The sequence below is a fragment of the Manis javanica genome, chromosome 7 (assembly GCF_040802235.1).
Source record: "Manis javanica isolate MJ-LG chromosome 7, MJ_LKY, whole genome shotgun sequence".
Taxonomy (NCBI): Eukaryota; Metazoa; Chordata; class Mammalia; order Pholidota; family Manidae; genus Manis; species Manis javanica.
This window is the reverse complement of record NC_133162.1, coordinates 33,249,962-33,501,467: the sequence shown is the minus strand read 5'-3', so window position 1 is coordinate 33,501,467 and position 251,506 is coordinate 33,249,962. Positions and strand designations below refer to the sequence as shown.

Below are 251,506 nucleotides of genomic sequence, written 5' to 3'. Positions count from 1 at the left end.
ATCAAAGTACCATCACCTTGTGAGGCCTTGTGCAAACTACCAGTGCCTCAGACTCTGATTTTCAGGCTTAACAATGTGCTAAAAAACAAAACTGATCCAAGTAAGTTTGAAGACCTAATTGGTTTTATTAAGTTTTAAGTTTATTGGTTTTATTAAGATTGATGAATTGGGCAAGTAGAGAAATGTTCCCAGGAATTGTACAGAATAGAAGGTTTTTATAGACAGGCGAGTGGTGGGTGGGGCAAGAAGTTAGGAGCAAAAGGAGAGATTAGGGATTGTTTCAGGTAAGGTCACCCTCCCTTAAGAGGAGCAGGGGGGTCTTATGTAGATGACCTCACTAGTGATCAGGAAATTCTAGGCTGATTGGCTTGATATTCCACTCCTGGAAGAGGTGCAAACTGCTATTAGGTAAGGCATCAAGCTCCAGTTTAGTGGCTTGGTCCAGCAGAAGTGCCCCCATGTTGACCCTGTGTTTTTCTTTTTAACAATTCCTCCCTTTTGATTAGACTCTCAGCTTAACTGAAAGATGTGCTCAAAATGTAAGGTATTAATTAGCACCACTCTCAGCTATTGCTCTGAAGTACTCAGTTTTTGTTGTTCCTTTCCGTGGTGTCTATGGGTCATGGTGCTCTTGCTTTACCCCTGTGATACTCACAGGTCACGGAAGTCGATCATTCTCTTGTTCCTTCTTGACACTGCGGTCTTTGATCATTTGCTTGGTGGCCAGCAGCTGTGGGCAAGCATTTAAAGCCTTTGAGAGACTATAATGCACCAGGGAGATTATTAGGATAACTATAAGCAGGAATGTTTGGAATACACTTTGGAGCCATGGTCCCCAAGACCCAAATCAATCACAGAAAGACCCCATTGAAGGAGTCATCCTATAAGCCAAGTGGCTTGCTTATTGCTCCTATGTAATTGAGTTTCTGCTTCCCCAGAAGCGTATCTGTGCTATGTTAAACTCCCGTAGAATAAAATAGTTTATCTACATTATACTCAATGCTGATAACTCTAAAGACATGCTTGTTTTAATTAATTCAACAAACTTCAACTACCTTTAATTCACCAAAGATTATGTGAACTTGAAAAATATTTGGGTTAATTTGTGACCACTTTAGAACTTCCAGCCCTTACAAGGGCTTGTCTTAAAACCAACCAAAGAGCTCTCTTATAAACTAATTTTAGCTATACCACCCAGAGGTAGAAAAATATGATACATTTAGACATATATACTGACATACTTGAACATACAGACAGAGAACCCAAACAGAGATATTATAGTTTTGATGTTTGTGGAGAAGACACCTAAGATTTGTATTTGCCCTTGACAGGCAACCTTATGGAAACTGTGCACTAGATTTTGGGACAAGGTGCTTCTATAGCCATTTGTATTTTTAAAAGGCCTCTTCCCCTCCCTTTTTTTTCTTCAGTTGTAAGCTAGGGATGACTTAAATAAGACTTCATACAGAGGTGACAAGCCTTTTGAAATAAATAGGGGAGGTTTTGGGATTGGAAGACTTTGAATTATTATTGGAGCTACACCTCTGAAGTAGCTAGATTTAGCTACTTTAAAAGACTAGATTTGCAAAAAACAAGGACAACTGTTCTTAATTCCTTAAAAGAATTGGGTTGCCATCTCAGTGATGTCAAAGGACTAACAAACCCATTCCCCAATGTCAGAATGTTTTTTTTCTTGCCCTTTGGGTACGTTAAGATTAGGGAGAAAGTCCTTAAAAAATCCTATTAGGCTGTCGGTATCAGCTTTCAATTTGGAGGTTATTAAATCCTTTGAAACATCTTGTTTCAGCCAGAACAAACAGTCATTATTTCTGATAGTATCAGACAACTTCATGGACCCAAAATGCATCCTCAAAAACAGTGAAAATGATATTATCTTTACAAGATTTAAAGTCACTCCCAACCTGCATATCTCAGACAGACAGAAAGTCAAGCCAAGTCCTTAGGATATAAAGTGAGCATGTAAGAAGGCAATGGCTATTGAACAAGGATCAACAACAAACTGGTCTGGACTTGCAAAGGAAGGGGCAGCATGAAATTTTATTTCTCTCTCTCTCAACTTTTCTCAGGAGGTAATCTATTTCCAAAAACTTTTGAGGATCCTCCCTGGGTTTAAAACAAAATTTTAACTATGGCCCTTAGTTCAGCTTTTGACCAAGAAGTGCACAGGTATCTGAAAAGGATCACCTATACCTCAGGTGGTCTTTATCTTATAAGGTAACTGTTCAACAGTCTCTATAAACAACAAGGCAGACGGGACAAAACTAGAATGAGTACTCAAATGGAGAGAGAGAAGCTGAAGTTACATCACTCCTATATGTCAGTCTTAGTGTTTCATTTTAGGTACATTTTACCTCTTTGATTCTTCCCTAGCCTTTGCAATGAATCTTTCAGTGAAACTATAACGGAATTTTGAAATCTTTTGGAGGCTTCTGCATGCCAATTAAAATATGTTATCCCATTATGTGTGTTTAATTTGGGAACCTTTGCTTTCAAGTGTACTTTTTAAATGAACTTACATAATTGGAACATTCCCCATAATGGCCATTGTAATTCTAAGCTATATTTAGTAGATTTTGCCATCATGCTAGATATCTGCAATTCCTGGAACTATAGTTCTGATACATAAAATAAACAGGTGTGCCAAAAGATAGCATGTTCAACTATTTCTATGTAAAGGACTCCATTTATTTTAGCTAGGGAGGCCTTTTGGTTAACTCAGAGACAAACCAGTCATCTCACAAAACTTTTGGGCTTCTGAGATACCACTCAGCAGTAACTTTTACTGCATATGCACATTAACAGAAACCAGCAGTAATTGAGTTATTGGAACTGCGAACACCAGCAGTAACCAACAAACTAGGGACAGGACTGAACCAGCACCAGTCCCAAAAGAATGCAGATTGTGGACTGATTCCAGACAAATGGAGAACTGTTGCTGCCACCAACAGTTAATTATATAGAATCTGGGGAAGGATTCCAAAGAAATGGGATTCCAAAGACCAGACTGTCAGCAGTTCCAACATGGAATCCAAGGGAAAAATCAAGGGTTGGGGTTTAAGCTTTACTGCGGGATGGCTGAGAGAAGGCCTGTGTACACCACTACCAATTCCCAAAATGGGCTAAACCAGCCGACTCCTTCCTAGAGGCTGCAGACTGGGTATAGGGAAGGGGTTAAAACAGTGAGGGATAAATAGGGACTGTGTACTGGACCTGGCAAAGGGAACTCAACATGGAATTGTGGACTGAACCAAGGGCTAAGAACTGGTGCTCTAAAATTCTTTAAAAATTTCTACATGGTTTTCACCCATTCTATTTAGTAACATAGGCATTTGTTGCTTTTTTGTGAAATAACGCCTAACATCAATTGTCTACTAAATGCTTAGCACTTAACATGCATTCTCTCATTTAATCCTCATAGCCACCCTATGAGGTATTATTATCTGCATCATTTTACAGACCAAGAAACTGAGGCTCAGAGAGGTTAAATAACTTACTCAAGATCACACAAGTAAGAGGCAGTCAGGAACTACACTCAGTCCTAATCTAGAGTTTAAAGCCATGCAGCACCAGTTTCCCAGGAAAATGTTTTGCGACTATATCCCTTTACCTACTGTTTTAAGTCTCTGATGATCATGCCTGTTCTAAGACAGAAAAGGTAAGTCCTAGCAAACACTTTCTGTGCATCTTTGTTTTAGTAATGAAGTCTTCAAGGTGGCTAACCATGACCCAGACTTAACCAATAGGTATCACGCCGGAGGGAAGCAATCTGGAGCAAAAGTCTACGTAGCCTCTAGGATGAAGAATCTCAGTGTTCGCTCTGGACGTGCCCACTTCTGCCGCCTGATACGTCCAATTGCTCCACCTCTGATTTTTGGGCAGGATAGAAGCTCAGCCCACCGGGAAGACAAGGAGGTTGTCTTCCCTTAAGGAATTCGGCTCTCTCGTTTTATACGGATAAAACTGGTACTTAGATTGGTGAATTATGCTCAAGGACCTAGAACCAGCTAGCCCTAGTTCAGTCACCAGGTTTATCTCACTGAGCTTTGCTTCATCCTCAAAGGGGATAAACATAAATTAGCTCATACAAAGAAACACCGAGATCAAAGTCTGGGACCTCAGAAAAACCCAGAGGCAGCCCCAGAACAGGGTGGCGGACCCAGGTGAAGTCGTTCAGCTCCCCGGCCCCAATCTCAACCCACCAACTCAGTCCCTGCCTGGCTCCGCCTCGCCTCCCTGCCGGGCTTAGTCTGCATCCCGGACTCTGGGCTCCGCCCCTCAGGGGCTTCAGCCAATCGGAGAGCCACGCCCTTGCCGGCAGTGACGTGCCCCGCCCCACAGCCGCGGGATTCAAACTCCCGGAAGCGGCGTCTGCGCCGAGGGTGTGACCGGGTGGAAGCGAGCGCCGCGCTTCGCCTCAGCCGCTGGGTGGCTGCGGGCGGCCGGCCTCGGAGGGTGGCCAGGGCCCGCAGCCCAGGGATCGAGCGGAACAGCGACGGAGGCAGGGTCGGCGGGGAGGGAGAGGTCGCGTCCGCGCGGGCTCAGTCTGCCCCCTTTCCCAGGCGCCCGCGTCGTGCCGCGGACCCGGCTGAGCGCATCACGAAGTCGTTTCGATCCTTCCTTTCAGCTTCGCGGTGGGTATTATCATCCCCTTTCAGACAGGCGCAGAGGCCAAGGGTCTGGGCCGAGGTCTAACGTTCGTACTGCATTTTGCCGATCAGCAAGCACTTTGATGTCTAGTCTACAAACGTCTTCATTTTAGAGGTGAGAAAAAAATGTCCCCTTTCGCAGTTTTTCTTTGCCTGTCTCCGCATGTGAGGTCTTATGTGACGGATTTTGTAAGATTTGCCTCCACTTGTAGACAGCGTGTCCTGTAACAGGTGCCTTGCGCGGTTGGCTGGGTAGCATCGTTTCCTTGGTCATCTGCCCAGCATGGCGTAGTTCAGCCAACCAATAAGTATTTTTTCAGCAACTGCTGTTGGACTCTGGGTGACAAAAATAATTCAAGCCCCTGAAACAACTGATGAATAAATAAAAAGAGCCGGTGGGGTGGGGAGGTAACAGTTGAGTACCATATCATGTCCTGTGGACTCCATCACTTACTAGAGTTCACAGAGGGGAGGCTTCTTGAAGAAGGTGCAACTGGGCCAGGCAACGTTGGAACAGTGGGAACCCTTGAATATGGGCCTGAGTGGAATAGAAAAAAGTACAGGGGAAGGAGGTTGGCAGGACTAAATGGTTGAGAGCTGGGAAATCCTAGCAGTCTAGGCCAGAAGCTAGAAACAATAGTCACTCACTGCAGGAGTTCTGTGCAAAGGTTGGGTCTTGGCTCCAGTTATACTGATCTGTGTAGTTCCACCATTCTGTGTTTCAGCAACATGGATGAAAGGTAGTTTTCTGTTCTGTCAACCCATTATAACAGGTCAACAGTGTTATATTAACAGAAGCACACAGGAAAGAACTCGCTGTGGTAGCAGGTTCTTGAGACACTGTAACCTTGTATTCGCCTCAATTGATTTACTAGTTATCTTAGTCTTTCACCTTAAAGTGGGCAAAAATCCAGGGCCTAATCTTACTACGCTGATGGACAGTGACTGTAATGAGGTTTGTGGGAGGGACTTGGTGAAGGGGGGAGTCTAGTAAACATAATGTTCCTCATGTAATTGTAGATTAATGATACCAAAATGAAAAAAAAATCCAGGGCTAACTTTTTGGTAGTCTCTTCAACTCGGTGTACCCAGTTCTAGTATATTCAAGCTCTGATTCCAATATGAATCACTCTAAAAGTCACTTCCACAAAGAGGCCTTCCCGTACTACCTTATCTAAATAGGTTCTCCTGTTTTTACTGGTATCTTACCACGGTGCTTTTCATTTCCCACATAGCGTTTATTTTACATGAGAATCTTTATTTGTTTCCTTGTTACTTCCTGCCTCCTTTACTGGATGAAAAGTTCCATTATGTAAAGGAACGTGCCTTGTTTTGTTTCTTTCTGCCAATTTATTCCTAGCACCTATCATGCTGCCTGGTAAATTAGGCTCACCGATATTTTTTGAATACATGAACGGTCTCATATTCCTTTGGATTCCTTAGTCATACCACTGTTATTTTATCTGGGGATCTAAGAGATGGGAAAATGCTTTTTAACCTTCCTAATTACTTAGGGCTACTTTTATATATGCACAGTATGTTTCACTATATATTTTGCTCCTAGAGTTTATATTATATACTTCTAAACTATCATTTAACACTGTTAGCTGATACTAAGCTTCTCCCTACTCAATTTGACCCTTTTCTTAATCCCTGTCATTCCTGAATTCCTTGACTATTTTCCTTCTTTTTCCTATAAACTCATCTTGGATGATCTTCACATCTGTCTGCTGCACTTTCTCAGCTATTAAGATCTGAACTAAGCCTGTCTTATAAATCAAGACATATCATTATGTCAGAGAGCAACAATTCAGTGTCTATATACTCAGAATTGTATTATTTACCACTGGTTTTTGAAATTTATTCTTGGGTAAAATATGTCTTTGATTGTCATCTACTTCTTTCAGCCTTTATTTAATAGTTTAATCATTGGGTACCCCTCCATTTTTTTAAAATGAAATTTTCCTATTGAGGGATGACTCACATACAGAATCCTGTAGAAAAATAAGTGTACAAGTTGACATTTTTAAAAGGTGAATATTTTCCATGGAACTACCACTGAGATTAAAATACATATATTGTTATCAGCAAGCCAGAAGCCTTGCACAGTCCCTCTCCCATCGCTATATCATTTCTACTTAGATAGAAAATTCTTCTACTTAAGAAATAGGTTATTAGATCTTTGTAAAACTGAGATTTGGCCTTTTAAACTCAGGCTTCTAATTGTATTTTTATTTTTATAGACAATTACAGAGATGTCTTGCAAAAATCCTAAAGAGTTAATTAAAAATAAATGGGGACTAAAGCCTAGTAACTCCAAATCAGAAATTGCACTAGAAAAATTTAGGGGAGAAAGTACAGCCTTAAAAACATCGGTGGATGAAATCACAAGCAGAAAAGGAAATCTGACTGATAAAGACAGACACAGACTTCTGGAGGTAAATGGCTTTATAAATCCTTCAAATTGTAATAAGCTTTACTGTAGGAAATGAGAAAGTATTTTCCTAATAGTTATATAATCTAGTTTTTCTGTTGGTTCACTAAAGGTAAAAATCAAATCTAATCATTTCAAAGTGTTAAGTGGAATTCAGATTTTAATATGAATGTTAAAAACACTCATTTTTATCATATATATTGACTGCTTTCCAAGTAATCTTTGTTTTCAGAGTTTATGAGGTAAAATCATTACATATATTGGCATTTTGCATTCTTCAACTATCACATTTCCTAATTTGCAATCTATTATGGTATGGTTGGCAAAGCAGTTAGTAATTTGTTAGAACTGGAAGAAATAAAAAATTTACTCATTAGTTTGATTTTAATTTATCTTGCAAAAGTACTTTTATGATTCATACCTACAAAATGAATGACCTATATTAAATAGTATCATTAGGTTCCTTTAAATTCTGTTTTATAGGTAATCATAAAACTGAATGATTTATTATTTTTTTAACAACACAAATTGAGGTAAATACTTACTAAGTACTGAGAAATGGTCTATCACCAATTCTTAGACATAAAGATTATTTCAAAATCTGGTAAAGGAACCTAATAGCTTACCATGAGAGATCTCGTTCCAGTTCATTACACTTCTGGAGAGCAATGGTTATTACAACTCTGTTCCTTTAAGATCAGTTGAAATAAATTTATGGTAACTTGTACTCATTTGTTCTAATTTTGCCCATTAAAGCTACACAGAACAAATCTCTTTTATCCAATTGACAGCTTCTCAGATTTGAGAAAATTGTGCTTCCTCTTACTTTACTGTAAACCAAACCCCATTTTCGTCAGCTATTCTGGCTTCTTATCCCTGGTCACTTTCCTGAACACTTTGTGGTATATCCCTATCTCTCCAGAATAATGCACCCATTATTCTACACAGTGGCAAACAGGTTGAAATGCTAGTGTGATTTTCACTGATTGCTGTGCCCTGTGGAGGCCTAAAATTGTATGGGCTTTTTTTTTTGTAACCATATCATACTGCTGCCTTATCTTCAGCCTGTAGCCCACTAAAATCCCCTCATCATTTTCACACAAACATCCAACTCAATTTCCCTTTTTTATATTTGAGCAACTGGTTCTCCCTCCCCCGGCAACAAAATACAAGTTTTTAGTTTTATGTTGTTTTTTACCTTAGCATGGAAAGTCATCCTGTTAACTTTTTCCATCATCTCTCTATCGGTGCTTTCTCCCTTATGCCAGCAGCAGTTTAATAAGCGTGCCTTCTCTATCTTTCAAATCCTTGAGAATGTTGAATACTCCTTTGAAGATCACCTAAATTTGATACCAAACCATTTATTAACAAAAATAACTGTGTTTTTACCCAGCTGTAACATTCTGTAATTTGTAAGTTCTACTGCTTCAAGTTCATCAGTGAGCATATCTGTCTTGTGACTTCCTTTTAGCCTATAAGATTATTAGGACTGGTATGATGGAGGAGGGATGATTATTAGATACTCATGTGATGGTCGGTTTTCTCTAGCTTTCTCTCACCACTCTTGACAGAATTGGTTTCTCCCTTCTGTGTCCATCTCCCATTCATTTTATATGTCTTAACCACAGCACTTACTGTATTGCATTAATGTGTTGGTTTACTTCTCTGTGAGCTCTCGAAGCACAAGACCATGGCTTCATCTTCTCTCTTTGTGCCCTGGTATCTAGTATAAGGCTGACTTGGTATACAATAAACACTTCATAAATGCTTATTGTAGTATATTGTTTACTTTCATGTTTGACCTGGCTTTGTTCTAAGATTCTTCTTAGTTTATATCTAGAAAATTCAAGTGTTTGAAGCTGAAAGGGAGAAGTATGTTCATCACCTCACAGAGAAGGACAAAGAAATTCAGCTACTCAGAGACCAGCTGAGAGCCAAACATTGTACTACTGAGTTGTTTGAACAGCTGGAAGAGAAGACAAAGGAAGGTGAAAGGAGGGAACAGCTGTTGAAATCCCTGTCGGAAGAGACAGATGTGTTGAAAAAGCAGTTGTCTGCTACAACTGCAAAACTTGCTGAACTTGAAAGCAAAGAGAGTACGCTTCATTTATCACAGGTACTAAGAATTTCTTTAAATGCAGACTTTTTTTTCTTTCTGATACAATTTGTAATTCTTATGAAGAATGAGTTTATTAAAATCTGCTTGTCAAATGATTAAGCAGTATAGTATACAGTTGACACTTAAACAACACAGGTTTGAACTGCATGGGTCCACTTATGTGCAGATATTTTTCAATAAATGCATTGGAAAATTTTGGAAATTTGTTACAATTTGAGAAGATATTTTCTCTAGCTTACTTCATTGTAAGAATACAGTGTAATATGTATAATGTACAAAATATGTGGTAATTTATGTTATCAGTAAGGCTTCCTGTCAGCAGTAGCCCATTTGTAGTTAGGTTTTTGGGGAGTCAAAAGTTAAATGTAGATTTTCAGCTTGCAAGGAGTTGGCACCCCTAACCCTCCATGTTTTTCAAGGGTCAGTTGTACTAATAGGTTACTTTTTTTTTTTATAGCCCAGTATGCTCTTCATAAGCAAAATAGTTAATATTGCTCCCTTCACTTCCTGTGCCATTGTTTTGATAAAGGAATATTCAGAATATAGAATCCACTGTGTATCTACAACAGCCAAAAAGATTTGTTGGGTTCTTTTTCCTGTAGTTTGTATCATGATGACAACGGGCTTCATTTTTTGGCTATTTTTCATATGGAAGAAACATAATTATAATACCAAGTATGCTTTCCCTGACTACATGTGCTTTTTTCTCCCCTTTTGTTTTAGAAAAGAAAGAACAGGGATTTGTAGGTAGGCAGATCTGAATTCAGATCTTAGTTCTTCCACTTGCCAACTGCCAAACTCTGAACAGATTCTTTAATCTATCTAACCTTAGACACAATGCTAGAATTCACATCTCCTAAGCCTCAGTTTCTACATTGGTAAAATCAGGATAAGAATACTGGAGATTAAATATGATAGTATATGTGAAGTGCCTGGCATATATAGTAAGATATAATCTCTGAGAGAGATAATGTTGCTAAAGGTCTTTGTACTTTATCTCCCTTTAGGGTAGTCAGGATGATCAGAACTGCATTTATGTGTACTCTCATAGATGGGCAGTTTAGTATTTCTACAGATGAGTTCAAAGAGTTTGTTTTTCTAGAGAATTTCCAGGATCATGAAGCATTACAATCAGATTCAAAGTGATTGACTAAAACTTTTCCTTAAAGCTTCAGAATTAGTTTCACTACTTTTGAAGATGGAAATGCCAATCTTGGTGAAAATGATAATTTTTAAAGAATGTATTCATATAGTAATTGTGTGGCTATCCACTATTATTGTCTGTATTAATCAGCAGTTCTAATTGCTACAACAACCAACCTCCAAAGCTGAGTCTCATACAACAAATACTTCTTTTTCCTTTCTGTCATCATCTAGTGCAGGTTGGCATGGAGGAGGCTTTGCTCTCCAGAGTCAGATACCCAGGTTCCTTCCCCCATCCCTTAGGGTAGGCCCTCCTCCAGATCCTCTCTAGACAGCTAGAGAGCATCTGGGGGGATTGGGAGGAGGGGAAGCAGGTTTGGGACCAGGCCTGGTATCAGCATATTTCATTTCTGCCCACATCCCACTGGACAGAATTCAGTCCCGCAGCCTCACTAAGGACAGGGAGGCTGAGAAATGTAGTCCACAGTGTGGCCAGGGGGAAAAGGAAAAGGGTTTGGGGAACTCTCTCTGTCCTAGTTTCCATCTAGAAGACTAAATTGAGAGGGAGAAAGGGCTACACTAGGGTAAGTATCTAGAGCACCTTTTGAGAAAAAAAGTACTTTGAGTGTCCTTGGCAGTGTTCACACAAATCTCTTTTCTTATAACTGTTAAAAGACTGAAATAATAGCTTTTCATGAGTTGAGTTTTTTTGGCTAGCCTAGGTACCTGACCACCTACTTTCTATTTTTTCTTCTATGAGAAAGATGAAGAAAAAAAGAGAAATTATGTTTTGGATACCATATAAGCTGTATGAACTAATGCTAATAAATATTATCACTAATACAAGTATAATTCTAGAAAACAACCTTCATCTTTTATTTGAGAATTCAATATTTTCCTGATTTCATTTAAGTAGTCCATTTAATATTTCATTTACTTTGGTTCTGTCTCCTTTTGTGAAAACCACTGGGTTTTTCATATATACTGCGGTATTCTGGTGATCCTGGGGTCCACAACACCTCAGAAGTCAAATTAGATGTGAAATCTCAGGAAGCTTCCAGGAGATTTTAATTCTCCTCTGGTCCCCATCACCTGACATGATAGTTCACCAGCATGTATTAGATCTGGATTCTGGGATGCCCATGTGAAGTGTACTGTATTATGGAACTAAATATAATGAGGAAACTTCTATTCTTCTTAACTAATATTAGTTTATTTACAGAATGTGGCTACAAGCTGCTTTAACTTATCAATGAATAATATTCAGGAAGTGGAAATACAGCTGAAAGATGTAAGTTCATTTCCCTTTTATTAAGTATGGCTAAAGAGGACTAATTCATTTATTCTTAAATTTCATGGAAACTGACAGCACTGATGCTGTAAGTTAAAAAAAAAATCTGTTGGGGAGATGGAGAATTGAATGGTTTGGGATCATCTCTCTAGGTTACTACCTTTAAGTCTCTTTCTAGACATTTAAAAGGGCCAGTTCCTTTAAGCATGGTCTCGGTTTTTCAGAGAGAGCCATAGAAATTTCTAGAAAGCCAGAGAAATCTCACATCCCACTAATACCTCAGTATTTCTTCTCCACCTAAATCTAATTTGCCCAACTACTTTATTATTATAATGTAATTTAATTTATTATATCTTCTCTTTGTCTATCCATGTAAAAGAGATACTCTTCACTTTAAAATTTTTCCCTTGGAACCAAGATTTGCTTTTATAGTTTGAAAAGGAAACACATTCTTTTTATACTCAGTATTTTCTTTCCTCTAGAATTTCATGGCAAAAGCTATATTATTTCAAACTTATGTCTTAAGTGGATTGATGGATTTCATTGGGAACTGAATAAATTGAGGACATAGGACTATTATTCACAGTGTGTTTTTCAAGTTTTAATATCAGATATACAAAGTATAAAATTTTTGATTTAATTATTAAGATAATAGGTAGGTATTTTGATTCCAGAAATATTGCTGGCATGTCTACCATGATCTAAGCATACTCTTAAGATTCATTTTTTATTTCATCTAGCAAGTGTACCTTGAGGTCTAACTGATCTTCCACAGAAGAATTTAAATCTGTTGAGTGTCTGTCTGTTGGGGTACTATAGTATCCTTATCAAAGTAATTTATCCAGAGTTACCAAAATTAAAAAGAAACGTAATTTTTAAAGAGCTGTTAAAAGAAGTTGTGTCGTATGTTACACTGACCCTTATCATTCTGCATTTGTCAGCACCTACCCATTAGCTGCACGTACCTATGAATGACTTAGCTACACACCTCCTCTTCCCCCTCACTTATTCCAGCCATGCTGGCTTTCTAGCTACTCCTTGCATACACCACCTTTTCTCTTTCTGTTGCCTCTGCCTGGAACACTGTTCCCCTGGCAACTTCATGACTCACTCCCTCACCTCATTCAGGTCTTTACTCAGTTACACTTCCTTGGTGGGGAGGGTGGACCCAGAGGTTTACCTGGCCAGCTCGTCTAAAATTAAAAATCCCAGACAATTCCTAGTCCCCTTCCCTCCTTTTTCATTTTCCTTTCATCACATCACATATTACCATTAAACTTACAATCTATTTTATTTACTTAACCTTGTTTATGACTCTTCCATTAGAATACATAGATTTTATGAGGGAAGGATTTTTGTGTGTTTTCTTCACTGCTTTGGTAGAGCACATGGGTGTTGTTCAATGTACCATTTTCATTTGGAACATTTGGAAGAATGACCAAATAGAATCTTGTGACGTTTCTTGAATTTTACTTGTGTCTGTTCTGGCAAAGTACCTGAAACTATATTCTGTTGTCTTAAACTTCTATGTAATTTTTAGGCTTCTCAGTGCTAACTGCTTCAAATACCAGCTGAAGTTATTTTTAGATAATGATAGTTCTTTTTTTGAATTAACTTTGAAATGTTTTATATTCATACCCAGTCTTTTTATTCTGTTTTATTTTCCCAGCTTATTTAAGGATTGCACTGTGCTTCTCCACTCTGGTAAACTTACCTTTAAATGGTCTACACTGAGCAATGCCTCTCATACTTTATGTACACGAGTCTAAGGGATCTCTGGGGTAGGGCCCACAATTCTGCATTTCCAACAAGCTCCAGCCTCTGCTGCTGGTCTGAGGAACCGTTAACTTGGCTTTGAGGAAAAATAATGATCTAGCTGTGGTTGTCCCGTGCAGTCTCAGTGGATCTTTTAGACCAGGTGGAGAAGTAGGGAGCCAGAGAGCAACCTCACTCTCCCAGACCACACACTGCCATATTATTCGGCTTCTGAGAACTCAGTATTTCCATCCATACTCCTCCTCCAAGCTCACACCAGACTCAGTGTGGAAGTTTGTGCACCTATTTTAAGAATCAGTATTTGTTATGCTAAAATTAACCCAAAAAAACCTGTTTACCTTTCTTAAGGCCTACCTGTATCATTCCTCAGCTACCATTTAGGTCTGGCTGACATTTTAAAATCACAGGGAGTTAATACTATAAACATTGTTCAGTGAGTGACTTTCAAACCAAGAGCTTAAAAGGCAATTTAAAAGGCATTGTTTTGCTCTAATTTTAAAAAACTGATTTTTAAACATAAAATTTAGGGAATATGAATAATAATTATTAAAAAAATTTTTTCTTTGGAAAAATGATTCCAGTTTACAGAAAAGTTACCAGAATGAAAATGGTACATAGAACAACACCCATGTGCTCTACCAAAGTTTAACCATTGTTAACATTTTGCCCCATTTTACAACCCCCCACCTTTTAATCCGCACCCACCCATACACATACGACATACTTTTTTCTGAACCATTTAAGTACTGCATGTATCCACCATCCTTTAAATATGTGTATACACACACACTCCAATACATATATAAGCACATATCTATACTTTGTGTGTGTGTATATATATATATATATATATTCCAATGTATATTCCTAAGAATGAGGAGATTCTCTTACATAACTACTGTAGATAGCAACTTTAATTAATTTAACATGGACACTATACTTCTCTGTAATCCTTATTTCAGTTTTGTCAATTGACCCATGTTTTTTATTCCTCTAGTATAGGCTAATGCTTAAATCTACACTGGAATTTTTGCCTAAGGAATATTTAATGGACCCCTGTCAGGTTAGAAGGGAAGGAAGAGCTTTAGGAGCACTCCACAGGGCTTCACTTTTGCCCACTGTTTCATACTTTTTATTGATAATTTGGATGGAACTGTTAAATGCATGTCTAACAAATGTGTAGAGGACACAAAGCTGGAAGAGATAATGAATGCTATGATGATTCTAAAGATGCAAAACGGTATCAACATTTACTGATAACTATTATTCAGGAGAAAGAAATTTTCTCTACCTTTCAAGGTTCTTGTAGCTAGTCGAAGGATCACATTGACATAAGACAGATTAATAGAAGGAAAAAAAACCTAAGTTTAATTATGTATATATGGGGAGGCCGTAGACACTGATCCCAAAGACAAGGAGAATGAGGTATATGTATGTCATCCTGAACCAAGGAGAAGTGGGTAAGGGTCTGAGACTGCAAAGGAAGAGGAAAGCAATTCACAGGAATATATGAAAACAGTAAATGTTTGGTAAACAAAATACTCGATAGGCCATACAGAAACAGTGGAGCACAGAGAAATTTTAACAGTCTTTAACAGAAAGAAAATTTAACAGCCACATCCCTCCCAGTCTACTACCCCTAGTTTACTTTATACTATTGCTAGTATGGTGATAGCTCTCCTGAAGTAGTTCCTCTATCTAAATTCTTTTTATACAGTTGTAAGGGGTGGGAGGTCAAGGTATCTTCCTGAATCTCTTGGGTTTTGATGGTTTTTAGCCCAAAATAATGCATGTCACAATGGCACATCTTGGGGCTGCCTGCCCTTGGTCACTACACCATCAAACCCATTTATTAGTGGTACTATTAAGAGAAGAAAGTAGATGGCGTAGAGTCGGTAAGTCTGGAATATAGAAATGTTTACTGCTTTACTGGAGTAACATCACCATCATGTGGCCTGTTAGAATATTGCCTCTGAAATCTTAAACCTATGCAGCTGTGCTCATACTTAACATAATGTGTGGATGGGTTCGTTTAAAAGAAGGTGATTTGCATAAGCATCCACAATTGACTTAAGTTATTTATATTAAAATGTTTCTTAAATATGGGCCAATTAAAATTTGGTTTAAAATTAGGTATCTTTAGCATCTAACAGGTATGATTTATAAGTATTTGAATATGTGCATACTTTTGAGTCATGCAACACTACCTCTCTTGGCAGCTAAATTTGAGCATATAATACAGAGTGGATATACAGTATCTCCATTTGATAAATGAATACTTAACCTGAGTTTATAAGCCCTTATACAAACTAGGTGAGTGATCCCAGTTGGGGATTTTTAATTGAGTTCTAAAACATGTAAAAGATGAAAATTGGAGGTAAAGAGAGGGGCATTTTAAGGTTGATTCTCTGGGAAGCAGACACTGAAATGAAGGTAAGAATGCAAGCAGTCGATGGGGAGCAACATCTGTGAAAGCAAAAGTAATAGGATTGGGCAGGGTCACTGGCAGACCAGGATGCAGACCTTGCAGAGCCTCTGCCCACCCCAGGGGAGCTTGTGAGCAGAGCCCTATTTAGGTTCAGCTTTTTCTTAAGGGTATCTGAGCAACGCATCTCTGCTTCTGCCACAGAGACATTCTAGTTTACAGAGAATGATAGAGACACAGACACAAAGCAAGTTTTGTATAAAAGGCAGCGGACAGATGAACTTACCCCATGTAAATGTGACTTCACCATGTTGTCAGGTATTTTGAAGGTATGTGATATTAGATTGTATTTCTGTGTCACAAGCCATACAGTGGTGGTCGAGAATTATGCTATTATATGAACCGTAAGAGGTTATGTACTGGAAAAAAACAGTATCACTTGGGCTCCCTTGTACCTTTTAGGATTTTGTTTATTTTATTATTCATTTGCTTTCCTTTTTACTCTGAGGCTCTGGAGAAAAATCAGCAGTGGCTTGTGTATGACCAGCAGCGAGAGGTCTACGTAAAAGGACTTCTAGCAAAGATCTTTGAGTTGGAACAGAAATCAGAAACAGCTGCTCATTCACCCCCACAGCAGACAAAAAAGACTGAGTCAGAAGGTGCTGGTATAAAAATGTTCTATTGAGATAGGGCTGCCTGACATTTTCCAAAAGGGGAGATGCATCAAATTTAGTTTCTTAAAAATGTGTGTAAGAAGTAAAATAAGCAAGTCTTCTAAGCTCTGAAATAAGAAATACCATCTTAGCAAGTCTGTTTGATGTCCCATTGTTTTCTAATAAAACGAGCTTAAGACACAGGGTACAGGGATCTCTGGCAGCTCTGAAGGCACATTAACTTGTCCGCCCATCGTGTCCTCCCCCACCTTCAAAGTTCTGCCCCAAGAGCCGGCCTTGTCTTTTCACTTGGATTCCCTGTCACTTGCTTATTTCAGTCCCAGGAGAAAAACTACATGTTCTGATGATTCTGCAGCGACTGAATCTCACCTTAGAGTTGAGATGAAGTTTCTTGTGAATGACACAGTCTTTCTGCCAAATGCTTTGCATCTTCCCTAACTTTGAGTTTTGAAAGAACCCTAAGAGATGGGGCAGGCAGGGTCATTAGTCTTACTTTACAGAGGGGATGTATGTTCAGCAGGTGCAGGTAGCGAACTAGGAGAAGACAGGAAGACCCCACATGCAAAGCATTTGTCAAAAGACCAACAGCCCTAACCAGACTGAAGCCTGGAGTTGTGTAAAGAGGCTAAAGAAAGACAATCAAGGCTTCAAAGTTTGGAGCTTCACATTTGAATGTTTAAAATGAATCTAATGCTTACATATTAAAGGAAATTCTCTAGAGATAATTCAAAGCTGCTTATCCAAAGGGGACAAATTTACTATTGTAGGCTTTTATAAGTTTATTACACATTAAAGTAGGATTTTAGTTATGTGCTAAGTCTCATTTTTTCCTTTGGCAATACACTTTTCTCTGTGTATGTGTGTTAATAGCACAGAAAGGCCCTGCCCTACCTTTCCCATCCTATTCTAATCTCTATTTCCTCCTCCCTTCAGTGCTGCTACTTTTAACATTTCTATTTTTGGTTTTGGTAATTATTTCTGTATCTATAAATGGTGAACTCTATTTGTTGGTTTGTCTTCTTCGGACATAGTGAGTCCCCTCTCCATAGACTAGTTATATTACTGTTTTCAGTTCTTCTATTTATTAGTTTTTTTAACTTCAAATAATATACCCTAACTTCTGTTTTTTCTTCTGTCAAATACCTACTCAATCTCTTGACTCCTCATTATGTAAGATGAGGGAATAATATGATCTTGTTTAAAATAGAAACATATTTATATTTAATTTCTCAGGAATATTATCTGTTTCATAAAATGAGTTGTGCCTGATGTTTGTCATAGGTTATCTTCAAGAAGAAAAGCAAAAATATTACAACTGTCTGTTGGCAGATGCAAAAAAAGATCTTGAGGTTGAACGACAAACCATAACTCAATTGAATTTTGAACTTAGTGAATTTCGAAGAAAGTATGAAGAAACCCAAAAAGAAGTTGAAGATTTAAATCAACTGTTGTGTTCACAAAGAAAGGCAGGCGTACAACATCTGGAAGATGATAGGCTTAAAGCAGAGAAAATACAAAGGCTCAAGGTAGAGAACGATCTTACTAGGGAAAAACTTGAAAAAGAGAAGAAGAGATCTGAAGAGCTCTTATCTCAGGTGAGCCCAACCAAGGTGTGCCGTGATTCAGACTCAGCATTTTCATCGTGGTGACTAAGTGTTAGGGACTATTTTAACCACCAGGGAGGCAGCAGGGAACAAAACAAGTTCCTGCCCTCTTGTGGGAAATCATATTTAGAAGGGAAACCGGTCATGAATAAGTACAAACTAAAGAAAGTAAAGCAGAGTAGGAGGACAAAGAGAAGTTGGGGGGCGGTGGAGGCCTCACTGAGAAGGTATTTATTTGGACAAAAACCTGGTGCCAGGGTGGGAATACTCTGCTGGGGGCGGTGCTCACATGCGCAGACGCTCTGAGGGAGGGGGCAGCTGAGCGGGTGAAGCCCGAAGAGGTGAGGGCAAGAGGGGAATCGTGGGAGGGATGCCCTCCATATTCTCTTTGTAGTCACTGCTTTATGCTAGAATGTTAGTCTCATTAATGCTGCAGTTGCTAAGCTAGGATTATTAGAATTCAATACTACTTCAGAAGAAACTAATTTCAGTTTTGCTTGACAGCATGGAATAATGGAGGAAACATTACTTGAGGTCAATACTTGGTCTCTAGTTCAGGACGTGTATGACCTTAGGAAACTCAGCTAAACTTCTCTGACTTGCAGGTCATTTGTGTGTCACATTAATAATAATAATATCTTCTTGCCTCATAGGACTTCTGTGAAGGTCAGCTGAGAGGATGTAAAAGTGCTTTGTAACTGAAAGGGCTAGGTAAATGTTAGTTGTTGCTACTGTTAGAATAGTAATTTTATATCTTCCAAAGGTTGAGAGAGGGGAAAAATGGTCTGTAATATTTGCCCTCTTAGTCTTTACCACCCTCACTTCTGCCTGCTGGTGTGTGCAGTGATACTTACAAAAGATTAAGCAAAAATGATTAAGAATTTTGCTCCAACTCTGTACCAAGGAGGCAAGGCCCTGCCACCTGTATTGTCCTACTGGGAAACATTAGATGTCAGGACTTCCAGAAAAGTGGGCATGTTCACTGCAGAGGTCAGTGCTGTTTATGAGCTCTCAGCCTGTGCCTCGGGAAATGCCCAGCCCAGGTGGCATTGCTCAGCTGCTTACATAGGCAGCCATCAAACAAACCAGCTAGAATGACTCAACGATTAGCAGGTGGTGTTCCAGGTGGAGATGTGAGACTTGAGAGCCTCGTGCATTCCAGGTGAAGTGATAAGAGATGTGACCTGGTGGCTCTGTTTACCTCGTACAGGTCCAGTTTCTTTACACGTCTCTGCTAAAGCAGCAAGAAGAACAAACAAAGGTAGCCCTGTTGGAACAGCAGGTACTCACTGGGGTTGCTCCTAAATTCAGTTTAACCCATTAGAAAATGGAATTTTCCACATGTTCACACTTTTCTATGAAAAACAATTAACTAAGTTGCAAAAAATGTTCCTAAAAAGCTTTAACAAAAAATATTTAAAGTGACTATTTGTGCTAACCATATATTCCTGTTACTGTCTGTAGCTTAATATTGGATCCTCTGAGGTGAGATGGCAGTTTTCTTGACAGGTAGATAGATGTTTGCTTTGACAAATTTTATTCTTCCCCAAATGGTTTCTTAGTTCCTACGGTGGCCTAACGGCTACCTTATAACCTCAAGTAGAACTCAAAGAGACACCATTTGTTTTCAGAATATAGACCAGAGCCTTTTAGTGTATTCCAAACACTAAAAAACAGTCATCTCTTTCTCTTCTCCTACTTCCCCATATAAAGGGGAATGCAGAGGACAGATTCCAACTAGCAACTTCTTAAGCTGCTCCTCACTCACCTATAGCTTTGCTCTTTGGATAAACAGTATCATCAACCATAAGCTTCATTTATCAACATCTCACTTGCTCAGATGAATTCTTGTTCTGATGATACAACAAATGTTTGCCTCTCGTGCTAATAAAAAATGCAGACATTCAGTCAAGAGACTCAGACCTGTAATTATCTTGTCCTGGGCATTTTTTTGCAGATGCAGGCATGTACTTTAGACTTTGAAAATGAAAAACTTGACCGTCAAAATATGCAGCAACAATTACATGTAATTCTTAAGGAGCTCCGAAAAGCAAGGAGTCAGATAACACAGTTGGAATCCTTGGTGAGTCTAGAATGGTTAGCCTAAAACTTATTTTCTTCTTTCTCCTGCTATCTTTCCATTTATATGTCAAACCAGTTCCCACGCTAGAAGAATGCAGCTTAAAGAACTGCTGGTTCTCGAATCAATAGGCAGTGTCTCATTTGAAGCAATTGCCCTTTGATCATCACTTCATAGCACTAGAATGGGGACATGTGTCTCCTGGTAGTGATTGTATCACCAGTGCATGGGCTCACCCCTCCCCAACTCACCCCCAGCCCACCCACAGTGGGTGCTGTCCTAGAGGCACTCATCAGTGTCCAGCCCTGGGGGAGGAGAGTGTAAGCGAGGGCAGTTGTAAATCCTGAACTGAAATTATGTTTTTTGATTTAGAAAGGAAGAAAGAAGTGCTGTTGTTAGGGATAATGGACTATTACCACTAATACACTTGTAGGCATATTGAGCTAAGCACATTTTGTGGTTTAACAGGAACACATAATCTTTTAAACATAAACCTTTTAAATAATACTGTTTCTATAAGAAAATGGTTTTTGACTTACCTATTTTCGTGTTACTAATAAACTTTTGGACCAAACCTGTTAGGGTCTGTGCTGTGTGTGCACATTCCATTGGCACATATTTTATGTATTGTGCTAGTACTGCAGAATATTTGCCAGTGGTGCAATGTTACAAATGGAATTCCTCAGTTTTCAAAAGAAAAAAGCAATTGTTAAAAAAAATCATTTGTAAATTCTTTATGAATAAAAAACAAAATACATTTTTGACTCTGTTCTTAAGTATGCTTTTGATTTTTGATCATTTATAAAATTTGCACTTTACATAATGCATTTTTGTTAGTGACTGTTTTTCAAAGTATAGGAAATCAGAGGTTATATGAAAGAATCCATAATTTTCCTGTACTTCTTTTGTGTTCCTGTTGCCCATCATCATCATAGGATGCTATAAAATACTCATTCTTAAGCTTTACTAACTCAAGTTCCTCGGAAAAAAAAACAAGAAAAATTAAAGTCACAAAGGTATACAGTATCTTAGTCATTTCTGTGTATAATCTATTTGAACTGCTAAAATTCTTTGCTGCTATTAATTCCATGTAGTTTTTTATTGCTGAAGTTGCCCATCTTGCAGAACTAGCAGATTTTGTTAGCCTTGCACATAGTCAGTCCTACCTTTACATTTTAATACATTTTTTCCATATGAACACCCAACCCTAGTACTTCTGAGTACTTTATAACCACCTCATATTTACCAGCATAATACCAATAAGCAGAGATTCGAAAGAAAAGCCATCTGCAGGGCCGAAGCAGCTGGAGTATCTGTGGAGCAGTTACAACTGTTGAACAGTAGGCTTTATATACAAACCTTGTTCATTTGACATTTATTTTTCAGAAGCAGTTTCGTGAGCTTGCCTTCACAGAGCCACTTGTGGCTGTCCAAGGAGAGGCTGAAAGCAAAGGGAAAGTCGCCTTACCGAAAAGCCCCGTTGTGGTACTGAATGAAAGCCTGGTGGAATGTCCCAAGTGCAATATACAGTATCCAGCCACTGAACACCGAAACCTACTCCTCCATGTCGAATACTGTTCAAAGTAGCAATGTAGTTATTCTTTGTTTCTGTGCCAAAAAATTCAATACTGTATCTTATGTTAGCTTATGGACATTTTGAATTACTTATTTTACCTCTTACGTAAGAAACTGCCTATCTACCTTTGAGACTCTGGCATTGGAGTCAGTCATAGGCTGCTCTACAATAAGGCTTCCCTGAGATGCTTCATCTTCAGGCTTAAGTGACAGAATGTGGAGAGCAGCATCTGTGAGATGACTGACATTTTGCACTGTGAAAGTACATGATGGAGAAAACATAGTTCAGCTTATTGCTTGTGGGTTAAATCTGTTGCACCAGCAAGCAGATATCTTCTGTTTCATGGGTTTTTAAAAATCAAAGGTAATTACCCAAGGGTCTGTATTAGCATTTTATATCCAAATAGTAAGCCTACAATTGTGATTTTAGTGTCCATTGTTAAAAAAGGATGGTGATATTGTCTATGTGTTTTTCCTTGCTGTTGTAGAGCGGTTCCTAGGAAATTTGAGAATTTTCTTACTCTTTATTGCTGCTTACTGTTGAAAGTGTAAACCTAGCTATGTTCAAAGCACAAAGCAGATTCTGCTTAAGGAATACTTCTAAGTAGCCCCAAAGGATGTTTTCTCTTTTATTAACTGACTATAACTTTAACTTGAATTTCATTAGCACATGTTGTTCTGCTCAAACTGTTAAAATGAATTTTAACAAAACCATCTAGCCTTTTCATTATATCTGCAGGCATTTTATTTACTTATTTTTGGCACTCTTACTTAAAGTTGAGCAATGTAATGAGCAGGTGTTTGCTTTATCTGAGTGTATATTTTACATGTGTGTAAACCCAAAAAATTTCTTGTTCATGTTTTTTAAAAATACTTAATACTGTGCTACTGTTAGTAATATGAAGGAGAAAATAATAAAATTATTTAATGTGTTTAGTTTATATAGCTAGTTATTCTAAGATTCTAGCCTGAGAGCAGTGCCTAAGAGTTGCAGTTTAAACTACAGTGTACAGTACTAAGGTAGTTAAGGATATATATTGGTGCCAAAAACTATGTGAAAGGTGTAGAAAACCCCCACAACCACTTAGAAAGAAAAAAGATATTCTTGAGTCTCAAACTCTGAGTCAACTCCAAAACCCATCTCTCTACCATGCCAGAACACCTTTTTGAATTCTCTAAACTTAGTAGACATAAGTTATCTCATAAACAGAATAATGAGATGTTCTTAAGTTAAAGAGAAAATGACAGAACACACCATCTGGCTTCTTCTATCTCTCTGGCCTGAGAATTTCTACCTTGGCGAACCCTCTACCTGTTCCACAAATCCCTGCTATGCCAGTTCTCCAATATCTTTCATTTAATTCTCCAGACATTTATTAAATGCCAACTATGTGCAAGGCTCTGGGCCAGGTATTAGTGACACAGTGATAATAAAATGCAGCCCCATCTTCATCATCTAGTAAAAGAAACCAACATTTACGCAGAATAGTAAATACATGGTAAGAAGTGCTATAACCAAGGTATATATAGGATAGAGTTTATTTAAACCCTGCCTTATTCTATAAAGATTGAAGGTCTGACTCATCAAAGATAGAAATCTTATCCTAGGATAAATTGAAAAAGCAATAATAAAAAAACAAGACTAAAAAGCAAACTGTAGCCACTCATAAGGGTAGACCGCCTGGTAGGCCATGGTGTGCTGAGAGGAGTCCTGATCCCAGTACCAAGCCCAGAGAAACTGTACACCATTCACACGACTTAAACATACAGCTCATTTTCAAGAGAAAGACCATGACAGCAACCCTGGGACTGAGACTAGAAAGATTTCTCCAGGGGTACCTTCACAGGAAAGAAGCCGTGTAGGTAGAGGTCCACAGCCTCAACAACCTGGCTTTAAACAGCAGTGAGTTCCACTCTTCCAATTTCTTAAGTGTTCCGGGTAGGGGGAAAAAAACGTCACGTGTGGATGCTCTTTCACAAGTAGCCTCTGGCTTACCCCACAACAAATTTTAAAATTGGGAGTCAACTCAAAAGCCCCCTCTGACAGGACTTGGAGGTCTTGTGAATGAGGCACACAGCAGCTGGAGATGGTGGAGGCTGGAAAATGGTGCCTTCACCCAAAGGGGGTGCAGCTGCTCAGCTCCAGCCACTGTCTTAGGTGTATGAGACCAGCTGATCTTCCAGACTTTCCAAGAGAAATCAAGTATTTAAATGTGAAATCTTCCAATTTTTAAATTGGGGACGAATTTTTAAAATTTAGCCCTGAGTGGGCCAAACAACATTTGCAGTTTGTAACCTTTGTTTAGAGCATCAGAATGGGACAAAAGGCGCAGGAGTTAGCTCAGTCTGAAATGGTCAGGAAGCTAAGACAGGCTGGCTGTCCTGCCTCCTTAGGACTGAGGTCTCCCAAGTCCAGTTCAACCAAACAAGCACTGCCCAAGGGACACTGAATATGCCCCTCCCTGACCATTCCCTTCCATCTGCCATCTTCGTGGCTACACTTTCTGAACAGAACTAGCTGGCTGGCAGTCTTTGCTTGCTACCCTCTGCATCCCAAACCCAGCAAATGAGGGAATGTCAGGCTGGAAGGGAATTCTGTGATCATCTGCTCCAACCTTTTTGGTCCAGGAAATCACTCGACCCTTGGAGTGTGTTGAAAATGTTGATTCCCTGGGCTCCTTCCCAAATCTCAATCAGAATGTCCGGGGGCGGGGAGTGGTGAGTGTTACTGACAAACTCCAGCCTATTCTAGAGTTTTACTGAAGATTGAGAACCACTCCTTCAGTCCAACCTTGACTTTCTGATGAAAAAGAGTCCCAGAAAGGGGAGTGACTTACACAAGGTCACACAGTGGGTTTGCAGAAGAGCTAGGGAGGCCCAGGCTCCCAAAGGCAGTGTTGTGAGGGCCCCTACCATTTTGGCTTAGGTGTCATGATTCCAGCAAATTACTCTTTCCAAGGTCCCCAGTGCTCTGTCTTCCTAAGGCAAATCCAGTGCTTCGCTGGCCTGAGTCTCTATTTTTCCTTATCCTCTGTGCTGTGCTGTCTAGTTCAATCTATTTTGGCTTTGGATGGTTGAGTGGGAAATACGAGCAGACATCCAGGCAATCTAGTGGAGGCACCAAAAAAAAAGGCGGGGTCAGGACCAGACTAGGGGTTTACACAGAATCTGGAGAGATGATGAGGAAAGGGAAAAAGAAGACTGAGCCCTGGGAGCATCCTGTGGTCCAGAAGTGGACAGCACTCAGAAGAATCAAATTACTGCAGTGTCACCCAAACTAAGCAACCAGAGACAGAAGGAATGGCATGTACTGAAGAGAATGAGTTGGTATCTGATAATAACCACTTTCTTGCCTGCCGGACTCACTATATTAATTGAACCCCAGACCCAGCACATCTTGCACTAGTTTTAACAGGTATGAAATCTCACCCATTTCAGGGGTTGTCCGAGGCACTGATTTCATGAAACAGGCAAGGTGCTGTGCAAGGCACTAGAAGTGGAGGCTAGGGTGCAGCAGAACCCACCTCTGACAGAGCCAAAGCAAGGAGGACATCGGCGTAGATCAGTGGCAGTACGGTGAGGGAAATGCCCCGTCTGAAGTCACTCCACGGTTGAGAGAGGAGAGGCTTTCTGAAGGAGGCAATGACCAAGCTAGGTTTAAGAAAACAAAGAATCAGGCTTTAATAGTGTCTTTTCCTGGACTTACGTTGAAAGTGAATCAATTAGCAGAGCTTAAAGAAAACAGCCTATGTTTTATCAGGCACTTTCAGATGACAAAGGATGAGGGTGTAGAGGAAAGGCAGTAGCATGCATCCAGATTCTGATACAGCGAAAGGTGTTCCTCCACAGCCTAGTGACTTGATGTGGAGAGACATGTGGCTGCAAAGATACAGAAAGCAGACTGTTTTGAATGCTAAAACATCAGAGGAGATAATAAGCTAAAGGTTTTCATGAAGGAGAAGAAAAAGACTTAGGAAAAAGTCAGCTTTGCAGTTTGACTCACAGATATTGCAGAACTATACACCTAAGCTACCTTGCATAGATTATGAAGGTGTGCATTTTCAACTGATTTTTGTAAGGCAGAGGAGGTAAATGGCAGAAGCTTATACTAGAGAATTAAGAAAAAATTTAGCAATCTCTCACATTTGCACATATGCTATAGTAGTAATTTCCTTCTTAAAGAGAGAAGTTTATGGAAATGATTCTGTTTATTTGAGATAAAAAATAAAACATTTCAAAATTATATTTTTTCTTTGGCAATTTCAGGGCAGTGTGTTACTCTGAAAAGAGCTCTGAAATGGGAACCGCCAGACCTGGGATGAAAATCTGGTTCTGACTTTGAGCAAGTCACTTAAACTCCCTAAGCCTCCACTCCACAACAGTTAATGCCTGCTCCAGCTCTCTTCCTAGAATGTCATCCAAATCCGAATCCAACTTGTTTTAGGGAATCCTGTGTATTAAGTGTTTTTGGTGTCCCAAGCAATATGCCAAGATGTCATACGTGTCTTGTCATTTTATCCTCACAGTAACACTACATAGGAGTTTCTATGATTGTTCCATTACACAGGTAAGGAGGCTTTGGTTTAGAGAGCTCAAGTCATCTGTGCAAGGTCAAACAGCAAAGAAAGTGGCAGAGCCAGTATTTGAACCTGAATCTACCTGTCTCTAAGACTGAGATCTTCCCTCTTACATTGTGCTGCCATTCTTCTATCACCGTAATGCCAGAAAATGTAGCACATAGAAGCACATTGCAGCACATTACAGAATTTTTCAGTAACAATCATAGTGTGGGTGGGGATGAAGACAAGAGATGTAAGTGACCTTGCCTATTCCCAAGAACCTATACTCATCTTTCTCATCCATTAGAACCACATGCCTAATCCTCATTTGCTACTAGTATCAGTATAGATGCACACACATATTTCCCCAGCTATCCAAAGTACAGCATTCCCATGAAAACTTTTGTAAGCTGAAACGGCATAATGTGAAGATGCAATTACCATTAATGTACATGGGAAAGGTTTTGATTCTTCCCAGACCCCCAAAATAACCTCTATTCACCTTTTCTGATACCACAGGACAGGACACATCTTGCTAATGGATGCACACAATAAATCAAGATAAAGCACAACTGCTCACAGACACAGCTCAAAGCTGTGGCAGCTTGATGCTGAGTCACTGAGAGTAGTGCCCAGGGAAGGAGCTCTTGTTGCTCAGGGTGCACCATGCCTCTATAATGGTGCCATGCAAAACAAACCCTGAATGCTCTTTCTGCTTTTTGCCTTTTCTTGTAAAAGCAGAAATCCTCTTTGGATTTCTTTCAGTTAGTGAAAACAGGTGTTAATGTAGTCTTTCATAAAAGCGAGGTGGCATAACTCAAACTCTTGAAAAGTGGAAGATACCAGTAACAGAAAAGGCTGACACCATCAGGACATTTTATTGTTTGTTAAAAAGGAAATCTGGAATTAACCCCAGTTTAGATCAGCAGTTTCATGAATATTAAGGCTCTGGGCTGTCATCTCTATAATTCTCTTAGTCCCATACTCATTCTCACAGAATGGCTGCTGCAGTTCCAAACATCACAACCTAATGAGACTTTTTTTTCAAAACCAAGAAGCAGGCAGCTAGTCAGGGTAATGAATGAGCACTCCTATTGCCTATTTCCTTTTATCAATGAAAGGAAATTGATTGGAAATGGAAATACCCATCTGGAACTCCACAATATATTTCCCTTACAACTCATTGACTAGAACTGGGTTACACAGTGTAGTAGAGTGGACCAGGCTAGACTTTAGTAACAAGTAAGCCCCAAAATCTCAGTAGCTTAACACAATACAGGTTTATTTTTTTCTCACCTCACAATTTTTGTGGTCTGTGGCCCTCCTTGTAGTTCCACCAATGAAATCATGAGGCCCCCAATCTTCTTTGCACTGGGGGATGAGGGCAGAGGCACCAGCTCCTAACTGTGCCGACTGAAGTGACGCACTGTTCCCATTCCTGTTGAGCAGAACTTGGTCGTGCTTCTGCAAGGTGGCTGGAAGGACAATCGCCCAACAAAGGAAACAGAGTGAGGAGCACATCCCACCGTGTGATGCTGATGGCCACCCCTAGCTGTCGGAGAAGAAGGGGATTGGGAATGGCTGCTGGGTGGGAGTCTCCTGCTCCATCTCATGCCCATTTGCTCCTTCACCAGGCCAGGAAGCCTGGTTAAAGAAAAGGCAGGGAATGTTCTTCTGTGAGCTTCCATGATCCTTAGGCCTCCCTCTTCAAAGCCCTTGTCTCTCAGCATTATAGAAAATTTACACTTGCTGGTTGCTCTCTCCACTTATCCACTCCGCGCCCAAGAGGCTATAAGCTTTAAGTCAGAGGTTGGGTCCTCTTCCCTTCCTGTCCCTCATGCCTAGAATAGGGTCTGGCTCAGAGTAGGTAGTATATAGTTGTTTTTCAAACAAGTGAATGAGAGTCTTTTAGCACCAATGATTTCAACTATTTGTCTTTAAGAAATACCTGGCTCTTATCTTTACAATTTCCCATAGATTCACTGAGGAACAGGAAGTATGATTCGACCTTTAAGCAAACACAGTTGCAAAAGAGACTGCACAGCAGACTTCAGGAATCTACGCATAAATCAAGTAAATATTTGGTCAATGACATCAACGTATGTAAAATATTTCTTTAAGGAAACTGGTTTTTGGAAACCCACTTAGGATACCTTCAGTCTGGCCTTGGGACTTTAAATCGAAACTACATCTCCAAGGCTGGAAGTATTCAGAGTCCTTTGAATGCCCCGGGAAGATGTCAAGTGATGGTGACCAAGGGAATGGGGAGAGTAAAAATATAGGGTAGTTTGATGTGTACTCTTTGGGAAATTTAATTAAGGAAGCCAAATAAGTGAGGCACTTTATCACCAAGGATTATCACCACCACTGTAGTTGAAATATATCAAGCACTGTGTGCCAGATGTGCTGAGGGCTTTATGTGCACTCATCTGATCCTCTCGGCAGTGCCACAAGGCAGGTACTATCATCATGACCAGTTCACTGATGTGTTTAATAAGGCTCAGAGAGTCTTATTAAAATAAGTGTTATATATAAAATAAATATAAAATAATTTACCCAACACTATATAGCTGCTGAGACAGTGGTAGCAAAAACTGAGGACCAGGTTGTCTGGTTCCAGAGACAACTTCTAACTGTTAAGCTTTAGACTTGCTCCCAGATTCGAGGCACTAAAAAACAATCTGGCAGGTGTTTGGCTTCTCCATTACTGTGCAACTACAAAGTCCCAAGCCTACGGTTTCAGTCAGACCGTCTTGTGGCATAGCTTCAGAAATCACAAGGTGTCATTTCCACTGCCTTCTACTACTTAAAAATAGGACACAGGACAAGCCTAGATTCAAGGGGAGAGGATTACATTCAAGGAAACGGAGACCAGGAAGCATCCTTCATTGGGGTCGCAGGGGAGCTTGCTTCTGAGAAAGGACTTTCACAGCCACTTCTCATTCACTTTCATAGCCTGTGAGGCAGGCCAGACAGGGCAGGACTAGTTTCTGTTTTACAGCCATGGACACCATGTCTGCAAACCAAATGTCTAATCAGAGAGGTTTTGATGAACAATGGAAGACCATTATTGATGTTAATGAAAAATGTTTAATACCACATAAAATGTTTGCAACATGATTTATGGGAAAAAGCAGATTTTTAAAAAAGTTTTATAATATCCCATTTTTATTTTTAAAAAACCAAAAAACCATAACCATTCTCATTCATGCAGAAAAAGAGACAAGAAAGATAAAATGAAAATGTTAATAGTAGTTATTTAAGAGTGGTGGGATTATAGGTAATTTTCCCCTTATTTTTTTTCTTTTAAATTGCTTATAGTACATATTACTTTTTTTTTTTTTTTAGGAGAGCAAGGTACAATCTTCTATTTAGAGATAAAGTGAAAGGACAGAGCTCCTGGCTCACGCTAGGAGGGGACAGGAGAGTCCCAGTACATATTGCTTTTTAAATGAATTTTTAAAAGGAAAATAAGAAAAGGAATGAGGAAAATACAGAGAATTTTAAGCTAATTTCAGCAAACCAATGGAAGGTATACATAGGAATAATATAATACCTTCTGTTTAACTCTTCAAATTGTTTCTTAATTCAAAGTCTATTTTGACTTCTACAACAATTCAATAAGGAAGATTGTATAGAAATTATTATTTCTGTTTGGCAAATGGGAAAAATGAGCTCTAGGTGGTTAAATCTGTAAGGTCCCAGCTAGTTAGTGACAAAACCAGAGCTAGAGCCCAGATCTCCTGGGCCATTGGACTTCAGATGAAATCATAGCAGGTACCAAAGTCACATCTGGCTTTGAATTGGCATGTCCACTTTCTGTGTCACTTAATGCCCTGCTGTGCCCCGCCCTGTTGTTTTAGCCTACCCAGAATCCCTTCCCCCGTCTTTGGCCTCAGCACTCTGACACTTTTCTCGTGGAACCTCCGCTCCCTCAGTCTCAGTCCAGGCCAGAGGTGGACATGTGACCACAACCCAGCTAATGAGAGCCATCCTTGGGCATTCTGCCTGAAGTGTTAGAAAAGATTTTGCCAAGTTGGCAGGAAGTAGGCAAAAGCGGCTGCAGCCTCTCTGTTCCCATCAGGGGACTGGCGGGGAAACAAAGCCAATCAGGAAAAGGAGTCAGGAGGCAAACTCAGATGCCCGGACAAGGTGTTTGGGGGCTTGGGTCCTGGTGAGCCTACAGCCAGATCACCTACTGGACTTTCCCTGAGCCATACGCACATCCCTCCCTCCCTCCTTCCTTGCTTCCTTCCTTCATCATCTTCTTTTCCTTCTCTTTCTTTTTTTTTTTGGTACATATTTGAGTTGAGTTCCTATTCCATGTAGTCAAAGACTCTAACAACTGTATTCTCCAGTCCTAATTTTCTCACCTGTGAAATGAAGATGCTGTAGTACTGCTCATCTCCTACGCAGGACGGTTGTGAGATTTACATGAGTCAATGCACATGGTGCTTGTCACATTCTGAGGGTCAGTAAATGCTACCTACTATTTTTAAGGAGTTAGAAAAAGCTAAATTCAGAATATCTCACCCTCCCACCCCAAGAAGAAAGAAAGAACAACATTGTTCCATGCATAAATACATATGGATCCCTACAATGCAAGCTGTGAGAAAAGAGAAGGTGGTGTCCATAACTTCCACTGGGAGTTGCTATTTCTTAATTTCTGGTCAGGCTGAGGCTCAGCTCAGCTAGCAGCAGGCCGGCCCCCATGTCCTCAGTACGGTAGTCCCCACGCCCACCTTTCACATACACTCACACCCGCTCACTCAGGGCCCCTCTTCAGTGCCCGGTGATGCTGGCCTGGGAAAACGTTTTGTTGGCAGTTGTGAGGACCTGCAGGAATTGCCAGAGAGGACAGGGAGGAGAAGGGGGTGGAGTGGTTGGCAGAAGTGGCTGGTTTTGCAACGCAGTTTGGGGAGAGGGAAAGGAAACTAGGAGAAGGTTAGCCAGGCCGGATAGCCTGGTTCCTGCATTGGCTCTGGAAGGAATGATCATAGCACCTGCCCTCAGAAAATGCTCAGTGAAAGCTGCTTCTTTTCCAGGAGGTTGGGACTCTGATAAGGCCTCGCTGGTGGGCTCTGAAGCTGAGCAAAATGTTCACACAGGAGGAGCGACATTCACGCACAAACACACTCTACTGGGTTAAACAGAAGTGGGCATTGTGTGCCTCATGGGACCTCAGAGGGAGGGCCAGAGAACTGGTCTTGGAGACTCCCCAGTCAGGAGCATGGGGGTGGGGGTGCTCCTGAGGGGTGCCCACTGTCACTGCCTTAGCGCACAGATGCCTAGCATGGCTTGCACCGTTGGTGCTGGCCACTGGATGCCAGATACTCCACAGCTGTGCCCTCAACCCTTGCCCCCAAACAGGCCTGTGCCTTCCCATGCTCATGTCCTCCTCTGGGAGCCAAGTCTGCCATGGGTATCCGATTGGCTAAGCCTAGGTTACAGACCTTGTTGCGAGGAAGCTGGGAAAGCCAGTGTCAGTCTGTGACCTTGGGGAGGCAGGACTCATAATGTGGGAAATTTCCCAGTCACAGAATGGGGTTCAAAAAGACAGCCATCAAGTATGTATATATCCCCCAGCAGCATGTCTATAGTGTGTGTGGTGTGTGTGTGTGTGTGTGTGTGTGTGTGTGTGTGTGTGTGTGTGTGTGTATGCGCACACAGGAATGAAATAGGCATATGATCCATGTCTTGAGGTCCCCTTTCCAGGGCACTTTCATCCTTAAAACACCAAGACCTGCCATTCCGAGTCCCCACCAGCAGCAGGAGCCTGGCCTCCTATGTGAGTGTCCCTTAACGCCTCTGAGTTCAGACGGAAGCTCCCAGAACCACCTGGTCTCCCCTTCTCCTTGTGACTCTGCCCCTTCAGGTCATTGTTGCTCCCCAGATGTGGACCCAGGATTCTTTCTCCCCCTAACTCTGATATGAAGAGCTAACACGCTCCTCTGAGATGTACCAGGCCAAGGCGGAGACACTTTCCCCTAAAACAACAGAGCGGTTGGCTCTGATTTGTCACATCCTCTCCTCTGAGTTCTTAACTCTGGTTTTCCCTCTGAAGAAACAGACGCCTGTTAAAGTGCCTCAAAGATGAATTCAGCCACGAAACCTGGGATGAAAGGACACAAGCAATTTTCTTCAAGCATTGGGTTTTGGTCTTGATCCCGATGAAACCCTACCTTAGAGGAGAGAGTTGAGGAACTGCTCTAATGGGGTTCTCCTTTAGAAAAGTACAGGAGGCAGATTAAGGGCAATGTCTCAGAGAGGCCCTTTCCCCACACCCCCAGCTGAATGTGCCTGTCAGGAGTCCCAAGGGTCTGGACAAGGGAGGCAGAACTACGGGTGGAGAACGTGTCCCTTCTTCCTCGGCTCTCCCATGACTTCTCCTTCCTTCCCAGCCATGTTCGTTCACTGCCTGTGTTTGTGCTTGCCCTGCCCCCACCCCTATTCATTTCTGCATGTCACTCAGTGCTTGTCTGTTGAATGACCAACCAGCATCTCCGTGCATTCTGCTTGAGTCCTGCAGGAGAGCCAGCTACTGTCCTCACCTCTCTGCCACAATAGTGGTCCAATATCTCTGGACTATTTACTCAGTAGTTTCCATATCTATATCTTATGAGGTTTCCTTTAGGACAGGGACATTTAATTTGCTATGGAATCCCCAACAACTGGCAGAGTGCCTATCAGTGTTTTTGAATGAAAAGAGGAAAATGGCTGACTGGCTGGCTGGCTGGCTGGCTGGAGGATAGATGGATGGGGTGGGATGGGATGGTCAGACTGACTCTTAAGCTTTGAGGAACAATGGTCACTGTAGCCAAATGCCACAAGGGGGCAGTGCGGAGCAGCTTTCGAAGGACTCCTCGGACTTCCACTAGACCCTTGCGGCAAGATTTCTAGAGCTTCTTTTGTTAAACATTATCATCAGTGAAAGAGTTGAGGCCTAAGAGGGTGATGGTTGTGCCCAGGGACACACAGCTCCTGAGCTGGACTCCTGAGTGGGTCCAGCGCTCTTTCCATTAGGGTATGCCCATGCACCCAGCCACCCAGCTCCCTAGGCTCTGCAGACCCTGATGCTGCCAAGCCTCCGGCAGCTTTCAGTTCCCCTGAAGCCCTCAGCACAGAGGGAACACACCACTGAGCACACCATCCATGGCTCTCTGCGTCTTCCCCGCCCCTCAGCAGGGTCTTCCAGGTTTGGTGACCCAGGACCTCATGGGACTCCAACTCTCCCTGATGGGCCTCTTCTCTCCTTTTGTACCTACATCACCTGGGCGTACATTTCCCAGTAAAGAAAAGACCCATGCTTTTCCCCTTAAAATTTACTTCCCTTGTGTACCGTTTCCTCTAGCCCCACTTTTTAATTTCCTCTCTTTGTGTGTGTCGGTGCACATGCACGTGTGTGTGTGTGTGTGTGTGTGTGTTGGGGAGAATACTAGTCTGGTGATGGCTCACTGCCTCTCCTGCTTACTTACACATTTTCACTGCAAAGGACCATGCCTTAGTAATGGGAGATATCTGGAGGGCACACAAAACCTCAGAATTTCCTTTTCATTTGTTCATTCATCTATTTAATCACTCATTTATTAGAAATATTTTTAAGCATGAATTATATGTCTGGTGCTGAAAATATAGCATAATCATATTATGAAGCCCTTACTATGTACTAGGCACTGTGCTAAAGGCCTGATTGTCATCTTAACCAAGCCCGTAACAGAGGTATTATTATTATTCCCATTTTACAGATGAGGAAACAGAGGTCTAGAGAAATGGTGTCCCTTGCCTAAAGGAGCACAGCCAGTGAGCTACAGAACCATGAAGCAAACCTGGGAGGCTGCCCCCCAAATGAGCAGGCTTGTCCTCTGAATACGCACTGGTGCACCTGCGACTGCTCGTGCCCAGGACTCTCCCCAGAGTCTGCACCTCTGTAAGGCAGTGTGGAGTGGTTAGGCACACAGCCCCAAGGTATGGACAGGAGGGGCAGAAACCCACGGGCCTCGGTTTCTGGCCACTTAAGTGTGTTGTCGTTTTGTGGCTCCTAGAGTAGACTTCCAGAATGTTCCATCAAGTTGGGTCCTGCAACTATATTCTGTGTAGGACCTATGTCACCTCAGAGCTGTGTTTCATAGAAGAGCCCCTCCGCCGTCACTGGGATGGGAGTCAGGAGCTGAGTCTGCTTGACTGGAGCCTAACAAGCCATGTGGACTGGACCCTCCCCCATTGCCACACTGAGCCCTTCTTCTGCTTCATCTGTAAAACAGGAGACTCTACTACCTGCCCTGGAGAGCTGGTTTCAAGATGAGATAAGAGCAAGAATGTGAACGTTTTTTTAAATTCGGAGGTCTTTTTGTCCTTATCGCCATGAGCTGGGCTGGTGTGCCTTGACTGAGTTGTTCTGGAGTCCGAGGGCAGTAGTTCTGACCATCAGGACTGCATAGGTGTGGGTCATTTTTCTATCATTAATTTTAATAAGTCACATAAAGCTGTCAACTTTTTTGCATAGGGTTGTTTCTTTTGTTAAATGCCACAAATGCTGTTCTAAAAGAAAAAGTTTAACAAAGAAGTCAGCAGGGCATAATCTCATGCTTCAAAATGGTTGTCTTTAGCCTCATCAAAAACTACCTGGTCTCTCTTTTTCTCATGTCATTTTAAATCAGTGGAAACTGAAGCAAGGTCTGGTCTCTGGGAGATACTCCTGGAGACTGTGTGTGGCTGGCTTATAGGTGCGTGCTTCCACTCTGCAGCCAGGCCCTGGGCAATGAGAGACGCTAAACACAGCATGGGGCTGTCACATGCACTGAGGGAAAGGGAGGCCAATAGAAAATAATGTGCCAGGGAAATTTTTTCATGCATATTACAAAATAGTGGGTGCTGACTAATATTTGTAAAGTACCTGCATGCCTACAGACAGCCTTAAATGCACAGAGAAAACACCAGAAGGCTATACAGCAAAATCCCATGGGATAACCTCTGGGTGGAAGAATGATGGTTATGTCTAGTTTCTCTGAGTTATCTCTTGCATTTTCTAAATCTTTCTGTTTCATAATCAGAAACTAAATGAATAAAGTAGCCCCCCCCCAAAAAAAAACTGGTGCAAGAGGGATCATGCAACACCCTGTGTAAGAGCTTGGCCAGTAGCCTCCTTGGGACATGCAGAATGTCAGTGAAGCCACATCTTGAACTGCAGGAGGCTCCTTGAGGCTTGTGCTGGTGTCACTTACCTCCTGTCTTTACATTTCTTTGGCTGGGCCTGGTGCCTGGCTTGCAGTAAGTGCTCCATCGATGTGTGCTGGATGGACCCCACTTTCCTCACCAGGCTGGCCAGTGGTGCTCCTGGCCAAAAAGGGGCCACAGAGGAAAACTGCCACTCAAGTAGAGATGGACCATCCTGAGTGTTACGTCTGGTACAGATCTCTGTTTTCCTATGATTCTGAGTCTTGGCAGGTTCAGCGTGGGTGTTAAGAGTATGGGCACTAGAACCAGACTCATTTCAGACCACATTTACCAGGACCTTACCGTGAATTCTCTATGCTTCTGTTTCCACATCTGCAAAATGGAGATAAAGCACAAACATGCATTCATTATCTTTTGCTGTGAAACAAACTACCCCCAAATTAGTGGCTTATCACAACAATATGTATTTGTTATCTCGGTTTCTACAGGTCAGGTATTAGGGAGGAGCTTAGCTGGGTGACTCGGTCATGAGGTTTCTCATGAGGTTCAATCAGATGTGGGCTAGGGCTGCAGTCACCCCAAGGCCCAGCTGGGGCTGGAAGACCTGTTTCTAAAGTGGCTCCCTCACAGGGCTGCCGAGGTGATGCTTGCTGCCGGTAGGAGGCCTCAGTTTCCCCTGACATGGGCTGTCTGAGTGTCCGCCCAGCATGGTGGTTGCCTCCTCCAGAGCAAGTGATACCAGAGAGAGAGCCAGACAGAGGCTCCATCCTCTGCGTGACCTGGTCTGTGATGTCAAACCACGTCACTGCTGCCAGAGTCACTCATTAGAACAAAGTAAATCCAGCCCACATGAGAGGGGAGGAATGCCATCTTTTGAAGGGAAATGTATTAAAAAATTTTCAGTCACATTTTATAAGCACCACACTACCTCAGATTAAACTAATTAATACTAGTAAGTGCTTAAAGCTGGCCTAGAATATGGTAATTACCACTTACGTGTTTGCTTACCGTAAATATTATTACCACTGTTATTACTCTCCTCTGCCCACCCTGATAGTCCACCTGCTCCTCTTCCTGTTCCTTCTCCTTCAAAGTTGCCTTAGAAGTGAGGCTGATCCCTCTTTGACTTGTTGGTTCCTAAGATCCCTTCAGGGAAATGGGCTGCTTTAGGACACTCCCACTCTCTCTATCTGCCTTGGGAAGCAAAGTTTAGTCACAGCGGGACTCCACGATGGTGGTCAAGCCTGGCAGAGACATCAGCCCCTTTTTGTACATCTCCGTCCTCACAGTAGCTGCAAGATCAACACTTACTTTCCACACTTCGTTTCTTCAGGTGAGAGTCCTATACAAGGGAGCTTGAGGAAATTCCCCAGGCAAATGATTGGCTCTGTGGGACACACACAGTGGCTCTTGCCCAGCTGATGCAATGAATGTGATAGGATGCGGGGGTGGACTTTGAGGGCTTGACCAGAAACCAGCACCAAGTGGGCAGGACGGGCCAGGAGAAGGACCCCTAACAATGAGGCAGCACCTGACTGAACTAACGTGTGGGCTGCTCCCTGCAGAGGACGCCCGCCTGAAGGGTGTGCATGGGGGCTGAAACCCAGCCAGGCCCTGCTTGCCAAGCCCAGAGCCTTGGCTCCATCAGCCCTGAGGAAAGACTGCCTCTTCCTGTCTAATTTTTGTGAAGCACTGCAGTGTTATAGCTGTGGCTGGGCCGCTGGCTCTTATTTAGAGATCCTGCCCTGGGCCCTAGTAGGTGAATACTTCCTGGCCAGGTGGCTGCTCACTTGTCCCTCTTGGGTTTAGCATTTTGTTTTCCAGTTTCTAACTGGACTTCTTTCTTTAGGCTGACAGGTATGATATAGATAGTAGAGACCATTACAGGCCCGAGGCACACAAAGGCCTGGCCCTTTCCCAGGTGTGGCATCTTCCCTCAGGCCTTCCGGCCTCTCCAGGGCTGCCTCTCCGGGGCTGGAATGCCGCTTGTCCACCCGGGACCTCTTGGCTCTCCCTGAAGCGGGATCATGAGGAGGCTTTCTCTGAGCACAAGGTGGCCTTCCCTTCAGCCCCCTGCCTGGCTGAGATGGCTACTCAGCTGTGAAGGCTCAGGGCAATTGGGCCTGGGGTCTGGTGGGAACCTGCCTTGACAAGATAGGAGAAGCAGAGGGGCAGAGGCAGGATGAAGACTTAAAATCTTTACACAGGGTTAAGTGTCCTTTGCTTTCTGCTCTAGAATAGATCCTGATTTTGCAAAGAGATACTCTGGTCTCTGTGAGGACTTATGTCTTAAATCAGATAGATAGATATAGGTAGGTACATAGATGGTGAGAAATGGTAGACGACTACTTACAGAAAGATCTAGAGAGGAAACAATGGGGTAGTAAGCATTTCCATACAAACTTTATAAAATTTTTCCAGGAGAAAATTAAGAAAACCACACACAGAAAAAGTCCCCCCATTTGGTTAAAAGTGTAAAATAAAGTGCAGAAGTCCTCCCTCAATGTGGCCTTCACGTGAGATGAGAAACTAGACTGTCCACATTTATACTTGGGTCCTCATGTCCATTTCTACCATGTTATCTAGAGTCAGAGAGACAAACAAGCATGATAATATTAGTCATTTTTTTAGCCTACTACTTATTTTACTTTATGTTTTTATTAAAATATAATTAACATATAACATATTAGTTTCAGATGTACAACATAATGATTTGATATTTGTATGTAGTGTGAAATGGTCACCACAGTAAGTCTCATTACTATCCATCACCATACACAGTTACAAATTTTTTTTCTTATGAGGAGTTTCAAGATCTTCTTCCGTGGCAACTTTCAAATATGAAAAACAATATCATTGATTATAGTTACCATGCTGTACATTATATCTCTATGACCTATTTATTTTATAACAGGAAGTTCATATATCTTGAGCCCCTTCACTCATTTTGCCCACATTCCCTACCTGTCTTGCCAATGGGTTTCAGCCCCAGACAAGTTCGCTATGGATTCAGTGTGACCAAAGAAATCAACAGCAAAACGTTCTTGCGGTGAAAGGGTTATATCCGACTTTATTTCCAGGTGGCAGGTCAGTCACTAAAATCCCGTTCACTCAGAGCGAGTCTGCATGCAGCAAGCCGGTCTCTGCCTCTGGGCCCCTCTGTCTGCACAGTCGTCTTGCACAGCTGTCCTCTGGGCCTCTGTCCACGGCACTGCCACCACTCCAGCCTCTGCTCTGCTCTCCTGCAGCCTTGCAGCCCTGCCACTGTGTCCTGCGACCAGAGCATTGGGCGGAGCTCTTTTTATAGAGTCAACAGCCAGGTATTGCCCACAGGTGTGCAGTGAGCTAGTCAACCAGGGCCAGGTGAGAATCCTGGCCACAGGAACTCTCATTTTATCCACACTACCCTGTCCCCCTTTCTGGCTATTGCCAATCTGTTTTCTGTATCTATGAATTTTGTTTTGTTTTATTTTGTTTGTTCATTTTTCTTGTTTTTTAGATTCCACATATAGTGAAATCATACGGTATTTGTCTTTCTGTGATTTATTTCACTTAGTATGATACCCTCAAGGTTCATCCACATTATTGCAAATTGCAAGATTTTGTTTTTTTAATATAATAGAATAATAATCCTTTATATATGTATGTATGTATATGTTGGTACTTGGGTCCATATATATATATATATATATATATATATATATATATATATATATATCAATGGAAATTAGATTTTTCTATACCTTGGCTATTGCAAATAATGCTGTTATGAACATAGGGGTATTGTTTTCATTTTCTTCAGATAAATACCCAGAAGTGGAATTGCTGGTTCATATGGTAGCCAGGCTGACTGAGAAAAAGAGAAGACTCCAATAAATGATATCAGAAATGAAAGAGGAAAAATTACAGCTGATACCAAAGAAATACAAAGGATTATAAGAAACTACTATGAACAATCATATTTCAAAAAATTGGACAATCTAGTACAAATGGATAAATTCCTAGAAGCACATAATCTTCCAAGATTGAATTATGAAGAAATAGAAAATTTGAATAGACCAGTTTTTAGTAAGAAGGTTTAGTAAGAAGCTTTTAGTAAGAAAAATTAAAAACCTCCCAACAAACAAAAGCCCAAAACCAGACAAGTTCACTGTGAATTCTACCAAACATTCCAAGATTTAATACCTATCCTTCTCAAACTCTTCCAAAAAATTGAAGAGTAGAGGACACTTCCAAATTCATTTTATGAAGCCAGCATTTCACTGAAAACCAAAACCATACAAGGACATCACAGGAAAAGAAAATTACAGGTCAATGTCTCTGATGAAAAAAGACTAAAAAATCCTCAACAAAATATTAGCAAACTGAATTCAACAATACATTAAAAGGATAATACATCACGAACAAGTGGGATTTATTCCAGAGATGAAGGGATGTTTCAACATCTACAAATCAATCTACATTATACACCACTTTAAGGAAATGAAGGATAAAAATCATATAATCATCTTAGTAAATATACAGAAAAAGCATTTGACAAAATTCAGCATCTATTTATGATAAATACTCTCAACAAAGTGCATACGGAGGGAAGACATCTCAACATAATAAAGGCCCTGTGTGACACACCCACAGCTAACATCATACTCAACAGTGAGAAGCTGGAAGCTTTTGCTATAAGATCAGAAATAAGACAAGGATTCCTACTCTTGCCACTTTTATTCAACATAGTATTGGAAGTCCTAGCCAGAACAATTAGGCAAGGAAAGAGGAATAAAAAGCACCCAAATTGGAAAGGAAGAAGTAAAACTGTCACTATTTGCAGGTGACATGATTTTATATGTAGAAAATTCTGAAGACTCCACCAAAAAAAAAATTGGAATAAAAAAATTCAGTAAGTTGCAAGCTGCAAAATCAATGTACAAAAATCTGTTGTTTTTATATACTAACAATGAATTATTTGAAAAAGAAATTAAGAAAACAATCCCACTTACAATTTTATCAAAAAGAATAAAATACCGAGAAATAAATTTAACCAAGGAGGTGTAAGACCTGTACTCTGAAGACTATAAGACGTTGGTGAAAGATGACACAAACAAATGGAAAGACACTTCATGCTCATGGATTGGAAGAATTAATATTGTTAAAGTGTCCACATTACCCAAAGCAATCTACAGATTCAATGCAATCCCTACCAAAATTCCAATGGCATTTTTCACATAAATAGAACAAAATTTGTACGTAACTACAAAAGATCTCAAATAGCTAAAATCAACTTGAAAAGGAAGAACAAAGCTGGCAGTATCATTTTTCCTGATTTCAAACTGTATTATAAAGCTACAGTAATAATAATAATAATTAATGACCATTAGCAATAAACATAACACTTAGAAGGAGGGTTCAACCCATGGTTTCCGGCTGTCTAGTCTCCAAGGAACACATGAGTTCTGTCCACTCCAGTAACTCCACATCTTGCCACATGGACCAGGAGGATTTGCAGTTGTGGATACCTGGGGCCAGAGCACAAAGCTGAGCCTCCCACGTGGGTCGGTTAAAGAGGTTACCGAGTTTGCAGTGAAACCCCCACCAGGAAAATAATTACATTTCTGGCTTTTGCCACTAGGTGGGACTTTACAACCAAAATCAACAGGAAGAGGTAAAGTCCTGTGAGGCACCATGAGGGCAAAGCCTCTGGTACAGGGTTTCTCAGCCTCAGCATTATTGACATTTTGGGCTGGGCAATCCTTCGCTATGGGGCTATCCTGTAGGTTATAGGACGTTCAGCAGCAGCCTTAGCCTCTCCCCTGCTCACTGGATGCCAGTAGCAACCCCCCAAGTGACAACCCAAAATGTCTCCAGGCCTCACCAGATGTCTGCGGTAGTGTGTGTGTGTCACGTCTCCCCCAGGTGAGAAGCACTGCCACAGTGGTTAAGAGCAGGGTCCCTGGAGTCAGATGACTTCTATTCAAATCCCAGTGACTGTGACTTGCAGGGTCACTGAATGAGTTAATAAACATGTTAGGCTAACCACATAATTTGTCCTCCAAACCATGGCAATTTGAGAGTGGAAGAGGGTTCTAATAATACTTTCACAACTGGAGACTGTCTCAGCAAACAGGGTTGTGTGGTCAGTCCTTAAGTTCATATAAAATGCTGAGCACAGAGCCTGACCCCAGTGTCCACTGGATGACAGGTGTGCTGAGTGCCTTACAGGCAGGAACTTCACTGAAAGCCCCCAAGTCCTGTGAGATCAGAACTATTATTACATCCTTTTTATATAAGGCAAGAGTGAAACTAGAAGCTAAAGTAACTTGCCTAAGGTCACCCAGTGAGTTGTACAGTCAGAATTTTATCCTGGCAGGCAAGTTTCCAAGCCCATATTAACCATTGTTCCCATGTGTGTTTGATGCTCAGGAAATAGTGCTGCTCAACATCTATCGGACTCTCCACAAACTACCTGCTCTAAGTCATTCACAGTTTTGCCACTAAACCCATTTATAAAGCTGGGTTTTCAGGGGTTACTGTGATAAGAGGCAGATACATGAAAATCAGTTTGGAGCAGGAAATGAGATTGGCAGGGTCTAATCGATTCCCAGTTTTGTAGAGCTCAACAGGCATACCCATCCCTTTAGGAACTCATTATGGTTATTTAAGACTGAAACAAAAATTCATTTTTTTAATTAATGTTTATTATATTTACAGATGGCTACTAAGTTGTTAGACATAATGTCTTACTAAGTCATGTGGAGCTAGCTGCTTAATAAATGGAACTGTTAGGTATTTCTTATGGCCTAAGGGTGCCATGAAGATGATATGAAAGGAGAAATAATGGGAACCTCTGCACTCAGTATTTTGCCATTGGGAGGACTCTAGTGGGTACACAGTTCTCCTTTCCTTCCACAAAAACTAGCATACCCTGACCCCAATCTAACAATTGCCAAATCCCATCTGAGTTCTCTCTGTTTCAATCTCTTGCCCATTTCAACTGTGTTGGGAAGCAAACTGCCTCTGTTTTATAAGTTGAATTTAGTCAAGGATCAAGCTGAACATCTCCCACTGACATGCAATCTGCCCCTCGGGTTAGAGGTCACATTGTCAACTCGGACCCACAAGACACAATGGTAGAGCGGGACCCTCAGGACCTCAGGCTGGTGCACCAAATCGTCCAACATGATTGGAACAAGAGGCAAGTACAAGACAGAATGGGTGACTGGGAGAGGCCTGGTGGTATGGCAAAGGGAAGAGGGAGTGAGAGTGTGGGTGGTGGGAGGGTGGCTGGCTAGGGAAGTGGTCACTGGGTCTAGGGCCACAAGCACGCTTTTCATTCCCTAACTGCTTAATTTACTGTAACAGAAAACTAGACAGCAGGGGTGTGGTGGAAACTTGTGGGGCAGGGGCAGGGGACCAGGGGCCACTTTGGACAAAGCACTTCTTGCTGTGCCCTAGTTTCTTCATCTGTAAGGGGATTGGATTGCCCAGTGATTCCCAAACTGTGGTGCCTGAGGCACATTCACACCTGTGTGTAGGCCTGCAACCCTTGGAGTGTCTGTCTTCCTGGGGTGTTAAGTTCATTCAAGATTCTTTGGGGGACCCACTCTTTTTACATGAAATAATTTTTGTTGCTCAGAATGCAAAATTTACATGCCTTTTAATTACAGTAATAATTGTTGACATTTCATGAGCAGTCACTGTGTGTCATCTGTTTACCTCTTTATATGATCCTCAGTCACCCAATGAATTACTATTATTCCCATTTTATAGGTGAAAAAAACTAAGGCACAGCGAGATGAAATAATCCACCCCAAATCATATGTTTTTAAGCAATGAAAAATGTTTCCTGTCCCCTTGTCTCCCCCAAAAATATCTGGGCCCACTGAATGACTGCATGGTGCCTTGAGATCGACCCGCAGACCAATGGGGCTTCTTTCATGACGCTTGAAAGGCACAGGCCTAAATGATCTCTGAAGTCCAGCTCTAACACTCCTAAATCAACTTTAGCTAAATCACTGGATTGAGGGCTTCACACCACAGGTATACCCTGAAGGAATAAAGAAGCTGGAGAGGCCCCGCAGGGGTTCTAGGGATTCACTAGGTGGGGTTTCCCCGGCCCCTCTGGCAATCCTGCAGCCATCAGAGGCTGTGAGGCCTTTGCGTAGGCCACCGCCCCCAGCCCGGCAGGGGTGTTTCCAGGCCGCGTTGTCCGACACTTCCTCGTTCCCGCGCCTCCCGGGCTCAGCGCGCAACGCCCAGCGCCGGAGCGCCTCAGGCGGGAGGGGGCCCTCTGAGGGGCGATGTCGCAACCGTCTCCCTCCCTTTCCCCGCCTTGGCTCTCAGTCACCTCCCAGATGTGCACGCTAGCAGGCAGCTGCGGGCCGTCGGGCGCCGGGCATGTCCCTTGAGTGCGCGCAGGCGGCGGGCACTGGGCCCCCGCGCAGCCTGGAGAGGGCCAACCGCACCCGCTTCCCTTTCTTCTCCGACGTCAAGGGCGACCACCGGCTGGTACTGAGCGTGGTGGAGACCGTCGTACTGGCTCTCATCTTTGCGGTGTCGCTGCTGGGCAACGTGTGCGCCTTGGTGCTGTTGGCGCGCCGACGGCGCCGCGGCACCACCGCCTGCCTCGTGCTCAACCTCTTCTGCGCGGACCTGCTCTTCACAAGCGCCATTCCGCCCGTGCTGGCGGTGCGATGGACCGAGGCCTGGCAGCTGGGCCCGGTCGCCTGCCACTTACTCTTCTACGTGATGAGCCTGAGCGGTAGCGTCACCATTCTCACGCTGGCGGCGGTCAGCCTGGAGCGCTTGGTGCGCATCGTGCGTCTGCAGCGCGGAGGTCGGGGCCCGGGGCGGCGGGCGCGCGCCGCGCTGCTCGCGCTTATCTGGGGCTACTCGGCGCTGGCCGCGCTGCCGCTCTGCGTCTTCTTCCAGGTCGTCCCGCAGCGGCTCCCCGGCGCCGAGCAGGTGAGCCCCGGGCTGTGCGCGCAGGCAGGTGTCTGGGGCGGCCTGGCGGGTTGGCGGGCGGAGATCCGACGGAAACCGAGACCTGGGATGATGATTAACAGAAGCAACAAAACTGTAATAGGCCGTTTGTTACACTTAATCGTTGTGTCGCTGTGCCCGGCCCTGTGAAGTTCTATTTCTTAAATCCCACTCCAGCCCTGCGATGTAGGTCCCGTAAACGCCCTCCAAAACGTTATAAATGGAGTCCCACAAATGCCTGGAAAGTGCGCTCTTTATTGCCAGGTTAATTAAATAACGGGAGGGCTACGGGCCAGCCAGCTGGAACTTCGGAGATCTAGAATGGCTAATCACATCATATTGAATTTTGCTTTTTTGCCGTGTGCTACAGTACTTACTCTCCACCTACTTTACAGAGGAGGAAACCGAGGCACACAAAGGAATAACTTGCTCAGGGTATCTCACCCTTCGTTCGAGGAGGAGCTGAAATCTTGCTCAGCAGATTCAGTGCGGGTTGGGTAAAGGTCCCCCTTTGAGAACCTGCGGTCAGGGCTGTGGAGAGAGGGCAGTGGAGACCAGGGACCCCAGGCCCAGTGCTGCCTCTGGGAGTGTCGTGACTTGCCAATCCGGAAACAGAGTTTTGCCAGCTGCAAGACCGAAGGATTAGACTAGACCACGGCATCTTACCTTGGGAGCCTTGGATGGTGGGTGACTTAAGAGTTCCTGGGCGTCGGAAATATTTCACAGATTTCAGGGCTTGGGCTGATGAGCTTCACTCTGCGCAGCGCCCCTAGAGTTGTTAGGAGCATAGTGGAGGTCCACGATATAAAAAAGGTTCTGCAGACAGTTCATTACGTTGCTTCGGGTGCACAACAGCCCCGCGGTCCAGAATCGCGGGCTGAAGTCTGTTCGCGTTGCTGCTCTGCTGCGCATCTGTGGGGGTTTGCCAGCCGAGAGTCACCGGGCACATCGGACCCGGGTGAAGGACAGTGGTCGGCGGTTCTGGCTGTGGCCAGGGTACGCGAGGGTTTTTGCGCCCTGCGTGAAGGGGCGGGGATAGGACGTGGGTTTGTGCGCCCTCCGGGAAGGTGCGAGCCCTTACTCGTGGCTCAGACTCACCGAGGGTCTGCGGGAGGCTGGATTCCCGGCGCTCTTTCTCTAATGAGGTCACTGGTTTTCCTGCCGCAGGACAAGAAAGCTCAATCCTGACCCCACGACGGAGAGTGGGGCACCCTGAGCAAACCAGGCACAAAGCACAGTACCAAAGAAAGGCCTGCAGAGTGACCAGAAGGGTGGGGAGGGTGGGGAAGCAGTGGAGAATAAGATGCCACCTGGGGAAAGGCTTCAAGCCATGGAGGTAAACGCAGTCTGACCAGGGCTGCCCCCTGGGTGTGTCCTGCAGAGCATGGACACAGAGGTGGGCTTCTCTGGGAGTGTTCCCGACCAGTTTTTCACACAGGCCTTTTATGGGGGATGGGGAGAAGTCTGCATCCTGTGTAAGCAGTACCTATTTTTTCTTTTTAATGCAAATCAAACCTGAAAGTCTCTTTCCTAATAGTTTATGTGTTGTATGGAATACATTGTGGGATTTTTATTTGTTTGTTTTGTTTTGTTTTGTTTTAAGGCCTTGAATGACAGGCAGGAGCCATGGCAGGCCTGTGGCGCTTAGCTAAGTGCCGCCTCATGGAAGCCTGTGGCCATGTCCCCTCAAAAGGGGGCCAGGAAAGCCCGGATTAGCCGAGCTGGTGGGTGCCATGCAGACCAAGGACCAAGGCAGCCCGAGGCCCCTAGCTTAGTGGGCAGCCCTGCCTTCAGCCCAGATTCACCTGAGAGTTAAGGTGGGTCACGTAGATGGAAGACCAGGCATCACATCACACCAACTGAATCACCTGGGAGCTGGGGTTCTGCTGTCAGTCTTTTGATTTTTTAAGTTAGACTGTCACTGAGTTACAGTGTTCCTGTATAATTAAGGGAACTTGAGGGATTTCTCCCCATTTTGTTTCTTACAGAAAAAATGGCACTCAGGGAATTAAGCATCAAATAGAATATATCTTAAGAGTATCTTATGTCTCCAGTCATACATCTTGTGCCTCTCCCTTTTAGAACTGTTTTAGGTATACTTCTTAACTGGCAAATAACACTTAAAAAGAGGCTCTTGTCACCTCCTGGCCAAAAATCTAAAACTGCTTGCTGATTCGGACACAGGTTGTTGTTTGAGTTAGAAGGCCCTCACACAGACTGGGGACCTTCTGCGTCCTGCCGTGGTAGGGCATCTGTGTGTGAGCATGGAGCCCTCTACAGCCCTTCTGGAATGGCTGGAGTTGTATTGCAAGGAGCTTCTGAGGAGATCTGATGTGGTGTCTTCCCTCAGTTCCCCTTGGGCAAAGGGATTTGGGCAAAGCCACTGGGAGAGAATGGGCCCACGGGGCACCTCAGAAGATTGGGGACCAGGTGAATTGGCTGCAGGGACCCTATTCCCTAAAATTAGCAGAGATGGGGTGAGGAGCTTCTGGTGAAAAACCGGGCCAGCCTTTTGCAGGTCTGTACCCTCTCTCTTTCCCCCACCTGCCCTTCCCTGCCCTTCTCCATACACTTGCCAGCAAGCCAGCAAACAGGGAAACTCCCCAGTTCCTCAAGGTCTGTGACCTGAGTATGTAGTAAACATCTTATTTTATAGGTGAGCAAACTGAGGCACAGTGGTTGAAAAAAGAAGTTGAAAAAAATGAGAAATGGAAGGAAAAAGGGAATGCAGCCATTTAAAAAAAGAGACTGAGAAGGATCTGGTCTAGACTAAACTGAGTCTCACATTTAAAATTAGTAAAGGCTTGTTTTCTCAGTGCTCTCCTCCCAGCTTCCTGGCTGTAAATTCTGCCTGCCTCCTCCCGCTTGGACCTAAATGTGGAGGTTTTGGATGGGGGACATTTTCCTGCCCAAACCACCGGCTGGAAGAAGTCATTTACTCCAAGGACACACCGGCTCCCTCCCATCAAGGAGTGCTGGTCAGGGGAACAGTCCCTCTCAGGACTTTCCACTTATCTGAAGCACCCCCCCCAACCCCCAGTAACACGGGAACACGGTTCCCTTTGTACATTTGGGCAGTGGGTGCCCAGCAGACCAGGTGACCAGACTTCTGAAACTTCCCTGAAGAGAGAATGAAATGACAGACATGCTAGAAAGTGCTGGATAATTTGATTTTAGGAGCATGGGATTTGGAGTCAAATGTTCTGAGTTTGAATCCCACTCTGCCATTTAGGAGCTGTGTGACAGAGGCAGGTGGTCTCCTCTCTACACCTCACATTCCTCATTTGCAAAATGGGCATGATAACAGGAGTAACCTTCCTGGATTGTCATGGGGACTAATGTTCAGTAAATGGGCCAACACCTGGCACAGACACAGTTAAGTGCTTGAGAGTTGCCAGCTATTATTAGTTTCTTTGTCTTTGGTTATAAATATTTTAAACATTCTTCAAACACTGTAATTTTTCTCATTGCTGTAAAATAATAGACTGCCATTTTAAGAGGACTGACACATCCTAGCAACTTAGACATGTCAGCCAGGTCAGCTCAGCTTGTTCCAAAGGGATTCCTGCTTGTGTGTGCCGTGGCCCCAGAAGGGTGGCCCCACCCTCACTGGCAGGTGGGGACGACTGTCCACCCTGGCCAGAATGTGCTGCCCTTTTATTCTATAAACATTTACTGAGCACCCCTCCCCACAACCCCTACCGTGAGCCCATGACCAAGACACTCTCCTCTTCACAGAGATGCATGTATTGAGTGCACAGATGGTCCCAGACTCTGGCACAACCAGTCCTCATAGTAACCCCTCAAGTAGGTGTCCTTATGTTTATTTTCTAAAGAAGGAAATGCCTAAAGTGACAGAGAAGCAAGAGGTGGAATGGGAACGTAGCCTGAGTCTCCCGGGGCTTCACACTCCCTCGGAGCGCTTGTCCCTCTGCTTTGCCTGGCCCCCACTAAATCCCGGGCCAGGAAGGCCACTGCATTTCTGTTGAGTATGGACTGGCTGAGGGGACACTTTTCACTCACCTTTGCTAATATTAGAGGATACTTTTAAGATATGAGACAGTAAGTCCATCTTTTGCATTGATTTTTTCTTTTTTTTTTTATTGAAGTATTGGTGACATTTTCTTTTTCATTGTTGTTGGGAAGCTGATAGGTGAGGAGATATACAACTAGGTTTCCCAGTTCCTTAAAATGACCTAGAAATCTTCCATTTTGTTTGAAGAGTGGGAGCAGGGAAAACAATTTACAAAGGGGTCCCCAGGGGCACTCCAGGAAGAATGGCTAGAAGCTGACAGGAAACAGCTGGACTCCCGTGTGGGGAGGAATCAGCACTGAGCAGCACCTGTAGGTAGATGGCCCCCTCCACACGGGAGCCTTAGAGAGAATGAGTGGTATCTCGGCTGAGTGTGACTGTTGAGAGGCAGTTAACCAGACCCGGACATGGGAGTTGGAGGGACATTAAAGGCAGAGGAAATAGCCCATATTTTGGGGCAACAGATGGTGCTGGAAGGCTGGTGGGAGGCCAGCTGCAGAAGGACCATGTACTCTCCTTTAGGGAGTTTGGACTTAGGAGATGAGAGACGGCCTGGTCTGTGAGTGGGCAGGCCAGTAAGAGTGAGATATGTGGGTGGGTTGGGTAGCTAGTAAGGCAGAAGTAGAGGTTCCCTCTGAGTGGGGAGGGAGGAAGGAGAAGGCAGGTCAGTACTCAAGTTCTGACAGCTTGGGGAATGGCAGCTTCAGGCCTTGAGTCAGTGACTGCAGGAGGGGGAACCTTCGAGGTGGGACATTGGAGGCTTGGGCCGCCTGGGAGGCATGCTGCGGAGGCGTCCTCAGGGCAGTGGGGTGAGCGTGGGGCTCAGGAGAAGACTGAGCTGGAGCGAGTGAACTGCAACAGCATCCGCACAAAGGAGCCATGGGAAGGGTGAGATCACTGGGGTGCGGACACAAGTCACACTGGGCCACACTTAATACCCTTGTACGGGGCCTCCTGCCTTCACACCTGCTGGTCCAGACCCTGAGCTTCCCTGGCTGAAGGCCTCTCCTTCCAGGCACATCCCACACAGCCCCTCCCGGGTTCCCTGGTGCCTCGCTCTCCCCTCACCTGCAGCTCTCCGGGCACTTCCTGCTCGCTGCCCTGCTCTGAAGTTGCCGAAGCTTTTCTCCCTCCCTGAGAGGAGCACAGTACTCCCCCCTCCTGAGGCCCCACTGTGGCTCAGCCACCGTGGCTTGAGTCGGTGAGTGACCACCGTGCAAATGAATTAAAGAGCACTGTCGTTGACTTGGCCAGCTCTACCTCTGTAGCTCAGTAGCATGGCAGGCCTAGGATTTTTGGCTTTCAAATTTCCTTTTCAAAATCAGGAATCCGTCCAAATGTGCAGAAAAAGTACAGAGAATGATATAATGCTCACTCCCCCACCTTGTAGATTTGACTCATTGCCAAGCTCCTTCCTAAGTTACAGCCTAGGAGAGAAAACCTAGAATCAAAACAATTCAAGACAAATGGATCTTCCCACAGAAACAAAATTCTAACACCAAGTCAGATCTCTGATGGTGGACCTGTTGCCTGTTTGTTTATTTTTTAATGAGAATAAACACTGCATTTAACCAATTATACCATATAAAGCTTTCTAAAGAGCATTTAGTCCACACAAGGTAGCCCCCCGTCCCTTAGTTCACGTGTGGGACTGCTGTGCAGAGATCTATCTTACATCTTTATCACACTATGTGCCTGGAGTAAATGCCACAGATCGAAAGCTGAGAGCCTTCCTCAGTCCTGGATTTGGGAGGCTTCCTGGCTGGGTTCATTGTTTTTGTTGAGAGAATAGCTGGCTGGTTTTCAAAGCTACTATGGTAATCTATGTTTCATGTTTGATCATCATTTCTCTTAAAAATTAACATTTATTGTGATTTTTTTGCTCTTATCAAAATAATATAAGAACATCATGGAAATTTTAGAAAGTTCAGATAAGCCAAAAGAATAAAAATAACTGAGTCCCATCAAGAAACAGACACAGTTAATTTTCTGGAGTGTATCATTCTAGTCTTTTTTCTGTGCCTACTATGTGTGTGTGGGTGTGTGAGGGGTGGCAGGTGTAGGTGCATGCATAGTATGTATTTGTTCACTCACACCTATACATTTTTTCCAATAATACTGGATGAAAACAGGCATGCCCCTAAGGGATCTACATTTTTGCCTCTAATATAGAGAAAACGCCTTGCTCTTACACCTTCCTCTTCACATTGTTGTTAAACCTGTGGAGATTTGGGCTGACATTATGGAAAGGATTTTTGGAAAGAGTTGAGTTCTATTGAGGGTTTTAAGAAATGGTTTTGGGGTCATCTGTTTTTCTGCCTGCCTTGTACATTTTCCCATCTCAAGTATAGGAATTAGAGGCCAAGTCACATTCAGGACTGGCATCGGGTTCTTCCATTGCTGCCCAGCACACCGGGCAGTCTGTGTAACCCACCAGTTACTGGAATAAGGGCCCATGGGCCAGAGGCCCAAGTACAAGCCACGGCTGCGTGCATTAGCTAAAGAGCTGTGGTCACCACCCTGCCAATAGTCAGAAGATCCTTGAGAGACACAAGTTTCTTTCCAATCACCAAAATGTGAAAAGATCTAATAAACTTGCTCCCATCAGGTGTGGACAGTGGGGATGGGGATGGAGGAACAAGCTTTTGGAATGCCTAGTACATTTGTTAGCCATCTAATCAAAATAGGAAAAGGAAGCAACATTCTCACCTTCCTTACAAGGTACAAATATAATTAAAGCATTTTTCCCTGCTTGACTTGCCTTAGTGTGTTCTTGGAGATGCCTGGATAACTTCTATAACCACTTAGCTCTTTGGGGGAAATATTGTATGATTAAAAAGAACTGAACCTTTATTATTTCAGAAGGATGTTTCTAAGCCTTAGTTTCCTCCTCTGCATAATGGAGCAAACAGTTCTATGGATTCCAATAAAGAGGTTGTGAACATTCAATGAGATAATATATATAAAGTGTTTCCCGGCTCAGAATAAATGTCCAGTGAATATTATATGTTACTATTTCCCATTACTACTGGATAGGAAAAGAAGTGACTATTTGACTGGATTTTGAGCTTGACCACCCAGTTATGATACATGTTGGGAAATGATAACAATTCTTTGACTTTGCTTAGTGTAGCATTCAGTAAATATTGGTGAATGAAGTAATGGCACCATGGGTAATAATGCCACTTCTGGACATTGGTTAAGATGCCTTGTCCACCAAAAATCAATAACGTAGTCTTTTAACACATAGTGTGCTCTTTAATGTCTGTTCTACATGTCTGCAAGGGTTTAGGGTATCTTGTATTCAAATAGTTTTGTTCCTATAGTCAAGCGGGGACAGGAAGTTTGTGTCTGGCAGGAGAGAGAGATCTCTTTTCCTTGAACTATTTACTCATTGGAAGAAATTTCTGCAGCAGCTCTTAGTAACTATCCAGTAAGGTCCCCAGATGCTTTGGGGTTTGTAAGTAGTGTCAAACATTTGAATTCAACACAACATAGTGATAGCAGCAAGGTCACCCTCTTTGGCCACGTTCCAGTGGTCTCACGTCTTGAAATGATGGAGTTGTGGTGGTGTGTTTGCTTTGCGGCCCCAGTGTGCTCCACTGGCAGAGAGGCATGTGAGGACAGTTGTCGAGTCTGGGCACCAGTATTGTCTTGGAGTAAGCCATGGCCTTCTTTGATGCAGCTTGGCATATTTTAGACATATGAACATCCCCCAAATGAACACTTAATGCCTTAACATAGACCCTTTTGCCTTCAGTGTATGTAGTGTGACTACACTAAAACCTTGTTCCTGCTTTTATATGCTTGTGTGTAGCACGTCACTTCTATTCTATAGGACCTTTCAGGGGTCAGTTTTTTCACCTGTGAAATGCAGGACTTGGAAGAGAATGCCAAGAGGCTCTTTGCACCCAGTGCTGGGAAGTGGAAAGGGTACTGGCCCTGGAGTCACAGATGGGAGTGGACCAGTCTGTGACCCTGGGACCCAACTGCCTCCCTGGAGAATGGAAATAATAAATATGGTTATTCTGAGAGTCAGAGACAAATGACTTGTAAATGGGTTTGTGTGGGCAAGGTGAGGGGTTCTGTTAGGTAACCCCCAACTGGGACTGAACTACAGACCACGAAAGAGACCACCATGTCAATGATGTTCTCTTCTTTCTTAACTAGGAAATCCCAGTTTGCACACTGGTGTGGCCCAATGTTGCCGGAGAAATCTCCTGGGATGTGTCATTTGTTACTTTGAACTTCTTGGTTCCAGGACTGCTTATTGTGGTCAGTTACTCCAAAATTTTACAGGTATGTTTGCTGACTGTCACTCAGGGTCAGGATATTTCAGGTGGAATCTTAACATTTTCCAGATGGAAGTTGGCTTAGAGTGCACTCCAGATCTACCTCGTCTGCAACCCTGAGGAATGAGAGTTTGGTATTCTCTTTTAAAAGTTCTATCTTTGTGATTGTGGTTATTATTATTAGTAGTAGCAGTGCTGATCACTAAAGTAATATAAGCTCATTGTAACAATTAAATTAAGACATATAGAAATGTGTAACACAGAAACTAAAATTTACTCCCATTGTTAGCAATTATTTTTCTTATAAACTTACATATATACATACTTTTATGCTATGTGTGTATGTGTATATGTGTGTGCATATACATATATGTATATATATGCACACACACACACATATATATACGTCATATATATATATATATATGAGGAACCATATAAGATGGTTAAATATCAACTATTCACCCTGGTTCAACTCAGTGTTTTATTTTTTGTTTTCAGATTTGAGGTAATACATCTGCTTATAACTTTCATTTTTCATTTAACTCTATACTGTAACCTATTGCCATATTAGTTCCTGTATCTCTATCTCATTATTTTAATGGCTTCATTGTCTTCTGTCATAAAGATGTGATGTAATTTATTTTATGGGCTTTTGGGCTGTGTCCATTGTTTCCCATCACAAACAACGTGAGTGATAGAGAATGTACACTTTTGAAACCTTTTTATTGAAGTATAATGTACATACAGAAAAGCCCACCAGCAGACACGCACAGCTTACATACTGACCACACTCTGAGAAACAGAATATTACCCAAAGCCCCTCCTGTTACCTTCCAATCACTACCCTCACTGCCAGGGAATGTACTTTTCATAAGTGTGCTGAAACAAGAAATGATCTTACTCTTTGAAGTAAATATGTACAGGGACCTAAAAAAGCCCTAGCAGTATGTTTCCTATTTCTTGAGATAAGTCCATTTACATGTATGTTGCTGGCCCAAGCAAACATCATGTACCTGCAGGCATGCTCATTTTAGGAAGTTTAATGCAAAACTCTTGAGTACTCTCAGAGGTTTACGATTGTTGAATCTTGGTTTTATTGCATATTATGTGTCATCTGGCAAACAAACTTATTGAAGTGGGGCCTTGTAGGTCCTGCTTGCTGTCTGGCCACTTTTACAGCTCTGTGTTTGTAGCTGAGGATCTGTAACCTTCTTAGATGCTCAGAACCCAAAGCCAGGCCAACCTCCATCGAGTCCGCTTATCCCTAGGTTCTGTAGGAGATGGCCACCCAGGTTATTCCCTAGACTGTTCCCAACAGTTGACCTGTGATCCCCTTGAGTGATATCCTGCCTGGGGCTTGTTCAAGGATATGATGCAGATTCAGGCCTGGAGTTAAGGTCTATAAAGTGGTTGAAACGGAGGCCTGGCATGTGAAAATGTTATATAAGTGCAGGCCCTTACCATTATGTTAAAAGAAAGGAAGTGAGGAAAAAGGGAGAAAAATGTAGAATGATATTTTAATTAAATTATTTAACAAATATTTATGTAGTGCTTACAGTGTGTCAGGAACTAATGTATTCAATCCTAATAAGAATTACAGTTGAGGAAACCAAGGAACAGAGGGGTTAAGTAATTTGCCCAAAGTCACACAGCTCATAAGCAGCAGTATCAGGATTTAAGCCCAAGTCACCTGGCCCCAGAGTTCCAACACTTTAATTCCTCAGACATTTGTTAGGGATCTGCTCTGAGCAAAGTACTAGTGGGGAGTGGAGATTGGTCAGGAGTGAGCAAGTCACAGTCTCTCTCCGGAAGGAGCTTCAACACAAAAGGGAAGGAGGAGACAAACAACAGCCCTGCTAGCCAATGACTCAAACCCTGAAACAAGATGGAGCAATGCTGAGACTCGGTGTGAAAACACTTGGCAAATTGTTAAATGCTACTCAAATGTAAGGAATGAATGGGGGGATAACAGAGGAGCAAAAGGTGAGAGACAGACATGGAGACATGAAAGGGTTATGTTGGTAATCTGGCTTTGAGTCCCGGATCTGCCACCAACTTGCTGGGTGACCTTCAGCAAGTTACTTACCTTCTCTGAACTTCAGTTCCCTCACCTGAGAAGTGGTGATCCTAACTCCAACAGTGTGAGACTGCTGTGAGACAGGTAGGAGTCATGACTGGTGGTACTCCAGGGTCATGCCTGCCTATAGCAGGGGATGAATAGATTGTGTCTGTTGTTACTTGTTACCCAAGGCTGTTCCTCTAATCCTTTTCTCAGAGAATGCTGGGAAAGGTACCACTGAGAGTTTTGAAAGAATAAACAGCAGGGCCCAGACTTGGAACATGGCAGGAGCAAGGAACCATCCCTAGAACAGGGCTGGCTGGTGAGCTTGGGGCGGGCCAGATGCTGGCAGCAGGGTCTGAGTGACCTCTCCTTGGGCAGTACCACCCTGAGTCCTTCAGAGGCCAAGAAAGCTCTGGTCTGCCCCTTTCCACTCAAGCCTCTTACTTTTCAGCTGCCTTCTGAGGGAGGATTGGCTTATTCTCTGGAAAGGTCTCCCAGCCCCCTCCATCTTCTGCTTAGGCCAGGGCCCACCTGGAGATATTTGAAGAGACCCCGGGAGCCCTGCTGAGTTGAGGAGGGTGTCCTCTTATCCATCTGCCTTGAAACTACAGTTCATCACTTTCCAGACGCATTGCATATAAACCCATGGCCAGCCTTCACTTCTTCCCATCACAGACCCCAGGACAGCTCCTGGACGAAACAGAGTATCTGTGATGACTCACAGTTATGAAAGGGTACTCTGACTCATGAGTCAAAGATATAATTCGGATCCCATCCCTTCCCCGACACATAGAGCAAAACCTGAAGCCTCATCTTACAGCCTTATGTGATTGATCTGGCCTCCACCTGCGCCTCTCCCTCACCATCTTCTTCTCCTTCATGTGTATGTTCACCTGGGAATGTTCCTTGCACTTGCCAACATACTGTTGCCTCAGGGCCTTTGCACCTGCCGTTTCCTCTCTTGGCTCTCTCTTCCCCAGATTTCTATGTGGGTCACTCCACCATTTCATTGCTCACTCTTGACCAATTTCCATTCCCCACTAGCTCAAAAGGCTCCTCCCCAGAGGGACTCTCCATCATTCTCTAGCCCATTACACTGATTTCTCTTCCAAGCACTTACAACCCCATCATATTCCATTTGTGTGTATTTATTTGTATATCATCTGTCTCACCCACTAAAATGTGAGGACAAGACTTTGTTTATTGCTGTAGACCCATGCTTAGAACAGAGCCTGGCATATTCAAGGTAGGTGCTCAATAAACACTCATTCAAATTGAATGAGTAAAACACAAACCTTGGATCATATTGAAAGAGCCAATAACATCTTCTCCTTTGGGGGTAGGAAAAATCACTGGACAAAGAGGCATACGACCTGAATGCTAATCCAACTTTATTACTGTGTGACCTTTGGCAAGTCCCTTAACTAAAGTGGGCCTTGGTTTTCTCAGGAGCCAAGTGGGCCTTCTGGATTGTTTAACACAACAAAATGAGAGTGTGATATGTTAATATTTTGAACAGACTGTTAGACTTTAATATGAAAGAAATCTAATGTGATTTTGAAAATCACAGCACTAATTCAAATTTAAGACCTAAAAAATTTCTCTGCACCCCACTAGCAGAAAACTGACTATGGCCCATTTCCGAGGAGTACCATGACATCTGTCCTCACTTTGTGCCTAGGGGTGTGCCAGGCTGGTGACGTGGAAGCTGGTAAGCTCCCTGCTGGATGGAGTATCTGGGCAGGCCCTCAGAGCTGGCATATCTGTCCCTCTGAGGACATCTGTAACTGAGAGACACTGAATCAGCTTTACTGCTGAGCTTTTTCTGTCCAGAGCATAACCCCAGGAAATCAATTGAGTATCAGTGTTAATCAGCTATATTCCTAAAGACACAAATAGCAAATCATTTAAAGCCATAGGACACAGAATTAGGCTACCCACCCCTTTTCCACCAGCCCCACCTCTCACCTATCACTGTTCCTCTGACTCAGGTTCCATCTGTAGGCCTGAGAAGTGCCTCTTTCAAATCTCCTGACCTTTTATTTCTCTAAAGCAAAGTGTCCCCTAAAGCACACTCTAGAACTCCATGGAATGTTCCATGATCAAATGAGTTTGGGAAATGCTGGGTTAATCAAAGTTAAATGGGTTTCTTTGCTGCAGGACTTCTCAGAGCCTTTACTGTGCTAATGTTCATTGAGACTCTCCAACACAGGAATAGAGTAGGCAGCATTCCTAAATCTTACTACAGACCTCCTTTTACCCACAGAGCATCTCTCTGGACTGGTGCCCCATGGAATCTCTTTGGGAACTGCTGCTCTAAAGTCCACACCCTGGTTACTGGTTCTGTCCTGGGCAAGGATTGAGAGCAGGCTTCACCTGGGCGCTTCCCTGCCAGAGCCACTTGATATGCTCAGGACATTGGCCTTCAGCACGCTTCTGCCCTCCCTGCTTCCTCCTTCCTTATGACTCAGGCATGCTATACATCTTTAGTGGCTTTTCCCATTCAACAGTTTCCCAGGGTAATAGTCTTCTTGCCACTCCCACGTGCCTTTGATTAGGCTGGCAATACTAGCTGTTAGGGCTTCGTTTACATTGTCACCCAGCAACCATTGCCATGGCAAGATGAGACGCTTCTACCCTTTCTGACAGTTTGTATGTTTCTTGTTCTGCCTCCCATTGCCCATATACTCACTGGAGTGGAAATGCATGGTGGCAGGGCTCCCTTGTTGCTTGCTGAATATCCAGCACCTGTAAGAGTGCTTGGCACGTAGTAGGGGCTTGATAAATATTTGTTGAATGAGAGAGTGAGTGGTTTGAACTTGGAAAACCCTCACCTGTCTCAGCACTTAACTGCGAAATGGATATCTGTTTCAGCTCAGCGTGAAGGTGTTACCCAGTGAACATGCAGCCCTTACTCCAGGCCTGGCCCTCTTCCCCAGCTCTGGGACCTGCTTGCTGGTGACGGAAAGGGAGGTGGGCCCTCTGGAGAGATGGAGTCTGTTGTCTGACGATTCTAATCAGGAGGGTGCTGGGTGACCAAGCAGCCCCCACAGGAGACCCAACCCCCAGGGGCCCAGTTGTGCTGGTGGAGAGTGACTTCTCCCAGCACATCCTTGTCAGCAGCATGGCTGGCATATGGTGTGGCAAAGAGGTGTGAGGCAGGGAGAGGCTCCCTCATGGCCTGCAGACACTCGTGCAGGTGTGAAGGCAGCGAGTCTCAAAAAGACAGTTTAAAAATGGACTCTTCCTCAGTGAAATAAGCTAGGCAGAGAAAGACCAATGTCGTATGATTTCACTTATTTGTGGAGTATAAAAACAAAGCAAAACAGCAGGAACAAAACAACATTAGACTCACAGCCACTGAGAAGTGACTAGTGGTTAGTAAGGGGAAGGGGGCTGTTGAACCACTGTGATGTACATTTGATAAAATAAAAATAATAAATGGACTCTCTTCAAAGGATTGGGGAGAAACTCCAGATCAGTGGTTCCCATACCTGAGTGAGTGAGAATCACCTGGGGAACTGCTGAGAAGGGGAGACCTCCGGTACACCCAGCCCCGCCCCACTCAGACCCACAGAATCAGAGCATCGGAAATGGGGCCCAGGGCGTCTGTGTCGGATCAGGTGCTGGGTGACTGATGCAGGTGGCCGCGGGCCGCCCTCGGGGAGTGCCGTCCTCCCCGTGGCTGTGTGCCCCAGCTGTGAAGGGCTTGGTTGTCTCCTGCTGAGGTAATCACCCCGGCCCCCAACTTGACCATGAGGCCTTGAGCAAGTGCCTTCATGTCTCAGAGCCTATCTCTTGTCCCCAAAATGGGGTAAAGACAGAACCTACCCCATAGGCTTGTTTTAGGTATTAAAGTTAATCCCCAAATGATAATTGAGCATTTAATTTAATTTTACAGCACACAAAGCACTCTGCACAATTCCAGAGACATTTTAAATCCTGGATGAAAGTTGATTAGTCTTGTCATTTAATGTAGTGAGGGGAACAGGGAAGGAGCCACATTTGATTATATGGGCCCATTTTCCTTCTCACTCTCTGAAAGTTGTGGGAACTGTGGACAGAAGAAATGGTAGTGGCAGTCAGTACTAAAAACAGACCTAACCACTTACTCACTTGGCCCATGAGCCAGCCCAGTCAGCCTCTTTGCTGCCAGTCATTGTCAGGTGCTTATAAGAGCCTGGGGGCCACAGAAGCCACAGGGCTGCCCAGCCGGCAGGGAGCCTGCAGCCTGGTGGGGGCTAGGGGTAAGAAGAATGCTTCAAGGTCTGTCACACAGTATATGTGGCAAGTGCCATGTGAACACCTGGAATAAAGCCCTACAGGATGCCGGGGTGGGGTGGGAGGATGAACCAGGAAGCCTTCCCAGAGTTCCTGGTGTTAGTCCTTCGAGTCCTAGGCTTGGCAGAAGGAGTTCCAGTGATGGAGATAGCAGAAGGTGGGTAGGAACTAGTTTAAGATTAAGAGCATGGGCTGTAGTTAGACTGTCACGGTTTGAAGCCCAGCTCTGCTACTACTTAGCTGGATGCTTTTGGGCAAGTTCCTCAACCTCTCTGAGCCTGTTTCCTCATTTGTAAAATGGCAGTCATCCAAGTGTGTACATCACAGAATCATTGGGAGAATTTAAAGAGATAAGCTAAGTGATATGTACAGGGCCTGGCACATAGTAAGTGTCCAATAAATATGAATGCCTATCAACATAATCCATTCCACACATTATGTATAGGACACAATACCAGGGACTCCATCCTTCTTGGCAGAGAAATGTGGATAGCGCAAGTGATGAGGCTGCTGTGAATCATCCCTCCTGTGCCTACCAGGCTGCATTTAGGCCTAGTGGGACACCCCTACCAGGAGGGAGTACCATTTCCCCTGCAGCCTGCCCACTTGCCCAGCTGTTACTCTTCCAGGTCTATGGGCCCAGGTAGTCTTGACCAGCTTTCACCCACATACTCTTTAACTTTGATACTGTGCAGCCACTTCCAGACTTGGATGTATGAAGGTGACCTCCAGCATATGGGTCTGAGATGGTGGGCCATGTCTCCTGAGCTACCCCACCCTGTAGAGCAGGCAGTAGAGGGGAGGCTGAAGAGGATATCAACCCAGTTGGAGCCTTTTATGATGTGGCCAACCTTCAGCTCAGCTGAGCTAAATTTTCACAGATGGGGCTTTGGCCATTTATCATCATGGAGTGACCTTCAATAAATTACTCAAATGTCCCGAGATTCAATTTCCTCATCTCTGAAGTGAGGATAATAATAGCAAAAGTCCAAAGAGCGGTTATAAGATTAGATGTGACAATTTCTAAAACAAAATATAGCATCATGCCTGTCACACAGGGAGCCCTGTATAATGCTTAGTGACCCTGATTCCTGTTGTTCTTGTCCCTGGGGAGTGGGTGGGGAGGAAAGGGGGTCTTTTTACTCAGCATCTGTTGCCCTGGTCTCCATCACCAAGAGGTGCCCCTAAACTACACAGAAGCAATTACATTTTTCATAAGCCAATTAAACAGCTGTCTTGTAATTAGATAGTTAGAAGTATTCTAAAGAAAATATTGTAAGCCATTCTGATCTGGGAGTTAAACTTGCCTAAATTGTGAACAAGGCTAACTACTTTATAATCACTTCTGCTCTTGAGATTCAAGAATCATGTGGGAATGGTCCCAGAAGGCCAGCACGGAGCTAATGATGAGATTTGTGGTCATTAAAGTCTCCAGACATGTAAGCATCCACTGTGTGGCCAGCGGGCTGCTCCTGCAGGAAAAGCAGAAGGCCACAGGGCCAGACTAAATATATGGGCATTAGCAAGGACCACAAACATGGCCACGATGGACTGAATTGGATCTCTTCCCTGGGTTGGAGGTCACAGGCTGGAACAAAGCATAGCAGGCTAATGGATACAGTGCCCTACCACATCCCAGGCTAGCTGTGCACCAGCCTGACTACCTCCCTCCCTACCCCATCTCCAGCCCCTGCCCACCCCCCACCTCCCCCACCTCTTCATACCATTGAAGCTGAGCAGAGACAGCCTGCCTTCTGCCTTCTGTTTGTGCTTAGAGGACAATTAGAATTAGGCACAAGAGCAGGATGCGCTGTGTATCCCCAAGGGGCCAGAGCTCAAGCACTGGGCTCTTTAGAGTCTTTAGGGAGGTCAGATTCACCCAGCTGGCCTACCACCCTGGGCCCAGAAGACACACTGGAATCGCAGCCCCGTCTTCTCTCTCACAGACTCAGCTTCCATAGCGCTTTTGTTTTCTGAAGTGGACACTTCCGAGTTTCCTGTTTTCAAAGAAGTTTGGCTAACCCCTCTCTCAGGATGCCTATTTCCTCACCTATAAAAGTGTGAGGAAAGTGTGGGGTGGGTCCTGGTTACTCAAAGGGTAGTCCTCGGACCAGCAGCTGCACACAAGGGCTTGTCAGAAATGCTGAACCTCAGCCCCACCCTGGACCTGCCGAGTTAGAATCTACATTTAAACAAGGTCATGCTGTATGTCTCACAGGCACAGTAAAGTCTGAGAAGTGCTGAGAAATGATGCGGGGCCCCACTCAGCTTCAATGCTAGGGTTCTGAGGTGTTACACATGTTTGTATGTTCCAAACGTTTTCACGTGGGGCCGTGGGATGAGAGACATGCAGGGCTTTATTTTAATATGGTCATCCTGCCTCAGTTGATAGGCCATTCCACCTACAAATAACAACCAGCCTCTTTGATTGATGCAGAAAGCAAGACCCTCAGACAGGGCAGGGGAGCCAGGGAGCAGTGCCTGTAAGATCTCCTAAGTGAAGAGTACAGAACTGCCTTTGAACCCACGTAACCAGGGTTGTCTTCCTTGCCTGCAACCCCTCCACTATAATGCTGGCCCTGCTCATTTGTGCAAAATACTAGAGGTTCCAAACTGCTAGTTCCATTCTGGGGGATTTTTTTCTACTGATACATGAACCTAGGTGCACAGAGATACGCATGAGGATGTTTACCCCCAATCGTCACCTCTCAACTGAGGCCACAAATATGAAACAGCTTTGATTTTTCAACAAATGTCACTAGCAGCGCTCTGATCAATTCCTGGTTGAGTGGGGCGGAGCTCTAATGTCACCTAGGTCCCACTCCAGAACTTTCCAGTCACTTTTGTTATGCCTGCTTATTTTAAACCGTCAATGTCACGGTCAGTTGAATGCTTCCCTCTCCCCACAGCACAGGATGGGAGTTAGGCAGGGAGGAGAAGGGTGGGCTGCTCTTTTGGTGCCCCTGATCTCTTGCATGGTGGCCCATGTGAGATGATTGTCCCCTTCTGTTGGTCGATCTCCAAGTAGCTGGTGGTAGAACAGGAAACGGTTCACTTTGGCCATTTCTGGGCCATGGAAATGGAGGGCACAGAAGGTGAAATAACTCTTTGGGCCGCCATAACAAAATACCACAGTCTGGCTGGCTCATACATTCTCACAGCTCTGGGGCCGGGAGGTCTGAGGTGAGCAAGGCAGCATTGCTGGCTGCTGGGGATGGCCCTCCTCTAGGCTGCAGACTGCTGCCTCACTTCACGTGGTGCAAGGGCCACAGGGGCTCTCTTGGGCTTCTTTCATGGGGCATTAACCCCATTCATGAAGGCTTTGTCCTCATTACCCAGTTACCTTCCAAAGACCCCACCCCCTAACATCATAACCTTGGGGATTATGTCTCAGCATATGAATTTGGTGGGGACACATTCAGACTATAGCAATGTGCTTTGTTCTCATTCTCTCTTTTCTAGACCATCCAATTGAGGCTTTTCACTTCCCCTCATTCACCCCATTTACAATGTGGATGTTTTCTGCCTTATTTCTCAGGAGACCAGCCAGGCACCCCATTTCTCCATCACATTCTAAGTGTGGGCAGTGTGCCAGGCCTCTGAGAAGGGCACTCTCTCCACACAAGGTTCCCAGCCAAATGGTCCCAGTGCAGGAGGGATGGCAGATTCCAGCTCCCGCACCTCCTGCCTCTCTAAAATCAAAGCCCCTGATGTCCCGCAGTAAACTGTAGCTCCAGCTCTGTTTTGTGTCCCTGCAGATCACAAAGGCGTCAAGGAAAAGGCTCACAGTGAGCCTGGCGTACTCGGAGAGCCACCAGATTCGCGTGTCCCAGCAAGACTTGCGGCTCTTCCGCACCCTCTTCCTGCTCATGGCCTCGTTCTTCACCATGTGGAGCCCCATCATCATCATCATCCTCCTCATCTTGATCCAGAACTTCAAGCAGGACCTGGTCATCTGGCCGACCCTCTTCTTCTGGGTGGTGGCTTTCACTTTCGCCAATTCGGCCCTAAACCCCATTCTCTACAACATGTCACTGTTTAGGAATGAATGGAGGAAAATCTTTCACTGTTTCTTCTTCCTGGAAAAGGGAGCCATGTTTACAGACACATCTGTCAGAAAAAATGACCTGTCTATTATTTCTAACTAATTAACTTTTCTCTATAGTCAGAGTTTGTCACTCTCTGGCAAGCCATGGTACATTTTCACAGGGAGTTAATTCCTGGACCATCACACCAGTGTACCTGCTTTAAGAAAATATAACCTATGCAATTACGCATTTATGGCACCAGTAAATTAAGGGGTGATCAGTCAGTGTAACAGCTTTATCCTTTACCCAAGGATTTGTTATGGGTTCCTTTAAATATGAACTTTTTCAGTGTGTTTGTAATATGGTTGAATTTAATAAAATTTTATTTATAACCGTTCAGCAATGACATCTCCTACATGTAAAGCCACACCTTGCTGGTTTCTGAAGAGGAACAGATCCAGGATCAAGATTTCTCCTCTGAAGGGTCATGGCCACTCTAGGTTCCCAACCTGGATTTGCAAGGCCTCAGGATCGTTCATTAATGTCAAGAGTGTTTGAGGAATTCCTAAGGAACCATTAAAGGTGGTTTTATCTTTTCATTTATAGGAAATGCCACGGACCCCTTTAGGAGATGCTGTGTCATGGTATCAGAGAGCAGATAGGATGACTCCAAAATGTTTGCAAATGAGAGCATGAGTGATTCCCTTCACTGATCCACTGTCAGATGCCTCTTAAGTACATGCTGTGGCTAGTGTTCTTGGTGCTGGGAATACAGCAGGGAGCCAGACAGCCATGGCCCCTGCCCTCATGGAGCTTACTTCTAATTGGGGGAGAAAAGCTAAGCATAAATCAATAAATAATACAGCACTATAGAGTGAATTAGCATCATGAAGAAAATAGGACAGTGATGCCAATTTAGATGGGTAGGGAGTAGTCTAGGAAGACCTTTCCAAGGGGTGATAATTGGGCCAAAAGGTAAACCACCAGGAAGAGCCAATGATGTGAATCCAGAGGAATGGGGCTGGTGCAGAGCCTAGTGTACCTGTGGGCAGAAAGAAGACTAGAAAAGCAAAGCAAGCTGTTAACTGGGTCGCTAGGAACTGCTCTTAATGCTGGGACAGAGGAGCGCCCTTCAGGAGGCCACCAGAGAATTGAATGGAATTCAAACTTGAGAAGCGACAGGGTGGGATTATGGAGGGTCTGGGAAGCCATTGTAGGGAGTTTATTCTGTGCTCAATGGGTAGCCGCTGAAGGTTTGCAATTGGAGACAGGTAAGACCTGATAGGTGTTTTTTAAGTATTACTCTGGCTGCTCTGCAGGGAATGGACTTTAAGGAGCAAGAACAAAAATGAAGACCAGTTAGGTAGCTACTGAAGTCCAAAAGAAAGATGGGAGGTGGAGGGCATCAAAGGGGAACTCTAAGAAATGATCTTGAACATCCTTTGGGGAGGCAGAGCACACATGATCTATCAAAGGAAAGGATGTAGAAGGTGAGGGAAGGAGAGGATTCAAGGGTGATTCCTGACAGTGGTTGGTTGGTAGGGGAAGCAACAGAAATGGGGAGGGCCAGGAGAAGACTGGGAGGTGGGACAGCTGAGAGCTTCATTTGGAGCATATGAGTTTGAAACCCCAGTGGGATCCAGATGGAGAGTAGGCAGCTGGGCGCAGGGATGTGGAGCTTGGGCCTGAAGATACAATGCTGGGAGTGATCAGGTAATGTTTACAGATCTATGGTTTTATTTAATATTCCTGGGAGAGGAGAGAGGAAAGAGAGAAAAATATGGAACCAACCCAGGAACACACCAATGGCCAGTGGCTGGAATGTGCAGTAGTTCAGGGCCTGGCACACAATAGGTGCTCAACAAATCTTTGTGGCCAAATAAACCAGCACCTGTGGTCACCATTGCTTGTGGGGTTTCTTGAGTATCTTGCTTCTGAAGTAAGATCTGTGGTGATCACAAGCTTGAGAAAAGAGGTCAGGGATCTTTTGTTCATCTCTAGTTAATAGATTTGGTCAATTAAACTGTTTTCTGAAGTGATGTGTGGCTATCTAATGGGTCTCCCAGCTTGTCAAACAAAAGCTAAAGAGCCAGCTCTGATAGCCCGCCGCTGTTCCATGACAGGCAGAGACCTCCCACCCGGTCATCTGTCTCCACCCTCTGGTGGAAGAAGGAAGTGCACTGAGGTGGCACCCAGGAGCCTCCGTGGCCCCGTGATAAGCAGGCACCCAGGAGAGCTCTCTGCATGCAGGGAGAGGCGCACTTCCCTCCGTCCTGACACAGTCCGTGGGTGTCAGCCAGGCATCACCAGTGCCCTGGTGAGGCCCATCAGGCAGATACTGTTTCCCCATGTCTCCCAAGAGAAGACTGAGGCTTAGAGAAACCATAAAACGCACCCCAAATCACACAGCTAATATGTGCCAAGCTGGATTTTGATAAATCAAGACTCCCTGGTGCCAAAGCCTTGATTTCAAGGTGAGAAACTGCGGCTCCTGGGACTCCTGGTAAACCAAGGCAAAGGCTTTATATGTGGCTATCAGCGCGCCCAGGCACTGCTCAGGGTGTGGGCTGCTGGTGTTCTGTTCCTTCCCCCAGCCTTTCCTTGCTCTCCAGGGAGGGGGCACCTTGGCCCTCCCACAGACAGGCTTCCATCTCCCAATTCCCCCTGGGAAGCCCATGGCCTCCTCTTCCTTAGCACTTTGGCCATACTTGAAATAAGAAATGAATTAAGTGCTAGAGTCAACGAAGGGCTGGGGATGTTGCCTAGAGGTCACCCCAACCCACACCTCCCAGTCAGAGGGAGCCCACCATTGTCCCCGTCCTGGGCCGACAGCCCACTGAGGCCTTGGCTCGCTGGCCTGGCCTGCACTCGCCTCCCGTTTTGGCCTCCGTGCCTTGGCCAGGCTGGTAGTTGAAGCCTTCCTGGATTAATGGGGAATCTCTTTTCTCAGGAAGTTGGAAAAAGCCACCGTCATTAATGGAGATTAGGCAGAACAGACCAAAGGGCACATGGAGCAGGGAGGAAAGAATCTCTCCTGGTATACAGAGTTCGCCCTACCCGACCATTTGTGGGACTTGTCACTTTCACAGCTGCAAACACAAATACAAACCAAAATCATAGGAAACAGGTGAGTATATTTTAATAAATCAAAGTCTGAAATCCTAAGCCTCAAATGATTCCTTAGAAAACTAGTAAAGACATCCACTTGAGCGCAGATTCACTTATCCCCACACATATTTTTATGCATATGGAAGGTTTTACATATATTGAAGGGAGGTGAGGTGAGGGGGGCAAACTACACTCCTAAGATACATTTGAAGGCTGACTGAGTTAATGGGAAGTTTTCAAATGAAACTTGACATCCTCCTGTTCCTACAAAATGTTTCATGCTAATCTGCCATCACAGTAACCTGAAATATAGAAAACAAAGCCATTAATGACAGAAAGATGGATTCAGTGTTAAATGTAGATAGTGATAATGCTGATGGCCTTAGGGCTCGGCTTTTTCCAGATGCTTCTTGTAAGGTTAAGGCTAGACACGCAGTTGTAATTCATAAACATCCTGAAGGCTGTTTCTAAAAACCTTTGAGTTTCTCTGGGGGAAATCGGGGACCAAGAGCTTAGGATCTGCTTTATGAAATAGTGTTCTTGCCCTACATTTGCCTCAATGCATTTCAAAGGGTTGGGGGCACATCCTCCTATTTCAGAAAATGGCCAAGTCAGCCTGACTTCAGCCACTCTGTTAGTGGTTTTGTACAATGTTCACTGTGTCCTGTGTCATGTGTCACAAGGGGCTTTGGGGTCGCAAAGTAACCTTGCTTTGCATACAACTCAGCTAACTATTGGAGATCGTGGGAACCTTCCTAAAGGTGGATAATGAGAAAATCTACTTCATAAGGTGTCTCTGAGCAATAAGAGAGTTGATGCAAGTAGAAGGCTTGGCATGGAGCCTGACTGTGCTGAAATCCTTTACCAGCCCTGCATTTAGGCTGCCTCAGACTGAAGCATCCAAATATTATTTTTTGGTTTTGGTCTGGGTTCCTCTCTGTTTGGTGGAGTGTGGATCAACTGGCTAGGTGGCCAATAGCAAAATTCAGTTTTGTTCTCTTTTTTCTACATCTCAGAATTGCCCTATTTGGATTTTGAAACCTAGTTTTCCATGGGAGTGAGTGTCATTTCAAAATAGACTGGGCACTTGCCTCCAGAACATTAATGATTTTTAAATCAAGATCAGACAAGGATAGTATCCATAAAAAGATTCAATGGCTGTTCTAGGAGATCTCAAAAATGTAAATGAGGAAAACCAGCTCTTCAACGTAATGCTTACTTAGTTCCATATTAGAAAAAAGAGCATTTGCTGAAATCATTCCCGTTTGAACTTGCTATGGTGATGTCTCTCTTTAACTTTTACACCAATGGTCACATTTGTCACCCAGCTCTTCACTGGGGCCACTCAATCCCCCAAATAATATTAATTCAATCAAAATGGATTTTTGGGGAATGTAGCCCCAGGAGCAAGATCATGTGAGCACAAATGGCCTCACATAGCAGATAAAAAGGAAGAGAGTGTCCCCTACAGTTTTACATAATTAAAAGTGCTAGCGTTTTGGAAAAAGGCTTTTGCCAACTCCTTCTGCATCAGCCCCATGATAAGGCCAGTGAAAGGTCTAGTCAAGAAGGGCCAAGACTTGGACTCAGAGGGGGCTCCTAAGACTCCCCTTTTTCCCTTGCATGCAGATGAAGCACATCTCACTGGTATGCGGGCCCAAGCTCACTGCCCACTACCCTCAGAGAGAGCCAGCCAGTGCCCTGGGCCTGCCCAGCCACTCACCATTGTGCATGATGAGCCTGTACTGCCTGGCCAGGCACAGCTCCTCCTGCCTCTGCCTCACGATTTTCTGCACTTCCGGCGGAAGGCCGTTGGGATTGCGGGCAAACACGAAGGAGTAGCTGTCGGCACAGGTGCCATCGAGGTTGAGGAGGCGGCAGGAGTACTGCACGGCATAGGTGTCATAGTCCGTGTCGATGATCCAGTGGTCATCATCTGCAAGCCAGAGAGCCACGGGGCCAATGTCCCTCCCTTGGTGGGCTCAGGTGTCAAGGAAACACACTACCAGGCCCAAGAAATCAGACTTCCTGAAACTGGCTTATTTCATTAGGAAGCAAGACACTGTAGAGAATTCTGACAGCTTTTATGAAATTGGGAAAAGGAGAAAGGATCTCCTTCAAGGAAAAACTCCTGGAGTGGAGGGGGTCCTCATTCACTTCAATGATGATCTCTCACCCTGACAATCAATGTGACTGCTTCTTTCCAAATAACTGAGAAGGCAGGGCCATCAAAACCACAGAACAGGCCATTGTACCACTGTCTTCCCCAGCCACCCTCCAGCAATATCCCTGCCTGCGCAGCTGGTGGCTGACAGCCCTTTGTAGTTAGCCTCACCAGCAGGCTGTGTCCCCTGCCCTGACCTTTGGCAGTTCCCACTCTGCCCACTAACCCTTCCTCCTGCTCTCAGTCCCTGAGGACGCCTCTCTGATGATCTGGTTCACGGCTTTTCTATTTCTGGTTGTTGTATTTCAGGTTAGTCTAACCTGACTCACTTCTCCATGCAGAAACAAAAAGAGACTAGTTTTTGCCTTAGGGGCACAAGATGCCCACACCCGGCATCTTGTAACTCTTCAGAGCTCCCCTGATACAGACGGAGCTGAGCCCTTGAAGAATTTCGATTATATTTACTCTGAAGTCTGGAATGTAAGCCATGAAGAGCACGTATAAACAAAGGTGGCAAAAATGTCAGCAAAGGCAGAATGGGAAATAACATTAATGAGAATGTATGTGAGAGAAACAACAATGCTCAGGTTTCCCAAATACTGTATTTTTGGTAAAAAGTGCTACATCTCCACTTAATTTAGCATTCTCGTTGCCACATAACCATGACTAAGACTCTCTGAGCACTTCACTGTGCGCCACCGGTCCCTGTGTAGACACCTCCAGTGTTTTCCCAGTTATTCCTCAGGTCAGCCCCAAAGTGTACACTATCACCCCTATTTCACAGGTGAAGAACTGAGACCCAGAGAAACTAAATAGTTCACCTGGGATCACAGAGGGCAGGACTAAACTGGGATTCAATCTGACTCTAGATCCCACACACCTAACCTCTACACCACACTGCCTCCAGGCAGTAAGCAAATTGGGATAAGAGAGGAAAGAAATGAGAAAAAGCCTTTGTGTCTCCATTTCACACCCTGGTCATGAAGCAAGTGATGGTTGCTGCTCTGTGTCGGGTTCCATGAGGAATGTGGAGGAGCCTGGACCCCCAGCATTAGAGCATTCAGGGAGGTCTCTCATGCTCACCCCAAGTCAGTCCTGGGTGTGCCTCGTGGCTCTGAGAACCCCAGTGTGCCGGCCTCGGCTTGCAGTAGAGCTGCACGGAGTGACTGGTGGAGTCCTCTTCAGCTCCCTCCAGGCCCACCAGGAGGAAGAATGAGTCACCCCTGCACCTCCCAGGGTTTCCCACGAGGACAGTGTCAGAGGCCAGGGTGGGAGCGCCCAGACATATGACTGCTCAAGCAGCCGCCATGCAGTTATTCGGCAGGCAGGCCAGAAACAGAAACCACGGGCTGCCTGCTGGGTTGCAACCTAACCGCCAGCTCCCCTTACATGTCCAGAGCATCTGGGCAGAGTCCTCTTCCTGGCCAATGAAGTCCTTTCCTCCCTGGTATGGGTCTCATGGCATCAGTCACAGGTGCCCCAGCAGCCCACCCCTCAGACACAAGAGCGTTCTCCTTTGAAATGTTACCCCTATTCATGATCAAGGCAGCTATTAGCTCAGCAAATCTGCAGCTTAACACTTATTTCCAGAATTGTTGCCAGAATGTGAATTCTGACATAGGAGCTAAGTAATTCTCAATGCTTGGATTAGGAAAACTGACTACTGTTCTTGACTTTACAAGAAGGACTAGGTTGGTTTGATTTATCTCCAGGCTCTTTCTGGCTAAATTGTTCAAAGACGGAGACTATAAATCTTTACCAGACTCTCCTCCCAAGGCAAGAGATGAACTTTCTGAGCACTGCTCAAAAAACTGAGCTCGGTCTTCCACGCTCCTCACTCCCAGCAGCTGGGTGGGTCTCCCTGGATGGCCAAATACCCCCAAACATTTCTGTACACAGAAGGATCAAGGCTGTATGACTGGGAGCCCCTACTCCCCTCTACCAGCCCAGGAAGCGGGGTTATGTTGCAGCTGCGTCTACCCTGTATCCACACAGACCAGTTCAGAGGTTTTGACTGCAAGTCAAATAAGCAAAGAAAACACTCGGTGGAGGGAGCTCTCTCTGGTGACCTGGTTCCCTTAAAAAGCTGACACTCACTGCAGTGTGCCTGGCACATGTCCCTTCAGTGTGCTACACCTGTGTCCCACAAGCCTCTGAAGTGACAAACCCAGGTGACATGCTCACTGCAGTTCTCAGGTCTAAGAGTCCAGCCAAGCCACACAGTGGGTATGATGTGGCTTCTGACTATTTGCCCAAAACACCTCCATAGGCCCTGACAAAGTGAGTGGAGTCTGAGGCCTTGAGACCCAAGGAAGCTGAGATAGCCCTTTGGATTGAGTTATCTAGGGCTGTGGCTCTCAAGTTTCATGGTGCAGCAATCATACTAAAAATGTAGGCTCTGAGGCCCCACTCCAAGCATTTCTGATTCAGGAAGTCTGGGTTAGGCCCACAAATCCACATTTTTAACAAGCGCCCTGGCTAATCTAGATATAAGTGGTCCAGGGACGTAGACAAATCAGGCCTGCATTCTTAGTTCAGCCTGACAACGGCCCTTTTCCCAGCAGAATGAGACTTTATCTGGAAGATGGACAAAGGAGAGTCTTTGTCCGGGTCTTTCTGGGAGGGCCCAGAGCAATGATGATCATGGCTAATGTATGTTGAGCCCTTATTATGCATTTCTCATGCATTTTCTTAATCGTCCTCGCAATATTATGAAATGGAGACTGTTCTTTATCCCCATTTCACAGCAAAGGAAATCAAAGTTCAGAGAGGCTAGTCAATGGTGAAGCCTGTATTCCACCAAGGCTGATGGTGGTGTCCTGAATGAACACCTGAGACTTCCCGCTCACTGCTGCTGGAGCTGGGGCAGAGGGAGGATGGTGCAGAGCACGCCCAGGGCTGGGGCAGAAGCCATGCCAGAGTCTGACACTGAAACCTGATACTCAACTGTAGAGATTTCTTACATTTAATTTTAAAATAATTTGACAGCAAATGTAAGGAGCATTTGTTCCTGAGTTATTTTGTCTGCATATTTGTGCCTCATTTTAAACATATTTGGTGAAATGCAGACCAAGATTGATGGCTATTCTCTGAGGCCTTCAAATCCTCCTGACCAAGTCAGCATTTAATGCCAGACCACCGTCAAGGAAGAAAGAAATCAACATGAGGAATGTAAGCAGTTTGTAACCCCTCACCCCCCCACCCAAGAAAGCATGTAAAACACAGGCAGGTACCAATCATACAGTTTATGGGAGACCTGGAAAACGGAGGGATGGTTCACACCCTTTTATATCCCCTGAGCAAAGAGGTGTCACTAAGTGCTACTAATCAGCTTGTATCCCTGAGCAAGTCACTGCTCTCAGTTGGACCTCATTTTCTTTACTTGTAAAATGAGGGACTTGAGGCTGATAGCCTCTGTGGGTCCTCCCATCCTGAACCCAGAAGCTAAAGGTATTATTTTATGACTGGGGAGATAACTAAGCAGTAATAACATCACCCACTCACAGAGAATGTATGTTGCTGGCACTATTCCAAATGCTTTTGCGTGCTAACTCAACTGCATCCTCTTAAGATGACTGACTCCATGAGTTTGGTGCTATGATTGCCTCGTTTTGCAGATCAGGAAACCAGGGCAGGAGGATAAGGAACATATCCAAGGTCCCACAGGTAGTAGGTTGCATTAGCATTTGAACTCAGGCAATTTAACTCTAACCCTGCATGCTCAACCACGAGATGCACTGCTTCTTTTCTGAAAGGTAATGTAACACAGAATTTATCCTTAAGCTTTCCATGTTGTAGTTATTTTACTCAACATCTGTAGCAATCTCTTTCAATACTTTAATGTTGTTTTCTCTCCAAGTGAAATACTAAAGAGAATCTCAATGTACAAGAGGTAAAAGCAGAAATAATCTGGTTTGGTAGGGGGAGGAGGAGGCAAAATCCTACCTCCTCATTGGATGCTCTCCCACCCTCCCCAAACCAATTACCAAGAGAATCCTAGTCCTTTATGAAGTGCCTCTCAGAATTCACCAGAGCATGATGTGTTTACACTTTCTAAATATTAGTAATCTTGTGCCCCCTGGTATTGATTTTTCTGGAACCTATATTTTTACAGTAAATGAATCACTTTAGAAGGTTCACTGCATTACTTGAAATAATTTGCATTACTTCTAAGGATAAAGCTTTTCTCCCCTTGTTAAACAGTATCTCCATCTGTACCATATAAATCAATACTGAAGATGCAATTTGGTTTAAAAAATGCAATTTCATCTAACACACAACTTTAGAGGGAGTCAAGGTGCATGTTCCACGTGCAGATGGGCTACATAAGGACATATCTGACCTGGATCACCAAGCTAAGAGAGTCCTCCCCCTACCCACCTCCACTCCCTGAACGACCCCCTGCAGCCTATCTCACTGGAGAGCTCAAACAATTTACTTTGTAAAAGTTGGTCTGTATTAGGAGTCCCTGCTGTTCAGGGCCACCTAATCCTGGCCTGGGAGTTGGAACCCTTGGCTTCTGACACTGGCTCTTAAACTTGTTGCATGACCATGCACAAAGCACTACTTTCTCTTGGCCTCAGCTTATTCATCTGTATACTGAATCCCCTTTGCAGGGCTAACTCTCCATCTCTACAATCCCATGATATGTGTCCCCCCTGGTTTGCATTACTCTCCAGATGCCAAGTAGACTCCAGAATTGAAACTTGGGAGAAATGAGGGATAAAGTAGAAAGAACGTGCTCTCACAATCAGGTCAGATTTTAGGATACTCTTCTGAGAGTCCTCAACAACCTGACCCTCATTTGAGTTTTGGTGCTTGGGAGAAAGGGAAGAGGTCATTGCCACTCCGAACACTGTGATTCTGTGCCTGACTCGGAATCTCAGCCTCTGCAGGCAGGGCACCTGGGAGTGAGCCCGCTGTATGCACCAGCAGGCTCCCTATGTCCTTGGATCAGGCCTCTGCTGGGGCCCCAAGTAGTCAAGCTGTCTCAGGAATTTAGCCCAAAAAAACAAAGGAAATGCAAAACCAGGTTGAGGGGTGATGTGGGTTGGGTCTTGGAGAGGTGGGAGCTCTAAGCACAGAGAAGGCTACACACTCTGTCTGGCACAGAGGCTCAACAGGAAAATAGCAGGAGGAGTCCACTTGACAAGCTCAAAGGTCCTTTTAATGTTGGGCCAAGTTTTTGAGCTGAGGGAAGGGGTGGAAGCACAGAGGGGCCCAAGCTAGTCCCAATCTCACCCCCTTAACCTCAGGCCCTGCTGAGGGGTCCTGCTTCTTTCCAAGGGTGCCACTAGAGAAGAAACCGAGCGCTTTAGCCAGGTATGCCCTCCAGCCCCTGAGACAGTCCCACCGAGCTGACTACTCACTTCCTTTCTGGAGAAAGGATGCTACGCCCCAGTACTTCATCTTGAACTTGGCAGGGTCCTCAGTGTCTGTGAAGGTGCCCACCATGTCTGCGCACACGTCCCAGTTACTGCAAAAGCCAAGGGGATCCTGAGCCAGGCCTGGCCACGCGCTACCTCCCTCCACCGCACCCGCTGCTCCCTTCCCTCCCCGGTGAGAGTTTGGCGCTCAGCCAGGGGGACCCTGCAGTGCAAAGGGCTCTGCCGCCCGAAGGCTACTGACTTCAGAAGACGGACTCGGCCCTTGGCCGTGGCACTCATCTGGCCACTCTCGTCCACGGAGAACTCGGCGATGATGTTGTCCTGCAGAAAGAGGCCCTCGGGGTCTTTCTTGGCCATGGCGTACCAGGTCCCGGAGAACTGCGGCGAAGATGGGGACAGGTTGGGTGTCCGCGCTGCCGGCCGCCGGGAGTGGAGAAGGCGGGGGCCCGGCGACCCCCGGGGCCCCCGCGCCGATACCTACGCGAGCCTTGTCGAAGTTCTCCTTGACTCGGAAGCTGCTCACCCGGCAGTCGCGCTCCGCCCGGGCGCTGCCCAGCGCCGCCAGCAGCACGAGCGCCCACACCCACTCCATCTCGCCCGAGTCCGCCCTGCGGGAACCGCGCGCGGTGAGCGCCGGACAGCCCGGCCCGCCCGCCCCCTGCCGCCGCCGCCCCCGCCCGGCCGCCGCCCGCCGCTCACCACCCGAGATGCGCGCAGGCCGGCCGCGGCGTCCGGGCGCGCGGGAGCCAGGGAGGCGAGCGCGCCGCGGGGGCCGCGCGGCCGCTTTATAGCCCCGGGGGGGAGGGGGTCGCGCTTTCGTAACCGCGCGGGGGTGAAAGACCGCGGTTGGGGGGGCGGGGGCGCCGGGGGCCGGCGGGCCGGCACTTGCATAACGCGCCCTGACTCACCGCCGCCGGGGCGCTGGGAGGGTCCTTTTGGGCGACAGCCTCACCTCCAGAGCCGCCCGGGGCTCGGTGGGGCTGCCGTGCGGGGTGGCCTCGATCCGCGGGAACAGGCCCTGGCCTGGCTCCCCGGCACTTGTGCCAGCGGCTGCCAGCTGCGGCCTGGGGGGGCCCTCGGGGCCCGCTCGCTCTGGCTCGGTGCTCCCGTCGGCCTGGCGGACGGCCGTGGCCTCCCAGGGCGACAGAGCAACTGCGATGCCGCCTGCTGCCCCTCCGCCCTCTGAGGCCCTGTTGTGCAGGGGGTTGGGGAACATTTCAGCCAAATAGTTTTTCATTTTATAAAGGATGTATTTTACTCTTTTTCAGGAGAGTTGTGGTGCCCTCTGGGTCAATATTTGTTCTTTAGTTTCAACATCTTGAAAAGCATTAAAATTCTCCCTGTTAAATATTCTCCAGAAACGCAACCCTGGTCAGGACAGGAAATACTTCACAACTTCGGTGGTCGTCTACTTACTCTGTGGCACTTGCTCAGATCACTTTTAGGTGAAACACACCTACCAATTGTTTATAATGCAATTTTATTTCAAAGCCATGGCGGAGTTTTGTTTTGTTTTCACAACGGCTAAGGTGAGTTGGCTGAGGAGTGGACAAGAAGGGGGAGGTGAACAAAATTCTTTAACGTCAATGGTCAATTAAGTCAAAATGCTATGACTAGTCAGATGATTTTTGCCTACGTGATGGCATAATTTACAGACCATTACTTTTCTCAGCATTCAGAGTTGAAGAGTTCCTCTAATCTGATGTAAGCGGTCAGAAGGTGCAGCTGTTGAGTGAATCGTAATTAATGACATGGCAAAGAACTATCTTTTCGTAAGATGCCTTCCATACGGTGTCACCTGGGTGTCGATGGCTCAAATTGGAAAGAACCAAGATGAATTCGGACTATTCTGCTGCAGCCAGACCTGGAATAAGAGAGGGTGGGGGCAGAGAAGGGAGGCCGCCAAACAGAGAAAGGAGTGTATGGTCCGCAGACCAGCCCTTTACAGGCATTGGGGTTACTTCTGAGCCTCCTGAGAAGACACCTGTGGCTTCTGTCACCTTTCAACTCTGGACATCTATCTTCTTGGTTCTCTGCTTCCACTTTCCACCTTCCCTTCCACTCCTGCTCCCCATTAAAGTGGGGGAAGGGTGTCCCTGGAGTGCCAGTAATGATGCGCTAACTCCTTACTCCCTCAGAGCCAGGAAAGCCCCGTTTCTGGCCAACCAGCTAACCAGGAGATCTTCTGATTACACCAGTTTTATCACAGATGTGTAATCCCAAACAGCTCAAATAAGATCTGTTCCAGAGCTGCTTTGCAGGGAGCATGTGGGTAGCCATGTATGAGGTATATCTATGCAGTGTAGGTGGGAAAAGACTGGAGCATCCATCTGCTGTCCAATCTCTTTAGATCTCCTCTTCAGCATTTCAGAGTATGAATCTCCCAGCTTCTCCAGCACTTCCAGTGTAGGGGAGCTCCTGACTGAGCTTAATTGCCTTTGGACAGTTATTACTGCCAGAAGTTCTCCTAATACCCCCAGCCCTTTGCACCATTTCTCCTAAAATGTGTTCTGGTAGTCCTTGCACACACCATATGTCGAATAAATGTAGGGGATTTCAATGCATTTTTATGGTGATTATTTTTGCAGCAGGATGCTTTCACTTGTTAGATGCTTAAAAGTTGGTGTAGCTGTTGTACCTTCCGTCTCTCTCAGTGATAAATCATGACCCCTGGTGTTCCAGCTACCAGTGCAGAAAAACAGTTTATTTTGGCATTCTCACTTGAATTTCTTCATGATTACAAATATGTGAATATAGGTCAACTGATGTGTTTAATTTCAATGCTTTGACATTTATCCTCACAATATTTAAATATAGATATGTATAATATCAACAGGAAAAATATTCAATGATTGCTTCTGTGTGATAGGATTAGGGACATTTAAAGGATTTTTTGGATTTGTACAGTGTATTTTCCAAATTTTCCTACAGTGAAAATGTTTAATCAGACAAGAAAACAAATATTCTTTTTGCAAACATTTTCCTTTTTTTCTAGAAGAAGTATGTTTTAAATCACATTTATGGATTGTATGTAATGTACACAAAAGTTCATTGTCTTGCCATGCTTCCTGGAGAGACAAACCATGTTTCATTCATCTTGATAGCTACCCACCCATCCCCAACTTTTCCATGGGATTTATCAAGAGATGTACACATAGTAGGTGCTCAATCAATAGACACTGATTTAATTTGTTTTACTGAAATTTGTCACTTTAGGTAAGCTTCACAAAGTATTTATATAAAAAGACCCGGTCGGAGGTTACTCTTTCTAAAATACAATTTCTCAAGACTTCGCCCTTATAGCAGAGGTGGCTAGCTATCCTTCACCAAAAAATACATGCTCCCTTTCTATGGTATGCAGTTGTTGGAAAGAGGCTGGCCTGCCAAAGGGCACCTCCTCACTTCCCACAGCTCTAGGAAGGCCTTAAGTTCTGGTCAATGAAATGGGACAAAGCGCTGTGTGTCACTCCCAGACAGGGCTTCTAAAAGCTGCCTGTCCCGTTGTCCTTGCTCTCTGTTGGCTGGTAGAGCCTCCATCAGTCTGGGACCCTGCCAGTGATCAACTTCATGTGATTGAGAAATAAACTTCCATTGGATTAAGTTGCTGAGATTTGGGAGAATTATCTATAACAGAGGTTAGTGTTACCTTAACTCATACAGCAGCCAAAAAGTCACTACCTCCTATGAAATATTGAAAAATTTTTTACCATAATTGAAAGGAGCTAATGCAAGAAATATATGTCCTTACCCTCATAAAAAGTAAACATTTTCAGCCAGCTCCATTTTGTACAAACTGACATTTACATCCACATCCTCACAGAGAGGCCAAGAAAAATGAAAAACAAGGAAATTGGGTAGCATTTATCTTCTGACTACCTTTAAAGGATGCCAAAATAATTGGTGGAAAAATGAATGAAAAGATTAGTTATTCAGCCGACGATTTCAGGTCCAAGGAGTCACATTAATTTTTTCAATGAAGTTTTTTCAGGGGTTACAAAGCCATCAATCAGTTTCATCAATTTAGGTTATTTATTTCATCAAGTAACATGGGTCTCACTAACCGAATTATCTCTGAGATAGTTGATCATCCACATCAAGGAGAGCAACTATGCAAGGATAAAGGGCCCTTTGCAGATGGCTGCCAGGATGTGCCTAAAATCCCTACGGTGAGGGGATGCCTTTCCGTGATGAGTAACAGTGGGAACAGAGAACTGGGCTAAGGTGGAGCCAAAGAGTGGGTGCAATATGCTGGTCCAAAAATGCCCTCAGTTAATCCAGGATGCCATTGGTATGCGTTGGTGCTTCAACCTCATGTGCATACTCTTTGGCTGTTGTATAAGCATTACTTTCTGTTGAAATAGTTAGCTGCCAGGGAAAATTTTAACAATGATGAGCTTAAACATTATGTGTGTTCATTAATACAGTATAATGTAAACTTGTTAAGCAGAAAGTTGAATAAAGTTAAACCATTCTTTGGTACATCTGTAGGCTTTTAAAAAGAGCTCCTGGAATGTTTGTTTAATTCTCATGTTTAACAATTTATGATGTATGTCTAGATTTTTAATTTCTCAAAGGAAAAGTCTTTGTACATTCCCCTGCAGCAGCTGTATGATATCTTACACACCTCATGGGTGTACTTTTTAATTTAATCTTATTTAAACTGGTAGTTTTGAGGTAGGTCACTATCACTTACTAGCTGTGTGACCTTGAGCAAGTTACTTAATTTCTCTGTGCTTTCATTTCTCACCTGTAAAATACAGATAATAATAGTATCTACCTCAGATGGTTATTGTAAGAATTAAATGAGATAATACGTGTAAAGGCCTTAGCAGAGTGCCTGGCACAGATTGTATATTATAACGTTAGTGATTTTATGATCACTTTTTTCTGTGGCATGTACTTGCAAAAATATTTTGTGTAAATGGAATGGAGTTTTCACATTGACTTAGTTATTGTTTCAGAGATATTATGTCTAAATAAAAGATTTTATCAATGTCTAACCTCTAATTAATTAACATTTTCCCTCATCCTCCCTACCAGGTAGTGGTCTATTTAAAAAAAAGATCTATGCTTTAAATGAGCTGACAATGCTGACATAAAAATTAAACAGTGACATTTAACAAAGCTACCAATTACTTTGTGGGGCTAACAATTAGGTGGTCTGTTCGCTAATTTTTTTAAATACTGCATTTTCTTCAGTTTTGTTTGTTCAGTGCCCAGGAGTGAGCAGCCAATAAGAGACACAAAGGTCTTGTCAGCACAAGCCAGGGACTCCGCAAGGACCATCCGGAGGACAAAGAGCAGTAGAGATGGTCAGACTCAGTCAAGGACAGAAGAGATGAAGGATATTTGTGCATGTGCTAGGAGGTAAGCTTGTGCTATTTTCCTTTAAAAAGAAAAATCTTTGTCTTTATAAAATGTCATCCACTATTCAAAGCAGTCGCCCGTGATCCCTCTTCCTTGCTTGCCTTTTCTCACTAATCAATGGCCTAGTTCTGGTAATTGTTGCCTGGAATTGTTTCTCACATTTGTCCCTCCTTTTTATTCCCAAGCACATTTACTCATAGCCTATGAAAACAGCCTTAAAAACTTCTTGAATGAATACATTTTTCAATTTCACAAATTACACATGTTCATTGTAGATACTTCAGAAAAATCAGGTAGGCAAAAAAAGAATCCCACCGCTTAGAAACAATCAGTTAATATTTTGCTATATACACCCCCTTATGTGGGTGTGTATGTATGTGTGTGTGTTTAGAATCATTATGCAATACAGTCTGGTAAGTTACTGCATATCATAAATATTTGGTTATATCAATAAATAGACCTTTACAAAGAATTATTAATAAATGTAAATTCTATTCTATGGCTATGTCATTTATTTCCTCAATCAACCCCCTATTATTCAATATCTAGGCTACTTCTTTCACTTTTATAAGCATGCCTTTGAGGAACCACCCCTATAACTACATTAATCATATACATTCTTAATTATTTCTGTAAGATAAATTCATAAAACAGAATTGCAGGATCAAAGCATATGCACATTTTTAGGGTATTTGATAATGAACCAAATGCAATATAGCTTCTTATTCTGCATCCAAATGTCTAGTATTTCTTTTCTCCAATTCCTCTTTCTAAGCACTACCAGATTAAGTTTGTAGAGAAGAACCCTAGTAATGTCTTTTCCAGCCCCCCAAACCTTCCAGGGTTTAAAATCCTCAGTCTAGTCTTTGAGGCCCCTATCATCTGGGCCCCACCTGCCTTTCAGATTCATCCCTCACTATTCCCCCTGTTACTCTACACTCCATGTTATTGCTTCTGCTGTTATTACCATCTGGAACACACTCGAGTCCTACTCCATCTCCACCCGTTCTAGATAAGATTCTTTTTGTTAACTCTCCTGGCCTTATGTATGTACCTCAGTTCTGCCATTTATCATATTCTATTCTATGCTTCAGGGATCTTTGGGTACCAGTTTTATCTCCCTTACTACACTACAAGGGCTTGTAAAACAGGAACCATGACTTATTAATCCCCTGCATCCCCTCTGCACTAGAAGTGTGACAGTTAGGACTGGGTTATACTGCGGTAACAGACAATCCTCATATCTCAGAAGTTAAAAACAAGCAAGGTGGATTTCACACTCATGCTACATGTCCATCTCAGGGCAGCAGGGGGCTCTGTCTGTGACACCCTCACTCTGGGATTCAGGGGACCCCTGCATCTGGAACTGATATGGCAGCAGGGAGAATGGACAGTTGGAGGGTCCCATGCTGGCAATTAACTGTTCCTACCAGAAAGAGACATTTAACCCAGAGGCCAAAGTTAGTCACATGGCCTTACCAGTGGAGGAGGGCAGAGAAGAATCTTCTCATATAACTAACTAGGAGAGGAGAATCAGAAAGGGAGGAACATGAAATTTCTACCATAGGAGCTAGTATGCTGTCTTACTTATAATGGGCAATGAGTATTTGTTGAAAGAATGAGCAAATGAATGAATCTAAAGTAGTTCTAAAAGCAAAAGAATTCTAACTATTAATAGACCATGTTGCATTTTCAAATCAATTTCCATTTTTATAAGTAGAGGCAATTTAACATAAATGAGTATTTTGTTTTTTCCTATTAAGTATAAATCTGTACATGGAATATGGATATGGGTTTTTCTATCTCTGCTCAAAGACAAGCATGGAGTCAGGGAAGTGTGAGCACACCACATCCTTTGGGGAGAAGTAGGAGTTGCACCATAGTCACACAAAATAGAAAGAGTTATCAAAACTGTGTTAGAAGATGGTGCTTCCGTAGGAGGGTGGCTCAGCTGACAGCACTCCTTTCTCTTAGGAGGTAAAGCTCTGCTTTATTCTAATTACAATGAGATGCTAATGGCTGTTATGCAGTAAATAGCAATTTGAGGAGGGCTCTCCTGAGACTAGACTTGGGTGTGACACAGGTGTGTGCATGACAAGGCCCTTTGAGGCTGCGAGGGAACTTGACCTTGATAAGTGTGTGACACAGCTTAACAAATGCCAGTGTGGGTTCTGGTCACCTGGGGAAACAATGTTCTGAGCAAGAATCTCTCATGACCTGGAACCTGTAAACTCAGTGGACCTTTTCTTTTCTGTAAGACGACTATTATCACTCTTGTAAGGTGAACTTTTAAGTAGAGAGAAATAAATGAAAGCATAGGGTTGCTATTTTTGAAGTGGACTTAAATATGGGTGTACCAATAACTTTCAGTCACTGTAACATGTGCATTTTCATTCAAGAGAATTTGTCATATAAATTTTGTAGCTTTATTGAAATGTTTGGAAGACTTTGACTACATTTGAAACCAGCATTTAGATATTTGAGGAAATTGGTTCATAAAATGTGTAGTTTGACTTATTAGTTGTACAATAGTGTTTAAATATTTGAGAAATTGTGCTTAATCAATGTAAAAGCTTTAAAAAATGAATATTAAACAAAACAAAATAGTGGTAAGTGTCCTTTCCACTCCAGAAGCCCCTGAGATGTTGAAGATCCTAGCAACAGACAAGACAGGCTTTATCTGGTAGATTCAACAGATTGTACCTTGGAGTAAACACGTATGAGGTCTGGCTGTTGGTATTGAAAACAAAATCTAAACTAATATGCTTAGCAGGAAAACCCTGTTAGCAGCTGCATGGGCTGTCTTTTATGATTTCTGTCTTTTGAAAAGAATTTTTAAGTTGTGGTTTGATTAGGCTTGGATCATGGGCGAATGTTTTGCCATGTTCGCCTCTCTGGAATAAGCCCAGGGTTTGTTCCTTCAGAACACTTAAAAGATCAAGATTTTAGGTGAGGGGAATTAAGCAGTGAGGGTTGTAGAGAAATGAATAGGCCAAGCAACCTGAATGATCGTAGGACTTTTAAGGATAGATTAATAGTCCTATTATGTTGCATTGATGCTAAACCATTCCACGTCCTCCCAGTGTTCATTAAAGTTGCCATATAAACAAATTAGGTCTAATTTTGCTCTAAACACTTTCCAGGTCTAAATAATTTCACTTCATATAACTGTCAGGATAAAAACAAGTCAAATTGTCAGTGGATGCTAATGTAGTATAATTAATGGATATGAGGATGGTTCCTCTGGCTGCAGAGAGCAGCCAATCAGTATTTTTCTGGGGTAGTCACTTTGACTTGCCATTTGCCTGGCTCATGTAAAATGCTCCGAGGATTCTCTTCGGACTCATGAGCTAATAATGCTTAGGGATTTCGTGCCCTGAAGAATTCTTTAATCCTATGCTTCCTGAATCCCACTTTAAGCCAGAACCTTCTGTCACACCTCAAGATTTACAGGCAGTTTGAAAGCTCTGCTAAGCAACCATTCCTGTGGCCTTCTGGGGGTCCCACACAGTGCCACTCAGGGCTTCCTCTGTTACTTTGACCAGGATGCGTTTCCTCCTTGACCCTCTGACCCAGCTAGTTCTCTGAGGGTCTTCCTTTCCGAACAGCTGCAGCAGAGCGAGCCGCACCATGGATGAGATCAGCCAAGAGGCCGTGGAGAGATACCTCGAGGACAACCCTCGGTTTGCCAAGGAGTACTTTGACAGGAAGCTGCGGGTGGCGGCGCTGGGGGAAACCTCGGAGCACAGAGGCGCGGGGGACCCGGCCGGAGAGGCCTTCTCGTGGGCCCTGTGCGCCGAGCTGCTGCGGGAGGAGGCGGCGGGCAGCGGGGAGCAGGCGGCGCACGGAGCCCTGAAGAGGCTGGCGAAGCTGCTGCGGGCCGACCGCTGCAGCATGTTCGTGTGCCGGGCGCGCAATGGCACGCCCGAGGTGGCCTCCAGGCTGTTCAACGTCACCCCGACCTCGAAGTTTGAGGACAACCTGGTGGTCCCTGAAAGAGAAGTTGTGTTTCCACTGGAAATCGGGATAGTGGGTTGGGTTGCTCATACAAAAAAGACCCTTAACGTCCCAGATGTGCAAAAGGTAGGTGGATTTATAATGGGGAGAAATGAGGCCTTGGCGGGGTCCCGGTGAACCAATGGGAAGGAGAGCTGGGGTTCAGGGCGCCCCAGGGCGCCCCTCCTTGTGGCACTGGTTTAGCTATAACCTAGGGGCGGGGGCAGCAGGGAAGAGGGGCAACAATATCTGAGGGTTACCAGATTTAACAAGTATGAGTAAAAGATGCCCAGTTCAAGTTGAATTTCAGATAAACAATGAATAACATTTTAGCATGTGTCCCATGTAATATATGGCATTTTCTTAGGCAACCTCACTTGGGTCTGGTACATTCCACACCTGCTCCCTTACCCCTCCTTCAGGCTCTGGGAACTTCCCTTCTGAAGGACACAGTAGAGCAGGCCACCCACCCAAGATCAGCCCCCAAGCCAGAGGCCAAGACTGGGGAACCACTCCCCATGCCTCTCTCACAACCCTTCAAGGACACTCACTTATCTGGGTGACTTGTAAATGGATTCTTTCACCTATAGACCAAATGTGCAAAAAGAAAAAAAAAACGATACCGTTTGAAAGTTCAGATGTTCATATTTGGATCATTAAAAATGTCAATTTTGGTGATGATTAAGTGCAATTGACCATCCCAACCACCCCCAGAACTCAGAGCTTTCAAGAAATCAATTTCAATCATGTAAATGGGCTATTTGGACCCTCCTAAACACCAACAGCTTTCTGCACACATTATTATGCTCTCTTAAAACAGAAAGAGCATATTATTATGCTCTCTTAAAAACAGAAAAGATCTCTTATAACCACAATGCTTGTTCACTTGGAAAAGTTGTAAAACACAAATAAACAAAAGGGAGGGAATGTAAATTACCCATAATCCCTCTGCTCAGCGTATAATCATAGATTCCAGCCTGGAGCTTCCCCTTCTAGCCCCTTTTCTATACACATGATTATGATTTGCTATTAACGAAAGGGGGAAAATGGATTATGATTGAACGAAGCTGCTGGCAGCAGTCTCTGAAGTGTTTTCTGTGCAGGAGTTTATTTCCAGCCGTGAATGGGGGCAGCTAGAGGTGGGAGGGTAATCCCCAACAGGCCTCCTGACGTTGATGATGGATCCAGAAGGCACAGAAGTTGTCAAACATTAGCGACGCTCAGTAAATATCCACAAGGGCAAGGGTTACCTTTGGGCACTATAGGGCCCTCAGTCCTTTTGGAGCCCTTCCTTAGGTGAGTTTGAGCTAGTTAAAATTGGCTTTTGAGGAGGACCACAGCCCTATCAGGTGGCAAAACTGATGTGTACCCTTCAGGCAAAATTCTCTTCAGACCAGTTAGAATGCCCACACATTCTAAGGTTTTTTCATGGGAATATGCTTCTTGCCAGTCTCCAACTGAGGCCATCTCCAAAATTACTGACATCAAACTAAAGTGACATGCAAGGTTTTTTCTTTTTTTTCCTGACAAATTTTTTTTTGAAGAAGAGATGGGTAAAATAATTTCTGCTGTAATACTATTAATGAGCTCAATTCTCCATTGGGTCCTTCTAAGTACTGCATGGGGACCTTAAAGAATCAGGTGGCCTTGGTCTGTTGCTGCCCGTGTGACTGTCGCAGTCACGGGAAAGGCAGGAAGTGGGGATCCCCGTCTTTCTTTTCCTAAGGACTCCCGGCTGTTATGGGCAGGACAGAGAAGTATGTATTGAAGACAGACACCCTCCTCAACTCAGAGGAGATACAAAGGCCTCATTTGCTCTCCATTTCTACTGCTGCTAGGCATTTTTTTCTTCCAAGAGTGGTGCTTTTCAACTCTGAATGCACATTAAAATCAAATCGTTGCTATTTAAAAATACCGATGTCTGAAACTCTCAACAGACCAGTTACAGCAGACTCTCAGAGGCTGGAAAACAGTCAGCAGTATTTGTAAAAAGTTCCCCAGGTGATTCTAATACTCTGCCCATGTTGAAAACCACTGGTCTACTGGGTGAGCAGATGGAGGAGGAAGTGGACTTCAAACTAACTGTGGAATACTGGGTGAAAGGGGCTCCGGGAGTCGCTAGTCTGACCCTTTCCTTGGCAGACGGGAAGCTGTATCTCTCCCAGAGTCCATGGTGTGGTCAGTGAATGAAAAGGGCTGGAGTAGCTGAGGCCTGCTCACTCTGCCTTCAATTCTCTCTCCACTCCCACCCTACTCCACGTCTCTGTGACTTCACTGGACTTCATTCACTTGCAGGAAAATCTGCAAAAATAAAGAAGCTAGAAACCACGACTTAAATGAAATTTCTATTAACTCTTCACCTCTTCACCTTCTCATTGCATTTGACAATGGATAAAGCATTGTCTCATTCTTAATCTCATTTAATTCTGGCAAACCCCCTTGCAGAAGACAGGGACCATATTTTTAGTTCCATCCTGTATATGTAGGAATTTTCTCAAGGTCAGTTAGGTGGGATGCGATGGGTCTGGGGCCGTAAACCAGGTCTCCTGAGGCCTCGCTCTTTGACCACGCCGCTGACCGCACATGATTTCTCTCTGGCGGCAGGGTGGGTACAGGCAAGAGAAGGGTTTTCACACCTAGACAGAGAGGCAGAGTGGAAAGTCCTCATCTCTGAGGTTCGTGAAGGTGGTAGTGGGGAAGTCACATGGTGTAGCATGAATGCTTTGGCATCAGACAGACCTTAGCACAGATCCAGGTCTGTGACTAGGCCACTGTGATGGATTGTATTTCTGCACCTAAGAAATGGAGTGACCAAATGTATGGATTAAATGTACATAAAATCCCCAATTCCTAGTAAGTGCTAATAAATGACAGCTATGAAAACATTATGCATATTATTGTTAATACATATTAATATATATTACAATGTTATAACATTACTTCTTTTATCTGAAGAATGTATATATTTATATAAATATATGGTGGGGGTTGGGAGCTGGGTGTGGATGGCCAAAAAAGGGTCAATGATTAATGCCTGTTTTTAAAACAGGTTAAAGACAGGGAAACTTTTAATAACAGGAAACTGAGAGATATCCTCCTCAAGTTAATCATTTCCTTCTCTATTGGGAAAGCTGTTGATTAACTCTATGGGTGGTTTTCATTCTGACTCTGCTTTGAAAGAAAGCCCTGAGAGAACTCCTGAGTTTTCAATAATTAACAGGGTGCTTATATCTTCCTTCCCTCCCTCCTTTCTCTTCCTTCTCTCCTCTGTTTCTGACTCCTGATCTCAAGGGATAACTGTATTTAGTCAGAATTTAACAGTGCTAAGATTGGATGAGGGAGTCCAGGTGGCCTGCTGCTTTAAACAATGTTCTCCAGGTGCCTTGAGTGGCTTCTTTGAAGAGGACCGTTAGGGAAGTCTAAGAATCCCAGATATATAGGGTTTACTCAAAGGAACCACTAAAGATTGTTTGAGCTAGTGAAAATAAAAAACCAGAAAATCTTACCTCGTATATCCTGTAATCAGATGGATGGTTTAATTTACAGCTTACAGATTCTGTAGTAGGCAAGAATTCCATTCTGAAACATATACTTTGTTAAAACAGCCTGTTGAACTTAAGAACATTTCCTTGTGTTTAGAATCTAAAATAAAATGAACATGAAGTTTTGAAGTTACACAGTGAAGCGTGTTTGCAAAGAAATGCTGCCTGACTCCATCCCAATGTGTGTGTTTCTGATATTTTGATTATTCCTTTAGTGTCCAAGATCGCTGTGTAAACGAAAGCGATCATGATCTGTAATGGGTGGGTGACAGGTTAGGAGAGAAATGGGATGTGAGCTGCTCTGGGCAAGCAGTCATTAAGGGAAAGAACCTAACAAAGTCTGGGGACATCTTAGCCTGAAAGTGAGGATGCTACCAGAAGCAGAGGAAAATAACGGATCAAGCAGTTAGGAAAGAAAGAAGGCTTTTGATGGCCTGGGGCAGAGTGCTGTCCCTCAGGAGAAAGTGTGCTACCAGGAAGAGTAGGCCTACACCACCAAAGAGCATCTAATTTCTTCTGTGATTAGAATTGGTTATAAAGGCTAGAAATGGAAGCAGAATGGCAATTGCAAAAGAGAACTACTTCTCAGACAGGAAGGCTCAAAAAAGCCCCAGGTTTCTCTTTCCAGCATTTTTGAGCACCCTCGGTACTCAAAACACTTTTGTCAGACACTTTTCTAAGTGGTCTACCCATACTGTGTTATTTTATCTTCATATAACTCTAGATAGTAGATAACATCAGGATCCCCATTTCAGATCAGAATGAGGACCCAGAGACTCAGTAGCATGCCCAGGGTCACACAGCCAGGTAACTGCTGGTTTCATCCAGGAAATCTGACTCCATCATCTTCTTCAATGTTATGCAATGCTGCTTCCTAAAGATACTTGTTTTGTGTGGCTCTGTGCTGGGAAAGGTATAGAAGAGGTCTGGAGGGAGGGGCACCTCACATTTTCTTTGTGAATGGTCCCATTTCTAGGGATCCCCCGCAGGAGTGAGTCACCTGCAAAACACACAGATTCCTGGGGAAGGCAGAATCCACTTTAGAAGATCGGAACTGGGTGGGTCTGCTGTGAGATCTGTGGATCTGCATTTACCAGCAGATGACTGAGGCACAGCCCAGGCTGCTGCTCTGAGCTGAGCTGTGAGTTCTGTTGGCCAAGCAGCCCCTGTTCCTGGGTGGAAATTCTGGCCTGAAAGTCACACACCAGTGGACTCTCCCATTTTTAATTTGGGAAACTGAACAGAGTCCACCCTCCAAGGTTTGTGCTGCTCTTAGAAGCACCGTCAACACAGGGAAATGAAAATACTACAACTTGTGAAAGGAACATTAATTTTGGCCAATGAGTTTCAGAGTCAGGCTGAAAGTTCAGTTCTAACTGAAGAAATCTCAGGTTCAAAGGAGAGGTGACCACAGAAAGGGGACCACAGAAGACAGTCTACACCCATCTTGAGTGGGTATTCCTCTAAACTGCAGCTAATAAATCAACTGCCATCCTAAACATTCTCAAGCCCTTCCATTTGCGCACCTCTCCAAACCCATCCCTCTGCCCTTTCCATGATTAGTATGTAGAATCAGCTCTTGCATCCACTACATGAGGCTTGTATCTAGGTAGATCCATTTCCTCTTTCCCAAAGGGAAAAATAAAGCATATGAATAAAAGACATGAGTTTGGTAGGACACTGAAAATGGAAAAATGTCTGGTATCGGCAAAAGGGTGGTCCTCTTACACATGACCAGTCAGAGTAAGCATTCCAACCTTTCGTAAAACTGTTCTGTGTAAATAAAAACCGCACATACCTGTTGATCCAGCAAGTGGGATTTCTACTTTGGGGGAATCTATCTTATAAAAATAAAAGCAAGAATGACTAGTGCAGCATTGTTTTCAGTAAGGTAAATAAGTTATAAACAGATTAAGTCAGTAGACGATGGCTGAGTGGGTTATGTTCCCACACCGTGGAGTATGTGCAAGGATCTTGAAAGTGACTTCACACCCATATCCACTGGCCTGGAGAGAAGTCCGTAACATATTTCTACTTGGTGAAAGCATTGGATAAAATCAGAAAATTTTATAAAAAATAAAGAAGAGAAAACCTAGAAAACCTTTGTCTAAGCGTAGAGAAAGGCATAGAAGGAGACAAGCCAAGCTATCAACACTGATTTCCTCAAGTGAGCGAGATGAGGAGTTTGGGGGATTATCAATTTTTTATGTTCTGATATACCAGTTGTCTGGTTTCAAGTGCACATTTCACTTTTGTAATTGAAATGCTCTTTGAAATACACCTGTACTCCTGCGCTCTCCTTCCCAGCGTGCACTTTCTGTCCATCACAGTCCTGCGTCTTCTCCTCCCTTCCTCTCAGCGCCTCCTTTCCACCTGGCTGTGTCATCACCTCTTTGCTCTTGGCCCAACCTCATGGTGACCTACATAGGGTATATGGTCCAGGCAGGAAATATAAACCTGGACTAGAGAGAATGATCTATTGCCATTCCTTGATCTCCACTCATGGTTCTGTGCTGCTTTGGCAAACACAAAGCAAAACATTTGAATATATTTTTCAGAACAGCCATTTTTCTGACTTCATGGACAAACAAACCGGGTATGTCACAAGGAATCTGCTGGCATTTCCAGTCATGATGGGCAAGGAGGTTCTTGCTGTGGTTATGGCAGTTAACAAAGTAAATGCATCTGAATTTTCCAAACAGGATGAAGAGGTAATGCTAACCCTGAGTATCCAGTAGGAGGCTCAGGATATTTATTTGTTGTACACTGAAAGAAAGATAACATACCTAATTTGTTTTTCCTTGGCCTTCTGTAGATCTTTTCCAAATACTTCAGCTTTGTTTCTATCATCCTAAAGCTTCATCATACCAACTACCTGTACAGTGTGGAATCCCGAAGAAGCCAGGTAAAGGGAACTTGACATTAATCACTCTATGCTGACCTGTTCTTACAAAGGGACCCAGAGATAGCAAGCCCAGACCCCTCCTATCCCTCACGAGAATCCGAACCATCTGGAATAGATCCCCGAACTTCAGTTCCAGGTGTCTCATAGTCTGCCCCCACCTCCCTGCCCCTCAATCTATATATACAACTGTCTTGCTCTTCCTAAATCTTCATCCTAGGAGCCACAGTTTCTTCATCTGTGAGGTGGTGATGATAATTTTAGTACCTACTGCACAGAGTTGTTGTGACTATTAAATAGTCATTAGATGAATTAGTTCTCATAAAGTTCTTAGCAGTTCCCAGTAATTAGTAAAGCTAGTAATTTGAGAAGCAAATCACTCCTCTGAAATCTGTTGCCTCCTTGAACCAGAGGGTTAAAGAACAGCCTTGGTAGCCAAGATACCTGACTGGGACCACTCTCTGGACCTTAGGTTACTTATCAGTACGATGGTGTGAAGGGATCTGAGAAGGACGGCTTCCAAGGTCCCTTCCCATTCTTACTATCCAAGTATGGTTACCCCCTGATTATCTCAGGATGCAAGGAAGGAGGCAGGTGGCTTCCTCCCCATGAGGACCTGCAGGAGCCAGCGGGCCACCAACAGTGGACCCTCTTCCCAGGCATCTCCGTCCAATTTTAGGTCACTCACACTTCGAAGCCAAAACATTTGGACATGGGAACCAGTCATGGCTTATCCCCCTTCATAAACCAAGACTTGCAAAGGTCTAGTATCATCCCACTCAAAGAATCTGAGTAGTTCATTGGATATGTACCTGTTCAAAAATGGAATTGCATTGCTTAGTGATAGGTATTTGCTTTATTTGATGCAGCACCTGTTTTCTTTTGGCTAAGGCTCTATTTCTTCACACTGCATTTTGTTTTGTTTTCTTTTTAATACCTACTTTCAGATCCTTGTGTGGTCAGCCAATAAAGTATTTGAAGAGCTCACAGATGTTGAGCGACAGTTTCACAAAGTGCTCTACACAGTTAGAAAGTATCTGAACTGTGAACGATACTCCATTGGACTGCTGGACATGACCAAGGAGAAGGTCCTCAATTGTTCCACATGTTTTGTCTCACCTAAAGTCACCTATAAAATGCACATCCCATGAAATGTGATCCATTAAAAAATGCATGTTATGTAAGTAATCAGTTGTGATAGATAACAAGAACCAGTGCCACAAAAGTACAATACAAAGGTAAGAGTGTGCATTTGGGAGCAAAAAAGATCTAGGTTTGAATATTGGCTTTTCTACTTCCTAGCTGCATGAGTCTTCAGCAAATCTTTTTCTTTTTTAAAAAATTAATTCGTAGACTTTATTTTCTTAGGGAAGGTACAGTTTTACAGAAAAAATGAACAGAAGTTCATAGTTCCCATATGTCCTCATCTCTTTGTCCCAACTCCAGTTTCCCCTATATTAACATCCTGCATTGGTGTAGTACATCTGTTGCATTTGATGAATCAATATCAGTATATTATTAACTAAAGTCCATAGTTTACATTAGGATTCACTTTTGGTGTAGCACAGTTCTATGGCTATAGCTATGTAGGTATTGACATTACAAATGCATAATGTCATAGAATTACCATTATAGTATCAAATGGAATAGTTTCCCTACCCTATAAATGCCCTGTACTCCACCTATTCATCTCTCTCTACCATCTCTGAACCCCTGGCAACTTTGGGTTATTTTACTGCCTGAATAGTTTTGACTTTTCCAGAAATTCATACAATTGCAATCACATAGTTAGTAGCCTTTTCAGATTACATTCTCTCCTTTAGAAATATGCATTTAGGTTTTCTCCATGTCTTTTCATCGCTTGATAGTTCATTTTCTTTTTTTTTTTCTGAATAATATTCCATTGTCTGTGTTGCCACAGTTTACCCATTCACCTACTGAAGGAGATCTTGGTTGCTTTCAAATTTTGGCAATTTTGAATAAAGCTACTATAAACATTGTATGTAGGTTTTTGTGTGGACATGTTTTTAGTTCATTTGGGTAAGAATCAAGGAGGCTATTGCTGGAGGGGTTATGTGGTTAACACTCTGTTTCATTTTGTAAGAAACTGCCAGAATGTGTTCTGAAGTGGTTGTAGCGTTTTGCATTCCCACTAGCAATGAATGAGAGTTCTTATGGCTCCACGTCTTCACCAGCAGTTGTGATGTCAGTATTTTGGGTTTTAGCCATTCTAATAGGTGTGTAGTGGTTTCTCACTGTTTTAATTTGCAGTTCCCTGAGGACATATGATGTAGTACATCTTTTCATATGCTTATTTGTCATCTGTATATCTTCTTTGTTGAGATGTCTGTTCAGATCTTTTGCCCACTTTTTAATTAGATTTTTTATTATTGGTGGGTGTGGTTAAGTACTTTAGTACTCAAAAGAGTACTTTGTGTATATTGGATACAAGACCTTTACTGGATATGTGTTTGGTAAATATTCTCTGTCAATTTATGGCTTACTTTTTCATTCTCTTCACAGTGTCTTTTGTAGAACAGAAACTTAATTTTAGTGAAATCAATTTTTCAATTTTTCTTACATGGAGCATGCTTTGGTGATGTATCTAAAAGGTCCCACCAAACCCAAATGTACCTAGATTTTCTCCTGTGTCATCTTCTAGAAATTTGATAGTTCTGTGTTTTACGTTTAGGTTTATGATTCACTTTGAGTTATCGTTTGTGAAAGGTATAAGATCTGAGTCTATATTCATTTTTTTTTGCCGGTGGATGTCCAGTTGCTCAAGCACAATTGTTGAAAAGACTGTCATTTCTCCACTGAATGGCCTTGGCGCCTTTGCCAAGACTCAGTTGACTGTATTTCTGTGGGTCTATTTCTGGGCTCTGTTCTGTTCCATTGATTTATTTGTCTTTTCTTTCACCAAGACCACACTTGTCTTGATGGTTATTTATAATAAGGTTTGAAGTTGTATAGTGTCAGTTCTCTGTCTGTGTTCTTCTTTTCAGCTAGTCTTTTAACCTCCCTGATTCTTGAATTACTTATCTGTAAAATAAGGACATTTCTCTTATCAGTTGTGAGGATTAGTGAATTTATATATATAGTGTATATAATAATAATATATAAAAAGTGTTTAGTGCATAATAGGGGCATAATAAATTATATTATCACTAACACTTTGAGGTTTTATATTCTGACAAGTTAAAATTATTTTAAAGGAGACATAATGAAATATTTACTATTACCCACACACAATATAATGTTCATTTCTATCTTGTTTCATTAATTCTGTTGGAGCTGGCCTCCTTCAACATAACTAAGAAATACCATATCATGTGTATTTCTTACTTTGCATGTGATTGGAAGTTATTTTTTCAGAGTAACTGCTCTAAGTGGGTACACACAGGACCAAGTGTCAAGAGAGCTGGGTTCTGATCCTGGCCTTGGGACTTTGTAGCTGAGAGTGTTGGTCAGGATGCTTTTGGCTGCGAGTAACACTGGACCCAGCTCAAAGCACCCTTAACAATAGGTAGTTATTATCTCATTCAACAAGAAATCCCAAGGTAGCCCAGTTCTCAGGCAGGTTAATTCAATACAGACATCAAAGACCCAGGTGCTTCCCATTTTTTCCCTGGCAAGGCCTCTGCTACCTTCAGCCTATTGGTGAGATTTCTTCTTACAGTAGCAATATGGCTGTTGCAGCTCAAGCCGTGGCACATAGACAAGACAAAACTGGGAGACATTCTGGCAAGTATCACTTTCGTCACCTTTCATGTAAGGAACACTTTTCCCCAGAAGCCCCTTGGCAGGCTTCTCCTCCTTCCTTGTCTACAACATGCCTGTCCTCAGACTAATCCCAGGAACCTCCGACAGACCACCTGTGGGTGGTGCAGGGCCTGTCTTCCCTGAAACAATTACTGCTTGATACCCAGATAAAATCAGGCTCTCTGAACAAACATCAGGCTGTCTTGGCAAGAAAAAGGAGAGAATGGGTGCTGAGTAAGGAGCCAACACTCCTGGCCATTCTGCATGACCTTGGCCAAGCCTCTTAACCTACCTAGATTTTGTTTAATTATCTGTAAAAGAGCTGCTATCTAATGAATACTTTTAACTATATGTCAGGTAGGTGCTCTGTATGTATTATGTATTATTCATTTAATCCTCACAATGAATATATAATATATGTAATACATATATAAGTATAAATTCTGTTATTATCCCCATTTTACAGATGAAAAAAGTTAAGTGACTTTTTTCACAATCATTAGTTCATAAGCAGTATTGCTGGGAATTATAGGTCTTTTCCAGCTGTAAAATCCCAGAATTGCAAATTTACATAAAATATGCAAGCATATGAAATTCCTGTAAGATAGGGTAGGTCATGGAGCTGTTTGTTTAATAATGTTTAAATATAATTGCCTACAGGAATTCTATGATACATGGCCAATCAAGCTTGGAGAAGTAGAGCCTTATAAAGGTCCAAAGACACCAGATGGCAGAGTAAGTGCAAACATCTTCCTTGATGATATTTGTGCACAGCAAAAGGTGCTCAAACCAGAGTCAGCCATGCAGAGAGGAAAAAGCACTGGTCTGAGAAGGCCTGGGTTCTAGTCTATAACTTCCTGGGGGAACTTGTAGTAGTAGAAAGAACACTTGACAAGTAATTTGAGGTTCAAGTTCCAGCTCTGCCCCAAGCCAGCTGGGGGCCCTTGCCTTAACTCGTTGTTCAACCTCTTACTCTCCTTTTCTGTAAAGCCAGGCTGAGTGGGTCCGTGGTTCTTAAGAGGGAGGGATGCATCAGAGCAACCTGACCAGCTCTTTAAACACACTGTGCCCAGGGCCCTTCTTCTGACATGCTGGATTGGAATCTGCAAGGAAGGATTGGGTTAGATTTACTTCTCCCTGGACTGGAAGTTTCACAGGGCAGGAACACCATTTCACCACTGTATCCCAAGCACACAGGAAAGGGATGGTACTGGGATAAAATTTTATTGGGAGGTGGCGGGGAGGATGAGGGTGCAGGGGGGATATGCTCGTTATACAGCAGAGAAGGGGAAACACTGATTGAGGTGGAGAAATGATGTGATTTGTCCTATCATCAGTCAGGTATTTCTGCACAAGAGAAAGAGATCAGTTAAAAATAAACAAAGATTCCCCGAAAAGCTGTTTGGGTGACTTCAACATTTAAAATTTAGTTCAGTAGGCTTGATCATGTAGATTAGTGGCCAATAATATTTCTAGTTGAATTAAAAGCTTGTAATTAGGACAGGAGTAGTTTGGTAACTTACGGTATACAAAGAAGTGTGGTTGGGAAATAAAGTACTATTTAAATGAGTTTTAAAGTATAAGTTCATCAGTGAAAAGTATTTTCTTTAGGAAAGATTATTTTCATAATTTCTTCCTTCTTAGGAAATCATCTTTTATAAAGTCATTGATTACATTTTACACGGAAAAGAAGAGATCAAAGTGATTCCGTGAGTACTGTCATGAAGTGGATGCAGGTGTTGCCATTTTATTTTTGTACACGGTACAAAATGTATAGCAATGATTTTCTTTCTCTGATCTTCCTCAAGGACACCTCCTGCAGACCACTGGATGCTTGTTAGTGGGTTGCCAACATATGTTGCTGAAAATGGATTTGTAAGTTATTGAACAAATTTAAATCTTAAATAATACTGGATGAAACTTATAGTAGTTAAGAGATGGAAACAATTGTGAAAATGAGAATATACCAGGTAAGAGCAAGGTGGTCACTTGTTTGGCACACGACATGGGAGAGCGGAGTCTTGGCAGTTGGGTGTAGGGTAACTAGAGGCTTCTGTGTGAAAAGTTTTAGTTCGCATGAGGAAGATACATCCATCTCTCAACTTATTCTGCAGTCATACACATTTCAGGCATCCTTTGGAAATCCGTTAAGAACTATGATTCATGCTTGGTTTAATTTTATCTCAAGTACAGTTACATTGTTCAGGACTTTGGAAGCACAGAAAATTACTGACAAAAGAGAAAAATACGTAAAGAGAGAACTTTGCCCATGATTGCAATGCAAAATATGAATTGACAAAGGAAATGAAAATTTTGCTCTGATCTGTCAGGTGGCATTGGGTGGGGTGGAAGTAGGCCAGTTCTGGCTGAGAGAGGTCAGGTGTGTCAGACAACAAACAGGAGGTCTCTGGTAGAGCCCAAAGGACCAGGATCACCACCGTCTGTGTCATTTTTTTGGTATCAAGAGTCCTCCAGGCAAGAATGTTCAATGCTGTCAACATTCTTAATGTTGGCATTTTTCTTTCTTCCTTCAAATCCAAGTTTCTGAAATACATGTATACCACTTATTTGCACATTTGTTTTTTCTTTGTGTTCTTCTTGTATTTTTGATAGTGTTCATCTTCATTATTTAGTAAATGCACATGTGAATTACAGTGACTAATAGAGTCATCCAAGGGTCACAGGGAAAGTGAAACAAAATCTAAGCTATCTAGTGTGTTCTTCTACTGTTACAAATTTGCTTCTGCTTAGTGTGAAAATTGCTGGGTTCAGAATGGTGACACAGAGTAAGAAAAATTCTATATGTGATCACAGGATAATTTTTATATGTAGGGATGCTTTACTTTGTGGTTTCAGGGGGGCCGAAGTCCTGCTCTCAGTGGTTACAGGACCAGGTGGCCTTGACCAGGTGACACAATCCCTTTCCCTCGTGTGGAGACATGTCAAAGGAGAAGAAAAGAAAAAGAAAAGTAAAACAATTTTATTTTGTTTAGGAATAAACAGCAATGTGTATATACTAAAAAATATGGTTTCAAAATTGCTCCGGAATAATTGAAATATTTTTTCTAAAGTCATTCCTCAGTTAGTGGTAATGATCAAAACATTTCAATTCATTCCTTGCTGAACCCACAGATTTTATGATTTTTTCAGCCTCACTACATAGCCAAATAGCTTGACCACTGGCCCTCGCCTTAGTTTCCTTGCAGGCCATCTACCAGGTCCCAGTTAGAGTTTTTATCAAGTTTGATGGAGTCAAAGCTGCTGCAGCCAGTATAAAGGAATTTATGCCCCAATTTTCAGACACCTTTTGTCTCCTTGGTTATTTGCTAGGTTAACAGGTTGTCTCCCAAAAATTAATTTGGAGAAAGCTGATGCATCAAAAGGCAATTCATTGAATGGCTCATTTGCCAAGTCATCAATTTTCCATGTAACCAACTTGCCAAGAGACTGACTCCTAAAGCCTTGGAGGATTATTTCCCGTTTTTGGTTCTATCACAGGTTCTCTGCCTCTGCTTTCCTGCTGCTCTGGGCCCCAGGCCTCCACCGCTGACAGCCCAAGACTGGTAGCAAACAGCTCTAAATCTAGTTTAAGTTATTAGCAACCCAAAGTGATTTTTCAGAGAAGTGACCTTGAGCCATTTGCTGGGATTCCATAATGAGGGTGAACACACATCCCAGTTTGCCTGGGACAGCCTCCATTTACACCTGTTGGACTTGTGAGTCATTTATAGTCTTTTTACTCACAAAGGTGTCACCCTGTACTCTGCACTTACAGTAAGCAGGACCTATTAAAAACATGTGTATTTTGCATATGGGACAGTCTCACACTTGATACCATGGACATTTGGGGCCAGATAATTCTTTGCAGTGGGGGGATGTCCTGGTACATCCCTCACCTCTACCCACTAGATGCCAGTAGCACCACCAACTAGTGACAACCCAGAATGTCTCAGGTGTTGCTGAATGTCCCCCGGGAGGCAAAATGACCCCTGGCTAAGACCCAGTTGTCCAGAGGACATCACTCATTTCTGCAGACCCAGGCAGAGCAATGCCTTCCCTGGAGGGCTGGCTCTGTAACACCGAGGCGGGTTATGGTAAAGAGAGCAAGAGGCCATGACTCAGGAACCTTGGGCCCTGAGCCAGTCCTACCTTAGGTAAATCCCTTGGCAAATCCTTGACCTTGGGCAAATCCCTTGACCTCCCTGAGTTTTAATTCTCATCTGTAGAATGAGGCTCTTGACCTAATTATCTAAGAGATAAGGCCTTTGAGAATTCTTTATGCTACTTTCTGGATAATAAAAATGATCTGTAAATTTCATTGTAGTTAATTTGTGTATATATGATGTTCCTCTAAACTGTTTGAAACTTTTCCTTTTAGCTTTTTAAAACTTTTCCCTTGATAATTTTCTCACAAACCCTTTTTAAGAGAGAGAGCAAAGGCAAATTTTAGGCCAAGCTGTCCCAGAAGTCATACAGCTGGACCTCTATGGCCTTAAGGGACAATGTGCACATGGAGTTTTCCTTAAACAGTAAATCCCAGCTCTGAATGGGAAATGACAGAGAACGGTTTAGTGATTTTTTAGAATTGAAAACATTAGACATTAAAAACAAAACTTAGGTACATTTGTAGAATTAGAAGCATTAGATACAAGATCAAACCAAGCTGGAATCAAGATGACATGTAAAGTCAGAGAGAGAGAGAGAGAGAGAGAGGGAGACAGAGGGGCTGGGAGGATTCCCGAATACTGAGTTAAAAGCCTGGCCTCTAGGACTTTGACCCATCTGTAGATATTCTCCAGAAGCCTGTAAAGTATGGGTTAAAACAGATACCGTTGTTGGAAAGGTCAGGAAAGAGGACCAACTGCTTTTTTGCCTCCTGAAGGATGCTCAGCCAATCCATGCTGTTTAGTCAAATCATATCATAAATTAATGGATGGCACAAATAACTCCTTAAATTATTAGGTCATATATACTAACAAAAACTTGGAAAGATTTTTCACATTTGCTTTGTAATAATAGTATGAAAACAGTTGGTGTGGCTCAACCACTCTCAGGAAGCCCTTGCTGTGTGTGGGCCGAGGGGCTGGCAGAGTCAGTACAGGAGGCGGCAGAAGCTCACTCCTACCTACTTACTGGATCTTTAGACTTTCGGGAATTTTGTGAGCAAGTTGTTAAACTGTTGGCAGCTTGAAATCTCCTGTGGTGGGAGTACTTACATCATGTAAATTGGCAAATCATACCAATTGGGGTTTTCCCCAACCCCTCCCCAGGACAGCTGATTCCACCCGCACCCTCGTGGCGGATCCCATGAATTTGAACAAAGTCACTTAACCTCTTTGGGCTTCTATTTCCTCACCTTTAAAAGGAAAAGCTCGAAATTAATTATTAAGCTTCCTTCCAACTTTAAAATGCTATGATTTTAAGTATCTAATATGATTTTGGTAGGAAGCAAGATACAGTCTTTCATTAAGACCCATTTGTGGATATGACCCAATGTACAGATAATTAAAAATTACCCAAAATGGAATGATTTCTTGTCATATGAATGTGAGTAATAGTTTCTGAATTTAGTATTTAAAGTGATGTCTCATAATGACTATTTACTCTGCTGTACCTAAAAGGCTCTCTGGCTTTTTCCGCCTGCTCCTTAGCCACGTTCTTCCAATCCAGATCCCACATTAGAAAAAAAGAAGAAAGAAAGAACATAGAAATTTCCCATCATTGCTACCGCACCTGCCCCAGCACAGCAGCCATTCCGCCCAGCTTTCTCCTCTCCTTGGTCTGAGTAGCTAGTTACTTTGAATTTGGAAGAATAATCCTTCAAGGCTGGAGAGTAGGAAGGAGCAGAGATGGCACTAAATGTCATTCAATGACTTACTTAGCAGAAGAGACACTCACTTCAATGTGTTATTTACAAATTTGGCCTAGCTGAGGTCCAGTGTGAATAATTTGCCTGCAAGCCGTCAAGAGCTGAGGAAGAAACCCTCACTCTCCCGCATTATTTCTTACTCTGCTTATGGGTTAACAGTTCCACTGCACACTGTTCAGGACTTCCGTCTCCTCTTGCTTTATAGATATGTAACATGCTGAATGCCCCTGCAGATGAATACTTCACGTTTCAGGTAATTTCACTCTCTACCAGGCCTCACCTGCCAGTGCGGGGGGCTGGGGTGGACAGTACTGAGCGGCTCCATCCCGAGTCTGCCTTATGCTCAGAGGTGCACACAGGGCTTCTGTCTCCATCACCTCAGCTGGGCCAGTGGCCACCAAATAGCAGATTCTTCCGTGAAAGGAGGGCGGGGCATGGGGGGGCCATGAGAGAAGGAGACAGGGTGTTTGTCACCCTGGCATTCAGAGGGTCCATGACCCTTCTCCATTCTCTCCCACTCCTGGTCCTTTAGTGCCTAAAACAGTGCCTGGCATCATAGGTGCCCAATAAATATTCTTTGCAGAAATAATTAGCTGGATACATCCTACTACCTGGATTCAGCCCTTTGGCAGTCTTCTCCATCCCTTCCCTTCAGTTTATTGCAGTCGTTATCAGGAAAAGAAAATCTCCTTGCTGGATCCCTGGGGGCCTCTCCTGCTGTCAGGCCCTTGGCTTTATCTTTCTTGCCACAACATCCAGTGAGTCCCTTCCCTTCCTGTCCTCTCTGCCACCCCCTCCCTGCCTGACCACTGGGGATAAACTGTCTCTGCAGCCTCCTTTTCCTCTGTTGGCCCTTGTTCTGTGTCCTATTTTAACAAATGTCCAGTGAGAGCCCTGGTCCCACTGAGGAAGAGACAGCCCTCCCAGGGGGACCACTAGTCTCACAGACACACACAGATCCCCATCTACGCCTGGAGAGAGAGGCTGGCCTCCTCCAGGGAGGGGCCACATCCTGAGCAGCAGGCTCAAACCAGGCCTGAGGAAACCTGTGCATGCTTGCTTGGTTACATGGAAGTTTCCCCCGGACCTCCCTGCTTACCCCTCTGCTCACTGACATGGAAAACATGCATACACCTTATGGTGTGTTTGCTTTAACTCTTTCCTCCTTGCAGCTGAAGCCTAATCATGACCACACTGTGCCCAGCATTGACCTCTATATATTCTATATATGTGGCAACTGGGTGTCAGGAAAGAATGCGCAGGCAGGAAAAAGGCGACAAGGACTTTCTAAGCTGGCTGGCCCTTATGCAGTCACTGTCTAAACACAGAGAGAAGAAGGCTGGCTCCGCAGAGCCAGGGCTGTGGTCTGAGGTTTGAGGGCCTGAGCTTTCTCTCAGGCTGCTCTATGGCTACTGAAGGAACAGCCACGCAAGGGCTCTGGGGCCCTAGCAGCAAGGAGGCTGGAGCCCTCCCTGGGGTAAACCTCTGGCCCACAGAAATTTTCCAGCTCTCCCGGACACACCAGTGTGCTGCCCATGAAAACGACCTCTCGGGCCTCTGACGGTGGGAAGGATGACCGTACAGAGGCTCCTGGGCTCAGAAATCCAGTGATTGTAGCACGGAGGCCACACATCCCACAGGCTGCTCCCAGCCATTGGCTGAGTATGATGGGGACATAGCAGAGACCCATCTGCACACCCCAGACTCCTCGGACAGGCAGCAGTGGCCCTAGGAATCCCCAACAGTCCTGCAAACTCTACAGATGCACTGGGATTTGAGACACTCCTTCCCCACCCATCCAGCCGGGGGTCAGGGCTGCATCTCGCCGGTGCTCCTGGCCACCTCAGGCGCCCTCCCCATTCTCCTTTATGGGCATTGCCCCTGTGGGTGATTCCGAAGACCAGACCCAGGACAGGGTGGCTGCCCTCCCCAAGCCTCCACCTCTCCCCCCACCTTCCCGTTCTCTCTCCTCCTGCTTATGCCCCCTCCAATCCTCGCTTTCCCATTTTGTACCTGAGAAGTTTAATGGAAAAATCAACAGTTAAAAGTGAATTGCAGTCAGAGCAAACCTGCACGGGCAATAGTTCTCAAACAGTGCTCCTTGGGGTTATGGTGTATTAGTGTCCATTGCTCCTGTAACAAATTACCACCTAGTGGTTTGAAGCAACACAACTGTAGTATCTTACAGTTCTGGAGTCAGAAGACCAAAATGGGTCACACTGGACTAAAGTCAAGGTGTTGGCAGGACTGTGTTCCTTTCTAGAGAGGATCCAAAAGGCAGATTCTCCTGTCTTTTCCAGCTTCCAGAGGCTGACTGCATTCTTTGGTTCACGGCTCCCTTCCATCTTCAAAGCCAGCAATCAAATCCCCCTGACCTTGCTTCTATTATATACCTTTTTCTGATTCTGACTCTGTCTCTCTTTTCCATTTGTAAGGATTCTTGTAGTTGCATTGGGTCCCCTGGAAAATCCAGGCTACTTCTCCTATCTTAAGGTCAGCTGGTTAGCATCCTTAATTTCATCTCCTGGTTTAATGCCTCTTTTCCACGTAAAGTAATATATTCACAAGTTCCTAGGATTAGGTTGTAGACCTCTCCAGGGTGTCTGTTGAACTAGACTAAAGGGTTCTTCCTTTAACATTAAAGTGATCCAATTCACAGAAAAAGATGCACATACAATTTTCTTAGTTTTAAGCTTCTGTCCTATTATTTTTTCTTGAATCTTAAGTTCCTTCTATCACTTTCTGTTAATAAGCTCTAACTTAATAATAGCAAAACATGAACAGATAATGAATATTTACTGAAAAACTAAGAAGCAGTCAGTGAAGCTAGTTTTGGAAGCTTTCAAAAATATATGTGGATGATAATGGTTCTGAAGTTATTTAACACACAGGTAATATATTTCCTGTTACTTATTTTGTCCCTAGTCCATATGAGGGTTTAAGTATATAAATATTTCACAGTATTTTCCAAGTATGAAGACTTTGAGAACCACTGTGCACTGCCTTTTTTTTTTCCCAATGCTTTGACCATTAGGACACATGGTTCTTAGACTTCAGAAAACACCAGAATTATTTAAGATGCCTGCCCAGAGTCTATGAAGCAAGCTTAAAAAAAAAAAAAAAGAATCCGTTGTATGTGGTCCTTTTGCCACACTTTGAGAAATACTCCTAAACTTCTGTGTCTGCACCCCCCATTAGATTGTTATCATCTTGAGTTTAGGGCCTATCATTTATTCATCTCTGTACCCCCAGCAGCTAGCCCAAGTCCTGGCACATCATAGGGGCTGCACCACAGACCAAAAGACTATCTTGATCGATCAGTCAGAAAAACAGAAAACACACTAGGTATTTCAACAGAGAGAACTTAATGTAAGGAATTAGCTAAACATAGTGTTGTAGTACAGAAGAAAAGAACAGGGAACACTGAGATAACATAGAGGTAAGTGCTTCCCGTCCCTAGGGCTGGGGAGACAAAGAGAAGAGGTTAGGGTTGTACAATACAGACACTTGGTTCTAGTATACTTAATTGAATTATTAGCACACTTTTATGGCTATATAGTCCTAGCCACGTCCTGACACAATGCAGGAGTTGTGCATCTAACACCCCAAAATTATACTTTCTTTAAAATTAAAAGTAACCTAAGCATGTGTGGGGCAGAAGCGGCAGTCAGCTGTAAAGGGGGTAGTGCCAGGAAGCCTTGTGATGATGGATTAATTCTGTAACTCGACTCCAGTGAAAGTTGCACATATCTACACATGGGAGGAATTTGCATAGAAACACCTACACCCACACATGATGCACAAATAAATACATATAAATCTGGTGAAATTTGCATAACTTCCCCAGAGTGTACCAATGTTTCTTTCCTGGGTTTGATAGTGTGTAGTAGTTATACAAGATGTTACCATTGAGGAAACGTGAGTGAAGAGAACACAGGGCCTCACTGTACATTTCTTTTGCAACATCCTGTGAATCTGTAATTATTAAAAACATTTTTTTTAAGTAACCTAAGTGTCCTTATTGTTTGCAGAAAGGACCTGTGGATGAAACTGGTTGGGTCATTAAAAATGTCTTGTCCCTGCCTATTGTCAACAAGAAAGAAGAGATTGTGGGAGTGGCTACATTTTACAACAGGAAGGATGGAAAACCTTTCGATGAGTATGATGAACACATTACTGAGGTAAGTGTAATTATAAAATAATGGAGGTAAATGAAATTCATGATATAATAGAGGATGCATAATCATTTGTTATTCTGTAGTAATATTTTTGAAAGGCAATTAAGACATGAGTCACACATGATTGCAATCAGTATGTTGTTATTGTGTCATTTCTGTTTCCTGACTTCTATAAACGGCAACATTTTCTACCACAGTATGAATTTCGGGCTTAATCAAAATTCTTTACCAGACTCGGAAACCAGGGAAAAACATTCCTCTCTCCTTCCCCATCCCTTCTAGTCCCTTTCATTCTTGCTGTCACTCCTAATCCTCTCTCTGATTTTCAAGTTGTACTTTATTCTACTGGATATTTGTAATTTCTCTCCTCTAATAAAGTATTCATGGTGCACTTTGAAAAACAAGGTCTTAGCCAGATTTATTGTGTGGGACTGGTTATTTGTATATTTCTTCTTAGATCAAAACAAGGAACTGGGTTGTTGATGGTGGAAGAGAGATTAATAGAAAAGCATGCAGATTGTTGCTTCAAAATCAATTTTCCTTTAATTTTAGAAAATTTAATCATATTTTATCCATTTCAGACTCTTACGCAATTTCTTGGATGGTCTCTTTTAAATACTGACACCTATGAGAAAATGAATAAGCTTGCAAACAGAAAGGACATAGCTCAAGAAATGCTCATGAGCCAGACCAAAGCGACTGCTGATGAAATCCAGTCTATTTTGGTAAGTGGGGAATTCAGTCCTGTGCACATTAGGTGGTATCTAACCACAGCTTCTGGAATTTTTACTTAGTTACCCAGACATCTGAAAACTGAGAATGAGTTTAGTTCTGGGCTAAGGAAGGGGAGACAAAGAAGGAGGGGTTGTGGGAGGACCTGGGTGGCTCAATGTGCACAGAGCCTTCTGGAACTCCAGTCTGCTTGGATGGTTGAAAAGAGGTCCTGGGTCTGCGGGAGCCGGAGTATGACATCTAGAGTGTTAGCAAGGAAAAAAATATTTCCAGGAAGGAAAATCTATCATCAGTTATTATCATCCAATGATGCATTACAACCCCCACGCCTCAGTAGTATACAACAATAAGCATCTATTTCTCACTCATGCGTTTGTGGGTTGACCAAGGTTTGATTGATCTGGGTTGAGCCTGGATCCCAGCTATCCGTTTGCATTACAGTATGCGTATCTCATCCTTCTTGGCCAGCAGCTGCCTGATGGATGTTCTTCTCTCCGTGATGGGAGAAGTGCGAGAGCAAGTCCAGCTGCGCTAGCTCATTTCAAATCTTTGCTCACATCACATTTGTTAAAATTCTCATTGGTTAAATGTGACCAAGAGCAACTTCATGGATGATGGAGAAGCCAGTAGATCTTACTAGCAGTGTTCTAATCACCACCAAGTGAAGGGAAAATGTGTCACACATCCGCTGGCTCTATTCCCTGTGTTTCCCTAGGTGTCTGAGTGTGTGTGTAGGGGTAGTTTTCTTGGGGTAGCTTTTTTTGGTTTTGTTTTTTCTGGGGGATTTGTGTGTCAAGAGAAATTTTATTTGACAGTCCAAGATGTTGAAGATGAGAAAGACTGGAGAAAATAAAGGCAAATTTCTCTAAACTAATAGAAAAACAGTATAAGCCACTCATTTGCCTCTTTCTTGCCTATGTACCAACAAACCACCTCTTCCCCGCCACTCCTCCTTTTCCTTTAAGACAGCCACTGTTATATTTTGGGTGCATAAATTATATTAGGTTATTTTTTAGAGAAAATTCTTCATCATCAAGTGCTATAGGTCTTCTTTGCATCCAGAATGCCATTTTGTCATGTAACTCATTGCAGCATATTTCAAGTATAATTTAAGTACTGATTTTAAGAGTAGGGGAATCTGATAGAAATCTACTTTATAGGAATCTCACACCTTAGTTGTTTTTACGTTTTAGAAATTTCAAGAGAAGTTAAATATAGACGTAATTGAAGACTGTGAAGAGAAACAACTTGTCACAATTTTGGTAAGTGTTTTGCTTCTATCTTTTAAATAAAATATATTAGAACCTTCATTCTCATTTTTCAAGTAATGTTGAGTTTCTTCTTCTCTGGCACCTTTCAAGACTAAAAAGAAAAGGCATTTTTTTCTGGCTGTCTGCTTTTCTTCCTTTTTTCTCCCTCAGTTCAATCCACACGATAATTTGGTATCATAGCTAAACTAGACTGCTGCAGAAGGGACTCCAAGCACAGACTCTAGCGCTGTGACGGCTTGGTTTATTTGGATAGTTTGGATTTCACCATGGCCATCCCGGAAGACATGGCAGAATTACAGGGGAACATAGACCTCTCTAGGCACCATTATCACCTGCCATCTCTAGCTCTGGAGCCCAGAGGCATGCCATTCTCTCCTCCTGTTGCTACTGGGTGTGTGACGTGAGCAGAGGAGAGGAACAGCCTGTAGGGCCTGGTGGGGAGGTGGAACGAGACCATGACAGCCCGGCACCGGTGAAGTGCCCAGATCAGATACTCAGGGGATCCTTCTGGGGGTAGATGGAGCAAGCCAGCCCAGGCGCAGGGGGCTGGTGGGACCATGCAGTAGCCCAGTGGGCTGGCAGCAGCTCCCAGCTCCACTCACAACTCCTCAGTGGTGTGATTCCTGCAAAGCAGCCATGGCTTGGGTGCCAGAGTTGCTACTCTTCAGTCAAAAGCCGGGAATTTTTTCTTTGAGTATACATCCTTATTGTTACAGAAATTACATAAACAACTTTAGGGGCTATTTAAATAGTGGTCATATGTGTAGTAAATGTGGTGAGTGGCTCCAGTCTTGGCAGGACAAGACAAGGATTAGCCATCATCAAATGAACTGTCCTCATTGCAATAAACTGCTTTCAGTTCAAGTAATTTCAATTATTTCAAGTTTAGCAACTCTTTTAATAACAGGTAACAAAATATTGTCAGTAGTAGAAAGAGTGGCTTTTTCTAAATATGAGGTCTATGCTCATACAAAAGTAAAGACACACGTTCACCAGCAAACCAGGGTGCCCCGCCCTGAAGGCTGAGCACACATGAGGTTTTCCATTCTGCCTCAGGGACTTAGGGCTTGAAGTTTTCTTAGGTATTGCCTTTGGAAGCTTACAGTGTTTTATTTTTAATTAATACCTTCTTGCAGCCTACATTTTAAAAGAATGTGAGGAAGTCTGCTCTAAAACAATCCTGTTTCTGGACAGGGTATAAATACTCTTATACTGATGATTTCAAAAGCTTTGAATTTTGTCAACCTCTCTGTATCACAGATTTAAAACTGCTGCTCCTCAAAACCTATGATTTCTGTATTAAAGTTTTATTTAATTTTTATTTATTGGTTTGCCTGAAACTACAAATTGGGCCTGGGAGTCATAATTCTGAGAACTTCTTACTTTGTTTCCTGCTAAAATGCACATTTACACTTTAGTGTGGCTGACCCTGTAGTACGTTAAAAAGCATTTTCACATTTTATCTTTACATACACTCTGAGAACTGAAGGGCAGAGTACACCTCCAGCAGGGAGGCTTTGTAGCATGCCCCCACCCCCTGCACCGCGTAACTTTTCTCTTGCTCTGATTTTTAAAAATTGTCTGTGTCTGTCTCTCCCCATGAGAATGTATGGTTCCGAGGCAGGGACCGTATCTGCTTTATTCATTACCTTACCCCTGGTGCCTACAGGGCAGATACCAATAAAAGTTTGTTGAATGAATAAGTAAATGAGTGAAAAAGAAGAGCCTATGTAGGCCAGGAACCTGGGAGAGTTTGGAGAGAGAAAGAAAGTGATGAGAAGGGGTAACAAAGGTGTAGGAGGGGCCTGTGGGACATGGAGAAAGCAGTTTTCTGAAGTGTTACTAAGGACCGTGAATCGAATCACCTCTAATTTTCTTTGACATATGTGAATAAAATTAGCATTGCTTTTTAATTAAAACAACAAAGATGAAAATGTTACTATTATTATTCCCATTTCACAGATGAGAACACTGAGGCTTGTTCAGCCCAGGAGATATGGCTAATCTGAACCCAGAAATGAGCAAGAATACTGCTCTCCTGGCTCTAGGCCATTGCTTTGCAGGAAAAAATCTGTGCTTGAAGCCATAGTCTGAGAATGGCATTGGTGAGAAAGGAGAACAGGAAGACACTGGGAGCCTCAGGGAGTGGAGAAAAGGGCAGGGGTGGGAAGGGCCAGCCCAAACTCAGGGGTTAGGAGACCTGAAACCATAATTTTACCTAAAGAGCCATCATTTGATGTTGAAATCTGTATAAACAGAGCATGAACTTTCCCCCGGGAAACCTTAAACTTACCGAGGGATGTGACACTAGCACAGTAGTACGGTGTCACTGTGGACTCAGTAAGTACCTATTGAACTGAATTGCTCCTGCAAGTCCATCTGCAGGATCTGCAAAGCCCAGTGCTAACGTCCGCCTCCTGGGGCTTCCCCTCCTCCCACGTGATGACCTCCTCCCTGCCTCCTACCTGACAGCTGCATACACACCCCTCCAGAAGCTCTCCTTTAACTGGCCCCAGGCTGCCTTCAGTTTCTCCCATAGGCCCAGGCACCAGACTATGCTTTGTGAGTAGTCTAAGCTCTCATCTTTCACTGTTCTATATTTGTAACCGTTTCAATAAGTTACGAGATCTTGAGCACAGGATCTCTCTTGCATTTCCCAAGTCATGTCAGCACTCATGTGCCTAGTTCACTGCTTTCTCCCAGAGTCCTGAATCCCGAGCAGGGTGTGTCGAATGAGTGTCTGCAAGGATACCAGCACACCGGTGGGGGGGTGGGGGCACGATCCCGGCCTCGTGCAGCTCACAGTCTGGTGGGAAAGGATCATGAGCATGTAAAGGAAATACAGTATAACTGAATGAGGCAATCACTATTTGCTGAGTATCTCTTGAATAGGAAAAAAGAGAAGTTGAGGATGAAAAATGGGTAAGGTTGCTGCAAGTAAATATTTTATTTCGCATAAGAGAAAGAAAATAGCCACCTCAGCTGGCTTTGGAATTGAATTCCATCACTTAGAGGTTTCTCAATACAGTTACGTCTCAGTTTCACAAACTGGAAACTGGGGATGATTGTGTAGCCTTGTTGTGAGGATAATGTCTGTAAATTGCATCCCAAGTGCCGGGCACACAGAGGCTCAGTGAATTGCACGTGGCACCTGTGAGACTAAAGGGAAAAAGGTGAATGTAATTTGAAACAGTTCATCCTTATTCAACAGAAAGAGGCCTTGCCAGACCCAAAGGCAGTAGACCTGTATGAATTCCGCTTCACTGACTTCCCCATTACAGAGCACGGATTGGTTCAGTGTGGACTACGACTGTTTTTTGAAATAAATGCGGTGGAGAAATTCAAAGTGCCTGTAGAGGTCAGATGGTATTTGAAATATTGTGTGATTCTGTTGCGGTGCTTCACTAATGTTTCCTGTGCTTCGAAAGATTAACTGCAGTTTGGATTTTAAATTATTATTAACTTTGTAAATATACCAGCTTAAACTGTGTAAACAAGATGAACCTATCTTTTTAGATAAGATTGCCACAGACTTCTAACCTTTAGAATTCTATTCCAAAGTCTGAATGGTGTTGTCTGTTTTTTGGTGACAGGTTCTCACCAGATGGATGTACACGGTGAGGAAAGGGTACCGCTCTGTCACTTACCACAACTGGAGGCATGGGTTTAATGTGGGGCAGACCATGTTTACTTTGCTGACGGTAGGTACAGAGCACTGTAAATAATTGTAAACCTGCACATTTTCCTCCTGAGCATGGTGAGAAATGGATGCGGTCCATCATTTTAGATCAGCAATTTTGGAATTCGCAGACAGAATCCCAGAAACCCCAAACTGCCCTGTGGATGATGCCAGGGAATGTGAGTAGCCCTGAGCATGTGGGTGGATTAATACTGTGATATTCACGTACTTCCCTCCTTACAGGAAAACTTAGTTGCCTGTTGGGTTTTGTCATTGACCAGAATGAGCTGCAATACTCAAGATATAACCAGCTTGCTCTGAAAGCAGGGCAGGTTCCCTTCTCCACTGCAGGCAGGTTTCACTGGACTTGTTTAGAGGTGTATTAATCCAGATAAATATATATGTATATTTAGACAGGAAGACTAAAGAAATACTATACGGATCTCGAAGCCTTCGCCATGCTGGCTGCTGCTTTCTGCCATGACATTGACCACAGAGGCACCAATAATTTGTATCAGATGAAGTAAGTGAACATAAGCAGTAATGTTGACATGTATGGGTGATGTCTGAAGGTGCCTAGGGGTGAAGACAACTTTTCCCTTAGTCCAGTCAGCTCCTCATCTGCATCCTTAGGAATCTCAGGGCCACATCCCAGTCCTTTGGAGCTTCAGCTCTCCAACAAATGTCTGCTCTTTCTCCCCCTTTCCTTTCTGTTCCCATTTCCAAATGTGTCCCGGCCTTATTCATAAATGCCTTCGTTCCTTCATTTTCCAACTTCATTTAACTGAATTCATATGTTAAAGTGCACTGATCTTAGGCATACACTTGTACACACCTGTGTAACATTCTCCAGCTCAAGGTAGAGAACATTTCTTCCTGGGCTCCCTACCTTCACTTCCCTGGTCCTTTTGTTTCTCAAACTCTCCTTCCATTGGCCTTACATCGTAACATCATTGCCATCTCCCTCTCTTGTCCTAAGAAAGTGCAATAATGAGGGTGCAGGTTCTCAGCTCAGATGGATTTGGGTTCACTGGGCTCACAAGTTATTTAAACTTTCTAAGCCTTGATTTCCTCATCTGGAAAATAAGAATGATATTAACAGTACCTAATACCTAAGGTCATTATAAAGATTAAATGAGCTCATGGTAGGCTCTTGGCAGTGAATAAATATTAGGCATTATTATTATTACTATTATTATTATGTCATTGGCATGCTTCACAATTCATCAGCAATGCGCATGGCCAGCCTAGCTCCTTGATAATGACTTTTAAGATGCTCTGTCTGCCTTTGCCACACCATGTCCTCGTCTCTGACACACAGCCAGCCCCTGTTCAGAGGCAGTGAGGTGTTTTAAAGAGAACACATTTCGGCGTCTGGGTGTGTGGGGTCCAACTACTTTCTGGTTGAGGGATCTTGGGAAAGTCAGTTTACTTCAGATTTAGTTGCTTAGCTATGAAATAGGTACAATATATACCTCTTGAAGACTGTTGTGAGAATCAAATGAAATTATACTCATATATATATATGAATATATATAATCACATATATAAAAATCACATATATATAAAAAATATATATATATATAAAAAAAAAGCACCTACCTATATAGTAGGTGCTCAAGAAAATTTTTTTCAGTGAATGAAACACCCATTGCAAGCAGTGTCTTCTCACCTTCAGCAGCTCTACCCCTCAAGCTTGCCGGTTCTGGCTTCCAGCCAGGGAGTCCTCATCAGAGAGTTCCAGCCCATGCTGGCTGTTCTGCATTCCCATATGCAAGTCTCTGACAGTCACTGAGCCCTTGTTCTTCTTCCTGACCAGAAGTGTGCCAGCCAGTTCAGTTCCAAAGGAACTAACATGCACCGAGCACTAATGGGAGCCACAGACCAGGCGAAGCTCTTGATCCCGCTGCCTCCTTTAATCTGCACCGTACTCACATGGGAGGTACTATTATCCCCTTCTGTAATGATGAAGAAACAAGTGCAAAAAATGAAGTCTAACCTGCCCTAGATTAAAGGAAGCAGCGAACTGGCTGTGGCAGCCCGCCTCCAGGTCTGCAGGCACATCCCAGACTTTGGCTTTGGCCTGGCCTCTGGGTCCCTCTGCTCATCCTCAACTGGGCATGCTGGCTCCTCCCAGCATGTCTCCCTGTAAACTGGGCAGCAGGACTATGTGATGATGGAAGGACTGGAACCTATGTACAGGGTTCTGACAGGAGACCCCTTGGCACTGGTGCACATGGTCCTGGCAGTTCTGCTAAGCTGCTATGACCGAATGCAATCTTTTGCCCAATGCCCTTCAATAACAATGCCTGACAAGTCTCTTCGTGTCAAGTCTCTTATTGGGCGGGAAGAATTGCTCAGGAGTGCACAAAGATATTGAGACATTTCATGGGCAAGAGCAATTCACAAAAAAGGTTGAATCAGATTGAATTATTATTCTCACACTGATGGTACAAATCAAGTCACCGTAGAATGTGAACTGAAGCAGTTGGGACACAGATGACTGCCTCCTGGCTGGTCGTTATGGTCTTAGTCTGATTGCTTACCTCCACAATGTCTGAACCCTTGGTTCTGGTTTCCATCCTCACCTCCCAGCCTTAGACTATGCCCTTTGACGACTCCCCCAAAACCTTGCCATTTTCATATTTTTGTTATTCCCTCAATTTCTTCTGTTCTCTGTTCACTTCACTTGTCCAGTCAGTTTGTTTTCTGCTTCATTCTCCTATGAGTTTAAAAGTTTCTTTGTTCCTTCTTCCTCTTGCTTAGTTTTCAGCTCTCTTGCTTTCCGTCTTCTTCACTCTCCTTCATCTTGTCCCTGAAAAAATGCAGTTGTCACAATATAATCTACAGAATTTTAGAATTTATCTCAGCCCCCCATCCAGCGCAGGCCTCACCTTTCCTGTATTCCTTCCTATGCCCTGTAGTCTGTATGCAATTATTTTCCTTAAGAACTCACAAGGCAGGCCAGTCTATTTTTAGATGCTAATGGATGAATATTCTTCACGATATTAAACTGAAATTGGTCTCCCTATAACTTTTGTTTGTCCTAGTTGAGGTCTCTGGAGCTGCTAGAATATGTATAATTTCTCACCCAGGGGTTATTCCTTTACATATTACAGGGAATCATAATTTCCCCCTCCTCTTTTCCTGGTGCAACACCCAAGTTGTGTAACCATTTGTCATAAACAGTTTACATACATATAATTGTATTTGTTATTCTGTGAGCCTGCTGCTGTTTTCTGTCATTCCTTAAATGCAGGTCTTAAGGTTTGGCACAATAATTCAGACATGATCTGAACTACTTTATATTTAATCCTAATTAAATTTTACCTTCTTAATTGGGTTCTTTTTCCACTCTTAACTGAAGTAACCATTTAAGTCACACTGTTAGCCAATGGATTCTTTTTTCTAATATTTTGTCACCTGAAAATTAATCATGATTTCCATGAATATTCATTTAAGTCATGATAACTTTGTGCACCAGGACAAAACCAAGGGCAGAGTTTTAGGACTCAGGATGAGATATGTACCCCCAGACTGAAGACAATTAAACAATATTTGCTCTCTGTTGTCCAGCTATTTGAGTGACTATTGAGTGTATACACTCAGTAATCCAACCTGGACTTCCACTCTCACAAACTTTATTGCAAAAAGGTTCATAACATCAACTCAGCTTCATTTTCTCTTTCTATACCTTCTCTGGAATTTCCTAGTGATTATTTTGTAAATGCTCACACTTACAGAATACTCTATAATACATGTAATCATATAAGATTAATATCAATCTCCCTGTTCTGTTATCTACAGATTGTACCATTTTCTCTACTTCTTAAATTTTAGGATAAAATTTACTTGTATCTAGTCTTCAGTCATCTACCCCATTACCTCACACTTCCCCAGGCAATACTGATAACCATGCCCACCATCCCCCCATCTTCAAATTGCTCAGAAAGTTGGGATATGACTCTCTGGGTTAAAAGAAGCTTTAGTGCTTTCTTACCATTGCTGCCCTCTATTGCCTATATAAACACAATATGATGATCACCTTCAGGGAATTTCGCATTGGTACAATACTATTATCTCGTACAGAATGTTTGGTTTTTTTCACTTTTCCCAGTAATGTCTCTTATAGCTGCTTTTTTCCCTCTGATTCGGGATCTAATCAAGGATCACACAATATGTTTAGTTGTCAAGTATCTTTAATGTCCTTTAATCTGGAATTAGTTCCTCGACCTCTTTTGTGTCTTCTGAATGTTGACATTTTTGAAGAGTCTAGACCAGTTGTTTTGCAGATTATCCCTCAATTTGGGTTTGTCCAGTTGTTTCCTGATTACTAGATTCAGGGTAAACATTTTTGGTAGGAATTCTACATAGATAACGCTGTGTCCTTCTCAGTGCCTTGCAGTAGGAGGCCTATCACATCAGTTTGTCCCACTGTTTATGAGGCTGAACTGTTTATGGATCATGTCCAGCAGATCTCTTTATGTACAGGTCTACTTTCTCCTTTATATTAGTAAGTAATCTGCGAGGTGTCATTTTGAGACTGAGTATCGAGCTCCCCAGTGACCTTTCCTGACTAATGTTTATAAACCTAAAAGAATTAAAGATAGCACTCTTTTCTGACTGGAATTGAGCTTTATTCATTTTTATAAATCTTCAGTGCTGAAACAGAGTAGATATTTGAATATATGTTAAAATTATGATCAATTTGATATTGGTCAAACTTAGTCTGATTGTTACCTAACTGGAGTATTTAGTTTACCAGACTTGTTGATGACCTGCTAATGACTCCTTCCCTCCCTAAAGTTCTGTACTTTCTGAAATAAAGTGAAACTCCTCTACTAAGGCTACTACTTGTATTTCTGATTTCTTGCTTCCTTAAAATTATTTATTCTATATTTCATAACAAAGTCTTCACATTTTCTGTGTAGATCTTTGACCTTGATCTCTCTCCACCTTTTCTTCTTTCCACCTTTTTGTTTTTGGTATTGTTTCTCCTTCCTTGAACAGGAAGAATTGAAGGAAGACAGGATACCAAGACTGAGGTCCCCACTTATGTAAAGCGGGTACCCAACCATTAATAAATGGAAAATCTAAGTTTAAATTTATGTCACTGTCTTAGAGCAAGAAAGAATGATTGCTTTAGATTCACTTTCAGTTTGGTTCCTGGAAATTCCTAATAAACACTTTCTATGCAAATGTCTAACTTCAGCAGTTCTGCTACTGTTTCTGTAAGTCACAGTCTACCACCCTCAGCTCCAGGGAGCACAAGACTTTAGAGGCAGGCTTGAACAAACTTCATCATTTAAACAATGCATTCAACAAATTAGGTTTTTTAAAGGACTTTCTCCCCCAAGAAAAGTATATTCTCATCTTCTGAATCTAAAACATATTTTCCAGTGTGTTCTTTTTGCCAGTTTCATAGGCTTAGGGCAGAGGGACAGGGAAGAAGGGAAAAAAACACAGAGAGTAAAGATTCTATATTGTATGGACTTATGTGTAATCTTTAAACAGCTAAAAGTGTGGCATATCCTTCTCTGCCTAGATCCACATCTCCACTGGCAAAGCTTCATGGATCCTCCATCCTGGAGAGGCACCACCTGGAGTACAGCAAGACTCTGCTGCAGGATGAGGTACCTGAGCCTCGCTCTAGCACGGTCACAAGCTCTGGATCAAAGCACCAACCCACAGAAAGTGCTCAGAAAGAGGATGGCCTTGAGTTATGGCTTTTGACAGTGTATATAGCCTTACTGAAGTCAGTTGAGAAAAACTGCTATATTGCAACAGTTTTTGAACAACCAAGCTGGAAGTAGCTGAGATAGAGGACAAAAAGAGCCTTGGAAAGTCACAAAATCTCTTTGGGTCTGTAGAGAAAGTAGAAAAAGCTTATGGTGAGTGTGAGTGGGTTCTGGATATGAAGTATGTGTAAGTGTAAAGGAGAAAAGAAGGCAACATAGCCAGTGATCTTATTCCTGGGATAGGCACTGTAAGGCATTCTCTGTATCTTTGGGAAAGTCAAGCTTGTTGTGATAGGAAATAAAGATATAAGACAGAATGGGAAACTGCCATCACCGCGGCACTGAGTGATGCTCCAAGAATTCTAGAGGGAGGTCCACCTTCAGGAGGAGGCAGAGCATAGGGAGAAGGGCAGGATCAGGGACAGCTCGATGCAGGAAGTGGTTTGGGCTTGGTCTTAAATTCACTTTGATTTGCACAGATCATGTACTACTAACCTTGCATGGGAGGTAGTGGTTCTTTTACCAGTATTCTTTAAGGGGTATATGAACGTGTGGAAAAGTTGTGGATATTATAATCTAGTTATACTTAAAAAAAAAATCTCTTGAGAATGTTCCAAACCAAAACTAATAAGAATGAGCCCTCATTAGATGGAGGCAACACCGTTTTGTCATAGCAGAGACCTCATTTAGAGTCACACGTGCTCATTAGGATAAATAAGCCCTCTGGAGAGTGGAGCTCTCCTCAGTATCTATACTAATCTTCAATTAAAGGCTCATGGGAGGGAGGGCACAGAAATAATATCCAGATTTACAGTTAATGGCTACATTTGTCTAGGTAATGAGAAGCCAAGAGGGAGAATTTGTAAAGGTAGAAAAGTGGAAAAAAAATACTTGAGTGTTTTAATAGCCTGTGATTGATGCAGTGCCCGGACCAACTGTGTCAGAATCACAAGAGACGGGGGTGTTGGGGAACGGGGTGGCAGGCTGTTAAAATATGATCCTGTAATATGGATGAAATTTGAACCACTGTGTTGTGTATTTGAAACCATCATAAGAATGTATATCAATAATACTTTAATTTAAAAAAAAAACCTGATCCTGGACTCCATTTCCAGTTTACTGACTTGGCTTTCTAGGGTTCAAGTCCAGGAAACTGAATTTTAGTAAGAACTTTAATAATTCTGATGTACAGCCAAAACCTCTCCATATAGTAGGATTCAGACCATAAAATGGTAGTATCTGTTCTCTGAAAATTAAAAAGAGTAGAATTGAAAGTAATTCAGGAAGTTAAGAGTGAGTTGTTATCACTCATTTTGTTATGAGTCTTTGTGTTACTGGTTGCGACAGTCTTGTATTTTTGAGTAAGCATTTTCTACACATCCTTCTGGTGATGGGGTATCACGAGCAAGCAGTGCCAAATAGAATTCACTATTTAATTTTGCATTTATGTACTAAAGCAAAATACATTTAAAAAACTATAGCCAAACGTTTAAATGCTGAACATTGCAAGGCTCCCTAAATACCTCATGTGCTCCTTTCTGGGGTTTGAGAATTTATAATAGAGTTGTGGTTTTCCATCTTAATTTTCTTTATGTTATTTGCTCTGCAGTCTGAACTGGTTTTGATGGCTATATAAAGGCTGATTATTCTTCCTAAAAAGGAATATTGCATCTCAGTAATCCATACCACCTTGGCAAGGACCTGTCCACAGTGCTATTTAACTTGCTAATTGCAGACTTTTCAGGACTGTAAATAGAGTCGCTAGGCAATGAGATTGCAGAGCTTTTTACAAGCAGGCAAATTGAATGCTGAAAAAAAATGAAATTTTTAGCCATCAGATGTTCTTTTTACATGTTGGGAGACAATGTAGTTCTTTTATTACTTGCTTTCCATAGAAAGAAAATGCCTACATTAAACACTTTTAAAGGGGAATCCTTGGGATTTATCCAGCAATTTTGGCATTATGTGGGCACTACAGTTATAAGGCTTTGAACAAAAATGTCCTTATATCCCAGTGGAATTGTACTCACCACTTCGAGGATTAGAGCCACCTGTATTCTAATCCAGACAGAAATCACCCCTTCACCTGAGTGAACAGGTGGAAATCTTGTTAGTCAAATTTGAATGCGTGTAAATTCAATAATAAAATGCATTGTAGAAATGACAAAGGAAATTGCTCAGCATAAATAACAATGCTGTTATTATTCAAAACACTTCCTTACAAAGTTTATGAAAATTCTGTGTATGTTTTTTCATACCAACCAATCTCATACAAAGGAGTAAAGAAACTAAACATCCTGTGTATGGTCACCAGCGAGCCGTGAACGTGTTGGCACTCGTCTCTTATGGCTGCTGGAGGTGCCACGTTGAAGGCTAGAACCTCCCGTACTTCTCTGGCCTCCCCTCACCTGAAAGCCCTAATAGGAAACAATTAGAGCCATTTCTACTGATGTGGTGTACAATCCAGAATTTATATGTTTATTGCCATTTTAATAGTAGGGGGAAACAAAAATATTTAGACTGAGCAAGTGAGGGCGAGGCTGGAACAGGACTAGGAAATAGGCCCCCCTCTCGTTCTGGGGCACCTGTCTCTAGATCATGTTTTCAGCACAATCCCCAGGAAAACAAATGAAACATTACATACTTATATGTTTTGAAAATTAGTGACTTAATAGTAGTTGTAAAAAGTATACATACCCACTACAAAAATTCACACAACAGGGAAAATTTCAAAGACAAATACACACAAAAAAATTGCTTTAAATCCTCTCATTCAGAAATAGCTATTAACACTTGATGAACTTCATTGCAACTATTCTGTAACTATATACAAACAGGATGGAGAACAACTTTAGAAAAATGGGATCTTACTTTTTTTTCAGTCAGAGTTGTTTCTTAAATCAACTTTACTGAAGTACAAATGCATACAATAAGCTTCATCCCTTAAATGTGTACAGCTTTGAGTTTTTCAGTGTTACCCTCTGGGAAACCACCAGCACAATCAAGACACAGAACATTTCTATCGCCTGAAACAATTCCTCATTCCCCTTTGCAGTTCATGCTTCTACACTCCCAGCCCTAAGTAACACTGAAATGCTTTTATTCACTCTAGATTAGCTTGAGTTTTCTAGATTTTATGTGCATGTGTGCTGGCTTCTTTCACACAGAGTAGTAATTTTGAGATTTGTCCATGTTGCATGTATCAGTGATTCACTCCTTTTCATTGCTGAGTAGTATTTCATTTATCTTAATGTAATTTTATTTGAATTTAACATAAGAAACATTTTTGAATTGGGAGGAATTGCAGAACTTCAGATAACTGTATCATGAGAGGTTAAAGAGCCCTCTAACGAGCTCATGACAAATGACTATTAGAAATCACGAAAAACTATAGCTAAGCATTTAGATGTTTGATATTTGTAAATAGTGTGTGTTAACTTTAACCCTATTAACTCCCTGCTATGAAGCATGAAGCAATTATAATACTTTTACTTCTTCCCACATCTCCCACCTGTTTTGTAAGGTACTTGCAAAAAAAGTATTTTTTACCTTTGTCAGTATTTATAAATTCACATTTTGATTCATAATTTCCACAATTGTTTATTCTTAATTCTGCTTCTAAAAGGGCTCAATATTTACCATCAATCCTTTTACTATGGTGTCTCCATTTCTGTTTATTTCATTTGACTTGATCAGTTAGATTTTTGTCTTGTTTTTTCCAAGAAAGGCTATATGTTCATTACATTTGTTTTTGAAGTTCAGTTTGGCAAGCTGTAAAGGTCTTGGGGCACACTTTCCCTTCCCTCACAGTTGGAAGATTTTGATACATTATCTTTTGGGATTCAAATGTTGCCCTAAAGAAGTATACATGGCCAATCTGATTTCATCCCTTGCATGTGACTTGATTTTACTGCATAGATGCTCATATGATTATTAATATTTGAGTAGCTTCATCTGAATGTTTTGTTGATCATTCTGTGCCAATTTTTTTTCTGGTTATGGATTACACTTATGGCCCATAGATTTTTTTATTTCTATGTCAGGGAAGTTCTCTTACATTGTATCTTTGAACATTTTTCTAATACACTGGGAATGCCAGTTATGTATTGTTCAGTCTCCTTTGCCATTCATATCTATTATATTCTTTATAGCCATTTTTATGTATTTATTCTTTTCCATTTTGTTTTGTTCAATTTCTTCAATCCTATGGACTATGTCTCTTGCTACATTTGTTTGTTCTATTTGAGTGGCATTTAATGTGGACCTCATCAACTATGATGCTTTTTAGTTTTTTTTCATTCTACTACTGAGCTGTTAGTTAATTTTGTTTTACTATTGTTATACAGTATCTTCTTTGAATTCTTGTGTTTTTGAGACTATGGATAATTATTGGTGTGATTTTTCAAGTTCTTGGTTATTTCCTTTAATGTATTTTTCATTTGCCTCTTTTGTGTTCCTTTCTTCCTTTTTTTCTTAAATTTGTGTGTGTATGAATGCACTACATTTATTTGGTCAACTATGATTTCCTTTTTAAGGCTATTATAAATAGTGCTGCTATGACTATCTGTGTTTTCGTGAACACATGCATGCATTTGTTTGGTATATAACTGGAAGTAGAATTGCATATGTTCTATACTCTATAGAGAGAGTATGCATGTATTCAACTCTAGTGGATAGTTTTCCAAAATGGTATAATGTACATTTCTGTCAACAGTGGATGATAGTTCCTGTTGCTCTACATCCTCTCCAACACTGGGTACTTCGATCTTTCTCATTTCAGTCGTTTTCTGATGGGAATGCAGTGATAGTATATTGAATATAATTTGTATAAAACTAAATAGCAGTAGTTATTCTGTAACATCTGAGCTACAGCTTCATATGTTTATTGGCCTTTTGATATTTTTGGGGGGTTGCCTGATTTTGCTTTCAATTTGATTTGTAGGAATTCTTTATATATTCTTATGTCTTGTTGGTTATGTGTATTGCAAACATTTTTTCCCTGTGAGTTTCCTTTTTATTCTCTTAATGGTGGAATTTGATAAGAAGTTCTTAATTTTAACAGTCCATTTGATCAAACATTTTTTTCAGATTAGCTCTTTTCCCTCCTAAAAAATATTTGCCTATTTAAGACCATGGAGATATTTTTTTCTCTAAAAGTGTTACTGTTTTACCTTTTTCATTTTGAGCCACAATTCTTTTACAATTTACCTTTATATATGGCAGGAGGTAGAGATCAGGATATTTTTCCTTCCATGTGGAAATCCAGTTGGCCTCGCACCATTTATTTAAAAGGCATCTTTTCTCCACTAAACTTCCACGAGACCTTTGTCATAAACCAGCTATAGGTGTGACTCTGTTGCTGCACTCTATTTTGAGCCACTGATAAGTTTGTTTCCCCTTTGTCACTACCACATTATCTTAATTACTATAGCCTTATAATAAGTCTTAACTGCTCATAGTATAAATTCTCCAGCTTTGTTCTCCTTCAAGATTGCTTTGGCTTTTACAATCTCTCTGTACTTCCATATGAATATTAGAATCAGTTTTTCAACTTACAAACACACATGCACACACACATATATACAAACCTGTTAGTATTTTGGTTGGAGTTGCATTGACTATAGATTATTTTGTGTTCTTGTGGTCTTTATGTAGAGGTTTTATGCTTGCTCCCTTTTGAAATTACTCACCCCTTAATGGAACCAACTATCTGCAGAAGAATAGTGTGGATGAAGGGTAGGAATAAACTGGGCAAATCCTCAGTTTCCAAGTTATTCTCAAACACCCTCTCACCACTTCTGTTTCTTTCTGGGGAACACACGTCTTTGCTTTTGGCTTTCCAGAAGTTGGCAGGGCCCATACAGAGCAAAGCTCATGAAGCTGCAGGCTCTCCATGTTAGGATGGGCCACTGCTGTCTATGTTGCTCACTTCACTTCTGGTTATGTATGGAATTCCTTTTGTTGTAGCAGACTAAGGAACAGGAGTCAGGACAAACGTGTCAGCATAGTTTTTCCATCAGCTGTGGCTCTGTGGTGTCAAACTCGGACTTCAAGGGAGATCCTCACTTCTGCTGTGTGCTGTCTACAACCTGAGATCAATTGCTCTAATTAATGGGTCACTGGCTCTGCCTTTGGTAACTTAAAAAAAAAATCAGCATGTGTGCATATATGTTTAGTTCTCAATTTGTTATAAAAAAGTTTTATTAGAGCTTCCAAAAATACATAGAACATTACAGAAAAAGAAAACAAGGACTAATGGGACAATAAAATCAGGTGAAGCATGAAGATGAAGGCCCAAAATGGGCAGTGAGAGAGTACATCCACATTTATTAGGCATGGGCCACAAATCTGGTCAAGAGCTTTCTAGCAACAAATACAAAACAGAAGCATTATCTTTTATATGAAATCGATATCCATAGCTTAAAAAGAAACCACTAGGAAGCTCTTTTAAGAAACTTAGTTGTGAAAGGAAGAAAAAAGAGAACAAAAGAATATAGAATTAAGAAGGATTTTAAGTGAAAATGAAAATAAATGAAAAAAAGATGAGTGAAATTCAGGTATTTTGTGCTATTTACAAAGAAAGCAGCACTGAAAAGTTGAGTGCATACCTTTTTTCTTAATTATATCAATTTTTGCTTATCTGGAAATTGTTTAATCCCTTCAAATTTAAATGATAATCTTGCCAGATAAAGTAATCTTGGTTCCAGGCCCTTCTGCTTCATGGCATTAAATACATCATGTCACTCCCTTCTGGCCTGTAAGGTTTCTGCTGAGAGGTCTGTTGTTAGTCTGATGGGCTTTCCTTTGTATGTGATCTTATTTCTGCCTCTGGCTGCTTTTAACAGTCTGTCCTTATCCTTGATCTTTCCCATTTTAATTACTATGTCTTGGTGTTGTCTTCCTTGGGTTCCTTGTGTAGGGAGATCTGTGGATCTCCATGGCCTGAGAGACTATCTCCTTCCCCAAATTGGGGAAGTTTTCAGCAACTACCTTCTCAAAGACACTTTCTATCCCTTTCTCTCTCTCTCTCTTCTTCTTCTGGTATGCCAATAATGCAAATATTGTTCTGCTTGGATTGGTCACACAGTTCTCTCAATATTCTTTCATTTTTAGAGATCCTTTTTTCACTCTGTGCCTCAGCTTCTTTGCATTCCTCTTCTCTAGTTTCTATTTCATTTATTGTCTCCTCCACCGTATCCAACCTGCTTTTAATACCCTCCATCGTGTTCTTTAATGATTGGATCTCTGACCTGAATTCATTCCTGAGTTCTTGGATGTCTTTCTGTACCTCCATTAGGATGTTGATTATTTTTATTTTGAACTCCCTTTCAGGAAGAGTCATGAGGTCCATACCATTTAAATCTTTCTTGGGAGTTGTATTAACAATTTTACTCTGGACAAGGTTCCTTTGGTGTTTCATGTTTGTATATGGCACCCTCTGGTGTCCAGAAGCTCTATTCTGGAGCTGCTGAGCCCCTGAAGCAATGTCAGTGGTCACAGGGGAGTGGTACTGGGAGTAGGAAAGAGCTGTTCCCCGCCTCCTGGCTGCTGTGCCTGTCTCCACTGCCTGAGCCAGTGGGCCGGGCACACAGGTATAAGTTTTTGTCCCAGAGCAGCCAGATATGGATCCCTGCTTTCCACAAGCAGCTGGAATCCCAGTCTCCCCAGGAACTCTGCCTGTATTAACTTTCCAACCCAGTAGTCATGCGAGTCTCATGAAAGCACCATGAAATATAGGTTTGTGCTCCCAGCGCAGATCTCCGGAGCTAGGTATTCAGCAGTCCCAAGCCTTCCACTCCCTCCCTGCTCCGTTTCTCTTCCTCCCACCAGTGAGCTGGGGTGGGGGTGGGGCTTGGGTTCCACGGAGCCACAGCTCTGGTACATTACCCCGTTCACTGAGGTCTGCTCTTTTCTCCAGGTGTGTGCAGTCTGATGCTGTCCTCTTCCCTGTTGCTCTCAGGATTAGTTGCGCCAATTAAATTTTCTAATTGTATCCAGTTTTAGGAGGAAGCCTCTGTCTCTCCTCTCCCACCACCATCTTTAATCCCCAAATTTGATGTGTCAATTATATCAATTTTAAAAGTATGTCATTACACATCTTTTTTTAAACCCAGTATTGGTTTACTTTGTAAAGTGAAAGACCTTTTCATAATCTGTCAGCTGTTTTTTAATACAGCTATTTATTATTTTGGATTGGAAAAAGTTATGAGTTAAAGAGAATACAACAGTATGTCATATTTTTATATGTCTTTACATATAGCTTTTTCTCTCACACACATATATTTAGCAAATAGCAACAGGTATCCAGGCTTACAAATATAAGCAACATGCATTAAAATAATTGGTGCATAAAAAATATTGATTTTACTTGGTTATTGGTTGATTACACACTCCACAATCTGACCCTTGGTAGAGACAAGAAGATCTATCCTAAGAGATTATTTATTTAAATTTGGTCTACTGTTTTGCTACCTATGACACCCTCTCTACCCAGTTCTATAATGTTTTAATTTGGCTTTTTTCCAACTTCCTATTTGCTTATTTTTTTAAATTACATATATTTAAGGTGTATAACATTGTTTCAATATATATAGAGAAATGATTACTATAGTCAAACTAACATATTCATCTCATTTTCCCCTTTTTGTGCAGGTGTGGTAAGTACACCTGAGACCTACTCCCTTAGCAAATTTGCAGTAATACAATAAGCATTAAAATGACTTCATGTGCTATTAAAATTGTCAAAAAGTTTATGGCACTTTCACACATGACACCAACTTCTTCCCCTAGTTCAACAACTAAGGATAACTTTAAGTGTTACTGGATCTACGAAATATGTGTCAGAATCACACAATACACATTACTTTGGGAACGTAACAACATACATCAGTGAACAAATACAGTGACTCACTGATGTAAACATACCACTAGGTCACCACCAGTCCAAGGGAAGTCGACCATTGTACCAAAGTCAGGGGCAGGTTAAGTGGGATTAAAATGCCACAAATGCCCTATTTACTCTTCTTACCTCCTGGCCAATCCAGACCAGGTTGAAAATAATCTGTATCCAGAAGATCTGGCTCAGAGTTTATGCCCAAGGGGCTGCTGTGAACTGTCTCAGGAAATTGACTTTGATCCAGACAGGCTTTCTTTTGTTTATTGCAATTTGGAGTGTTCAAAGCCATTTCTTCATACTATTTATTTAAGACTAACTATAGTTGCTATTAGGAATTATTTAATTTAACAAAAAATATCACAGCTTCCCTTTCTATTACTTGCATCTTCTGTGTATTTTTCTTGTCCTGGGATTTGTTATAAAAAGATGACTTAAGTAAAGATTTGTATAATACAGAACATAGTAGCTAAAACTTGAGTTCATGTCCATTTCTTGCTTTTTAATATTTCAGTCTCCTGGAATGAGAGAGAGCCATATCTGGTCTTGGGTTTGCAATTCTAATTAACCTGGAGCTAGCCTCAAACTTTACATAATAATAATAATGATATAGCAATAATTAAATTTCATAGCAATTTACAACATTGAAATGTATTCCCAGTTATTGTCTCCTTTTAGTTAACATCCCACAAATACATATTTATCATAGACTAAGCATTAGGCAGTTAGCAGGACAGCTAATATTATCCTTGTTTGAGAAAACAAATACTCAGAGATGTTGAGTGATATGTCCAGGGTTACACAACTACCAAGTGGTGAAGCTGGGAATCTTTTTTGGGCCTGGGACGCTTGTTGAGAGGCAGTGTAGTGCCATGCTGCATTGATTTAGATATCAGCTCTACTGTGTGCTAGCTGTTTAACCTTGAGCAAGTTATTTAACCTTTCTGTGCTGTGGTTTGTTGTGAGAGTATGAGTCTTCGTAAAGCTCTAGCACAGTGCCTGGCATTACGTGTTCGCTGCTATTATTCAGCCCTTAGTCCAGTACACTCTGCTGCATTATGCTGCCTCCATCTCTACATAGGTTAATAGACTATTTCCTCTTCTTTCCAGTGGAATTTTTCTGTATTTCATAACTATCAACTTCATTTGCCAAAATCATTACACATCTGTCCTTTAGTCTGTATGCCTAAAATGATCTCTCTGGAATATCAGACCTTTCAAAAACCACTCCCAGATTTACACTCTCATTTTCTAGAACACAAAGAAATGAAGGTGATCCATAAGTAAAGAGATTATTGGAGGGAAAGGCCTAGTTAAATCTTTTCAAAATATAATTACAAGAAAACATTTTTAGAATTAGGGAAGATTTCATTATTTTTTTCCTATGTCTACATGAGTACTAGTGTAATTTGCAGTACTTGTAAAATTTGCAGGAAGTTTTCCAGTAGTTTCTATTATCACTCTGAAATCTGGTGGATAATTCAACATGTCTAACAATTGCACATCTGCCAGATATTCCTTATTAAACTCCTGAATTAATAAAAATTTTCAATCTATTATTTTTTTAATGGTCCTGGAATAAACTGCTCTTATTTACTCCAAAAATCTATACATTGGTAAATGGGTATTTGTTAATAGTACCTATTTTATAGTTCAAATTACCTCATTCAAAGTACAGCAGAGGAATAACTTAATCTAAGAAAGCAAGCTGAAAGCAAAGGAGTGAGTGAAAGACCTAGTTTTTTTTTCCTATATAATAATCTTTGTTAAGCATCATTTGGTTTGTTTGTTGAGTCAAAAGCAAATTAATGATTATGCTTTATGACTCTGTGAATTTTCATTTTACAGAGTTTAAACATCTTCCAGAACCTAAATAAACGCCAGTTTGAAACAGTTATTCATTTATTTGAAGTTACAATAATAGCAACTGACCTGGCTTTGTATTTCAAGTAAGTACAGAACTCTGTATACTCTGTGATCCACTACAATCAAGTTAAAAGGCATTTAGTCACACATATATTTATTCATCTTCCTTTTGGGTTACCAATAGAATACCCTCCAGATGCCTGATAGTGTCTTTATAGCCATTTGGAAACCTTATAAAAAGCTAAGCCCCTAATATTAATTCATACATTATCTGAAGAGGTTTGAATTGAAGAATACGCAGCAAGGTCGGCGCGCTGCCAGAAGGTGGCCTTGCAAGGTGGCCTTCTGTGCTGGTGCATTCATCATGGTCTGGGGTCTGGTGTTTTAGAGTTCAGACATTTGATCCTGCCAGAGGCTGGGAGCTGGAAAAATTTTGAAACTGATGCTACTGATGCACATTAACCAAACTCATACAATTCTAAGTTATATACTGCAGAATGCTAGTCTATAATAATTACCAACTGCAGAATGCTAGTCTATAATAATTACCAAGGAGATCAGATCCTCTAAGATTCTGAACATTTTCTTGTCCATGAACTATAAAGTTGCTTGATGAAAATGGATTACAAAAAGGTGAACTGGTTATAGGATCCAAATATTTAATGACTTGGATGGGGAGTATCAAGTTATACTTCTTGATCCTTCCTAATTAAAAACTTAATTATTAAATAGTACAAAGATGAAGAGTTACTTAAAAATAATTGATATCCAAAAATTCCAGATTCAACAGATGCTAAGGTTATATCACACTGTCTTAGAACTTTTTTTAAGGATAAAAAAAATGCAATTGAAGCATCCCACTCCCACTCCACCCTGAAGCCCCCGCCTCCTCCTTCACAGGTATCACCATCCTGATGCTAATGTGTATTTGTCCTTTCCATCCGTGTTTTTATATGGTATTGTTATGTGTCTTTAAAAATTTTCCATGAATGGTATACTATATGTACTTTTCTGCACCTTGCTTTTTCCATGCAACATTATATTTTAAAGATTTACTTTGGTGGTAAGTGGAGATCCATTTCACTGTATATTCAACTGTATGAATATACCATAATTTAGCCATGCTTCTTTCTATTCATGAATTTAGATTTTCATTATCATTGCTTACAATATTATATTGTATATCCTTGTGTGTGTCTATACATATATACATATGTTTCTTTAAAGTACATACTTAGATATGAGATTGCTGTAGGGCCTGTATACCTTCGATTACAAACCACATTGCAAAACTGCACTTGAGTAGTTGTGCAAATTTAAACTCCCAATAGCTGTGTACAAGAGTTCCTATTATCCTATATCTGAACTACTCTTGATCTGGGCACCCTTAATTATTTATTTACTGTATTAACCTATGTGTGAGAGGTATCTTATTATTGTTCAGATTTTAATTTTCCTGTTTTCCAGTGAGACTGAGCATCTTTTCATATACTCTGAGTTCTCATTTTTGGTTGGTTTTATGCATTACAGTATCTCATCACAGCCTGTGGTCTGTATGTTTATGTCATGATTCTTCTGTCATATAAAATTTTTCATTTTAACATATTCAAACATTAATTGTATGGCTTGTTTTTTTTTTTTTTTTTTTTGTCTTAAACCCTTTCAATGCCATGTTTACATGGCCATTACCTATTCTGCTATGTGGGTATCTTATGTAAAGTAAGAACATGAGATCTGCAAAGCACATATTCAAGGTTCCTTTTTAATCCCTGGTCTTATATGCTAAAATTGTTGCACAGCTGTATCTTTTTTAGGAAGAGAACCATGTTTCAAAAAATTGTTGATGCCTGTGAAAAAATGGAAACTGAAGAAGCAGCCATCAAATATATAACCATTGATCCAACCAAAAAAGAGATTATCATGTGAGTAGTCAGAATTTTATTCCTCTTTTGGCAAAGTAACTTTTTTATTTCTGTGGGCACAATTTTTGTTTCCTTCCAAAGGGCAATGATGATGACTGCATGTGACTTGTCAGCTATAACGAAGCCCTGGGAAGTACAAAGTCAGGTGAGTACAATTATGTTTCCTTCACTGTCATTCTCTCAGGCACTGTCTAGGTCCCATGCAGAAGTGAACAGGAACTGGAGGAGTTAGGACAAAAGTTAGGACAGAAGCCTGTTGGGCTTCTGTGAATGAATGGCAAATGGCTTCCAAGAGATCACAGATGTCAGTAAGACAGCAGGTCATTTGGTCAGGGCCCAAAACAAGTAGAATGTCTTGGAAAGAAAATGCTTTCTGCAAAGAATTCCTTATCATTAAACAGACTGTAAAGAGTTGATATAAAATTATTCAGGGAATGTTTGAGTTTTTAATAGATCAATCAGCAGAGAAAAGGATGAATTTTTAGGGCTTTCCCCTATCAAGGGTGGTTTTCCTTGTACAATCTCTTCTTCAGTGTGGTGTCAATTTTTATAAGGCACTGTGTAAAGAAAAGAGAAATGTCCCATCATATTCCTCTTGGCAAGCCTGGCTTATGCCAATGTAAGGTGGCTAGCAGGTGTTCAACAAACTTGATAGTTACCAGGTTTTTAAAAACTATATACACTAACCCTCAGATATCCTCTGTAATGAGGTAAAGCTGTGTTCTAATCTTTGTGTAGATAAATGCTAAATGCTAACATGCTAACATATAAGCAGCACAAGAGAGGGATTTGGGGAGCTTTGGAGCTTGAAGCATAAAATAATGGAATTCAACATCCTCCCATCTCCCTTTTTATTGCTGAGAGGTGGTGGAATGGCAAACAAAACAGGAACCCCCAGAATGGGTCTAGAACACTGAAGTAAGAAGAGAAATTCCCCTTTCCCATTTCAGTAACAACGTGTAAATAACATCTTTTTAAAACCAAAGAGTATATGGTATGACACCTCAAGTATTAATTACAAACTCTATCCTTAAATGTCATCCATTCTAATAACATGAAAATTCTCTATCAGTAAGTCACTCATGAACGAAGTCTTCCTTATTTGCAGGTGGCACTTCTGGTTGCGAACGAGTTTTGGGAACAAGGAGACCTGGAGAGAATAGTGCTACAGCAGCAACCTATTGTAAAGACTCTGACATAAAAATGCATATTTGTTGAAAATTATCAATACGAATCAGTCTATTTTGTTCACTGAATCTTAGAGAACTATCTTAAAGGGATTTATTTCTGTTTCTAGCCTATGATGGACAGAAACAAGAGGGATGAACTACCTAAACTTCAAGTTGGATTTATTGATTTTGTCTGTACTTTTGTATATAAGGTAAGTAAACAAATTGAGTGAATACATAGTCATCTAGATGAGCAATTTTCTTTCAAACTGTAACAAAAATCAAAAGCCACCAACATGGAAAGCAAGTAAGGATGTTCTTGTTTCTCCAAAGTAGTTTGAGGAACTACCCTAATCTCTCATCCAAAGGTGGAATAAAAAGTGAGGGAACTCATATATGAGCAAACTGAACACTTACTTAGAAAACAGCACCCGGCTTTCCTGTTACCAAGGCACTGAGTTAAGACCTTAGCAGCTCTGAGCACTGTGACAATTCCTTACAGCCCCTTCTCTGCATATGAAGAGTACTGAAAATCAACTATGTGACTTAAATAGCTTCTGACCTACAATTCTCTCTAGGAGTTCTCACGGTTTCACAAAGAAATCACACCTATGCTGAATGGTCTTCAGAATAACAGAAGAGAATGGAAATCCCTAGCTGATGAGTATGACGAAAAGATGAAGGTAATAGAAGAGGAAATGAAAAAGCAAGAAGGAAACATAAATAACAAAGGTTAGATGAGATGTTCTTCCTTCTAGTAAAGTAGTTAGAGGTCAGGCTGAGTTTAATCTCACATGACAGAAGCCTAAAAAATAAAAGCCAACAGGAAACTTGCTTACACAGGAAACTATTGTACACAAACTGGTGATTATTAAGTTGATTAGTGGTTTGGGGTTTTTTTCCTCCAAAGATCTTACATATAATACCAGATGGCATTGACTGATCCAGAAGTAGAAGTTGGGGCTAGGTTTCTTTAACCACTGTAGAAGGCTCCTGAGGTACCTCTGCAGAATACTGAGTTTTTAGAAATAATTTGAAAACCAAAGAACCAGCTGAGAAAACAGCTTTAGTCCCAACTTGATGGAGATTCCAAGCCTTTGCCTATGCTTCAGATGTTCCCACACAATGCTGTTTTTCCCCATGAAATTTCTACTACTCAAGTCACTGTTAGGTTTAACAATTATCTTCAGAAAGTCTCTTTTGACATTCTAAGATCAACTGTTAGTTCATCAGATGACTCAAATGTCATCATGGAAGTAGAATGCTGTCATGTTTTCATATTTTGTCTTAAGAGTTCAGTGCTCAAAAGGTTTCCTAAGAAATTTTTAATGTTTAAAGAAGAAATAATTTCTATCTAGAAATTTCTATCTTGTAAAAAAAACATACATTCTTTGTAGTTGGTTCTATAGTGTTTAGTAGTATTTTCAAAAAATTCAGAGGGACAAAATATTTTGCTTAAAAGGTTAAGGATATCTTCAACAGAATAAAAGTAGTTGTTTCTGACTCCTTGATATCCATTCTGTATTTATGGGTGTCTGTTCTGTACAAGGCTGTGTCAGGCAGGCCCTGGGTAAAGGTGGGGTCCTTATCTCACAAGGCTTACCATCTGGTGGGGAAGCTAGACACTAAACAAATAAATGAACAATTGATTATATAACTAACTATCAAGGAAGCATGAGGTGTGCACCTGGGGCATCAGGGAAGGCTTTTTTGAAGAAGGCTGCTTAGGCTAACTCTGAAAGCAGTAGGCATTGGCTAAGCAAAGAAGAATAAAATATGTACAAAGACCTTGAAGTGGAAATAAGCTTGGTGCAACTGAGCAACTTAAAAACTGGTGGAGCTGGAATCTGGAGAGCAAGAAGGGCAAGGTACTGGCAAAGCTGGAAAGGCAGGCAGCTCTGGTAGTGTGCTGCCTGGGGAGCCTTGCTAAGCATTTGTCCTCCCAAGGGCAATGGGAAATCAGTGAAGGGATTTAAGCAGGAAAACAAGTTCTGATTTGCAAATCTGAAAGGTAACTAAAGAGCAATTTTTACTGAGAAAGTGAAAAGCAAAAGTGTATTTCTTAGTATAATTAAATTTAATCTTTATCTCAATTTTATGGTGAACAGGTCCTTTAACTGGCTCTTGACTTTTTCTTTTAATATTCGGTATACTGCATACGGATTTTTTATACTTTCTTTGCATAAAAAGCTACTTCTAATTTTTTTCCTGATGAGTCTCTATGAACTGAGAACATTATTTTCTATCTTCTGGTGCAAAGCAACAAGTCAGATTCCAAGATTGTGTGCATCAGTGCTTCTCTTGAGAAACAGATGTTAACTGGCTTATCATTCATTAAGGCCTGTTCTTTAAATTGGCCAATTCTGAACATGAATTCAAGTTTTTAAATGGTCAGATTCTTGATACTTGCTCTAAGTTAAAATTATTTACTTTGATGTAAGGTGATACTAATATCATGAGAATGCTAGAAGAAAAATACTGTATATCCGGACTTCTAATAATACTGCTTTTCTCCTTTTTACTAGCAGCAGAAGATTCAGTAAGTGGGGGTGTTGACAAAAAGTCCAAAACATGTCTAATATTGTAATATAATTCAACTGGCCTAAATTTCAAAAATTTCTACTTTGGAAAACAGAAAACATTCAAAAAAATATCAGCAAATGTCATTCAGCAAACCATCAAGTAACAGTAAGAAGCTCCTCAGAGAAGAAGCTATCCTGTACTGCCAAGAGAAAATATATTGCTAGCTTGAAAACAGAGGATAAAATAAAGTTCAATGAAAGTGCAAAATAAGATGAAAGTAAGCGTATTTGGGCATCAATTTGTTTTAAATTAAAAATATGTAATCCTGAAACTAGCCACCATTTTTTTTTTTTAATGTTCTTACTAATTGTATTCATTTGCTAGGCCTACCAGCGCAAAACACCACAGACTGGGTAGCTTAAACCAATGGAAATTTTTTCTCTCAATTCTGGAGGCTACAAGTCCAAGACCGAGGTGTTGACAGGGCTGGTTTCGCGTGAGGCCTCTCTGGCTTGCAGAAGGCATCTTGTCCACGTCTTCACGTGGTCTCCACTCTTGTGTGCCAGTCTTCTAATCTCCTCTTTTTATAAAGTCACATTGGATTAGGGCCTGTTCGTATGACCTCATTTTACCTTAATTACTTCCTCAAATGCCCTATTACGAAATACAGTCACATTCTGAGGTTCCAGGGGTTTGAGTTTCAACATATGAATTTGAGAGGGCTCACAAACATAACAATAATTCTGACTCATATCTCAAATATCTTCCTAAACTAAAAATATCTCAACATGTCTTAATGTAAGAGAAAATACAGTATGGAATATATAATATACGTAAATACTAATAGAACAATGAAAAAGCATGTCAGATGTTTCTCCAGTGGAAATGCTTACCATCTTTCCCAGGGTGAAGATCATACCACTTTGGGCAACTTATTTATGATGTCTTTGTCCTATGCCCATCCCTTCCCTCAAGCCTGAAGTCAATTATTTTATGTGTAAGAATATTTTGAAAGAATTATCAATTTATAAGATATTACCTGGATAATCCTAATGCAAGTTAAATCAGCTAATAGATATTATATATTAGGAAGCATGTAATTTAATGATGTAAGAACTTTACTATCAAAAGCAGTTTGGAAGGATTTCAACAGAGAAATTATTTTACAAAAATGATTACTAGCTAAAACTATCTCTTAGGCACTCTAAATATTCACTTGTCCAGAGAAATTAAGGACACACAACCACTTCTACTACATGGACATCAGAGAAATGTAAGATTTCTCCTTTACTTATCTATAATCATAGACCAAATTACAAAACAGACTACAATTACACCATAGATTTTGTTGTAAGAAGACACTTAAATTATAATAAATTGAATTGTCAGTCTATGAACTAACCTCAAATGTTTTGTTATTCAGGAGATATTGTTCAATTGTCAGCAGCCAAGAAATAAATCACCATTTGTTATATTTTTCCAAGTAGAAATTGTAAGATTTAAAATGATAAGATTTCTATTCTCACATTAGAATGTGAGGTCAATGAGGGGAAAGATTTTTGTCTATTTTTTTCATTGCTCTATCTTGGCACCTAGAGTAGTGCCTGGTACAAGGTAGATGCTCAGGAAATATGAATGAATGCTTTGAATAAATGTCATTAACAAACAGGCAAAATGAGGAATGCCTAAAAGTTAATAAAATATTCTTAGGGAGAAAACATATACACCCAAATGAGCATTGTCTATTTAAGTTGTCACCTCAGGTAAGTGATACATGTACACCTTATCTCCATTACTTAATTTTGAAGTTGCACTTCTACAATTATTTTAGAAACTGCGTAAGAAACTCTCTTCCTTTAGCCTTATGTAATTTTAGAGTCCATATTATCAGTCAGCTCAAACAACTTGCCCTCATCATTCACTAAATTGAGGTGTAAAGACATACTACCAGTGAAGGTCTGCAAAAAACAGGAACTCTGCTTAAAAGTATAAAAAATATAATTTCATATCCTGAAGCAATGGTCCAATGAACACCACTGATTGCACTATAGCAAAGTCTGGAGAAGGTCTGCTGGACAATTAAGCTTTAACTCATCATCTTGAGACCTTTTCAAAGATTTCTTAAGAATATAACTCCCATTACCTGTCACTGTATACGGATTAAGTGTTGTGATTATATATGATCTAAATTTGTAAATGTACTTGATGGCCATAAACCATACTTGCAATACCAAATATATGGATCTATTTTAAAGGGGCTTTTAGATATTCTTCCTAGTCATTATTTACTTTTGCAGGAATTTTATTTTCTGATGGTCACTAAACTATATTATTTTTTTCATAAAAAATATTTTACTACTTATATTCTATTACTAATATCAGTTTTGCTGCTGGACATTTCAACACTTTTTTCCTCAGAAATTAAGATTTTTTTCCCTCAGAAATCAAGATACCTTTTTATTCACTGTAAGTAATAAGATAAACAAATTTCTTTAAGAAACAAGGGCACTTTCAAGCAATGTTCAAGAGTAATAAACTACCACTGGTTCACTGGTTTCTGATAGTTTGGAAATGACTCCATCATTACTTCCCAGATAGTTACTTTGTAGCAATGTCCAACACAGTGCCTCAGACAGAACAGAAGCTTGGTAAATAGTTGCTGAGTTTATGAATAACAACTATTTAATAAAAAGTAAATGTCTAATACCATTTAAAAAACAAGACACTGAATTCTCTATTTTCTAGTTTAAAGCTAATTATTCTATGTTTAAATGTCATTTAAAATGGCATACCTTCAACAAAATAGCAGCAGACTCCGAGACTCCAAGAAGGAACTAGTGGTTACCAAAGGGGAGGGTTTAGGAGCGCTGGTGGGAGGGAAGGAGAAGGGGACTGAGGGGTATTATGTTTAGTACACATCGTGTGGGGGGATCACAGGGAGAACAGTGAAGCACAGAGAAGGCAAAGAGTGAATCTGTGGCATCTTACTACACTGATGGACTGTGCCTGCATTGGGGTATGGGTGGGGACTTGATAATACAGGTAAATGTAGTAACCACATTGTTTTTTCATGTGAAACCTTCATAAGACTGTATATCAATAATACCTTAATAAAAAATAAAAAAATATAAATAAGTAAATAAATAAAATAGCATACCTTCAACAAAATAATCGGAATTCTATGATTACTTCCTATGGGTTCTAGCTCCTATTAACCACATCATGCATCTTCTCTAAAAATGGGTCTTACCAAGTAGTGACTCTGTGGCATCTTACTACACTGATGAACAGTGACTTCAACAGGGTATAGGGGGGAACTTGATAATATGGATGAATGTAGTAACCACATGTTTTTTATGTGAAACCTTCTTCATAAGAGTGAATATCAATGATACCTTAATAAAAAAAATGGCTCTTACCTTCTAAAAAAAGTCAGTAAATCTTTTTGAAAATCTGATGAAAACTATGGACACTTTCCTCTAAAAATACACATAATCACAAACGTTTACACATAGATGGGCTTAGATGTCCTTAAGCCAATCCACTGACTCCTGGGGGTATGGACCCACAAATTAAGAAGCTACCTTCTGTAACATATCCCTGCATATAAGACTACCCACATGTGCATCTGAAACAAGCTCTGTATACACAGTCATATTAAATTAAATTATCTTATTGCATAATCTGTACCAGAGAGTCAACTTTTGTGAACACATCCACTATTTTAGATTACTGGGATCTCATTTGGCCCCCTGTGATATTAATTTACTTTGTAATAAATTCCCCACACACTGGGAAGTCAAATTTGATTATAACAAACTCCATTAAGTGGTAGAGGTGAGAAGCAAGAAAAAGGCAAGCAAAAAAAAAAAAGGCAATTAGAAACAGGTGGTAACAGAAACACAGGTGCTTAAAAGAGGGGTGGCCAGTCTATCAAAGGAAATAAAAGAAGTTGAAGACATACCTAATCTACATTATGAGTTTTGTGAGACTCCAATAATCCTAATAATTTAAGCTAACTGAGGCAAGGGAAGATAAATATGATCTAGTGGGGGAAAAAGACCCTACAAAATATAAGAACAATGGAATCTCTGCAGTGTACTAGCTCCAGCCTCTAGGAGCTACACACAGAACAGAGTTGTTGATAAGCAAGTGAAAAGATACATACAGGATGGAGAAACATGTCTTCAATATAACTAAAAATCTTCCAAAGCATATGACATCCAGAGAGTAGCTAGGTGATTATTTCCAAAGACAAACCACTCAAGCTGCAACTTACAGATAAAACTTTTATCAAGAATTTCCAAGTGTACTTCCACATTAAAGAATGTAGGCTCCTGTCTTCCATCTACAGAAATAAATCTTGAAAATAATCATCAAATTCTTCTTCCCTATTAAAAAAAGCACACATATTGATTAAAATCAACATTTAGTGAAAAAAGTTACTAGGTGACACATTATATGAGATTAATAAAAATATTTCATTTCAACGCATTTGCTGATTCTTATAGATCAATATATTTTATGATTCAGCCATTGAATAATTCTTAGGTTCTAGAAAAATCATAACTATAACTACATTGTTTAATTTAAAATGTTTCATATGTTGGTACCGCTCCCTAAATGTATTCATTACCTAATATACTTTCTGAAACATCATTGATTCTCTTTACTTTTTTGGTTGCCTTTATAACTTCTCTGTTCATTCTCATTTCAAGTTATAGTTTGATCAAGAAATGAATGAAAAACAAGTCTTACTCATAGGAATGAGAGAAATATGCTTAGGCTGAAGGTTTTCATCGCTCTAAGAATACTCAATATGTATTTGTAGCGGTAGAAATCATGTCTAAAACAACAGAACTGTGAAAGGAGGTATGAAATTATAATGTGTTAAAATATTATGAAACTTTGAGTACTAAATAAGTATTCATTCTGGGGATCCCAGTGGTATAGTAGAAGTAGCACAGATTTTCAGGTCAGTGTTTAAGTCCCAGCTCTGTCACTTGTAAGTTTGGTAGATCAGTTACTTAACTTCTTTGGGCTCAGGTCCTTATCTGTAAAATGGAAAGCATTATATCTTCTCAAAGAGTTGCTGTGAGGATTAAATGTATGCACAGTTACTTTCTTCCTTTTGGGAAAAGGGAGTCAAATTAAGTCTACCAGTCTCTTTAGAAAATGTTCTTTTAGATTAAGAGATTCACAATGGGACTCCATCATTTGGTTTTAAAAAAATTGTGAATGCATAAATCCATCACAACCATGTTCAAATAAAAAAATAATTCATTACAAAATCAGGAAAAGCCATCACAACCATGTTCAAATTAAAAAGTAATTCATTATAGAATCACAAAGTTGATTTAAAAATTATCTGCAATTTGGTAATACCCATGCTGCTATATCTTTTCCTGCTATATCTTTTCCCCGGCATGACAGCACAATGCAGAATTTCTTTTAATTGTAGAAATAAATTAAATATAAGAAATTAGCTGAATTTCTGTGTTGCTTTAAATGATCACTACTTGATCAATGTCAAATTTCTATAAGACACAGTGTTTTGGATTATGCAAGCCTTCTTAGGATTTACTCATGTATCTCCAAAGTCTAAAAAGGAGGTGACTTAGTCAACTTAGTCTAAGTCAACTCTAAGACTTAGCCTGTTATTTTTAGCTATAAAGCTCTTGAAAGGAAAGTTATATGGTTGAAATTTCAGTTAATAGTTATAACTAGGATAACAGTGTTTTATTTATAGCAATAACTTTTTTATAATCTGAGCTATACTGATTATATGGGTCACTTTATAATCTGTTTATTTGGCTAAGAAAAATGGTTAAAGTCACATTTTATAATGTTTATTTGGCTAAGAAAAATGGTTAAAGTCACAGGAAAAAAAATCTTATTTAAAAAAAAAAAAAAAAACTCTTTCCAATACACCTGAATTCTATTACACTGAGAATACACCATATAATTAGCAAGATGTTTTATAATCAGCTTAAATAAGTAAATTATGATTGATTCAATATGTCTTTTTCTATTATGAACTAATATGACTAGCAACTAACAAAATGAGACTATAGCTCTTCCTGTATTGGCAGGTATTATACCAGATGCTTTACATTCTTTATTTCATTATATCTTCACAGTAAGTTTTATGTACTAGGTATTATTTTATTCTCTTTTAACAGATCAAGCAAGTGGTAAACATTCCCAATATATGACAAGAGCTGGTGATATTCCAGCCCACATCTAGATAGTCCACAGCAGGAAACAATGCACACACTGACTTATCTGTCTTTGGGGCTAAGGTGAGTCTAGGCAAGTAAACTTTTACACCTGTATATACCTTCAAAGAACTTCCCTGTATAGGTTTATGATAATCAGAATATCATGGACAGGCTGCTCTGGAAGCTAGTAAACAGCCCTTCTTTGAAAGAATCTAAACAAAGACCAGAGGGCTGTCTATTAAGGTAAGCTGAGAAAGGATTTACTTACCAAGAGGAAGCTGGACAAGTTGGAAGTTTATGATCACAAACAATGGCTGAGAATAAACTCTGATCTTACCAAGCTGGGTGGCACTTAGCATTAAACAGATATTCATGATGCTAAGTTTTTTCATTAACTGTTATCAAGAATGGCTTCCTAAATTGATGTAAAAGGTACACATTACCTATTAATATCAGGACTTACTGTGATTTTTCATCTGTTTCTGGTAGTGGGCCCTTCCAAAGTTCAGATTCCAAAGTACCTTCTTCCTCATCAGAGCTTCCTGTTCATTAAAAGTATTTTTTTAAATGTATTATATTTAAAACACATTTTGAACTAGCTACCAATGAAATTAACTCAACTTCAGATTTAACTGAAATTTAGCTTCAATTTTTATGGCTCTGGAAATTTAATTAACTCTTCCGGACCAATAAATTCTTTTTATAAATAAATAAGCTGAGGTATACCAAAGAGTCTCAGCAAAAAGACCAAGGATTTAAATGTCTACAGGAAACTTCTCTAAGTTACCCTGAGAAAGTTGTAATTCCTATATTAACTCATAATGGAATTATCTCTTAAAATATATCTGTCTTTGATTTAGCTACTTCTTTTTATTGTTCATACATAAGAGATGAAAGTTAAGATTTCTGTAGAGAGTAATTTATATTAGGATCAAGACATCAAGAGAACTGAACTAGCATTAGGACCAGCTAAATTATGAAAATATATTTGTCAGAATTTTAAAAAAATTAATGCTGATTACATTCATAAGAAGCCTGTTTCAGTGAAGAAACAGCCATTCTCATACAATGTTAAGATAAAAAATTCTGTAAACCTTTTTCTTGAGGAAAATCTGGTAACACATGTCAGTTTAAAATGTAATATACCTTTTGACCAGCAATGCTGCTTTTAGGAGTTCAACTATTTACTTAGAATAAACACCTCAGATATATGTACAAAATATTCATTGTATAACAACAACAAAAGGAAACAACCAAAATCCCCACAAGTTAGGGATGAAGGATTTGTTAAATGAATACTACACAGCTATATAAACCTTAGTATGTCTATATATATTACCATGGAAAAACATCTGCACTATATCAAATTACAGTAAGTTAGAGAAAGCATGAGTAATATAATCCAATTTATGGTTAAAACATTATATAGATCTACATAATATTATATACAGTGCTATATATGTTATGTATATAAATAAGTTTGTAAGGACCAACCAAACTTAACAGTGATTATATTACCCCATGGGCCTGGGATAATTTCACTTTCTGCTTTAAGCATTTCCAAATTTAAAAAATTTTAAACAATGACCATGTATTTATTGCCTTTAAAAATCAGTAAAAACAATAAAGATACTTCTATTTTAAAAACACAAAACAGACATATTTCAAATGAATCACCCTATATTGGTCAAAATGATCAAATATAGAAAACTGTATTATGATGCAATAAAATTGTATACCACAAATTATTTACATTGGCAAGTAATTTGTCTCCAATAACGACCATTAGTCTAAAAAAGAAATGAGACACATTCAGCCTGTCAATGCAGAATGTCCCTTAAACACAACACAAAAATAAAACAGCATTAATTTGCCACAGTGGTTCTAGCCTTTTACCTGTTGGACTTTGGTCCTTGAATCAGCATGTGTGTCTGAACTTTGGTCCTAACTGAATCTATTCTGGCACAAATTCTAACAAAAATGGGGGAAGAAAGGGGGTGGTGGTGGTGGTGGTTATATTTCTGATTATCCACATACAAAGATGATAAAGTTATAAAAGCCTTGGGAACAAGATTCCTGCTTAGTGACAGCCAGCAATGGAACTGCAGTGACCCAAAGTAATATGAGAGAAGAAAGAATATAAGTCTTCTACTCTTTATTTTTATGACAATTCACTGACATGAGATAAACAAAGCACAGAAAAACTAATCAGGCGTAATAAAGTTATCACTATCGTGCTACCCTGTTACTGATGTCAGAGAACAAAACCTACAAGGCCTTTGAAAGTGGGCAGCTAATTTCAAAAGGCCTTACAACCACCTGTTCTCTTGTTCCCTCTCAAAAATACTTCCCACATGCCAGCTTTCTTACACCAGTTTTCTGATACCAGACATCCAGTTTTCCTAAAATAAAATCAGTTTAGAATAATTAATAAAATAACTCTGAAAAAGTACATGCTGAAAAAGTGTCAAATATCCTTAGAGAATCAAATCTCCAAAATTGGATTACATGACCTTTAAGGTCCCTTACAACCCTATGGTTCTATAATATTCTAGTTCTCTGATGGTGACAATAACTACAAACCATTCCTATAATTGTTATAACCTACTAGAGGTGGGAGGTATTACTAAGGAAATAACATGAGAAGAATGGGCAATCCAAAATGGTATTTTCACATCAATGTCAAATCTAAGCAGGAATTACAGGGGGTCAGGATTTAGGTCACTGACTCTGTCTGCGAAGGGAATATTGGAGGTCTTTAATCCAACCCTTATCTAACGAATGGACCCCTTATTCAAACACTCCAATAACAAGAATGTCCAATCTCTGCTTGAAAACCTCACTACTTCTGGAAGCAACCCAGTCCTCCCTTCCTTGCTTCAGATAGTTCTAATTGACAAGTTTTTCCTTAAATTCTGGCAAAAATCTGCTTTTGGCTAATTTTTATCCATAGACTATCCAGTTCAGTATCACTTCTGAAAATATCTAGTTTCCATGCCCACCTCCTTACACCTTCCCTCCCATCCACTTTCTACCCCAGCTCAAATCTACAGTTCCTTCAACCTTCTCCTTATGACACAATTTCAAGCTCTGTCGACATCTTGGTTACTCTGCTCTTGACCTGTTTTAAGTTTTCATGTTCCTTTTAGAATGTGAAGCAAACCGCCTAAAATTTTCTCTGTATGCCTTGAAGAATGAGAGCATCTTGGTTTTTCTCAACATCATAAGGTACCTAAATAACCTGGTCCACTGACAAAGTGGCAAGTCTCCAATTACGATTAAAAAAATGCACAGGTCAGATTTTGACAGACTTAACTTTTGATTGGACCAATTCTAGAAAACACAGAACCCTTTCAATTTTTAATTTCTGGTATTTTTCTTTTCTCTGACAGCAATAATAACTGAAGATTATCAAGGATTTAGTTTGTATCAGATGTGTTTTACATGTATATTATCTCATTTGACTCTGATAATAACCCAATGAAGTTAAGCCTCTTTATAACCATTTTACAAAGAGAATTGGGACATAGACCAAACAATTTAATGTGGATTTGTATAAAGATCTGCCACAGTTGGGGTCTAAAGAGAGGACTTAGATTTGATTCACTGCTGAACAGTTACTGATGACAGGTATAAGGGCATAGACTTTGGAGTTTTAAACCTATGTTTAATCCCAGCTCTGACATTAACAAACTATTTAACCTTAGGAAATTTATATAAATTCTCTGGGTCTTGATTCTCTTATCTGCAAAATGGGGTATTATATGCTCATTATAAAGATTACCACTAACCTACTTTCATTTTGTCCACAGAGTAAACAATCAACAAATCCAAGTTAAAATTTTCCCCCTATGGATTTGGTTTTAAAAATCCATATGTTAAATGGGGATAAAGGGTAACTAAATATTATCCAAATGCAAATGAAAGATACAAATAACAAAATTTGAATTCTAAAAGCACCAAGACCATCCAAGACAGATCACTGACCATGAGAGAGGATATCTGGGTTTGGCATGCCTTAACAAGGTGTCTTATCTCCTACTCACTAAAGTAAATGGCTTTCTGGTTGCCAAACATGACAGGTCACCTTGAGGAGGATAATTTGCTTCTTCAAGAACCAAACTAAGGTAGAGGTTCTTCAGACTGGGTTCAGTATTCTTCCCTCCCTACTACTATAAGTTTCACCTAGCTGAGAAGAAACAGGGCTATTTCTGGGAGATGAGGGAGGATCAAGAGGGCTGTGGGTAGGGGAGTGGGAGGGAGAAGGAAGGAAGAGGAACTGAAAAAATGAGTATGTGAGTAAATCAAGACACTTCCCAAAGGATGTTTTATTAATGAAAAACTGGAATTGTAAAAGAGCAGTATTTTTTTCTATATTGTATAGGCTTTCACACCTCTCATTGCAATGTGTATTATTAAGTGTATAAAAACTAAAATTAAATTACCCATTTTAACCTGTGTATCCTTTTTAAAGAAGTACATTTTTACTACTTTATCCCCAAATAGTGTAAATCTATCAGTATCATGTCTGGCTATGTTCTAGAAATTGTCACTAAACCTCACCTAATTTAGGAGAAGGAACTATTGATAAAATGTGGAGAAAGGACATGTCAGTGCTTTCAAATATGTTGAAAACAAAACTGGTATGAGTGAAATAATTTATGAGGACTATGTTGTATTCCTAAACTATAGGAATGCCTCTGATATCTCGCTCTCCATTAAATTTTCAAGCAGTAATATAGATGGAAGTGTTCCTAAGGCTAAATAGCTGTCACCAGATAAAATAAAACAACAGTAAAGAAAGTAGATCAATTAATTACTAAGTAAATGCAAAATTAAATCAACTACCCCCAAAGTCAAAATATAGACAAAGAGTACAGAATATGATGCCTAATATATAAAGAATAGAGGAGGAAGAAAAAGGAAGAAAAAAATAAAAAAGAACCTTTAGGTTGTGTTTGTAATGGCATACTAAGTGAGTTTAGTTAGACTGTTAGATAGTAAAGAAGCTACCCTTGAACCTTTGGTAACCACGAATCTGAAGTCTGCAATGGCAATAAGTACATATATATCGTTAACCACCCTAAATGTAAATGGTCTGAATGCAACAATCAAAAGACACAGAGTCACTGAATGGATAAAAAACAAGACCCAACTGTATGCTGCCTACAAGAGACTCACTTCAAACCCAAAGACATACACAGACTAAAAGTGAAGGGATGGAAAAAGATATTTCATGCAACTAATAGGGAGAAAAAAGCAGGTATTGCAGTACTTGTATCAGATGGAATAGACTTCAAAATAAAGTAACAAGAGACAAAGAAGGACATTTCATAATGATAAAGGGGTCAGTCCAACAAGAGAACATAACCATTATAAATATCTATGCACCCAACATAGGAGTGAAACAAATATTAACATAATTAAAGGGGGAAATAGAATGTAATACATTCATTTTAGGAGACTTCAACACACCACTCACTCCAAAGGACAGATCAACCAGACAGAATATAAGTAAGGAGACAGAGGCACTGAACAACACAATAGAACAGAGGGACCTAACAGACATCTACAGAAAACTCCACTCAAAAGCAGCAGGATACACATTCTTCTTAAGTACACATAGAACATTTTCAAGGACAGATCATACACTAAGCCACAAAAAGAGCCTCAGTAAATTCAGAAGGATCAAAATTGTACTAACCAGCTTCTCAGGCCACAAAGGAATGAAACTAGAAATAATTATGCAAAGAAAACAGACAAGCCCACAAACACATGGAGGCTTAACAACATGCTCCTAAATAATCAATGGATCAATGACCAAATAAAAACAGAGATCAAGTAATATCAATATATGGAGACAAATGACAACAATAACACTACAAAATCTGTGAGATACAGCAAAGGATGTGCTAAGAGGGAAAAATATTGCAATACAGGCTTACCTCAGGAAAAAAGAACAATCCTATATGAATAGTCTATATTCACAATTAATGAAACTAGAAAAAGAAGAAAAAATGAGGCCCAAAGTTAGTAGAAGGGACATAATAAAGATAAGAGCAGAAATAAATAAAATTGAGAAGAATAAAACAATAGAAAGAATCAATGAAAGCAGGAGCTGGTTCTTCAAGAAAATTAACAAAATACATAAACCCCTACCAGACTTATCAAGAAAAAAAGAGAGTCTACACACACATAAAAAGAATCAGAAATGAGAAAGGAAAAATTACTACAGATACTACAGAAATACAAAGAATTATCAGAGAATACTGTGAAAAATTATATGCTAACAAATTGAATGACCTAGAAGAAACGGACAACTTTCTAGAAAAATACAACCTTCCAAGACTGACCCAGGAAGAAACAGAAAACCTGAACAGACCAATTACCAGCAATGAAATTGAATTGGTAATAAAAAAACTACCTAAGAACAAAACCCTTAGGCCAGATGGCTTCACTGCTGAAATTTATCAAACATTTAGTGAAGACCTAATACCCATCCTCCTTAAAGTTTTCCAAAAAGTAGAAGAGGAGGGAATACTTACAAACTCATTCTGTGAGGCCAGCATCACTCTAATACCAAAACAAGACAAAGACACCACAATAAAGAAAGTTACAGACCAATATCCTTGATGCACATAGATGCAAAAATACTCAAAAAAATATTAGCAAACCAATTCAAAAATACATCAAAACAATCATCCATCATGATCAAGTAGGATTTATTCCAGGGATGCAAGGATGGTACAATATTTGAAAATCCATCAATATCACACACCACTTCAACAAAAAGAAGGACAAAAACCACATGATCATCTCCATAGATGCTGAAAAAGCATTTGATAAAATTCAACATTCATTCATGATAAAAACTCTCAACAAAATGTGTATAGAGGGCAAGTACCTCAACATAATAAAGGCCATGTATGACAAACCCACAGCCAGCATCATACTTAACAGCAAAAAGCTGAACGCTTTTCCTTTAAGATTGGGAACAAGACAGAATGCCCACTGTGTCCCCAGTTTTATTCAAAATAGTACTGGAGGTCCTAGCCGCGGCAATCAGACAACACAAAGAAATAAAAGGCATCCAGATTGGTAAGGAAGTTAAACTGTGATTGTTTGCAGATGACATGATTTTGTACATAAAAAATCCACCCAAAAACTACTAGAACAAATAGCTGAATTCAGCAAGGTTGCAGGATACAAAATTAATACACAGAAATCTGTTGCATTCGTATACACTAATGATGAACTAGGAGAAAGAGAAATTAGGAAAACAATTCCATTCAAAATTGCATCAAAAAGAATAAAATACCTAGGAGTAAACCTAAGCAAGGAGGTGAAAGACGTATACCCTAAAAACTATAAAATACTCTTGAGAGAAATTAAAGAAGATACCAATAAAAGGAAATACATCCCATGCTCATGGATAGGAAGAATTAATACTGTCAAAATGGCCACATCTTGCCTAAAGCAATATACAGATTCAATGCAATCCCTATCCAAATACCAATGGCATTCTTCAATGAACTAGAGTAAATAGTTCTAAAATTCATATGGAACCACAAAAGACCCCGAATAGCCAAAGCAATCCTGAGAAAGAAGAATAAAGTTGGAGGATTACACTCCCCGACTTCAAGCTCTAATACAAAGCCACAGTAATCAAGACAATTTGGTACTGGCACAAGAACGCAGGTCAATGGAACAGAATAGAGAGCCCAGATACAAACCAAACATATATGGTCAATTAATATACGATAAAGGAGCCATGGATATACAATGGGGAAATAACAGCCTCTTCACCAACTGGTGTTGGCAAAACCTGACAGCTAAATGCAAGAGAATGAAACTGGATTATTGTCTAACTCCATACACATAAGTGTATGGATCAAAGACCTGAATGTAAGTCATGAAACCATAAAACTCTTAGAAGAAAACATAGGCAAAATTCTCTTGAATATAAACATAAGAAACTTTTTCATGAACACATCTGCTTGAGCAAGGGAAACAAAAGCAAAAATGAACAAGTGGGACTACATCAAACTAAGAAGCTTCTGTACAGCAAAGGACACTATCAGCAGAACAAAAAGGCATCCTACAGTATGGAAGAATATATTCGTAAACAACAAAATCCAACAAGGGATTAACATCCAAAATATATAAAGAACTCACATACCTCAACACCCAAAAAGCAAATCACCCAATAAAAAAATGGGCGGAGGATATGAACGGACAATTTTCCAAAGAAGAAATTCAGATGGCTAACAGGCACATGAAAAGATGCTCCTCATCACTAATTATCAGGGAAATGTAAATTAAAACCACAATGAGATATCACCTCACACCAGTTAGTATGGCCACCATCTAAAAGACAAGCACCAACAAATGCTGGCAAGGATGCAGAGAAAGGGGAACCCTTCTATACTACACTGCTGGCAGGAATGTAAATTAGTTCAACCATTGTGGGAAGCAATATGGAAGTTCCTCAAAACACTAAAAAGAGAAGTACCACTTGACCCAGGAATTCCACTCCTAGGTATTTATCCAAAGGAAACAAGATCTCAGATTCAAAAACATATGCACCCCTATGTTTATTACAGCACTATTTACAATAGCCAAGATATGGAAGCAACCTAAGTGTCCATCAGTGGATGAATGGATAAAGAAGATGTGGTACATATACACAATGGAATATTATTCAGCCATAAGAAGAAAACAAATCCTACCATTTGCAACAAGCTGAATGGAGCTAGAGGGTATTATGCTCAGAGAAAGACAAGTACCAATGATTTCATTCATTTGTGGAGTATAACAACAAAGCAAAACTGAAGGAACAAAACAGCAGCAGCCTCACAGACTCCAAGGGGGGACTAGCTGTTACCAAAGGGGAGGGGTGGGAAGGGAGGGAGAAGGGGATTGAGGGGTATTGATTGGTACACATGGTGTGTGTTGGGGGGTCATGGGGAAGACAGTGTAGCATAGAGAAAACAAGTTGTGACCCTGCGGCATCTTACTAAGCTGATGGACAATGACTTCAAATGGGGTATGGGGGGGACTTGATAATATAGGTGAATGTAGTAACCACAGTGTTTTTCATGTGAAACCTTCATAAGAGTATATATCAGTGATATCTTAGTAAAAACAAATTATCAAGCAGTAAATACCTTAAAATTTCCATTTTTCTGGATGTAAAATTTCTAAATATTGAACACTTAAAAATCCTCAAGAATTACTGTAAAATATTAATAATGTTTATATTTGAATGGTGGAATTTGGAGTTATCACTACTTTTTTTCCTGAATTTGTCACAGTAAATATATACTACTTTAAAATCAGAAAAGTATCTTAATTATTAGATGTATAAATTTCCAAGTAAGCCTAGAAGTCTCTGTTTCTGAATTTCTATAAAATAAGTCTATAAATTTCTATAAAAAATCTATGAATTAGATACGCTATTCAACTATGTTTGGTTAGGCCCTCAGCCTACAGCAAGACTTTAAAAGAAATTTAATGTTGTATTACTGTTGAGATATGAGGCTACTGCTTGTTCTATCAGAAATGGGTGCCCCATTTTATGAGCCCACAGGAGAATCTGCTGTCAAAATTGTGGCTGGAAAAAACTGAACTCACTGCTTATTATTCTATGGGTATGATTAAGCATTCTATTAGTGGTTTCCTTCTTTGGTTTGGCTGTTTGGAAGAAGAGTGACAAATCTGTGATCTACCTTTGTAATTTATGCAGGACTTTTTAGTAAACATTTGTCCATATTAATTTTATCTCCAGCTTTACTTTGCTATTCTATTTTTTCATTATTCTAATTTTACCTTTAAAAGTCTTATTTTATTGTGCATATTTTTGTGAGTTATTGTAAATATTTTTGTACTACTATGGGGGAAAATCATAAAATTTACATAAAATATTCAATGAAATCCAATCTAATTTGATCCAATCTGGTGAAAATCATAGTTATTAAAAAACAAACCAGTAGCAACAGGCTGCCAACATTATGTATACACAAGGCACATGCTTAATTTGATCAACCACAATCACCAAATGACAGAGAAAATTCAGTCTCATGTAATATAAGCAATATTTCTTAATCCACTTACCCAATTCTTTTTCCATCCTGACCTTAGCCATATGTTTCTTTATTCATTTTCCATAATGTGAAATTGAAATGTGTATCTATTGTATTTACTGAAAAAATATTTTTATGCCCTTTTATACTTAAAATAAGAAACTCTTAAATGTTCTAAATTGGGGATGAAATCATACACTTTTGGTCTTTTTTCTGTGATTTTCTCACATAGTACAAAACCAAAAAAGAATTGACATCAGAGCAAGTTACAATTCATGGGAAATTCTAGTTGCAAATAATATGAATCTATATGCTTTTATTAAAGATATACTCACTATTTATAGAGTTTTCTGATTTCTTTGAGGATGAAAACAATGTTGTTAAGAATGATTTTGCATTGGTGCAACAACTGCAGCTCTAACTAAAATTCTTTCCAATTGTCTAGTTTGTAGTCTTAGAAAAAAGCACTTCCCTGTCTTCTAATCTTTCACATTCCTTAGACTTACCTCCCTAATTAAAATGTTAGCTTCTTTTAGACAGGGGTAGTGTATGCCCTTGTGTAGCTTAGAATACCTAGCACAAAGCTTAAAAAATAATGAATACTTGCAGCACTATTTACAATAACCAAGATATGGAAGCACCCTAAGTGTCCATCAGTAGATGAATGGATAAAGAAGATGTGGTACATATACACAATGGAATATTATTCAGCCATAAAAAGAAAACAAATCCTACCATTTGTAACAACATGGATGGAGCTAGAGGGTATTATGCTCAGTGAAATAAGACAGGCAGAGAAAGACAAGCACCAAGTGATTTCACTCATTTGTGGAGTGTAACAACAAAGCAAAACTGAAGGAACAAAACAGCAGCAGACTCACAGACTCCAAGAAGGGACTAGTGGTTACCAAAGAGAAAGGAAGTGGGAGGGCAGGCAGAGGGGAGGGAGAAGGGGATTAAGGGGCATTATGGTTAGTACACATAGTGTAGCAGGGGCATGGGGAAGGCAGTATAGCACAGAGAGGACAAGTAATGACTCTATAGCATCTTACTACACTGATGGACAGGGACTGTAATGGGGTATGTAGAGGGGGACTTGATAATATGGGTGAATGTAATAACCACAATGTTGCTCATGTAAGACCTGCATAAGATTGTATATCAATAATACTGTAATAATAAAAAAAATGAATACTTGTTAAAAAAAAGTATTATGTTGCTTAGAAAAAAAAAGCACAGTGCTTTCTCTACATCATAGGCATTAATTAGGTGCAATATAACTAGTATTTTATCTGTGGAGATATTCAACATCTGAAAGCAATTGACAAATTAATCCTCATTTTTCAAAATACTTTTTCAAAGGTCAAATACAGGTAAGAATGAATTCTCAGAAAGTGAAAAATCACATAAATTAAGACATAAAAAAAACATTTTTTTAGTTCTACAATGGCTATCCAGTGAGGGAAACAAAAAGAAACATACTTAAGATCTATTAACTTGGTTTTTAAAAAACATCATTATACGGAGTTTCCTGCAATAAGATTTCAGGGGAAATATTTCTGAAGGTTTCTAAATCAAAAAAGGACAGATAACAAAGGGTAACAGTTCCTCCAACTTCCCTGGAGAGGCAGTCTCATAAGCCATAGCTCTCTCACGAATGGCCTCTTTCAGGCCAGATGCCGAGCATGGGAGAACTGCAGGGTAAAGACTCCCAAGAAAGCCAAGGCCTGGACTGCCAGCAGCTGTTTCATGGTACTGTCTCTTCACTCCTCATTTCCTAGCCACAGAGAGTGAATAAATACATAGCTAAGCTTCTGGTAGCAAAAAAAACATATTCCTCTCCATCGTCATCTCTGTTATATGATGAACATACCTGCTTCCAAATGACTACAGGTTAGGAAGTTAGGCTTACTCTGGGGGCCTAAGGACATAATCAGAAAAAAGAGAAGAAGTTGTAGGTTTGGGTTAATGTTAAAAGAACCTGGTAGCAAAACCAACAACCATCTGAAATGTAAAGGAGTATTTTGGAGAGCAGTGGGTTCCTTTTCCCTGAAGAAGGAGAACAAATACATGACACACAGCAGCACATCTCAAACATTACTGTGCATATGAAATCCTCCTAGGAACTTAAAATGAAACTGTAATTCAGGGGCTCTGGGAGGTTTGGAGGTTGTGCATTTCTACCAAGTTCCAAGTGATGACAAAGCCAGAGAACCACACTTTGAAAGAAGAAAAACACAGAATTTCTTTTTGATCATGATTCCAGGGCAGACCTCTGATGTTTCTTTAAACACTGAGAGATGAGAGACTGCTTTGACTTCACTAAATCACCCACTTACCTAACATTTACTGAATGCCTATGATGTGGAGAAAGCACTGTGCTTAGGAATTGAAAATAAAGAATTAAGAATTAAACAAATCACACAGTCCCTTCTTTAATAGAAAATAAATAAATTATTCCACAGGTGATGGTATTTCTAAAGGGTAAGTGCATGGTGCTACTGGATTGTGTTAACAGGGAACTAACCTTGTATGGAGGAGTGGCTGAAGGGTATCAGGAAAGGCCTTCCAAAGAACTGAGCTTATGGATGAAGTGGTGGTGGAAGAGGTAAGACCTTGAACATTCTGCCAACACAGTCCACCTAAGTACCTTGTTCTGCTCATACCTTCTGAAGCAGACTGGTCCCCAAAGTCAAGCTATTGATCTTTTTTCTTACATTCTCTATCCATTCATCTACTTATTTAACATTTGTAGGATAGTAAACTGAAGCTCTTGGAATAATGGGATCACACAAGGAGAAGATAGAGAAAGAAAAGAAGTTTTTAAGATTCCTGAGCAACTCCAACACCTAAGGGTTAAGACTGAGCAGGAAGTCTTTTTTTTTTTCTTTCTGTTTATTTTATTTTATTTTGGTATCATTAATCTACAATTACATGAAGAACATTATGTTTACCAGGCTCCCCCCTTCACCAAGTCCCCCCCACATACCCCTTTACAGTCACTGTCCATCTGAGCAGGAAGTCTTTTGACTGATAGTCTTTAAAAGAGGCTGAGGAGAGGCCAGAAATATACGAAGGAAATCCAGAACGTAGATTGTTTTAAGGAGGAGTAACCATAGTCTAAGAGCAGCTAAGATATTAAGCATTACTAATTACCATTCAAGTGTGCGCCCAATTAAGGTGGTCTGGCAAGAAACTATCACATCAAGATCATACTAGTTCCAGATATCCCAGATAAGAAGATATTAAAGAGTTGTACACAGTTTTCCCAAAAGTTTACTAAAATGTTGTCATTTTCTGCTTTCTACCATACAGGTAGGAAAAAGAACTATATCCTGTACTCTTTGCTATAAAGGTGCTCTGAATAAAAATAAATTAAGAAAGAGATGTCTCAATTCCACTCTGCTTTGGTTTTCTATCCCTGAAGTTGCCCTGAAACAATCTTCAAAGTCTTTCATTTTCTCATTCTTTATTATTTATGCCTAATATGTGCTAGTAGGGCAGTGGGGATACAGGAACAAACACAGCATACAGAATTTCTGCCCTCCTTAGGCTTTTATGTAATTATCGTGTGTGTGATGAAGGCAAAGTTCCAGGGCTGTGATAGCATTATAAATGGGAGTCTTAATTTAGATTCATGGTCAGGGATGGAGTCAGAAACGATCCCTGAGGAAGTGGTATTTAAACTTAGACCTGAAAGGTAAGTTAGGATGGGACTGGTGGGGTTAGGAAGCGAAGAAGCATCATCTATGTAGTCCCTAAATGGAAAAGTGTTTGGCATTTTCTGGAAACTGGAAGGCCACATGGGTGGAGTGTAAAGCTGAGGTAGAGGGTGGTGAAAGACAAGCCTTGTCTGCCAGGTCATATAGCTTTTAGGTTCTGCCCAGATTCTGGCTGTATTCTAAGAGCAACTGGAAATCACTGTTTTATGGAGAATGGATTAAAGGGAGGATGGGTTGAGATGACAAAACAGTAGCAGAACTAGTAAGGGAAACACAGCAATACCTAGATAAGAAAACACGGTAGTCTGATCTAGGGTGGAGAGAACTTTATACACTGGGGGTTTAATGATAAATTTTTAAAAAGTAAGAGAAAAGAAGAGGCGTCAAGGCTAATTCCCAGATTTCTGATATTAGTTTTTAGGTTGACAGAGGTGTCATCTACTGAAATATGGAACTAAGGAAGTCACATACATATACCTGTATAATCTGAGGGGTCCAGTGCCACCGCTTATCCCAAGTAACCAGCGACCTAATTATCTGTTTTGAGGGTACTGATAAGCTTTTACAAGGAGGGATTAGTTCTTTAATTTGGAATATACAGCAATTAGCACAGTATCATTACTATGATATGAATGTAGCAATGGTATATAATACAACAATGAATGCAACAAAATTCTCAAATATGATATATTAAATATTTTACTAGCACTAGTATAAATAAAAATTGTTTTAAAACTCAAATGAGATTTTCACATTTAATTAAAATTTATTTTGGAATTAACAAATGATTAATATACAGACAAAATGGCATTCTGCTTCAAATGCCATTTCTCAACGAACAATAGAATAAATAGAATAATAGCATTTTCCTCTCACTATCTACCAATTTTGCCAAGTCTAAAACTTGGTGATACTATATGCTTGAATATTTCATGATACACAAGAAAAAAAGGCACATAAGTATGTAACATATCTAATGATCTTCATAGCTGGAGCAAGGGAGCCCTCTCCTGTCCAAGAATTATGTTAACACTGACCTGAATCTAACTCAAGGTACCATTACCTACCCAATTTAAGTCTGGTTCACTCTACCTAAATTAGAGCCAATTTGTCTATTTATTTACTATTTCACAGTGTTCAAAGTGCCTTTTACATCCTTATTTTATTCTCTACAATAAGTTTAAGCAGTACAGAGACCAGGAATTCACATCACCCCTACCTACATGAGGCAAGTAAAACTCAAGACGTTCAGTGACTTCTCAAAGTAACAAGCCTTTGATAAAGCAAGGAATTAGAATGCTGTTTGCAATATTGTACTATCTGCCAAAAATGAATCAAAACGATTTCATTCTCTAACACCCTGTAAGTTACTGTGAATTCATTCTAAATTCTCCAACCAGTATCAACTACTATAAGACAGAATTCTAAGTGCATTCACCAATTAAATTCTAGATTTGAGACACATAGCAGATTACACTTCATGTTCAGAAATGTGAGTAGCTGTCATATCTTAATTCCTTTTACCTTTATCTTTTTTCTTAGAGCTCTCTTCTGCAGAAGATAATCTGGGCTTTTTATGTGATGACTCTTCACAGTCTTTTTTGGTTTTATCCTTTCTTTTTTTTGACTTGACTTCTTTTCTCCTTGATGTTGAACAATATAAAATTTAAGTTAGTTTTTTTCAACTGACCTTTACAAAAAATAAAAACCAATGAGCAAAAACATTGAATCAGTTAAATTACTTATTCTAAAAATACAATTTAGATAAGGAACAAGTCTAAATACTTTAGGTTAGTGTATTAAGATAATTCTATAAAGATAATGAAATGAAGCCTGAACACTCTGAGACAAAGAATTATTTTTTATAATTTCTGTATATAAACATTACTAAATATAAATAAATCAGTTTTAATCATTTCCTCCTTTTCGTATTCTACCATTTAAAAGAAAATTACAAAAACAAACCCCTTTTCCCGCTACACTTTGAAAAAGACACGAGAAACCAATTTACAGTTTCAAACTACAAGGTCAGTAGAACGTTCTTCTCTCAGGAATAAAGGAATAAAGCAAAGGTGTAACAGGAGGAGGATGGAAGGGCTTATTGTTAACTCATGTCTTCTTTAGACCACTTATCCTTTTACTGTTCCAGCTTTATCTCTTCTAGGTCAGGCTTACAAGGTTTGTTAATCCCAAATTTGGCAAGCAATTGATTTTAAACTGGTTAAAAAAAGAAATAGTAAATAGGAAAAAGTGATAATGCTGAAACCTGGGACTAAGAAAGAATGAAAAGTCAACAGAGGATTAGCTTCAAGAAATCTGCTTATCAGATTTTCCAAATTAAGGTGCTTATATCAAATACTGTAATATTATTTAAGATAGTAACACTTTTTGCCTCATAAGAATCATTTCAATTTTGAAATGAAGCTTGGAAGGTAAGGTCAAAAACATCTCTGGCATCTTTCAGTATCACTGATGGAGAAAGGAAATGAAGGTTCAGGCTATTCAAGTTATCAATAATATTCTGCTAATTTGAGAACTTAAAAATTATTAATTACTTAGTATTTATTTTAATAGCTAAAATACTAGATAAGGTATTTATAACAGCTGGTTTTAAAATGACTATTCTAATATACACATTTTATAAAGTTACAGAATCTTACTGTTAGACATTCAACTGTTATCAGGATGTGAAACAAGACCACCACAAAAATGGCAGGTCACACAGATTTTGTCTAAATATCCTCAGTGCCAGAGACTCCACTAAGTCTTAACACATGCCAGGCACTGTGTCAAACACTATTCATGTGCTTTTACTTAATCCCCACAATAACTTGAGCATCCTCATTTTTAGAGATGATGAAATTGAACCTTAAAAGAGGTGAAGTAGCTTGCCCAAGAAGACAACTAGTAAGTGAACTAGCTAAAAGAAACGCCCATTTTTTATTTCTCTGATTTCAAAGCTCATGATCTTATACATACTGCACGTTGCAGAACACTAATACTCCTACACCACCCATTATGGAAGATGAATTCTAGCTCATTCAATAGAAGCCTGATTTTAACACCAGAAATGAGTATACAGGCATATAATCCTTTGTTAAGAAAGACAAACTCCAATTAAAACACTATTTAAATGAGACATAAAAATCACTCTATGAAGATCTGCTTTTCCAATATAGTTCCTAAGAATATACTGGCATCTGAATGACTCCAAAATAAAAATTCTAGCATCTACCTACCACCCGGCACAGGCCTTCACATTTCAAAGTGCTTGGCTAGAGCAAGTAGGTGAACTTCCAGTTCCCTGGCTTATGTGGTCATACAGTTATGCTGGATATGCTATATATAGTCAACCACTCAAGTGGTTAGTTAAACCAACAATTCCTTTAGCCATCTGGTGCAGGTAAGTGACTAGGTCAAAGACTGCTAAACAGTAATAGCATTTTAAAAGATAATATTACCTGTGATGAAAATTTAATTTTAAAGAACATTCTTGGCATAATCCTAAAAAAAAAAAAAGTGACACTGCTGAATCACTGAATTTGAATAAATGAACTGCTAGTCTAACTTTTAATATCATAAATTCTCATTTTTCCTTTTATTCCTTTACTCTAAGAGGGGAAACAAATAATCTGAAGAAAAACAATCTGATTCTCTCCACCTAAAAAATGCATATCTAAAATAAAAATAGTATTAGAATGCTTGAGGAACTGAAAATATCCTAACATTATTTTACAAAAATGTGCTATCAATTTATTCTAAAAGCAAACTCTGTTCCATAGGCAGTATTAATGTGTATCTCACATCAAAGATATTTAATAAATAGTGTGGGTAGAGTCATTTCCTCTGGAGCGTTCTAAGAGTTTTCAAATGAAAAAGAGCTTTTCAGAAAGTTCCAAAATTGTGGCCTCTTCTTTTGCCTTAATTTCAGTTCATACTAGTTGACTTTTCCTCATGAGCACTTCCAGAAAGAACTCAGAAACCAGTCTGGATCAGAGTATGTTAAGTGGCATATATATATATATATATATATATATGGTAATTCTTGACTTCTATCTGGGGTACACAGAAAATTCTGAGGGCACATTTTGTTAGGACCCAGGGAAGGCTGTTAATTTGGAGAGAAGGTGACTTGTAAGACTAGCTCAGGGGGGAAAAAAAAAGGACAACAGCTTCTAAAACATGCACAGTAAGAGAAACTGCTGTATTCCAGGGCATAGCCCTAAGCTTTTAATACTCATTATCAAGAAAAATTATGCTCCTAAAATTTTTCTTTATCAATGCAGTAAGAGTATATGTTTTATTATCCATGCTATTAACAATATGACAATCACCTGCTGTGAGATTTTATGTTATCTTTTCTGATACCTTTGCATTTCACTCTGCATTGGTGACGTTCTCAAGTCAATAGGAGGAGGTCTTATATGTTACCAGTTTATATTTGGCAAATATTAAAACCGTTTCACCTAAATAACACCATAATGCCAAGAATATAAAAATTTTAGGCTCAAAAGTTCTTTGTGACTTTGACTTTGGGAAGCTCTGAGAAAATAAGAGCACTTTAATAAAGATACACTGAAATTCTTCAATTGCATCTTAAATTAGCCTATATATTTTTTAATCTAATTAGAAAAATTTTGATGAAGTCAATCATACCCTACCTAAAGTCAACTTACTTAATTTAACAAGTGCATTTCTCTTTTCACCATGCTCGATATAACCAAAGTTAACTTCCCAACTCTTTAAGCCTTCTTTTTTATCACAACATTTATTTCCACAGAAAAACTGGCCTGCAAAAAAGGGGAATATTAGCAATGATAGTTGGTGACAATATTTATCTACACAACTTCATATTATCTCTGAAATTTACTCTTACCATACATAAATTCTTACTTTTATTTTGTCAGCATTAAAGAAACAACTGACCACAATGATTATAATATGCTCACCCAATGTGTGTACGAGTATCATATCCAAGAGCTGAACGAACTATTCAAAAAAGAAAATCAGCACAGAATTCTTACTTGATAGACAGATCTACTGTTTATATTTAGATACAGAGTATTAGGGACTCCCTGTTAGGGAATCTTACACTTTGGGAAATGGGAGTACTAAAAAGAATATACTCATTAATAACCTAAAAAAAAATACCTATTTCCCAAAGTACATGCACTTATACTTGAATGAAGATTTTTCAATATTTAATAATATTAAAATTGAAATTTTTAAGTATAACATAATGGTATCTACTTCAAGTACCAGCATAAAATGGCATTTAAAGCACATTTTAAAATGCTAGCACTAGCACTCCGAGATGAAGTAGACTAAGTACTCAAACCTGATGCTCTAAATCTTAAAGTCACTGACATTAAAAATCAACAAATTACCTATGTTAATCATATATTAAAACCTTCTGCGAAAAAGGTCTAATGGGGAACCCTCCTACACTGCTGGTGGGAATATAAATTAGTTCAACCATTGTGGAAAGCAGTATGGAGGTTCCTCAAAAAGCTCAAAATAGAAATACCATTTGACCCAGGAATTCCACTTCTAGGAATTCACCCTAAGAATGCAGCAGCCCAGTTTGAAAAAGACAGATGCACCCCTATGTTTATCGGAGCACTATTTACAATAGCCAAGAAATGGAAGCAACCTAAGTGTCCATCAGTGGATGAATGGATAAAGAAGATGTGGTACATATACACAATGGAATATTATTCAGCCATAAGGAGAAAACAAATCCTACCATTTGCAACAACATGGATGGAGCTAGAGGGTATTATGCTCAGTGAAATAAGCCAGGTGGAGAAAGACAAGTACCAAATGATTTCACTTATCTGTGGAGCATAAAAACAAAGCAAAAACTGAAGTAACAAAACAGCAGCAGAACCACAGAACCTGAGAATGGACTAACAGTTACCAAAGGAAAAGGGACTGGGGAGGATGGGTGGGAAGGGAGGGGTAAGGAGGGGGGGAAAAGAAAGGGGGATTGCAATTAGCATGTATAATGTGGGGGTGGGGGCACCGGGAGGGCTGTGCAACACAGAGAAGACAAGTAGTGATTCTGCAGCATCTTACTATGCTGATGGACAGTGACTGTAATGAGGTATGGAGGGGACTTGGTGAAGGGGGGAGTCTAGTAAACATAATGTTCCTCATGTAATTGTAGATTAATGATACCAAAAGAAAAGAATTTTAAAAAAAGGGCTAATACTAATGATCCAAGAGGAAAAAAAAAACTACTCAACAAGTATTAACTTTGACAGAAAAAGACAAGATTTATTTATACAAACCAACAAAAAGAATTTATATTTCAGTAATCTCCACCAAGAACCTGAACTTTTTATAAAACAGAACATATCAAAATGGATTTCGAAAATTATCAGTCAAAAGCCTGATAACTCTTCTAAATTGTCTTTTTTAATCATTCCAAATGAATACTTCATTAAATCTGTACATGTTTAGTAATGGTGTTATTGTTAAAACAGCAACAAAATTATACAGTATAAAGTATAGTAATGGCTTTCTCTCTCCCTTCCCAACTAATCTTTTTTAGTTATATGAGTTTAAAGAATGTCCATCAGTTTTTTTAATGGAGCATTACTTATCATCACCTGAAGTTTCCATTCAATAAAAGTACAAAATTTTTAAACTGTGATAGACATTTCAAAATTTATCGCTGTTTTAGGTAAAAACACAAAAAAACTAAAATGTGATCCTAAAAAAGCTTAAAATAGCTTTAAATTTTATTCTTTTTCCTTCTCCTCTACAGCACTTTCAGGACTGATTCTGTATTATCCAAAGAAAAAAAATTCCTATTGTTTAATTTTGTTTTACTGCATATCTAATTTCACACTGACAGAGACATCCAATTTATGGAAGATGTGTATGAGCCACACTAATGGCATAAACATTTAATCATTAGAAAGTGTACCCTTTGTTTCAGTTTAAAATATTTTTTAGGTTACTAGTTTAAAATTATCTCCTAAATACCCCTAAGTTTTCAGAAGCATTAAAACTTAAAAATACAATTATCAATAATGAGCTAACATTACAACATGAAACAGTATAGAGTTATTAAATTTTCAGAAAAATTTTATGATTACATTACAAGAAAGTATGGAAAAGGCATTTACTGACTAATTGCCTACCAAATATTTGGTCTTTTCCTCTAATACTAAATATTTGGGCTCAATCTCAGTGACTCCCCCAAATTGGAACTAGCCCATTTAAAATTTCTATTAGGTTCAAACTAATACTTAATATTTACTTTCAAAATGTGAATTTGACTGGAATACAGTAATACCAACATATTATCCCAAAAAATTGATAAAGAGAAAAACTCAAGTATTCATCCATAGTTTCCTTGTTAAGAAATCTTTAACTCTTTAAGCATTTTTACTTATTCTCAACTGAATGTTTTAAAAGCAAAAATTCTAAAGGTAAAAATCACTAAGGCATCATATTTGACTTTGCTAGTAATAATGTATCATGAATACACCCTCTCCAATTTTACTTTTGTAGATGATCATTTGTTGTATACATTAGCAATAATCTTACCCAATGACTTCAATTCAATATAAGAAAATAAACTTATCCTATTAAAAAGTAAATTTTTTAAAAATTACCTTTTCCTGAAATTACTTCTTTTTCTATTCGCCACCTAAATCCAAACTGACAAGAAACATATTACATTTATGCTAGAGTAAATTTAAACATTATTTAAATTGTATATAAATCTAAACATGGAGCCAATTGACATAATGACATTTACCGACCTAAAATGTAAACCTAATTCCCATCATAGCTTTTTCTCTCTTTATAGGATTACAGGTATTTAAAAATACATTTGAACAATTAACAACTTATCTGTTAAGGAACTATCTTCTTTATTTTTAAACTACCTAATAAAACTTACAGATGCCAGGTCACAAGATACCTAAAATAATAAAAAATATATCCTGTTCTATGACACTGACATACACAAAGAGGTTATGGTACAGTAAGAGGCATTATACTATAGTGTAAAAGAGTGGAGCCTTTGGAGTCAGATTGTTTATGTTTTAGCTCTACCACTTAATACTTGTATAACATTGGACAATTTATCTAATCTATTTATGCCTGAGTTTCTCATCTGTAAATAATAAATAATTCAAGTACCTACTTCTTTGGGTTAAGAGGTTTAAATGGGATAATATATATAGTACATAGGACACCAGGGGTTAGGAAATTTTCACCCACAGTCCTGTTGTCTATTTTTATAAATAAAATTTTACTGGAACACAACCATACATAATTCAAGTGCATAGGTGTTCAATGCCTAGCTAACTTCACTTATTTTTAAAAATCACCTATTACTTGAAGTAGTTATTTTTTAATTTTAAATGCAAATGAAGGCTCAAAATATTTCAAAATAGTCTGATTAAAACCCAACAGAAATGTAATCCCCCCACTCCAGGGAAAAAGATACACAAACATTCAGTGTAACTGTTTAATTCTATTCTCAAGGCCATAAACAAGAAGACTACTTGCCATCAAACATATGTTGGGATATCTATGAAAGCACAGTCAAACTTGTACAGCAAGTTTCCAAACTTTTTCTTTCTTTCATTAATCTATTCAACAATTATTGAACAACTACTTATTGGGCTTGGTACTCTGTTAAGGATTTAAAGTGATTATTAAAATAGTCTGTCACCAAGAAGGTTATAATCTTTTAGGGCAATAAGAAACATAACAAACAAATATAATCTGTCCTACTAAACACTTCACAGAGGTTTTGTTTGTTTCAATGTTTTTGTATTCCTTCCCAACAAATTTTCCTGCTGACAGGTTGCATTAAACACTGGAGTTACTCAGGATTTGGTGCTTAATCTTCTCGTCACTCTATGCTCTATCACAATGAGGTCACACACTGTAAGACACAAGGATCTTAACTTTCTAACAACACAAAGTTCCATCTACTTGGACTTTCATGTAAAAGAAAAATAAGCTTCTAGTGCATTTATGCCAGTGTTATTTGGGGGTGCTTGCTGTTCCATGCTGCTAAATTTAATCCTAACTGATGCACTGCCCCTATCAAATTCTCAATGATGAAAGAAAAGAAGCAACAAAGAAGATGGGGATATGGGACAAAGGTTGGAATTTACTAAAAATGCCCCAAATATCTACTATAAACATTAGGCACTGAGCTGGGAGCTGGTTAACTAAAAATGCATGAAATGCTGGCTTTGTGTAAATAAAACTATGATAAAATATACCCTTGCAAGGAAATCAAAGGCGCTAGTGTAACTTTCCTTCAACACCTCAAACATGGTATGCCAAGAAAGTCATTATCTTACCCCCAAAAAAGATCCCCTTCATACATGTGGGGCAGGAAGTATATGGGAAGTATGTACCTTTCCCTCAATTTTGCTGTGAATTTACAACTGCCCTAAAAAAAATTTAAGTCTTATTAATAAAAAAAAAATCCCCTCTTCATATTTCCTATTTCTCTAGCATCCACACTCAAAACCTATGAGCTATATCTGATTTCTTACACCTACCCTCCTATCTATCTACTCATCATGTTCTAACAGGAAAATACATGTTTCAAGATTATCCTCTTTAAAGTGCGACTTTCAGTAATATGCCATTTTTCCAAATGGAGAATACAAATGCTTACTTATTTATGTATAATTTCTCCCCTCAATTATGGTTTTTTTCAAAAGGGCAGACACCAATCATGTTTTAATTCACAGCACCCAGCCCAGTCCTCAACAAAAACTGAAAAACAACCAACAAATGAGCCAAGACTGAAAAAGCTACTTTGTGTGTTCCTAGGAAGACCTGAATTTCATACCTGACTTGCAGTAAAGTGACTTCAACCCCAACTACTGTGGTGCTTTTTGGATTCAAGATGGCCAATCACTAGTACAAAGATGAGAGCTAGCTCCCAAGACACGGAGGGAGTCTTTAGGATATATCAAATGCATAGGTTTGTAAACAGGGTTATAAAAATAGACATTACCATTATCTTTAAGAATATTGTGAAGCAACCCACATATTAAAGGCACTCACTACTGAAAAAAAATTAAGCCAATTATGGTTTAACTATTTAAACAAAAAAGAAATCCTGATGATAAATCTAAGATAGCTTTTTAAATAGGTTATCTTTCTTAATATAATACTATATATACGATACATTCTATATATACTATAGACATAGTACTTTTTTAATATAACACTATCACAAACATAAATTTATGGAACATTTCCTCCCCTCTTGTTTCAAACTGAGATCATCTGTTTCTGGGTCACCATCTCTAGCTACAAATGTGAAATCTGAGATAAGACCAAAAATTACTTTAATATTTTAACTAATGTAAAATGTAAAGTGGAACAGAAATCTGCCACAACTAATTAGCACTGATGAGAAATAATTTTGCTAGAATAGATATTAATATAACAAGATATGCATCTGTCATATTATAAATGGTAATCAATTTGAAAAGAAAAAAGCCTATCAATTTCAAACATCATTTGTGAAACAAGACATCATTCTGCAGTGTCAAATTATTAATTATAACCACTAGAGTCTCTAGGCCAGAGCCAGGATTAAATAGGATCCAACAGTCACTGGTGTTTAATTTTAGACTTTTCATGCCTTGGCTAAAGTAAAAGTATCCTTAACAAAGCGGTCTTTTGTAAATTCCATAGCTGCAGAGGTTAAACGATCCAAATGATACTTCATGCATGCAGGAGATCTTAGACTCAAATTTGCATCTTAAAAAGAATAACGGGCTTGGCAGTATCATAAAAAGTATCCTGTGCTTGAATAAAAACCTTCTGTAAATATTTGGAAGGCATACCTTATTTTCTTTGTATCTACTGAGATCTGCTATGCAGTATTCCTTGAATAATTTATCATAGTACTTCTTTGCAAGTCTCCTCTCCCTAGATCCATTAAAAAAATACAAACTTGAACATTTAAAAATTCAGCCATAGTTTGCTACGTGGAAGCAGTGTCAAATAATAACATATGATATAAATATTAATGTTTTAAAAGAGGCCTATTACTTACACATGCATAAACATCTGAATATTAACTATTCATGGTTCTCTAGGGCGGGAAAATTAAAGACTGAGAGTGATGAGAAGGAGCCTAACTCTTCACTTTTTACCTTTTGTAATGTTTGGATTTTTAAACCATTTTCAGGTACTACTTTTTCCAAAAATATTTTTAAAATGTAAAAAGAAGCACATTACAAGACAACAAACAATAATAAAAATGTTACAAATTATTTTCTAAAGACAAAGTCAAGCAATTTGCTAAAAATTACCAAAAGAACCAAATCTGATTCAATGATTCACAGTATGGTTTTATATACTCAGTTCAGGACTGTTCTATGTAGGGGTTGAATGTGTTAGATAGGTGACAAAGTAAGAAAACACTCAGAGAACAGGAGAAAAAGAAATAAAGTATTTGATGAATTAGGCCTTAGATAGCTAAAATTACCAATTCATGTCCATTTCATCCTCCTCATTCCACAGGAATCTATGATTTTCTCGTATAACATCCATGTCTGTTTTGTCATTTTCCCTGGAAAATAAAACTATTTCAATTTAATAAAACACAAAATTAGTCAAAGTTAGGAGGTTAAACAGTTCTGTGAGATTTTTGAACATCTGAGTAAAAATACAATTCATGAAGATAAAGATAGTTTTATGTACATGTAAACATATTTATAAAAAACTTTCAGTATTTTCAGAAGACATTTAAAAAGAATGCTGCTACATAAGGAAGTTAAATGGATAAGGAATCTGTCCATCTCTATCACTGCTTTCTATTATATAAATGGTGCTAAACTACCTTAACCAAGACGAGAAATAAACACTAAATAGAAAAGTAAAAATGAATGAAAATAAGTTTCAGGATCTAAAAAAAAGTCAGCAACGCCATCCTATTGAGATCAAAATGTATGAAGAATTTTCTATACCTCATTTTACTACAGCTTCCTAGAAAGACTGAGTTAGGCAGGAAGGGAAATGAAGGGGATGATTTTTCAAGATGTTTTAACAGTCTGGGAGAAGAACAAGGGATTATTGGGGAATACAGGCTAAACTGAGAGGGGAAATAAGTTTGGGGTAGATGAGATGGCATAGTTTTTTAGGTCTCTACCAACTCAGAAAATTATTAAGTCTGAGGAAAAAAAAACCACACACACAAAAATAAGAGACTCTAATAGAAGAGCCTCAACTATAAGAAAGAATTTCAGTGTGGGAAATTAGAGTGAGATTTCTTACTCACCCTACCTTTAAAAAGGCAATCAAAAACAAGGAGGTCTAAAAAGTTCAATATTTCAAAGATTCTTACCAAAAAAAAACACTACTGCATAATCAGAAGCATGAGTATTTCTCACATATCCTGTACTTGCTGGGGACAGATCTGACTCAGGAGGCTACCTGAGGCCTGTTGCCAGGGAAACAGGTTCAGGACAAACTGCTTAGCTAGAAGCTGTGGAGGGCCTCTGCAATTTATGACACGAGAAGGAAACAGGAATGGAAAGCAGGGGAGAATGACAGAAGACACAGTAGCTATAGGTTTTTAGAGACATCTATACCGCCTCCAATCCTATGTAAACTCCATGATACTTACCCCAATCGCCTGAAGTCCTCCTTTTTGCCACCATAGTATAAAATATAGTCATTGATAAACTTTGTATGCCTTTGATACTGAAATGCAAAAATTAAGGATTTTATACTGGCCCTATTTGCAGATGACATAATATTGCACATAAAAAACCCTAAAGACTCCACTCCAAAACTACCTAAAACTAGTATCGGAATACAGCAAAGTTGCAGGATACAAAATTAATACACAGAAATCTGTGGCTTTCCTATACACTAACAATGAACTAATGGAAAGAGAAATCAGGAAAACAATTCCATTCACAATTGCATCAAAAAGAATAAAATACTTAGGAATAAACCTAACCAAGGAGGTGAAAAACCTATACCCTGAAAACTACAAGACACTCTTAAGAGAAGTTAAAGAGGACACTAACAAATGGAAACTCATCCCATGCTCTTGGCTAGGAAGAATTAATATTATCAAAATGGCCATCCTGCCCAAAGCAATCTACAGATTCAATGCAATCCCCATCAAATTACCAAAAGCATTCTTCAACGAACTGGAACAACTAGTTCAAAAATTCATATGGAACCACCAAAGACCCCGAATAGCCAAAGTAATCCTGAGAAGGAAGAATAAAGTGGGGGGGATCTCACTCCCCAACTTTAAGCTTTACTACAAAGCCACAGTAATCAAGACAATTTGGTACTGGCACAAGAACAGACCCACAGACCAGTGGAACAGAATAGAGACTTCAGACATTAACCCAAACACATATGGTCAATTAATACACTAAAGGAGCCATGGACATACAATGGGGAAATGACAGCCTCTTCAACAGCTGGTGTTGGCAAAACTGGACAGCTACATGTAAGAGAATGAAACTGGATAACTGTCTAATCCCATACACAAAAGTAAATTTGAAATGGATCAAAGATCTGAATGTAAGTCATGATACCATAAAACTCTTTATTAAAAAACATAGGCAAAAAAAATCTCTTGGACATTAACATGAACGACTTCTTCATGAACATATCTCCCTGGGCAAGGGAAACAAAAGCAAAAAAAAAAAAAAAAAAAAAATAAGTGGGACTATATCAACCTGAAAAGCTTCTGTACAGCAAAGGACACCATCAATAGAACAAAAAGGTATCCTACAGTATGGGAGAACATATTCATAAATGACAGATCCAATAAAGGGTTGACATCCAAAATATATAAAGAGCTCACACACCTCAACAAACAAAAAGCAAATAATCCAATTAAAAAATGGGCAGAGGAGCTGAACAGACAGTTCTCCAAAGAAGAAATTCAGATGGCCAACAGACACATGAAAAGATGCTCCACATCACTACTTATCAATTAAAACCACCATGAGATATCACCTCACACCAGTAAGGATCGCCACCATCCAAAAGACAAACAACAACAAATGTTGACGAGGTTGTGGAGAAACAGGAACCCTCCTACACTGCTGGTGGGAATGTAAATTAGTTCAACCATTGTGGAAAGCACTATGGAGGTTCCTCAAAAAGCTCAAAATAGAAATACCATTTGACCCAGGAATTCCACTTCTAGGAATTTACCCTAAGAATACAGCAGCTCAGTTTGAAAAAGACAGATATACCCCTACGTTTATCACAGCACTATTTACAATAGCCAAGAAATGGAAGCAACCTAAGTGTCCATCAGTAGATGAATGGATAAAGAAGATGTGGTACATATACACAACGGAATATTATTCAGCCATAAGAAGAAAACAAATCCTATCATTTGCAACAACATGGATGGAGCTAGAGGGTGTTATGTTCAGTGAAGTAAGCCAGGTGGAGAAAGACAAGTACCAAATGATTTCACTCATATCTGGAGTATAAGAACAAAGAAAAAAACTGAAGGAACAAAACAGCAGCAGAATCACATAACCCAAGAATGGAAGTTACCAAAGGGAAAGGGACTGGGGAGGATGGGTGGGAAGGGAGGGATAAGGGGGAGGAAAAAGAACGGGGGCATTACAATAAGCATGTATAATGTGGGGGGAGGCACACAGAAAAGACAAATAGTGATTCTACAGCATCTTATTACGCTGATGGACAGTGACTGTAATAGGGTTTGTGGGAGTGGACATGGTGAAGGGGAGAGCCTAGTAAACATAATGTTCCTCATGTAATTGTAGATCAATGACAGTAAAATAAAAAAAACAAAAAAATAATTAAGGATTTTATTTGCTCATAAGTTGTTCTGTGTCCATAATATATTACTAAGTAGGAGAAAAAAGCATAGTATGAGTCTATTTAGTTTTTTTAATATACAAACATATACTATACATGCTTATAAATTCAAAGAAGATTCTAAATGGGTAAATTTTAAAGCTAAGAGTGAATACTGTAGAGCAGAGGGGCATTCACTTTCTACTTAATACTATATATAGTGTTTTGAACATTTTTGAATCAAATACTACTCTTGTGACAAAATATATCTCTATTTCAGGAGAAAAAGCACTTCCTATTTTATCCTGAACTATCTACAAACTCACATCACTCATTTTAGTCATCACAATATGAAAAATAAGTTATAGCTTCTAAAATTAAAGGTAAGGATTAGAACTTACCTTTATTATAAAATGTAATTTAGTTATTCCAGCAATGATAAAGCTTCTAAAATAGAAAATGCAACTTTTATAATGTTAAATCCTAACATTAGGCTTTCAAAAATAAGAATATAAGAAATCAGATATTATGTTTAATACTTTGTTTTAATATTCAAAGAATCCACAGTAATGTTTATTTTAAATGTGGTATAACAAGATATATGAGCATTTTACTTTTTGTTTTAAAAAAGCTCAATGATGTTCTCTCTAGAGCTGAACATGCATGTAACAAAACTGACCACATCTATAATACTGTCTGTGACTACACCCTGTTATAGTAAAGAAAAATAATAATCTAGTTGGTTATAATCTGTTCTAATAAAATACTGAATCAGAATGATATTTCCAAAACCGGCAACAAAGCAGTTAACATTTCAGAAGAGAAAAAAAGAAAAGCCAGATATCCAGGGTTCTAGCTCTCAGTCTATCACTAATTGGTCATGTCTTCAATCTTTTAGAGCCAAGGTCAGCAAACTTTTTCAGTAAGTGGTAGATATGCAGGTCACATGTTTCTGTCCCAACTGCTCAGCTTGCCATTTTAGTATGAAAGTAGGGACAGATAACACCTAAATGAAAGCAGATAGCTGTGTTCCAAAATTTTATTTACAAAAACAGGTTGTGAGTAGGACTTTGCTTAAGGGAGGATGGAGTAGACAGAGATAACTTCTCCCTATCCCTCCAAGAACAACTAAAAACTTTGAAAATTAAACATAAAACAAAGATGACTCTGAAAGGAGAAGAGAAGAGGGCATATCAGCTAGGGACCTCAGGAGCCATGGAATGACATGGTGGTGAGTTCTTTTTGCCTCATAAACCCAGACTTGGGAGGTAAAGAAGCTGGCAACCTGAAAATGCCACCAAGCATAGACAAAAAAAATCTCAACGAAAGCCTGCTCTCCCTAACTGAGTAACCAAGAGAGGAAGCCTAACAAGATAGATAACTTTTAGACAATAACTACTCCAGCCAAACAGTCCAGAAAAAACTTGTGCCTCCACCTCCACCCATGCCAGAAAATGAGACCTAGACTTTCACCCTCACCAGTCTTTTACTCTCACCTTAACTAGATGTCCCAACACCCACCAACAGAGTGGTGTCACAGAAAGCAGAGTAGTTGTTGAGATGCTAACGGACTAAGTGGCACGTGAGATCCATGGGAAAGCTAAGCTATGGGGTTAGGAGATAAGAGGAATAAACTGATGACAAGAGAACTCTGTAACTAAAAGAAAAAGAAAGGATTAGAAACAGATGACTATAGGTAGGGGTGTATCTAATTAATGTCTCCTTCCTTGACTGACCACAGTAATAAATACCCAGAAATACTTCAGATCTTGCTTGGCCTCTTTTTCACTCTCCAACATTCCCAACAGTAATATGGAGGACCACTGACAGCAGTTAGTTTGATAAGCCTCAGTCTTACCAAAAAGTTGAGCTGAGACATGGTTGTAGCAGGGAAGCAAGATAGAGCTTCAAGACAGCTCCAAGTCATGCCTGAAGCTGAAGCCAAGTAGGCCCAAGGACAGTTCATAAACAGACCTACTTTTAAATCCAAGTTTTACAAAGACCTTAAATAACCAGGTAGGAAGAGAATAAGAGTTAAAATGAAACTGAAGATAAGAGCAAAAATGAGAAGTGTTACAAGCCTGGCAAAAAACAAGTTGGAAAAAATATCTGCAAGTTCGTGGACTTCGTAAACCTATTTATAGAATATTAGTAATATACTTTATTATTTTCATCTCTAAATCTTACTAGCAAAAGAGAACTGTGCTCAAAAGTATAAAAGGCAAAATCCAACATCAATAAACTTTTATCTTTTAAAATAAAATATAGGTCTATCTGACTTCACAGTTTATAAAATCGAAAAGTAGATTTTAAAATATTCTGTTATAAGTCTAGAAATATAAAAAGGATACAGCATCCATAGCTATGAGATGAAACCTTCTATTTCTTGCTTCTTCCCTGTTAAGACAAATTTTAAGTAAATTCAAATGACTATATTCTAATTAATATAATCAAATCCCCATGTTGTTAAGTTTACAGAAACATCTTAAACCAAAGAAAGGAATTTACACTGAGGTACATACTTATCCAGCAATTCTGCTGCAACTTGTTTATGGGCCACTTTCCCATGTTTTTCTTTCTGAAATGGCTTTTTGAGCAGTAAATCATCCTCAACTGTCCTGGTTTGTTAAGAAAAAAAATTTATTAGAAGAGTTCACTTTTCTCAAAAGGTGCTTCCTGTTTCTTTATATTTTCATAACTGGAACATGTTTTAAAGAATTCAAGTCCTAATTTAAACTCATTGATCTTTACTGAGACACCTTATGTCTCCTTAAATAGCTTAATTAATACCTTTACTTTTTTTAATACCTATAAAATGGAGAAGATGAAACCCCCAAATGCATAGGTTCAGGTGTTAGACCAACTAGGTTCCTGGGTTCAAATTCTGCCTCTGTTATTCACTTTCTTAATCTTAAACAAGATTAAGTTACTAATTTCTTTGTGCCACAACTTTCTTGTTTATAGAAATAGTGAAGATTTTGGTAATTGATAATATGGAAGAAGAAAGGCTGATTAGAGATGATATAGACTATAGATGATATAATATGTATATATAGGGCTATATATATATATACATAACCCAGTATGTATATAGATATAACCTAAAGCGAAGTAAACTACCCAAAAAGATTTGTTCCAATTCTGTTCTTACAAAGTAATATTTTTGAATGAAAAAATCTTAAAAATATAAAGAACCATAAAATGTAATTTATTATAATTATTTCTATTCTTTTGGTTATCCATGAACACTGAGTACATGACAAAAATGTTCAGTCTCAATTAGTATGCCTGATTGCCTACATTACTCTGAGTGTGAAATAATAAACCAATTTTTGTAAATAAGTTTGGTAAACAGGAATCAGTCAATAACTCCTAGATTAATGGACAAAATCAAGTTTCTAAGCACTGAAAGCTGAAAACAATGCCCTTAAACACAGCAACTCCACCAAGATATAGCCTCTTTATAAGGCCCAGGCTTTTTATCTGCTGACAATTCTTGTCCCTTTCAATTCAGTAAAAACTTCCACGAGCTTGTTCCCTTGACCACTTAGTCTGCTCATTCACAAAACCATAAGAATTATGCTGTATCAAAGTCTCACCCTCTACATTACACTCATTCTGACTCAAGGGATCACCAACCAAGCCTCTTCTTAGTTATGACAACTGCAAATAGAAGTCCTTGATGACTGAATGAAAAATAGATGCAACAGAAAAATCTAAAAGCTTTAACTGGTTTCCCTTTTTTCCCCTTCTCTTTCCAAGAATCCCTACACAGCATAAACATTATTTTTAACACAACCATTCTCAAATTTGAGTTAACTCATTCTAATTTAATGAACAAAAATTCATTCAGTAGAGCATCATCTTCACATGCAAACACAATCCAAAAACTTTCAATATTATTTATACCTCATCTTTATCTAGAAAGGATCTGAAATAAAAATCAGTAAAAAATTATTTACCTTTTTTTCCTTTTGCTAGATTTTCCACAGTGTTCATCATCACTAAAATCAGAGTCATAGCCTCCATGACCATGCATCTGTAAAAAAGTACAATGTTACTTAGAACATAAGTCAACCATAGGTCAGGAAACAGAATAGTTCAAGAATAAGTTATCTTTAAAAGACACAATAGGTTTAAAGGATTGTGGTGGGTATATCACTGTTCACGGGCCATAAAGTCACCTAAAACTTTCAATTACTTTGACATAACAGATATACCCTTCAGAAAATGAATCAACATTTTCATCTTAACTACTATTAGGCCAATAAAGGAGGTTACTCTTTGACCTCCTCACTGAAAATGAGATCTAGAAGCTGCCATGTGACTACATACAAGATTCAGCAATGCTTCACTTTTATTTGACTAAGAGGAATAACAGTTGCTCTTTATCTACCAACATTGTTCCAGACATTATGCTAGAGATTTTACAAACACTGCTTCTAATTCTGCAAATTAGGAAATATTATCTCCTTATTAGAGATGAAGAAATCAAGGATAAATGAAGTATATCAATTATACAGAGCAAATAAGCAGCTATGCTTATCTATTGATTCTTAAGCCCACAATTTCAACAACTCCAAATAGCCTCTGAATGATGCTAACATTTTCATTATTACAATCCATTAGACTCACTGGATTGGTGAAAAGTACACTATCAACTGATGAAAATTTTCCTATCATTTTTCAATATACATGTAGATTTCCTTTTTCTTTTAAACCTGTTTTCTTCTAGGTAAACCACTTCACTCTTTGGCCTACTGAACTTTGGAAGTCCTAGAAATACTGTAAGATTCCAACTATCACTCAGTTGTGTTAGAAGCAGCTCATGATTTCAGCATTACATTGAATTTGGAACACTTTACTGGGGGATGGATGATGATTTGACTAATGTCTTAAGTACCCAATTCATGTGGTTACAAGAAACAGTCTGGGTCAAATAATACAACAAATTTCTTAACTTTAATATTCACTATAACAAGTAAAGCAGGAAAAGGAGAAAAGAACTCCCTAAACCTCACTGCATTGGCCCTAAAACAATAGATATGCTCTAGTCCTGGTTACCTGAATAAATTAGTTCATCCCTTTGGGCTTCATCTATTAAATAAGGTGGTTACATCAAATAAAATCCTTTGAGTCTGCGATCTTCTTAATTCCATTTCCAAACTTAGGTGTGTGGGTGAATACCTTTCTTCCCTGTCCCACAAAATTCTAGAAGAAGGCCCAAGGCAAGGTTAGGTCACAATTCCACCTCTACCCTTGCTTACAACTGCCACCTTACAGAAACGCCTGCCTCTCACACGCTTTGTCAACTCCTTACCCCAACTAGCTTATCACACCTGTTCAAGTCATACTGGCCTCCCACTATGTCCTGTCACCTTCCTCATCTTGATTGGGGACAACCATTCTGTGAAGCTGAGATGTGTTCTGGGGTCAGCCTACCAGAATGCAAATCTTGGCTCTAGACTTTCCATTTACCTTTTCTGGGGCACGTTCCTTCGCCTCTCTCAATCTGTTTCCTCCAACTATAAAATAAGGTTAACGAGTACGGTCGCACAGCACTGCACAATAAATGAGTTACCACATATTAAGGGTTTTAGAAGAGTGTCTGGTATAGTAAAACCCTGTGATGTTTATTATCTTCATCATCTTGTTCCCACACCACGCACCACCAGCTCCTCCTTTCCTTTCCCCTTCGTATTTTTCCCTCCTCTGGCGGCATCCTGAACTATCTCAAATCAGTCGGGTTGCATTAAAGAGCTCTCACTCACTTTTGGCTATGAATCAACTGAAAAGGGCCGAGAGAATTTCGAGGTGGGAGACGCCTGGTGTCTACCGAATCTATCAACAAGAACAAAAACAAGATCATCAACAAGTAGCACACGAGGAACAGGTGTCAAGGTCCCTCTTCCCGACCCCAATACACTTTTGGCCCTTCTCCACACCCCTTCCCCTCCTCCCAAATTCGCCCGCTGAGCCGTCGCTTGCTTCTTTCCCGGCGACTGCAGCAACGACCTAGGGCCCCAGGGAGCCGGCGCAGTGCCCGCCTCAGCCGCCCGGCCGCTCGGTCTCCCCGCCGCCGCCGCCGCCGCCCGTTCCCCGCCTCTCTCTACGGGTCCCGACTAGACGCCGCTTCCGGACTAGCTGGACCGTGTGTGGCACTGAAATGACACCGTCCCCGTCCTCGTGCTACAGCTAGAATCACCCCAGGAAACAAAGACAGAGGGAGAAAAGGGCCGGAAGGAGAGGCAGAGGCTTCCTGCTTTCTCGAAATTGCAGTTCTGTTTTTTCCTGGGCCTCTTTCTCTTTCCCTCTCGGGAGCCCATTATCTAATATACCTGCTCGCACTAAGCCCACACCCCTCTTTTTGAAAATTTGTTTTGTTTTTAAAGAAGCTCTGCCTGAATATCACCCGCCATCCTCTTTCTAGTAACCTTAGTAACGCCTCCTCGGAGCATCCTCTCTGAACGTCTCAGTCTTCCGTCTGCTCCTCCTTCCCCTCCTCTTTCCTCCTCCCCCAGTTCTCATAATTACAACAGAAATAACTTTCCACCGTTTCTCCACCCACACAATAGATATCATTCCAAATATAGTGCGGATGGCGAAGGAGCTCATCGAATATAGGAGGAAAGTAAGAATAGGGAATAGAGGAGATTTCACTGGGTCGTGGATTCTCAGCAGACAAGCACCCTGACACGTGTGAAAAAGAAAAAAAATAGTTCCTTTAAATGAAGAAGGAAAGAAAAAGGACAAGCAGGAAAAGTTAATTATTTTAAGCTCCACCAGGTTCTTCCTGTTTTACCTTTTCTACATTATGATGCCCCATCCTGCTTCGCAGCCTGTTACTAGGGTCTTGCCTTGTCTTCCCCTGTTGATGCTGTTCGTCTTTGCTTCCTCCTCAGTACCCAGCACGGTTTCTTGGAAATCACAGCGCTAATTAAATATTTGTTGAACCGGCACGCTGCTGATTTTTACAGCGGGCTCATTTTAGAGAAAACCTTGGCACTTAATTCACACTAATCATTTCACAGCTTTGCATTGTAGATAACAATATCTTTAGTGTTTCAAGTCCCCACTCTGTCACTGGCAATAAATTATAGATACATCCTGCTTTACCCAACGCAGTGAATGTGACCTTAAAAATCTGTAAGTTAAATTTTTGTAAATTTAATTGCTTTTAAACTCAATAGGATTATACCTCAATAAAAATATTTATTCAAAAATTTAAAGCAATGGGAAGTCTCACAATTTACCATTATACTATATTGAATTATTTTATTAAGCAGTTCCTATTTTAGCAAATATCTAGATTATGTATTTAGTTCTTTTATTTATTATTAATAAAACCAAACACACCCACACCTTGTCTTCAATTTACTTTCTATGAATATTTGACATTTAAATGGCATTTTTCTACCATGCTTAATGTATTTTTGTCCTGTTATTTCATTTTACTCTAACAACAAGCCTGTGCTACAGCGTTGTTAGCCGCATTTTGCACAAGAGAAACAGAAGCAGAGAACTTAAAAGTTACAGACCAAGTGAGAGTCTAGAATTGGGAGTACTTGTCTCTCTACAAGACCCAGTTTTCACTGTCTCTCTCTCTCTCTCTCTCTGTTGATTTCTGTCCTCTTTCTTTTTCTCTCTCTTTCTTTTTAACTCATCAATTGTGTGGGAAGTAGCTCCTAGGTCTAACATTTAAAAATTTTTATATCTGTTGCTGCATACCATTCAGCCAAAGATTTACATTTTTCCCTTTGAGGCAACAGTTATTGAAAGAGAGAAAATTAAAATATGTATATTAGGTATAGATCACATGATCTGAACTAAAAACAGCTAATATGGGATAGAAACCCCCCTGCTCAGAAAATCTCACGTTACGTATTTACATCTCAACAACTATAAAAAACACAAATATATATTAAGTGCCTGTTCTGGTAGAGCACTGTCCTAGTCATCAGGGTTACGGATATGTAAGAGTGCTCCTTACCTCAGAGGTTGATTAGTAAGAAAGAAAGAATACATAGAATAATAACAATATATGCTATCATCTACTTAGTGCCTATGGCATGGGCCTGTGGCTCCCAATTTTTTATTTCAATAAATATGAAATTTGAAATGTGTGCCAATGCTGTGTAATTCAAAGCAACAAAATACTATCATAGGTGTGTGATAGGTATGAGAGAAGTTGGTCTCCACTCTTCTCCATCACCTTCTTCCTTCAACATACACACTCCTATTGCCTCCTCCCATAAAAAAAGCTGCTCTGGTAAACACTACAGTAAAAAGCCGCCACACCTCGAAGTCAGCCAGACCTGCACTCAAGTCAAGTTTCTGCCACCTACTAGCTAGGAGGTCCTAAACAAGTTATTTAATTCTCTGAGTCTTAATTTCCCCATCTATAAAATGAAGATTATAATAATACCTATGGCACAGGGGGTTGATTAGGTTCAAAATGAATTTATGCAGCTAAAAAGCTTACCATGATTCCTGGTTCATAATAAGTATGTAATAAATAATACTTGAAGAAAGAATCAGATTACAGGTGTTTGTTCTTGAGAATAAGTTTAACAACTGCTTCTGGAATCTGACCTGGAAATGGATCCACACATATATAATCCATGACTAATAGCATAGGTTTAAGAATGGCCTTTTTAATAGATAGTTCTGGATCAATTGAATAATATGGTTAAAAAATAATTGGGACTCTTACCTCACACCGTAAACAAAGGTCAATTTTAAAGAAAACAGGAAAACACCATGATATTTCATGATATCTTCCTTAGGGCAGGAAACACTTTCTTAGATGGGACACACAAGGAGTTAACCTTAAAGGAAAAGAATAAATTAAGGACTTCTGTTCATTTAAAAGACTTATTAAAAATGAAAAGTTGAGTCACAGGCTGGGAGAAATATTACAATATGCATATTCAATAAATTATTAGATTATTTGAAGTTTTTAAATCATTAAGTAAAGGCAAAAAGCTAATAAAAAAAATTAGTCAAAGCCTTGACCAGAAAATTCACACAAAAAAATATCCAAATAGACAATACACATGAAACAAAGCACTTATCCAGTTATCATGGAAATAGAAATTAAAAACACAACACACCTAATTACACAGTGTCCAGAATGGCTACATGGGAAAGACATATCTAATGCTGATGAAAATGTAAAATTAGTATAACTCTTATAAGCTGCTGGTGGGAGTATAAATTGGTACAACCAACTTGGAAAAGGTATTTGGTCATGCCTGCTAATGCTGAACATGTGTATACTGTATCTCAAATATTCCACTCTTCAGTGTATTTTTTACAAGAGCGTACATATGTTCATTGACAGTCCTGAACTAGAAAGCACTAGTTACAAATAATGGCACTACTTAAAAGTCAAAAACTGTAGCAACCTAAATGCCCATCAACCTTAGAATAGTTAAATAAATTATGGTTTAGTCACACAATGGAATAATATATAGCAATAAAAATGAATAAACCACAGCACTATGTAACAGCATAGATGAATTTCACAACTATAATGCTGAGCAAAAGAATACATAATGTTTCCAATTATTCCAATGAATACATATTACACAATCCCATTTATATAAAGAACAAACATAAAAGTAACCTATCTGTTATGAGTAAAGATAGTGGTTTCCTTGGTGGGTACAGGGGAGGTGACTGGAAAGGGGCACAAGGCAATGGGGTGGGGGTAGTTTCTGAGGACATGGTAATAATTCTGTTTCTTGATCCTGGCCTTTATTACAAAAGTGGTTTACTCTCACCTATGATTTAGCAATTTTATGTATGTATGTGGTACTTCAATAAAAACTTTATGTGTAAAAATCTTAACTATTCCTAGAGGTTTCTAAAACTTTGACTCTAACTGGTAAATGGAAGTGGTGGCAATTAAAGCAATTTCAAGCATGACAGAATAGGTTGGGGAGTGGACAGGTAGGATTTCCTGGGTTCTCAGAAATCATGCCATATAAATACTTACATAGTCAGAGACAAATTTCCTGTCGGCCCTGAGAAGAAGGAAGACAGGGGGCTCTGTAAGTGCTGAGAAAGGTCCTAGGTAGCATCCAAAAGACTGAAAGTACCCAGGCCTTGAACACTGGCAAGGTCAGCCTGTACTTCTTGTATTTTTACAAGCTGGCAGAAGGCAGCTCCACAACCTCCATAGTAAAGCTCAATCCAAGAACAGAGACACACTCAATAGCTATCTTTGGCAGGCTGGTCAAAGGTCAGTCGCTTGCTTGGAGTGCCTGCAGGAAGATGTATGAATACTGTGGTTGGCTGGACCTTGGGAAGCAAAGTGAAGAGACAGCAATATACCAATTAGCCAAATGAATTGATTGTCATTTTTAGGCCTGCCACCCAGGAGGAGAGAACAGAGACAGGATGTCTGTAAAACCCCTCTCTGAGGCAGTCATGGATGAGGAGTCTTGTAAAAGGGATAGAAGACACATACAAGATCAGATCAGATAAGAAGGAGAGACCAAGAACCCAAAATGTCATCAGAAAACTGATGCATTTATTTTTTTGTCATGTAATATCTGTGGATATAAAGATTTCATGCCTCACTCAACCTGCAAGGTAGAAAAACTCACAATAATAATGAAGGTTGGCAGGTGCTGTATATTTGGATCCTTTCTCCTCCAGGGTGTCTAGGTCTGGGGTTATAATCATGAAAAGACAGAAATCTTCCCCATCAAGTCTCAAGCTATAGATGGGACACAGACATAGAAACAGGTCATTCCCTAACAGTGCTGTGGGCAGGGATAGGAATAGGACCAGAAGGCTATGGAAGCACCAGGAAGGGGCCTTGAGCCCTGAGAGAAGGAAGACAGGAAACACCTGGGAGAATCGGACTTTATGTTCAAAGTGCTAAGTCACAGGTTTAACTCTGTGCTGCACATTTACTGACTTAACATCCAAAAGATAGGGAGATTGTCCTTCCGGTCTCCCACATTCACCAATAATTCCCAATAGCCTCTCTCTCTTTGCAAGGCGTAAAGTAAGCAAGCACCAGTAGGAGTTGACTGTATATCATGATTTCACAATTTACAAATACAAGTTGACTATGTAGAGAGCAGGCTGGTATAGTCAAATGGAACATTATTTGACTACATTATTTGACAAATGGAACTACATGGCATCATTATTACATGGTCAGGCAATTAGATGTAAATGGTAAGCAATTTTCCTAAATGCTTAACATAGTCTCTGCAAGTAAAACATCCTCTTTGTCCTGGTCCTGAAGGTGATAATTGTTGGTAGGAAATGGAAATATTTAAACACACATAGATAACAGAAATGACTGAAAAGGGTCAGAGGAATAGCAGCAAACAGGAGATGGCGAGTTGATGCCTCTCCTTACTTTGGCTGTATAAAAGCAACAGTACCCAAAGTAATACTCAGACCCGCAAGCAAAAATTTTTCAGTGACACACTGCATTGTCAGGAATTTTGCTAAATGGTGTAGGAGGCATACAATTGAAATGCAGATCATAATTGTTAAAGCAATTCATTTTTCCAGAGAAGTTGGAAATCTGGATTTTTTGAGTTGATATTCTGATTTTTAATATTGACATCTATTTCAATCAATTAAATATCAAAGCAAATACCACTTGGAATGAAACACTTCTGTGAGTGAAATTCGGCACATAGGATGTCAGTTTCCAAGGGGGAGGTACATTGCCCTCAAAACTGTGCTTTGTGGGTCGTGGGGAGGGGGGTGGAAACCAAGGTTATGAGGCTGTCTTGGATGCATCTCTTTGGGATAAGACAGGCTCCCAGTAAGTCAGGCATAAGGACTCCTTCAGGGAAGGACTCAAAAGCCTAAAATAAACATTCAGGAGAGGGGACTCAGTGGGGTGATAGCCTGGGTCACAGCAAGGGGTGTTCCCTAAGTCCCTGGGCAGAAGACCAAGGTGTTGCTCAGACTGTGGGGATGGAGCTCACATCCCAGAGCATGCTGGCATTGTTGAATGTTACCTGAATTCTTTACTCCTGAAAACAGTGACAATTAAAGGAATACCCAACACACTCCACTGTTGAGTTCTAGGAAATGGCTTACTGCAAAGAACCCACTCTTTCCCATATGACTTAGATAAGAATCAGATGACCCCTGTTTAACCTATGAAAAAGCCATACATAGATCTAAATTTCCATTCTTTACCTCATAAATGATGAGTTAAACTGCTCGTCCCCACAGATCAACTGGAAAAAATGCTTGTTAACCAAACTTCAGTTAAGCTTCCTTCCTTCTTCCAAGCCCCTGACTTTTGGCCCAGCCTCTGCCTGAGCCAGCATACAGCCCCTCCTAAAAACACTCTGGCCTCACCATAAAATCTTTGATCTACTATTTGATCATGCCACCCTTCCAACCCACTTCTTCCCATTCCATTCTTTCTAGCCTTGTTCACATCTCTCTATAACAGAAAATCTTTATTTGCCTGACCCTGGAGACACTAGCAAGCCTCCCTGCGGCAATAGCCCCTCACCATACACAGACACTTTGCAATAATATTTTTGAATAAAAGTCTCTTTTAACTAAGTCCAGATTTGTTTTTTATTTGGTAATGTCCAAATAAAATGTATGCATCTTTTACTATTGACACAATTTCTGATAATTAAGTGTGTGGTTGAAAATGTTCTGCTTACAAACAGAGTATTACTGTATTGGATGATGTCCTCTCACATCACAAGAATCAGGCAGCCGCTGAAGTGATGTCGAGTCCCCAGACAGTGAGTTGCTAGGTGTCAGGAGTGGACTCATGCATCCGTCATGACTTCTATGACACCACACCCAGTTTTCCCTCTTTCTCAGAGTCTATGCCTTCTCAGGCTCCTGGTGTTCTGCAAGGCAGGGGCTGGGTGTTCTTCTCTACCTACACTGTCTGCCATTCTCATGGCTCAGAGGACCATCTACATGCTGATAAGCCTCAGTTTATATCCTTTTAACGGCTGAATAATATTCATTGTATGTAAGTATACCACACTTTGTTTATCTGTTCCTCTGTTAACAGATACTTTGGTTGTTTCTACCTTTCTTGTGAATAACAATGCCATGAACATTCCTGTACCAATATCTTTTTGCGTTCTTGCTCTCAATTCTTTTGATACATACCTGGAGCAGAATGGCTGGGTCATATGGCAGCTCTATGTTTAACCTTGTTCACCACAGCAGCTACCATTTTACTTTCCTACCTTCTCCACATCCTTACCAACACTCATTTTCCTTTTTGGGGGATTTTATTTTATTATAGCCATCCTTGTAGGTGTGAAGTGGTTTCTCATTGCAGTTTTGATTTGATTTCCCTAATGACTAATGGTATTGAGCATTTTTTTTGGTATCATTAATATACAATTACATTCGCAACATTGTGACTACTAGATTCTCCCCATTATCAAGTCCCCCCCACATACCCCATTACAGTCACTGTCCATCAGCGTAATAAGATGCTATAGAATCATTAGTTGTTTTCTCTGTGCTATACTACCTTCCCCGTGATCCCCCGCTACATTTTGTGTGCTAATCATAATGTTCCTTATTCCCCTTATCCCTCCCTTCCCACCGCCCCTCCCACCAATCCCTTTTCCTTTGGTAACTGTTAGTCCATTCTTGGGTCCTGGGTGTCTGCTGCTGTTTTGTTCCATCAGTTTTTGCTTTGTTCTTATGCTCCACAGATGAGTGAAATCATCTGGTACATGTCTTTTTCTGCCTGGCTTATTTCACTGAGCATGATACCCTCTAGCTCCATCCATGTTGTTGCAAATGGTAGGATTTTCTTCTTATGGCTGAGTAATACTTCATTGAATGTATGTACCACATCTTCTTTATCCATTCATCTACTGATGGACACTTAGGTTACTTCCATTTCTTGGCTATTGTAAATAGTGCTAAAATAAACATAGGGATGGATATGTCTTTTTCAAAATTGGACTACTGCATTCTTAGGGTAAATTCCTAGGAGTGGAATTCCTGGGTCAAATGGTATTTCTATTTTGAGCTTTTTGAGGAACCTCCATACTGCTTTCCACAATGGTTAAACTAGTTTACATTCCCACCAGCAATGCAGGAGGGTTCCCCTTTCTCCACATCCTTGCCAGCATTTGTTGTTCCTATTCTTTTCTATGTTGGCCATCCTAACTGAAATGAGGTGATCTCTCATTGTGGCTTTAATTTGCATTTCCCTGATAATTAGGAATGTGGACCATCTTTTCATGTGTCTGTTGGCCATCTGAATTTCTTCTTTGGAGAACTGTCTGTTCATATTCTCTGCCTATTTTTTAATAGGGTTATTTGCTTTTTGGGTTTTGAGGTGTATGAGTTCTTTATATATTTTGGATATTAACCCCTTGTCAGATATGTCATTTACAAATATATTCTCCCATACTGGTATTGAGCATCTTTTAATGTGCCTATTGACCATTACCATGTCTTCTTTGGAGAACTGTCTATTTAAGTCCTTTGCCCATTTTTGAATTGGGTTCTTTGGGGTTTTTGTGTCTAGTTTTAGTTCTTTATAGATTTGAGATATAAATCTCTTATCAGATATATGATTTGAAAATATTTTTCCCATTCTATGTATTGCCTTTTTGCTCTTGATTAGTATCCTTTGATGAGCAAAAGTTCTTGTTTTGATGAATTCCAATTTAAAAAGATAATTTTTTAAAAGGCTGAAACCATGACTTTTGTACAAATATAAAAACACACATCAGAGAAATTATTTAATTCATGAGGCAACTGGCAGTTCAAAGGAGAATTCATTGAACACAAGTATACAGGAAATTAAGAAAGCTAAAAAGAATTGATAAATAGATGCAAAACGGGTCAATATTCAGAGCCATAATCAGTTGCACCTCCACCAGACAAAACTCATTTGCATCTCTGTGAACAAGGACCATTTGTATTGCTGTCAGTTTTATATAAGTTAAGAAGTTGTAAAATAGCTGAAAGACCATGGAAGTCTCAATATGTCACTAGGATACTAGACAAGACACTTGGTAATCTTTTTTGCCTATTGCAAAGTCTTTCATATCCTTTCCTGATCCCCCACCACCACTGTGGCACCCCTCCTCCACCACTGTACTAGCACTGAGGTGAACAATCTGCTTTCAGGTTGCCTCCAGTCCGTCATTCAGTACTGGGAGGGATGGCTACTGGGCAGGAAGTTCAGCTCAGGGACTGTTCATTAACTGCCAGATGATGGAGGTACAGCTATCCAGCCATTCCTGCTACCAATGCTTAATATCTGCCATGAGCTGCATTATGCAGTAAGCACAGTGGGAATCAAGGCAGACTGATCTCTGCCCTCCTGAGACTAAATGTCCAAATGGGGACAGGAAGAACAAGTAAATAAACAAATAAAATAATTATAAATTGGGATATATGCAATGAAGGAAAACAGCTGCCGACACAGAGAACCACCAAGTGGGGTCTACATAAGTAAGTAGATGGTCAGGACCGCTGCTTGCAGGAGAACATTTAAGCTGAGACTTAAAGGATGAAGAGCCAGCCATTCCCCACTGGGAGGAGGGGGCAGAGCTAGCAGGCAACTCTACAGTCTGTCCTCACTCCTTGAGCTTCTAGGTGCAGGTCTGCAGCAGCTGCTGTCATTGCTTACGCCTGTGCGTGGGAGGCAAGAATGTTCAAGTCCTGTCCTCCCAGTGGTGTTACTGGCTGCCTTTGAGTCTAAGCTTCAAAAAATTTCAAGAGGGAACCAGCCCATCCTCCTTCCTCTTCCATCACAGTTTCCCTCTGAATCCCCCCTACCTGCTGAGTGAAGCATGAAATGTCTTTACCATATGAACAGTTGAACCCACAAAAAGAGATAAAAGGAGTTAAAAATTCAAATGAGTGGGAGAGTTAATACATTAGTCTGGCTGTGTAAAATGATCAGTTCTTTTGCTGAACTGATTTGATTAGAAATCTGCAAAGCACAGGGATCTTAGAGGCAAGAAGACAGACCAGAGGTGGTGTGGCCATGGGGACACCAGAATCAGTGTCACCTGCCTCACAGTTCTGTCCAGAGCTCAGGCAGTAGTTCATCGCTCTTCCCAAATCATCTCATGCTGCTCCCTGGCTCTCACCAGGGTGCTGGCGCCAGAAGGGCAAGGTCGGGAACCATCTGCCCCAGTTGAAGAGCTCCAAGTGGATGGGCGCCTGGGACAGACAGCAGAGGAGGAGAAGGCCGAGGGCACAGGCAGGGGGCATGCATACGGGCAGGAGAGCAAGAAGGAGGTGGAGAACAGATTCAGGAAGCCCACAGAACCAGAAAAAAAATGTTGTATCATAGCAACTGCAGGAAGTGTTTAAAGAAAGGAAGTGGCCAATCATATGGATACAGAGGGCCTGTTTCTCAAAATGTGTGTGGTTCTGGGAACGTCCACATCAGAATCACTAGGGGGATTGTGAAAAATTCAGATTCCTAGGCCTCAGCCACCCCTGGCTTGGAACCAGGAACTGGCATTTTAACAGGTGCGCAGGGAATGTTTAAACTGGGTCTGATTCTGTTTCCTTCACTTAAGCTGTTGGGCAATTTATTTTACCTCTCTAAGCCTAGTTTTGTTTTTTTATTTTTGTTGTATTAAAGTATCATTGATACACAATCTCATAAAGGTTTCACATGAACAACACTGTGGTTTCAACATAAACCCATATTATCAAGTCCTCACCCCGCCATTAAAGTCACTGTCTATTAGTGTAGTAAGATGCTATAGAGTCATTACTTGTCTTCTCCATTGAGCCTAGATTTTTTTTAATCTGTAAAATAATACTCACTACATAGGGCTAATATAAAGATAATCTTCACATGAGATCATATTTATACATATAGACTATATATGCAGTGCTTTGCACAATGCCTAGAACACATTTGGAAGTCAATGAATATTAACTGCTATTATTACATAATAAAGAAAGGCCACTGGATTTGGGAGGATTATTTTCAGATAGCTTCAGGAAAGCAGCTGGTAAATTATCTGGGAGTTATAAAGGAAATACATGGATGAGATGTTCAAGTCACAAGTGAAGATCCAGTTCAAGTTCAGAAAAAATTGCAGCAGGAACAAAGATATTTGGGTTGGTACTGAGAACTGGATAATGTTGGTAAGAGAAAGGTTATAACTGAGATAGCAGAGATGGGAGGATGAAGTAAGGGAAGTTCCAATGACACAGATATTGAAGGGCTAGAAGAAAACAGGTTGGGGGTAGGAGCTCAGAATCAGAGAAGATGGGAAGCAGGTTCAGAGGTTAAGCAGTGGGATGGGTACAAGGGAAAGAAGCTCACCCATTTTCCCTGGCATCAGAAGAAGGAATTAGAGCAGGAGTTCACCTTGTGTGGACCCTGGCCCCACAGCTTCGGTACCACCAGGAACTATTGGAAATGTGATTTTCCTGCTCCATCCCAGACCGACTGCAGCAAGAAACCGTAGTTGTGGGACCCAGCAATGTGTTTTAGCAAACCCTCCAGGTGATCCCAATGCATAGGCAATTTGAAAACCACTGAACTAGGGAATAATTGAAGAGGCAGGAATCTCTGAGACAAAACTAGGTAGTGCCCTGGCAAGGCCATCTGCTGAGTGTGAGGGTGGCAGGAGGTGTAAGGGGAGGCTGAAGAAGCGGAGGAGGTCTGTAACAACTGTCACAGGTGGGTGCTAAAGACTCTGCTAGCTATACATGCAAGGACTGGCAAACTACAAGAGGCCATAAGAAAGTAAGAAAGCTTATGTCTTGCAATAACAACATGTCTCAGTGGACCAGCAAAAATATTCAAAATATAAGCTACATGTTCTGAGATATTTATAATATTGAAAAACTAAGCAGTTAAGTGCCCAATCTTAAGGGAAAAGTTAACAGAGTCCCAAGACATTCAGTAATCCCTAGTGAAGACTATGAGGCAATGAGAGAAAACATCTGTGATATGATGAAGGAAAGAAAAAAGCCTTCCATAGTGGACATATGTATAATGAAAGCTATGTTTTTTTAAAAAGCACTCTTGGGCGAATGATCGGAATTTTAAAATGGATTGCCAAAGGTCACTAGAGCTAAGAATATGGCTACTGAACTCACCGTCACAGAAGGAGTGGCCATTGTTAGGCACAGTTAGTCAGGGAGGGGCTTCTGGGCTCTCATTTGGGAGCTGACAGCCGTGGGATGATGTGGGTGACCAGGAGCTGTGTTCTGGTCACAGCAACGGCTCAGAGCCAGAGCAGATGGGATGGAAGTGCTTAGGTTTGTTCAGAGCCCTTGAGCCCACTGACTTGTCTGGGGCAGAGGAACACTGGAGAATGACAGGAGATGGCCTTGGAAGGGTGGGGGATGTTATTTTTAAATCCAAAACTTGGGACACAAGACTTGCCAAGTTTATAGATGCTATTGGGAATGTGGCCTGCATATTTGAATGTGGGCCTTCCTGGAAAACGTCAGTCCAGGGTGGTCATATTGGATCAGCACTTCCAGGAGGTCATTTACAGTTGGAGACCTCAGTCCCCATTCATCTTCTTGGAAGGAACATGAAGGCAGGGGAAGTTTAACAACTTGCCCAAAGTCACACAACTGTAAGGCTACAGAGGCCAAGGTACAGCCTTGCCTGTCTGGCATTGACATCCTGGTGAGAGTCAGGGAGCAGCACGTGATGATTTTGGAACAGTGATGAACTACTGCCCAGGCCCTGGACAAAGTAAAGACCATGCTTCCTGATGAAGGACCCCAAACCCTGCGTTAAAGTTGAGATGAGATGTGACAGGTCCCAGGACCTCATGATGAATCACTGCCTAGGAGGCAACATGGTGAGTGGAGTGTTTGAGGAATGACAGTGGTATGTACTGGAAGTGTCTGGAAGTATCTGGAATGAGGAGATTTTGGGGGACCAGCAGCACCCTCTGGGCATGTGGTTACTTAGGGCACAATGCAGCTGTGAAACTACACAGGAAGCCACAGAGAGAAACGACTTTTCTCATTCTTACTCCACATTTTCCCAATTTCCTTCTATCTGTTCCTTAGAACTCCACTTACCTCCAAGGTCTGTTTGTGGATACAACTCAACACAAACTTTAATCAGCTTCTAGATCTTTCAGACATTTTTTACTAGGCTATACTCCACATTTTTTCAGAGCCAGTGCTATACCCACTTGCAATTATAAGGAATCAGACCAACTGTGAGTGGCTCTGAATTTATAGCTTTCTATAAATGATGTGGTATTTATAGAAATACATATTTCTGTCACAGGTGGGTGCTAAAGAGTCTAACAGAAAAAGCAGACAAACCCAAGAATGTCTCGCCCAAATACCACTCTCTCTTTCCCATTTCTGGCACCTCTACTACTTCCTCAAGCACAGTTTCCTTTGCTTCTCTGGAAACAGCCGCTGGATTCATTCAGGACCTGGGAGGCATTACTCGGAGAACAAGCTTCCAGGCTCAGAGATCCACACAAGCGGCTCACAGTGAAAACGAGACCAGAACCCATGTCTTCTGGTACCCTCTTGGCAATACGGCCTTTGTCTCTTTCCCACTCCCTGAAATGCATCCAGAAGTAAAGTTCCCAAATTAAAAAAAAAATTCTTTCAGTTCGAACCTGTACTAATTATACGTATAGTTAACCCTTGAACAACACAGGTTTGAACTGGTCAGGTTCACTTACATGTGAATTTTTTTTCAATAAATATATAGGAAAATTTTTTGGAGATAGACATTTTGAAAAAAACATTTTCTTTTCTCTAGCTTACTTTATTGTAATATAGTATATAATACATATTATGTTTTTATCGACTGTGTTTATCGACTGTTAATGTTATCAGTAAGCCTTCAGCTGGTCAACAGTAGGCTATTAGTAAAGTTTTGGGGGAGTCAAAAGTTATACATGGATTTTTGGCTGCGGGAGGCTTGATGCCCCTAAACCCTGTTGTTTAAGGTCAACTATATGTGTGAGTGTGTATGCATATATATATGTACATATAATTAGTATGTACACATAATTAATAGGTACATATAGTATAGATTACATATACAGATTAGAGTCAATAGAAGGAGATAAAGTTATGGTAAATGCATAGAAATGCCAATATCACCTTAAATACAGTCAGTAATTGAATAGCATTCTCTAAGTTGAATTACTTCAAGGGGGAAAATGAGGATTTTTTTTCTTTTTGTGAGATCTGCCATCAGAAGTAACCGTTCTATGTGAGCTTTTCTTTAGCGCATCACTGGTACTTCCCTCTGAGCGGTGTCATGTTATTACTCGGCCTTGTTTCACTTTCCTTTCAGACCCAAACCTGCGGAAAGGAAAATACCTTATCTTATTTAATTTTATACGCCTGTCTTGTCAAAGGGTTTCAGCCCCAGGCAAGTTCACTATGGATTCAGTGTGACCAAAGAAATGACAGTAGAACGTTCTTGGGGTGAAAGGGTTATACCCAACTTTATGCCCACAGTGGCAGGTCGATCACTAAAATCCTGTTCACTCAGAGCGAGTCTGCATTGCAGCAAGCTGGTCTCTGCCTCTGGGCCTCTCTGTCTGTACAGCCATCCTCCAGCCTCTGCTCTCCTGCAGCCTTACAGCCATGCCACCATGTCGCCCAAAGCACTGGGCAGGGGTCTTTGTATAGAGTCAATAACGACGCATTGCCCACATGTGTGTAGTGAGCTCACCAACCACGGCCAGGTGAGAATCCTGGCCACAGGAACCTTCATTTTATCCACATTGCTTCATGGTTCTTTGTATTGTTTTTGGTACACTGTTCCTCATAATGTTTTGGCACAGTATTTATGCTTATAAACATTCCTGGAATGACGGTGCATAAAGGTAACTTGTGCCCCCCTATTTTTGCAACTTTTCCCTTCACCACTTGAAGGAAAAAAGTCAAATAACGAAATGAAAATGCCACATCAACTGGAGAATTTAACAACTTGCTTCTTAAAAGAAAACACCTTAGGAAGTTATGGGCTCAGACATCCAGGTTGGATATCCAAATCACACAGGTGAGCCTGAACATTTAAAGCAAGTCTTAGAAACATGTTAGAAATTCAACCAATGGCATTTGGCAGAATCAAATAAAATGTCAAACTGTTTACACCAATTTCTCTTTCTATAATCAATGAGTTATTATGAGGAAAAAAAAAAGAATTCTCAGGATTGTGTTCACTTAAAATACTTACAAGAAAATTGCCTGCCTGCTTTCCTGTAAGTTAGAGGAACAGAGTAGGTTCCTACTTTCTCAGATGCATCTGCTAAGAAGTTAAATGAGCACCAACGCCCTATAAAATGAGGAGAAAAATTATGCTAAATGCTTGGCACCAGCTGCAACAATTAAGGAAACACTTGCTTTATGTTTTGTCTGCCATCACCCCCTTCCTCCTTCATTTAGGCTGGTTTCTGGGTTTTTTTAGAATAACCATAAGCACACAAATGCACTTTTCTCCTTTTTCCTTCTTTCTCTTTTCTTAACTAGGGCAAACTGAGAGGCAGAGAGATACAGACAAATGCAGGGTAGTAAAGGCACTCAAATTTCCAACATCTAGAGTTTTAGAGAACGATGGGGCAAAAGAAACCATAGCAATCAGCTCCCATACTGATAAACACTGCTTGTACAAAGCAGATGACACCATCCCAGGGAGGCCCTTCAAATCAAGATGTAGATTAGATTTTTGGAAGCAACGTTTCCATTGGCTTAGTCCTGAACCTTAGCTATACAACAAAGGCAAGTGTCTCGGCAGAGATTTATGCTTGAAAGGAGACTGTGTAGTAGTTCTAGACTGTTCTGAGCAAGGGCTAGCATGAGCTTCAAATGGGTTATGAAAGAGGTGACAGTGCATTGAAAAGTTGAAAGGATTATGCAAATGTGGAGCTGGTATTAATATTAAAAATGTTTATTGAAATCCATCTAACAGAAACTAAGATATTAAGCATGTTCATCTGCTGGAAGTGAATTAGTACTTTGGGGAGCCCTGAGCTGCCATATCCTCTTTCTCCTTTTATGTGTCTGTAAAAGCTGGCTAATGATGGCTACACCACAGGCGGTTGGGAGGCTCAAATGAGACTAAGTGAGATAATGTATGTGAAGCACCTTGCTCCATGCCTCATATATAAAAGACACTTAATAGCTGTGAATTGACTTCAAGGGGAAAATCAAACACATTATCCTGAGAATTCTTCACACTTGCAGCCTACCAATAACTGCTTCACAGAAAATTATGTTTCCAGGAAAAAAGAATGAAAATGTCACCCTCCACAGGACATAATCAGTAAGGCCAGCTGCTTCTTACCTGGAGAAATAAGACATGAAACAAAGACATCCATCCTTCAGTTTGTAGGTATCAAAATAGCAATTCCTTTCTTCCTGTACTGATTACTACTCTGAAACTAGCTCTGCTCTCTGGGGCTGACGGTGGGGTGGGATATGTGAAAGCTGCTTTTGAATTCCTTCTAACACAGCCAGACACCTGCAAAAGAGAGATTCTGACACTGGAACAAGAACTTTTGGCTACAGACAAGCAGCTTCTTGAGGGCAGGGACCTCTCTTTCTTGTTCCCTGCCACATTCTAGAGCTGACAAGTGTCTAGCACATACATAACAAGCTCTCAGGGGCACATTCATTGAATGAGTTCAACACACTAGGGATATGAGAAAGAAAACGAGATATCAAATTAAAGGTATTTTGTTTCATCAGTGTAATTGGCACGTCTTGCTTCATACGCCTTTTGTTCAAAATAAGGCTACATCTGTTTCAGTGCTCAAACCATAATAATTCTGTAAGGTATAGTGATGGATGGTAACTAGACTTATTGTGATGTCATTTCACAATGTATACAAATAGCAAATCATTATGTTGCACACCTGAAACTAATATAACATTATATGTCAATTACACTTTAACAAAAAAATCCTCATGATTCTGAAATTTCATCTTGTTAATCAGGAGAGTCCACCCTACTCTCCTAGTGTACTTGTACCATTAATAAGAATAAGGGCTCCAGGAATATATAGTCCACAGGTCCACAGTGGTCAATCTATTAATTGTTAATTAGTTTATATTGCTGTCTTGCCAATGGGTTACTGCCCCTGGCAAGTTTGCCATGGATTCAATGTGACCAAAGAAATGAAAGTAGAATGTTCTTGGGGTGAAAGGGTCATACCCAACTTTAGCAGGTCAATCTCTAAATTCTTGTCTACTCAGAGCAAGTCTGCATGCAGCAAGCCAGTCTCCGCCTCTGGGCCTCTCTGCCCGAAAAGCTGTCCTCTGGGCCTATCTGCCTGCACAGCCATCCCAGTCTCTGTCCTGGGCAAGGCCACCACTCCAGCCTCTGCTCTCCTGCAGCCTTGCAGCCATGCCACCGTGTTACCCAGAGCACTGGCGGAGCTCTTTTTATAGAGTCAATAACAACGTATTGCCCACACGTGTGTAGTCAGCTAGCCAAAGAGGGCCAGGTGAGAATCCTGGCCACAGGAACCTTCATTTTATCCACCATTGCCATCTGCTATTTGTACTGATTTATATTGGTGCAAAAGAAGTGAAGTTATCTAGAACGAGCCTTCACTTGTTTTAGATATTGCTACAGTACCAAGACAGACAACCGTTTACTGTCCTAAGAGACTCTTAGGGAGTGTTGGGAGATGGTATCTCTCTCTGGGACTATGCCTACCCTTGGAACTCCTGCACCCAACACTTCTGTCCTTCCAATGTTACAGCTTCCATGTGACACAGAACTTCCACTTTACACACACACACACAGAGTCACTTTATCCCTAAAGCATGTTTATAGTGCTGGGGTGGCTGGATGGGCAGGTCCAGCACCAGCCTTACACTGTGCCCAGAATGCTTTTCTTGACTTTCTCCTCTCCTGGAGAGCCTAGAAACTCTGAGCTTGAGTTCAAGGAGTTAATACTTGAGCAGAACCTCAAGGTTGGGAAGGAGAAGAGGAGATGGGCATAATAGGAAAGCAAATAGTATCACTAAAGACAGAGTAGGTTTGTCCCCTGCAGGTTTCTGTCACAAATCTCAAAGTAAGTGGCAAGGGAAAGGCGAATCAAAGAAAAATGGGGCCTGGGGAACAGGATCAAGGGCACACACAGAAAGGGATAATAAGCGGACAAGTTAGGGGATGCCCTTCCTCGGACATCACATCTCACCCAACCTGTGCCCCCTCAGGAAAGTCCCCACTGTCACAACTGATGGCTTGGTGAGGCACACTGATGACACACTCCATTATTCTGCTTAGTCAGCCATCATAGTGGACACCAATCCAGTAGCCAGGCTTGGAATCTGTGAGCCTGTACATGTGATGGTGCCCCAGACAGGGGGCTGCCCAGCACCCATATCTCACAGCAGCTGCCCACAGGTGGCACAAGCCTGGGCCTTCTCCTTGGTGAGGCACTGGGTGGCCTCAGCTCCAAGCAGCCTTCATTTGGTTGCACACAGAATCAATGCAGGGGTAGGGAGGTGGGAGATGTCATAGGAAGGCAGGGCCATTTTGAGGGTCTAATTTGGGGGGCCTGGGTGGAGTACAGAGGGGTCAAGATTTTAAAAAGTTGTCATTCTTTCTTTGGAATATAAAGATGCCCTGGAAAGTTCCCATTTGAACCACATTTTAGACTTGGGGCAAGGAATCAGAACCCACTGCCACTACTTCAGTGTCCTGCAGAGCCCTGGTGGCCCCGGGAAGGCACTGGGGAGCTACAGCAGCACATTGGGGTAGACAGTCTTCAGATTGTTAGAGTAGCATATCCCAGGCTGGTCTATCTATTAACATGGACTAATTAATTCTGTGACAGAATACGTTAAAAGTGTTATGGGAGGCCTTGAAAAGACACTCAAGTTAGTCTAAGACAATCAGAGAAATAATCATGGTTATGAGAGTGGATTCCTCAAAACCTTACCTATCTTGATTGGCAAGGAGTACATTCGTCTGTTGATCTGTTCAAGGAAAGTGTGATTGGCCATGATTGGCTTAGATGACTCCTTTCATTGGTCCTCTTCCCTGCCCATAAAAGAGTCACTTAGAGAGCAAGCAAGCAAGAAAGAAAAATTCCCAATGTCTAGGCCCACTTTAGTGACTCTAGCCCCATCTGGGCCAAAGGAACAATGAGCATGAAGTCCTGGAGAACAGGGTGAGCTTATGGGGAAATTCATAGGTTTACATGCCTAGAACACAGAATAGAGAAGTGAAAGCATCACCCTAGACCTCAGATGACACCCTGCAGTACTACTGTTCAATAGGACATAGAGGTCATGATATAAATTCCAATTTCCTGGCCCCAAGTCTAAAATGTGGTAGATGTCCCTGAAGCCACCTCTGCTATTAAACAAGGGAATCTTAAAGACTCTCTGAGAAAGGCTGCCATGGTTAAGGGAGCAGGACAAGATAAACTCAATTCTATCATCTAACACCTGGGGACCAAGCCAGGGGGCCAGACCTGCACCTTGGAGGGGAATAATGCAGGTACCACCCTTGGATTACTTTATCCTCACCCTATCCCCACTATTGTATTTCTATTCATCTTGAAAACTATAATGTCCACATGTTACTTTGTAAATTTCAGGAACTCCAGAGGTCTGGGGAATGTGCTCAGAAGTGATGGTTTCTTCTCTAGTTGCAAAGCCCAGTGAGCTGCAGTCATATTCTTGGGCTCTAGCGAGAATTTCTCATACAGAGAACTTACTCTGATTCTACAACTTACTCGCTGTATGCTATTAAGCAAGTTACTTCACCTGCCCAAGACTTAGTGGCATTTGTAAAATGGGGGTGATAATGAACTGTTATGGAGAGACTATGTGTTCACTAAACCCTGTTTCCTTCTCCCCCTGGCCATATAGGCCTGGCGTATGCTTCTCAGTTACATAGGGCCATGTGACGGAGTTCTGGCCAATAGAATGTGGGCAGAAGTGATATGTGCTGCATCCATGGCTGAAGAAACCTTCCATGGGATCCTTCCCTTATATACTCTCTCCCTCTCCCCTCACCTGCTGGCGGATGCAGAGTCCAGTGGAGAACTCCAAGGTCCTGGGGAGGGTGGGGACGTGAGCAAGCAGTCAGCCTTTCCTGTAGTAAGCAACTGAGATTTGAGGATTGCTTGTTATGGCGGTTAGCCTCCTCTGACTAAAAAGAGCAATTATGAGGATTGAAGATAATTTATTTAGAAACACAGTGTCAGGAACACAGTGAATGTTTAGTAAGTAATGACACCTTAAGATACATAACTTTTCATTTCCCATTTCTCCAATTCTATTTCTTCCCTTTGATCCAGTGACCAAGGCCTCTCTGGATGTCTATCCCTTCTTTGTCTTTAAGTTTGATCAGAATGTTAATGTGTTTTTCCTCTCCAGACCTTGTTTTGCTAATAGCATTTACTTGCACAAAAATATATATATATATATGGAGATAGAAAAGATGCTTCTATTGACATGATAATGGTTCTGAAGTGAGTCAGAAGCCTGAGGCAGTCTGAATGGCAGTGTTCATCAATGCTCCATTTTTGCCTTCCCTGCCTTCCCATATGAAGACGACAGGGCTGAGAGTTAAATTAGTTTGAGAATTGACTTGGATGAGCAGCACAATCTGCTCCATTGGAAAAATCATTTCATAAAAACTGTTGCTGCTGAGTTTTCGTGGAACTTCCAAATTTTAATTAGAAACTGTCGTACCAGATGGGTGGCAAAAGGATTTAGGGTAATGAGGGAGTAAGTGCTCACACACTAAGGTTCAAATCAGTAGCCATGTGACTGGATGGTCACTGCATCAGCATGATTTTAAGAATTCTAGGGGGTCCTCCTGTGCCCCCAAACATCTCCACTGCATATCAGCGACACCTGAAAAGTGGTGCATAGCAACCCTTCACAATCATATGTCACTTTACATGGTCTCTCTTAATGCTCCTCAATTCTTCTTAATTCTCTATTAATTGTCCTGCAAGGTAGGGTTATAAATAAAGACCTCAAAGTTCCAGGAAACCAAGTGATCTGCACAAGATTACACCTCTGGCAAAGGGCAGAGCAGAGACTCGTCACATGTCTTAGCTTTAGGGTTCTTTCCACTACAATTGCCTCTGTTATTAAAATGTCATTTTTTTGGGTTAAATGCATGTCCTAAGTAACTGATCATTCAAATGAAATCTTAGTGTATAAGTGGAGTTGGTCTGGCTGAGTATGTGTTTATAAGGAGGAGAGGCAGGGAAAGAGAAATTTTAAAGAAGTAGATACAAAACCCAAGAAATACAGTAAAAGCCACTCAGTTAAAGCATCTGTCCCCCATTTCAATACAATGGTCTTGGAAGAACCACTTGCTGTCATTCATGACTTGTATCAGGTCTTATGGGGCAGTGTCATCTGGTGAACTTATGGAGACGGAGTCCCAGGCACAGCCAGTGCTGTGAGATCAGCATTTCAGGGGCCAGAGAGAGTGGTGGGAACAGCCACCAAGGTCCTTAAACTCCTGGGAGCTGCAAGATACAAGAGAAGAGGGTGCAGATAGCTGCCTGGGACTGGGGTTGGTGGGAGAAAAACCTGGAAGGCTCCTAATAAATTGGGAGAGACTATGTCAGGGGCTTCACTCACTCCCTTACTCCTGTCTTCAAGGCTTCCCTCACTGCTTTATTCAACTCGTGTTTATTGAGCTCCTCCTGTGGGCAGCATTACCAGATGCTGGAGGATTTACAAACCTTCCAAGGAGCCCTTTCTTGATCTTCCCTAAAGGCCCCTTTTAAGGAACAGTAGTGTTTCCCAAACCCACTCATGCAAAAAAAAAAAAAAGGAAAACCTGCCCTTACTAAGAAATGTTCAATTAATTTTCTTGTTTTCCTGGGCCCACATCCTAGCTCGGTCAATTGCCTAGACTTATGACCTATTTATTTCACCTCTGTGGCCTCAATTTCCTTACCTGAAAAATGGACATATCAATACCTACTTCATAGCATTGTTATAAGAAATAAATGACATAATGGTTCTTAGCACAATACTTAATACCCAAGCAAGGCCCAGTAAAAGGGATCAGAGTATGTCACCCCAAAATATGACATTGGTATAAGGATTGAGCTGAAAGCCATTAGTTCTCTGCCCTTTCCATTTTTGTCTAAAAAACAGAACATAAATTTCCCTTTGTAAAGGGAACGTAAATTTCCATTTGTAAACAAATCTCCCTCTCCAGTACCAGGAATAGAACTACTCCAGAGACAACTCTTCATCACTTGAGAGGACTCTTATCTGCACAACAAACCTTACTAAACAACTCTTATTCGCCATATACATCCGAGTCACCTTCTATAATCTACCCATCCGCCAGAAACCTAAAACCCCTTTGCCTCTGTCTAGCCTCTTTTCCGCACTTTGTCACCCTTTGTTAAGGTGATATATAAGCCCCGAATTCTAATACTTTCTTGAATCACATTTCTTTGTGAACTCCTGGGCATAAATATTTTATTAAATCCTGTACTTTTTTTCATTCTTGTTAATATGCCTTTTGTCTGTTTAATTTGCTGGGCCCAAGTACAGAGCCCAAGAGAGTAGAGGAGAAAGCTTTTCCCTCTCTGGAGAAGCATGCAACATTTTTCTTTTCATACTTTCCTTCTTGTTTGTCATTATTCTTTGTGTTCCCTGGTTTAATCGGGAAACCACTTCTCAGAACCCTTGGACATCTTTGTGAGGATTCAGAGGCAAAGAGTGTGGAGATCTCCCAGATCTTCAGGAGAAGAGGGACTATGATAGGACACTCCCTACTGCTGCAGCCACCTGACATCCAAAGAGAAGCTGGGGATTTTGGCAGCTTGGAGAGTTTGGCAGGATGGATCAAGACAGAGTTGGAGCCCTTTGGGTTCGGTTTAAACTTTCCTGCTCCTTAGTCTGGATTCTGTGCTATTGTTGCTGCTCCTCTAGCCTTACCGGCCCCTAACACAGCCTTCACCCACACTTTGCTTCCTCTTGTTTAACTCTCATCTCTTCCTCTAGACCATGTGACCCTCGAGGGCAGGCGCTCTTTGGGTCTTTCCGTTCACTGCGATGCTGTGCCTCACGTGGGAAGTGCAGTGAACACACATTTGTTGAGTGAATGAGTGAACCAAGACAACCACGCTGAGTAAGAAGTAAGATTCATTAGTTTAGAGTAAGAGAAAATCTAGTGTTTACTTAGTTCTATTCTAAACAACATAATTACAGTCAAATGTCTGAGAGTGGACACTCCACTGAAGCAAGGCCTATGTCCATCACAACTCACTCCAATATTGGTCCAGAAGAGTAACACAGGGTGAAGGGTTGTTTTCTGGAGAAACTTTGACAGTCAGCTCAGAGTCTCAATGCTCTCATTTGAGAAGCCCTCTGAAATCTTTCCCTACTTCATGGCAGGAACAAAAGAAAATGACACTTCTGGGCGGTTTCTTCAGGGCTCTGTGATTTACCCTTAGAATGAGGGTACTGATGACATAGGCCTGGCATTCAGGGGTATAGTCTGGTCAGGAGAGCAGCTATTCTAGTCTGTTCTCCCCCCTCCTCAGACCTGGTTTCCCCCCTCATCCCTCTTCCTCCCTCCTTCTGGCAGCTTCCAGAGGGGGGCTCTTATAAGGGTACTTTGGGAGACAGAGCAGAACAATAATAGCTAGCTATGTACTAAGTACTCTCTTACATTATCTCATTTCCTCTTCATGGCCATCCTGTGAGGTGGGTACTAGTACTGTCTCCATTCTACAGATGAGGAAAACTGAGGATGAGAAAGTATAAAAACTTGCCCAAGGTCACTCAGCAGATAAATGACAAAGCCAGGACTGGAGTTGTAAGCATCACACTGGACTGCATCCTATTGGATTAGAATGACCCAAGGGGTCCCCCAGATGTCCCCAGAGAGCCTCCAGAGCCAAGGTTGGACCAGCCTCAGACATTACTGTGCTGCAAACACCATATAAACAAACAATACTGTACAGACACTTTATACAATACTTGTGTCACATAGATAAGGCAAGAACTGTCCATAATTTCATATACATCCAAAGTAAGGAATCACATAGTAAATATTTTGGAAACAGAAGTCCATTTGAAACCAAATTACATGACCTTGGGCATGTCATTTGACCTCTATGAGCTTCTGTTCCTTTATCTGTAGAGTGAGAGGGATGTCTCACATGCAGGACAGGTAAGATGGTCAGTTGAGCATCTGGCCTGTAGGAGGCCCAGTGAGCATGGTTCCCCCACCTTCCTTGCTCCACTGGGGGGAGCAGTAGGGACAGTGCCAAACATGGGGCCAAGAGAGGGGCTGGTACAGAAGCCTCATGCTTCCCTGATGATGACGTTCATCTCTGCCCCGGTCAGCAGGGCATTAATCCTCTAGTCATAACCAGTTTCGTCGTTCCCTTGCCATTTTCTGGGGTCAAATTCCAAGCTTCTTAGATCGTCATTCCCACTGAAACTCATGGGTATAATACAGGCTACAAGTCATTGGCAGCCATGGAAAGCTCTTAGTTCTTCCTAAATGAGAATACAAAGCCATACAAAACAAAACAGGGCTTTTTTAAATGGGTAAGGCAAAAGCAACATGCCCGAAATCTAACATCATGAAGTTCAAGTTTTCAAATCATGAGCAGTCTATTGCACATTTTTCCTTTTAATTTCAGAATCTTAATGGTCTCCTTGAAAGGTTGAAGTGGTATCTGTTTTAAGAAAAAAAGTGACCGCTGATAACTGTCTTGGGAGTGATTCAGGCATAAAGAAGAAGAAAGAAATCATACTTTCAACTTTATGTTCCAATAAACAAGTCCCACCCTAGGGCAACATCTCTCAGACCCACTGCTTTTCCTTAGTACCACCCCAAATTATATTTCTGGCTCAGCTGTGTTTACCTAGCCCATGACTTAGACTTAGAATTATACATGTTTTATTCCCTAACAACCTTCATTTTTGGCTATTCAAGTCTAGCTGGAAGGAAGAGTAGCCTATCATGGCCTTGTATGCAGTTTTGGTGTTTGGCTCTGAAAAATTCAAATATATTTCCAGACAAAATGCTAAATAGCTAAAGTTATACTTTATTGAAAGTACTCTGGGATAATTTCCTTCTGTATACATTTTTTTAATTGAGATATAATTGGCATACATGACACTAGTTTTAGGTGTACAAAATAATGATTCAATATTTGTGAAGATTGAGAAATGATCACCACAATCAGCCCCATTAATATCCATCATCACATATAGTTACCAAAAATTTTTTTCTTGTGATGAGAACTTTTAAGATCTACTCTCTTAGTAACTGTCCAATATGCAATATAGTATTATTAACTATCCTCAATATAGTCAATAAGGAATGCTTCTATATATTTTTGATATAAACTTTGCCATAGGCATTTTAGTTCACCACAGTATGTATCATACACAAAATGAGAAAAACAAAGTCTTTTCAAGCCCCTATTTTTACAAGGTATTTCTCCTTTACAAGGTGAGAAATTAAGAAGTTACAGAATGTTAGTGCTATAAAGATGGAGAAACTGAGGCCTAAGGAAAAGAAATGCCTTGTCCAAGGCCGTACAGCCTCTCCACAGTTCTTGCCAGAGGATATCTGTCAGTTTGTGATGGAATCTTTATGAAGAGCATTCAGCTTCCCTGAGTTAATGGATTATTGATTAATGTTCAGAAAAATGCACAAAGAAGTTTTTTATGTTCCCCACCATGAGAACTTCTTTTATTCCTTCTCAGTGGGAACACTAAGAGATTTCAAGCAGGACAATTCTTCGTTGTGTGTGGAGGTCCCAAGAGTTTCAGGACGTCAGCGTCCCAGTCCAATAATTGCAGCCAGGGTGAAGCAGGAGGCCACTGGGCCCAATGTTTTCAGAACTCCTCAGGGCAACCAGAGTTATTAGCAGCTTATCTCTGTATGTGCAAGACCCTGTGCAACACTTTCCTTGCTTTTCTGATAATCCACTCTCCAGTAGAATTTCTGGCAGGAGCAGGTTACACATAGAGGATCCTTAGAGATCATTTAGCCCAAAAGCTTCCTTTGAAAACCAGAGCCTAGAGGTTAAGAGGTGTGCCCAAGGTCATACAGCTCATCCGGGACAGAAACAGATCTTGGCCCATTCTCTTTCTTCCACATTCAGAGACATATTTCCCACGTGTCACAGCTTTTCTAAGGATCAACCCCAGTTACACCCAAAGTGGCATGAGAGCCCAATACCCACCACCTCACAGGGGTTCTGCATTCATGCAGTTCTTGCCTGCTCTTGGGTGAATAAGGTGAGATCACCTGAAGCAAGGAGACAGGCTATGGTGTGATTGAGAGCATGGAATCAATCAGTTTTTAACCAGATTAACCTCTTATCTTGGGCAAGCTGCCTAACCTCTGTGCCGCAATTCCCTCCTTTGTAAATTGGGAGTCAATAATGGCCAAACTATGTATGTCATAGTTTAATAGCCAAGCTACTTCCAGTGGTGTCTGGCACATTATAAATGTGACATTAGTGTGATTGTCATTGTCCTCATCCTCACCATCATCATCATCTTTAGTATCAATTACATAATTTTTCCTACCCTGGAAATTTAAGCAGGGAAAGAAAAAGGGCTGGTAGAATTTCTCCCACCAGCATGAGCCAGAAGGGCCTCTTCCTTTGGGGACATAAGCAATGGTCTCCAATCAATGGCTAATTCGGTTTCTACTCAACATTGAAGACAGTTATGAAAAATGTATAAATTCAACATACTTAACTTTAGTAATAAAAATTAAGCAAAAACCATGATAATTTTTTTTTTAGAGTAAAGAAAAGTGCAAGCCCACATAGCTAAACTATCTTTTCTCTTTTATAAGGCCATTTTAGCTGTTTCTCCTAATGCTCATTCAATCGAGGGAACAGAAAGATAAATAAATTGCAGGCTCTGCCTTTGAGGAGGCTTCAAGGAGTACAACTTACTGCCTTTCATCCCAATCACCTGGGTTTTGCTCCGTGACGGGCTTGGAATCAGGGTAAACCATATAGGGCCAGGGCCAAATCCTACTGAACTTACTGACCCTCCTATTCCCTTCCTTACAGAAAACTAGTCTTAATAGAGTGGTTCCCTAGGGTTCCATGCTGTTCCCAGTTCTCATAGTGTGCAGCCAGTTGCTTTCTATTGAGGAGTAGTGTATTAAGCATGTCTTTTATTTTCTGGATTCTGATGGTTTGACATCTGGGACCATGCTGGCCCTGGAGGTATTTCCCCTCCTCAGGTTAGCCAATTCCTAGAGATAGTAAATGACTCTCCTATGGGCATATCTTTCCTAGGCAGTCCAACCAATCCTAAGTCCCCAACCGCATCCTCTATTGGGTCTCAAGCTCTGGACCACTGTCTAACTGCCCTCACCATCCCAGAGGTAGGTATTAGAGTGTTAGAGACAGCTCCTGTGCCCCAAAGCCCACTGACATTATTCCATTAAGGCTCTTGTCCACATTTTCCCTTCACTCTTTCTGCCTCCTGATTGACCCTACTGCTTTTCCATTTGGTTCCCCTGCATGGCATGGAATGTTTGCTGTTTTATACCCCAGGAAACCATGAATGTAACAACTTCTTCATGTCTGTGTTTTATGATATCTGATTAAAACAAATCTTGGGTACTCTGAGAACAAGGGAAATAAACAGGGAGAAAGAGCCAAAGACAAGAGCCAGTGAGGGAGGGAGGGTAGAATTCACTTCAGTAAACATGATTAGAAGAGCAAGATAATAACCCCTCATACTTGTAAAAGACTAGAGTTGATGAAATGCTTTCACACACAGTATTTCATCCAGCCTTGGCAAAAGCCTGTGAGGTCAGCACTATTAATCTCATTTTACACAAAGAAATTGAAATATAAAAAGGTTATGTGATTTGACCAAGATCCCGCAGCCAGTAGGTGGCAGTTTCACAATTTGAACTCAGATCTCTCTGATTCTAAAAGTCTATGACTGCTTCCCAAATAAGCAGAGAGAGAATAAGAATAGAGACTGGAGCAGTCTATGATTTTATAATCTGGGTATTCATCAATTTGCTTTCAGTTCAAGGGGCTTCCAGAGATCTCTGAAGACAGGCCTTGTCTGGCACATACTTGCTTTCCCCAATACCTATGCATCAGCGTCCAGAAGCACATGTTGACTGGATGAATAAATGAAGAACAATCAGAAGGGGGCAAGTAAGCAGTTCCAAGCCCCTCAGCATCCAATGACTTGCCCTGTCATATCGTTGCTCTGACACATCACGGTGGCATCAAATTGATGAAGGGGATTTTGAGATGCTTTCTACAGAGGACACTGGAGCTTCTGCCAAAACAGTGTTTAAAAAAGTTGTCATTAACTGGTGAGCATGTCCCTATTTTCTTTCTAACTTCCATGTCTCCTGCTTTGACAAAGGAGAGAGTCTATGTTCCAGCTCTATGTTTCTATGGCACTTTCACCCATTAAATCAGCAAATATTTACTGAGTATTGCTTCATTTTTCTTGTTGATGCATTAACAAACCACCCAAAACTTATTGGCTTAAAACAACATTGTATTTGCCCACAGCTCCTTGATCTTGTCTGGGCTCAGCTGGGAGTTTCTTCTTCTGGTCATGTCAGTGGCCAGTCCTGTGGCAGCATCCACCTGGCAGATCCATCTGGGGCTGAACTCAGCCTGGATGCTGGGGCGGATGCTATCTCTGTACAGACTCAGGATTTCTAACTCTCCATATGGCCTCTTCACAAAGAACCTGTTTCTTATACAGTACCTCAGGGCTCCTAAAATTGCCAAAGCAGAAACTGCTGGGTCTTCTTAAGTCTCTGGCCTAGAACTGGCACAGCATCACTCCTGCCACATTCTGCTGGCTAACAAGGGCCAGCCCAACTCCAGGGGAGAAAGCACAAAAGCATGAATACTGGGAAGTATGGTTCACTGGAGGCCATTAATGTAACAGACCATCAGAAACACATTTTGTACTTTTTTAGGATCATTGGTGAACATGTCCAACTAGGTTCCTGTCCCCGTGGGGTTTACATCCCAGCACAGTGGTTCTCAAGACTTGAGAGTACATCATAGCCACTTGGAAGCTTTGTGAAAACAGATTGCTGGGCCCCATCCCAAGTTTCTGTTTCCATTTGTCTCAGGTGGGCCTCAAGAATTTGTATCTCTAACAAGTTCCCAGGTGATGCTGATGGTGCTGGTCCAGGAACACACTTTGAGAACCACTATTCTGGGGTTGCTTTAGAACTAGATTATATCCCCAGAGACTTTAATTCAGTTAGTCTGAGGTGAGGTCCAGGTATCTGTACTTTTTAAAACATTTTTCAGAAGATTCTAATGTGCAGCCAGGGCTGAACCACTGCTTCAGAGTCTCTTCTGTCTCCCTCTCTTTTTTCTTAAAAATTTCCTTGAAATAGTCACAACTTCATTCATCTTTATCATCCCACCTGAATGTTTCCCTCCTTTAAAACAAGGGTTCCCAAATCTTGCTGCACTTCAGAATTGCATGCAACTTTTAAAAGTCTAGGTGTCCAGGTTATACTCCAGACCAACTGAATCAGAATCTCTAGGGATATGACCCAAGCAAACATTAAGTGTTTTTTCAAATTCCCTAGGTGATTCCAAAGTGCAGCAGAGTTTGAGAATGGGACCTTTTAAACACCCTTACTGACATTTCTACAGTACACATTTCTAAGTAAAAAGCAGTCTTTCCCATGGCATGGCAATTTCCAATGACTTCCTCTGAACACTAAAAAATGCACAAGATATATTTTAACCTGGAATCTTACCTTCTTCTCTATCTACTCCCATTTGTACCTGCATTTGACTCAATTGCATAATTATCCCTTAGGGAGACCAGAGTTTGCAACATTTGCCTTAAAAAAAATTGTTACCCAAGACAGTGGGGAACTTTAGGTGAGGAAGGGGTTAAGATGACAGTCCAGTTGCATGCTGGGAATTGTAGTGCAATAGCAGTGCCTAACCAGTTTAGCTCTATGGGCCTCCAAAACAGACCCAGTATCCCACATCCCCCACAGCCCTTCAGAGAGGCAGTGTCCAGCAGTGGCTCATATGATGGGCATCAGAGTTGGAACACCTGGGTTAGATGCCAGTGCCTCTCCTCACAGACTGCAGGACCCCGGGCAAGTTGAATCACCTGGGCCTGACTTTGCTTTTCTGTAAATATAGAGGAAAGAATAATGATCATAAAAATACCCAGCTCTTGGGATTGTTATGAGGATTCAATAAATTAATATATATAAAGTGCTTAGAGCAGCAGCTGCACATAATATGTATTCTGTAGATGTAAGCTTTCATTATTATTGCCTTCTCAACTCCCCTCTTGGACCACAGAGTTGAAAATCCCTGATTCCACATCAGGACACAAGAGTTTAGCTGTCCTTCGAGAAATTATCCATATTTGTTTGTCTAAATTGTCCTCTGGTGATTTCTCTTAAAAATCACCAGAATGGGTTTGGGGTGACAGGCTGGGGCACAAGTAAATGATACTAGCTAACAGATCCTGACACATGCCCCATAGTAAGTGTCCCTTGGTTTTGCCTGCCCAGTGTCCTCTCTGCTTCTAGAAGTAGCACCCTAAAGTTTCCTCTGGGGAGCCACCCCTCTCCAATTGCATGTACTCTTGGTGGGATTGCCAGCCAAGGTATCCTGCCTTCCCATGGCAAACAGGCAGGTAACTGACCACAGCTCTACCCATCAGGCTCACTCCTTTGGGGAAGAATGGAGATAAAAAGTTGTTGGAGTGGATTTACCTGAGGACATTGCCCATCAGCTCCTGCCTCCTAGAACCTGAAGTTCCCACAAGTTTCTCCATTTCTACAGCCTGCTTCGACAGCCCTTCCTTGGATTCTGGGAGTCACTCTATCACCATGACAATAAAATCTTTTATGCTTAAGTGGGCAGAGGCAATGTCTGTCACTTTCTACCAAAGAGTCCTAAGTAACATACTACTTGTAAATAATTTCTGAGATCTGGTCCTGTGCTCACTTCCCTCACCCCTCTTCTCATTTCATTCTGGTAAAGCTGTTAGTAATTAAATGCCTTCCTTGTGACATGCCTTCCAATTGCATTATCACTAATCCTAATATCAACAATGCAAAGATCGTATTACTTCTACTTTATCAATGTAGAAAATGAGGCACAGAGAAGCTAAGCAACTTGCCCAAGATCACACAGCTAGTAAATAACAGAAATTATATTCTAGCAGGTCTGACTGCTGCCCTCAATCAGTAAAATTTATTGGAACTCAGATCAACATTTCAGACTCCTAGAGCTGGTGAAGATCTTCTGCATCCTCTAATGAAATGTTGTCTTTTTCTTTCTTCCTTCCATTTTTTTGGGTGGGGGCCCATAAACCTATTGCAAGAACATTTTGTATCACAATCCTGCACAGACACACATACATACCCAAGAGTAGAAACAAAGGCTTCACATGGCAATAGTTACTCTTACAGGTGCAGGACAGCCCAACTGTGGGTTCAAACCTACTTTTTTAAAGAATTCTGCTTATATCCACCAGATTGATTTTGTGACCCACTGCTTCAAAAAACCCTGCTCTGTTGAGAAAGCTGCTTGCACTGACACCAAGTTTCCACGTCTGAGCATTTGTAGAAGGAGGCAGGGCCAAGCTGGATCTTTTAAGGCTCATAATAATGAGTGTTTACAGCAAGTGTGTGTTTCCTAGGCCACACCAGCCTGAGGCGAAGCCGGGATCAGAGCCCTGGCACAGGCTGTTCCTCTCTCACTCTGCTTTCATCGGCTGTCCCCAAATGGCAGGCCCCTCCACAAAGACCCCTTCTACTTCCTAAGGATGCTGGGGAATGTTGTACGATGTGCTTCCAAATGTCACACTGTGTGCCCCACTTCCCTTCTCTTTTGTTCCAGCTCCTGCTGGGACCATTTGCCTGTTCCTCTGTCTGTGGGGCTGTCTCTGCTGCTGGGCCCCAAAGATTGAGCTGCTCCTAGTGGAAAATCCAGTGACTTTGGTGATGTCTGAGTCATAGGCCTGGATGGGGATGCTGTTGGCATCACATCTCTACAGCAGCTCCAGGGCCACAGCACTGGGCATAGTTCCTCATAGCACCCACACACAACTAACTGCTGCCCTCAATCAGTAAAATTTATTGGAACTCAGATCAACATTTCAGACTCCTAGAGCTGGTGAAGATCTTCTGCATGCTCTTGGTTGCAGGAGCCCCTTGGTTCCAGGGATCCTAAAGCAGATTCCCCTTATCCATTCTAACTTATACATGGTCAAGCGCAGTGGGCTTAAAAAATCTGTCCTGTGATTGAAAAGAAACCACCTTTTCTTTCTCCAGCTCTGGACCTTGTCCTGGGACTGAACTTGGTGCTCCTACACTCACCCAAACTGTTGAGTCTTTTCTTTCCCAAGAGGCTCCTTGGTTGCTTTATGTTAATAGACTCTTGGCACGGCCACAGTCTGTTATCTGTCCCAGAAGTGCCTGCTTCCTAGAGGGAACATAGACTTAAATGAAACCCAATTTTATTTGAGAACTTTTGCTTCCCAGCTATCAGAGTCACAATTTTAGAATTCAAGCCTTGTTGCCGCAATGGTGATGATGATGATAAATCTTTCCCATGTGTCTGACCCCATGCTAAGCCCTTTAGGTACATTACTGGATTTAATTCTATCAACAATTCTATGTGATGCATACTATTATTATCTTCATTTTACAGAAGGGAAAACCGTGGCTGAGAAAGGTCACACATCTAGCCCATGGTCACATGCTGGCAAAGTGGAGAGCCAGCCCTGGGCCGGAGCTGCTACTCCTCTTCAGCTGGGACTGGGTGATAGGCTGCGTCACTCAGGCCTCTCAGCCTTCCCAGCCTCCTTCCAGCTCTGCTCTCACTCTTCCTAGGCCCTTCATCCATGGCCCCCACTGTAACCCCCAGGTGGGTTGCCCAACTTTATCTAAAGGCATCCAAGTTGCTGGAAACCCCTAGGCTTCCTTCTTCCCTCCCCCAAACCCAGGGCTTCTCGGAGGAGGGCTTGTGGGGAGGGGAACTTCATCAGCAACAGAGTCCCCTTCCTCAGGCCCCTCGAGACGTCAGTACAGTAGCCTGCCCTCCTCTTCTGAGCCCTCAACTCATATCCAACTCTGGAGCCAGGAAGCAGTTTCTCTTCCCTAACAGGACTTCAGCATTCTGCGTTACAAGGTTAACGTTTTGCCTGATCTTAGTGGGTGTTTTAATTGAATAGGGAATTCAAGTCTGGGCTTTAAATGCCATAGAAAAAGGAAGTTACTCTTTTCAGAATGCCCATTGTAATTTGTCCTTAGAGTTCCCCTTGCTCCACTGTGGTCCTTTTTCCACTTGAACTGACAAACTGAACTGCCAGATAAATACAGCTGAAGAGTGAAGTTATGGTTATGATTTCTTTCCCTCCTTCCTTTGCCCTCCCGGCTTACGTCAAAAATGAAAGACTGCTCACCCTTTCTTTGACGGTGTCTACAGAGCACAGAGCCAAGTGCTGATCAAGCCATCTTGATAATTTGATACACCTGAAAAGTGAAACTTAGGGAGTGAATTATCCTGTTTGAATTCACCAGTCAGTTTAACCAAGTATCCGCAGTGTCCCTCCAGGCAGACTGGTGGCTCTGCTACTAACCATTTTTGTAACCTCTCATTTTCTCATCTGCTAATACATACAGGGATTAGGACCAAGAACTCTGCGTCCCTGAAAATGCTCAGGGTCTTAATTTTATAGTTACAAAATGCACCATTTACAAGTCAGATGATTTAAGGGGTGGGTGTTTGTTTGAATAAAACAATCCTCTATAAAACTTTCACCACATAATTAGTATGCAGCATGTTTCCACTGTGCACTTGAAGCAGAACTCAATTTACAAAAATCTGATTTGCAGCCAACTTTTAAGTGACACTTTTACTGTCTCAAGCGGGGCTTGTCCATAGGTCACGGTTCCTAAAACACTATCATGAACTCCCTGCCTCCATAGAGCCCTTGACAATGAGGCATTAGTAGAATCCATCCTAAAATCATTACTTTTTCTCCCTTTTCTATAAAAAACAATGTATTTATATACTCTCAAAAACTGGCTTAATGATATAACCTATTGGTCCTTTTGAAACACAAACCAGATTCTATTGCTCCTCCACCTGAAACTCTGGAGAGGTGTCTGTGGTTCTCTGGGTCACGGCCAGGCCTTTGCAGATGCTGCTGGCTCCACCTGGAATGTTCTCACCAACCGTCTCTTCCATTTCCCCTTGCCTTGGAACTCAGCTCACTCATAACATCTTCAGGAATTTGTTCGAGATCAAAGTCCTTTATTATACCTCTGAGGGCGATGTGAAGTCTCTTTGGATGAGCTTGTCCTGACCATGAACAGCCCCTGTGCTCTGTTGCTGCTCACGAGGCATGCCAGCTGCTCACTGCCTGCACTGTCCGGGCACTGGATTTGCTGGGGAGATTACTGTCTTCTGGATAAGCAGACAGTAATGAAACACAAGAACAGACATGACTGCCACCCCCTGCCCCCAGAGAGCTTACAGAGAATGAAACAAGTGGTTGGAGCAAGCATGGGGCATGCTATGATGCTACGAGAGGGGAAGGGCAGACTGTCAGTGCTCCCAGCTCCCAAGTAGAATGAGTTCATGTCATAATCACACATTTGCTCAAACAATCCTTTTGCCACTTTCAGTCTAAGATGAGTGAGAAAGGCTCGTGGACTGCCATCCTCTGGCCAGCAGTGCCAGCTTGAGGAATGGCCTCCTTCAGCATACTGAGAGGACCTTCCTCCTATTCCTCCATCCTGAGGGTCTTCCTACCCTCTTGGAATATATTGCTCTGCCCTGACAGGGCAACAACAGGGCCTCTTGTTTTTTGTTTCTGTAAATGAATTTTTTTTCTAAGGGTGCTTCCTCTTTCCAATCAATACGACAGTAACATAGTGTACCATTTTGATTTCTTAACATTTATGCAATGTCTTTACTATCATCCCCATTTTATAGACAGGGGACTAGATCCAGAGACAACATCAGCTAGTTCGTGGCAGAACTGGGACCTCAAAGCCAGGTCACTGGCTCTCAATGCGGCATTTTTCACATCCTGTCTCAGCCTCCTGGGCTAAGCCAGGGCCTCTTTCAGAGCCCTGAGAAGCCAAGGTTGGCTGCCTCCTGCTGGCAGGGAGTTCCTTCCAGGCTTCTGGTTCTGCTACTAGAGGGAGAGTGGGCAAGTGAGGAGGGTGCATTATTCTATTACCCACAGAAGCAGCCTGGCTTCTTTTTCCCTCCCTCATGATAGAAGGAGGGAAGGAATGGCTTACACCAGGGGGTGGAGGGGGGATTATGAAAACCTATAATTCATGACTGTTGATAAGTGTCAGAAAAGTATTTCCTCACATTCATTCCCTGAAAGTCACAATCCCCATGTGTTCTTATTTGTCTTTCAACGATGGCATCAGTCAGGTGGACTCAGCAATAAATACCAAGGTTTTAGCCAAATGCTGCTGAGAGAGAGAGTTTCATTTAACTTCATTTTTCCAGCCAGGTCTGGCTTCAAAGCTAGTTTTTCCTACTAGGTCGTTTGCCACATGAAATGCAAATTCCCAGAGGTTTCTGATATTGCCGAGATGTGATACAAGATGACTGCGCCTATCCACCCGCCCACCCACCCACTAATAAGACATAAAGCCGTCCTATTTTTGGTAACAATTAAAGGGCCTCCCGGTGCAGGCAGAAAGCTGTTTATTTTCTGTTACATCACTTCACTTTGCCTTCGAAGGCTGTTCTGTGCTCAGTGTTTTCGTGGTGATGCAAGTCGGCTCTCTCCTCCAGCAGTTGGATCCCTCCCATCTCACAGCACCTCACAGGTCTCCTCCCGGAGCAGTGCATTGCTGGAGCGAGGAGCAGCTCACGAATCAGCTGCAGGTCCCTGTTTTGAAAAGCAGAGATACAGAGGCAAAGGAAGAGGTTGGACTCCTATGTGACCTGGTCTTAGATCAAGACAATCACCATCTGAATTCCAGAAGCCCTGTTCATGTTTGGGGATATTTTTTCGGCTGCATGGAACCAGAGAGAAGCCAAAGGATGGGAAATGCTTGCATCCCCCTGAAAAGAATTGCTTATTTCCTATGTCTCTTTTCTGCGCTTTTGCTGACTGAGGGGAAGAAACCAGCGAAGCCAAAATGCCCTGCTGTGTGTACTTGTACCAAAGATAATGCTTTATGTGAAAATGCCAGAACCATTCCACGCACCGTTCCTCCTGATGTTATCTCATTGTAAGGCCCGTAAGCATTTTGATATCTAATTTATGTTTTAAAAATTCCAGCCGATGTTTTTGGGGCTTTGTATGTATTGGTAGAAGGGCATGGGAAGAGAGATTTCTCTTGCACGCTTGGCCATTTGACAGGGCTAACATTTTGCTGTATTTAGAAATTTTGATTTTTATTAGAACATGCCTAGGTACCCTCCACCTCTGAACATTATTATGAGAAACCTGTAGCAGATTCATTTCTCCCACTTCATCTGGGAAGGAACAGTATCATACTTCATAAAATAGTGTCAAAATAGTGACTGTTTTGCTAAACTGGATTAACATAAGGTTTGTTCTGTGTGTGTGTGTCTCTCTTTGTGTGTATGTCTGTTTTCTGTTTGTTTGTTTTCTTTCAGATCCTTTGTGAGATCTGGTTTTACTGAAATCTCAGAAGGGAGTTTTTTATTCACACCATCGCTGCAGCTCTTGTGAGAAATATTTATATCATAACTATTTTTAATAGAGCATATATTTGGATAAGCCCTCTAGTAAAACGATCTCAATATTAATTTTGTCAAATGGGGTTATATTTCTGGAAAGAAAAAGAGTATCAGTAATGTTAGAGGTAGATGTGTTTGTTTGGGACTTAGCATCAACAGCACAGGTTGATTCTTGCAATGGTAAATTTGCTAACCTGTAAGGTTATCTCCCTTAAGGGCTATTTATGAAGTTGTTGGACTGTTACAACAATGATCCCAATTCCATTCTACTATTTTACTTTCATTTTTGACTTGGGAACTTTGGTTATTTTGCCCTGGAGTTTTTGAATTAGTCAAATACAGAATCCAGCATAACATATGTGCTCAAGATGTTGCCTCTGGGGATCTGGGGCAGACTGCTGCTCTGTGTGATTTACCATGTGGGAAAAAAATTCTGTGTTCTTTCTAGGTAATTCCTTAACATATTGATTCTCAAGATACTGTTTTCTAATCTCATCCAATTTATAACTAGCCCCCTTAAAAGGGGGGAAAGAAAATATTCATATAGGATAGTGCAAAAGATTAGCCTTTGCTGTGTGTTTTGAGTTGGCCACGAGGGAACCACATATACAGTCTATGTCTCAAAATAGTCAAAAAAATAATATTTGAACAAGAAATCAAATCTCTTCATGGAACAATGTCACATGTATAATTTGTTCTGACATGTAATGTTTGCATTTGGACTGCTAGTTTTTAGAGCAGGGCCACGTGGGGGCCAAGAGGTCCCCAGTACTCATGTGTTCAGGTGTTGAGCGACAGATTGAGGTTTTAGTTACATGGTTCCAGGAGGGAATTAACTTAATGTCAATCAACTAACTAAGTTTTGGTTATTTTGACTGCATGATTCAGGACCCAAATTTTTTGCTTTTTTTTTCTTGCTTTAATTGACCATTTTGGCTGTTTGAGGTTATATATGCAGCGGGCAACAGCGTGGATTAGAAATTAGAAAGACCTGTGTATAAATCTCATTCCACCACTATTAGAAACTAGACATGTAACTGTGCAAATGACTAAATCTCTCCAAGTGACTAAATGACCTAATCTGTACATGACTGAAACTCTCACAGTCTCCTCATCTGTAAAATGGAGGTGATAACACATTGAAGAGTTATTATCAGAGATAAGTAAGATTTAAGTAGGTAAGATGCTTGGCATAGAGTATGACAAATGTTTACACATTTTATAAGTGGTAGGGTTCTTAATTTTTACATAAAGCTAAATAGCTAAAAAAAAAAGTTATTTAATCTATTGTTTGTTTATATGAAATCCCAAACTGGTTTGACTATTTCATTGAATTCACAAACCTGATCAGAGGTTTTAACATTATGTAACAATATTGGCTAATGTCTTTGTACTAGCTGATGTCTTTGAGTGATTAACAATTGAGTAAAATGTTCCTAAGAGATTTATTCAACTGATGGCTAGTGGTATGATTAGGGGAAGTGTTAGCAAACCAAACAAACCCCCAAAATATAGAATCTTTAGCACATAAAGAGGCAGGGTCTCCAATGCTGGGATCCTTCCATAGTAAAAGAATTGGTTGTATCTGAGAAAATGGTAATTTGTACTTATGTTGTTCATTTGTTAAAGAAATGTCTCATTTAAAAAGCATCCTTTTGATGAGCTAAGGCATTTCTCTCTCCCCAGGATAGTTAAATAGATGAATCCTTAAAATTCAAGAAATGTCAGTTGACACGCTACTCGCATTTCCAACATGAAATGGATGTTAGCTGTGACACAGAAAACCTGGATTGATCAACCTAATCAGTAAGCACATCTCCACTTTGTTTTTGCTGGGTGGACCCAGCCTCAGCAAGCACAGATACTGGACAGTGTTATAGAAATAGTTACCGGCTGCTGCAGGATAATGTGATTACACGTATTTAGAATCACAGAGGGAAGCCAAGGAACTGGTTTTTAAATAGCCCACACCGAGTGTGTGCCATGCCCCTGTGTCCCATGCTCCAAGTTCCTATGGAACATTCCAGCCCTTCTTTCTAAAAGCAGTTCAGATTTCAGAAATAACAAAAGGGCGAGTAATTCTTGCCCTGTATGTTGTTACTTGACTCACATTGGCTAACCTCAACTTGGCAGCTTTGTGCCAGGGCAGATTGTATGCACAACTGTCAGAGGTCAAAGTCTGTCTCTAAACTCAGGACCTTGTTTCCTAAAGATTTTGCTTTACATTCTTCCTGCACAATATTCTCTGCTTCCTCCTGTTATGACAAAGGAGTCTAATAAGCTCATTTTTACTGAGGAGGAAATAAATGATAAGGCTCCAAATATGAATTGTGCCATAATCATAACAATGGTGGGCAATGGATGGTTTAAAGATAAAGAGCTCTTCTGTGGGACAGGGCCATCCAGCACCCTGAAAACCCCACGTGGGCTGCCAACCCCCACTGGAACACGAGGACCAAGGGGCCTGAATTTGCCTTGGCATGCCTTTCACCACCAGACCAAGCCTGGAGCACACCTGCCATTGCTTGGGGTTTGCAATGAATTCTAACAGCATTTGTGACCACCGATTACCAGAACTGGCCTTGCACATCCTGGGAAGAGAGAAACTTCACAATCAATTCTGTTTGATTGACTTACAAAGGCAGTTGGTTCCTTGCTCTGTTACTGAAAAGGGAAAAGAAATGACCCATTCCCACTATCCACCCTAACAATCTGATAATTTCATGAAGGTCCCAAATGCTTTTTCAGACCTTCTGCAGAAAGCGTGATGAGTAGTTTTTGAAATGTCAGCCTTCAGTAAGGAGGGAAACAGACACAATGCCTCCTTAAGTTCAATACAGTGTTTTGGGGAAAAGATCCCGGTAGGCTGCTGCTGGCAGTGCATGCTGGAGAACAAGAAAAACAAAAGCCCACATTCTGTAGAGAAGAAAAAATAAAATTATCCAATGAAATTCATCACATGAGCTGTGCAAAACCTATTTTTTAAAAAAAAAATACCTCGTATATGGTTTTAGACAGCAGCAAATGTTTCCTAAGCAAATGCAACTCCATTCATGTTTTTCATAGGTCCAGCTGTGAAACAAAACCAGTAAGAATGATTATTTATTCTGGTTTGCTTTTAATGATAGAGAGCGGCGCTTGTAGTGAATGCAATTTACAGAATGTGTTTTCAAACAAAATAGCCTTGTGCTTCTCAAATACAAACTGAGATCCCCAATGATGAAGTTTCCCTGTAGAAGTAAAATTCAAATTCCAAAGAGTACAAATGTGGCCATATTGCCATTTGTTTATAAAAATTTTAATAAATTTCATCCCTCCAGTTCCATTTGCAGGGAGTAAATTACAGATTTAGTTTTAGTATCATGTTCAGAAAAAAAATCTATATATATAAGAATTCAGTGTGACCAGAAAAAAAATTCTATTTATTCCAATGAGATTTTATCTTGTTTGAAGCACTGTTCCCTCCAGGGGAGGGACTGTTCGAAGAACTGATCCCTCTGGGGGAGAAAATATCATGAAGTACATAGTCCATAAGAAACCCACACCTAAAAATAAAAACGGAAATGTCATGAGCAAGATAAATAATAAGTCCATCCTTACTAAGGTTTTATTGTTTAGTCCTTCAAAATATTGTTTGTCCAGGAAAAAATATCCATGGTCTACCTCACCTTCACAGTGATTGGCTTATTTTTCTATTTCCCCTTATATTACAAGTATAAGAAAAATCTAGCAATCTTTAATGACTACTCAAGCCAGACCTATAAGCTAAGAGGGTTTCTAGAGGAAATATTAGTTGGTTATGGACGAGTATGTCTTGGTTTGTGCCCAGCCAATGCCCCCAAGATAGACTGAAAAGTGAAACCTCAGTCATCTAGGCTGTTTTGTCTAAAATTTGCCCAATGGTCCACCGCTCTGATTTTTAACTTTGTTACTAATTAATTGTTTTAACTGCCAACTAGGCCTGTATAACAAATGCTTTATCTGAAAGCACATTTCATCCTCTCGATTATTCAAGCAAGAAACTTAGGAATGACCTGCCTCTTTCTCTCACTGTCCACTTCCAACCAAATGTGTCCCCTCTCACACAGCAAAGATCTTCTGCCTCCTCTTCACCCCAGGGCCGTGGCCCTGACGCAGGCTGCAATCTCTGTTTCAGTCCGATGCGGGAGCTTCTGCACTGGCATCCCTGCTGCTTCTGCCCATCTAGCCACCTCCATTAGCGTTGCCTTCCTGAAACACACATCTCTTCATGTCACCCTCATGCTTGGCAGCCATTAATGGTTTCCTAGAAACAGAGAAAGCCTGAACATCCAAGTTGCTATTAATAGAATTTGGCTATTTGTCTAGGGTCAGCTCTCACAATATTGACCCCACCCCCTGACACACATCCCAAAGCTTCATCCACACCAGACTGAATCACCTCCGTTCCTGACCTCTGTTTTCTCAAGCTCTAGAGACTTTACTGATATCTTTGGTCTTCCTGTCATTTACCAACTAGAGCTATTTGTGCTTGTGCTGCCCCATATCTCTCGGAGGATTATCAGTAGCCAACGTCCTAGGGAAGAGCTGGGATGTTGTAGACTTAGTCCTTGCCTACTACACTTTTGTTGAATTCAATCCATATTTTCATAGATGTTTTCACTAAAGACTCCTGTTTTCCTATCAATAGATAGTCACATTCTTCCTTATGTTTAGTATGCCAATCAGATTTCACATGAACTAATAATGTAAAGGTATGGAACATGAGCTGAACCAAAAAAACGTGAACAGATTCTGCCTTGGAATTAAGGTGCCATTCACTGGCTCAGTTACCTCCTACGTACCCCTTCCTAAGGACCGAGGACTACCCCTACAAAGAGAATAATGGTTGAGGCTACTCCCTCAAGCCAGAGAGGAGCTCCCCATCTGTCCAAGAACCCCGAAAGGGTGGGAGAGAACACAACAGGCCAGACGTGGGGGAGGCCCCGCTATGGGGCTCAGGTTCTTGGAGGACTTTGCCCTCCCTCCCAAAGGCCTGGATACAGACTAAATCTGAGTGAATCAGGCATGGGGCTTAGTCAGGGCACTATCTTACCACTGGGACCAGAACTGGCGAGCAGGCTGTGGAAATGGCGCCTGGGCACATCCTCCTCCCCAGCTGGGCCGGGAAAGGGGCCCTGGCAGGTGAGACCCCCACTTCCTCTCCCCTGCCCCTTCATATGCCGGGTGCCCCTTTCCCAATCTCTTTTTACACCCACTTTTGGTCTATCCCAACCCCCTCTTGTGTCTCAGGTTTCGTGGTTGCACATATAAATTATGCTTTCCAAAACCAAAAGAACCCCACCACGACGCTATGATGTGATACTTCTTCAACAGAGGTCCCAGTGTGCCGGAACTTAAAAGGCAGCAGAACATCCAAAGCCTTTCCCTGCATCCGCTGCCCAAACCTCCAAAGCCTTTTCCCGAGCCCACTGCCTGAACCTCTTTCGCCCCCCTGACTTCCTCCTGGCCTTTGGCACATGAAAAATCACATTTGCCTCCCAAGTTCTCTGTCTGCCAAAGCTGACTAACCTTTCCCCTGTGAAGGGTAAAATTCCCCCTTTGACCAGTTTGACAGGACATCCAAAGGGGAATGTTGGTTAAGCATTATTAAGATAAAAAAAATTCATTAACACAAAGATCATTTTCTTTCTGATGTATTTATATTTTCTTGGCTAAAATAAGTGTTCACTGTATAGTTGCAAGCAGTAATGAAATGAAAGCAAAAGCCTCCTATTTCAGCCAACTCACTTTGGGATTCTCCCATGAACAGGCCTAGCACTGGGGTTTGTTAGGGACACAAAGATGACTGACATCCTTCCCTCCCTGTCCTGATATGCCAGCTCCCAGCTCACTATGATCCTAAATGTTTTGCTGGTATTTGAATGTATCATAAGTAGTCTTCCACACGCTTTCTCATTTTCTTCAAAGTAGTATTCAGTTGATTGGCATGCTGGTGACACTTGCCGGTTGTTGAGCCTGTGGCTGCAAAATGACTAGAGGAGCTTAATGACAGCTCTGATATCAAAATGGCTAACCCGAGTGAGCTAACAACATGGCAAGTAGCAAAGAATGCAAGTTTTGTGGTCAAATAAACATGGGTTCAAATCCCCACTCTGCTGCTTACCAGTTCTGTGATTTGGGGCAAGCCTAATCAAGTCTTGTTATTTGCATCTACAAAATGGGGAATAACCATAGTGCCTACTACACAGGATTGCAGTAAGGATTAAATGAAGCAATACACGTAAAGCACTTGGCACAGTTTCTATAACTCAATACACAAAAGCTTTTATTATAGTTTCTGAAAATCACTTTAATTTGGAATGACCATAACATCAGATTAACATCTGATTGTATAGGCTGGGTTTACCTAGGATCACGTGGTCATTTTTCTGCACGTAGGTCTCCACAAGAACCTCCTAAGAAATTTTTCCTGCAAATACGTCTTACAAGAAACATGAACTATTTACCTGTCCAGAGGTGGGGGAAAGAAGGAAAACAGAACCTTCTCACTTCTTCCTCATGAAAGAAAGAACTCATACCACATTTTGTAAAACAAGTCAGATTTTGTTTAACATTGACCTGTCTTCAAATGCTTGGTTCTGTGGAAGGATTGAAAGAGGCCTGAACTGGAAGTTAGGAGACTTGGGTTTGAATTCCAGTTTAGCCACTAATGGGCTGTGTGACCTTGGACTGGTCACAAAATATCCTTGGATCTCAGATTTTATATGTATAAAATACCTGAGATAGATTAAATTATGGTCCTCAAACTCAAATGCCAATGGTGATTAGGATGATAAGGTAAACTAAGGAAACAACTACATATAAGACAATAGGGAGGGATAGTAATTGGGGTAGATCAGAGAAGACATGTCTTACCTAAAAATGACGTCCTCAGCTCTAACTGATTATTGGTGGTGAGAATATGGTACATGAATATGGGGTCATATTTTCCCAATTTTCAGGAGAAGGCAGAAACCTAGAAGCAGATTTTTAAACAGAATGAAGACTAAACAAAATATAAATTGGCATTTTGAGAGCTTCACATTCAATTAACTAAGTTCTCTTCCTAGCTTAACAATTCTATTGCATTGCATTCTAGTCTACACAGTTACTTTAAATGAATGTAATATAGAAAATGGACTTCTTAAAGAAATGGACAAAACTTATTGTATTAATTCTAACAAGCCTGTAAATTAGACTAAATGAGTCTCATAATCTAGAATTGGCTATTATAAAGTATTATTAAAATAATAATCAGTTCTCAATTTCCAAAGCAGGTCCATTAGGATTTTACTGGGACCTCTCCATGGGAGCTGATGATAAAAAATATTTCAGTATCCCTCTCATGGGGCAAGGACAGGAAAGGAATTTGGGGGCCCATTCACATGGCAAGATGGCAGGTGTCTGCCTGTGTGAAACGTAATGAAAAAGCAATGAGTCTTAAAAAAAATAAACAGACTAGAATTTATACATACAAATAACTCTTGACTTGCAGTGAATTCCTCATGGGAGGTCATAGAGTCTTCCCAACTGTGCCTCCATGGCTAGACATTTCTAGATGTTTAAGAATTGTTTCCACAGCCAGTTTATAAGCCATGCAGTAAAACCAGACCAAGTTTTGTGAGGGGGCATTTGTCATTTTTGTATTGCCTGATGCTAAGCACATTATATATCTCATTTTTTATTTCATTGTCACAATAATCTTGTGAAGGGGGTATTATCATCTCCATTTTGCAGATGGAGCACTGAGTCCTAGCAGGGTTGGGTAACCTCTTCAATCGTAGCAGAGCCAGAGGTTAAATCCACGACTCACTTGTAACTACTTCTACTTCCTTTTGAACATGAATCATCGGGCTTGACTTTACATAGTTTGTTCCCCAAATCAAATCCCTTCTCAAAGGGTCAACCTTTGCCATTAACGAGGGTATTCAGGGGACTGTGTCCTGATTCCTGGAGACAATTACTGAAAAGGAGTTTCCAAAGCCCTTTGAAAGAGTGGCAGCATTGCTGGCAAGAATATGTAGTTTCCCTAGGATTCAAGTCTCATTTGTATGTGTAAGTTCTAGTTTCCTTGCTTTAAAAAAGAGAAAGAAAGAGAAAAAAGAAAACAGCAAATGAGAAAGGACTTACATACTTTAAAGTTACACCTCAGATGAGTGTTTTCTCAACTTGAATCCTGTGGAACAGTTGTCTTGAAAGAAAAGGCTTCTGTGTTCACATAAACATGGAAATTGTTTAATTATTCACAATGCACCTTGGCTTAGAAAAGCCTCTGGAATTATTTTATGTTGTTTCACTTTTCTTAACATCTCATAGGATATTGGGACTCTATGCCTTTGGTATTTATTTTGTTTATTAGCTTAATTATTTATACCTCACTTTGTTCTAGAGAGACTTGCTTGCAGTGCCTAGGCAGATAGAAAGAATCTCATCTTGAAGGACACATGAAACCATCCATCTCTGTATAAAGAGTAACTCGGACAATTTTGTTAGTGGATTCCTTGAGCATGGTGGCTGGGAGCATGCCTCACCACCAGGCTATCCAGCCAGTCAAGCAGATTGGCACACACTGCTTCTAAGGGGACCTCCCAGGGGATGCTCATCTTTCAGAGGAAGTAGATTATCACTTGCAGCCCGTTCAATAAGAAAAAGCACCCTGAGCTTAAACTTACATTCTCAGTATTGTTATTTGGAGCAGGTTCTCTCACAGCCATTTCCCAAATGGGTAAACCAGCATTTCCCTGGGTGTGTTTCACAGAGTACTCATAATATAAAGCTCAGTGATAAAAGTATCCCCTTATGAGTAAGACTGGGAAGTTGCATATTTCATTCCCTTTTGAAGAAGAAGTCTCAGTAAGGATAGAAAGACTCTCATAATTAAGAACCCCTGCTAACTTATTTGCTTTCCCCAGTCTTGTTTTTTGTTTTTGTTGTTGTTCATGTAAAACCTCTGAACCCCATGAAGGTCTGGTATTCCACAGTTCCTTCTGGGAACTACTGGGTAAGGCTGTTCTAGATTGGCAGCGGATACTGGGCAGATCTGATGAAATGGGACTAAAAAGCTGAAGTGCGGCCTTGCTCATGACTGTAATTGAGCAGCCTTGATGGCAAGACTTTGCCTGAGCACAAACTTCCAGCTCTGCCAGTTACAGGCTTCAATTTACTCTCTTACTTTGGTATTCTTTTTATTTTCAGTGGAGAATATAACACCTACATTTTAGTGTTCATTTGGGGATTAAGATGACTTAATAGATGGCAAGCTGCTAAACATGAGGTGTGGCACAGAATAGGCTTTAGATAAAATTGAAGTCCCTTGTCCTTGGTGTTTCAGAATCAGGGAAATATAGACTGAATTAAAACAGTATCAGAAGGGTGGGCTGCTGACTACTTATGCCAACTCCTAGAAAGGAAAAGTTTGTCCTGGGATGAGAGGTAATGGACTCTAAAACCAAAGGATGAGTCCATGCTCAAATCTTTGCTAGTGTGCATGCCAAGAATATTCCCAAGGGAATCCTGTAAATCTAAAGCCTAAATTCTAGTCCTAGACCTGCTGCTGACAAAAGATGTGTATGACCTTGGGGGAGTCACTTCTGCAGGCCTCAGCTTCCTCACCTTTAAAGAGAATAATTGAACTACATATCTCTCTGGAGTACTTTCCCTCACCCCATCAGGGTTATGTGGAGTTATTACCTAAAGTAAGGTTATTCCCCATCAGTCTGGATGAAGAGGTGGTGATCTACTTAAGGATCAGCTAAATTATACTGAAAATGTTTTTCAGGGATGAGAGACAAAAAGAACTGTGACATAATGTGCTCCTGTATGATGCTTCCCATTTTTAATGCTTTCCTGTCTTAAAAGCAAATTTTAAAAGATTCAAATGTGAATTATTCACATGGCACATGCACTTAGAAAGGGTGCATTTAACTAAAGTGAATCATCAGCCTGTTATTAATTATCATTCAACCAGCCTTATTCTTTTGGGTAAAGGAGAATATTAGTAACAACTAGAGGGTCTGAATCATTTAAGCAAAACCAGCTCTAAACAAGTTGGCAAGCCTCTCCAGCTCTACTCCCAAATCTTCCAATAGCTGAAACCTGTGCATCTTACTCTCTGATTTACCTATATCTGCTTGTATAAACATACACAAACACATATGCACGCACACTGTCCATGGCTGCCTAATTCCCTGGATGATGCCTTAACATTCTTCTTGACAGGTAACAATCTCACTCACTAGACCTCAGTTTCCCGAGCAATTAAACAAGGTCCTTCGCTAGATCTAATGGTTTTTTTGCTCTCGCGTTTTGTATCTGTGCTCTTCACTTAGATATTCTTTGGCAGAAGCATTGGAGACATGCTCTTATACGTCATCTCATGTAATTCTTAGCATCTTCCAGGAAGTCTTTTTGTTATTATAATTCCTGTCTTAACATGATAAAACCATTTCACCTACTTAATGCATCATGTACATAATAAGTGACAGCTACAAGCTTAAAAACCAGACTCTCTATTATATATCAAATCAATGTCATCTCCAAGTACAACCAGGTGCTAGCTGCTCACTCTTCTTCATCCATAGCAGTGCCCACCAAGGGGAGCTGGTATTGGAAAGTCCCCTAAACTGGAGAAGCTGCTCTGGGCTGGAAGACAGGAGAGAGGCTACTCATGGGCCAGTGACTATTCTGATGGTAGTCAGGATGTCACAGGTGACCAAAAAAGAAGTCACTGAAGAGTGTCATTAGAGCCAGGGGGCCCTGGCACATGACCAGATGAGCAGTCTGGTTTGGGACAAGGGGAGATTGTCCCAGCTGGGTTACTCCTCCCCTTTAACAATCTGCCCACCTCCCTGTCGCTCCCCACGCTCCATGCGGAATCTTGCCTTCTTTTCCATGAATGAAGCCTGCAATGCTACAGGCATAGAACGTCTTTCAAGCTAGAGATTACCTAAAAAATTCTCATCTAGCTTTTCATTTGACAACATTGAGAAGAGAAGTGCTCAAGGACACACTGAGTATTTATAGCTACATGGGAATTAAGACCCAGGCTACCGATTCCCTCCTCAGTGTGCAATTTCCCTGGTCCCTGGAAGAGGTGAGAAGTTATGGCAGGAAGCCATTTCCACAGCGCATCAGCCTTGGCATCCACACATATGCCTGCCCAGTACTTTTGCTCTCGTGGTCCCCATCTGTGGCGCTCAGCTGGCCATTGGGCAGCCTGAACCTTGACCTCCTTCCAAAGTAGCTAGATCGTCTTTCTCTGAACTTCTGCTCCTTCCTTGACTTCTCTGTTGCTGACCTCGGGTTCTCTCAGAACTCTGAGTTCCATGCTAACTCTGTTGCCCACTTTTATGCTCCTTTTGAATTAAATGCTTCTGGTTCTAGCTTCTCAGTTCAACCAGGAACCCTGTAGTTAATTTGTAACTCCCTGGTTTTCATTTACTGCTGTGAAGAGATATGATCCCCCACTACAGGCAACTGGATATAGGCAACCACAAGATAGAACTGGAACTTGGGGTTAGCAGCCATTTTCTAGATCTCATCCTCTGATCCCAGTGCAAGAATAACAATAAAACTGTGAAAGCTTTTTTAAAAAACCTATCATCAACGGGGAATTTTAGCAGCATTATTCTAAATATTTACTGTTGAAATCAAATGTGCAATTTTAAAAGATTATTATATATCAAAACTTAAAACAGAGGTAAAGTCATGTTTCTAAATATTTTCATTTTAAATCAGAAAGAATAAAAGTATATTAACTGAGCAAAGAATATATTAATTAAGTACAAAATTCAATCAATATCCTAAGGATCAAGAGAAAATAAAACAGATAAACAGGTCAAATAATAAATTAGGGAGTTGTAGAAATAATAAATAAACCCACTATATGATTCTGGGAAAAACCCAGTAAAACAGCAAACATCTGAAGGAAGCAACACTCACAAATAGGAAAGTATTAATTATTCAATAAAGGCTTTGGGTAAATTTAGGAAAGAAGGCAGTGTCTCACCTCACATCATACATAAAAGGAAGTCCATAATCCATAAAATGGATTAAAGAGTCAAATGTAAAAAAAAATAAAATACTATTTTTAAGTGTGAGGTATAGATAATATCTCATTGATCTCTAGGTAGGAAAGAACATTTTAAGAATAAAAGCAAAGAAAGAATACACAATGGAAGTTGATATACTTTGTTAAAAATGTAGGACTTATATGGGTTAAAAATCATGAATGAAAAGGCAAATTATAATCAGTAGTGAAAAATTCCTGCAATGAACATGCAATTTGGTAGAAGTTAACAATAAAGAACTAGAGACTTAAAAGCTATCTATAATGCTACTTTTAGAAATCTAATCTTAAATCTATCCTAAGGAAATTTAACTAGAGACATAGAAAAATATTTGTATATAAGGAAGGTTATGGTAATGTATATAATGGTGAAAACTGGGATCAACAATAAAAAAGTTAAATCATGATGTATCTATAACCCAAAGCTTACTCATCTGTTAAAATTATATTGAAAATTTATTGTCATGAGAAATTGTTCATGACAAAGTAAAAAGGGACCCAGAACAATATAAAATTATTATCCCCTTTTTATAAATATATATGTGTATATATTATATATATATTATGTATATTTGTACCATTATCTTTGGGAGGTATGATTATGGTGATATTTACTTTTTTCTTAAGCTTTTATGTGTTCCAGAATTTCTACAATGAGCATAGAGTATTTATAAGCAGAATATACACCAAACTGCATTCAAATTTTTTTAATTCTTTACTGGAAAAAAAACACAGATTGATGTCATCTTAATGTGACTCTGAGACAACTTAAATTTATTAATTAATTCCTTAAAAGGGGATATTATTATTCAATTAGATTACTTAAATCCTCATGAGCTGAGCAGTGTTATTATGCTTGTCAGCCAGAACATGGATATTAAGTCATTGTGTGATCCTGTGCTGAGAGGCTACCCAGTGTGTGAAAAAGAGCACAGGACCAGGAGTCTTGGGACTCAACCCTGGGCAAAGCTTTTTAACAGCTCCCTGAGCCTCTCGTGCCAAACAGATATTAACACTGGCTCTACCACTTCTACAGAGTTGCTGCAAAGCCCAAGAAAGATAATCCAGCAGGAGTCTATGAAATAGGCTATCATGGAGGCAACACTCACTATTTAAAGCATGAGCTATTGCCTGCCTGGAGTTGATAGTAGATATGTACCGTCTTCCTAAATCTCTTTCTTGGTAAGGAAATATACACTCCCTTGGTTGCAGAGGGAAAAAAAATCCTTCCCACTCCTCCCAGTCCCTTTTGTTACCTAATTTCATAAGGGTGATGGCTAAGAGACATAAGTGTACCTCCCTTGGGGTGGTGGGGGCAGGAAGGTACAGACAGGTCAAGGCACATCCCTGTGTCCACCTCCACTGAAATTCTAGGGGGAAATGTTTTGTTTATTCCTTCCCTAAGAATAGAGGAAGTGGTGGAGACCTCAAATGTTCCCACAAGACCAGGGGCACAGGGCAAATGCTACACCATCTCTCCACCACTCACAGGATGGCTGCTTGGCAAGCCTATGGGTCCAGATCTCTGATTTGTGGCTCAGGGTGACAAGTTCATTCAGACAGTACGTTGGTCTCCACCAACACGTCCATGATGCTGCTATCATGAGGGGAGTTGTCAAATCTGAGTCATATTATTGCAGACTCTTGCTGCATGTAATTACAGGGACAGAGCAGTCCACAGCACCTCCATATACCAGAGCAACTGCTCCAGCCAGACTTGCTGCCAGGAGCAGAAGTCACCACTGGTAAAGGGGGGACTAGTGTAACTGACCTGGAAAGCTTTCCATACACAGCTTTTAAATACATCCATGCCCAGGCCACAGCCCAGGTATAGAATTTAACCAGAATTCCTCAGCCTGAGAACCAAGTATGAGTATTTTTAAAGCTCTCCAGGTCATTCCAAGTGCAACCAAGACTGAGAAGCTTAGGCTCTAACACAGGTCTAGGCATCTCCCCTGCTCCAGCCTTCACATGCTCTTCCCTTTGTGAGGTCTCCTCCACATGCTGCTCTCTCCTAAGCCAACCTTGCACACAATGTTTGCCTGCCATGGAGCTAACTCAACCCCAAACGCATCCTCTTTCTCCTTCAGCTCCTCTGCTCCATCTCTGTTTGCCAATTCCAAATCCCCAGGAAGAGACTCATCTTTAAACTGACACCTTTTTGAACCTGGGTATGTGGGCATGGGAGGCTGACAGACCTCAGGATCAACCTTCCTGAATGAAGACTGAGTGTCTTTCTTGCCCTAGTAATCATGTGGAAAGGGACAGAGGTCAACATGGTGACCTTGACCCACCCCAGGTCTGTTATTTGAGAAGATGGGGTGGAGAACAGATTCCCTTCAACAGCGACAGTGGGATTCTTTAGTATCTGGCTCAATAACAAATGATAATGTTGAAATCAAATATACCCTCTCTCTAGAACATGATTTTTTAAAAATATTTTAAAGTACACACATATATATATACATATATCTATGTAGGATAATAAAATGGATAGCCTATTTTTAGAATATATGTATAGTTTTACACACTCTTGTCCACAGAATCCTTATCCATAGGAAACTACAATTGAATTTAGACTTGAAAGACAAATATATTCATTTTTTTCAAAATATAATATATATGAAGTGCCCATTCCTAAGTGTATATCTTGATGATTTTTAAATTAGGGCTTATTTATTTATTTATTTTCCCCATGCAAGAGGTTTTATTATCTGAAAGAGAAAGTGCTGCCCCAGAGGGAGGGGGGGAGAGAGAGAGAGAGAGAGAGAGAGAGAGAGAGAGAGAGAGAGAGAGAGAGAGGGAGAGAAAGCAGGGAGAGCAGGAGGACAGAGAGACAGAGACAAAGAGAGAGAGGGCAGCCAGGGCTTATTTTTTTTGGAGCAGTTTTAGGTTCACAGGAAAACTGAGGATAAAGTACAGAGACTTCCCATGTACCCCCTACCCTGACACATGCATATCCTCCCCCATTACCAACACCCCCACCACAATGGTACATTTATTACAATTGATGAACCTGCATTACCACCCAGAGTCCAGAGTTTACATTAGAGCTCACTCTTGGTGTTGTACATTCTTTGGGCTTGGACAAATGTATGATGACAAGCACCCATCACTAAAGTACGATACAAAGTATTTTCACTGCCCTAAAAATCCTCTGCGCTCTGCCTGTTCATCCCTCCCTTCCCCCACCATGAGATTTTAGAAGGTGAACACCCATGTAACCAGCATCCAGATGAAGAAATAAAACATAATCATTACCCTAAGGACTCACCTTGTGCCCCCTTCCAGTTACTACTCCCCTCCAAAGGGTGACCACTGATCCTGTCTTCTGTCAGCATAGATGAGTTTTGCTGAGTTTTGTGCTTTATATTAATTCAATCATATAGGATATACTTTATTGTGTTCTGGCTTCTGTCCCTCATCTTAGATTTATGAGATTCATCCATATTTGCGTGTATAGTTTTGCTTTAGTCAGAGGTTTTAATCCTTGAAATCTAGTTTGACAAACATTATTCAGCCAGGACCTGCGCTCAGGGCTGGAGACACAAAAGCAAATAAGGGTAAGTCCCTGTGCTGTAAGGAACATGCAATCTGGTAATGTAGTAATGACCAGAGTTTAATATAAAGTGAATTCCTCTTTGTTTAACAAATATTTACTCAGTGTCCACTATTGGACAGGTGCTATTATAGATGCTAGGGATAAGTAACGAAGAAGCAGGTAAAAAATTCTAGTGGAAATCCTCTGTTTTATTTCCCTGACATATATGGGTTAGTTCTGCCCACCAATATTCACTTCCCAGTCTGTTCTGTATTTGATTGATTATTCTGTATTGATCTAGTGATGAAAGCCACCTCTTAAAATGATGTGGGAGTATGTGATTATAAAGTGGCTGGTCCAACCATGGGACAGTTTGGAAACCAGTAAAAATGGTAGATGCTTCTCTGCATCTATTTCTGCCTTGTGTTATTGTCTCCATCCCTGATTCTGCCTATACAGAATGATATGAAAATCTGGAACCTAAGAAAACCTGTGGATGTTAGCTTACCTTGGAGTAAGGCTGAGCAATCTTGTTGTTTTCCAGAACTGTGAAGTAAGAAGAGACAATTGCCAAATTTGGGACTAAAATCATAAACCTTTGAATTTGTTTTAATAACTATGGGCTTCTAATATGTACCACTATTCACTAGTGTTGACTTTTCAGAGCCTGGTGGATTTCCAGAGTATAAAGCTATGACGTTGGAGGGAGGGGGATAGAAGAGAATCCAACATCACTCCAGGATTGATAGCTTGGAGACAAATGCAAGAAAAGATCGCCTAGTTTTATTTGTTTGGTTCATGTTTTCTCCCATTTTTATGGAAAATTTCAAGTGTATATAGAGAGATAACAGTAAAATTCATATAACTCCCATGTACATGTTTTTCAGCTTCAAAAATTATCTACTCATGTTCAATTTATCTTTAACCCACTGCTGTCTCCTCCTCTGATTATTTTAAAGCAATTCCAGATGTCCAATAAGTTATGCATAAAGTGAGATCTCCTGGTTTTAATCTCCAAAGTCAGCAGGCTCAGAGAGGTGATGTCACTGAGCTAGACAGTGGCAGTTATTTTTAAACCTTAGACTTCAAAACTGAAAGTAAAAAAGGTTACTAACAGATAATATTAGATGTTACATAGTGCAATTAAACAGTATTATGGGATGTGAATTGTCAAATTATGTCAAGCATAAGGTCTGGTCCATGACCATGGTCACATTTTGGACAATAGTTACAAGGAGAGCAGGAGGATCCCCCACATAAGAACCTTAACATACAGACTGAACATCACTTGAGCCCATTATAAATTTGTCATTTAAAACCTTATTTTCAGCTTGTAGTAACACTTTACCTAATGAGTTCCTTAAGTTAAAACTCCCTCTTTTAAAAAAGTAACTTTATATTATTTGGCCTATAATCATCTTTTTTAAGCCACCCATTCAGAAAAATGGCAAGTTCTCCCAGAGTTCAACAAGGTGTGGGGACTTGTGGTTGATGTTCCTTTTCATCAGTAATTTTGAAACCAAATCCTTGCAGATTTTGAAATTGCAAACAAATTTGTCCAAGTGAAAGTGTTCTTTTCAACTATTTAGGAGTGAAATGGGTCTAAGAGTTTTCCTAAGCCTCACTGCTTCCCATCTTCAGCCTGTTCTATTTTCCAAGAAAGAGGTTAACTGATGTTCATTGAGCCAGCGTCAATGTCTTATCTAACATAGGATATCATAGCACAAGGGGGCATGAAACTACTTTCCCAGGTTTCTGAGGCTTTAAACCCTGAAGCACCATTGTTTGGGCTGGTCAGAATGCCCCAAAAGTTTCTAGAACAAGAAGAAAATATTCTGTTAGTGTCTTTGTCATGAAAAGGTGCAAAAATTGATTTGGCTGCCTTGTTATACTTGCCCAACTGATTGTATCTCAAAATGTTAGCCAGGGCAGGTGACTGTGAGAAGTGAGGCATGGGTCTCCCAACCATGGGAGTATTTGATGAGGAGGTAAATGGGGGTTAATAAAAAAAGCTGCAAAAATTATGTGAATAAATGACACTGTAGCAGGCAGACATCCAGACATTTTTCTGTACACAGCTCCCACTTATTTCTCTAAAAGGTAATAACAGCAGAGTTTGACGACCTATCAGTTTCACCGTTTTCATTGTGTGCTTTTTCTGGGCAGGTTATTCACATCGAACTCCTTTGATGTGATCAGTGATGACGCTTTCATGGGTCTTCCCCATCTGGAGTATTTGTAAGTAACAACAAAAAATTTCTTTTGACATGATAATTCAGGACTAGCGCTCTCAGGTTCTCACAGCTGTTTGACAAGAAATATTATGACCTATTGCAGATTCATTGAAAACAACAACATCAAGTCCATTTCAAGACATACTTTCCGGGGACTAAAGTCTTTAATTCACCTGTGAGTATGAACATTGCTATTACTTTTTAAGGTTAGGAATGAACAATGCAGTTTGATACCCTGTGGTTAAACTGCCCACTGGATGGGTATCCATGAAAATTTAAGAAACCCAAATCATTTCTCTCCATGCCCACTTGCCATCTCTCCATATCATCAGCCAATGTGTGTCCAGTAAACTGCTTACTATTAATATGATTAGCCTAATCCAACCACAATTAGGAAAACAATCTAATGAAGGGAAATTGTGTGACTGAAATAACTTTTTTATTATCTACATCATCACTCACTTCATGGGTAATTATGGGTTGACAATATAGTTGATTTGATGTTTATTATTTTTCTTTATCTATAAAAGCCCTGACTTTATATTCATTTGAACATATACTATATTTAATTCGTCAGTGGGTGATTAAAGCTACATGAATTGTTCCTAACAGGAAGCAATTTTGCTCCTAGAGAACATTCAGCAACATCTGGAGACACATTTGGTTGTCACAACTGGGGACAGAGGGCAGTGATGCCCCAAACACCCCACAGTGCACACGACAGCCCCACAGCAACTCTCCGGCCTAAAATGGCATGGTGCTGAAGTTGAGAAAGCCTGAAAAGCATGAACCAAATAACTTGTTTCTCCTAGCCTCCCCCACTACCTACCTACACACATGCATATTTTTAAGGAAACCAGAAGGGCCGTGGAAGAAAAGTCACTAACCTTTATTAGGTACATATATTATGGTGGTCATTATGCTTTACATTAATTTTCATTTAATCCTCTCAACAATCCTGTCAGTTAGGCACAACAATTCCCATTTTCGAAATGAGGAAACAGACTTGGAGGGGATATGTAACTAGTGAGCTGAATAGTTACAGAATTATAGAATCAATCAAATAGTTGAACTGCAATGGCTGTTCACCCACTTGATGACTATTTTTCAAGTGCATACTGTGTTATCTCCTTAGTGTTAGATAAAGATGCAAGAGATCTAAGCATCATTCTGTGACCTTTAGCTTGTTCCCTCACAATCCCTCATTCCCAGCTCTGTTCCAAGCCCCAAGAAGCAGCAGGGAACCAGGCAGACAAATATTCCTGCCCTTGAGCCTATATTCTAGTGTGTCCTCAGGGTCCCGTGCTGCCTCTACCATGCCCTGTTGCTCCTGCTGTTGGATTTGCAGCAAGGGGAACTGATGGCAGACGTGTGTCACAAAAGTACTTATGCCTTCATGCCTTCTGTATATGGTCGTCACAATAAAAACAGTGTTTGCAGTGCTGCCCAGCATGTCAGTGACATAATGTGATACAAAAATGGCTGGTTTGAATGTTATGCCATTTTATCACAGAGCCCAACACTGTCAAACATTGTTCAGAAAAAGTAAATATGTGGAAGTGTAAATGGAAGTTCATGACCTCAACTTGAAATCTACTTGATTCACATAAATCCCATTCAGCGTAACCTCTGTCCAGTACTCAGCGTCATGAGGGACTGAAGGAAGGATGTGAGAGCCAGGAATCCTCTCTGAGAGCTCGCAATCTAAACCTTGCCATGGCCCTTGGCTCCCTCAGGTGTACCTTCTCTCCAGCCTCAAGGCCTATCTCAGAAAGAAGGCAGGCAGGCAGGGGAAGAGAGACAGGAAGGGGAGAGAAGAGAGAAAGGGGAAAGAAGAAGTCTGTACTACACACTAGTGAAGAACATCGATTTTGTTTGACTAGGAGCCCATTATGTCCATCAAGTGAAATGGGAATTTAAATTTGGGTCATGATAGAGCCCCCTCCTTAGAGGTTTGAAGACTATAAGAAGGACCACTGGAACAGCACGTGCTTAGAAATTGTCAAGCCCAAGGGCACTCCAAAGGAGCCTTCAGAGAGAGAGACGTGACTCCAACAGTCAAAGAGTGAAAGGCAAGTCCCACCTCTCTGACCAGGTGCTGGAGGTGGAAGGAGGTGTTGAGGGAACAGGTGAGAGTTGGTAGAGTGAATATGACTCTTTGATCTCTTGCCACTTTAACACTTAGGTTGACTCATATGGCATTGCCAATATTAGACTGTTTTTTGATACTCAAAAATGGCAATACCATATGGTTCATCCTAAATAGTCTGTATTACTCACAAAGATGAAGAAGATCCAGTTCCCACCTGGAGTTGCTCAGTCTAGCAAGAGGAATTAGACAAACAAATATTTTCTCACTGGGTGCCTTTGTCGCCAAGTTACATTCACCTTTCCAATTATCCTGTTCTTCAAGGTGTTTTTCCTTCTTCCTTCCTTCTTTTTTTTTTCTTCTCTCCTTTCATCCTTTCAAGGAGGGACAGGTAGGGAGGATTTGAAACCCAAATATCCCTCTAACTGCTCAGTACATCCAGTTCATTTCTATTATTTACCACTTGGAAATAAATCTGACATTTATTCGGGCCTTTAATTTCCTTTTTGAGACTTTAGGATTCAAAGTGTACTTGCCTCCAGCTCAGAGCAATTCTTCCCAATCAAAGGCGAGCACTGAAGCGGTGAAGAATTATCACCTCACCCTCTGAAATGTCCATACTGCAGGAAGACTTTACAAGACCTTTTCATACTGTTGACCTTGTTATAATCTCTGATGACCTTCTGAGGGAGACAGGATGGTAGCACAACTGCTGTTGATGAATGAGAACTTGGAGGTGCACCCTGAATTAAAACTGCTCCCCAGTTAGTAGAAGTAGAGGCAGAATTTTCCCAAGGTCCTTAATGAGATGTCTAATGCCCTGTCCACCCTGCCAGCTACAGCAAGACTAGAAAGGTTTTATTGAGTTGTCTGGACCCTTCCACAGGGCACAATACAGCTAAGGAAGAAAGAGAAGATCCCAAGGATGGAAGCCCTATCCTAGATCTTAGTTCCCAAATGCAAAGAGTTGGAATTAGACGTATGCTTTTGGATCAACTGGCTACCACTCCGGCCTAACATTAAAGCTGTTCCAAGGAGCCCACCTGAGCATTTATATAAATTCAGTTAGTTCCTAAAGAGGCAGTGCACTTATCTCACCTTCTTACATATCTATCTCAGTAGACTTAACTTCTAAAGAGAAGTTTATAGACAACTTAAAAGTTACTATATATACCGCCTCCCCTCCAACCTTGCCCTCAGAAAAGGGAGAGTTCCTTACATTTAAATCCTTATAAAGCCAGTTAAATCCTTGGAGCCTCTATGTATTACTTTATTTTGAATTATTGTCCTAATGTTATACATGTTTAACTTTAATGTTTGAATAGTTCATTCATTTCAGCAAACTTTGAATTTTTATGATGACCATGTATTACATGAAATAAAAGAAAAAGTGGATTAAAAATAGTTCATGGCCACTGATGACAAAAATCTCTAAACATTATGCATTGGTTTCTGTTAAAACCCATGAGCTTCTTAATAATGATTTCCATGAGTACTGCATAATTGTCACTATGACTAAGGCCCAATGGAGGCAGGATTGTTGGTGTACATATATAAAAATATTTGAGGAGAGTTTTATCATCAATCTATATGTGTTGTGGAGCACCTACTGGATGCTCAGTACTGTGGGATGCAAAAGTGTCTATGGCAGTCCCCAAACTCAGGGTGCCTGTGTATCCTAATCAGTCAGGCACGATGTCTTCATTTCAGCCTTCACAATGACATTCATGTAAAGAGGTGGTGTGATGTAGAGGCTGAGGGTGATCCCTGCAGCCAGACTGCCTGGGCTCAAAGCCTGGCTTTATCTCTTAACAGCTGTGGGGCATCAGGTTGGTCACTTAGCCCCAGCATGCCTCGGATTGCTTATGTGCAAAATGAGAGTGATAGTAATCTGTAAAAATACAGAAGGGGGATGATAAAGTACTTAGGAGTACCTAGCTCTCATGGTTGTTGTAAGGGAGATTAAATTAGTTAATCTATGCAAAGGGCTTACAACAGAATCTGGTATGCACCATTATGTAGGAATAAACTAAAACTCACTGTGTAACCCCTATTGGTCTTGGATCAGGATTCCAAAAGCTGCAGTTGTATTTATCCCCTTTAAACATTCTGTATGAAATTAAAAGAACTGTACTTGAAGCATCACAAATTCAGTGAGACACCAACTCCAGCTGAGAATCACTACAGGGAGCCTGGGAGCACCCCAGATGGCTGTGGGCAATGCTTTCTTAGCAGCAGAAGCCAGTGGCACTGAAACAAACGTGCTGTCTGAGCCAGTCTGGTCTGCCTTAGAGAGAAGACTTTCCAGTAAGTTCCATAGTGATCATAAGAGGTTTTCTCAGGTAAACCAGGAAAGTTATTTCTAATAGTAGTGTATATAGTTTTAAAATCCAGCACTGATTTGAACCTTGCCCAGCTAATGGGCTTTTGAAAAGGAAAAATCCTTCATATCAATTCAGGCTTACACTCTTTTATACCATCACACTCTAGACAAAAGAAAAGGGAAGAGAAGGTCTCTAGACCTTGTGGACCGGTAGCGTGGTTCTCTGGAATCATTTCCTTCCAACCTTCATGTCCCCTGAGATGGGCTCTGTATTAATGACGGAAACAAAGTACAGCAAAATCTTAACAGTGATTGTTTCTGCCAGGATGATTATTGCTTTTCTCCTTTAAAAAAATAATTTTTGCATTTTCCAATTTTTCTTGAAGAAATAATGATTATTTTATTAAATATGTGTGTATATGGATATATGTATGCATCTGTGTCTATGTATATGTATGAGTATATATATATGTGGTATATGTATATGTAGGTGGTATGTATATATATGAGGTGTGTGTATCTAGATGTGTCTATTGTACATATATATATGGGTGTGTGTCTATGTACATATATGTGTGTGTATTTACATATAAATATATATCAGTAAAAGATGGAACACTTAAAAATATCAAAGCATAAGAGTTTTCTCTACTCAGGTAAAGAGAATAGATAATTTCAGCCTCCTGAATTGAGCATTTAAAAGTGCTTAGGTATGAAATATCAGTTTTGACAACAGCAACAGAGAAATTATTTTTATAGTCTTAGTTATTTGATATAAGGCTTAAAGATACAGCTGCAGATATGGAATTTTTCCAATCCATTTCAAAGGTATGTATATAAAAATACTAGCAGTTGCACATGTTAATTTTTGCAGTAAATGGAATCAGTATGCGTTACTCAGTTTTGCAGACAGAAACCTAGAGAGGTAAAATTAAGTTGGCTACAGGTACACTCCTGAGAGTAATGAAGCTCAGATTTAATCCCATGTCTACTTACGACAAAGCTGTCACCCAGACTACTACAGTGCACTAAATAGTCCCGGGAATAAGAACTTCAACCAGTTGTGTAAAAGATACAGTATTTTTCAATCAGAGCTTTTGTTGAGAAAAAGGGAATAAAAATATTAAGTTGTTACTCTGTGGAGCTGGGGGAAGATGAAGGGAAAGAAGAAACGGGGAAAATTTAATGGGTTAGATTTTCCACTTTGCTCTCAAGTGGCAAAACTCAATGCCAAGATGGAATCTGAAGAATCAATCTTAACACCAACCCTAAACCCCTAACCGTAGCCCATGAACAGATTTTTCAGTACTCTAGCTGTTTAACTGACCTCCTAGGCACCAGATCGTCTAGTCATTGTGCATGAGGACCAACGCCGAGTGGGCTTCGGGCAGCATCCTGGGACTTGCTCCTTTCCCCTCCTGACAACCCTGGCCCAGAGCCCTTTGCAGCTCCCCCATGAAAGAATCTCCATTAAGGCCCCAGATGCCCATGCTGGTTTTCACAGGTTCCAGGTCCCCACAAAGCTGTTGCGGCTGGTATATCCCACAGGAATGGCTCCAAGCCTGGGCAGACAGTAATCCTAAACTACCCCAGAGGATAAGGGCCTGAAGCCATATAGGAATCTTGTGATGAAGACGGTAGCTCCATCCTGAAGCCCGCCTCAGAAAAGAAGTTTACATCATGTGACCACTCAGGCGCCCAAGTGCTGACAGGACAGTTATACGCCCCGCCCCCGCCATAACTTTGGAACCTTATGAATGCAGCCAAATGATTGATTTAGAATGACTGAGCCCTCACCTGGACGGAACCATTACATATACAGACACTAAGTAACAGGGTCCTTTAAAAAATTCAACTTTGTTCTTTCCTCTGAGTTTAAAATAGTAATACATGCTTAATGATAAAAACTCCCACAATCCATTTACATAACTAAAAAATTCCAAATGTAAAAGATTTTATCTCCTTCTAGACCTTCTTTATGTATCTTTAGACATCCATCCTTCCTCCCCAGTGGGATTACACTCTACGTACTATTTTCTAACTTACTTTTTTTCATTTGAGCATCATTTAAGCATAAGAGATGGTGATCTACCTCATTTTTTAAAAATCTGCTGCAAAATATTCCTAAATATGAACCATCATTTATTTACACAATCCCTTATTAATAGACATGTAAGTTGCTTCCAATTCTTTGCTGCTAAAGGCAATACCGGATTAAATATCTTTCCCCAGTTGTGCAATAGACCTCTAAAAATTCCAATTTCTTTTCTCTTGGGAGTTGGTAAAAACTTTTAACTGGCCACATTTAAGATATGTGTGGGGACATTTCATATTTTTCTTAACTTTGTGGTCTCTGCCGAACCTCTTCTATGTGTCCTGTGCATCTTTCACCCTGTACCCATCAGCCTGCACTGGAAAGTTGCTTTATGTCAGGGCCCTGTTACATTTTTTGCAGAATAATTCCCAGGCTCTGTCACCTTTGTGTTCCTAAGACATTTTCTGTCCAAATGCCTGCTGCTTGTTTTCTTTTTATCCAAATGTAACCCAGTGTCACCAAGGCCTCCCAGAGACTTAGGGAAGCTGTCTGAACTCCAGTTCCTGGGTGGAGGGCATTTCGAGGCCTCCCTCCTACATTTTTGAGTCTTGCGTCATCTTGTTTCTGCTGCTTTTATGTGTCCAGGCAGCCTTCTCATGCCTACCTCTCACCAAACTTAGGCACTTCAAAGCTCCGTCCTCTCTCTTTCAGAAATAGTCCACTGTGAGTCAGCATTTCACTTTTGGTAGTGGGAGGAGGTTGTACTGGGTGCAGTAAATCCATCCACCCTTTCCCCCTGGCATCCGTCATTGGTGCTCAGCCTCTCCCACCCTCTGGTCCCTGGAGTGAGAGCCTCCCTGTCACAAGAGGTCCTCAAGAAGCACGTGCCTCAGTCCACAGCCCATCAGACCAGCCTGATTTTGTCAGCCTCTTCCCCCAATTCTATTGAATTAGAAGTCCTCCATCCTGCCATGCAAACATGTCATCCTCTCTATCCCAGAAACCTGTAGCTCCAAGTCTGTATCTCACCGGCTGCTTCAGTGGTTGGGCTTCACCTTGGGTATGTGAGGCCTAGAGCTCTATCCTTTGGGCAGGAATCAGAACTCCCAGATCGGACCATTATTTTAAAGAATGGCCTTGGGCAGCAACACAAACATGGTGTCTCTTCCTGTGCAACCCTGCAGGCAGCAGTACTTCAGGACTTGACAGTTTCAAAATTTCACACCCACTGTCCTATAACCCAGCGTCCTCCAAGCTTGTGCCCTGCAACCAGCTGCAGCTGGTGCTGGTTTCTGGTGTAAGGACATCCCATTTAGGAGAAGTTAGCATGAGAAATTTAAGACACATCATTCCAGAAAATAAATCGAGACACATGACTTGGGAGTGACTCAGGACTGGTCCCAAACAACAGGAAATTTCTTCATTTGACCCCCAGGCAGCAAGATGAATTATGGAGGCATTCTCTTGAAGAGTGTTCTTTAGCAGCATTTTATTAATAATACATAGGTGGACAGTCACAGCAGTTCATTCGTATGGTCAGTTTTCTAAATGTTGTTTCTCTTCTGCTTTTCCCTGCCTCCTCCTCCCAGCTGCCCTTAATTAAGAGTAGACTAGATGCCAGGTACCAGCCTGAGTTATCTCATTTACTTTTTCTAACAGTTTTATGACATGACTGTTATTACCTTCACTTAAAAATGGAAAAAACTGAGTCTTAGAGAAGATACGTAACCAAAGCCACAAAGCCAGAAAAAACTGGAGTCAGGATTCAAACTGAGCTTAGAATGACTCCAAAACTGTGCCTTTCTTCACAAAGTGGATTGTCATTGAAACGGGAACATTCTGATTCAGTTTTCCCATTCTCACGTTCCAGAGTTCATTGAAAACAGTTTTCTAATCCAGTAGTAACTTCTAAAACTCGAGGAAACAACGTAATTAACTTAAAGATAATTAACTGAAAGTGTTTTTTTCTTAAATCTTGAAGGTTTGCACTTGAGAAATTTCGTGTTAATTAAAGAGGTGGAAGAGATAAAAGACTTTTGAGAGTGTCTTAAATGGAATTTGAGAGAATTTTCAAGGGATTTGGAGATTGACATTGTAGGCCTTTTTGTTTCAGTTTTATGTTTTAATATTATGGAAAAAACACTCCTAAGAAAAGCACACAACATGTATATGTGTGGAATCTAAAAACAAAACAAAACAAAATGAACAAAATAACAGTAGACTCAGACACTGAGAAGTGACTGGTGGTTACCATAGGGAAGGGATTGGGGTGTGTAGGGGGGAAGGGGAGGGGGATTAAAGGGGCACTAAAATTCCCAGTCATAGTATGAGTTGGTCAAAGGGATGGTCATACAGCATGGAGAATATAGCCAATGATTCTGTAATATCTCCATGTTAACAGATAGTAACTACACTAGTTGGGGTGAGGATTTAATAATGTGGGTAACTGTTGAACCACTATGTTGCATACGTGAAGCCAATATAAGATTGTATATCAACTATACTTCAATTTTTAAAAAAAGTGTATGTGCAATGCTGGTTAAAAATAGCCAGTTCCCATGACCTAGAACCCTTCCCCACCATGCAGCACAGATCGCTCCTTGTTATGTCCACTTGTCTGTGGTATGGACACATTTCCTTCTTTTGATACTATCAGGACTATTTCCTACTCATTAACCTTGATTAGAATCATTCTAGTCATTCATGGAAGAACAAACAGAAAGGGAAAGTCAAAGTAATTCCTGCAAAAATAAGGCAAGAACTGGAGAAAGGGGAAGGAGATGATTAAAGAGAGTGGATGGATGACTATTTGTGAGGAAGCTATTTTCTGGGATGGAATAGATGGAATGAAAAGGAAGGGCATATAGAAAAAGGAAGCATGTAGTTTGTAAAGAAGAAAGGATGTGCTGGCGGGAAGGATAGATTAGGCAAGTCCCCAAACTCTAGTGCTATTGATGCTCTCAGTGGGGGGTTTAGCTGCTCTCTGGAGCAAGTGAGGAGGGAAGGAGAGGGGATGGGTAGCCTGGTGGGAGGGGGAGGGCATTTGGCCTATTTAGTTAGTCATCATTTGGAACACATCTTCTAGTCTGAATGTCTGAGAGTTTCAATCTCATAGTCTGTTCTACATACAAAGATCAATGCCCAGGTATCAATTTGTTGCTGGTATTTGGGGGGGTTGTTTGTTTCTTTGCTTGTCTGTGTGTGTGTGTGTGTGTGTGTGTGTGTTTTATCATGCTACATACAGTACCATAAACACTGAATGAACTCTGAAGCGAAGAGCCTAAGAATTGAAAATACAATAGCAGGAATCTGAGTAGTATCTTAGAAGAAGAAGAAAGATATTCCAAGTAATTTGGCATAGTCTGGAATAAAAGGGACTCAGAATTAAGGTCTATCATAAAATGTATTGATTTAGTTTATGACTACAGTTTACATCACTTTTTTTTTTTTTTCCAGGAGCCTTGCAAACAACAATCTTCAGACACTTCCAAAAGATATTTTCAAAGGCCTGGATTCTTTAACAAATGTGTAAGAGGACCTAAAAAAAATCACTGATTACTTAATTTCCAGTAGCTAACGAAGAAGCCTGGTATTGATGATTATAATTTTTAATTGGCTCTATAATTATATTAAACCTTGAAATTTTAAATTGGCTTAAATTTTAAATTTATTTGGACTAATGTTTGAGTCTTCTATGGCATTTACCACTGGAAATTCTGACTATTTAGTGCCAAGTCATTCTTTTGACAAAGTGTGTGTCTGTATGGGAGGGAGGGAGTGATGGTACAGGACTTTGAGTGGGTGGGAAGAGGAGACACAGATTGAAATTTCAAGATGCCTTTTTTTCTCATGAGGTCCAGGAAATGGGGCTATAAAGGAAAAATATAAGGGAGTCTGGGAAACTGTGTAAAGATGAAAGGTTACACCCATGGGTTGGTCAGTTAATGGAGAAATAGAGCAGGAAGTGGGGGAAGGGAGGAACGTTTGCCTTTTCTCTCATTAGACTGAACAACAACTCTAGGCTTAATCCCCAGGAATTTGGCTTTAGCCCCAGGAAGGGAATGAATTTAATTATTTTTGACCCTTTTTCAAACAAAAGAGCTTTCAAACTTTGACTTTTAAGCCTCAGAGTGAAAGATCTTTGTAAGGAATTTGTATACTTTGCTGTAAGCAAAGCAAGTAATGTATGCCTAACCCTCTCAAAAGCAATTTAGCTTCAGTAAGTGCCTTCCAGATCTTTAGAAAGATATTTAAATGCAATAAGGTAGAATACAGGAACAAATGAAAGGATATATGAAAACAAAAGATCTTCTTTTTATTCAGGTACTTTGATACAGAGTATACATTCAAGACAACTTTTCTCCAATAACAAAAAATCTGAGTGAAGTATTTTCTCCCAAACCCAGTATTTAATTTCAAGTCAGTAAACTAATGAAAAACTTTCTTTGTTCCTTGCAGTATTCCTCCATCCCCTCCTCCATGCCTGTTACCCCAATTCCTGAATGGTGGTTTATTTTCAAGAGAGTGCCAGAATCAGGACACTTCCAAAAGAGTCTCAGACAGGCTAGTTATCTGCTCTGGTTTATAATAGCCCAGAAAAACTGACAGATTATTCTGGGTGAAGAGTATTCTTGGGAGATGAGGTCAATCCTGGGAATGTCTTGGAAGTCAGATGATACTCCATGGCAGACATGGGGATACAGATTATTCGGGGTCCCTCTGGCCCATTCTTATGTCAGCCTAGCAAAACAAAACAAATAGCATTTGAAGTTGGCTCAGTCTCTCCAGGGAATCCCATAAAGGGTTTGGCCTCTTGGGCCTACTCTAATATGCCCAAATCAAGAATTCTCTAAAAAGTACAAGGATCTATGCCAACCTGTCTTTTAGTGAATTCTTGGTTTTCTTGAATGTATCCCTTAAAAAAAAAAACTTTAAATACTTCAGCATTTAAAAATGATTCAAGCGCTGTGCAAAGTGTAGGCAGTATCTATTTTAGTAATTCTGTGTGACCAAGAAGGGTTTTAGGAAGGAGATGGAATTTCTGAACCAACCAATGCAAATAAGCAAAGAATTTGGTGAGTTTGGGTCATATGTGGAAATTTAAACTATCTATGCTGTACAGTTTATTATAGACATGAGCTAATGTGTGTCTGAGTTAACTCTGCTGTGTCAAAGTCATTTCCTATTTAAGCTGAATTTGTAGGCCATAGAATAGGATCAGGATGAATTACATCTGTGAGGAAGAAAAAAAGCAAATAGTGCACTTGATTTGATTAAACATGATACAATAACCACCACATTCTATCCTCTAGATCAGCACGATCCAAATGGTAGCCACACATATGGTCACTGAACTCTTGAAATATGTGCCTAGGGTAACTGAGGAGCTCAATCTAAAATTTTACTTAATAAAAATTAAGTAAAAAACTAAATTTAAATTTAAAAACTGATTGTCAGTTCAATTATTGCAAAACTTTTAAGTATATTTGGAATAACCTGGGTATGTGGATCTATCTTTTCAATTATCTTATGAAATTGAAATATGGATCATGTATCTCTGATGAAAATTTAGCATCTGAATTGAGATATACTCTTAAATGTAAAATACCTACTAGACCTCAAAGCCTTAGTATAAAAAAAGAATGTAAAATATTAATTTTTGTATTGACTACACATTGAAATGATATTTTGTACATATTGGGTTAAATAAAATATATTATTAAAGTTAATTTCACCTGTTTCTTTTTACTTTTTTAAATGTGCTTATGGAAAATTTTTAATTATATATGTGGTTTACATTATATTTCTATGGACAGCACAGCTCTAGACTGGGCTACCTGTGAGTCCAGGAGGGAGTAAGTTATAAGGTTCCATTTATGGGTGGCCTTCAAGAGTGCCCTGTGGTAACTCTCTGAACCCAAAGTGAATTGTCAGTCAGGTTCAAAGTAGACTATGGGGCATGATGTAAAGCCCAGTAAGGTCATTCTGCACAAGCTAATTGCTGAAGTAGAATACATACCTGTGTAGATAGACCCCTCCTACAGCAAAAGCAGCTGAAGTTTGTCTTTCAGGGACCTGAGAGGGAATTCATTTAATTGTGACTGTAAACTGAAGTGGCTGGTGGAATGGCTAGGCCACACTAACGCAACTGTTGAAGACATCTACTGTGAAGGCCCCCCAGAGTACAAGAAGCGTAAAATCAATAGTCTCTCCTCCAAGGATTTTGATTGCATCATTACAGGTAATGTATTCCAAATCATTCCAGCTCATAAAGTTAAACTAAAGCTACATTTTTTGCATATGCAGGAACTTATTTTTTTACATCTTAGAAAACTGAGAAATTTAATTTTAAAAATATTATTAATCATTGAAACATGATGTGTTTAAAAGCAAAGGAAAATTAACACTTTCCTATTTATCTAAAATAAATGTATTTCTTACAGACATCTGAGATCTAGCCGAGGAGCAAGACAGTAGCACACACTCATCATCATTTCCTGTTTTTGCAGAATTTGCGAAGTCTCAAGACCTGCCTTATCAATCACTGTCTATAGACACTTTTTCCTATATGAATGATGAGTATGTAGTCATTGCTCAGCCTTTTACTGGAAAATGCATTTTCCTTGAATGGGACCATGTAGAAAAGACATTCCGGAATTATGACAACATTACAGGTATGAAAAACCTAATCAAATTTTGAATAGAAAGTTAAGTGCTTGGTCCAAGGGCAATTGGAAAAGAGTGTTATGGGGGAATATTTGGGGCAGGCTTACAACTCTACCATTGATTAAATGACCTGGGATTGTTGTTTAAACCTTCATTTCCTCACTTGCAAAATGAGAATAATAATACCTAACTCACAGGGTTTTTGTAATAATGATATCACATATCAAGAAACTTAGCATAGAACCTAGCTTTTTATCTACTAATATGCAATAAAATGTGGATTATTCTTTTTCAAAGGAAAAATACTGAAGTAGGTATTATTAGTTTTAATCCAGGTTCTGCCACATACTAGCTGGAGAAACCTCTCACCCACCCTGGGCCCCACTTTTACTTAGCTATAAAATAAGGATGTTATTTCAGATTGTTAAGTCTCAAACTTTGTTGCACAAACATTACTTCTACAAAATGCTAATGTATGCCTTGTGACAAAAAGGGTTTTGTGGTTCAATAAATCTGTGAACCATCCTCCCTCTTGGAGATTCATAATGATACCATTAGAAGCTCTGAGAAGTCCTGCAGTGAGGAAGCCTCTTTCCAGTAATTTTTGCATTTTTTTTTACCACGGAAACCACTTTTATTCCATGAAAATTTTTACTTAGGTGATCTCTTAAGCTTCTTTCTGATTGCAATAACTTTAAAATTTTTAAGTCAGATATTAGAATATGAGACTCCCTCTGAAATGTTTATACCAGCTTTAGTCTTTATATCTCCAAATCTCCTTCTAAGTAAGAGTGCTGAAATCACCCCATAAAGCTCTTTAGACAAGGCTGGAAGGGTCATGATTATATTTGTTGGTGGCCATTAGACTCATAGCACACAGGATCAGGTCTGGGGCTTGCTTGAGACCAGGGTGCCCAGATAAAGGGATCCCCTCCAAACTGAGATCCTGCCAGAAACCACATGCTTTCTCAAGAAGGAACGTTATGTTTCCCTTCCTCCCTAAGCGTTCCTCAGTTCTCCAGTGGACTGCAGCAGTTTTGTGCAGTTTAATCCAGGTTCTTCTGAACTGTGTACAGTCCATCAATTGCTCTGGATGACTCATTAGATGAATGTTTGAAAGGGAAATGAATCATACATTTGCAGACTTTCAGAAGGCATCATTTAGTCTTGGATGACAACTATATGCCATGTATTCAGTCACTCTGCCCTCCCTCACCCCAGATGGACACCATTAATTGATCATGGTTGCTCTTTCTTGCAGAGTAGAGACACAGCCACAGAATCCTTCTCAACACAGTTCTCCAGGCAGTCACAGTCAATCAGTTGATCTATATAGGTACACAGTTGAAATCTAGTGGCCATCCCTGACCTAGTCCAAACCCTTACTGTACAAAAGAGAAAAGGTCACAAACAGAAAAATTTGCCCATGGGTGAGCAATTAGTAGAAAGAGTTGATGCAGAACCTACTGCCTTAAAGCCCCTAGAGCTAGTCAGAAAACACCTGGGGGCCATATTTGCCCTGTTCTCTTTGGATTTCCTAGAGCCAAGCTCCCTCTAGGAAATCAGAATCTACTGATAAAATGTCAAACTCTCATCACCCAAAAGTATCTAGGCCACTGACAGATCCATATTGTTTTTTGAGATTTCCCAAAGTAATTTTCAGGAGCATTGCCCATGACTGTACCCCTCCTTCACTTATCTCAAGGACTCCTCTTCCTTCTCTTTTCTCCTGTAACCAGTGACCTAAAGTTTCAGAAAATGACAGGTGGCATCTCTTTCTTTCTCAGGGGAAAGTTAGGTTATTCTAGAGCAAGAAGCAGTTCCCAATTAGAACAAACCAATTACAGGTAGAGCCATGGTCTGCCCAGATCTCCACTCAAGACTTCATAGCGTGGTTCTATAACCCTGTAGGATCCTAGCCCTGAAACAGCTCACCTCCCCACTTTGGGTTAAACGCAAAGAGATGCTGGTGGGCCTGGGTTTGAATCCTAACTCTGCCTTCTCTTAGCAGCACTGAACCTCCCTGAACTTCAGTCTGTTCATCTACAAAAGGGAGGATAATAACATATATCCCTCAAGATTGCTGAGAAATTTTAATGAGATGATTTGGCATAGTAGGTGTTCAATAAATGGCAGTTTTTACCACAATTATGATGATTAACTCATGATGTGTCATGGGATGCAATGCTTTCTGCAGGAAGTGAGAGGAGAAAACTCAGGCTGTAGTCATGTGTCCTGAACTTCTAGTGCAGGTTGCATGTGACAGGACAACTCAATTGTATGTAACAAGGCCCCAAAAGAACTTTAGGATCCTACTGCCATTGGGTCTTGGAGATTGGCCATGCCTTGTCAACCAAGGACATCTCTTATTTCAGGCTGATTTTGGTGGAAGTTGTATGGCCTCAGCCTGCATGTTTACATGTTCCAAAAGGATGGCCATCCAACTAATCTCCCATTTGTCTTTTCCCAGGAACATCTACTGTAGTGTGCAAGCCTATAGTCATTGAAACCCAGCTCTATGTTATTGTGGCCCAGCTGTTTGGCGGCTCTCACATCTATAAGCGAGACAGTTTTGCAAATAAATTCATAAAAATCCAGGATATTGAAATTCTCAAAATCCGAAAACCCAATGACATTGAAACATTCAAGATTGAAAACAACTGGTACTTTGTTGTTGCTGACAGTTCAAAAGCTGGTTTTACTACCATTTACAAATGGAATGGAAACGGATTCTACTCCCATCAGTCCTTACATGCGTGGTACAGGGACACCGATGTGGAATATCTAGAAATAGCCAGAACACCTCAGACACTCAGAACGCCTCATTTAATCCTGTCCAGTAGTTCCCAGCGTCCTGTAATTTATCAGTGGAACAAAGCAACACAATTATTCACTAACCAAACTGACATCCCTAACATGGAGGATGTGTACGCCGTTAAGCACTTCTCAGTGAAAGGTGACGTATACATTTGCTTGACAAGATTCATTGGTGATTCCAAAGTAATGAAATGGGGAGGCTCCTCATTTCAGGACATTCAGAGGATGCCATCGCGAGGATCCATGGTGTTCCAGCCTCTTCAGATAAATAACTATCAATATGCGATCCTTGGTAGTGATTATTCCTTCACGCAAGTGTATAACTGGGATGCAGAGAAAGCCAAATTTGTGAAATTTCAGGAATTGAATGTTCAGGCACCAAGATCATTCACGCATGTGTCCATTAATAAGCGTAATTTTCTTTTTGCTTCCAGTTTTAAGGGAAATACACAGATTTACAAACATGTCATAATTGACTTAAGCGCATGACCCACCAAATTCTGTGGCTGCCATCAGCAACTTTCTACAGTACATGATCCGGATGAATTCAATGCATGACGACTCTTCTTATCACACTTGCAAATGAATGCCTTTCAAACACTGAGACTGCTAGAACCACGCACTACCAGTATCTCCATCCTTAACCGTCCAGTCCAGTGGTGTGGGAAGGTACCTTTTATAAGACAAAACTGAATTGTGTAACTGTTCTTTGCAGTGCAGATGTGTAAATGAGCGTTTAATGGTATCTGTTACTCCAAAAAGAAATATTAATATGTACTTTTCCATTTATTTATTCATGTGTTCAGAAACAACTGCCAAATAAAATGTTTACATTTTCTTTCATATCCCAAAGGTAATTATTTAAAGGAGCTGTTTTCTTCTTGGTGATGGTATTTTGAGGGAATAGTTTTATACAATAGGGTTATGTCTGGATCAATAATTTATTGTGTGAATCATGAGTGAAGATGAAACACTGATATTGATCACCCATAATTTATGAACACGTTTATCAGCTGATTTTGAACATTCAAAGGTGTTTCCAAAGGCCATTGCTTTTAGGAACACTTTGAGGTGAAATGGTGACAGATTAAAAGAAGGGTAGAGAAACTTGCCTATTATAAGAAGACTAATTTGAAATAAAGAACAATAAGACCCATCCTTTCCTCTCTGGTAGCTCCAGCTGAAAACATCATTCAGACAATTTATAGAGAAGCTAAAGTCAGGATTTTGGATTTTAAAAAATGTCTGACTCTCGAATCATCTGACAGCTGATAAAGATTGTAATCTTATAGCACTTGTCTCAAGTGTACCTGATATGAAGGCCTATTGCTCAGATCAAGGATGCTTCACTTCTAGACTCAGTTTTGGCACATGACTGATCAGGTGCAGAGTCCCAGGAAGCTCCTATTTGATTTTCTAAAGTCCTGCTCCTGGATCACCTGGGCTGTTAGAGCCTCACAATGCCTGTGATAAAAGAGGCTCTCAAAAACTTTTTTCAAAGATGCACATATGTCCTCTTGTTATAATTTCATAACAAACCTCATGAGGCCTTTTAATCTATTCAGCCATTTATTGAGTACCTATTAAGAATGGCTATCATTCTGGTAGTGGCAGGGAGGAGAACTGAAAAAGAGTAGGACATGGTCTTTGACATCTGGGGCCTTATTAGACCAATTGGAGGTTAGGGCACAAAATTTAAGCAAGCAGTGAGGGCCAAGTATCATCTGACCATTATGTCACAGACTCTCAAAGAAGAGTTCTTGGAAAAAGTGGTCCTTGTCTGAACTTAAAGAGAAGATATGATTTCAAAAGAGGATCATGGCAGGGAATGTATTTCTGGCATGAATTGGTTGTGTGCCACCTTCACGGAGGGGATCAGAGCTCCCTCCAGCTTATTGCTCCACAGATTCTTTTACCAAATGAGTTGGGCGTGGGAGGGCAGAGAGCCACCCCACTGCCAGAATATATCTGGCAAACTTGAGGCATCAAAGTTACACACCGAAGTTACATAGGTTCTGAGAAGCAACACTTTGTGGAGTTAGGCACAGGAACCAGATTCCTTTATCAGGTGGGAAGATAATAACTCCAACACTGGGGTCATGGGGGAGAAGAAAACTTCCCAACTCCTGATCCTGTACATAGGAAGAACTGGCCTTTGACTCCTACTTTTTTCAGTTCCTTTTTCCTATAAGCAGCATACATGCTGTTAGAGAATACCTGCCCCATACGGACTGGGTTGAAGTCCGGCCCTGCCATTTACTGGCTTTGTCCACAGGCAAGTTACTTAACCTCTCTGAGTCTCAGTTTCTTCATCTGCAAAAGGACAATAATGCCTACTCCAACTCAGTGGAACGATTAAATGATATAGTGAGCACATGGTAGATTAATTTTGCAAATATGTACACAACAATAGCTCCCATCCTACACACTCTTGAGAACCTTGTCCCCACCCCATCAGGTCATGCCTAATTCCCCTATCCTTAAATCTGTATGGGCTTGTGACTGATAGAATGTGGGAGAAATGATGCAGTTGGACTTACGACTAAGTCATAAAAATGATAAAGCTTCTGCCTTGTGAACTGGAACAACTGCTTTTGGAGCCCTGAGCTGTCATGTGTAAAATCCTGCTAGCCTAAGGCCACCATTCAGAGGAAGCCCAGACTTTGGTCAATAGCTCCAGTTGCAGTTCCAGCCAACAGCCACATCAACCACCAGTTCTGTGAGCGAAGATGCCTCTGGGTGATGCTAGCTCCAGCTGTCAAGTCACCACCAGCCACCAAACCTTTCCAACTAAGGAGCAAAGATAAGCCATCTCCATGGTGCCTTGTCCAAATTACTGACCCATAGAATCTATGAGCACAATAAAATGGTTGTTTAAAACAGCTAAGTTTTGGGGGTGATTTGTCACACAACAGCAGTGATCAGAACAGCACATGGAGTGCTCAACACAGAACTTGGCATAAATTAGCACTCCCCAAATGCTAGCTATAGCGAATGGGCTCCACACCCAGAATATTGCATGCTTCTGGATCATGCTCTACCTTAATGTCTTAATGTAATTCACTTTATTTCATTTTTGAAGGATATCTTCTGTTTTCAATATGTTAACCATGTTCTTATTCTGTGGCAGGCACTCTGCTGAGTTCAGGGATACAGAGACTAAGACCTAGATTCTGCCTTGTTTGTTTTCAAAGAAGTATAGACTATTTAAATTAGTTAACTAACTCTCTAGTCTACTTGAAACCTGAGACCCAGAGATGTGAAATGAGCTGGGTGAGGTAGGCTACTATTCCTGCACTGCTTCACTTGGTTCAGATCTTTCTCCATCATGTGGTTCTCCCTTTCAAAACCTCATCCTCTAATCTGAATCTGGGACTGCAGATAGGGAGAACAGCGAGGATGAGGAGGCTAAGAAAATTAATTCAAGAAAGACTGAGCGGGGGGATATATGGTAGGGTTCACTTTTGTAGAAACTGACCGGTCTTTGGAGTGCTGTTCCCTCTTCCGGCACCCCTCATCCAACCTATATTACATAATCCTGCCCCCTCTCTAGCCACAGATGATTGGACTTGGACTGAACTCCTGATCCAGGTGTTTAACCCAGAAGTTGGGCTCAGCCTGAGCCAATCCACTTCTCTCTCCAGGTATTTGGAATGCGGAGAGCAGAGGCTGGGTTAGTTAGCCACGGGCACCAGATTTGTAAAATGATGATCTTAAGTCAAATACCTCAAAGCAGAGGGGTTTACTGAGGGAGTGCTCTCAGGCTGTGCCTGTAAGGGAGTGAGAAGAGCATAGGGCAGCGGAAGATGCCATGCAAGGATGTCGTTTCAGGAGCAGCTAGCTTCAGCATCACCCCACAGGGAACTCTAGAGCATGAATTGTACCACAGAGTGTGACCTGCCCTGAGGCAAGGGGGATGAGAGTTCATACTCCTCATCTAACAGTCACTGACGACAGAGTGTGAAGCATAACCTTCCAGACATATCCAGCAGAGAAGGTCTCGGTCGGCTAAGGGCAATCCTCCAGAGAAGGGCAGAAATGTGAGCTGTTATTAACCAACACCCATGGCAGGTGCAGGATGGGTGCATCAACCTAGTAAAGGGCATCTGGGTGGGACACCAACAGCATATGCTGCAGCAATGTTCACTAAGGCCCTGAAGACACCATTTTGGAGCAGCCATAATGGTCCACATACCAGAAGAGCAGGAGGAAGCTGGTCTGAAAGTGAGAAGAGAATGAACTTAGAAAGAGAAGATAACTCAGAGATGAGCAGAGGTGAAAAACTACACAGTCTGAGGGAGAGAAAAAAGAGGAAAGAAAAGAGAGAAGGGGTATGAAAAGGGAGAGGGTGGGAGTGAAAAAGGGAGAATAAAAAGAAAGGGAGGAGAGGTAATGGAGGGAAGATCGGGAGGATGTATCCCAAGCCGGGTCACCTGAGAACCAGCCTCTGAGAAGTGAATGTACAAACATTTATTAGCAGTACCTTGAGATCAACACCTGGAAGGCAGGAGAAGGAAGGAGGATTTGGCAAAGAGAGCAGCTGAGCTGGGATGCAATTCCAAGAAAGCAACCCTGTAAGGAGCTCTGGAGCTAAGCTGTCCCTTCTTGGTTGTCCCAAGTTGGAGCAAGGGGACCAGGCCTTTGAACCTCAATGTAGATTAGCCACTGGACGTGGACTGTCTCTAGACAAAGACATGGCCTTAGGTGAGGCTACTGTTCAGCCAACGTAATCCCCAAGGAAGACAGCAGCAGAAGTCCATCTTGTAATCCTCCCAGCCGCTGGGAAAACGAGTCCCAGATCTGCAGCCCAGATCCACCAGAGAGGGAAAGAGAGAGAGAGGTGGGAGACAGAACAGGGGGAGAAGCCACCCTGGTCCTTTAGGTCAGAATAGTTAGGCACAATGTACTACAATGTAGTTACAATGGTGAGTAATAAATATTTCAATCCTTTTTTCTCTGCTATTCAAACTATAATATCTATTTATTTATCTTCAATTTCACTGACTCCTTTGTCATCTCTGAAGTCAAATTCCTTTAAAAAGTATTATTTCCACCAGGTCAAAGGTTTTCCTGAAGTTTTAAAATTTTTCCAGTGTTTAAAAGAATTTGACCATGGAAATTTAAAAAATTCCAATGTATTTTAGACCAATGTATGCCCATTTGTATTGTGGACCCATATTTTTGAAAGGTAGATTAAAAATGAATAACTAGAAAAATGATCACATGCTTGGTTATTGCAGCAATTTTAAATGGCTATAAAAGTTTTCAGTGTTTCCTCTCAAGGTCTGTACTTATGTCATTCCAAAATGATGTCAAACTCTTCCTGGGCTGGCACAGGTCCTAGGACCACATCTGTATGTACACTGAACTAGTCAATGATAGTTCAGCTCACTCAGTTCAACTCCTACAGTTACATGTCAATCTTAATCTGGGTTGTAGAAACATTTTAATATGATTGCTATCAAGAGCATTGGGGCATCCAGGGATACCACAGGACTAGGAAGACCTACAATGGCCCTATAAAGTCCCAAAGGTGGAGTTTAAAAATCTAGCCCGGCTTCTCCACCTATTCCAGTATCTTCCATTTCATCCATGCTTGTCACCCTCACAATTTGCCAATCCCTGTACATCTGAGCACTTACATGCTTCTGTGCCCAGGTTCCTCCAACCACCAATAACACCCCTTCCCACTCTTCTACCGTTTGAAATCTTACTCTCATCCAACCAGTTTAGATGTGGGTTTCTTCCTTCTCTGGCTTGTTCAGCCCATGGTTTTTACCATGAACAAGGCTCATCATGCAGCCATGTATTATGGTTAATTGTTGACATATCTCTCTCTCCCACCAGGTTACACAGCCCTGACTGTGTCTTATGCCTCTGTGATTCTTCTATCCCACCCCACCTTCTGTCCTCTAGAACAGTCTTACTTTGCAGAAAGTCCATAAAGCTGGTGCAAATGAAATCGCTCGAAGCCTGGCAGCTCAGCCTTCCTTTTTTCTTATCTGAGAAGCAGCCACATCCCCTACAGTGAATTCCTAGCCCCATGAAGAATTCTGGCCATAGGTTACCGCCAAAACAATTGGTCTGCACAAGCCGACCTGCTTCCCAGGAATAATCAGAGTGGGCCAGAAGAGGAAAGACACACAATTTATTAGTTGAATAAATCCTGGTCCACAAAACTGAAGTTTGGTAACTGATTTACAGTTAATACGTGAAGATCCAAAGAGCAGGAAGCTTGATACTAACACCTTCAGAAAGTTGATGCCTCTTGTAAGTTTTATCCCCAGAGACAGATCCACATCCATGGTCAGTACCACTCAGAGATGTCCCAGGGGGAGGCATCTTCCCTAGCTGAAGCTTTTAACAATACTTCCCAGCAAAACTGTTTCCCAGAAATAAGTCTAGAAAGGACCAGAACCCAAGACAGTTGTCTTTTGTCCTTCATTCCTTTGACCCTGTCTACCCACATATAGTTAATGATTCTAAAAAATTCTTCAATATAGGAAATATTCTTTAACATTTTAACTTAATTATAATAGGTGCCATTTATTAAGCACCTACTATAAGCCAGTCATGATTTACTAAGTGCTTTCTCTGTATTGTCATTCCATCCTTGCTCACAGTTGTATAGTGAGTTAAGAAGCAAAGTCAGAATTCATTTGGATAGTATCCATCAGTGGCACCATGCTATGAAATGCTCAAAGACAAAATATATATTAAAATATATATATATATTATAAAATATATATAAAAATATATAAAATCTATATAAATAAATATATATATATTTATATATATATTAAAAATGTGACAGACACTCAGGAACCTGGAGTGTCCCCAGTAGCCTCAGGCCATTGATTGGGATTTACACCCATGGGCACAACAAGCTCAATTTTGTTGAAGATGTTTATTGAATACCTACTATGTCCCTCACACACAATTTATTTCCTGAGTAAATCTCACAATTTATTTCATGAGTAAATGCCTACCCCTGACACAATTTTAGATGATATGAAGGAAACAAAAATGAACAAGTTGTCCCTATCCTTAAAGGATTTACATGCCACCGGGACTTATTTTTAAAAGGCAGTGTGCAAAGATTTTTTTTAAAAAGCAACTTCTATAGGGATCTAAAGGAGAAGTGAAAAATTACCCATGTTTCCTCACTTTTTGCCTGTAAGTCTATTCTGCTGTAACCACAATATTTCTCTCTTTGGGGCAGTGGACATAGTGATTAACATCATGTGTTTTGTACTCCAGCAGACCTGGGTTTGCATTTCAATGTGGGTATTATATGAGCAGCCACCCCTTGTGTCCATCGGTATAAATTCCAATTAATAGCCTGAGGCTACTGAGGGCCCTCCAGGTTCTTGAGCGGGGGTATTTATCTGACAGTTTACAAAGTTCTGAATTTTGAATATATATTTTGTCTTAAAGCCTTCATAACATGTGCTACTGATGGACAATAGCCGAATGATTGTGATTTTGCTCCTATGACCTTGCTCTGCAACCTTGGGAATGTTAATCTTGTCTGTAAAATGTGAATACTGTAATGATCATTATAGAGTGGGTTTGTAGATTTAATATAAGCCTTCCAACTCTTCCAGGAGGTATTACTAATAATACCTCCATTTTATTGAAGAGATTAATAACTTGCCCACATACACACAGCCAGCAAGTCTGACCTGGGAGCTTGCATATGACAACTCTAAGTTGGGTCATACTGCAGAAGTCATGCGTGTTGTATGGGAGCTGTAATTATTGATCAGTTTAGGCAGAAGACTCCTAAGCACCTTCACATCCTTCTCTGAGAGCTGAGGTTGTCTGTGCACTTCTAGAAGAAGAGGTCGCACAAAAACACAGGTGATCTTCCCATCAGAGGCAGCTGAGCCCAGCAAGAGAGGAACAGGTAGATGGCCAGACCACTCCAGCAGCATTCCCCAGTTCCAGCATGGAATACCTCCATGAGTCATGGACTGTCACATGCAGGCATTCTTACTGAGGAACACTGAAGGACTTTGGGAAAATAAGCTGTTTGAATAAAGCCTGCTTTTATTAAAATGTGGTCAATATTTTCATCAGTGGAGGGAACACGGTAAGAAAACTAGCTCAACTTTCTGTCTGGCTTTTATATCACTAAAAGCTAGATATCCCTGAATGATAAAATGAAGCAATTCTACAACACTGCCTCTGTCAGAGTGATGTGTATTTTTACTTTTTTAAAATTAATTTTTTTCCTTAAAGAAGACAGGATCAAGCTCTGAAGGGGCTTACCATATCATAGCTGTGTTACTTTGGCCAAATCTCCTGAACTAGCATAAGTCATCCTCAACTAGAAGTGGTCTGGTGAGAAGTGTACTCCCATTTCCCATCTCCAAACCCTGTCCATTCTCAATGGGTGTGCCACAATTCCATGTGGGGTTTTCCCAAATACCCACCACTATTTTTTCCACCCCAGGTTCTGATCCCTGAGGAGACACAGTGGTCAGGATTCTTTGGTTGTAAACTGCTGAAATCCAAATGAACTAGTTCTAAGATAAAAATGCATCTAGCTTCAGAAATACCTGGACCAGATACTCAGATGATATTTTCATAAATCTGTCTTTCTGTGACTCTTGGCTCTGTTTTCCTCCATGTTGACTTATTTCAAAGTCAGTCTCTCCTTTTGTGGTGGAGAAATACCCACCAGCTGGTCCAACATCTTGCCACTTTAGGATTGCTCAGTAGAAAGACAATGAGTGCCCTCTGTTCAGTAGTTTTAACAAACATTTGGAGCTGATGCTGATTGGCCCAGTGCCCACCCCTGAAGCAGTTACTTGGGCTAAGGATCGAAGGCTCTGATTGGCCAAGCTTGGGTCATGTGCCATGAATGAGAACCACGTGGAATGAGAGTGAGGTTAGGGTAACTCCTTAAGGTAAAACTGTAGTGCTATTTTAAA

General features: G+C 40.8%; 6 protein-coding genes and 1 long non-coding RNA gene across 39 annotated transcripts; 4 read left to right on the top strand and 3 right to left on the bottom strand.

The window, feature by feature from the left end:
- Positions 1 to 4,388: 4,388 nt before the first annotated feature.
- On the top strand, positions 4,389 to 22,714 carry CEP55 (centrosomal protein 55). 3 transcript variants are annotated; one of them, XM_037015804.2, is made up of 10 exons: positions 4,391 to 4,524; positions 4,646 to 4,782; positions 6,911 to 7,105; positions 8,942 to 9,217; positions 11,586 to 11,654; positions 16,364 to 16,514; positions 17,811 to 18,124; positions 19,344 to 19,415; positions 20,091 to 20,216; positions 21,600 to 22,714. In XM_037015804.2, the coding sequence occupies exons 3-10, from the start codon at positions 6,923 to 6,925 to the stop codon at positions 21,798 to 21,800; spliced, it is 1,392 nt and encodes a 463-aa protein (XP_036871699.1). In that variant the 5' UTR covers positions 4,391 to 4,524; positions 4,646 to 4,782; positions 6,911 to 6,922; the 3' UTR covers positions 21,801 to 22,714. The 3 variants fall into 3 exon arrangements, with proteins under 3 accessions (XP_017533498.1, XP_017533499.1, XP_036871699.1); XM_017678009.3 differs by having other exon boundaries at positions 4,389 to 4,782; XM_017678010.3 differs by lacking the exon at positions 11,586 to 11,654 and having other exon boundaries at positions 4,389 to 4,782.
- Positions 22,715 to 42,228: 19,514 nt separating this feature from the next.
- Positions 42,229 to 63,592, top strand: FFAR4 (free fatty acid receptor 4). Its single transcript, XM_017678012.3, has 3 exons — positions 42,229 to 44,476; positions 52,698 to 52,826; positions 62,924 to 63,592. Exons 1-3 carry the CDS (start codon positions 43,910 to 43,912, stop codon positions 63,311 to 63,313), a joined length of 1,086 nt encoding a protein of 361 aa, XP_017533501.1. The 5' UTR covers positions 42,229 to 43,909; the 3' UTR covers positions 63,314 to 63,592.
- A 2,723-nt stretch (positions 63,593 to 66,315) lies between these two features.
- On the bottom strand, positions 66,316 to 74,671 carry RBP4 (retinol binding protein 4). Its single transcript, XM_037015636.2, has 6 exons — positions 74,552 to 74,671; positions 74,334 to 74,460; positions 74,094 to 74,230; positions 73,835 to 73,941; positions 68,025 to 68,237; positions 66,316 to 66,603 (listed from the first exon to the last, which is right to left on the bottom strand). Exons 2-6 carry the CDS (start codon positions 74,442 to 74,444, stop codon positions 66,578 to 66,580), a joined length of 594 nt encoding a protein of 197 aa, XP_036871531.1. The 5' UTR covers positions 74,445 to 74,460; positions 74,552 to 74,671; the 3' UTR covers positions 66,316 to 66,577.
- A 261-nt stretch (positions 74,672 to 74,932) lies between these two features.
- Positions 74,933 to 131,667, top strand: PDE6C (phosphodiesterase 6C). 12 transcript variants are annotated; one of them, XM_073240669.1, is made up of 25 exons: positions 74,933 to 75,381; positions 79,052 to 79,219; positions 82,828 to 83,302; positions 89,316 to 89,468; positions 89,573 to 89,662; positions 90,607 to 90,747; positions 94,082 to 94,156; positions 95,066 to 95,130; positions 95,230 to 95,296; positions 99,496 to 99,543; positions 103,322 to 103,471; positions 104,050 to 104,193; positions 105,394 to 105,462; positions 108,683 to 108,829; positions 109,065 to 109,088; positions 109,225 to 109,329; positions 109,564 to 109,673; positions 114,696 to 114,783; positions 125,630 to 125,730; positions 127,462 to 127,569; positions 127,651 to 127,714; positions 128,678 to 128,752; positions 128,867 to 128,950; positions 129,317 to 129,470; positions 131,374 to 131,667. In XM_073240669.1, the coding sequence occupies exons 2-25, from the start codon at positions 79,191 to 79,193 to the stop codon at positions 131,529 to 131,531; spliced, it is 2,724 nt and encodes a 907-aa protein (XP_073096770.1). In that variant the 5' UTR covers positions 74,933 to 75,381; positions 79,052 to 79,190; the 3' UTR covers positions 131,532 to 131,667. The 12 variants fall into 12 exon arrangements, with proteins under 12 accessions (XP_073096770.1, XP_073096769.1, XP_073096776.1 ...); XM_073240668.1 differs by having other exon boundaries at positions 127,447 to 127,569; XM_073240675.1 differs by having other exon boundaries at positions 127,447 to 127,569; positions 129,317 to 129,421; positions 131,374 to 131,570.
- LOC108408187 (protein FRA10AC1) lies at positions 110,824 to 172,559 on the bottom strand. 16 transcript variants are annotated; one of them, XR_012133123.1, is made up of 15 exons: positions 172,095 to 172,238; positions 171,878 to 171,947; positions 170,069 to 170,145; positions 168,629 to 168,724; positions 168,458 to 168,503; positions 163,924 to 164,000; positions 162,784 to 162,867; positions 162,137 to 162,221; positions 158,915 to 158,960; positions 155,963 to 156,076; positions 154,748 to 154,790; positions 152,811 to 152,929; positions 137,946 to 138,024; positions 135,541 to 135,652; positions 125,754 to 126,069 (listed from the first exon to the last, which is right to left on the bottom strand). XR_012133123.1 is itself a non-coding variant. In XM_073240682.1 (15 exons), the coding sequence occupies exons 4-15, from the start codon at positions 170,143 to 170,145 to the stop codon at positions 135,610 to 135,612; spliced, it is 909 nt and encodes a 302-aa protein (XP_073096783.1). In that variant the 5' UTR covers positions 171,171 to 171,317; positions 171,878 to 171,947; positions 172,122 to 172,245; the 3' UTR covers positions 135,537 to 135,609. The 16 variants fall into 16 exon arrangements, 15 of the variants coding, with proteins under 15 accessions (XP_073096784.1, XP_036871524.1, XP_073096783.1 ...); XM_073240682.1 differs by lacking the exon at positions 125,754 to 126,069 and adding an exon at positions 171,171 to 171,317 and having other exon boundaries at positions 135,537 to 135,652; positions 172,122 to 172,245; XM_073240680.1 differs by lacking the exon at positions 125,754 to 126,069 and adding an exon at positions 171,171 to 171,317 and having other exon boundaries at positions 135,537 to 135,652.
- A 35,273-nt stretch (positions 172,560 to 207,832) lies between these two features.
- LGI1 (leucine rich glioma inactivated 1) lies at positions 207,833 to 247,743 on the top strand. Of its 5 annotated transcripts, none has more exons than XM_017678033.3 (8): positions 207,833 to 208,299; positions 208,691 to 208,762; positions 226,570 to 226,641; positions 226,741 to 226,812; positions 236,541 to 236,612; positions 239,156 to 239,325; positions 239,594 to 239,758; positions 243,002 to 247,743. In XM_017678033.3, exons 1-8 carry the CDS (start codon positions 207,833 to 207,835, stop codon positions 243,037 to 243,039), a joined length of 1,128 nt encoding a protein of 375 aa, XP_017533522.2. In that variant the 3' UTR covers positions 243,040 to 247,743. The 5 variants fall into 5 exon arrangements, with proteins under 5 accessions (XP_017533522.2, XP_017533519.3, XP_017533521.3 ...); XM_017678030.3 differs by having other exon boundaries at positions 226,720 to 226,812; positions 242,221 to 247,741; XM_017678032.3 differs by having other exon boundaries at positions 242,221 to 247,739.
- LOC140850378 (uncharacterized) lies at positions 207,839 to 218,472 on the bottom strand. The gene is made up of 3 exons (XR_012133122.1): positions 216,930 to 218,472; positions 215,672 to 215,771; positions 207,839 to 207,953 (listed from the first exon to the last, which is right to left on the bottom strand). It is a non-coding gene; the product is annotated as an uncharacterized lncRNA (long non-coding RNA).
- Positions 247,744 to 251,506: the final 3,763 nt, after the last annotated feature.

What these genes read in the sequence shown, in the direction of transcription:
- FFAR4 (XM_017678012.3), top strand. Translation starts at nt 43,910, where the DNA reads ATGTCCCTTGAGTGCGCGCAGGCGGCGGGCACTGGGCCCCCGCGCAGC. An exon ending in GGCTCCCCGGCGCCGAGCAG is followed by an intron (nt 44,477 to 52,697) that starts GTGAGCCCCGGG and finishes TTTCTTAACTAG; the next exon opens with GAAATCCCAGTTTGCACACT. An exon ending in GTTACTCCAAAATTTTACAG is followed by an intron (nt 52,827 to 62,923) that starts GTATGTTTGCTG and finishes GTGTCCCTGCAG; the next exon opens with ATCACAAAGGCGTCAAGGAA.
- RBP4 (XM_037015636.2), bottom strand. Translation starts at nt 74,444, where the DNA reads ATGGAGTGGGTGTGGGCGCTCGTGCTGCTGGCGGCGCTGGGCAGCGCC. An exon ending in AGAACTTCGACAAGGCTCGC is followed by an intron (nt 74,231 to 74,333) that starts GTAGGTATCGGC and finishes TCTTCGCCGCAG; the next exon opens with TTCTCCGGGACCTGGTACGC. An exon ending in ATCCTTTCTCCAGAAAGGAA is followed by an intron (nt 68,238 to 73,834) that starts GTGAGTAGTCAG and finishes TCTGGCTTGCAG; the next exon opens with ATGATGACCACTGGATCATC.
- CEP55 (XM_017678009.3), top strand. Translation starts at nt 6,923, where the DNA reads ATGTCTTGCAAAAATCCTAAAGAGTTAATTAAAAATAAATGGGGACTA. An exon ending in TGGAAATACAGCTGAAAGAT is followed by an intron (nt 11,655 to 16,363) that starts GTAAGTTCATTT and finishes TTTTACTCTGAG; the next exon opens with GCTCTGGAGAAAAATCAGCA. An exon ending in TAGCCCTGTTGGAACAGCAG is followed by an intron (nt 19,416 to 20,090) that starts GTACTCACTGGG and finishes ATTTTTTTGCAG; the next exon opens with ATGCAGGCATGTACTTTAGA.
- LOC108408187 (XM_073240679.1), bottom strand. Translation starts at nt 170,145, where the DNA reads ATGCATGGTCATGGAGGCTATGACTCTGATTTTAGTGATGATGAACAC. An exon ending in TCTAGCAAAAGGAAAAAAAG is followed by an intron (nt 168,725 to 170,068) that starts GTAAATAATTTT and finishes TTAACAAACCAG; the next exon opens with GACAGTTGAGGATGATTTAC. An exon ending in GTAGATACAAAGAAAATAAG is followed by an intron (nt 158,961 to 162,136) that starts GTATGCCTTCCA and finishes GTTTCTTGTCAG; the next exon opens with TTTGGATTTAGGTGGCGAAT.
- PDE6C (XM_073240668.1), top strand. Translation starts at nt 79,191, where the DNA reads ATGAAGGATATTTGTGCATGTGCTAGGAG. An exon ending in ATTTGTGCATGTGCTAGGAG is followed by an intron (nt 79,220 to 82,827) that starts GTAAGCTTGTGC and finishes CTTTCCGAACAG; the next exon opens with CTGCAGCAGAGCGAGCCGCA. An exon ending in AATAATTTGTATCAGATGAA is followed by an intron (nt 109,674 to 114,695) that starts GTAAGTGAACAT and finishes TTCTCTGCCTAG; the next exon opens with ATCCACATCTCCACTGGCAA.
- LGI1 (XM_017678030.3), top strand. Translation starts at nt 207,833, where the DNA reads ATGCAAGTCGGCTCTCTCCTCCAGCAGTTGGATCCCTCCCATCTCACA. An exon ending in CTAAAGTCTTTAATTCACCT is followed by an intron (nt 226,813 to 236,540) that starts GTGAGTATGAAC and finishes TTTTTTTTCCAG; the next exon opens with GAGCCTTGCAAACAACAATC. An exon ending in TTTTGATTGCATCATTACAG is followed by an intron (nt 239,326 to 239,593) that starts GTAATGTATTCC and finishes CTGTTTTTGCAG; the next exon opens with AATTTGCGAAGTCTCAAGAC.